This window comes from Salvelinus fontinalis, chromosome 2, assembly GCF_029448725.1.
Source record: "Salvelinus fontinalis isolate EN_2023a chromosome 2, ASM2944872v1, whole genome shotgun sequence".
NCBI lineage: Eukaryota > Metazoa > Chordata > Actinopteri > Salmoniformes > Salmonidae > Salvelinus > Salvelinus fontinalis.
Genome location: NC_074666.1, coordinates 61,470,714 through 61,759,071, shown reverse-complemented (window position 1 = coordinate 61,759,071; position 288,358 = coordinate 61,470,714). Strand labels below are relative to the sequence as shown.

Below are 288,358 nucleotides of genomic sequence, written 5' to 3'. Positions count from 1 at the left end.
AAAATAACAACTCAACATTTATATCCCAAATTAGCTAGCAACAGCAAGCTAGCTAAATGGGACAAATTAGCTAGCAACAGCAAGCTAGCTAAATGGGACAAATTAGCTAGCAACTGCAAGCTAGCTAGCTAAATTGCCATAAATGTTTAATGCTTTTCGACCTATCCCCAAATTAATATAATTGGTTCAGAGTTTGTTTTGATATTTCAACCTGTGTGTCGTGATCGCGTTTGGTGTGGGAGGGACAAAATCAATTTGCACACGATGGCGCGCGTCCAGTCTGGGCATGGTGTTAGGCACCTGCAGCAGACCCACGTTTGGAAAGTCTGTTTACTAATATGTTCCTTCGGATATCTTGTCTCAAATTCCGAGGTATATAACAACCAACCCTATGGACAATCGGTAGACAAAGTTCGAATTGAGTTTTATTCAACATTCGCAACAGACAGTGGACATTCATGTTTTTGCCAATACAAATGTACTTAACTATGGGCTGGATTCAATCCGTATCGCTGAAGAACCGCGTAACATTTTTAAGGGAATTTCCGATTGAGCCGACATATGCAGTGTTTGCAGTGAATGCAGTCTCCGCGAACGCAGGAACATTGCCTTTACATTTCAATGGAGCGTCTGCGATACGGATTGAATCCAGCCCTAAGTTGTCCAAGGGACACCGTAGGAATGTTGGGGCTAGGAACTTGAAAAAAATGTTGATTTGAAAGATAATAAATAGTAGCCAAGAGATCATGTGCTGCAGAGAACAACAGCTTTATTGAAAAAAAACGAATCACTATTAGTTTCAAACAATATGATTAAGGAATGAAAATACTTAAAGGAAATTACTCTAAAATATATTATCCAAAAGCTTGGAGCTCTACAAGTTCCCATTTCACCCCTAAATATTAATGTATGCATAAACAGTAGCACCACCATGAATCATATATCTAAATAAGACATTTAATAACCTTTTCTATAAATGTACTAATCAATGGTAGCTCAGAGTAATAATAGATTCAATATAGAAAGTGCTGTTGTTGAATTCAGAGAACAAACTGAAAATGCCTGTAAACCCCTGGAGTCAGGCTCTACCAGATGCAAAATAAATCTACTCAAGACTAAAAAGCATGTTTAAAGGAGAATCTCAATTGAAAATGCTCTTCAGTGCAGGGCAAGGCCTAATCTGTATCTGGGAAACCGAACCCTGGAGACAGGCTCTTGCTTGCTGCCTCTCCAGCCCACGTCTACAGAGTGCAGTTGGCCTCCAGTGACTTCCTGCACTTGGCGACGGTCAGGTAGGTCTCGACCTCGGGGGGAAAAAGGAGAATGGGTTATAGTTGACACATTTTAATGTGAGTGTTCTAGGTCACTAGACCTTTCTCGGGAACAGTCTTGATCAATGAACAATAACAGTAATAATATATGGGTTAAAGACCCAAAGATACTGTTGGAATCAGCTAAACTTTGATCATTGAGATAGTAAATGAATGATAGGAAATGAAAGAAACTGGGTCATGTCAGAAGTGAATGGTTCTCTGAAGAAAAACCAATGGACATCTGTGGATTAGATGAGGGGTTGAGGTCAGGAGGGGAGGACAGATTCTCTAAAGGCAGTAATAAAGGTTTGTTATCCTGTTACCCTCTTTATTAGCTTCCTGTGGACCAATAAACTGTAAGGCTTGAAGAAGGAGGAGTGTTTTAAGTAGGATGTATATGACTGTGGAGTGAGAAATGTTTTGCTTGATTACAGCTGTGGTAAGAACCTCTGGGAAGAATTAAACTTGGTTAAAGCTTCTCTAGTGTCCGTGAGTTATTTACTCTGAGAAAAAAAAAGAACCTAACAATACTTTGCAATAGTGAACACAGAAAAACAACAGACTGTATATAATACAGGGAGGCACATAAAATTGAAGGCACCATGGTTTCACACCTTGTGCATGTCCTTCTTGAAGCAGGCCAACAACTCGTAGTTCCTCCTGACGTTTCCGTCGCCCCCCAGGTTCTGGTAGTAGTTCCCGTAGGGGGGCAGCTGCTGAGAGTCATTGTCATCCAGGCTTAGTACGCCATCCTGGCTCCCCTGTGGGAGACAGAGAGAGATGCATGGTGGGGTGGATGTGTGCATATCAATATTCGTTTATTGGGCCTTTCTGAAAGCACACATAGCAAAGGACACATGCATAAATGTCCTTGAATGGGCCGACATTCAGTTATTGAATGTGGTGTCACTGATATAGTCACTATTAGTGATGATAGATGAGGTCAGTTACCCCATCACAGTGTAACAGAAAGATCTGCTGAGAAGAGGCATACGTGGTCCTACACTATGCTTTCTGACTAGGAAAGCATAGAGGTCTTTCCCTTTCATGTCACTGTAAACCCCAATGTGCTGTCATTAATCCAAACTTTTTAGGAAACCCGTTGCACTTAATATACAGAATCTGACTGCAGTTACTTAAAGTGATTTTATAGTCATTACTCAAACCTATAGAGTCACCCTGTGAAGTGTCTGCGAAGTTACCCATGGCTGTATATGTTAGTGACAGAGACATGGTTGTTGTCATTCATTGTCAGTCCTGTGGCCTTCAAGTGAATTCCTAGGCAAATATTATCATTATAATTCAACTCTTTATAACAATACATTACTTATCTCATAAGACCTTATTTTGAGGCGTAGCTTTACCCTAATACAGTGGCCTGAAACTCATAGTTTACAGGCCACATCAGGCCTGCAAGTCGGGTTTGCAAAATTCTGGTAACTTATTCATCTTTGTGAAAATTTTGAAAAATGTATGTTATATATCTTTGTGTAGCATAAGATGAATCAATCACTCCATGTTCTGTACATGCAAAAACACAGATTGTTAAAAACAATTCCAAAAATATCTACCTGCAGTAGAGCATGCTGGGTAAGAAGTTAATTTGTTATAACTTTAAAAAATTGCATTGATGTGACTTCTCATTTAGTTTTGAGCCAGTACCACAAAAACATTTTATGCAAGAAGGACTTTTCATTGACTTTGAGTTCAACTTACTAGAAGTATTTGAGTTAAAAATGCCTTGGGGTTTACAGTGCACAAAGTGTGACACCACAAAAGGTCATTGTTCTCCCTCCTTTCTTTACCGTGATGAGCAGGTTGATGCCCACTTTGAGGTCGCTGAGCTTCTCAGAGATCTGGTTGGAGTTTCTGACCATGAGGCTGTTGGAGATGGTCAAGGTCTGGCTAGGGTACTCCCAGGATTCAATCAGACGGTAAGAGATGTGGAGCAGCTTCAGGACCTGGGTGTGAAGATGCAGAGAAACCACAGATTATTGGAAAATTAAGTTGTATTCTACAGCTTGAGATGCCCTATTTACATGATTGAGTGAAATACTTTTGGGGCTGGTTTCCTGTACAGAAAAGCACAAAACTGAGAATGTAGACATAGACAAACCACTGATTAGAGAGTGATGGTTTTACTTGCAATGATTGTGATATGTGGTTGTTTTACCTACCTTAGTTGAAGGCACTGAGGTATAGCAAACCCGGCTAAACCCTAACCAAGCTGGGACAATTGTGTGCCGCCCTATGGGACTAACAATCACAGCCATTTGTAATACAGTCTGGAATCGAACCAGGGTCTGCAGTGACGCCTCTGGCACTGAGATGTAAGTGCCTTAGACTACTGCGCCACTCGAGAGCCATGCATGATGCTGCCTCTGCTTGTCATTGTAAATGAGAATTTGTTCTTAACTGACTTGCCTAGTTAAATAAAGGTTAAAAACAATTAAAATAAAAAAAGATATAAATTGGAGTTTATATAATTGGTGGTCTGCTTGCCCAATAACTAATGACTAAGTTCTATTGATTGTTCAAATTGAGATGCCCTGTTATTTATTTTGGAATCATGCATCATGGAGGAGTTCATATTTAAGGTGAATAGCAGAGTGGAACTGTCACGATTTTACACTTTGATATGGTTTTAAAGGGCATAACATGCGTAATTGTCTCAGCCAGGTTACTTACTGAACTCTTCTGAGTCTCGTGCTTGTCGATTGGGCTCACGATGGAGTCGGAGTTACAGAAGTCCAGCAGGAATATCTTGTTCAGCTGTCTGCGTTCATCAGGCAACAGGGTAACTTCCTGCACAAAATCACAAAGAAGGGAGAGAGATTTTTTAGCCACAAGGGTTGTGTGAAGAGGATACTGTCTACAAGAAGAAGAACAATCATTGATACACTATTTGATATGTCAAAAGAAGATTCAAAAGCTGTCTTACAAAGTCATTGAACATTTTCTGAGCCATTAGGTGGAGATGTTGCACCCGGTTGACCGCGATGTTGAAGAGCCGTTGGTTTTCCATCGCTGCCCCTTGACTCAGAAAACAACTGACCAGTAAGACTGGCAACAGCAGAAACACTAAAAGAGAGATGAAATAAGATAAGAAATGTATAAAGCGAGTAAGTCGAATTATGGTGAGATACATTAGTAAGATATTTTCAGCCTTTGTACACCAATAGCCTAGCGGTTTAGAGCGTTGGGTCAGTAACTGAAAGGTTACTGGTTTCAATCCCTGAGCCGACTAGGTGAGAAATCTGATGTGCCCTTGAGCAAGGCACTTAACCCCAATTGCTCATGTAAGTCGCTCTGGATAAGAGTGTCTGCTAAATGACTCAAATGTAAATCTAATAGATCACATAGCTAGGTTGTTAAAGCAAGTGGTTCTGTGTCAGAAGATTATAACCTCATAGCAGTAGAATACTTGTTCACTTTTCTCTGCCGTGTTGGCCCCTGCCTCAGTGATGAAATGTGTAAGTTACATTGTACTAAATGAAAAAAAGCAGGCTTACCTTGTCCCATTTTTACTCTTAATTGCCAAGGATGGTTATTTCACTTGAAAGTGCGGTGGTCGGTTGAGTATGTTGCCGTTTGTTTGGGACCACTGTTTTTATAGATGAGGAATCCATGTTTTAATGTATCAACGGGAGAAAACACGAGATTTTCATCCATTTACCACCTTTCATTGATAGGACCTGTTTTTGTATGTGATTGTGGAACAATCCCTATAATGCGTCAAAATCAATCATACATTTTCCCATGAGTTTGGGAAGAGGGGAGGTGTCCTAAAAAACAACTTACTTGATGACTGAACGAATTAGGGTCAAAACACATACAACACAAACCTCTGTTGTCTAGGACATAGTGAACGGACACAAGTTACACACACACACACACACAACACTGGTTATTCTGCCATTCCGCTGTGGTACTGTAGATAACAGGCAGTATGACAAGAAATGTATTATATCGCTTCTTTATTAGCACCAATATTTCATTGTTTAATGTCAAATTGAATGCCCTATGGCATTAGCACTTAGTCAAAGTCCTCAGAGTAGACACACAGAGAAGGACTCGAGACGCACGTGTTAGAATGTATCGTTTTTTTGTTTCCATTCAGACAGGGTCTTGTTACCATTGACACACACGACATAAAGAGTCCCTTGATCAATAACAGACTGTGAAATACCCAATCCTTTTTCTTTTCGTGTGAGAGCCTTTGTTATACCCGACGAAGATCCGTTCAGTAATCGAAACACTGTCAATAAGCCTAGTAAAGGTATCTATTGGAGCAAGTGTGTAGGCCCTACTTTATTCGTTGATTGATTGATTGATTTGTTTCGGGGGGGAAAAATCTATATGCTGTTAGAAAAGTACACATCTCAGAGGATAACACATGAATGCTTTCAGCCTAGCAGCATGTGTGCTCGACGACACAATGTTACCAGCCCAAAGCCTACACTCTGTTTGTGCCGCACCACCTTGCTGTATTGTTTACGATACACATGCAGGTGTAAGGTGTCACGACACCTATAAAGGTTACCTGGTCAATAGTCATGACAGTAATGAGATCATGTCAGTGTGGCGTACGGGGAGAGTAGACTGTTCCGGTGTGAACATGTTCAACCTAAGTTGTAGGTCCATATTCAGCGTTCAGGACACGGAGACGTGCTGAATGTCAGGCTAGGCCCAGCGCTGTCCTAATCCTTTCCTGGCGAAAACAGAAATCGATCTGCTAACCCGCATCACTTTAGAAGGGCGGCAGCAAGTGCATTTACTGACCTCATTACCTTGTTGAATATTACAATGGTTCGTTTCGGCCACACTATCTGATTGGGTGTAGGGATGACTTGTTTTGAGAGTACAGCAGATCAAAAATACTGTATGTACAGCAGGTGGTCGATAAAGATTTTGTTCCATCAACCAACATCTCATCATCTGGGCCCATTGTAGGATACGTATTGTCTGTAGCAAAATGTCAAAAATCACTCAAAGTTCAGTTGTTGTTTATGTTTAGTCATATACTGTATCAGTGGTTCCTAAACTTCTCTTTCCTTTTTACCCTTTTTGATCCTTGTGGAAAATCCACATGATTTTCACATGTGAAGTGTTTAAAAAACACATGTTTTCATGGGATCACGTGACCTCATGTGAAGTTAATGTGATACCACGTGACAACATGTAAAGCAACAGGTGATAACATGAAACTGCACATGTGAGGACAAGTTGTCACATGTGAAGTGTTCCAAAAACACGTTCTTTATTTTCCACATGTGAAATCAAGTGTTCTTTCTGCATGGGGATTCTCACCAACTCTCTCCGTATGTTATCTTACTCAATCGGCTGTATGGCCTCACACCCATTTATGTTTTAGCATGTTTCAACTGATCTGGATTAGCCAATTTACAAATGAACTGAAAATTATCCTCGAACATTATTATCACGCTACAGACGAAAGATCCTCTACATTACAGAACATTTCCTGCGTAGGTATTGGGCGACACTGTTTTGAGCAATACACACATGAATAATGTAAGTCTATAACACAACATGTAGGAAGGTATTACACTCTACAGCTGCATCGGGGCTCCCTTGGCTTAACCTGCCAAATCCTTTGAACACGTTTGTCATGACTGAGTGTGTGAGGTTCATGTTAAATGAGTGTGTGCCCCTTTAAGAGCGCACACGATTTATGGGAGAGGTAACTTGGAGGAAGACAGAGACCATCAAATGTAAGAGTATAGGATAGAATGTAAATAAACGAGCCCGGGGTTTACTAAGAACAGCTACACAGAGTGGAGTATGTCTACGTACAGCTGCATGTGCTTATGGGGTTGCCACATATAACCGTTGTGATGGGGTTGCAACTCACTTCAACTCTGCCTGGGCCTCTGTGCCACATCACACTGACCTTATAGGAAGGAAGTGTAATGGCGTACTATAATACCTCTCCGGTGAAATGAAATTACGTTGAACCAACGTGGACAAGACGTTGTTTTGGCGTCTGTGCCCAGTGGGTTGTCTTGTTACACTTACCTAGATATAGTGCTTGGATTTACATCAAGGGGATAGACGTGAGCTACCTCTACACTGTTTTAAGGAATGAAACTGCAGCTAGGTGCCAGTGGGTGATTATATCACTCAGTTCAGCCTCAGCTGCTCAATTCCAATGAAACGGCAAATGGCATCTCCCCAAGGCGAGGTACACGACCCTCCACCACTCTGTGTCAAACAAGCCTGTGAGACCCAGACGCAATCAAAGATGATATGCACATCCAAAACTTGAACCTGAAACCCTGACAATGACTTGGAGCGGAAAAGTCCATGGCCCCCATAGCAAACACCAATGCTTCCCCACCCTCCCATCCCCTGGCAAAGAGTGACCGTCCCTGGCCCCTGGCCCCTGGAGTCTCGCAGTGTTTGGTCCCAGGCCAAGATGTCTTCATGCCTTCTATGCTATTCAGTCCCCTGTGCCAGAGACTATAGCAGGAGCTACATGAAGGAATGGCAAAAGCAATGGTCAACATTTGAGATTTGTCCTAATGGAAAATTGTGCAACATTTTCCCTTTCTTTAGATCTTGCCGTTCACAGATTGTATCTTCCTCCCTTGACCATTCATGTGGACATTTTGTCAAATCCATTGCGCAGAATACTGTTTTAACTTGCAGTGGCTCAATATATTGTTATTTCTACAAGGTGTGTTGAGTGTGTGTCAGGAGAGAAGTGTCTCTGAGAGCGCTATCACCAAGTTAACCTGTCAGAGGTGTCTTCAGTTTGACAGGACTTGCAGTTCTATCATTGGCCCCCAGGTGGCAATTGATTCAACTTTATGAGAGGGAGAGAGAAAGAGAGAGGATAAGTGCATGGTCAGAGGGGCAGGGTTTTACCTTGCGAATACTCTTATGTAAATCAAATGTCAGCTCCTGATATTGATTCGCAGTTTCTGTTCTTGACATGCTACGGTTGTGCAGTTGATACACGTCGAAAATCTCATTCCAAAATGATGGGCATTAATATGGAGTTGGTCCCCACTTTGCTCCTACAACAGCCTCCACTCTTCTGGAAAGGCTTTCCATTCGATGTTGGAACATTGCTTCGGGGACTTGCTTCCATTCAGCCACAAGAGCATCAGTGAGGTTGGGAACTGATGTTGGGCGATTAGGCTTGGCTCGCCGTCGGCGTTCCAATTAATCCCAAAGTTTTTCGATGGTGTTGAGGACAGGTGTCTGTGCAGGCCAGTCAAGTTCTTTCACACCTATCTCGACAAACCCTTTCTGTAAAGACCTTGCTTTGTGCACAGGGGCATTGTCATGCTGAAACAGGAAAGGGCCTTCCACAAACTGTTGTCACAAAGTTGGAAGCACAGAATTATCTAGAATGTCATTGTAGCGTTAGGATTTCCCTTCATTGAAACTAAGGGGCCTACCCCGAACCATGAAAAACAGCCCCAGACCATTATTCTTCCTCCACCAAACTTTACAGATGGCACTATGCATTGGGGCAGGTAGTATTCTCCAAACCCAGATTAGTCCGTCGGACTGCCAGATGGTGAAGCATGATTCATCATTCCATAGAACGTGTTTCCACCGCTCCAGAGTCCCAATGGCGGCTAGCTTTGCACCATTCCAGCTAACGCTTGGCAGCTAACACTCATGGTGATTTCAGGCTTGTGTGTGGCTGCTCGGGCATGGAAATCCATTTCATGAAGCTCCCGACGAACAGTTATTGTGCTGACGTTGCTTTCAGAGGCAGATTGGAACTGGGCAGTGAGTGTTTCAACCGAGGACAGACGATATTTATGCGCTATGCGCTTCAGCACTCGGCGGTCCCGTTCTGTGAACTTGTGTGGCCTACCACTTCGCGGCTGATCTGTTGTTGCTCCTAGAGGTTTCCACTTCACAATAACAGCATTTACAGTTGACTGGGGCAGCTCTAGCGGGGCAGAAATTTGACAAACTGACTTGTTGGAAAGGTGTCATCCTATGACAGTGCCACGTTGAAAGTCACTGAGCTCTTCAGTACAGGCCATTCTACTGCCAATGTTTGTCTACGGCGATTGTATGGCTGTGTGCTCAATTTTATACACCTGCAACGGGTGTGGCTGTACTAGCCAAATCCACTAATTTGAAGGGGTATCCATATACTTTTGGCCATGTAGTGTATTAGCCTAACTCATGAGATTTGTTTTCATCCTGATCAAATGTAGCCTACTAAACATTCTACTCCAAAGAGTGAACGTCAAAGACAATGTCCAACCTGAATTTTGATTCTTCACAACCACCAGGACTTCCATCACCACTGCCCGTCTTGAACTTCGATGAAGATCTTTCAGCAGAATAGAATATGAGGATGTGATACTATAGAATCCCCTATCGGCATCCAGACACAGAGCTGAGGAGCAGCAAGACAAGCAGTGGGTCATTTCAAATGACAAGACCTATATTGACACTCCGGTCAGAGAATGTGCTTACGCTGCTCTGTGCTCACTATCACCCTTGGCATCTTAAGAGAGGATACCGTTCAGGGGCGTATTTAAGTGTGGGAAGACTACCAGGCTTCGGTATTTGCTGGCACGTGTCCAATGTCTTCCAGAGTGTTCTGCAGGGTCCTGTAAACGTGCTGTGACACCCAGCGACGTCTCCTGTCCCCATACTCTGTTATCCGATCAATCAACATGTTGTTTATGGTTGGTTGGTTGATGGACAGGGACAGGGACGTCGTCACGACCGGGCTTGCGGGGCATTAGCCCTGAATGATTTTGGGTCAACCCTGAATCTTTGTGCTGCTGCTGCTGAAAACTAATATATACACTGAATGCGTCACTTAGTTCATAGAACCATGGTTACGTGAAACTCCCAAAGTCATCCAACCGTTATGATTACATGTAAAGCAATTGCCGTGTGTGGTCAACTAGATGGTCATTTGTTAGCTAAGTTTGGCTGAGTGCTCATGATCATTCACCGAGCGAACTGAAAGCAATGCAGATCTTCTCTACACACACAATTAGGCCTATATAGCCTACCCGATGAGCTTCCCTAATGTTTTCCTGAACTTTCCAATACTTTTCTGATGCATTTTAGTCACACAGCCTACTGACCACAATCCATTGAATTAATACTACGTGTTGATTATTTTGAAAATACCACACCAGAGAGCATAATTTAGCCACAGATGATCAATAGCTTCTTTAAAAAAATGTTTTGCTGTTGATTGTGTTTTGTCACATCGTCAGCGCATGTAAGCCTATTGTCGGGAAGCCGGCAACTGGGCAGCCCACGGGAAATATCAAACAGCTGATTGTTGAGTCGTGGCTGTCAATGTGACTGTCAATCAACAGGAGGCAGCAGTTAAAATGCCTTTCGCAATATTTCAAAACACAATTTCGGGGGAAAAACTGTGTGGTTGAGTGAGTGCCACTGGAAAGTTGGTGGACCACAATTGTAAGATCTGTGTCTCTATTCTTTTCATTGGCCTATATGCTATTGGTTGCATTTGAGACACGGTCGTTCGTTTTGTTGATCTCAGTATGACAGTGTCAGAGTGGCCTGTCAGTTTGATCATTTGTGTGGTATTTAAAACAATATTGTAATGTCTCCAGTCATGTAGAATTATGTAGAGTTATTTAGAATTGCATGAAATTATTTTAGAAAAGGCCATTTTTCTCGAACCCGCAAATACAATGATATGCATGCAAGGGCTGAGCTCCGAATGTTCTGAAACTCTGGTGACGCCCCTGTTAGTGGAGCTGGGAGTGAGTCAGTCACGCGGTAGAGTAGGTAGCTAGCTAGCTAATCACCCATGCATTTCCTTAGCAGCTAATGGGGATTGGGAAAGGGAAAGGACAGAGGGTGAACAGCAAAGCAGCGGGCGGAGTTCAGTGTCATGGACCATACACACGCAAAGCTGCCACAAATAGGCCTAGGCTATACAGAGATGATTAATGAGATTAACGTAAGAGTGAGACGTTACTTGTGTTATCTTACGATAAAACATTTTGCGTGACCCTTTTGAAGTAGCTTACATTTTTTGGGTCACATTTGTAACATCTGTCCCCTACACTAGAATAAGTGGTGACTCGAGAAAACCTGGAGAGTAAAGGGTTCATATTAGCAACAATTAAGTTTGGGGATTCTTGGGATGAACCTTTTAATGGTTCAATGTAGCAGCGGGTTCCTGGAGGAAACCTGAAGTGGGGCAATGGCTTAGTAGGGCCACCCTTTTAGAATAAATGTCATTACTTTTCATCTGTTCTGTTGTATTGTCATCACATGTTAAGGTTGAACACTGACAGTTTTGTAGCTTCAATGAGTTCCTCTATAGCCTATGCAAATTACAAAGTTGGAATAGTTACCACTTTATTACTGTATATAATCATCAATGTTAATATTATTAATATTATATTAGAATATGCATAAATATTCAAGGGACGTTTACATTTGCACTGTGCAAACTTCATATGATGAACAGGAATGACATTTACACTAACGGGTGACGAAAAATAACAATCTGAAAGCCATGCCTCAAATAAGCCACGCCTCCAATTTGATAGGCTGCCACCTCTACAATAGATTATTAAAAAGGTTAAAAATTGTACCCCTCCCATCACTAAAAGGCTCCGGTTTGAACCTTCAGAGATGGGTTCTTTTAAGACCCTTTAGAAACCTCTAGGAACCTTTTAAACTGGAAAGCAACCCAAACGGTTCATCCAGGCACTATTACCTCTAAGAGTGTAAGGTGTATCATAGCTTCAATCCACAAAGTCGATTGCTACTGTACTGTAAGTATTTTATATTTTCTAGGCATTTGCCCCTAATTTGTATTAGACATGTGGTTGGGTTATAAATGGTGTCATGTTTTATGGCTGACATTTTTACATCTCATCAGAGCTGTGGAATGGTACCTACAGTGGGTACCATGCACTAGCTGGTTGACTACTGATACTGATTGCCGTTGGAGATCTAGGACTGGGCACCAGCTGGTCCCAGAGGGGGCATACCCTCTCCCCTGATCCTCTCACCCCTCCTCACTAACATCTCTCTCTCTCTCTACACCCAAGTTTTCTTCCCCCTGGTCTGCCCCCTCCCCCCTCAGTCTTCCGTCAAAACACTCGTCTCCTCTCATGTTGTGACTCTCAGGAAGCCGCTCGGACTCTTGTTCGGAAGAGATTCCACGTGTTGACAAGACAAGCCCTGCCAGTGCTTCTCGTCTCACTACATTCTGCAAAATCCACGCCACTCCAAGGCCATGCTATTCCCCTCCAATCACATACACCCAAGCATGTAGCACACTTACACACACACACACACACACACACTTACACATCAGCGTATCACTATACATCGCTGTGTTCCCACCCATCCAGATCTACTTAAAACAGTAGCATCATCAAGGACCCCACACACCCCAACCACAAGCTGTTCACTCCCTTATCCCCGGGCAGACGATATCAGAGCATGAGATCTGATACCAACAGGCTCAGAGACAGTTTTATCTTCAAGCCATCAGACTGCTGAACACTTGAACTGGACTGACCACCTGTACTCACTCTCCACACCTTAGCACACATGCAATCCCTCACACACTCACACACACATCACAATGGCTGCTACCACCCTCTTCTATTGCACAGATTCTGATTTAATACTGCCCAATTTAAACATTTGCCCCCCAATCCCTTCTTTCTCTCATACATGTGTAAATATTGTACTTTAAATGGTGCATTCCTGTATTAAACTCATGCTAAAACATGTGTTATATACTACTGAGCCATTTACTTTATGTTCGTATTCTTGTATTTTTGTAATTTCTTATTCATGTCACATGCCCTTTTTACTCTGTACACACCACTAATACATCTTGAAAGTAAACCTTGTCCTAGGTGAGCTTAAGGAAAAGCCTCACAGCTCAGTGACTATGAAGGTAAAACATACAGGCTACACAAACAAAACAGTTACACTGAAATAGATTTCTCTAACCCTTTATAGAGCAGTTATACATGACATATATTGTAATAGAGATGCCGTACATTAAATTATAACATGATAATGGCAACCTTTTTTTGTATTTTGGAACACATTTATGACACTATCAGATAGTAAGTTATATTAGCTGCCAATTGTCATGCGATACCATTTGAGTGAGCCTCTATTTAGCTTATTATGGTCACCACACCCAAGCCCCTTCCCTCTGTTCATCACAAGCATGTAGCTAACATCTGTAGCTAATCTCCTTGACTTCCTGGTCGGTCATAGAGGGCCAAGCTTGGCATGTGTAACAGGGATCGGTCAGTCAGTGTGAGAAGTGAATGGGTGTAACATTATAGCCATGGTCCCACTCCTGGTCCTGCAAACTAAAGAGAGACATGTAGAACACACAGATCCTCGCTGTCTTAAGGTCGTTACACACCGGTGACCCCTGACTTGTGCCGTATGCTTGGAACTTGGAGAGGAATAGTCCGGCAGACACTTCCAGCCAGAGGCCCTATTGTATAGTTGTCCAGCAGATGGCATACACAGCATGCTTGTGAACAAATACATCATAAAGATCAAATATTTTTTTGTGATACAATACAACTGGCAGAGCACCCAAACACATCTTTATTTTTTTATTAGAAATGTATTAGAATTGTTAGAAAGTCAAATTTTACAGCATAATATGTACTGCGGTGTATTTATGCATGTATAGTCTATCATTACATGAATGAAACGCTCTTCATATCCATAATACAAAGTAATACAATCTCCAAAATCCTCCACAGTTGAGCAGTGAACATACAATGTTTACAGGCCACGCTGACATCACGCATTCAGCCTCAGTAAAAAAATGCAATATAACCGGCCTTCTCCATCACTTTCACACGGTATTCGTTTTTGTAAACAATGGTGCATGACATGAAATGCTATTTGCATTTCACAATTCCAAGGTCCTCTGCTTGAATGTTCACACAGTGCGTAGAACATGATTTACAGGCAAATCAGTCTCCCTTTGGAGGGAACTGCTGTTGTAGGTACCACTTACAAATAGGCACACTTGGTTTAACAAACATGGAAGCTCTTGTACAAAAATATGCAGTTGCTAGCTTAGTATTTGTCCTTAATTCAAATGAAGTAAAAACTGGTTAGAATGATTGAATCCCTGAAATAAATAGAACATGTACTTATGTTATCTAAGTTGTCCTCCACGCATTGTTTCAAGGTGGTTCCATGCATGTGTAATTAATCCACGCGTTTCTCATACAAGTTTCCAAAGAAATCGCAGTGTGCTTGATTGTGCTTATCGGAGTGTATTAGTATCAATTGTAAAATGTGCCTCTCCAGACAGAGATTGTGTACGATACTGTACACACATTTAGGTGAGATTGATATTTAAGTATAATTAAAAAGTCGTTAACATCACACTTTTTTTTATGAATAAACTGCGTTCCTGACAAGGCTTCATTCTCCAGTACAAACAACGCTTTCAACGTGCTTTCCTACTGTATTCCCACGATTAAGACATTTCTGTGTTAAGACTTGTAAGGTCATTTTAGCTGAAGCTTTTATCCAAAGTGACTCAGTTAACACATATAGTGAGTGCCCCTTGTGAAAATAATCAAAAACAACTCTGGTGTTACAAGCCTCATGTTCCAATAAACGGACCAGTACATTTTCAGCATGTATGTCATGCTGAAAATATGTCAAATATGTGAAATATGTCATTATTAATTTCTATTTTATCATACTGCTTAATAGCACAAATAATTGCAGATTAAAAACCGAACACTGTTAGTAGTACTTGTGTTACTACAGTAGGTTACTTGTGTTACTACAATGAGAAAAACTAAAAAGGAAAGTTATTTTCCTTAAAAATCAAATCAAAGGAAACAGAAAATTAAGAAATTTGACAATAAAAGAGAACTGACCTTATAAAAATTGTACAAATTAATTGTTATTCAGCAGAATTAGTCAACTTCTACGGGATAGGTGTGTGTCGTCGATAAAATACTTTGTATATACTCTAAATCCCAGTGTTAGTATTTGATTTAATACCTTAAAATGAACACACAAAAGTGTTGGCCAAACACGTCAAACCAAACTCCAGACAAATAATAACTTCAAAATACAATTGTATTCAATAAAAAATATATTTAACATTTTTATTTGACGTTCTTGTACTGCTATTTGGAAAATTATAGGGAAGTCATAAAAGTTTATTCATAAAAGTTTTAGTAAGGACTAAGTCAGTGACAGATATAACGTTAGCCAGCTACAATCATTAGCTAGCTAATTTAACTATTAACTGTAGCTAGCTAGTTACTTCGTAAAATGACGTAACTTTGACAGAATCTACCTGAGCATGTGTATTTTCGTTAGCTTGGTTAAGTTATGCGTGCTAGCTATATTTGCTAGCTAAAAATAATTGTTATTCATGTCTTCGACAACTACTGTGATGATTATTATTTGACCATGCTGGTCATTTATGAACATTTGAACATCTTGGCCATGTTCTGTTATAATCTCCACCCGGCACAGCCAGAAGAGGACTGGCCACCCCTCATAGCCTGGTTCCTCTCTAGGTTTCTTCCTAAGTTTTGGCCTTTCTAGGGAGTTTTTCCTAGCCACCGTGCTTCTACACCTGCATTGCTTGCTGTTTGGGGTTTTAGGCTGGGTTTCTGTACAGCACTTTGAGATATCAGCTGATGTAAGAAGGGCTATATAAATACATTTGATTTGATTTGATTAAAATGGGACATGTACCAAAAGTCAGATTCCATATGAAAAAACTATAATACTTCTTGAGAATCCTGTTTTTGGAGTCATATTTAAACTTTGAAGATACAGATGAGAATATTGCTTGCCTTTTTTTCCCAAATTAATACTGCAAGTGCAGTAGAATATTTGTATTTATTTAACTAGGCAAGTCAGTTAAGAACAAATTCTTACTTACAATGACAACCTACTGGGGAACAGTGGTTTAACTGTCTTGTTCAGGGGCAGAACGACATATTTGTACCTTGTCAGCTCGGGGATTCAATCTAGCAATCTTTCAGTTACTGGCTCAATGCTCTAACCACTAGGCTACCTGCCAACCCAACGAACAGCTGAATAAAAATGGTATAAAAAATACGAAAATGAACATATTTATTAAATTACTTTCAGGGTACTGAAAGGTATGTTTTTGTGTTAAGAGTAAAACCATAGGAGTCAGGTTTCTACTCACTTGTGAGATGGAGTTTAATTCGCTTATTATTATCTTATACATTGCTACCTATCTCTTAGGTTATTTAATTCTCAGTTGATCTCAACTATATATTACAAGGGGGTATGCTACCACAACTGGGCTTGCATCCATAAAAGGGCCCAAACTTTCAACTCAGGCTTTGGTGATTGTCTTGCCAACAATAGCTATGATTTCTCAGTCAATACATTCCAGGTTATCATCAACATCAATTAACATTGACTGCTATATTCGTTATATCATCATCTCTATGCAATCTCTTGGATTCAGTGGGGTGGGCTCGACGTGTCCCTCAAAGACTTAGTTAGCAAGAAACTCAGACTCTGACCCAAGCCAAACATACCAAAGTTAGACTTTGGAGATGAAGAAGCGGTCTCATCGTCAAAGGCAGAAGACCATGCTGATGCGGTGTTTATCCATTGGCTGCACTAGCTATTCAAACATGGAACTCTTTCAGCTGTGAGTTATGGGTTGAGGCCGGGATGACAAAGGGGGCAGAGTGCGAGATGATCTCGTTCTGAAGCTCCACAGGCAGCGGCGTTTCAGTCGTCTCCACAGGCGGTTGTGTCTCTGTCAGTTCTTTTCTCTCCCGATTTACATAAGAATCCATATCTACAACGGTTTCATCCACTCCGAGTGAGTGTTGGCTTCCGTACAGTTTGCTCATCTTGATGGCAATCATTCCCTCCTGGTCTGGCGGCGCTTCGTCCTCCTTGGTTAACTCTTTCTTCTCGTGGTACTTGTAGGAAGCGAGTTTCATCGAACTTCTCAGGAGATGCTTACGACAGGCTCTCTGAATAACAACAGCTGCTACCTCCTCCTGCTTTCGCATCAGGGTGGTGGTGATTGGCTTGTATGACACTTTAAAGGGGTTGTTGGCCATGAACTTCTCCTCCATGCTCTCCTTCATGGCATCCATCTCCCCTGATTCTCCCAGCACCTCTGTGGTCAGCGCCAGCAGGATGTCCAGACAGTGGATCTTATCCCCAGGGACAATGGGAAGGTCCATGGTGATCAGCTTGATTGCGTTGGGTTTGGGGATCCTGAGCGGGTCTTTAAGCGTGTCACAGAACTCCGACAAAATGTCGTAGGCGATGAATTGTGACGCGTCAGGGTCGAACTTCTCCCAGGTCTCATAGAACATCTCAAAGTCTTCCTCACACAGCGGGTTGCCGCTCTCCTCTATGGCAACATTGAAGTTCTCAAGGATAATGGCAATGTACATGTTGACCACAAGAAAGAAACACACGATGATGTAGCTGCAGATAAAACAAATTCCCCAACCAAAGCTGTTGCAGTTGCCTCTTACATCTGTGCCTGGATTTTCCATGTCTGGGTCACAGTCCGGAGGTGCACTATTCAGCATGGGTGTGAGGACACTATCCCAACCGGCTGTGGTTGTGATCACGAACAGACAAATGATACTGTTGCCAAATGTTTCAAAATTGATCATATCGTCTATTCCGGCCTCCTTCTTGACATACGCAAAGTTGGACATTCCAATAATGGAGAAGATAAACATGACGAGAAAGAGCAGGAGCCCAATGTTGAAGATAGCTGGAAGTGACATCCTCAGGGCAAACAACAGTGTCCGGATGCCTTTAGCCCCTCGGATAAGTCTCAGAACTCGACCAATCCTGGCCAGTCTTATGACACGGAAAAGGTTAGGTGAGATAAAATACTTCTCTGTGAGGTCTGCCAGCAGTAAACCTGGAATGGAAAAAAAATACATTTTAGTTTTCATTCTTATTACTATGTTATTCAATCATGTTTCATGTCAGCAAAAATCAAGAATTCTGTAGGTGTATGACTAATGAAAACAGTCATTTCTTCATATTCACCAAGGATGGAGAGAATGACGACGACAAAATCTAAAATATTCCATCCGACGGTAAAATAATATTGCCGCAGTCCGATCAACTTGAGGATACACTCTGCGATGAAGATGAAGATAAACATCAGGTTGATGAAGAAGAGGATTTTATCCTTCTCCTCGCTCTGGTCATCTGTGTCCACCATCATCGTTACCATGCTGAGGCAGATCAGCACAAAAATGAAGATCTCGAAGAATTGTTGGGTGATCAGGTCATAAATAATGCCTGCGAATTTGTTCTTCAGCCGCCAATCAATAGAAACCAAGAGAAGGATAGGACGAAACAGAGTGAATTAGAGGTATGTTAGGTCAATGACATGCACATGAAAATAACAGTATGTCTCTATACTTTGGAGGGAAAGTTATCTTCATAAGGGAGGAACAGAAGCAGACAAGAGCAGATCGTGATAAAGCCTGGCCAATACCTTCTCATTGAGTGGTACCGTATTTAACTTAAAATGTTCTTCTTAAACATTGGTGATGATACACTTGTATTTGAACTAAGAACTGATGTGTAAGGGCTGGTATAGCATCTACAGTAGATGGTATGGAATACACACTCTTTTGTTCTACATCTTTAGGCAATTTGCCAGTAACTCAAGCAGGTGCTTACCTTGGGTCTCGGAATGGGTTTCTGTAGCTTCTCGGAACCAAGCTTTTTCATGGCATTGCAGTACTTATTCTGTTCCTCTGTCATGAAAATATTTCTCCCTCCAAAGTATAGAGACATACAGTTATTTTCATGTGCATGTCATCTAAAATACTTGCCATTTATATGTGTATAGTATTGTTGTGATAATGTTTTAGAAAGGCTTGCATGCTGTGTTTGCTATTTCGTGATATTATGCTGTAGGAAGGCTACTTATCTTCTTTTTTTGTTGGTTGAAGTTGTCGATTATGACACCAATGAAGAGATTCAGGGTGAAGAAGGACCCAAAGATGACGAACATGACAAAGTAGATGTACATGTAAACATTACCCTCATACATGGGTTGCTCTCCCACCTTGTTGACAGAGAGGATAAAATCGGGAAGAAATTAGGTTGTTTTCATACTCATTTCAAAGTGTATAATTATTATTACAGTATTAAGAAGGAATTGTCTTACCACACGTGAATCCACAGCGCTATACATTATATCCAGCCATCCTTTAAATGTTGCCTGAGAGAGATAAAAAGAGAAACAAATATATTCTGTAAGAAACAGTAGGCTACATGTAACACAGGCCAACACCTGTATTACCACTTTAAACAACTTCAACTATACAACAGTGCTTCTACACCTGCATTGCTTGCTGTTTTCGGTCTTGTTGTTCACAACTTCAGCAGAGAACTCTTGACCCTGATCTCTCTTTTGACGAACATATCAAGACTGTTTCAAGGACAGCTTTTTTCCATCTACGTAACATTGCAAAAATCAGACATTTTCTGTCCAAAAATGATGCAGAAAAATTAATCCATGCATTTGTTACTTCTAGGTTAGACTACTGCAATGCTCTACTTTCCGGCTACCCGGATAAAGCACTAAATAAACTTCAGTTAGTGCTAAATACGGCTGCTAGAATCCTGACTAGAACCAAGAAATTTGATCATATTACTCCAGTGCTAGCGTCCCTACACTGGCTTCCTTTTAAGGCAAGGGCTGATTTCAAGGTTTTACTGTTAACCTATAAAACATTACATGGGCTTGCTCCTACCTATCTTTCCGAGTTGGTCCTGCCGTACATACCAATACGTACGCTACGGTCACAAGACGCAGGCCTCCTAATTGTCCCTAGAATTTCTAAGCAAACAGCGGGAGGCAGGGCTTTCTCCTATAGATCTCCATTTTTATGGAACAGTCTGCCTACCCATGTGAGAGACGCAGACTCGGTCTCAACCTTTAAGTCTTTACTGAAGACTTATCTCTTCAGTAGGTCATATGATTGAGTGTAGTCTGGCCCAGGAGTGTGAAGGTGAACGGAAAGGCTCTGGAGCAACGAACCGCCCTTGCTGTCTCTGCCTGGCCGGTTCCCCTCTCTCCACTGGGATTCTCTGCCTCTAACCCCTTTTACAGGGGCTGAGTCACTGGCTTACTGGTGCTCTTTCATGCCGTCCCTGGGAGGGGTGCGTCACTTGAGTGGGTTGAGTTACTGACGTGATCTTCCTGTCTGGGTTGGCGCCCCCCCTTGGTTTGTGCTGTGGTGGAGATCTTTGTTGGCTATACTCGGCCTTGTCTCAGGATTATAAGTTGGTGGTTGAAGATATCCCTCCAGTGGTGCGGGGGCTGTGCTTTGGCAAAGTGGGTGGGGTTATATCCTTCCTATTTGGCCCTGTCCGGGGGTATTTTCGGATGGGGCCACAGTGTCTCCTGACCGCTCCTGTCTCAGCCTCCAGTATTTATGCTGCAGTAGTTTGTGTCGGGGGGCTAGGGTCAGTTGGTTATACCTGGAGTACTTCTCCTGTCTTATCCAGTGTCCTGTGTGAATTTAAGTATGCTTTCTCTAATTCTCTCGTTCTCTCTTTCTCTCTCTGAGAACCTGAGCCCTAGGACCATACGTCAGGACTACCGGGCATGACGACTCCCTGCTGCCCCCAGTCCGCCTGGCCTTGCTGCTATTCCAGTTTCAACGGTACTGCCTGCGGTTACGGAACCCCTACCTGTCCCAGACCTGCTGTTTTCAACTCTTAATGATCGGCTATGAAAAGCCAACAGATTTATTCCTGATTATTATTTGACCATGCTTGTCATTTATGAACATTTTTAAAATCTTGGCTCTCTCTAATTTTCTCCTTCTCTCTTTCTTTCTCTCGGAGGACCTGAGCCCTGGGACCATACGTCGGGACTGCCGGGCGTGGTGGCTCCTTGCTGTCCCCAGTCCGCCTGGCCTTGCTGCTGTTCTGCCTGCGGTTATGGAACCGCCACCTGTCCCAGACCTGTTGTTTTTCAACTCTTAATGATCGGCTATGAAAAGCCAACTGAATATTATTCATGATTATTATTTGACCATGCTTGTCACTTATGAACATTTTTGAACATCTTGGCATAGTTCTGTTATAATCTCCACCCGGCACAGCCAGAAGAGGACTGGCCACCCCTCATAGCCTGGTTCCTCTCTAGGTTTCTTCCTAGGTTTTGGCCTTTCTAGGGAGTTTTTCCTAGCCACCGTGCTTCTACACCTGCATTCTAGCTGTTTGGGGTTTTAGGCTGGGTCTCTGTACAGCACTTCGAGACATTAGCTGATGTACGAAGGGCTATATAAAATAAAATAAAATAAACTTGATTTGGGGTTTTAGGCTAGATTTCTGTACAGCACTTTGTGACATCAGCTGATGTAAGAAGGGCTTTATAAATACATTCGATTGAGTAGTAGGCTATATGATTAGTAAGCAACCTGTTTTGAAACTCACTACTTGCAGGAGGGAAAGGTAGCCCACGGCCACGTTGTCAAAGTTGATCTTTGAGTTCATCCAGCGCACGTCGTTATTATCCTCTATTAGTTGGATGCATTCGGTCTTGTTGTTCACAACTTCAGCAGAGAACAGCTCCTCAGACGTGGTGTTGAAGCAGTAGTAGTACTTCCCAGCAAACAGGTTGACTCCAATGATGCTGAAGATGAGCCAGAAGGTGGCGCACACTAGAAGCACGTTGCCGATGGAAGGAATGGCCCCCACCAGAGCGTTCACCACCACCTGTGGAAAGGAAATCATGTGCCCAAATTTGAGAGAACCTGCCAATCAAATCCCTAGTAAAAGCAGAGTTTGTACAGTATGTCAAAAGGGATTCATGTTGAACTGCTGAGACTCATTGGAGTGAAATACTCTTTGCGTTGTTGATCAATTCTCGAAAATGTATCAACAAATGCATTTAATTTCTAAGGCCACAGATTTACATGTTTGAGACTAATCAAATGCACCACCTCTCTTATTTCAGTTTTCTCGACTTGTAAAAGACTACTCACTCACCCTCATTCCCTCAAATCTGGACAGGGCGCGGAGGGGCCGCAAAGCCCGTAACTTTCGAAGAGATTTGATTGGCCCAAGTTCAGCGTAGCCCAGAAAGTTAGCCGTTAAACTAATCATAGACACCTAGGAGATTTGGGATGTGATGACAACATGTGAAGATTAGCTTTCTCAAAGGAACTGAAATATTGATCATTTATATTGATTAAATATTACTTATAAATGTTGAAAATATAAAATATAGCTTATTATGACGATGACGCACTACCCAGATGGGCTTGAGTTATTACTTTGACTTACATCCACAATGAGGAAGTCCAGCCAGCACCATGCGTTTGTGAAGTAGGCCTGGAATCCGTAAGCCACCCACTTCAAGAGCATCTCAATAATGAACACGTAGGTGAAGAATTGATCAGCATATTCCAGGATGACTTTTATGGTCCTGCGCTGTTCAATGTGTATGTCTTCAAAAGCCTGTGAAGAATTGAGCAAAATATTATGGACAGTTGTTTCAAAACATTGTATGTTGGTATTCGCATTGCACTGAAAGAAGACATCACTCTATCTCACCAAAGCTCCACTACTCATCAGGATCATGAAGATGATAAAGGACTGAAAGTAGTTGTGCTCCACAATGAGGAAGCATGTCTTCCTGAAGTTCCACCAAGTTTTTCCTTGGCCCGTGGTGATGTCAAAATCAAGGCAAGGGCATCGTCCAATGCATTCTATCACGAGATTTGAGGAAGGAGAACATACGACTAAGATTAGGCAAAACAACCCTCGCACGCCATCTACCAGTACTATCCACATTTGTCAAGCCAGGCATTTCAGAAGTACAATCAAGGCAGGTGAAAAAAATAAGGCTCATTCATGGAGACGAGAGGGGTGCTAATGAATTCATGTTCACTTAAAGTGTATTCTACCATTTGAACCATACAGGGAACCTCCACTTAAATAGGCAGTATAGTCATTGTCTTATCAGCCAGGGAAATGCGACATGACTCAATCAAAACTACACTAAGCAAGCGAGCCCTGCTCTCTCTCCCTCTCTCCTCCTGAACAACTAAGTAAATCATTGGAGGCTGATGTAGGTTTACTACAGTATACTGAACACAAATAGAAATGCAACATATAACAATTTCAAAGATTTTACGGAGTTATATTTCTGGGATCTTTTATTTCAGCTCATGGAACATGGGGACCAACACTTGACATGTTGCATTTATTTTTTTGTTCAGTGGATATCGACTCCCATGGTAGCATCAAGCCTGTAAGGGGGGGATCCTCTTACTCTCAGTCCAGCAGTTCTCAGGGCTGGTGGGGTTTGCCTCTTCTTTCTCCACTTCAGGGGGATTGTCCGCTGTCCTGCAGATCAAAGAGGCATTGTCCTGTGCAATAGATTTCCTTAGCTGTAGTGAGAGAGACATATGTATTAGATCATCTGGGATATCCCATTTGTAGCTAATTGTATAGCTAAAAAACACACACACACAAAAAAAGTGAACTATCCCTTTAATTAAATTGTGTCTTGAACTCAGAGTTTAATCTGGGTTGGATTGAGAGACATGAAATGTCATAACATCAATTTACTATGACCTTTATTTAGTCACTGTTTTGAGCAGATATTCCGTGGGACACAGCACAAAATTATATAGGTTAGTAAGTGGAGGAATGATTTAAGTTACCTATGTGCCTATAACTCTTTGCCCAGTCACAGATTCATATGGTATCTCTTTCACATACAGTGCCGCTTGTCACATTATATTAATGAGTAAACACACTGTGGGAAAGAAGTAGGACATAGCAACTGTCGCCCTACAGTCTCTTTAAAGTTTGTAAACATGTCAGCTCCAAAAAATAATTTCACCCCTGCACAGAAGAACGTAAATATAAATTGTAATTCAATAATGTTATATGTTAACTGCGAGTTATTAGGAAAAAAAGACTGGCTTTGTTTATTTATACTGTCAATATGCACTGTCTGATAATTTGACAAGATGTTCTGTCTTATTCATATTTTGAAATAAGAGTCGCCTCTTCACTGTTGACGTTGAAACTGGTGTTTTGCAAGGTACTATTTAATGAAGCTGCCAGTTGAGGACTTGTCAGGCGTCTATTTCTCAAACTAGACACTCTAGTGTACTTGTCTTCTTGCTCAGTTGTGCATCGGGGCCTCCCGCTCCTCTTTCTATTCTGGTTAGAGCCAGTTTGCTCTGTTTTGTGAAGGGAGTAGTACACAGAGTTGTACGAGATCTTCAGTTTCTTGGCCATTTCTTGCATGGAATAGCCTACATTTCTCAGAACAAGAATATATTGATGAGTTTCAGAAGGGCTTTGTTTCTATCCCTTTTGAGTCTGTAATCGAACCCACAAATTCTGATGCTCCAGAAACTCACCTAGCCTAAAGAAGGCCAGTTCTATTGCTTCTTTAATCAGCACAACAGTTTTCAGCTGCGCTAACATAATTGCTAAATGGAATAGGGGCCAGGTGTGCGTAATGAAAGTTCCCGGAGGGATCCGTGACATGAGGTAGTCACCTGGAATGCACATCGATTAGCAGGTGTGCTTTGGTTAAAGTTTTTAAAGCCCAAATAAATGCTTCACAGAGTTCAAGTTACAGACACATCTCAACATGAACTGTTCAGAAGAGACTGTGTGAATCAGGCCTTTATGTCGAATTGCTTGTTGCTTTTATGTCGAATTGCTTTTTTTCAGACCAAAGGACAGATTTCCACCAGTCTAATGTCCATTGCTCATGTTTCTTGGCCCAAGCAAGTCTCTTCATCTTATTGGTGTCCTTTAGGTTTCTTTGCAGCAATTCGACATAAAGGCCTGATTCACACAGTCTCTTCTGAACAGTTTATGTTGAGATGTGTCTGGTACTTGAACTCTGTGAAGCATTTATTTGGGCTTTAAAAACTTTTAAAGTTCTTGAATTTTTCCAGATTGACTGACCTTCATGTCTTAAAGTAATGATGAACTGTTGTTTATCTTGCTTATTTAAGCTGTATTGGTTTAAATGCATTAAGAAGGAAAGATATTCCACAAATTAACTTTTAACAAAGCACACCTGCTAATCGATATGCATTCCAGGTGACTACCTCATGTCACGGATCCCACCGGGAACTTTCATTACGCACACCTGGCCCCTATTCCCAGCGATTAGTAATTGATTAAGTGTGCCCTTGGTTTACCAGTGTCCAGTCGATTATTGTTACAATCCCCTACTGTTACATTGATGCTGCAAACCTGCGACACACAGCTACCTGCATACTCACACACACACTCCTAAAGGAAACACTTCAGGCCACTCGTACTCCTACTGTGTCGGGGTACCCATCAAAATCTTTGAAAGCTAAATATATATACTGTATATACAGTACCAGTCAAAAGTTTGAACACACCTACTTATTCAAGGGTTTTTCTTTATTTTTACTATTTTCTACATTGCAGAATAATAGGGAAAACATCAAAATTATGAAATAACACACATGGAATCATGTAGTGACCAAAAAAGTGTGAAAAGTTTCTTCAAAGTAGCCACCCTTGACAGCTTTGCACACTCTTGGCATTCTCTCAACCAGCTTCATGAGGTGTCAAGTTGGTATGAATGATTCGGGAGACAGGCGCAGGTATTTTAACCTACTGCAGCATCAATGTAACAGTATAGCTTCCATCCCTCTCCTCGCCCTGAACCAGGGACCCTTCACACACATCGACAACAGCCACCCTCGAAGCATCGTTACCCATCGCTCCACAAAAGCCGCAGCCCTTGCAGAGCAAGGGGAGCAACTACTTCAAGGTCTCAGAGCGAGTGACGTCACCGATTGAAACGCAACCTGCTAACTAGTTAGCCATTTCACATCGGTTACACCTACACCGACCAAAGCCTGAGGCCAATTGTGCACTGCCCTATGGGACTCCCAATCACAGCCAGATGTGATACAGCCTGGATTTGAACCAGGGACTCTAGTGACACCTCTTGCCCTGAGATGCAGTGCCTTAGACTGCTGCACCACTCGGGAGCCCCGACTAAAGCCTGCAAAAACAATACAGTGAATACTATAGTATTTACTGTAGTATATACAGTTATCTGTAGTATAGTTAATATAGTTAAAGAAAACTGTAGTGTATAGTAATTAATGTAGTGTTTTTGCAGATTGTAGTATACTGTAGTATTTACTGTAGTGTTTTAGTTGTACTATCTTTGACATAGAATTGAAGACTTTCTCCTTGAGGAAACCTACTGGAGAAATACTAAAAGTGCACATTTTCCATAACCTGTAGGTAGGTCGGTAGGACTGGGGTCTGAACGGATAGTTCAGAGCTTCTCCTCTTTTCTAGAGGAGGGAACACAATATATGATCTATACTTGGCATGTAGGTTTCTCACTTGGCACAAATTGGGATATGTAAATGAAACACTGTAGTATTTACAATAGTTTAAAAAAGATGTTGTTTTTTTGCGAACTATAGTGTTTTTGTGGACATTACTGTAGTATTTACTATAGTGCTTTTTGGTGGATAATATTGTAGTATTTACTATAGTATTCTACAGTATGGTAAAACACTCTATAGTAAGCACTACACATGATCAAGGGATACTACAGTGTGTATAGTATTCCAGTGTGAATACTATACAGTGTGTATAGTATTCCACAGTATAATACATATTACTACAGAATTCTATACTAAGTACTGTAGTATTGTGTAGTAAATTGTAGGATTTTTTTATGTGGGTAGTCTACCCTGCATGTCAGCAGCAGACAGAATTACTTTGATTGCCACAGCGGAATGAAATACTGTAGTTTGCTTAAGTTATTTGGCCATGACTATAAGAAACCCCATAAAATGTACCAAAAGAAAATGTTCTTTATCTTATCAGTATTACAATAACACTGATACTGAATAGAATAATACTAGTACTAATAATATTGCAAATGATAGCAATATATGAAGTGTATGTGCTTGTATATCGGTTATTTCTCTTGTCAGTATGAAGCCTTAGTCTTGATTACTCTATATTGTTTGTAATGAATGCTCAAAATATAAGCCGCTGGGCACGGACGTCAATTAAGAATCTATTCCACGTTGGTTCAACGTCATTTCATTGAACTGACATGGAAACTATGACGATTCAACCAGTGTGTGCCCAGTGGGGACAGATGTCTGTGTCATGTTCTACTCATTAATAGTGCAAAGGTCTTACCTCAGTATCCTCTTCAGCATCCTCATTTGCGCCTTCTCCTTTCTCTTCAGAGCCGTCATCCTCATCATCATCAGACTCGATTTTGGCAAAAGGTACATCCAGGGTCAAATTCGCATTTGTAAGAAATCCACTTGGATTAACATCGTCCAGGATTTTGAGCTCCAAATCAGCCTTTGGGTTGTCACTGGAATAAACATTTTTCAAAGCCAACCTGTCCTTTGGGAAGTCGTCCAAATCCCCATTACTACCCCCATTACCGTCAGCCCGTTCTCCATCCTCCTTAGGCTGGTTGCCTATGATAATGCAGAACTGTTTGATGACGTATGCCTTGGCCCAGTCGATGCCCCTGGTGATCCTGCTGGTGGCGATCTGCAGGTTGGTTATCTCCCCGTCCTCCTCTGGAGCCGCCAGGTTGTAATGGCTGAACGAGCTCAGCAGAAAGGTCAAGAAGACGTTCAACACCTGGATGGATAGTTAGAACAACTGGATTTTTAGCACATAGTATTTGTTATTATTGTCCCCGATGTTCTTGAACCAGGGAAGTGAAATTATTATTTTGTCAATTTCTTCTGGTTAATATTGTCAAAAGTTTTCTAACAGTTAGACAGTAAGCGTGTAACTTTACCTCTCAATAGTATCTAACAGTCGTATTGGATTTGTGTGACCTCAAACGCCTGCTACATCATCATCAGTAGACTTAAGGCTGCCCCCTCCATGATCCCTGTAAGCCCTCTGCCATTTTCTCTATGCCACCAGCCCCAGTGGATCCCCAAACACCCCAAGGTCAGAACTGCTGGCCCATATCATGGAACTAATAATAGCCTCTCCATTGAGTGAATGGTGTGTGTCCTATTCGATGCCACTACTAGTCAATGAAATTCTCCCGGGAGTTCAGACAGAAAGCCATGCTTGTCTTTAGCACATTGCTTGTTGTCAGGTTTTTGGTAAACTGGCATAGCTATTTCCTCTCTTCATCCCATGAATAACCAAAGAGGAAACACAACCAGTTTTGTTTACAGTGAAGGACCGCCTGGTATCCATCAAAAGAATGTGGAGCTGGCATAATCTACTCATTATCTAACAGCAACAAAAGAGCTGCATCGGTGGTATGTGCACTGTATGCATGGAGCGCTCCACCGAACACGCTCCCTGATCTTCCATGTTATGTGTATTACACCGTTGGAGTAATCCATTAACTAACTAAACACCCAAATACTTCAATGACCACCATCCAGTGCCCACATCCCATGGTTCAATGCATCACTCACCACTAGTTTACAGATGACCATGACCGTCATGAAGAAGACGAGGCTAACGCCCTGTCCGGCCACCTCCATGCAATCCCACATGGTCTCGATCCACTCTCCGCACAGCACCCGGAAGATGATGAGAAAAGAGTGGAAGAAGTCATTCATGTGCCAGCGGGGCAGCTCGCAGTCCAAGGAGATCTTGCAGACACACTCTTTGTAGCTCTTGCCGAAGAGCTGCATGCCCCCCACGGCAAACATGAAGACGATGATGGCCAGGACCAGAGTGATGTTAACCAGGGTGCCCACTGAATTACCGATGATCTTGATTGTCATGTTGAGTGTGGGCCAGGATTTGGTCAGCTTGAAAACACGCATCTGCCCCCAAAACAAACAGAGACATTATTAGGTTACATAGGGCTGGTTTCCCAGCTTTAAAAAATGTAAAAAGTATCACTTTACTTGTGCCTAATGTGATGTTAATCTTGCACAGGGTTGCAAAGGGAGGGTATATTACTCGTAACTTTGAAAGTTTACAAGTAAACTACCAATATTTCAGTAACTTTCTAGTGAATTTTTTAAATGTCTAATGAGATCTATTTTATCTAAAATCTAATCATCTTTTGGGGTACTTGAGATCATCACAGGTGTCTGGAATTGTATATGGCCCTCTGTGTGGCTTTATCACATGTCAAAAACGATTTCATGAACAAAAATATAAACGCATCATGTAGTGCTGGTCCCATGTTTCATGAGGTTAAAAAAGATTCCAGAAATGTTCCATACGCACAAAAAGCTTATTTTGCTCAGATTTTGTGCCCAAACCTGTTAACATCCCTTTTAGAAAGCATTACTCCTTTGCCAAGATAATCCATCCACCTGGCAGGTGTGGCATATCAAGAAGCTGATTAAACAGCATGATAATTACACAGGTGCACCTTGTGCTGGGGGAAATAAAAGGCCACTCTAAAATGTGCAGTTTTGTCACACAACGCCACAGAGGTCTCAAGTTTTCACAGAGCATGCAATTGGCATGCTGACTGCAGGAATGTCCACCAGAGCTGTTGCCAGAGAATTTAATGTTCATTTCTCTACCATAAACCACCTCCGATGTCATTTTAGAGAATTTGGCAGTATGTCCAACCAGCCTCACAACCGCAGACCATGTGTAACCACGCAAGCCCAGGACCTCCACATGCTGCTTCTTCACCTGCGAGATGGTCTGAGGCCACCCGAAGAGCTGATGAAACTGAGGAGGAATTTCTGTCTGTAATAAAGCCCTTTTTGGGCCTCATTAATTTATTTCAATGGACTGATTTCCTTATATGAACTGTCACTCAGTAAAATCGTTGAAATTGTTGCATGTTGCATTTATATATTTTTGGTATTTATAAAATAATCAAATCAAATGATTTTATTATAAAAAATGGAATGACAAAGCTGCAAAACATTATCCTAAATATAAACCATCAACTTAGTGAATACAACTGATGTTTAATATGAGGGTTTCACAGCATACATACACCTTAGCCAAATACATTTAAACTCAGTTTTTCACAATTCCTGACATTTAATCAGAGTAAAAATTCCCTATCTTAGGTCAGTATTTTAAGAATGTGAAATGTCAGAATAATAGTAGAGAGAATGATTTATTTAAGCTTTTATTTCTTTCATCACATTCCCAGTGGGTCAGACGTTTACATACACTCAATTAGTATTTGGTAGCATTGCCTTTCAATTGTTTAACTTGGGTCAAACGTTTCAGGTAGCCTTCCACAAGCTTCCCACAATAAGTTGGGTGAATTTTGGCCCATTGCTCCTGACAGAGCTGGTGTAACTGAGTCAGGTTTGTAGGCCTCCTTGCTCGCACACGCTTTTTCAGTTCTGACCACAAATTTTCTATAGAATTGAGGTCAGGGCTTTGTGATGGCCACTCCAATACTTTGACTTTGTTGTCCTTAAGCCATTTTGCCACAACTTTGGAAGTATGCTTGGGGCCATTGTTTGTTTGGAAGACCCATTTGCGACCAAGCTTTAACTTCCTGACTGATGTCTTGAGATGTTGCTTCAATATATCCACATAATTTTCCTGCCTCATGATGCCATCTATTTTGTGACGTGCACCAGTCCCTCCTGCAGCAAAGCACCACCACAACATGATGCTGCCACCCCCGTGCTTCACAGTTGGGATGGTGTTCTTCGGCTTGCAAGCGTCCCCCTTTTCCCTCCAAACATAATGATGATCCTTATGGCCAAACAGTTCTTATTTTGTTACATCAGACCAGAGGACATTTCTCCAAAACGTACGATCTTTGTCCCCATGTGCAGTTGCAAACCATAGTCTGGCTTTTTTTGTGGAGGTTTTGGAGCAGGAGCTTCTTCCTTGCTGAGCGGCCTTTCAGGTTATGTCGATTATAGGACTCGTTTTACTGTGGATATAGATACTTTTCTACCTGTTTCCTCAAGCATCTTCACAGGGTCCTTTGCTGTTGTTCTGGGATTGATTTGCACTTTTCGCATCGAAGTACGTTCATCTCTAGGAACCAGAACGCGTCTCCTTCTTGAGCTGTATGATGGCTGTGTGGTCCCATGGTGTTTATACTTGAGTACTTTTGTTTGTACAGATGAACGTGGTACCTTCAGGCATTTGGAGGTCTTGGCTGAATTCTTGTGATTTTCCCATGATGTCAAGCAAAGAGGCACTGAGTTTGAAGGTAGGCCTTGATAAAGCATCCAAAGGTACACCTCCAATTGACTCAAATTATGTAAATTAGCCTATCAGTGGCTTCTAAAGCCATGACATCATTTTCTGGAATTTTCCAAGCTGTTTAAAGGCACAGTCAACTTAGTGTATGTACACTTCTAACCAACTGGAATTGTGTTACAGTGAATTTTAAGTGAAATAATCTGTCTGTAAACAATTGTTGGACAAATTACTTGTGTCATGCACAAAGTATATGTCCTAACCGACTTGCCAAAACTATAGTTTGCTAACAAGACATTTGTGGAGTGGTTGAAAAACAAGTTTTAATGACTCCAACCTAATTGTAAATACATGTCCTACTTCAACTGTTTGTTTAAAAAATATTTTCACTCCTATTTATTTGACCATGTCAATACATAGTGTTTTACAATGTCTTTATCGTAAATGTTGTAGAGTTAAACTGATGGCAGTTGTGAAAAAAAGTCAATAGTTGGAAGAGTTGCAGAGTTGATCAAAAATAATGCCATTGTTGATTAGATGCTTCTTTCATTAGGCTATTTCCTATTAAACCATATAGTCTATCCACTAAAAACTCAAGGACAATATGGACACAGATATACAAAATCAATAATATGAATACATAATATACAAGTTATTCAAGTATAAATGACCGAAGTTACCACAGATTGCCATAGATGACCTGCTAATTACCCAAATTCCAGAAGATTCCGGTAACTTTGGTAAATTACCCAGTAGTTTTCAACCCTACTCTTGTAACTAGTTTATGAAAATGTATTGACCGATCATGATTGATTCTCACTGCACAGTTACACTGAAAGAGTATGATCTAAATTGTGGGTGGAGGGACCCTCACCAGACGGAAGGAGCGAAGCACGTAAAGACCCTCGACGTCGGCCAGCCACAGCTCCATCAGGCTGATTGTCACAATGATGCTGTCGAAGATGTTCCCCCCGACCTGGAAGTAGTAGTACGGATCCATGGCGATGAGCTTCAGCACCATCTCTGCTGTGAAGATTCCCGTGAAGACCTGTAAAAGAGATGAGAGGGGGTTGGCCTAGTGAATTCTTTTGAAAACTGTGCCATCTGTAGATATGTCGACTCTCATGGTTTCTGCTTGCACTGTAAACCTGTGTTTTTAACATGATCATTTTGAGAGAGAGATTTCTAAGGTACCCCTATCATGGCAAGAGAAGAGGTAAAGTGGAAGAGCATCATTAAGGAAGGTAACTCACCAAGTTCCCCACACTCAGCACTTCTTCAAACTGTGGTGTCATGGGGTAGTGCTCCATGGCCAAGAACATGATGTTGAGTACAGTGCAGATGGTGATGAACAAGTCCATGAATGGGTCCATCACTATGAAGTACATCCACTTCTTGAAAGTCACCCAGGGCACACAGCAGTTCCATTTCAGGAAGACGTCTGAACACTTGTACCAGCAAGGCGGACAAGGCCTCAGTTCCTCCTCCAAATCTGTTGGAATGAGGGTTAAGGAGGAGGGTGTTAACATCAGAGTACATTTTGTGAGTTTTTGTTATTTTGTACATTTTGTTCATGATAAGGATTTTTTATGGGTTCATGATTTGTTTTCAACCTTTATTTATTGTTTGCAGCACCTAAAGTTTAAACGTGTAAGGCTGTGGGTTGTATGTCTTATAGCTGAAGCGGCTGAAACAATGGGTCATCAGTGCATTAGATGGGAAACGTTGATGATGAAACTGCATAACTCATAAAAGGATATAAAAGAAGCCCTTGCTCTAACACAGTAGCCAATTAGAACACAGGTATGGGTGGATATCGCGATAACAGTCCTATACATCACATTCATCCATACATCCATACATGGATTCCTTAGGACATTTCATTTCTCGTATACAGATCCATTGCGATTTGTGACAGTTACCGTCCATGGCATCTTGGCTGTAGACACTGGGTGTCTTCTTCTGAAGGCCTGCTCCTTCCAGCTGGTCCTTACTCCCCTTGGGTACACTGGCCCTCTTCAACACAACAGCAGACAGTAGAACAAAGAGAAACAAGAGAAACATCACCAGACGCATAGCAACACACTTAAAAAAATGTTTGTTTTAACCCCTTTATTTTCTCCACAATTTCAATCTTGTCTCATCGCTGCAAACTCCCCAACGGGCTCGGGAGGCAAAGGTCAAGTCATGCGTCCTCTGAAACATGACCCGCCAAACCGCGCTTCTTAACACTCGACCGCTTAACCTGGAAGCCAGCCACACCAATATGTCAGAGGAAAGACTGTTTACCTGATGACTGAGATCAGCCTGCAGTCGCCCAGCTTGCCACAAGGAGTCACTAGAGCGCAATGAGCCAAGTAAAGCCCCCCTGGCCAAACCCTCCCCTAACCCAGACGACACTGGGCCGCCCTATAGGACACGGCCAGTTGTGATACAGCCCGGTATCGAACACGGGTCTGTAGTGATGCTTCTAGCACTGCGATGCAGTGCCTTAGACCGCTGCGCCACTCAGGAGGCCAGCAACCCACTTTTTCATAGCCAAACCGAGCCTAACCAATCCAAGCTGTACTGCGTAGGTTATGTATTCATTGGTTATGCGTTCATCATAGTTGCTGAAACTATCCTGAAAAGGAATAAACAATATGAATAAACAATATCCGAGCCAGCACAGTTTGTTTCAGGTCGGCACATTAGTGTGAAAAAGGTCATAAGATCAAGAGCACAGCAACCCATCTGAGCCATGTGGCTCACCTCCTGGTCTGCCAGGACCTTATCTGCATTGGCTCTGACCATGATGCCTCCATTGGAGTCCTTTAAAGCCTCGCTGTCCTTATCAAGGCTGGAGGAAGTACACACCTCATCATCAGCAACCTCTTGATCTGCCTTTTCATCTTTCTCTTTCTTAGATGTTCTACTGGACGGTGACGTCTGACTGCCAGCAATTTCAGTGTGCTCATGGTGTTCATGATGCCTGTCAGTTAAATAATCAGTCAATCATTGACCAGAATCAAGCAAACTAAGGACGAGAACGACCAACATGAGAAGTAATCTGCAAATGAACACTTAGAATGATTACTAGGTATTTTTTGTATTTATCCAGTTCGTCAAACATTTTAATCTAGAGTTGAATCGACTAACTAAATCTTACTCTTTCAGCCATCATCTGATCAAAAAGAGCAATTCATTGTTTGATTGGATTTATATATAGGGCCTTTCGTCCTGGATGCTCAAAGCACTTCACATACATAGTAAGTTGATCACACCTCTTTGACCTCCGCTTCTCTCCGTACCTTCAGCTGCACCATGATCATGGCGTACTCCTCCTCCTTCTCCTTGGCCTCGGCCATGGTGGCCTCGTTCTGCTCAGCATGCGCTATGGCCACCACAGCTAGGATCAGGTTGATCAGGTAGAACGAGCACAGGAAGATCACCACCACAAAGAAAATCATGTAGGTTTTCCCGGCTGAGCGAAGAGTCTATGGGTAAGAGGGGAAAAACGGCCAGTTAACTCACCAGTAAACCGAGTGAGTACTCATTCTGTATCAATATCCCTGATGACACATAAGATTGCAATCTCTCAAATTCAAACCTGGTCTACCGGCTGATGTTACAGATGTAGAATTCAGGAAATATCAGGAGCAAATACATCTCTATGTCGTTGTCATCGAAGCACATGATGTAAACGCACCAACTGGAGTAGATTTTCCCAGAAGTCCAGTGTCATGAGCTGAATTAGGGCAAGGTAGGCCCATCCAAAACTGTCGTAGCTTGTGTATCCATAGTTGGGATTCCCTCCGGCCTTCATACACGTGTATCCTTCAGGACATATTCTGTCAAAATGCCAATGAAGTGGCACAACAAATTGAATAGGACTTATGGTCATCAGCATTCAAAGACATGTTGTATTTGAACTATGTTGAAATTCTTTGCACCATATATTGCATTATCAACAGAGAAAAGGTACGATTATAAAGCTACCCATATGCTCAACTCTGATATCCCAAAAAACCTACCCAGCATCAGAAGCGTTTCCACAAAGAAGAGGGTCTAACATTCCAGGAAGGAAGTAATGGTTCGCTGGAGGAAAACAGAGAAGGGACCTCCATTAGAGAGTGCATCAATTTGATATACAGTGCATTCGAAAATATTCAGCCTCTTTCACTTTTTCCACATTTTATTACTTTACAGCCTTATTCTAAAATGCATTAAATAGTGTTTTTCCCTCATCAATCTACACACACTACCCCATAATGACAAAGCAAAACAGGTTTTTAGATTTTTCTTTGGCTAATTAGAATTTAAAAAAAACATAAATATGACATTTACATAAGTAGTCAGACACTTTACTTTATTGAAGCCCCTTTAGCAGCAATTACAGCCTTGAGTCTATGACGCCACAAGCTTGCTACATCTGTATTTGGGGAGTTTCTCCCATTCTTCTCTACAGATCTGCATCACATACGGCCGTGATTGGGAGTACCATAGGGCGGCGCACAAATGGCCCAGCATCGTCCGGGTTTGGCCGTCATTGTAAATAAGAATTTGTTCTTAAACTGGCTTGCCTAGTTAAATAAAGGTTAAATAAATAAATACATTTAAAAAAGAAAGATCCTCTCAAGCTCTGTCAGGTTGGATGGGGAGCTGCACATCTATTTTCAGATCTCTCCAGAGATGTTCGATCATGTTCAAGTCCGGGCTCTGGCTGGGCCACTCAAGGACATTCAGAGACTTGTCCCAAACCCACTCCTGCATTGTCTTAGCTGTGTGCTTAGGGTCATTGTCCTGTTGGAAGGTGAACATTCGCCACAGTCTGGGGTTCTGAGTGCTCTGGAGCAGGTTTTCATCAAAGATCTCTCTGTACTTTGCTCCGTTCATCTTTGCCTCAATCCTGACTAGTCTCCCTGCCACTGATAAACACCCCCACAACATGATGCTGCCACCACCATGCTTCATCTTAGGGACGGTGCCAGGTGTGACGCTTGGCATTCAGGCCAAAGAGTTTAATCTTGGTTTCATCAGACCAGAAAATCTTGTTTCTCATGGTCTGAGAGTCTTTAGGTGCCCTTTGGCAAACTACAAGCGGGCTGTCATGTGCCTTCTACTGAGGAGTGGTTTCTGTCTGGCCACTCTACCATAATAGCCTGATTGGTGGAGTGCTGCAGAGATGGTTGTCTTTCTTGAAGGTTCTCCCATCTCCACAGTGGAACTCTGGAGCTCTGTGTGAGTGATCATCAAATTCTTGATCACCTCCCTGACCAGGGCCCTTCTCCCCTGATTGCTCAGTTTGGCCAGGCGGCCAGCTCTAGGAAGAGTCTTGGTGATTCCAAACGTCTTCCATTTAAGAATGATGAAGGCCACTGTTCTTGGGGATCTTCAATGCCGCAGAAATGTTTTGGTACCCTTCCCCAGATCTGTGCCTCGATACAATCCTGTCTCGGAGCTCTAGGACAACTCCTTCGACCTCATTGCTTGGTTTTTGCTCTGACATGCACTATCAATTGTGGAACCTTACATAGACAGATGAGTGCCTTTCCAAATCACGTTCAATCAATTGAATTTACCACAGGTGGACTCCAATCAAGTTGTAAAAACATCTCAAGGATGATCAATGGAAACAGGATACACCTGAGCTCAATTTCAAGTCTCATAGCAAAGGGTCCGAATACTTATGTAAATAAGGTATCTGTTTTTTCCAAAAATGTCAAGAAACCTGTTTTCGCTTTGTCATTATGTGTCACGACTTCCACCGAGGTCTGTCCCTCTCCTTGTTCGGCCGGCGTTCGGCGGTCGACGTAACCGGTCTTCTAGCCATCGCCGCTCCACCTTTCATTTTCCTTTTGTTTTGTTTTTCCGCACACCGGGTTCACATTCCCTCATCAGACTGAATGTATATTACCCTCTGTTCCCCCCATGTCTGTGTGTGGAATTGTTTGTTGTTACGTGTATGTGCACGTCAGACTGGTTTGCGCCGGGTTATGTCAACCCGTATTTGTTTAGTTTTCTTAGTGCCGTGTGTTTGTTCGCCGTATTAAAGGGCTCCGTTTGCTACCCAATTATGCTCACCTGCGCCTGACTTCCTTGCAGCCAGTTACGCACATACTACATTATGGGGTATTGTGTGTAGATTTCTGAAAAATGTGTATTTATTTAATACATTTTAGAATAAGGCTGTAAGGTAAAAAAATGTAGAAAAAGTCAAGGGGTCTGAATACTTTCCGAAGGCAGTGTACTTATATAAATGTATGTTTTTTACACATTTATATAGTTATTATATACAGTAATATCATATAGTACTGTGACAAAATCCCAACTAATAAATTTAACCTTTCTGGTGTAGGCAGACACCTCGACAACATCCGGTGAAATTGCAGAGCGACAAATTCAAAATACAGAAATAGTCATAATAAACATTCATAAAAATACAAGTGTTATACATCGGCTTAAAGATTAACTTCTTGTTAAAACCTTTTCTCAATAGGGGGGCGCCATTCCGACTTTGTAAAAATTCGTTCCCAAATTAAACTGCCTCGTACTCAATTCTTGCTCGTACAATATGCATATTATTATTACTATTAGATAGAAAACACTCTGTAGTTTCTAAAACCGTTTGAATTATATCTGTGAGTAAAACAGAACTCATTTTGCAGCAAACCTCCTGTCAGGAAGTGAGAAATCTGAAATCGGGGGCTCTGTTCCAGGGTCAGTTTATTAATTTGCATGTAATCTATGGGTCTACATGCACTGCATACGCCTTCCCCTAGATGTCAGTAAGCAGTGAAAATTGGAATGGGGTGGCTAGGTAGATCTGAGGCCGAACAAGAGCTCTTGGAACCGGGTGTGCAGTCTTTTCTACGTTCGTCGTGACGCGAGACAGACCTCAGGATTGCGTCCTGAAAAGCTGTTGTTATAGGCGCTAGATATATCCGGCTCTGATTTTATTCGATATATGTGTTAAAAACATCATAATGTAGTTATTTTAAACCGAGTTATATCAGTTTATATCAGTATATTGCGATTTTCGGGCTTTTCTTTGTTCTGCGTTATGCTGAGTTGGACACGTTTGCACCACATGGCTAACGTTTGCTGCTAATTCCACAGTTGAAGATGACCTTCTACAACCGAGCAACGATTATTCTGGACAAATTACAACTTGTACAAGATTCTGATGGAAGCTCATCAAATAGTAAGAACTATTTATGATGTTAATTCGTAATTTCTGTCGAAAAAGTTCAACTATTATTCCGCCATTAATTTCGGTGCGGTCTCGCTTTAACGCACGCTGTATGTCGTAGTAGCGTTAATTTAAAAAATCTAACACAGCGGTTGCATTAAGAACTAATGTATCTTTCATTTGCTGTCCAACCTGTATTTTTTAGTCAAGTTTATCATTAGTTATTGATTAGATTAGGTGCCTCTCCCAAGATTTCTCCCGACATTTTGTTTGCAGTTTGGCTACTATTCTCATTGTATAACCACGATTTGTGCCGCTAAATATGCACATTTTCGAACAAACCATATATGTATTGTGTAATATGATGTTATAGGACTGTCATCTGATGAAGTTTTGAGAAGGTTAGTGAAAAAATGTATATCTTTTGCTTGTTTATTCGCTATCGCTAACGTGCATGAATCAATGCTGCTGTGTGGTTGGCTATTGTAGTAAGCTAATATAATGCTATATTGTGTTTTCGCTGTAAAACACTTAAAAAATCTGAAATATTGTCTGGATTCACAAGATGTTTGTCTTTCATTTGCTGTACACTGTGTATTTTTCATAAATGTTTTATGATGAGTATTTAGGTAATTCACGTTGGTCTGTAGTTATTCTAGCTGCTTTGGTGAGATTTTGTGATGGTGGCTGCAATGTAAAACTATGATTTATACCTGAAATATGCAAATTTTTCCAACAAAACATATGCTATACAATAAATATGTTATCAGACTGTCATCTGATGAAGTTGTTTCTTGTTTAGTGACTATTTATATCTTTATTTGGTCGAATTTGTGATAGCTACCTATGCAGTAAAAAAATGGTGGAGAAAAAAAAGTTGGGTCTTTTGCTATCGTGGTTAGCTAATAGAAATACATATTGTGTCTTCCCTGTAAAACATTTTAAAAATCAGAAATGATGGCGGGATTCACAAGATGTGTATCTTTCATCTGGTGTCTTGGACTTGTGATTTCATGATATTTAGATGCTAGTATTTACTTGTGGCGCTATGATAGTCATCTTTTTTACTGATGAGGGTGCTCCCGGATCCGGTATGAGTACCAAGTAAAAGTTAATCCAGCCACTTTGTCAGATTTCAAAAAGGCTTTACGGCGAAAGCATACCATGTGATTATCTGAGGACAGCGCCATGCTTACAAAAGCATACAAACATTTTCCAACCGGGTAGAGGAGTCACGAAAGTCAGAAATAGCGATAAAATGAATCACTTACCTTTGAAGATCTTTATCTGGTTGCAGTCACAAGAGTCCCAGCTACACAATACATGTTTGTTTTGTTCGATAAAGTCCCTCTTTATATCCCAAAAACTCTGTTTTGTTGGCGCGTTTTGTTCAGTAATCCACTGGCTCAAAGGCGGTCAAAACATGCAGACGAATACATCCTACTAGTACTGGTAAAGTTCGTCAGAACATGTCAAACAATGTTTAGAATTAATCCTCACGTTGTCAATTGTCTAAATAATCAATAATATTTCAACCGGACAATAGCGTATTCAATAGAAAGGAAAAACAACGAAGGGCGCGCACTCAGTCACGCGCACAAACCAGCACTGCATGATTCTACAGTCCACTGAGAGAAAGGTCTCATTCTTCTTCATTTTCAGAAAACAAGCCTGAAACAATGTCTAAAGACTAACCCATTAAATACTCTAGGCATTCAATTGAAAACTACCCACATCAAAAAAATCCCACTTCCTGGATGGATTTTCCTCAGGTTTTCGCCTGCCATATCAGTTCTGTTATACTCACAGACATTATTTTAACAGTTCTGGAAACTTTAGAGAGTTTTCTATCCCAATCCACCAATTATATACATATCCTAGCTTCTGGGCCTGAGTAACAGGCCGTTTACTTTTGGCATGCCTCTCATCCAGATGTTGAAATACTGCCCCCAAGCCATAAGAAGTTGGTTCAGTAAGTCATTAGCAATTCCCTGAATCAATTTACCATCAAAAGCCTGTCAGTACCTTAATCATTGATGTATGCATTGAAGTCCCACGTGCTGTTGCCACCTTATGTGTTATTATAGCCAATAGCTTTACTGAAGCATGCATTTTTTATATTTCTTATTCAAATGTGTATACTTCTTATAGAAATGTATATACTTATACAGATGTATATACTTATTTAAAACTATCATACTGTAAGTGCCATGATAAATTCCCAATTAATATAATAGAATGGTTCATTAGGCCATTATCAACTCCCCTTCCACAAATCAATGTGCCATCAAAAGCCTGTCAATACCTTTATCGTTGATGTATGCCTTGAAGTCCCAGGTGCTGTTGCCGGTGCTTGCGCCATTGTAGCCCATAACGTCATTAAAACCATTAGCCATAGCGATGTTGCCCATGTAGGTGGAGTTGAAATGCCATTCACCAGGGGGCCAGTGAACACACTTCTGCTTCAGGGTTCCCATGAACATTTGCAGGCCGATCATAGCGAACACAGCCAGGCAGCACACTGTTAGGATCATCACATCAGCCAGCTTCTTCACTGACATGATCAGAGTGCCCACAATGGTCTTCAGACCTTAAAATAAATACAAATAAACATTAAAATAATCTGTGACCTGTAAACTATTTGTTGAAGAATGAATAACACGACGTTGAGAATATTTGAGTGTGCTTGATATCCTTGTTCTCTGTATGTCGTAACTAACAACCCTTTTTTTTATTGTGTAGCTTGCAGGGCATTGCGCTTATAATATAATAACAGATGCCATTTACCAGAGGCTTTTATCCAAGGTAACTTACAGTAGAGTGCTGTAATACAAACCAAAACAACCCTAGGGTTGCTTGCACCGTACACTTACCATCTGAGCTACACTGGACCCAAAGCAGGTGTTCAAAAGCAAGTGGTGCAGTAAACAAACACACCCCAGTGGGATTTGGACCTTCTTATGTGACACGTACCGGGAATTACAGTGATTAATTTAAGGGCTCGGAGTACACGGAACATCCTGAAGACAGACACGTTGCCCAGGTCAACAAACTCTGTGAGGTACCTGCCGGGGCACAAAACATAACACCACAACCACACATTAGAATGGAGTAGTTGACAGTTGGTGCGTCAGTTGAACAAAAATCTGTTCGGTTTCATGGACTTTTAATCATCTACACTTAACTCAATACCATTGGCTCAGTTGTTATTCTAACATGGAGGATCAGAGGGTTGCTATGGTAAAAGATATGGTTTAGCGGAGGATATATTTAGCTCAGGGCAACTATCGACTTCTAGAGCCAAATGGCAGTGTTATTTGTAAGCCGACTGCAGAAGGCCTGAGTGTGACTGGACCAGTAAGAAACCATATGTGGAGATTTAGTTATGAAGTGGCATACGTCATGATGTGGATGTGACTCACGCAAAAGTTTCGCTGTTTGAAGAAGGATGACACTTACAAAAATACATTTGAAAGAAACAATCTGTTTCATATTTTGATAGTAGGATCCTTAACCCACTTATATCGACAGCCTACCAGAAACAGTGGGTTAATTGCCTTGTTCAGGGGCAGAACAACCTGATTTTTACCTTTTCAGCATGGGGATTGGATCCAGCAGCCTTTCGGTTACTGGCCCAACACTCTAACCGCTAGGTTACCTGACGTACATGGCTGAAACTAGCCGGATGAACCTTATGGTGTTACTTTTCATCAGGGCTCCAAGGCCATATACAGTACTGTGTCAGAGTGCAGCAATTTGGAGCACCGCAGACCTTTAGTCACTTGGTACTGGGACAAAGAAAGACGGGGAAGGAGGTGAACACCTAGAAATAGACCCGGAGTGTGGTGTGTGACCTTCCTTTGCAAGTGGACAAATATTTGAATTCAATGAGGCTCCATGATAAAGCGAGGCAGGTAGTGTAGAAGGGAATTATGGAGAGAGGAAGAGTGAGAGAGAGGGATGGAGAGATATATGTTATATTTGAGTCATTTAGCAGATGCTCTTACCCAGAGCGATTTACCATTAGTACTCCTTAGCCAAACAAAATAAAACACAGCTGCTTAAAAGAAAAGGAAATACATGCAAGCTTTGCTATGTTTACTAAAGACTAGTCAATCTGAGTCACAGAGTTCACACTTTTAGCAAACTTCTGACTTTGGACAAGACACAGGGCAGGGAACATGCCCACAATAATGACAGGGAAGTGTCATGGTTGCAGAGTTCCATTTCAATCCAGTCAATTCAGGAAATGGATTGACATTCCATTCATGAATTAAACTTTTCCCAATATTTCGACATTGGTGAATACTGAATTTCATCTCATTTCCTGAATTGACTGAGTTGAAATCGGACTCAACCTAAGGTGAGTGTCCAGGTGTGAGGACCGGAGGCAGAGGGGACAAGTTCTTTCTAGGTGTTTTTCACCGGGTAAAGTTGTATTCTAGGTGGATTTGACCAGGTCGTGGACGTGGATGAGGAAGTAATCATCGTATTTTATGTAGTAGACAGAGGGTTTAGAGTACATGGGGTGCTGGGGCCTGGGGGAAGGAGAGGTAAGGAGCAGACATGGCCAGGGTCAAACTTATTAAGCGATGTTCTTTGACCTTCCTGACCTTTGACCTTACTTCTTCACTCATGCACACAGACACACAAAGAAACACACGAATAGACACACACTCTAAATACCTGTCCCTGTGTCTAATGTTACTGGGCTGACAACTGACAGCAATCACTCTCCCAATACTCACGTCATGCTGATCAAAATGAAATCCGGCCAGTTCCATGGATCTCGAAAGTATGTGAAATCTCCAACACAGAAGCCACTGGACAACACTTTAATTGTTGCCTCAACGGTATAGATACCAGTGAAAACATATCTGGAATACAAAAAGAGGGGGCGAGAGAGAAGCTTTATAAAATAGCTTTAGGTGAAATTTTGTAGTGGTCAAAATCACTCTCAATGATGTTATAGTTTTCACAAAGCATTAATAATCTCCTATGTAGGTTTGAAACTTACTCAGTTTTACTCCATGCCGGAGGGTCACTCATCGTCATAAAGGCACAGTTGGACATGACTGTCAACATGATGAGCATGCTAAATAAAGTACCCACATTAAGGAAATAACATGGAGTTACAATGGTATTCAAATCAAATTATATGAAACAATTTAATTAGTCCATTTTTTAAAGAACATTTTATTTTATTTATATCTTCTGATTCATATGAATATAGTAATCAGTAGTGGCTAATGGGCGACATACTTGATAATAAAAATCTTTAATAATAATAAAATCACATTAAAATAATCATTACCATTTCCCATATGGATCGAACGACGGCTTCTGATAAGAGTAGGGGGAGAGGTATGTTTCCTCATCAACAATTCATGGTGTACCGAAATTGAAAACATCTCGAGCTCCTGTTCACCCGACCTGGAGTTTCTGATACTAAAACCCATTTTAATTAGATCAATTAAGTATGTTGTAACTGTTGCCAAATAATGACATTACCAAATATGGCTAAGGATGTGTGAGGAGGGTGACTCGCCAGAAGATAGCCCTATTTGGTAAAAGACCATGTCCTTATTATGGCAAGAACAGCTCAAATAAGCAAAGAGAAATGACAGTCCATCATTACTTTAAGACATGAAGGTCAGTCAATCCGGAACATGCAAAGTGCAATCGCAAAAACCATCAAGTGCTATGATGAAACTGGCTCTCATCAGGACCGCCACAGGAATGGAAGACCCAGAGTTACCTCTGCTGCAGAGGATAAGTTCATTAGAGTTACCAGCCTCAAAAATTGCAGCCCAAATAAATGCTTCACAGAGTTCAAGTAACAGACACATCTCAACATCAACTGTTCAGAGGAGACTGTGTGAATCAGGCCTTCGTGGTCTTATTGCTGCAAAGAAACCACTACTAAAGGACACCAAATGGAGTCCAAATTAGATTTTTTTTTGTCCAAATTTGAGATTTTTGGATCCAACCGCCGCAATTTTGTGAGACACGGTGAGGGTGAACGGATAATCTCCGCATGTGTATTTCCCACCGTAAAGCAATTCAAGGCTACCACAGCCTCCTGCGGCGATACGTCATCCCATCAGGTTTGGAATTAGTGGAACTATCAGCCTGGAGGTGTTATGGTGTGGGGGTGCTTTGCTGGTGACACTGTCTGTGATTTATTTAGAATTCAAGGCTACCACAGCCTCCTGCAGCGATACACCATCCCATCTGGTTTGGAATTAGTGGACTTTTGTTTTTCAACAAGACAATGACCCAACACACCTCCAGGCTGTGTAAGGGCTATTTTACCAAGAAGGAGAGTGGTGGAGTGCTGCATCAGATGACCTGGCCTTCACAATCCCCCGACCTCAACCAAATTGAGATAAAACATTTTTTTAAACTAGGCAAGTCAGTTAAGAACAAATTCTTGTTCACAATGACAGCCTACTGGGGAACAGTGGTTAAACTGCCTTATTCAGGAGCAGAACAACAGATTTGTACCTTGTCAGCTCAGGGATTCAATCCAGCAACCTTTCAGTTATTGACCCAACACTCTAACCACTAGGCTACCTGACACCCCAAGTCAAGGAGTGAAGGAAAAGCAGCCAACAAGTGCTCAGCATATGTGGGAACTCCTTCAAGACTGTTGGAAAGCATTCCAGGTGAAGCTGGTTGAAAGAATGCCAGGCGTGTGCAAAGCTGTCACCAAGGCAAAGGGTGGCTTTTTGAAGAATCTGAAATATAAGATATATTTTGATTTGTTTAACACATTTTTGGTTACTACATGATTCCATACGTGTTATTACATAGTTTTTATGTCTTCACTATTATTCTAAATATAGGAAAAAAGTAAAAAATTAAGAAAAACCCTTGAATGAGTAGGCGTTCTAAAACTTTTGACCGGTAGTGTAAATCAAATCAATGATGAGAGAATAGTCAAATGAACGGATAACTGACACAGACATGGTGGCGTAGCAGGAAGATCTGGATGCTGTGAACAATGAGGTTGTGAGTTCAAATCCCAGGTCAGGTGACATGTTGAATAATTTTTACTGTGTACAAAACATTAAGGACACTTGCTCTTTCCATGACCTAGACTATCCAGGTGAAAGCTATGATCACTTATAGATGTCACTAGTTATATCCACTTCAATCAGTGTAGATTAAGGGGAGGAGACAGGTTAAAGAAGGATTTTTAGGCCTTTGCGATGTGGATTGTGTATGTGTGCCATTCAGAGAGTGAATTGCACGGTAGAATTCAATGGCTATATGTCTTACATGTTCTATGTTTGAGCTGCTTTTGAAAGCAAAAGTCAAATTGAAAACAATATTGGTATTGTTGAATTCGATTTTCATAATAGCAAGCTGGGATTGATTGTTTGGTTAGCTAAACTAGCAAGTCTGTTTGTTTGGTTACCAAGCAACAACTGTAGCTATCTGGAAACTTGCTAGCTACCTCAGTGAATGTTGAACACATTTCTACCAGCAAAGGAACACATGTCTTGTGGCAAATGTGTTCAATTATAGCCATGGTATAAAATGGATAATCAACTCGGGGCTCTATGCGTTCTCTGGAAAATAACGCAACTCCGTGGAAGGTATTTCCACGTCGTTCTTTATTTTCCATAGAACGCATAGCCCCTCGTTGATTATCCCTTACATATTCTAAGAAAATGGCGACCATGTTCTAAGTATGTTTTGTGGGACATTGATGGAAAATTCTCCTAACCCTCAGAAAACTGGACATGAATGTTCTTGCAACGTCCCATAGAACACATCTTAAACATTAACGTTAAATATTCTGTAACCATGTTTTTGATAAGTTCTGTTTGACATGAAGTGAATGTTCTCCTAACTTCACCACCAAAACATGGTAAAAGGGTTCTCAGAAGGTTTCTGCTAACATAAATTAAACGTTCCCTTAACCAACGGAAAACGGGACACTCAAACATCAGGGGAACATTACGGGTAATATTACAAAAACGTTGTCTCTCCATAGAATTGTTAGCTGGGATGTATATAAAAACCTCTGCGATGCGTATAAAGCCATACCACTTTCCCACTTCGGCCAATCAGATCATGTCTCTCTGTTCCTACTCCTTGACCTACAAGCAGCAACTCAAAAGGGAGACACCAACACAGAGAGTAGTGAGGCGCTGGACAGAGGAGGCAGATTCAATGCTGCAGGACTGTTTTGAGAATACTGATTGGAAAATGTTCAAAGATTCATCCACTCAGGACTCATCCATTGACATTGACGAATATACAACGTCAGTCACAGGCTCCATTAGGAAATGTGTTGATGATGTTGTACCCACAATAACAATCCGGAAATACCCAAACCAAAACCCTGGATGAACGGAGATATCCGTACCATGCTGAGTGCCTGTACTGCAGCATTCAATGTTAGCAGAACAAACCCAGGTGACTCGGTGGCTTGCGACACGTACAAGGCAAGAAGGTATGAGCACCGCAAATCCATTAGGGAAGAAAATAGACAATACAAAATGTAATTGATGTTCGGCAACTCAGACTCGTCAAGCAGGTGTCAAGAACTAGACTATCACGGACTACAAAGGCAAATCCAGCTGTGTGGTGCCCACCGAAGCCTCCATCCCAGTTGAGCTTAACACATTCTATGCTCGCTTCGAGGCAGACAATACCGATCCATCCAGGAAGAGTCTAGCTGCTCCGGACAACCAGGTGCATTCGCTCTCCGAGGCTGACGTGAGGAAAACTTTCAAAAGAGTGAATACTCTGGCCCAGATGGCATCACTGGCCGCATCCTCAGAGTGTGTACTGACCAGCTGGCGGGTGTCTTTTCTGACATCTTCGACATGTCTCTGTCCCAGGCTACAGTCCCCACCTGCTTCAAGGAGACTACCATACGTCCCAGTGCCCAAGAAAAACAAGATGACATGCTCAAATGACTATCGCCCCATCACACTCAAGTGCTTCGAAAGGCTGGTCATGGCCCACATCAAGGCCAGCACACTGGACCCACTCCAATTTGCCAACCACTCCAGCAGATCCACAGAAGATGCCATTTCCATTGCTATTCACACGGCCGTAACACATCTGAACAACAGGAACACCTATGTGAGGATGCTGTTCAACACCTATTGTTCCCTCCAAGCTTGACATGACACCAAGCTCAGAGCTCTGGGTCTGGACACCACTCTCTGCAACTGGATGCTGGACTTCCCACAGACCACAGGCTGTGAGGATTGGAAACAACCCCTCCTCCACATTGACTCTTAACACAGGGGCCCCACAGGGGTGTGTCCTCAGCCCTCTACAGTACTCCCTGTTCACACACGACTGTGTGGCTTTGCACAACACCAATTCGCAATGCCAATGTCCTCTTCAAATACTACTGCTGCACCATCGAGAGCATCCTGACCGGTTACATCACAGCCTGATACAGGATTCTCTCCATCCATGAGTGCAAGGCCTGACATCGAATAGTGAAGATGGCCTAGTGCTCCCACCCATCCAGGACACCTACTTGAAACAGTAATGAGGAACTCCAGCAGCGTCATCAAGGACCCTGCACACCCCAGCCATGAGCTGTTCACTCCCTTACTGTCGGGCACATGGTATCAGAGCATAAGGTCTGATACCAACAGGCTCAGATACAGTTTCTATCTACAGGCCATCAGACTGCTGAACACTTGAACTGGACTGACCACCTGCTCTGATTCTCCTCACCTTAGCACACATGCACACATGCACACGCACACACACACTATACTAGCACACTTCTTTGACTCTGAACATGCAGCAGGATGCTAAGTTATATTTATTTATCATGTTGATCCGTGAGGTACTTGTATTGAAAAGATATGAATGCATGAGAATTTTGATGGATCCTCTCCTGAGAATACTGAAGGGAGTCAGAATGTAGCAGGCAGGCTCAGCATTGAATCTGAAGATTGTGTTCCCTTTGGTGATGACAATAAAGGTCTGAAAAACAAGAAGTAAAGATTAGTGAAGAAGTATTTGAAGTCCAATATTATCTTTACTTTAATTGAATGTATTCATGTTTATCTCAAGGATATTAGCAAAATAGAGTTTGCATGAGTCATGCATTACGATACATCAGTTATTGTTGTAATCAGAGAGCATTTACCCTCTGAATAATAACAATATAATAATATTATTTGGAATGTGTTAGTCTGTCAAATACACATCTAATTTGAGCTTATTGTACAGGAATTAACTTTGTGATACTGTCTGGTTTTGTGGACACTCAGTCCTCAGGCTACTAAGGGACAGGGGCTAAAGTGCTCACTTTGTGTGATTTGTAGAAAGGATCCAGTTCCTCCAGGGGCGTGTTGACGAGCTCAGGTGGCGGGTCTCCGTAGATGAACGGCAAGATCTTGCCGGCCTCCAGGTTGACGGCTGGCTTTGGCTCTGCCACCTCCGAAGAAGGTTAAAAAAAATAGGATTACTAGCGCATTACCATTTCTTACTAGCACTGATTTTGCGGATAGCAGCTATTTTAAAAGAACGTTTTACTTGCAATGGCTTGACTGTGATATGTGGTCATTTGAACTACCTTATTTGAATCCACTGATTGTAAAGTCACTCTGGAATCTGGATAAGTGTCTGCTAAATGACTAAAATGTTAAATGTACCTCAATGTTCAGGGTCTTTTGTCTCTTCTGCTCCCTTGCTTCCTCGGCCATCCGCCTATCAATCTCCGCCAGCGACTCAAGGGTGAAGTGGCGGAACACTTCGGTGCCTCTGGGAGGGAGCAGGGCGACCATCTTGGCATTCTGCTGGGTGAGAGATGCAACCACACTGGGGTCTCTCAGCAGTGGGCTGTGAGTTGGAGGGATGGATCAGGAAGATGAAAAGATTTAGACACGAAAATGGAAGTTTAAAAAAATACATCTTTAAAATACATTATTTAAACAACATGTTTTGGCATATTGTTTCATAAGGGAATTTTATGGAGAGGGACAATTACACAGAGAAATGATTGGGTGAGGACACTGTGCAGCAGCTTCAGCTGAAATGTGAACTCAGACATGTGGGTCCTTTTCTGTGTTTTGAGCAGCCATGCCTTCATCTGCACTTTGTACAACAATCCGTAGCCATGAAACCACTTCCCAGAATCCTCTTCCCCTTTTGTCAATGGAAACTCCTTTCCATTGACAATACGACTTCTAAATAAAACTATTTTGAGAAAAACCAAGGCACTTTGGCTGGGGATACTACGTCACCGCCAAAGTCTAAGGGTAGACCTAAAAAGTTCAAGCCCCTTGGGTGCTGCCATATAGTTACATTAGAAGTGCCCATCCAAGAATGCTCAAGCTCATTGGCCACGGATAAAATTACATCAAATAGCATTATATGCTAGAGTTGCAAAGGGTCGGAAACTTTCCGGTAAATTTCCATTGAATGTGTTCACCCCACCCAGTATTGTAATCAAAACTTACCAGAAAGCATGTAGTCCTTGGCTCAGACAGTGTACTAGCGTGGGCCACCACTGCGACCTGTATGCCCTAGTCGGCTGGCCCTCGCTACATGTTCGTCGTCAGACCCACTGGCTCCAGGTCATCTACAAGGCTATGCTAGGCAAAGTGCCGCATTATCTCAGTTCACTGGTCACGATGGCTACACCCACCCGTAGCGCGTGCTCCAGCAGGTGTATCTCACTGATCATCCCTAAAGCCAAAACCTCATTTGGACGCCTTTCCTTCCAGTTCCCTGCTGCCTGCGACTGGAACGAATTGCAAAAATCTCTGAAGTTGGAGACTTTTATCTCCCTCAACAACTTTAAAAATCTGCTATCCGAGCAGCTAACCGATCGCTGCAGCTGTACATAGTCCATCTGTGTAAAGGCTGTCAATGTTGTTCTCCCCCTTTAACGAGGAGGAGCATGGATAGGACCAAGATGCGGATTGAGGGAAATAAGCCATCTTTTAATGAACACACAGCAAACAAGACACTACAAACTACAAAACAACAAACGTGACTAACCTTCAACTGTCCTGTGAGGACACAGGAACAAACACCCACAAAACACCAGTGAAACCCTGGCTGCCTTTGTATGACTCTCAATTAGAGACAAACAATACACACCTGTCTCTAATTGAGAATCATACCAGGCCGAACACAAAACCCCACATAGAAATACAAAACATAGACAAACCCACCCAACTCACGCCCTGACCAACTAAAATGAATACAAAACAAAGGAAAACAGGTCAGGAACGTGACAGAACCCCCCCCTTAAGGTGCGAACTCCGGGCGCACCAGCACAAAGTCTAGGGGAGGGTCTGGGTGGGCGTCTGTCCACGGTGGCGGCTCTGGCGGTGGACGAGGTCCCCACCCCACCATAATCAATCCCCGCTTCTTTATCCCCCTCCCAATGACCACCCTCCCACTAACCCCAACTAAATGAAGGGGCAGCACCGGGATAAGGGGCAGCACCGGGATAAGGGGCAGCACCGGGACAAGGGGCAGCACCGGGACAAGGGGCAGCACCGGGACAAGGGGCAGCACCGGGACAAGGGGCAGCACCGGGACAAGGGGCAGCACCGGGACAAGGGGCAGCACCGGGACAAGGGGCAGCACCGGGACAAGGGGCAGCACCGGGACAAGGGGCAGCACCGGGACAAGGGGCAGCACCGGGACAAGGGGCAGCACCGGGACAAGGGGCAGCACCAGGATAAGGGGCAGCACCGGGACAAGGGGCAGCACCGGAATAAGGGGCAGCACCGGGATAAGGACCAGCACCGGGATAAGGGGCGGCCGGTCCTGGCTGAGGGACTCCGGCAGGTCCTGGCTGAGGGACTCCGGCAGGTCCGGGCTGAGTGGCAGCTCCGGACTGTAGGGCAGCTCCGGACTGTAGGGCAGCTCCGGACTGTCGGACGTCTCTGGCAGCTCCTGACTGGCGGGCGTCTCTGGCAGCTCCTGACTGGCGGGCGTCTCTGGCAGCTCCTGACTGGCGGGCGTCTCTGGCAGCTCCTGACTGGCGGGCGTCTCTGGCAGCTCCTGACTGGCGGGCGTCTCTGGCAGCTCCTGACTGGCGGGCGTCTCTGGCAGCTCCTGACTGGCGGGCGTCTCTGGCGGCTCCTGACTGACGGACGGCTCTAGCGGCTCCTGACTGACGGACGGCTCTACTGGCTCGGGACAGACGGGCGGCTCTAATGGCTCGTGGCAGACGGATGACTCAGATGGCGCTGGGCAGACAGATGGCTCAGACGGCGCTGGGCAGACAGATGGCTCAGACGGCGCTGGGCAGACAGATGGCTCAGACGGCGCTGGGCAGACAGATGGCTCAGACGGCGCTGGGCAGACAGATGGCTCAGACGGCGCTGGGCAGACAGATGGCTCAGACGGCGCTGGGCAGACAGATGGCTCAGACGGAGCTAGGCAGACGGGCCGTTCAGGCACCGCTGGGCAGACGGCAGACTCTGGCCGGCTGAGACGCACTATAGGCCTGGTGCGTGGTACCGGAATTGGAGGTACCGGGCTGAGGGCACGCACCTCAGGGCGAGTGCGGGGAACAGGAACAGGGCACACTGGACTCTCGTGGCGCACTCTAGGCCTGGTGCGTGGTACCGGAACTGGAGGTACCGGGCTGAGGGCACGCACCTCAGGGCGAGTGCGGGGAGAAGGAACAGTGCGTCCAGGGCTCTGGAGACGCACAGGAGGCTTGGTGCGTGGTGCCGGAACTGGAGGCACCGGGCTGGAGACACGCACCATAGGGAGAGTACGTGGAAGAGGAACAGGGCTCTGGAGATGCACTGGAAGCCTGGTGCGTGGTGTAGGCACTGGTGGTACTGAGCTGGGGTGGGAAGGTGGCGCCGGATATACCGGACCGTGAAGGAGGACACGTGCTCTTGAGCACCGAGCCTCCCCAACCTTACCAGGTTGAATGGACCCCGTAGCCCTGCCAGTGCGGCGAGGTGGAATAGCCCGCACTGGGCTATGCAGGCGAACCGGGGACACCACCTGTAAGGCTGGTGCCATGTACACCGGCCCGAGGAGACGTACTGGAGACCAGATACGTTGGGCCGGCTTCATGGCACTCGGCTCGATGCCCAACCTAGCCCTCCCAGTGCGGCAAGGTGGAATAGCCCGCACTGGGCTAAGCACGCGTACTGGGGACACCGTGCGCTTTACCGCATAACACGGTGTCTGACCAGTACGACGCCCTCTTACTCCACGGCAAGCCCGGGGAGTTGGCTCAGGTATCCAACCCGGCTTCGCCACACTCCCCTTTAGCCCCCCCCCAAGAAATTTTTGGGTGAGCCTCTCAGGCTTCCAGCCGCTCTGCCTTGCTTTTGCCTCATAAAACCTCCTCTCCGCCTTTGCTGCCTCCAGCTCCGCTTTGGGGCGGCGACACTCCTCTGGCTCTGCCCAGGGTCCCTCTCCGTCCAGAATCTCCTCCCAAGTCCATTCCTCTTTTCCCCATTGCTGTAGTTCCTTCTCTCTCTCCTCAATCCGCTTGGTCCTGTTGTGGTGGGTGTTTCTGTAAAGGCTGTCAATGTTGTTCTCCCCCTTTAACGAGGAGGAGCATGGATAGGACCAAGATGCGGATTGAGGGAAATAAGCCATCTTTTAATGAACACACAGCAAACAAGACACTACAAACTACAAAACAACAAACGTGACTAACCTTCAACTGTCCTGTGAGGACACAGGAACAAACACCCACAAAACACCAGTGAAACCCTGGCTGCCTTTGTATGACTCTCAATTAGAGACAAACAATACACACCTGTCTCTAATTGAGAATCATACCAGGCCGAACACAAAACCCCACATAGAAATACAAAACATAGACAAACCCACCCAACTCACGCCCTGACCAACTAAAATGAATACAAAACAAAGGAAAACAGGTCAGGAACGTGACAATCTGTAAACTACCCACCCAATTTACCTACCTCACCCCCATACTGCTTTTATTTATTTACTTTTCTGCTCTTTTGCACACCAGTATCTCTTCTTGCACATGATCATCTGATGATTTATCACTCCAGTGTTAATCTGCTAAATTGTAATTATTCGATTTATTGCCTACCTCATGCCTTTTGCACACATTGTATATAGATTCTCTTTTTTCTACCATGTTATTGACTTGTTTATTGTTTACTCCATGTGTAACTCTGTGTTGTTGTCTGTTCACACTGCTATGCTTTATCTTGGCCAGGTCGCAGTTGCAAATGAGAACTTGTTCTCAACTAGCCTACCTGGTTAAATAAAGGTGAAATAAAAGCCCGGGAATTTGGGGAATTTTGCTTAAATTCATCAAAAAAGTTTGCATATAACAGTGAACCTTTTTTGTGGGATACACATAAGGCAATTCTAGGTATTGTTGCTTTCCCCAATTCAATTAAATTGCAACCCTCTGCATGCACAGTGCATTGATCCATCACATGTGCAGTGCACTCTTCCATCACATATACAGCTGATTCTCAAGATCTTGCACACTAATGAGGTGCTATTCAGCCCACGCTACTACACTGTCTGAGCCAAGGACTACATGCTTTCTGGTAAGTTTTGATTACAATACTGGGTGGGGTGAATATATTTTATATGACATACATGATTTTGTGTTAACTAGTAAATAGTAGCTTACAACAAAGTGTGTTTAAATCATTTCCAACTTGTTAACAATTTCATCTAGTTAGTTTTTGCAACCAAGTGGGTTTTATCTGGCTTGAGCCTGCTAACTGAGGAGTGTTAATTCAACTGTTTCCATACATGTTTAATTTTAAAACATATTTTACAAAGGAGTTGTTTAATCTAGCTGCATAACTACTTATCTGTACATGGAATTGTATTTATTTATTTTTTACTAATTATTTTCTAATCTTTATGGGAAAGTGCCATATCTGATGTGTGGAGACATTTCACTGCAGCTACTGTAGAAAGGAAAAGCTGTGTACATTTGTGTAATGAACACGAGGGGAGACAGAGTGCTGGTTTCAAGCGCAGGGCGCAGCAGGTGTTTATTGCAAAGGACCACAGGAGGAGGCAGGTAGCTGGGTCCAGTGACAGGCAGAAGGTCATGCACATGGGGTCCAAAAGGGCAACAGTACAGGCAGGGAGAAGGCTAGTAACGTCGTCCGGGAGATCAGGCAATAGGTAGATAACAGGAAATCCGGCTACAGTACAGGCAGGGAATAGGCAAAAGGCGTCGTTAGTGAGGCAGGCAAAAACTATCATACACGAGAGGAGTAAATCACGGGAAAAACAGAGCTCTGAAAGACATGTGTCACAAAACAAGCAATACCTCACAGTGATGGGGTGCAAAGAACTGAACAAAATAGTGTGTGGTCATGACATACAGGTGTGTGAACAGGTGATTGGGATCTGGGGAGTGAGTTGCATTCAGGGGATCTAGGTGTTTGAGGGGGTGAGCTGGAAAGTGGGCTGGAAAGTGAGCTGCTTTCAGGGGATCTACGTGTTTGAGGGTGTCAGTTAGAAGCAGACGTTACAATTTTCACATACAGTGCCAAATCACGTGAAGAATGCAACAAAGATACAGAATCATCTGGCCAAGTGCGTAAAGTTTCCTCAGCACTCACAACAAGCAACCTCGGACAAAAGTCCCTCTACTTATTTTCGAGGTGAAAATGATGAATCAGACACCTTATCGATAGCAACAGCTCATGGTCCTCCTGGAATCAGAAGTTTTTTTGACTCAATGGAGGAACGTAGTCAGAGAAATGCTGATGAATGTCTTGCTCGAGCTGTATATGCAACTGGTTCACCTCTGATGCTCACAGGCAATGTGTATTAGAAGAGATTTCTTAATATTCTTCGCCCAGCATATGCCCCTCCAACCAGAAATGCTTCATCTACTAATTTGCTGGATGCAGAGTTCAACAGAGTTCAAGTGAAGGTCAAGCAAAGCATAGTGAAAGCAGACTGTATTGCAATCATCTCTGATGGGTGGTCGAATGTTCATGGGCAAGGAATAATTAACTACATCATCTCCACCCCTCAACCAGTATTCTACAAGAGCACAGACACAAGGGACAACAGACACACTGGTCTCTACATTACAGATGAGCTGAAGGCAGCCATCAATGACCTTGGACCACAGAAGGTATTTGCACTGGTGACTGACAATGCTGTGAACATGAAGGCTGCTTGGTCTAAAGTGGAGGAGTCCTACCCTCACATCACACCCATTGGCTGTGCTGCTCATGCATTGAATCTGCTCCTCAAGGACATGGCACTACAAAAATGGATACACTCTACAAGAGAGCCAAGGAAATAGTTAGGTGTGTGAAGGATCGTCAAGTAATAGGAGCAATCTACCTCACCAAGCAAAGTGAGAAGAATAAGAGCAACACATTGAAGCTGCCCAGCAACACCCATTGGGGTGGTCTTGTCATCATGTTTGACAGTCTCCTGGTGGGGAAGGAGTCTCTCCAAGAAATGGCCATATCACAGTCTGCTGATATGGACAGCACCATCAAGAGGATCCTCCTGGATTATGTATTTTGGGAGAGAGTGGTGAGCAGCCTGCAACTCCTGAAACCTACAGCAGTAGCCATTGCACTGATTGAGGGAGACAATGCCATCCATTCTGATGTTCAGACTCTGCTTGCAGATGTAAGAGAAGAAATCCATACTGCCCTGCCCACTTCACTGTGGCTCCAAGCAGAGGAAACTGCAGTTCTGAAATACATCAAAAAGCGTGAAGTCTTCTGCCTGAAGCCCATACACGCCGCAGCGTACATGTTGGTCCCTAAGTATGTTGGCAAGAGCATCCTGTGTGATGCAGAGATCAACAAGGCCTATGGTCTCATCACTACCGTGTCTCGCCACCTTGGGCTGGATGAGGGCAAGGTTCTTGACAGTCTGGCGAAGTACACTTCCAAGCAAGGGCTTTGGGATGGAGATGCAATATGGCAGTCGTGCCAACATATATCATCAGCCATCTGGTGGAAGGGACTTTGTGGATCTGAGGCTCTTTCCCCTGTTGCCTCCACCATCCTCCAAATCCCACCAACATCAGCCGCCTCAGAGCGCAATTGGTCCTTGTTTGGGAACACACACCCCAAAGCACCCAACAGGATGACCAATACAAGGGTTGAAAAATTGGTGGCCATCCGGGCAAATTTGAGTATTTTTGAGGTTGACAACAAGCCATCCTCAACAGGGTTGGAAAATGACAGTGAAGATGAGGCCTCAGAGTTTAATGTTCAAGAGGTGGACATCGAGGGGGTCCAGGGAGAAGACATGGAAGCCTGAGAGGAAGACATCATTTTACAGATGTATGTTGAAAATGTTTTTGGGAGATGCAATGGATCATTGGGGATCATTCCATTTTCCCTTTCTTTTGTCGTTCACTGAAATCATCCCATGTGAAGAGTCAACTCATTTAATTAAAGTTAAATTCGTAACTAAATTGATTTCTAAAATTTCTATTGGAAGGATTTAATAATTTGCCATTATGTCTACTTATGATAAGGTAAAAAGTTTATGTGTCTGTCTCCACATGATATGGTAAACATATCCAATGCAAAAAAATATGTACATTTAAATGGTATTAATATGAATTTGCATATATTTTTGTTAATTCCCATATATTCCCGTTAATTCCAACGTAGAGTTTCCACCTCTGAATATTCCCCAAAATGTGCAACCCTAACAGTAGATTTGACTGGACTGATCATGTCAACGTCATACTTTCAAAATCTTAGCTAGAAGTCATCATCATGAATCAAGTCGCCAATCTACTGGCAAATCCTTTTTAATCCTTGTCATATGAAGATAAATAATAAAGAGAAATGATAGACAAAATGTATCGGTGCTCATCGGCCATTGGACATAAACATTACACAACAAGTTGGAAATCGCAAATTCAACAGTGAGTGGTTTGGAAGGGGTCAGTGACAGTAGCTAACTCTGCAAGTATTGCAAAACAATCACTAGCCTGCCATTCAGTGGAGTGGCTGTGTGGTCCTAAATCTGGGATTAAGGGGCTCTTTTCCAAGTTAAAAATTATAAACATTTAACATTGGTCGTGCTGTCAATGAAGCATGATTTGTGCGCTCAAAACAACTGTTAACTCTGAAAACTTGACTTCAGTGAGTTCAAAACAAATGGAAAGCCGGAAATTAACAAGCTCCGACTGGGAAAATGCGTTTAAAATCCGGCATCTTTCTAGATTCAAGTGAGCACAGCACAAGAAGGTGAGTCCAAAAATGTATTGTATGCCGCTGCATAAATTATGTACTGTAATATGCCAGAGAGATGCTGCTGCATAAATTATGTAATATGCCAGGGAGATATGTATACTGTAGCTAAGAAAGTAATACTAAGTGTCTGTTGTGTAGTAAGATGTTAGTAGCCCTTGTGCCTCACCCTAATAGTTTGGTCTATTTACCATTCTTAATTTCTCCTACAGTTCTGCCTTGGTGGTGCACATGTAGCCTATAACCTGTTTTAGAGAAATGGAATCATCAAATATTGTAAGAGCTTTCATTGTCTGCTTATATGCCCCCTTTATTTATCCTACAGTTCTGACTTGGTGTACAGGGAGAACACTGTAAGAACGGCCCATGTTCTGAATTCTGTCACTGTACATTTCAAAAGTGCTAAACAAATAGTTATGTTGACTATGTCCGTCCTAGCTCGCTCATTAATGTCTTAATCGAAATGACGGATTGCCTCTAATCCGCTTGTCATCCCCTTATGCCATAGTTTGTACATCTCAATTGTCATTAGAAGCTACATTTGGTTATTAAACAAGTCAGCCAAACCAGCTTTGTTTTTTTTAAATAGCAGTAAATAAGGCTGAATGAACTGTTTTGCTGCCAGACAAGGCTCCGCTGATCGCCAAGTGTAGCAGTGGTAAGATGTTGGGACTGCTGTTAGGACAGCTTTATGTAGACTCTAACAGTTGGTGGGCACAGTTTGTCACTGTTATAGTGATGTGTTGTTTAGTGTTGTGTTATGTAGTGGCTTTGCTGGCATGCATCACAGTTCAATTAATTATTTTGCCCCACCAAGATTGTACATGCTAAAATTGGCACTGATGCACGCACACACACAGTAACCCCGGGTTACTGAACAACAAATTTAAAAAACAATAAGCTATGTTCCAGTTGATAATACCAGGAAATACAAATTTGTATCATATAATTTCTCAAAACTTCCAGTTGCAAAATAACGTGTTAAAGATAAGTATTGACAAAATCCTGGATAAAATAATCACAATAGTGTCTGTGTAGATAAAATGTTACTTAGCACAACAAAACCTGGCCACTCTGGCTGAAACAATCAAACCCATTCCCTCTTGCATACAACCACCAATGTGGTCCATTCAATTTAGGATATTATGAGCAATTGAATCATGTTCCATTTTCTTAAAGTTATTTTCTGAGCGTACCAACCATGTTGATAATTGAGCACTGACTACCATCACATCTTTAAGGACAAACGGAGAACTTCTAACTCGCAACTTAACAGTGAGACTGTGAACCCCGATCACCACCCTCCTGAAATGTGTATATCCACTTACAGTAGACGAGGACATATTTTCAGGTCTTTAACTTTCTTCCTCCGAAAGGTCCTGTGCCTCTCCCAGGCTTCCAGCAGTGTTATCTTTCGGGTCGGCATGGCTACAGAGTCCTCCGCTATCCTTTCACACTACGGTTGTGTCTTTCTTTAACACACAGAGCAGTTCTGAAGGAACCCCTTTGCTGGCAGTCCCTTTTAAACTGCTGGATTAAGAGGAAAGTTCCACCTCCAGCCTCATGCGGGTCGAACAAAATTCCCATTTTTCTTGTTGCACGTCCGCCCCCATAGTCCAAGTTCTCTAGCCGTTTTTACCCATGGACGGGTCATAGCAGGGGCACAAGGACATTGTTCTAATGAATGGAGCCACTTCATGATGGATTTTTCTTAGAGAAATGAAGGCCAATGGATCACTGGGATACATTCAAGTCACTGAGCAGACACAGTCTAGAATGTAAATAGTGAATCGTTGCAGAAAGCTTCCTACGTTATGGCTAGTTAAGTTGTCTTTAATGTTTATTACTACAATTACTATTACTGTTAATTGCAGCTGCAAGACTTATTTGACATGGCAACAAAATGTGTATGAAATCTCAGTCTTATCTAGTTCAAGGATATCTACATGTTCACGACCGCAGCACTTCGAGATGACCGTATGAAACCTAATTACAGAGCTGTCAGAGTGTCCCATATTGTCCACAACTCGAGGACAGTGATTTTGTTCTTAGATGGACTGTCCCTAATACTCCCTATCGACTTCACAAGGATGTGATTTTATCCACACAAGGGCTGTGCTCAGTGTAAAAGCCTGCCCTGCGCCAGGCTCAGCTTTGGATCACAGGAGGATTAGAGATCGGAATTGCAACACTATTGGACATGAGGGATTGCCTCAATGAGTTAAGCCAGACAGCTAATTATTTTATGCAGTTTGCATAGCTATAATGGCGGAAGATGTACTTGTTCTACAACATTTTTCTAATATTTGTGTTTATGTATAATCTTTAGACTACAGACTGATCATTTGATTATCTCCCCAAATATATTTACCAGTAAGCATGTTAGGAAGATAGCAATTGTGTGAGGTTAAATCCAAAGCCCTGTGTCTTTGCAGAAAACCTCAATAAAAAACTTTTGTCCCTCTGCAACAGAACATCAATAGTGTTCTTTCTTTAGCGGCCTCTTTGTTGTGGCTTTCTGGGATAGATCCAAGCATTCCTTAATCCCCCAATGCCACTGGTCAAGTTCCTGACTCATTATGGATGCATGGACAGAGGGGGAAAAAATCCAGAAATATTGAGAGGCCTGAGACTTCCCAGAATTGACTGGACATTGCCTAATCAGTACATTCAGTACATTCAGAACATTCCTTATTCTCCTCAGCATGCTACTGGAAAGGGGAAGACTTGTTATCCAACACATTGTTATTGTTAGTTAAGAAGTTAAGAATTAAAATGGGTTTCCTTTATAGGAATAGGGCATGCCTTTAAATAGCAGAAAACAAATAATTCAGTCAACATTCATTCCGGCTTCAGACTGTGGTGACATCGTTTATATGAAACCATTAGACGCAGTTTATCATGGCGCACTAAGCTTTATTATGGGTTCAGTACACATCACCTCATTCTGTATCAGAAAGTCTGGCCCTCTCTTAAGTCTCGTAGATAAATGGACTGTTCTATTTTTGTTTATAAAGCCCTGTTGTGCAAACTTCTGCCATACCTGACTTCATTGTTAAATTACAGACATACAAGTCACCAGACCCAGGGATGGTTAACTCTGGAGATTCCTTCGGTTTTCACTGAGTTAGGTACAGTAGATCTGTGTTTAGTTTTTGTTGCATCTTACTTGTGTAATGATCTCCAGAAGTCTCTAAAGTTTGATGTTTTGGTGCCTTTATTGTCACGCCCTGATCTGTTTCACCTGTCCTTGTGATTGTCTCCCCCCCATCCGCTTATTATCCCTGGCGTATTTATCCCTGTGTTCCCTGTTTGTCTGTTGCCAGTTCGTCTTGTCAAGTCAACCAGCGTGTTTTTCCCTGCTTTTTCTGTTCTCTCTTTTGCCAGTCCTCCCGGTTTTGACCCTTGCCTCACTGACTCTGAACCTGCCTGCCTGATCATACTGCCTGCCCTGACCTCGAGCCTGCCTGCCACTCTGTACCTCCTGGACTCTGACCGCTTGATCTTTTTGCCTGTCCACGACCATTCTCTTGCCTGCCCCTTGGATACTAATAAATATCAGAGACTCAAACTATCAGCCTCCCATGTCTGCATCTGGGTCTCGCCCGGTGCCCTTACACTTTAGGTCAGTTCAGATGGCTGGTTGCTAACTTTTTTACTGAGGAAATGTCTTTTGTTTTTCATGATCATGTTTTTGTCACACCCTGATCTGTTTCACCTGTCTTCGTGATTGTCTCCACCCCGCGCTGTGTCGTCATAGTTTTGTTAGTTACTTTTCTTAAATTGCTTGTAAATATTGTATGTTTTTATCGCATTGCAATTGTAAATATTGCGAATTTGTATGACTGTGTGCAGGGCTCACCAGTAAAAGAGGCCTTTATCTCAATGGGATTTCCCTGTTTAAATACATTTCAATAAAATATAATTCCATCCATTGGTCAATGTACAATAAGAACCATTATTACAAAATACAATTGTTATTGCTATCTACAGCCCAATTCATGTTTTTGCTTTCTCTCTCTCTTTCTTTCTCTGGTGCCTTTTTTCCCCACTCATCATGGCAAACATTTCATCTTAGAAGCTGTTTAATCAGATGTAGGCCATGGAACCTGTATCTTGGAGATATTCTGGCACGACAGTAGTAGTATCTCCAAGACACAGATTACATGGCCTACATCTGATTAAACAGCTTCTAAGATGAAATGTTTGCCATTGAATGTCCTGACGCTATAGATCTGACAGCATATTGCAGGTGGTATTCATCTGAGGTGAGTCATCTTCAGAGATGAGGGGGCTGGAGGCTGTGTGGATGGAAGACGTTGGCACTGCATCAGACAATGGTTCACACATGTTCACTGACCAAATGTTGTGAAACTCAAAGGAGGCCAGCATCACATCATGGACAGGATGGGTGTAATACAAATATGGGCAGGATAGATCTCTTAAGGACAAATCGTAACACAAGATCTGTGAATGGAACTCGAATTTTGGAGAAAGTCTATTTGACATCATTGCATGATTTACGCAGAAGTCTGAGTTACACACGGACTTTGTGCTAATTGAACTGTTATTATACAATGAATTTACAAAACCTTCATAACACCTGCTCTTTCCATGACATATACTGAATCCAGGTGAAAGCTATGATCCCTTATTGATGTCACAAATCCACTTCAATCAGTGTAGATGAAGGGGAGGAGACGGGTTAAAGAAGGATTTTTAAACCTTGAGACATGGATTGTGTATATGTGCCATTCAGTGAGTGAATGGGCAAGACAAAATATTTAAGTGCCTTTGAATGGGGTATGGTAGTAGGTGCCAGATGCACCGGTTTGTGTCAAGAACTGCAATGCTGCTGGGTTTTCACAGTCAGAAGTGTCCCGTGTGCATCAAGAATAGTCCACCACCCAAAGGACATCCAGCCAACTTGACTGTGGGAAGCATTGGAGTCAACATGGGCCAGCATCCCTGTGGAAGGCTTTCAACACCTTGTGGAGTCCATGCCCCGACGAATTGAGGCTGTTCTGAGGGCAAAAGCGGAGGGGAGGGTGTGCAACTCGATATTATGAAGGTTATTCTTTTCTTTTTTATTTCACCTTTATTTAACCAGGTAGGCAAGTTGAGAACAAGTTCTCATTTACATGATGAGATGTAAATGAAATACAAGTTGCCATGTTTTAGCAATTGTAGTTCTATGATTGCACACGCATCTAGTAGGGGAGGAGTCTGATAGGTGTGAGGGTATTTGGGTGTGGTTTGGGATCAGTGGAGGCTCCCCAGAGGAGGAAGGGGAGGACCATCCTGTCTAATACTGAATGCATAAGATACAGCTAGCTAGCACTGCAGTGCATACAAGGTGGTGAGTAGTTGACTCAAAGAGAGATAAAGACAATAGTTGAACAGTTTTTCCCTGCTGCAGTGTGTGCAAACCTGGTCAAGAACTACAGGAAACGTATGATCTCTGTACTTGCAAACAAAGGTTTCTGTACCAAATATTAAGGTCTGCTTTTCTGATGTACCAAATACTTATGTCATGCAATAAAATGAAAATGAATTACTTAAAAATCATACAATGTGATTTTCTGGATTTTTGTTTTAGATTCCGTCTCTCACAGTTGAAGTGTACCTATGATAAAAATTACAGACCTCTACATGCTTTGTAAGTAGGAAAACCTGCAAAATCAGCAGTGTATCAAATACTTGTTGTCCCCACTGTATATACACTACAGGTCAAAAGTTTTAGAACACCTACTCATTCAAGGGTTTTTCATTATCTTTTACTATTTTCTACATTGCGGAATAAAATTGAAGACATCAAATCTTTGAAATAACACATATGGAATCATAAAGTAACCAAAAAAGTTGTTAAAAGGATCCTACCCTTTTTTCAATTTTCACCTAAAATGACATACCCAAATCTAACTGCCTGTATCTCAGGACCTGAAGCAAGGATATGCGTATTATTGATACCATTTGAAAGGAAACACTTTGAAGTTTGTGGAAATGTGAAATTAATGTAGGAGAATATAACACATTAGATCTGGTAAAAGACAATAAAAACAAAAAACATGCGTATGTTTTTCCCCCCCCATCATCTTTGAGAAATGCAAGAGAAGTACTTTCAGTACTTTCAGATAGGAGTCTAGTTGTAATTTAGATGTTTGCCACCAGATGGCAGCAGAGTTTCTACAAAGTTTCAGACTGATCCAGTGACGAATTATTACATTACTGCAAAATATTTTGTATCAAGTCTGCCAGGAGTTTGCCCAAATGCGCCGAATTCGTCAAATGATACATTTTCAAGTACATAACTATTGAGAACATGCTATGGTAATACTATGCTATGGTAATAAAAAATGTAAGTTTACACACCCCCAGGAATATCATACATGATGGATCATTAGCTTATACACTAACTTTTACACATCTAGATGGCCGGGCGGGGTGTGTGTGGAGCCATAGACAGCAGTGGGGTAAAACTATAGACCACAGTTCCTACATTTGAACATAAAAATTGATTTTATCAAACAAAACTATGCTACATTTTATCTCTGGAACCTCCAGAATGACAAATCAGAGCAAGATTACTGAATGTAAGTAGATTATTTACCTTCAGAGGTGAATGTATCAAACCAGCTGCCGTGATAAAAGTTTTTTGTTGTTGTGCACTCTCCTCAAACAGTAGCATGGAATTATTCTCTATAATAGCTACTGTTAATTGGACACTGCAGTTGGATTAACAAGAATTTAAGCTTTCTGCCCATATAAGACATGCCTATGTCCTGGAAAGTTGGCTGTTGTATACAACATCATTCTAGTCACATTAGCGCATGTTAGCAACAACCGTCCCGTAGAGGTTAAACAAATCTAAATATATTTATATTTGAGATTCTTCAAATAGCCACCCTTTGCCTTGATGACTGCTTTGCACACTCTTGGCATTCTCTCAACCAGCTTCACCTGGAATGCTTTTCCAACAGTCTTGAAGGAGTTCCCACATATGCTGAGCACTTGTTGGTTGCTTTTCCTTTACTCTGCGGTCCAACTCATCCCAAGCCATCTCAATTTAGTTTTAAGTCGGGGGATTGTGGAGGCCAGGTCATCTGATGTAGCACTCCATCACTCTCCTTCTTGGTAAAATAGCCCTTACACAGCTTGGAGGTGTGTTGGGTCATTGTCCTGTTGAAAAACAAATGATAGTCCCACTAAGCCCAAACATGATGGGATGGCGTATCGCTGCAGAATGCTGTGGTAGCCATGCTGGTCACTCAGAAACATGCTGATCACTCAGAAACTTATTCCAGTGTCTGCCTACAAGCTGAACATCTTTGGCAGTGTGTGTGATTGTGTAGGCTACCTGCCCCTCCCCTCCGAAGCACAGGCTACTGCAGTCTACTGACATTCCAAGTGTTATTGAGAATTTTTTTATTCGAGAACTATGGATTAACTTTTTCAATGCTAGTTAAGGACACTATAGTTATCACGTGTCATATTGGATTCATTAAGTACAAAAAAGTACAAAAAATATATATTTTAAGTGCCGCACTGCTAGCTATCTCTGGTCCGACGTTAAGCCAAATCTCGGAAGTTCCAAGACACTCAAAGTTCATTCATAGAAGCCGCTCCTACTTAGGTATAAATCTGTGGGCCTATTTCAGATAATACATGCCATAACAAGATGGCCAGCACTTCAAGCCAAGCCTCCACTTCCAACCTCTCTATCTTTCTTCCGACCCACAAAAGTTCAGTCGCGTCTCTGCCGTACACTTGTCTTTCCAAAGCATGTAAACAACTATAGCTCGCAAGCTCCATAGCAAGCTGCTCTATCTGCACTGATTGGTGAAGTAATTAAATGTCAAGCTAAATGTAAAAAAAAGGTTTAAAAAGGAACAGAAAGGAATGATATAAACCATTTTTTCCCCCGAACCAGTTCAGAACTTTACTTTACTGGTCGAAACAGCGTAACGAAAAAATATATAATTCTGGTTCCAACCCTGTAGACGAAACTGAAGTAATCCAAACCGGGCACTATTTGATACGACAACATTTGATACTGTATGTAACAGCCGAGCAACAGGCAATAAGACGAACAGTACAAAAATGTCTCTGTCAGTCAGCATCAGTTATATGGGGCCATCAGCATATGCTATAACAGGAAGAACAGGCACCTTGCAGAAAGCCTAGACTTTGTGTTCTACAGGGTGGTATTTATGCTTGAGCCAGCCCAGCACTCTAGGTATGCGCTTGTATGAAGGGAGATGTTTACACCCTTATAGGCTGATGACACCACTAACGTCGCGTGCACGAGTGTTGCAAAATATATTTAAAAATCTATGTTATTCAATTATTGCACCCACACTGCTCGTGCGCACCAACAAGCGTCTGCGTTGCCAAGGGCTAAAATAGTTATATTTCTGACGCAGATCGCACTGCAAGTCCTGCCTCTCCCATCTCCTCATTGGTTTGCAGAAGCAAGCACCCACGTGACATCTCCTCATTGGTTATACCCACGTGGGTGACTGAAAACGAACGAGGTCAGTGGCGGTAATGCACCTAATTTATGGAAGTTGCCAATCGCAATATAAAGTCAAGAGAAGAAAAAGCCTGGACGAGAGATGACTAGAAACGATTTGGTTGACCGTTTTATGTGTGGATTAATTGTCAGAGTAGAGGACGTTGGGCATTTCAGGTATGTTGATGTTGCCACCACCATGCTTCACTGTGGGGACGAGGTTCTCGGGGTGATGAAAGGTGTTGGGTTTGTGCCAGACATAGCGTTTTCCTTGATGGCCAAAACGCTCAATTTTAGTCTCTTCTGACCAGAGTACCTTCTTCTATATGTTTGGGGAGTCTCCCACATGCCTTTTGAGCAAACGTGTTTGCTTATTTTTGTCTTTAAGCAATGGCTTTTTTCTGTCCACTCTTCCGTAAAGCTCAGCTCTGTGGAGTGTAAGGCTTAAAGTGGTCCTATGGGCAGATACTCCAATCTATGCTGTGGAGCTCCTTCAGGGTTATCTTAGGTCTCGTTGTTGCCCTCCTTGCCTGGTCTGTGAGTTTTGGTGGGCGGCTCTCTCTTGGCAGGTTTGTTGTGGTGCCATATTCTTTCCATTTCTTAATAATGGATTTAAATGGTACTCCGTGGGATGTTCAATGTTTCGGATATTTTTTTATAACCCAACCCTGATCTGTACTTTCCCACAACTTTGTCCCTGACCTGTTTGGAGAGCTCCTTGGTCTTCGTGGTGACGCTTGCTTGGTGGTGCCCCTTGCTGAGTGGTGTTGCAGATCTGGCCTTTCAGAATAGGTGCATATATTTCTTGAGGAAAAATCATCATTGACTTCATCATAGAACGTGTGTTTCCCCACGTCATGATTTATGCCCATGATGGCCAGACCACTCAAACATTCCTGTGACATGGGAGACCTCAGGTAGCTTTTGATGAGCTACTGTTACTGGTAGGGTGACTGCAATTCTTAGGGCTATCCAAAGGTTAGGATATAGTTCCTCCAGGTTTTTCTCACAGAGAAAGGAAACGAGCTCACAGGCAGTCATCTTATCTGATGGCAGATCAGGTAAATTCTGAATCTCGTGTGCCAAATCCATTCCACTGATGTCACAGTCATCTCTGAAGGTTAAAGTGTTTTCAACTTCCATTCAGTGAGCCTTTAAAAATTCACTGGACATCTGAGAGGCAGTGCTGACGTTCAGCAGCACTCCATATTTGGTTTTCACCTGGTTGAGTGTTTCAAATCTCTCATCCATGGATGTCACAGCAGAGTCGACCACAATGTTGAAGTAGTTGACTTGAAGGTTTTTCAGTGCATCAGTCACTGGTTCATCAGGAGCCTCGTAGCTGAAATGCCTCTTGCTGTTTCTCAGTCTACTCTCTTTCAGAACTGCCTCCACATTCATTTCTTCACAAATGCTTTTGGCTGTTGTCTGGGCCTCAGCGAATCCAGTTTCCAGTATGTAGTGAGGGAGGCCTTTGCGTTTGAGATTAAATTCACTGCTATATCCAACTGCATTGAGTCGGATTGGAGGAGCTTGCTCAGATTGTTTGTCATTGTCAGTATCTCACACCATACGACACAGCAAGTCAAGAAGTGGTAGGACCCAACTTCCTCTGCAATGCTTGTGCCTCCACTTTGGCCACAGGATCGTTGATCGTCTGTCTGGCTTCCAGTAATGCCTCCCGAACCTCAAAAGCCTGATTCCTGATTCATGAACACTTTGGAGTCTACTCTCTCATCTTGTGTCACACCATGATTTCACAGTTGTGTTCACGTGTTTCTTCAAAACACTCCATCTTTGTGTGCCAGCTGAAAAGAAGGTGAAGAGCTTTTGCACAAGTCCAAAAAACCCAACCGCATCTTTTGAAGATTCAGCAGCATCTGCAATGACAAGGTTTAGAGTATGTGCTCCACATGGGATGAACACACCTCTGGGATTTTTATTGAGCAGTCTGGCTTGTACTCATTGATACTTGCCCTTCATGTTGGCCCCATTATCATAAGCTTGCCCTCTGCAATATTCAAATGGAATCTTCAGCTCGTTCAGCTTATCTAAGATGACAGTGGACAGATTCAAGCCTGTTGTAACCTCAACATTCACAAAGCTGAGGAAGTGCTCGTTGACCTCTTGCTTTCCCTTTAAAGCCACGCTTCTCAGAATAATGGACATTTGCTCCTGGTGGCTAATGTCATGTGTACAGTCCAAGATAATGGAGAAGTACTTTGAGTCTCTTACTTGAGTCACTATTGCTTCCAGAATCTTGTCATTCACAATCTGTATCAGCTCATTCTGTGTGCACTTCCCAAGGTAATGAGCATGTATGTGTCTTTCCGTCTTTCATTTTGCTGAGATGTTTTTCCATAACGGGGTCAAATTTTGCAAGTAATTCAACCTCTTTTAAGAAGTTTCCATTATCTGGTTGGAAGAGTTTGTCTGATGAACCCCTGAATGCTAGGTTTCTTTCAGCCAGAGACTGGGTGATACTTATTAAACGTGAAAGGACATCCCACAATCCCTTTCTTTCAGCCTCCAAAATTGCCTTTTGTATCTGGTCAAGAGTCTGTCCCCTACTTGGGCACAGATCAAGTTCTCTCCACTTAATCATATTGTTTGTGTGTGTTCAGGACTACCCTCACGGTGTTTCAGAATGGCGTTGATATTTGACCAGTCATTCACGCCTTGCTTTATTATTTTGTAGTCTTTTGTAGAAAAGAGCTTACAGCAAAAACAATACACAGTGTTGTTTTTGATTGAGTATGAAAGCCAGGTCCTGGTAATCTTTTCCCCATTTGACAGCCGTCTCTGTAATAAGCCTGAATGGAAACCTCTTCTAGACTTGTCTTTAGAGTAAGAAAAATCCAGTCCTGGTTTGAATGGACCTCTGCGCACTAACTCATTCCTCATGAAGTCTGTTAAGACTGGGGGCCAATCTGCTGGGTCATTTGGTGGAGCAGCAACTGTTCTATTAGGGTCTGAGCTGCTTGTATCTGATGCTGGCTGTACACCTCTGGTTGTGTTAGTACTGGCTGAGGCTGCCTGTACTTCACCTGGGTCTGTGCTAGTACTGGCTGAGGCTGCCTGTACTTCACCTGGGTCTGTGTTAGTACTTGCTGAAGACGGCTGTACTGGGTCTGTGTTAATATTTGCTGAAGCCGGCTGTACTGAGTCTGTGTTAGTACTGGCTGAGGCTGGATGTGGATCAACTGAGTCTGTGTTAGTACTGGCTGATGATCCATCATCTCCTCTACTGGCCAACATAAGCATAGCACCTGTAAATGATAGATAATACTATTATTAATTTTATCAGCTGCATCAGGCCCATTCAAACTGTCTCCCCCAGATTTCCATTTATACATTTCCAAATATAACATATTATTTATATTATGGCTTGGCTGAACACTTGATGGTTATTATTTACTGAGAGATGTGCATCCATATTGCCCAGCTAACCAACGTTTTAAATTCAATATATAAATCAAGAGTCAATGTCAATCCATTGCTTTCCATCTTGCATTAGTCCAGAGTTGTAACTAAACCTTGACCGAGAGACTAGATAATCATTGTCTTGTTTTAAAATTATGTACGCCTATGAGGAGTGCCAAAAACGCCCATATATTGTCTGGACTGGTCCCCACAGAGGTTGTTGCTGGAAAGCGCGAGTTTCATTTCGTGCAAGCGCATAAGCGCATATGAACGTATGTTCACGCGAGACGCGGTTAACTTTCCCGAGCCGCAGTTTATCAAACATAATAAATAGTTGTATTTCAATCTCACTTTTGTCAGACACAAAGTCACAGTACACAGCCCTGGAAGTGGCTGGCAAGAAAGCAAAAGCAAGCAAGACACAGACAGACCAAGAGATGCACTGCCCAGCTAGGTTAGCAAGACAGACAGACTAGAGAGAGATGCACTGCAAGCTAGCACATCAACTTAACGTTACTGTTATTTGCTGACATCAAACTTGTAGAGGAGAGAACACAAGTTTATCTGATTGCTGTTCCCGCAATTCACTATCATGGTGTTTTTCTTTCTCTTTTCGTGACCAGAAGGACAGTTCCGCTTCATCCTCTCATCAAAGTTGAAAACATTGACACCCGCTTTGACACGAGGATGAGGCAGGGCCATTGCGTAATTTGCGTGGCCCTACGCAACTTGCGTAGTGAGCGGATAGGGCTGCCCGTCTCTGAGTCAAGCCCACTCAGCCTCCTCACCTAACAGAATGTGTTCATCTAGACGAGCTGTAGCTGAACAACCAGCTCCAGAGGACACGAAGGCAGCTGCGTACCGTTCTCAAACCCTTGCTCACCAGGGATTGTAAGTTACCTCTGGCCTCTTCAACGATGTTGTACTGTACTGTATTGTACAACCTGAACTGCTCTGTGCTGGCTCAGATATTATATTTTCACATTTGCCTTTCCAGCCTGGTTCCAGCAAATCTAAAGCCTGTAAAACTGTGTAATAACATAAACCTCAAACAGGTACCGCAGTCATAAACAGAACATACACATATCAAAAAGAATAATGAGAATAGCACACAGTGGTTGAGTATGCAAAGTAGCGCCATGATGTGTGTGTCGTGCAGATGATATTGAAGGAAGAGCCATTCATAACCAGGTACACAGTACAGTAGGTGTGAGGTTAAGACCTCGTCTTCAGTTGGTAAAGCAATTCTCAGATTCCCCCTTTTTCTTTGTGGAGCTGACCAGATGAGAAAACAGATTCCCTAACAAACTCTCACACCCTCTGGGTCCAAGTGTACATGAGGTGTCTGCCACTCTGCATGGCGCCCGCCTGCCTCTCCCATGACCCCCTCTGACCCTCATCCTCCACCCAGGGGACACACCCTGTACCCACTACTGAGCTGAGCCAGACCAAGCCAAACCGAGCTGTACTGCACCAGCCTGGTCACGGATCGACCACCATTGCTGGAACCATACTGGAAAGGACGATGTGAAAGAAAATAGAGTCAATCCAGCACAGTATTGGTTTGTATTGGCATGAAAGCGTGAATTGCTTAAGTATCTTTTCTCCTTTACCCCACCACAGAGACCAACAGCTACAGGAACCGTAGAAACACACCAGGCTATCCCCAACGCCCAAATATCCCTTCCCAGCACAAGTCAGATGGCCTTCTTTAAATGTCACACACGGCCCACGATCACCAGAGAACAAAATGTTCCCCTTCTAACACTGAGAACATTGTCCATTTCTATTTGTGTGTTGGCTCTCCTGAACTCTACAAGTGCCAAATAGTTTCCCCTTACAAATTGACCAAAAACTACACAAATTCACAAAGGATCCTCTTGTCTCCGCCAGTGACCCCCATACAAGAGCGGCCAAATGACTGAACAACGTGTTTTTGCCAACATCGTCCCCTCGAGGGAAGGCGAACAGGCGAACGGCACAACATGAGAGTCAAGGCCGTAGGACAAGGACCAAGGCCTCTCCACCAGCAATGTGACTTCAACGGAGGGGATAGTGCCGACAGTTAATAACACAGAGAAAAAGTTACAACCTGATCTACATGTCTAATGAGGGCACTCGGGGAGCGGCGCAAGGCCCCCGGAGACATGCCTTCGTCTGTGTTGGATGCCAGCGGTTCCAATTTGCATGGTTTAGTATAGAGGGCTGGCTGAGCAGCGGTCCAAGCTTAAACACATGCATGCAGCCAGCATCTATTACCCCCCCCCCCCTTGCGGCTGTAAATGAAGCCATCATCTCTAGTAAATAAGACAACTGGCTCTAGAGGGGCAGGTGAGACAGGAGCCAAGCTGGGGGAGACAGGTGCAGGTGCCATCTAGGCCCCCCCCCCCCCCCCCCCCCTCCCCGCAACACCTCCTCTCCATCGCATGTTTGTGGGGGCATCCTGCCAAGCACCAGAGACTTCTGAGAAGATCTTACTCACCCATACCACCTTCTGACACTGTCATACTCACTCATACCGCACGCAGACATTTTGTGTATATTCATCTTCTAATAACTGTCAGACACACACACACACACACACGCACACACACACACACACACGCACACACACACACACACACACACACACACACACACACACACACACACACACACACACACACACACACACACACACACACACACACACACACACACACACACACACACACACACACACACACACACACACACACACAGACTAGCCCCATACACTTAACTTTCACCTGTAACTCTTCAAACCTGTTTCACTGGCGAAGAATCACTCTCAATTTCACTTGCTGTTACCCCTCTAAGCCAGGTAATTCCCAAACTGGGGTACGCAATGCTGTCGGGGGTACGCAAAATAAAAATATGATTCACATTTTCAAACAGTCCATGTATATTTTCCAACGGGGCTATACATTTGGGTGAGGTTTTTTTCTCGCCTGAGTAGCCTCTTTTCACAGCCAAAAATTAAATTAAACCATCTAGTGTTCAGCAAAATAACAACACAATGCCAAATACAGGTAGCCTAGTCAAATAATTAACATCCAATCACATTAACCGTTACTCTCTATCGGGAATTCCACTAACAGTCCATATGTAGCCAAACGTAGCTGCTGCTCATGTTGGTATCTGCCCTGATGGTGCAAAAGCCATGACAGGGAGACATAGTGGAGTGGTAACGCGCGTGCAAGAAGTTGCTCCTGACGTCATTTGGGTACACTGGAGCGTCAACCGAGAGGCTCTTGCTGCCAAGGGAATACCTGACAGATTGAAAGACGTTTTGGACACAACAGTGAAAATGGTTAACTTTGTTAAAGCGCGGCCCCTGAACTCTCGTGTATTTTCTGCACTATGCAATGATATGGGCAGCGACCATGTAATGCTGGTTATCAAAGGGCAAAGTATTGACACATTTTTTTTAATTGAGTGATGTTTTTTCTCGCCTGAATGATCTGAATATAGGATTACAGGGACTCTCCGCAACTATATTCAATTTGCGGGACAAAATTGAGGCTATGATTAAGAAGTTGGAGCTCTTCTCTGTCTGCATTAACAAGGACAACACACAGGTCTTTCCATCATTGTATGATTTTTTTGTGTGCAAATGAACTCAAGCTACGGACAATGTCAAACGTGATATAGCGAAGCACCTGAGTGAGTTGGGTGCAAAATGAAGCAGGTACTTTCCCGAAACGGATGACACAAACAACTGGATTTGTTTTCCCTTTCATGCCCTGCCTCCAGTCCACTTACCGATATCTGAACAAGACAGCCTCATCGGAATTGCAAAAAGCAGTTCTGTGAACATTTTATTTAATCAAAAGCCACTGCCAGATTTCTGGATTGGGCTGCGCTCAGAGTATCCTGCCTTGGCAAATCGCACTGTTAAGACACTGATGCCCTTTGCAACCACGTACCTATGTGAGAGTGGATTCTCGGCCCTCACTAGCATGAAAACTAAATACAGGCACAGACTGTGTGTGGATTTAAGACTGAGACTCTCTCCAATGCAACCCAACATTGCAGAGTTATGTGCATCTTTTCAAGCATACCCTTCTCATTAACCTGTGGTGAGTTATTCAAACACTAGCTTTAAGCACCAGCTGTCAGAGCAGCTCATAGATTACTGCACCTGTACATAGCCCATCTATAATTTAGCCCAAACAACTACCTCTTTACCTACTGTATTTATTTATTTTGCTCCTTTGCACCCCATTATTTCTATCTCTACTTTGCACCTTCTTCCACTGCAAACCAACCATTCCAGTGTTATTTTTTTTTACTTGCTATATTGTATTTACTTCGCCACCATGGCCGTTTTATATCTTTTTTTATTTATTTATATATATATTTTGTTTGCCTTCACCTCCCTTATCTCACCTCACTTGCTCATATTGTATATAGACTTATTTTCACTGTATTATTGACTGTATGTTTGTTTTACTCCATGTGTAACTATGTGTTGTTGTATTGTGTCGAACTGCTTTGCTTTATCTTGGCCAGGTCGCAATTGTAAATGAGAACGTGTTCTCAATTTGCCTACCTGGTTAAATAAAGGTGAAATAAAATAAAATAAAAACAAATCACAATTTTTGATGAACAAATAAGGTTTTATATGTAAGATGGTTAAAAAAAGAACAGAATTATTGATTATTATTATTACATTATTATTTGTGCCCTGGTCCTATAAGAGCTCTTTGTCACAGAAACGCACACTCATTCTTATGTTTAATAAATGTATCGTATAGTGTGTGGCAGGCTTACAATGATGGCAAAAAAACAACATTTGAGAGTGCGCTGACTCTGGTGCTGGAGGGGGTACGCAGCTGGAGGTTGAATGTTTGAAGGGGTACGGTACTATAAAAAGTTTGGGATCCAATGCACACATCTTCTGCCTGTAACAGAAGTACTGCACAGCACTCACATACAAACACAGTCTAATATGTGCCTCCATCTGACACCAATATGATGCACCAGCGCGTCAGCACGGTGGGCCCCAACACAAAACCATACCACAGAATGCCTGGCAGCCAAAGCCAGCTGAGAGGCATTTCCCCTGATGCAAATAGCACTAGTAAGATGGAGATAGATACGATACAGGTTGTCAGGATATCATCGCCAAAGGGAATTCCCTTCCAATCACACAAACACACACAGTGAGGTCCTCCAGTGAGATGAGATACAGTGTACAGTACTTGTGTTAAGGTATCTATACTTTGATCCAAGCTAAGACGTCCCCATGAGTGTGTGTGTTGTTGTATGTTTACATCCAAGAGGAGCTTTGTCTTACTGGTAATGGGAGAAACTGCAACAGAATCTCAAATAACGGATTACCTACGGAACTGACAGAGAAAGATGGTTCGTTCATGCAATAACCAGCAATTATAGGCTATTGCTGGAAATGCTTGGCTAAATCCCAACCTCTGAACTTTGTCATTTGGCATATAGATGACCTGATGTTTTGTTATTGATGACCCAGTCAACTATAACACATGTGGAAAGAAAAAACCTGTTTAAGGATATATTCCACACTTGATCGTTGTTGATATCCAGACATGTGGGGTCAGACCAAAAATGGCCATATATTAGGTGCACAAAACCGTGTTCAGAAGACCTACTGACGACAGGTGAAATCCCTGCTAACAATACTCTGAAATACAGCACACATATTAAGACCAAACCTATAGTCAGTAAAGTCCCATCATGCTTATAAACTTGTGTTCAGTTTATCCCATAAACTTTCAATTAACTAGTAACTGAAGCATAATGGTTAGGCTATGAAGCAATGGGAAATGAATGACCTATGAACGTCTTTAAGAAGCTTAATAATATACATATTCAATATACATGATTTCAATCATGATATCAGAATACTGGATCACAAGACTAGTAAACGAATCGACTGTAGCCTACTTGGGTGAGACAGGTGTAGGCTAGGCTACGTATGAATCCGGCAATAGCCAATGCACGACACTTGTTTCTATAGATAGGCTATAAAAATAACTTCAAGATGTCAGTGATTCAATTATTTACAGGGCAAGAATAAATTCAATCTTGTAAAGCCACTGGCCATGTTGTCATGATCGCACCACACTGTAAACATAGCACGAAGATTATGTGAAGTTCAAAGCCTGTAACGGTAATCCTCCTCCTCTTCATCAGACGAGGAGGAGTAGTGATCGAACCAAGGCGCAGCGTAGTGAAATGACATAATTTATTGAACACGACGGAAAAACAAACTAAACTTGCATAAACAAACAAAACAAATAAACGATGCAGACAGACCTGAACGACGAACTTACATATAACGTGAAGAACGCAATGAACAGGAACAGACTACATAAAACGAACAAACCGCATACAGTCCCGTATGGTGCAAACATATACACAAACACAGGAGACAACCACCCACAACGAACACTGTGAAAACGCCTACCTAAATATGACTCTTAATTAGAGGAACGCCAAACACCTGCCTCTAATTAAGAGCCATACCAGGCAACCCAATAAACCAACACAGAAACAGAAAACATAGAATGCCCACCCAAACTCACGTCCTGACCAACTAACACATAAAACTAACAGAAAACAGGTCAGGAACGTGACATAACCCCCCCCCTCAAGGTGCGAACTCCGGGCGCACCAGCAGAAAGTCTAGGGGAGGGTCTGGGTGGGCATCTGACCACGGTGGTGGCTCAGGCTCTGGACGAAGTCCCCACCCCACCATAGTCAATCCCAGCTTACGTTTACCCCTTATCATGACCACCCTCTTATTTCCCCCACCTAATTTAAGGGGCAACACCAAGATAAAGTACAGCTCCGGGACAAGGTAGCTCAGGATAAAGAGGTAGCTTAGGATAGAGGGGCAACTCCGGACTGAAGGGCAGCTCCGGACAGAGAGACAGCTCTGGATAAAGAGGTAGCTTAGGATAAAGAGGTAGCTTAGGATAAAGAGGTAGCTTAGGATAGAGGGGCAACTCCGGACTGAAGGGCAGCTCCGGACAGAGAGACAGCTCTGGACTGAGGGGCAGTTCTGGATTACTAGCCGCTTCTGGCTGAGGGGCAGCTCATGGCTGACTGACGGCTCTGGACGCTCATGGCAGGCTGACGGCTCTGGACGCTCATTGCAGGCTGACGGCTCTGGACGCTCATGGCAGGCTGACGGCTCTGGACGCTCATGGCTCTCTGACGGCTCTGGCTGCTCATGGCTCGCTGACGGCTCTGGACGCTCATGGCTCGCTGACGGCTCTGGCTGCTCATGGCTCGCTGACGGCTCTGGCTGCTCATGGCTCGCTGGCGGCTCTGGCAGATCCTGTCTGGCTGGCGGCTCTGGCAGATCCTGTCTGGTTGGCGGCTCTGGCAGATCCTGTCTGGTTGGCGGCTCTGGCAGATCCTGTCTGGTTGGCGGCTCTGGCAGATCCTTTCTGACGGACGGCTCTAGCGGCTCCTGTCTGGCGGCCGGCTCTAGCGGCTCCTGTCTGGCGGACGGCTCTGTAGGCTCATGGCAGACGGGCGGCTTTGCAGGCTCATGGCAGACGGGCGGCTTTGCAGGCTCATTGCAGACGGATGGCTCAGACGGCGCTGGGGAGACGGATGGCTCAGATGGCGCTGGGGAGACGGATGGCTCAGATGGCGCTGGGGAGACAGATGGCTCAGATGGCGCTGGGGAGACGGATGGCTCTGGCTGGATAAGGCGCACTGTAGACCTGGTGCGTGGTGCCGGAACTGGAGGCACCGGGCTAAGGACACGCACCTTCATGCTAGTGCGGGGAGCAGGGACAGGGCACACTGGACTCTCAAAGCGTACTCTATACCTGGTGCGTGGTACCGGCACTGGTGGCACCGGGCTGAGGGCAAGCACATCAGGATTAGTACGGGGAGAAGAAACAGTGTGTACAGGGCTCTGGAGACGCACAGGTGGCTTAGTGCGTGGTGCCGGAACTGGAGGCACCGAACTGGATACACGCACTACAGGGAGAGTGCGTGGAGGAGGAACAGGGCTCTGGAAACGCACTGGTAGCCTAGTGCGTAGTGTAGGCACTGTAGGTACTAGGCTGGGGCGGGGAGGTGGCGCCGGAAATACCGGACCGTGCAGGCGTACTGGCTCTCTTGAGCATTGAGCCTGCCCAACCTTACCTGGTTGAATGCTCCCGGTCACCCGACCAGTGCGGGGAGGTGGAATAACCCGCACCGGGCTATGTAGGCGAACCGGGGAAACCATGCGTAAGGCAGGTGCCATGTATGCCGGCCCGAGGAGACGCACTGGAGACCAGATGCGTTGAGCCGGCCTCATGACACCTGGCTCAATGCCCAATCTAGCCCTACCAGTGCGGGGAGGTGGAATAACCTGCACCGGGCTATGCACACGTACAGGAGACACCCTGCGCTCTACTGCGTAACATGGTGTCTGCCCGTACTCCCGCTCTCCACGGTTAGCCTGAGAAGTGGGCGCAGGTCTCCTACCTGCCCTTGGCCCACTAACTCTTAGCCCCCCCCCCCCCAAGAAATTTTTGGGTGTTACTCACGGGCTTTTTGGGCTTCCGTGCAAGACGTGTCCCCTCATAACGCCGGTTCCTCTCTCTCTTCTCCTCCGCTCTCCGAACTGCCTCCAGCTGTTCCCATGGACGGTGATTCACTTTAGCCCATGGTCCTTCTCCGTTAAATACCTGCTCCCAACTCCACAAGTCCTGTATACTCTCCCGTTGCTCGACATTACGCTGCTTGGTTCTGGATTGGTGGGTGGTTCTGTAACGGTAATCCTCCTCCTCTTCATCAGACGAGGAGGAGTAGTGATCGAACCAAGGCGCAGCGTAGTGAAATGACATAATTTATTGAACACGACGGAAAAACAAACTAAACTTGCATAAACAAACAAAACAAATAAACGATGCAGACAGACCTGAACGACGAACTTACATATAACGTGAAGAACGCAATGAACAGGAACAGACTACATAAAATGAACAAACCGCATACAGTCCCGTATGGTGCAAACATATACACAAACACAGGAGACAACCACCCACAACGAACACTGTGAAAACGCCTACCTAAATATGACTCTTAATTAGAGGAACGCCAAACACCTGCCTCTAATTAAGAGCCATACCAGGCAACCCAATAAACCAACACAGAAACAGAAAACATAGAATGCCCACCCAAACTCACGTCCTGACCAACTAACACATAAAACTAACAGAAAACAGGTCAGGAACGTGACAAAGCCTCAACTGACAGACTGACTTCAAAAAGTTAAACAACACTTTTCCTCCCAGCAAACGACCTGCTCAGTGGACCGCTAAAAGATCACATACAACTCTGTGTTTCTGTTTACCCAACCTGGTTTACCTTGTCCTGTAAAAAAAGTATTTCCACAAAAGCCAAGTAACCCCGTGGCAAGTCCTCTTTCAAGCCTTCGCTGATGACCTTTCCTCCTTCTCAGAGACCGTCCACGCTGCAGGGCAGCTGTTGCTGACGCATGGGTGTCTTGAATGAAACCTGAGAGAGTTCTCTCAGGTAGGATCATCACTTGCAGTAGTCCAAACTTTTCACACTTTGACAGCGGCTCGTTTCTCGCGCTTTAGTGATAAACATTAACCTGTCCATGACAATTGAGGACATGACAGCAACATTTAATACAGGAATAATAACATAGTAACGCAGTCATTACTTGAGGAGTATTTTCGGGCACTGTTCCAAAACGTTGTGGGATGCACGAGAACATTCAAGACAATCGATTTATATGGCTACCGACAGGTCGTCATTTAAACATCCGTAAAAAACAATACAGGTGTGGAATATGCTGCTGCCTACCACTCTCACTGGCCTGTTTTTCTCTAGAGTGGCCTAGATAGATTGTCAATGCCAATTTTCAAGTGGTAGTCTTTCTAAAGCTATTTTTTATAACATTTAACATGTTGTTATATATATTTAATGGAAATTTGAGTGCCTGGCACTTGAGGTAATATACTCTTATACACTACACATGCATGCATATAGGCTACCTGCACTCCAACCTATATAAAATAGCACATGCAGTCAGTCACTGCATCCTACATTACACAAATATTACAGAGATTTCGTGAACTGCTATTCATTTTGAGAAGGCATGTATAACGTTGTGAGCGGATCCACATAGTGTAGGCCTAAAAGTCTTCACTGTGTCGGTGTAATGAACTGAGAGAATATTTAGGTTTCCCTGAGATTCATTAATCATATGCTGCCTTCCCTGCTCCTATTTAAATCCTGTTTCTATTCTATTAGTTACAATGTGTAACCATTGATGTCCCCGGACCAAGATTGGTAAACACTGTTGAAGTGTATAATTGTATTACATACTGCACATGCAGACACAGCATCATTCAAAGACTGGAATTTGATACTCCTGGTATTGGATATAACTGAAAAAGAATCTCAAAGACATTCATACCTGAGCTGCACCTTTATTTGCCATGGTAGAGTACATGATCAGTGGATATATTAAATGTACAGGCTACAATGTGGGGGATCTCATGCATGGTAATAGCTACAGCTATATACGACTTGCATCCTTGGCACAAAGTTATATTATATTCTACTCAATCCATAGGCTTCATTAATGTCTTTCAGACTGTTTTGAAGTTGATACAACTGGCTATGATAGCTGAGGTTCATAGCTAGGTTCTGAACTAATATGTATACCAAACGTTTGGGTCCATACACAGATCGGCTAGATTGCTCGCTACACATCCATAGGCATATAGGTATTTTTATCCTCCACTGTACAATAAGCAAGAACATAGCTAACTAGCTACGTTATTTCATCTATCTGCATTGCATGGCAAATATCAGCAAGGCAAGCTTACAACATTGTACATTACATTTACAGTAAATGATTTAGCTAGCTAGATTCTTTACATACAATGTTTCACAAGACAGCAGCCTGGTTTTCTGGTTGTTGAAGGAGTCCCTAAAACATTAAACAACCAGAATTACAATTTCATACTCATGTCACAACACCCATAAAGCTAACCAGCTAGCTAACGTAAACTCACCCCATTCCGTACAAATATGCGTAACCGCGACATTCAAACGAGGCTACAAAGAAAACTAATGGGACTGTAGCGACTGTGTTGACTTCAAAATCGAGGGTGTGAACTAGGTTTCTATTCAAGCGTTGATCGACATGGTAATGGCTCTATAGTATTGGAGAAAAGTTGAAAAAACTGACCCTCCGTTACATCTTGACATGTCATGCCGTAACGTACAGCACGCATAAAGCAACTATTTCTGTCTTACAATCTCTTTCCACCAGGTGTAGCACTTCAATCATCGTTTAAAAACAAGAAATGGACAGTGACGGGGGATACCTAGTCATTTTTTTCGTCATCATTGCATGCGATCATCATTCTCAAAGCCGCTGTTTACTTCTAAGATCACTTTAGCACCGCCCTAAAAACCAGATTCAAATTCGACACAAATCTTCAAATAGGTATGTAATGACACATTATATAAACTCTTTATAGTGTTTTATTTACATTTTAGAGCTGATAAGGTGATAAGTTGGACAGATCGAGTAAAAAAAGCAATTTTCCCACACGACATCTGTCCTTTTCACTATCACGCATTAATTTCACTTCCCCACCGGCCATTTTTAAAAAGACCCGACGGGGCTCATTGCCTGCTTGAATTATGCAGAAACGGTCAGTGTTTAGGTCATGTAATTGATTCTGTTGGAAAAGGGAGAAATTGTGCTTTACAATGTTATTGACATTACAGTTGATCTGGAAGTCTTACATTTTTGGTGCGCTAAAATAAGGGCAATTGTACAGACCAAGGCGATGTACGAGTTTACGTTAATGTTAACTTGTCAGCTAGCTTGATAAATCGCAATTTTCGTAAATTTACTTTATGATAAAAAAAGATGCATAATCGTTTGTCTCTACATTAACTAACATATTTCTGTCAACTGTACATTTTGTTTGCATGATTCGTTATGACGTTATAAACACTTACATTTGCTTTCATCCTCGTATTTTTGTCAGCCATCTTTGCTGAAGAAAGTCTCCAGCCTTGGTTCTCATAGTGTCAAATTCATCATGGGAACCACTTGATATGATTGGTCATCGCCCAGCGGTCGCCGCTGGTGATTTGCATAAAGTTGGGAAAAGTTTATGTTTTTCACCGTTTCCCACGCCACCTTCACACCGCCCAAAGGTCCCCCACCCTCTCCGCTTCTCACCGCTTTCCTTCCATTGAAATGAATGGGAAGCGGCGTTGGTAATTGCTTAATTAATTAAAGTGCTTGGTACGTTCTGACGAGAGGTGCCAAACTAGCAGCCAAACTAACCCTGATTCAGATGACCATCCTACACATGCTAGATTACTGAGACATAATTTATAGATTGGCAGGTAAGGGTGCTCTCGAGCGGCTAGACGTTCTTCACCATTCAGCCATCAAATTTGCCACCAATGCACCATAAAGGACTGCACTCTATACTCCTCTGTTAACTGGTCATCTCAGTAAACCCGTTGCAAGACCCACTGGTCGATGTTTATTTATAAAACCCTGTTAGGCCTCACTCCCCCCTATCTGAGATATCTACTGCAGCCCTCATCCTCCACATACAACACCCGTTCTGCCAATTGTACAGACCAAGGCGATGTACGAGTTTACGTTAATGTTAACTTGTCAGCTAGCTTGATAAATCGCAATTTTCGTAAATTTACTTTATGATAAAAAAAGATGCATAATCGTTTGTCTCTACATTAACTAACATATTTCTGTCAACTGTACATTTTGTTTGCATGATTCGTTATGACGTTATAAACACTTACATTTGCTTCCATCCTCGTATTTTTGTCAGCCATCTTTGCTGAAGAAAGTCTCCAGCCTTGGTTCTCATAGTGTCAAATTCATCATGGGAACCACTTGATATGATTGGTCATCGCCCAGCGGTCGCCGCTGGTGATTTGCATAAAGTTGGGAAAAGTTTATGTTTTTCACCGTTTCCCACGCCACCTTCACACCGCCCAAAGGTCCCCCACCCTCTCCGCTTCTCACCGCTTTCCTTCCATTGAAATGAATGGGAAGCGGCGTTGGTAATTGCTTAATTAATTAAAGTGCTTGGTACGTTCTGACGAGAGGTGCCAAACTAGCAGCCAAACTAACCCTGATTCAGATGACCATCCTACACATGCTAGATTACTGAGACATAATTTATAGATCGGCAGGTAAGGGTGCTCTCGAGCGGCTAGACGTTCTTCACCATTCAGCCATCAAATTTGCCACCAATGCACCATAAAGGACTGCACTCTATACTCCTCTGTTAACTGGTCATCTCAGTAAACCCGTTGCAAGACCCACTGGTCGATGTTTATTTATAAAACCCTGTTAGGCCTCACTCCCCCCTATCTGAGATATCTACTGCAGCCCTCATCCTCCACATACAACACCCGTTCTGCCAGTCACATTCTGTTAAAGATCCCCAAAGCACACACATCCCTGGGTTGCTCCTCTATTCAGTTCTCTGCAGCTAGCGACTGGAACGAGCTGCAACAAACACTCAAGCTGGGCAGTTTTATCCCCAATCTCTTCATTCAAAGACTCAATCATGGATACTTCTACTGACAGTTGTGGCAGCTTTATGTGATGTATTGTGGTCCCTACCTTCTTGACCTTTGTGCTGTTGTCCGTGCCCATTAATGTTTGTTCCATGTTTTGTGCTGCTACTATGTTGTGTTGCTTCCATGTTGTTGTCCTGTTGTGCTGCTGCCATGCTGTGTTGTCATGTGTTGCTGCCTTGCTATGTTGTTGTCTTATGTCTCTCTTTATGTAGTGGTGTGTTGTCTCTCTTGTTGTGATGTGTGTTTGGTCCTGTATTTATATTGTATTTATTTATTTATTTTAATCCCAGGCCCCCGTCCCCGCAGGAGGCCTTTTGCCTTTTGGTAGGCTGTCATTGTAAATAAGAATTTGTTCTTAACTGACTTGCCTAGTTAAATAAAGGTTAAATAAAAACAATATATCCTTTTTTTGGGGAAAGAAACACCCTTGCACGGAAGTACTTTTGCGTCTCTGCCATCGTTTATTTGATAGAGGCTAGGTTTTTCAGTTTAGACTTCTGGCATACTCTACGCGACAGTCATCAAAGTCTTGATTAATTAAATGGGTCCTTTTTTTGAGAATTGCACAGGGATGTTTTTCAAAATAGCTACAGGTATCATGGTAAATGAGTAGTTTGAAGACGCACTCCTTTTCTATCCAAAGATAGTATTTAATCTCGCGACAAGACAAAGTCACATTGTAACATAGCCATGTTCACCAAGCGATCCCAAACATAGGACATAATCATCTTAAACCACACATCTAAACACAATATCTATTTGGAGAGAGTTGATTTATAAGGAGTCTATTTGTGGATCTGTTCTTTGGCTTAAAAAAAACACGGTTCTAGAAAGTAGTCAACATGGAACTGTGAGTCCATGGATCCTTCATAAATCCTTCTGGTTTGTCAATAATCAACAACTATTCCCTTGGTCAGTACAACTCCAGTAATATAATCTACCAACATTCCAGTGAGAACATGTCCAGTTTCTCACCAAAGATCAAGACAGAACAAAGAACCTTATGAAAGAAAGCAGCCCAAATATATAAACGCCAATTACACATTTTTATTCCATTTAGTAATGGGTCATGACCGTCCATATTTACCCTAATCTGTACTGTGTCAGTACTGTGCCAGTATTCATTCCATTATCATTCTTCTTGTGGTGGATAAAAACAGGAATGAGAAAAGTAGAATGAGAGAATAGTGTGCATTGTAAATGGACTGAATTCATTCATTCACTTGGATAACATGTATAACCCATTTATGACCCATGTATCATGCATATAATCAAAACAGGATGCCTCATCTTGTTTTCTCTTCCAACTGAAAGTCTTAGAAGGTCAAATGTTCTCTGGATCTCAGTGTCTTGTAATGTAATTCTCTGTTTCTCACTCTGTCTCTGTCTCTGTAACATAGTGAGCACACATATTCTCAGAAGGCCTGGAGCGTTCCTGCATTGACACTTGCTCCTGAAAAGACAGACTGCGTGGGTGTGTGGGTGTGTGGGTGTGTGGGTGGGTGTGTGGGTCTGTAGGCTACAGTCGATTCGTTTACTAGTCTTGTGATCCAGTATTCTGATATCATGATTGAAATCATGTATATTGAATATGTATATTATTAAGCTTCTTAAAGACGTTCATAGGTCATTCATTTCCCATTGCTTCATAGCCTAACCATTATGCTTCAGTTACTAGTTAATTGAAAGTTTATGGGATAAACTGAACACAAGTTTATAAGCATGATGGGACTTTACAAACACAGGAGACAACCACCCACAACGAACACTGTGAAAACGCCTACCTAAATATGACTCTTAATTAGAGGAACGCCAAACACCTGCCTCTAATTAAGAGCCATACCAGGCAACCCAATAAACCAACACAGAAACAGAAAACATAGAATGCCCACCCAAACTCACGTCCTGACCAACTAACACATAAAACTAACAGAAAACAGGTCAGGAACGTGACAAAGCCTCAACTGACAGACTGACTTCAAAAAGTTAAACAACACTTTTCCTCCCAGCAAACGACCTGCTCAGTGGACCGCTAAAAGATCACATACAACTCTGTGTTTCTGTTTACCCAACCTGGTTTACCTTGTCCTGTAAAAAAAGTATTTCCACAAAAGCCAAGTAACCCCGTGGCAAGTCCTCTTTCAAGCCTTCGCTGATGACCTTTCCTCCTTCTCAGAGACCGTCCACGCTGCAGGGCAGCTGTTGCTGACGCATGGGTGTCTTGAATGAAACCTGAGAGAGTTCTCTCAGGTAGGATCATCACTTGCAGTAGTCCAAACTTTTCACACTTTGACAGCGGCTCGTTTCTCGCGCTTTAGTGATAAACATTAACCTGTCCATGACAATTGAGGACATGACAGCAACATTTAATACAGGAATAATAACATAGTAACGCAGTCATTACTTGAGGAGTATTTTCGGGCACTGTTCCAAAACGTTGTGGGATGCACGAGAACATTCAAGACAATCGATTTATATGGCTACCGACAGGTCGTCATTTAAACATCCGTAAAAAACAATACAGGTGTGGAATATGCTGCTGCCTACCACTCTCACTGGCCTGTTTTTCTCTAGAGTGGCCTAGATAGATTGTCAATGCCAATTTTCAAGTGGTAGTCTTTCTAAAGCTATTTTTTATAACATTTAACATGTTGTTATATATATTTAATGGAAATTTGAGTGCCTGGCACTTGAGGTAATATACTCTTATACACTACACATGCATGCATATAGGCTACCTGCACTCCAACCTATATAAAATAGCACATGCAGTCAGTCACTGCATCCTACATTACACAAATATTACAGAGATTTCGTGAACTGCTATTCATTTTGAGAAGGCATGTATAACGTTGTGAGCGGATCCACATAGTGTAGGCCTAAAAGTCTTCACTGTGTCGGTGTAATGAACTGAGAGAATATTTAGGTTTCCCTGAGATTCATTAATCATATGCTGCCTTCCCTGCTCCTATTTAAATCCTGTTTCTATTCTATTAGTTACAATGTGTAACCATTGATGTCCCCGGACCAAGATTGGTAAACACTGTTGAAGTGTATAATTGTATTACATACTGCACATGCAGACACAGCATCATTCAAAGACTGGAATTTGATACTCCTGGTATTGGATATAACTGAAAAAGAATCTCAAAGACATTCATACCTGAGCTGCACCTTTATTTGCCATGGTAGAGTACATGATCAGTGGATATATTAAATGTACAGGCTACAATGTGGGGGATCTCATGCATGGTAATAGCTACAGCTATATACGACTTGCATCCTTGGCACAAAGTTATATTATATTCTACTCAATCCATAGGCTTCATTAATGTCTTTCAGACTGTTTTGAAGTTGATACAACTGGCTATGATAGCTGAGGTTCATAGCTAGGTTCTGAACTAATATGTATACCAAACGTTTGGGTCCATACACAGATCGGCTAGATTGCTCGCTACACATCCATAGGCATATAGGTATTTTTATCCTCCACTGTACAATAAGCAAGAACATAGCTAACTAGCTACGTTATTTCATCTATCTGCATTGCATGGCAAATATCAGCAAGGCAAGCTTACAACATTGTACATTACATTTACAGTAAATGATTTAGCTAGCTAGATTCTTTACATACAATGTTTCACAAGACAGCAGCCTGGTTTTCTGGTTGTTGAAGGAGTCCCTAAAACATTAAACAACCAGAATTACAATTTCATACTCATGTCACAACACCCATAAAGCTAACCAGCTAGCTAACGTAAACTCACCCCATTCCGTACAAATATGCGTAACCGCGACATTCAAACGAGGCTACAAAGAAAACTAATGGGACTGTAGCGACTGTGTTGACTTCAAAATCGAGGGTGTGAACTAGGTTTCTATTCAAGCGTTGATCGACATGGTAATGGCTCTATAGTATTGGAGAAAAGTTGAAAAAACTGACCCTCCGTTACATCTTGACATGTCATGCCGTAACGTACAGCACGCATAAAGCAACTATTTCTGTCTTACAATCTCTTTCCACCAGGTGTAGCACTTCAATCATCGTTTAAAAACAAGAAATGGACAGTGACGGGGGATACCTAGTCATTTTTTTCGTCATCATTGCATGCGATCATCATTCTCAAAGCCGCTGTTTACTTCTAAGATCACTTTAGCACCGCCCTAAAAACCAGATTCAAATTCGACACAAATCTTCAAATAGGTATGTAATGACACATTATATAAACTCTTTATAGTGTTTTATTTACATTTTAGAGCTGATAAGGTGATAAGTTGGACAGATCGAGTAAAAAAAGCAATTTTCCCACACGACATCTGTCCTTTTCACTATCACGCATTAATTTCACTTCCCCACCCGCCATTTTTAAAAAGACCCGACGGGGCTCATTGCCTGCTTGAATTATGCAGAAACGGTCAGTGTTTAGGTCATGTAATTGATTTTGTTGGAAAAGGGAGAAATTGTGCTTTACAATGTTATTGACATTACAGTTGATCTGGAAGTCTTACATTTTTGGTGCGCTAAAATAAGGGCAATTGTACAGACCAAGGCGATGTACGAGTTTACGTTAATGTTAACTTGTCAGCTAGCTTGATAAATCGCAATTTTCGTAAATTTACTTTATGATAAAAAAAGATGCATAATCGTTTGTCTCTACATTAACTAACATATTTCTGTCAACTGTACATTTTGTTTGCATGATTCGTTATGACGTTATAAACACTTACATTTGCTTTCATCCTCGTATTTTTGTCAGCCATCTTTGCTGAAGAAAGTCTCCAGCCTTGGTTCTCATAGTGTCAAATTCATCATGGGAACCACTTGATATGATTGGTCATCGCCCAGCGGTCGCCGCTGGTGATTTGCATAAAGTTGGGAAAAGTTTATGTTTTTCACCGTTTCCCACGCCACCTTCACACCGCCCAAAGGTCCCCCACCCTCTCCGCTTCTCACCGCTTTCCTTCCATTGAAATGAATGGGAAGCGGCGTTGGTAATTGCTTAATTAATTAAAGTGCTTGGTACGTTCTGACGAGAGGTGCCAAACTAGCAGCCAAACTAACCCTGATTCAGATGACCATCCTACACATGCTAGATTACTGAGACATAATTTATAGATCGGCAGGTAAGGGTGCTCTCGAGCGGCTAGACGTTCTTCACCATTCAGCCATCAAATTTGCCACCAATGCACCATAAAGGACTGCACTCTATACTCCTCTGTTAACTGGTCATCTCAGTAAACCCGTTGCAAGACCCACTGGTCGATGTTTATTTATAAAACCCTGTTAGGCCTCACTCCCCCCTATCTGAGATATCTACTGCAGCCCTCATCCTCCACATACAACACCCGTTCTGCCAATTGTACAGACCAAGGCGATGTACGAGTTTACGTTAATGTTAACTTGTCAGCTAGCTTGATAAATCGCAATTTTCGTAAATTTACTTTATGATAAAAAAAGATGCATAATCGTTTGTCTCTACATTAACTAACATATTTCTGTCAACTGTACATTTTGTTTGCATGATTCGTTATGACGTTATAAACACTTACATTTGCTTCCATCCTCGTATTTTTGTCAGCCATCTTTGCTGAAGAAAGTCTCCAGCCTTGGTTCTCATAGTGTCAAATTCATCATGGGAACCACTTGATATGATTGGTCATCGCCCAGCGGTCGCCGCTGGTGATTTGCATAAAGTTGGGAAAAGTTTATGTTTTTCACCGTTTCCCACGCCACCTTCACACCGCCCAAAGGTCCCCCACCCTCTCCGCTTCTCACCGCTTTCCTTCCATTGAAATGAATGGGAATCGGCGTTGGTAATTGCTTAATTAATTAAAGTGCTTGGTACGTTCTGACGAGAGGTGCCAAACTAGCAGCCAAACTAACCCTGATTCAGATGACCATCCTACCCATGCTAGATTACTGAGACATAATTTATAGATCGGCAGGTAAGGGTGCTCTCGAGCGGCTAGACGTTCTTCACCATTCAGCCATCAAATTTGCCACCAATGCACCATAAAGGACTGCACTCTATACTCCTCTGTTAACTGGTCATCTCAGTAAACCCGTTGCAAGACCCACTGGTCGATGTTTATTTATAAAACCCTGTTAGGCCTCACTCCCCCCTATCTGAGATATCTACTGCAGCCCTCATCCTCCACATACAACACCCGTTCTGCCAGTCACATTCTGTTAAAGATCCCCAAAGCACACACATCCCTGGGTTGCTCCTCTATTCAGTTCTCTGCAGCTAGCGACTGGAACGAGCTGCAACAAACACTCAAGCTGGGCAGTTTTATCCCCAATCTCTTCATTCAAAGACTCAATCATGGATACTTCTACTGACAGTTGTGGCAGCTTTATGTGATGTATTGTGGTCCCTACCTTCTTGACCTTTGTGCTGTTGTCCGTGCCCATTAATGTTTGTTCCATGTTTTGTGCTGCTACTATGTTGTGTTGCTTCCATGTTGTTGTTCTGTTGTGCTGCTACCATGCTGTGTTGTCATGTGTTGCTGCCTTGCTATGTTGTTGTCTTATGTCTCTCTTTATGTAGTGGTGTGTTGTCTCTCTTGTTGTGATGTGTGTTTGGTCCTGTATTTATATTGTATATATTTATTTATTTTAATCCCAGGCCCCCGTCCCCGCAGGAGGCCTTTTGCCTTTTGGTAGGCTGTCACTGTAAATAAGAATTTGTTCTTAACTGACTTGCCTAGTTAAATAAAGGTTAAATAAAAACAATATATCCTTTTTTTGGGGAAAGAAACACCCTTGCACGGAAGTACTTTTGCGTCTCTGCCATCGTTTATTTGATAGAGGCTAGGTTTTTCAGTTTAGACTTCTGGCATACTCTACGCGACAGTCATCAAAGTCTTGATTAATTAAATGGGTCCTTTTTTTGAGAATTGCACAGGCATGTTTTTCAAAATAGCTACAGGTATCATGGTAAATGAGTAGTTTGAAGACGCACTCTTTTTCTATCCAAAGATAGTATTTAATCTCGCGACAAGACAAAGTCACATTGTAACATAGCCATGTTCACCAAGCGATCCCAAACATAGGACATAATCATCTTAAACCACACATCTAAACACAATATCTATTTGGAGAGAGTTGATTTATAAGGAGTCTATTTGTGGATCTGTTCTTTGGCTTAAAAAAAACACGGTTCTAGAAAGTAGTCAACATGGAACTGTGAGTCCATGGATCCTTCATAAATCCTTCTGGTTTGTCAATAATCAACAACTATTCCCTTGGTCAGTACAACTCCAGTAATATAATCTACCAACATTCCAGTGAGAACATGTCCAGTTTCTCACCAAAGATCAAGACAGAACAAAGAACCTTATGAAAGAAAGCAGCCCAAATATATAAACGCCAATTACACATTTTTATTCCATTTAGTAATGGGTCATGACCGTCCATATTTACCCTAATCTGTACTGTGTCAGTACTGTGCCAGTATTCATTCCATTATCATTCTTCTTGTGGTGGATAAAAACAGGAATGAGAAAAGTAGAATGAGAGAATAGTGTGCATTGTAAATGGACTGAATTCATTCATTCACTTGGATAACATGTATAACCCATTTATGACCCATGTATCATGCATATAATCAAAACAGGATGCCTCATCTTGTTTTCTCTTCCAACTGAAAGTCTTAGAAGGTCAAATGTTCTCTGGATCTCAGTGTCTTGTAATGTAATTCTCTGTTTCTCACTCTGTCTCTGTCTCTGTAACATAGTGAGCACACATATTCTCAGAAGGCCTGGAGCGTTCCTGCATTGACACTTGCTCCTGAAAAGACAGACTGCGTGGGTGTGTGGGTGTGTGGGTGTGTGGGTGGGTGTGTGGGTCTGCTGACTCTCTGCCTCTCTCTGGTTGCACTAAGCTGCTGCAGGCATCATGTTCTGAAGAGTAACGTCTGGCATCGTGTTGGATACAGGCCCATGTAAACTCAGCAAAAAAAAGAAACGTCCTCTCACTGTCAACTGCGTTTATTTTCAGCAAAATGAACATGCTTTAATTTTTGTATGAACATAAGATTCAACAACTGAGACATAAACTGAACACGTTCCACAGACATGTTATTAACATACATGGAATAATGTGTCCCTGAACAAAGGGGGGGTCAAAATCAAAAGTAACAGTCAGTATCTGGTGTGGCCACCAGCTGCATTAAGTACTGCAGTGCATCTCCTCCTCATGGACTGCACCAGATTTGCCCATTCTTGCTGTGAGATGTTACCCCACTCTTCCACCAAGGCCCCTGCAAGTTCCTCGACATTTCTGGGGGGAATGGCCCTAGCCCTAGCCCTCCGATCCAACAGGTCCCAGACGTACTCAATGGGATTGAGATCCGGGCTCTTCACTGGCCATGGCAGAACACTGACATTCCTGGCTTGCAGGAAATAACGCACAGAATGAGCAGTATGGCTGGTAGCATTGTCATGCTGCAGGGTCATGTCAGGATGAGCCTGCAGGAAGGGTACCACATGAGGGAGGAGAATGTCTTCCCTGTAACGCACAGCGTTGAGATTGCCTGCAATGACAACAAGCTCACTCCGATGATGCTGTGACACACCGCTCCAGACCATGATGGACCCTCCACCTCCAAATCAATCCCGCTCCAGAGTACAGGCCTCGGTGTAACGCTCATTCCTTCGACGATAAACACAAATCCGACCATCACCCTGGTGAGACAAAACCGTCTCACCAGGGTGATGTATCCCTGTAGCTCTCCATCCTGTCTCCCTGAAGCACTGGCTTAGGCGTCTCACAGTGCCGACATTGCCATTTATTGCCCTGGTCACACCTGCAGTCCTCATGCCTCCTTGCAGCATGCCTAAGGCACGATCACGCAGATGAGCAGGGACCCTGGGCATCTTTCTTTTGGTGTTTTTCAGTCAGTAGAAAGGCCTCTTTAGTGTCCTAAGTTTTCATAGCTGTGACCTTAATTGCCTACCGTGGAAGTGTCTTAACGCCCGTTCCACAGGTGCAAGTTCATTAATTGTTTATGGTTCAATGAACAAGCATGGGAAACAATGTTTAAACCCTTTACAATGAAGATCTGTGAAGTTATTTGGATTTTTACGAATTATCTTTGAAAGATAGGATCCCGAAAAAGGGATGTTTATTTTTTTGCTGAGTTTTTTAGATACAGGCAGACATGTCCACAGGAATTGTGAAGCTTTTCACACTGCTCTTTGATGAGTGCTGATTGCAGATATTTATAGAAAACAATTCTAAATGAATTATGCCTATTACTTGAAGTTAGGAACATGACTAACAAGTCAATCTGGTTATGCTACATGTGTGTGGATCTCATTCAAAGTTGCATCACTGTAATAGGGAACTCGTTTGAGTAGCTTACTGCAGTGCACAGACAGAGCACACTCAAATAGCACAACTCAAATAGCACAACTCACTGGTAACATTGTAAAGTGCCCTCAGAAAATATTCTAATCAAAGCAGAGAAGCTTTTTCTCCCTGTTTCGAGATCCAATAGCTTAATCATACAGTTATTTCTGATTATTTATGACTCCCTATTACAGGTAATAGATTTAAACCTTAAAATTTAAACCTGATTTCCTACGTTATGTTCGTAGCATGTATTTCTTTCTTGTTTAGAAAGTAATTTAAGTCATATAAAAGTCATCGTATACATCCCTTTCCTGCAGTCAATCGCCATCTAGTGGTATCATGGGTGGAATGTTATTACTATTTTTCATAATTTCATAATTAATAAACTATGTTGAATGGTTTTGTTATATTTCAGTCTTTTGTGATGTATGTAAAGTGTAATATTGCGATGCAAACAAATTTATGTCAACTCTATATCTGGCATGGTACTGGTGTCTTCTTTTTTTAAGCCCATAACCATGTGTGTGAGTTGTATACTTTTGTTTCAAAGTAGATTTGTTTAAGACTACCATGAAACACTCTGTGTGACCCTGATTTAGACCACTGCAGTAAAAAGTTTAATCTGACTTTAATCCATTAACTCTGATGGAACAAACATTTATCTCTGATGGAACAAACATGGGTTGAAGCATGGGGCTGTGCCCAATGGGAGGTTTTGGAATTTTAACGTGAATGACACTGCTTGGTGTCTTCTGGGATGGCCCAACACGTCCGCCCAGTTACTGGACTGTTACCTGGAGCCGATCCAAGAACCAGCGGGAGATCTAGATCCGGCAAAGAGCCCACATTCCAGGACCCCATTAGCCAAACAGAGGCTGAGTCTCAAATAGCACCCTATTCCCTACATAGTGTACCAAAAGTAGTGTACTATATAAGGAATGTGGTGCCATTTGGGACACACACAGAGAGCGGCAACTGGTGCACCCCGATCCTGCAAGCCGGATAAACAGACGGCTGGATCTCTCACACTTTCCATCCGAGCGGGTCAAGCAGACACGCACACAGCCTTTAAAGAGAGCAGAGAGCGGAGATAGTTTGTGTCCCAGACATCATACATGGAGAGGGAAACCATTTAAGAGTATTGACAGGATGGTAGTCATATTTTGTAACGATTGTGTGAGATATTTAGGAGATATGAATGGAACAAATTCCATATTAGGTGTAGTATCCCTTACAGAAAAACCACATGAATTTCACGTGATCACGTGACAACATGTAAAAGCACATGTGAAAACATTGCAATTTCAGATGTGAAAGAACAAATTAGATTTTCACATGTGAAAATGCAATTCCACGTGAGAGTTAGGTTTTCAAATGTGAATGTTTTTTGCGTGTGTTAAATGTAAATTAAATATTCACATGAAAATTGTTCACATGACACCGCAAACTCCACGTGAGTCTGCAATTCACGTGAGGTGAAAGCATGTTATTAACATCTAAATTATATTTCATATCTGAAAATTTGATTTTCAGATGTGAATCTGCAAATTTCTCATATTCTTTTGTAAGGGAAGTTATGTAATGGTATGGGCTGAGATGCTGACCACACCGCATGCGCCATCGCGCACATTTTGTCCCCCCACACCAGACTCGACCAGGACACCCAGGTTGAAATATCAAAACAAACCTTGAACCAACTATATTAATTTGGGGACAGGTCGAAAATAATTCAACATTTATGGCAATTTAGCTAGCTAGCTTGCTGTTGCTAGCTAATTTGTCCTGGGATATAAACATTGGGATGCTATTTTACCTGAAATGCACAAGGTCCTCTACTCTGACAATTAATCCACAGATAAAATGGTAAACCGAGTTTGTTTCTAATAATCTCTCCTCCTTCAGGCTTCTTCTTCTTTGGACTTAGGTGCATTACTTAGGTGCATTACCACCACCAACTGGAATGGAGTGTGGACCTCAGTTCATCTTTCAATCACCCACGTGGGTATATGCTCCTAAAAACAAATGTGTAGATGGGAGAGGCGGGACTTGCAGTGCGTCAAGCGTCACAAATAAAACCAAATTCTATTTTAGCGCCTGGCTATGCAGACGCTCGTTGACGTGCGCAAGTAGTGTGGGTGCAATGATTGAATAACATGTATGTGTACATTTATTTTGCAACGCTCACGCAAGCGTAGCGGGTGGTGTAGTCAGCATGAGAGAGGATCAACTGACATAACCGGCTGCCTCTTACTGCCAAGTCCCGACCGCTAACATTATAGCAAACGTACAACGGTCATGAGTAGCGACTGGTTGGGGTAAAGAGAGAGGAGCAAATAGTTCGAATGGTATGGAGAAAGCTACATTTCTATCAAAATGTTTAAAATATATAAGTAGTCAGTCACAAATAAAAGATGCGTTATGCGAATATAGAATGCAACTTTTAAATAAAACTCATTGTCTGTAAATATGCCCATATAGTTTCACAAACATATGCCATGATCCAAAAGCGAAGATGTCATCATTAATAGATGTTAAGTCCTCTATATGGGGAACTTTGAGTGGTTCTGTCCCGATTCCGATGGACATTTTGGTGTACAACGTGCTCTGGGAACCTGGTAGGGTCCTGTGCCTTATAGTGCCAGAAAGCCTCATCTGTCTGCTCTCCTTTTTGATCTCTTTCAAACATTTCTCATTTCTTTAGAGATTGAGGGACAGCATAAGAATAAAAATAAATGTGATTAATACGTTTTTAATGTACATACGCAAATACATTTTATGACGTCGCTATTACTATTCCCACGTCACTATTAATATTCCCATTGTTGGTTTACTGAATTGCTGGTTAACGGCTTGTAAGTAAGCATTTCACGGTAAGGTCTACACCTGTTGTATTCGGCACGTGACAAATAAAGTTTGATTTGACTACTATGAAAATGTATGCGCTCACTACAGTAAGTCGCTCTGCTAAATGACTGAAATGTAAAAGAAAAATGTATTACTTCATGACTTCATCTAGCGGATTCTAGCGATAACTGGAACCACCACCAGCTACTTTCCTTGAAAAATAATTCGCAAAACTGCTCCCAAACACTACAAGATAGTAATGTTTGCTATTAAAGTTACATATATGTAACTCGCTCACCAGTGTAAATAAATATGCTGAAAATGTAGTTTAGGATCCCTGATCACCGTAAGGACAGCATTTGTTGCTTGTAAGTTACTTTCTTGGACTGAGAGGATCAACTGTCATCAACGGGCTAACCACTAGGCTACCCAACGGTATGGAGATAGATTTCTGTCAACGTTTTTTAAATATATAAGTAGTAAGTCACAAAGAAAATGTGTCATTATTCTCTGTATGAGGTACTTTGAGCGGTTCTGGACCGGTTCCGACTGACATTTTGGCAAACAAAATGCTCTGTGAACGTCAAAGGGTGCCTTTTAGTGGAGGGAACCCTCATCTTTCTGCTCTCCGCTCTCTCAGCGAAGCTGACTTGAAGTGTCAGGTTTCAGACCCCACATTTGAATGGGAGTGACGTTTAAGATTTTCTGACCTAACCAGACAAAGGAATGATTTCCCGTGTCTGTGAAATGGGAGAGTCCAGCAGATGCAACAATAGCAGATTCATCTTGCAACAGAATTTTCTACAGAATTTTCAACAACAAAAAATACTAGATAATTTGATAGAATTGAAACAAGAACACTTTCACTTGGTCACTGATGGACAAAATCACTTCATACTTAAAGCTAAAGCTGAAGTTGTAATGAGTCTGCAAACATTTGAATGGTGTCTCTGCGCCACTCAGCGGACGTTAGGGAGAAAATTCTGTCATCAGTTATATGAAATAGTGCCAATATTGAATATTTATTTACAATTATAAGACAGGTGAAATCTTATAGTAAGTTCTTTATAATGTAATTGTCTTTATATTTAGAAAGCATTTCAGTCATATCAAGTCCAGTTGCCCCACTTTTGTGAAAATGGAAAAAATTATATATGATTTTTCATATTTCCATAATATTTGTACTATGTCATGAGCTTGCGTCCTCAAAAGTGACTACACCTTAGCAATGTATAACTATATTACCAGAAAGGTGATTTCCAGACCTTTCTATAACTATCCAACGTTACCAGTTATTGTTTAGAGAGTGGAGAGGGTGAAAAGCTTCATGTTCCTCGGTGTGCACATCACTGACAACGTGAAATGCTCCATCCACACAGACAGTGTGGTGAAGAAGGAGCAACAGCTCCTCTTCAACGTCAGGAGGCTGAAGAAATTTGGCTTGGCCCCGAAGACTCTCACGAACGTCTACAGATGCATCATTGAGAACATCCTGCTGTATCACCGCCTGGTACGGCAAATGCACCTTCCACAACAGCAGGGCTCTCCAGAGGGTGGTGCGGTCAGCCCAACGCATCACCGGGGGCGCACTGCCTGCCCTCCAGGACATCTACAGCACCCAGTGTCACAGGAAGGCCAAGAAGATCATCAAGAACCTCAGCCACCAAAGCCACGGCCTGTTCACCCCACTACCATCGAGAAAGCAGAGACTGTACAGGTGCATCAAAGCTGGGACAGAGAGACTGAAAAAACACTTCTATCTCCAGGCTATTAGACTATTAAATAGTCACCACTAGCCGGCCTCCGCCCAGTACCCTGACCTGAACTTTAGTCACTGTTTTCTAGTCGGCTAACACCTGGTACTCAACGCTGCACCTTAGAGTGTGCTGCTCTATGCACATAGTCATTGAAAAACGGGTCACTTTAATAATGTTTACATTCTGTTTTACCAACTTCAAATGTATATACTGTATTCTAGTCAAGGCTCGTCCTATATACAGCTGAAGTCGGAAGTTTCCATACACTTAGGTTGGAGTCAATAAAACTCGTTTTTCCACCACTCCACATATGTCTTGTTAGCAAACTATAGTTGTGGTAAGTCGGTAAGGACATCTACTTTGTGCATGACACAAGTAATTGTTCCAACAATTGTTTACAGACAGATTATTTCACTTATAATTCACTGTATCACAATTCCAGTGGGTCAGAAGTTTACATACACTAAGTTGACTGTGCCTAAACAGCTTGGAAAATTCCAGAAAATGATGTCATGGCTTTAGAAGCATCTGATAGAATAATTGACATAATTTGAGTCAATTGGAGGTGTAGCTGTGGATGTATTTCAAGGCCTACCTTCAAACTCAGTGCCTCTTTGCTTGACAACATGGGAAAAACAAAAGAAATCAGCCAAGACCTCAGAAAAATATTGTAGACCTCGACAAGTCTGGTTCATCCTTGGGAGCAATTTCCAAATGCCTGAAGGTACCACGTCCATCTGTACAAACAATAGTACGCAAGTATTAACACCATGGGACCACACAGCCGTCATACCGCTCAGGATGGAGACGCGTTCTGTCTCCTAGTGATGAACGTACTTCGGTGCGAAAAGTGCAAATCAATCCCAGAACAACAGCAAAGGACCTTGTGAAGATGCTGGAGGAAACAGGTATAAAAGTATCTATATCCACAGTAAAACGAGTCCTATATCGACATAACTTGAAAGGCCGCTCAGCAAGGAAGATGCCACTGCTCCAAAACTGCATTAAAATGCCAGACCACGGTTTGCAACTGCACATGGGGACAAATATCGTACGTTTTGGAGAAATGTCCTCTGGTCTGATTAAACAAAAATTGAACTGTTTGGCCATAATGACCATCGTTATGTTTGGAGGAAAAAGGGGGAGGCTTGCAAGCCAAAAAATACCATCCCAAATGTGAAGCACGGGGGTGGCAGCATCATGTTGTTGGGGTGCTTTGCTGCAGGAGGGGCTGGTGCAATTCACAAAATAGATGGCATCATGAGGCAGGAAAATTATGTGGATATATTGAAGCAACATCTCAAGACATCAGTCAGGAAGTTAAAGTTTGGTCCCAAATGTGTCTTCCAAATGGACAATGACCCCAAGCATACTTCCAAAGTTGTGGCAAAATAGCTTAAGGACTACAAAGTCAAAGTATTGGAGTGGCTATCACAAAACCCTGACCTCAATCCTATAGAAAATTTGTGGTCAGAACTGAAAAAGTGCAAGGAGGCCTACAAACCTGACTCAGTTACACCAGCTCTGTCAAGGGGAATTTGCCAAAATTCACCCAACTTATTGTGGGAAGCTTGTGGAAGGCTACCCGAAACGTTTGACCCAAGTTAAACAATTTAAAAGCAATGCTACCAAATACTAATTGAGTGTATGTAAACTTCTGACCCACTGGGAATGTGATGAAAGAAATAAAAGCTAAAATAAATCATTCTCTCTTCTATTATTCTGACATTTCACATTCTTAAAATGAAGTGGTGATCCTAACTGACCTAATACAGGTATATTTTTACTTGGATTAAATGTCAGGTATTTTGAAAAACTGATTTTAAATGTATTTGGCTATGGTGTATGTAAACTTCCGACTTCAACTGCAACTGCTGCTATACACACCTTTTATATTCATACACTGTTCATACATACACATCATCATATACAGTGAATTCGGAAAGTATTCAGACCCCTCGACTTTTTAAACATTTTGTTATGTTACAGCCTTGTTCTAAAATGGATTAAATCGTTTTTTCCCCACATCAATCTACACACCATACCCCATAGTGACAAAACAATGACTTTTTTCGATATTTTTTGCTAATTTACTACATGAAATATTACATTTACTCAGTACTTTGTTGAAGCACCTTTGACAGCTAAAAGCTTGGCACACCTGTATTTGGGGTATCTCCTTTTCTTCTCTGCAGATCCTCTCAAGCTCTGTCAGGTTGGATGGGGAGCATCACTGCACAGCTATTTTCAGGCTTCTTCAGAGATATTTGATCAGGTTCAAGTCCGGGCTCTGGCGGGGCCACTTAATGACATTCATAGACTAGCCCCGAAGCCACTCCTGCGTTGTCTTGGCTGTGTAATTTTTTTATTTTACCAGGTAAGTTGACTGAGAACACGTTCTCATTTGCAGCAACGACCTGGGGAATAGTTACAGGGGAGAGATGAATGAGCCAATTGTAAACTGGGGATTATTAGGTGACCTTGATGGTTTGAGGGCCAGATTGGGAATTTATCCAGGACACCGGGGTTAACACCCCTACTCTTACGATAAGTGCCATGGGATCTTTAATGACCTCAGAGAGTCAGGACACCCGTTTAACGTCCCATCCGAAAGACGGCACCCTACACAGGGCAGTCCCCAATCACTGCCCTGGGGCATTGGGATATATTTTAGACCAGAGGAAAGAGTGCCTCCTACTGGCCCTCCAACACCACTTCCAGCAGCATCTGGTCTCCCATCCAGGGACTGACCAGGACCAACCCTGCTTAGCTTCAGAAGCAAGCCAGCAGTGGTATGCAGGGTGGTATTGGCTGTGTGATTAGTGTCGTTGTCCTGTTGGAAGGTAAACCTTCGCCACAGTCTGAGGTCCTGAGTGCTCTGGAGCAGGTTTTCATCAAGGATCTCTCTGTACTTTTCTCCGTTCATCTTTCCCTCGATCCTGACTAGTCTTCCAGTCTCTGCAACATCAAAGGTGTTGATAATAATTGTTGATTTATAACATGTTTTTAATTTGCTTTATTTAAACTGAATTGACACACCTTGAGCTGAATAATAATGTATAACTTTACTTTAATCCATGCTTTTGTCACTTTTAGGTTAGACTACTGCAATGCTCTAGTTTCCAGCTACCCGGATAAAGCTATAAATAAACTTCAGTTAGTGCTAAACATGGCTGCTAGAATCTTGACAAGACCCCAAAAATTTGATCATATTACTCCAGTGCTAGCCTCTCTACACTGGCTTCCTGTTAAGGCAAGGGCTGACTTCAAGGTTTTACTGCTAACCTACAAAGCATTACATGGGCTTGATCCTACCTATCATTCCGATTTGGTCCTGCCGTACACACCTACACGTACGCTACGGTCACAAAACGCAGGCCTCCTTATTGTCCCTGGAATTTCTAAGCAAACAGCTGGAGGCAGGGCTTTCTCCTATAGAGCTCCATTTTTTTGGAATGGTCTGCCTATCCATGTGCGCGACGCAGATTGGTCTCCACCTTTAAGTCTTTATTGAAAACTCATCTCTTCAGTAGGTCCTATGATTGAGTGTAGTCTGGCACTGGAGCAACGAACCGCCCTTGCTGTCTCTGCCTGGCCGGTTCCACTCTCTCCACTGGGATTCTCTGCCTCAAACCCTAATACAGGAGCTGAGTCACTGGCTTACTGGTGCTCTTCCAAGCCATCCCTAGGAGGGGTATGTCACTTGAGTGGGTTGAGTCACTGACGTGATCTTCCTGTCTGGGTTGGCGCCACCGCTTGGGTTGTGCCGTGACAGAGATCTTTGTGAGCTACACTCGGCTTTATTTCAGGATGGTAAGTTGGTGGTTAGAGATATCCCTCTAGTGGTGTTGGGGCTGTGCTTTGGCAAAGTGGGTGGGATTATATCCTGCCTGTTTGGCTCTGTCCGGTGGTATAGTCAGACGGGGCCACAGTGTCTCCCGACCCCTCCTGTCTCAGCCTCCAGTATTTATGCTGCAGTAGTTTATGTGTCGGGGGGCTAGGGTCAGTCTGTTATATCTGGAGTATTTCTCCTGTCTTATCCGGTGTCCTGTGTGAATTTAAGTATGCCCCTTCTAATTCTTTCTTTCTTTCTTTCTTTCTTTCTTTCTTTCTTTCTTTCTCTCTCTCTCTCTCTCGGAGGACCTGAGCCCTAAGACCATGCCTCAGGACTACCTGGCCTGATGACTCCTTGCTGTCCCCAGTCCACCTGGTCGTGCTGCTGCTCCAGTTTCAACTGTTCTGCCTGCGGCTATGGAACCCTGACCTGTTCACCGGACATGCTACCTGTCCCAGACCTGCTGTTTTCAACTCTCTAGAGACAGCAGGAGCGGTAGAGATACTCTGAATGATCGGCTATAAAAAGCCAACTCACATTTAATCCTGGGGTGCTGACCTGTTGCACCCTCTACAACGACTGTGATTATTATTATTTGACCCTGCTGGTCATCTATGAACATTTGAACATCTTGGCCATGTTCTGTTATAATCTCCACCCGGCACAGCCAGAAAAGGACTGGCCACCGCTCATAGCCTGGTTCCTCTTTAGGTGTCTTCCTGGGTTCTGGCCTTTCTAGGGAGTTTTTCCCAGCCACCGTGCTACTACACCTGCATTGCTTGCTGTTTGGGGTTTTAGGCTGGGTTTCTGTACAGCACTTTGTGACATCAGGTGATGTAAGAAGGGCTATATAAATACATTTGATTGATTTAACTTTACTTTGTGTTTGTACTTATTCTACAGATAAAGGAACAGTTGGTTGTTATATATTTTTTCTTATATGTAGACCACATTTTCTTCAGGGTTATTTCCTACTAGGTGGAGCGTTGAGGCACTGCACTATTTTATTTATGGTTAGGCCCACACAGTCCACACACAATTCCATAGGCTGCCTAATTACAAACCGCGTAGTCTAATTGTACTGCCACACACCTAGATACTAGGTCCAAATTGATATGAACTTAGGTCCCTCAGAAGAGAGGGCTCCATGAAGGACATAGTCGCGGAAAAGCCATGCAAAGCATGCCTGTTGGAATACAGAGTCAGTTTGTGTGGAGTAGGCTACTGCTGCATACATGAATTTGCAAAAGAGAGGGAGAGGTGTATGTGTATTTGTATTTATTATGGGTCCCCATTAGCAAAAGCAGCAGCTTCTCTTCCTGGCGTCCTGCAAAATGAAGGCAGTTTATACCATTTTAAAAACATTACAATACATTCACAGACCATGTGCCCTCAGGCCCATACTCCACCACTACCACATATATACAGTACAAAATCAATGTGTATGTGTATGTAAGGTGCGTATGCTATCGTGTGTGTGTGTGTGTGTGTGTGTATGCATATGTCTGTGCCTATGTTTGTGTTGCTTCACAGTCCCCGTTGTTCCGTGCTTTTTAAATACAAGCGGTGAGGAAGTCAATCTCTCCTCCACTTTGAGCCAGGAGAGATTGACATGCATATTATTAATTTATCGCTCTCTGTGTACATCCAAGGGCTAGCCGTGCTGCCCTGTTCTGAACTAATTGCAATTTTCCTAAGTCCTTTTTTGTGGCACCTGACCACACGACTGAACAGTAGTTCAGGTGCGACAAAACTAGGGCCTGTAGGACCTGCCTTGTTGACAGTGCTGTCAAGAAGGTAGAGCAGCGTCTTATCATGGACATAACTTCTCTCCATTTTAGGTACTGTTGTATCAATATGCCTTGACCATGACAGTTTACAATCCAGGGTAACTCCAAGCAGTATAGTCACCTCAACTTGCTCAATTTCAACATTATTATTACAAGATTTAGTTGAGGTTTAGGGTTAGTGAGTGTTTTGTCCCAAATAGAATGCTTTTAAAATATTTAGGACAAGCTTATTCTTTGCCACCCACTCTGAAACTAACTGCAACTCTTTGTTAAGTGTTGCAGTCATTTCAGTCAATGTAGTAGCTGACATGTATAGTGTTGTGTTATCCGCATACATAGACACTCTGGCTCAAAGCCAGTGGCAAAGATTGAAGAAAGTAAAAAGCCTAGATAGCTGCCTTGGGGAATTCCTGATTCTACCTGGATTATGTTAGAGAGGCTTCCATTAAATAACACCATCTGTATTCTGTTAGACAGGTAACTCTTTATCCACAATATAGCAGGGGGTGTAAAGCCATAACACGTACGTTTTGCCAGCAGCAGACTTTCTTATTTTTTAAACTAGGCAAGTCAGTTAAGAACAAATTCTAATTTTCAATGACAGGTTTAACTGCCTTGTTCAGGGGCAGAACGCCAGATTTGTACCTTGTCAGCTCAGGGATTGGATCTTGCAACCTTTCAGTTACTAGTCCAACGCTCGAACCACTAGGCTACCTGCCGCCCCAGACTATGATTGATAATGTCAAAGGCCTCACTGAAGTCTAACAAAACGGCCCCCACCATATTTGTATTATAAGATGGCCCAGCCCCCAAAGTGACTTTACACTGTATGCAAGCATTCTCTGTGTGATTCTTGCCAACCCCCATTGTCACACCTCTGAGAAGCAGAGGTTATGTCGTCTTTACAGGTCTGTAGGTCTGATGTCAAACTGGAGGTTAACTTTACAGTAGTACTATTTCTTGGTCTGTGCTGGTGAGATACTTTCTCTCTTTCTTTCTCTCTCCACCCCAGGGACTTTAAGGGCATGGCCATTCAGGCTATGATTTCTCTCTCTCTCCCTGTCTGATCATGCCTAGAATAATGCCTTGCAATGCTTGTTTTGGAACTTAAGCTTATCAATCAATGTATTTATAAAGCCCTTTTTACATCAGCAGATGTCACACAGTGCCGTACAGAAACCCAGCCTAAAACCCCAACAGCATGCAATGCAGATGTAGAAGCATGGTGGCTAAGAAAAACTCCCTAGAAATGCAGGAACCTAGGAAGAAACCTAGAGAGGAACCGGGATCTGAGGGGTGGGTTATAAGAGTACCTGGCCATTAAGGCCAGATTGTTCTTCAAGATGTTCAAACGTTCATAGATGACCAGCAGTGTCAAATAGTAATCACAGTGGTTGTAGAGGGTGCAACAGGTCAGTACCTCAGCAGTAAATGTCAGTTGGCTTTTCATATCCGAGCATTCAGAGGTTGAGAGCAGGTGTGGTAAAGAGATAGAGTGGGAGAGTTGAAAACAGCAGGTATGGGACAAGGTAGCACGTCCGGTGAACAGGTCAGGGTTCGATAGCCGCAGGCAGAACAGTTGAAACTGGACCAGCAGCATGACCAGGTGGACTGAGGACAGTCATCAGGCCAGGTAGTCCTTTGGCATGGTCCTAGGGCTCAGGTCCTCCGGAAGGGGAGGGAGATAGAGAGAATTAGAGGGAGCATACTTAAATTCACATAGGACACCAGATAAGACAGGACAATTACACCAGATATAACAGACTGGCCCTAGCCCCCCGGCACATAGACTATTGCAGCATTGATACTGGAGGCTGAGACGGGGGGTTGGGGGACTCTGTGGCCCTGTCCGACGATACCCCCGGACAGGGCCAAACAGGCAGGATAATGCCCCATCTTCTTTTCCAAAGCACAGCCCCCACACCACTAGAGGCATATCAACAGATCAGCAACTCACTACCCTGAGATAAGGCTGAGTATAGCCCACGAAGATCTTCGCCACCGCACAAGCCCGAGGGAGGGCAAAACCGGACAGGAAGATCACGTCACTGACTCAACCCACTCAAGTGACGCACCCCTCCTAGGCATGGCATAGAAGAGCACCAGTAAGCCAGTGACTCAGCCCCCATAATAGGGTCAGAGGCAGAGAATCCCAGTGGAAAGAGGGGAGACGGCCAGGCAGACACAGCAAGGATGGTTCGTCGCTCCAGTGCCTTGCCATTCACCATCACACCCCTGGGCCAGACTACATTCAATCATAGAACCTACTGAAGAGATGAGTCTTCAGTAAAGACTTAAAGGTCGAGACCGAGGCTGCGTCTCTCACGTGGATAGGCAGACCATTCCATACAAATGGAGCTCTATAGGAGAAAGCCCTGACTCCAGCTGTTTGCTTAGAAATTCTAGGGACAATAAGGAGGCCTGCGTCTTGTGACCGTAGCCTACATGCAGGTATGCACGGCAGGACCAAATCAGAGCGATAGGTAGGAGCAAGCCCATGTAGTGCTTTTTAGGTTGGCCTTGTAAGTGTAATCATTCATTTTTGCAAAGTAATTAAATATGCTTATATTTAGAATTCCATTCTCAGACATTTCTTGAATGCCTATTACTGTAACTCAACTGTAGTCTCTTGCATATTTTAATGATCTTTATAGAGTCAGATAAACATGTTAATAGGCTAATTTCATAGTCTTATTATGGGTCTGCATGTAAGGTATATATAATATCATACATGATAAATATTACCCCCCTACAGAGGAGTTACTCAAAGACTCTGTGTCCCTGCTCTAGTTGAGGGAATTAGATTGGAAGCATTCTCTATAACAGGGATAAACTGCAAGTAGCAGTACACAGTTTCCCAAACGTGGATGCATAGTTGACCCACCCCATAATGCAAGGGTTCTTCAACTTTGTAGTGTATTGCTGCAGACTACTCCAAGGCAGTGAGTGCTGCCACCTCTTATTGGAGGCTTCTGGAAGGGATTAGTGGCCCTCTCAAGGGGATGACCCAGACCCTCCACAGCCTGAGGAAGGAAGCTATGCTAGGGGCCACTGTAGCAGGTGGCCAGCCTGCTGCAGGCTCCTCTTGTTAAACTGTATTTAGAGGGCGGAAAGGGTCCCTTGGGTGTTTTAGGGCTCCAGGCAGAGGTTAACAGAGCATCTGAGGATAGTGGTTGGTTTTCATGGTATGTTTTGATAGTGTTCTCGTAATCTTCACCGACCCCCCATATAGGCCTACAGTGCATTTTATTATTCAAAGACATGACATAACACTGTGTAACACAGTACGTTACAGGAGTCAAAATATTTACTGTGTATGTACAGTAACTAGAGTCTAGATCGTTCAAATTTTTATGCTTCAGTGCCTACCAGGCCAAGAGCTCAGTCAGTTCATTCTAGTTCACCGAGCACACTAACGGCCAGACCATTCCTTCCCTCATCATCAGTCTCCCTCCTCCTTCCTTAGTCAGCTGTTCAGACCCTGCATCTCTCCAACCCCAAATAGTCCCATCAGGCCTCTCCCTCCCGTCTCTCTCTCTCTCTCTCTCTTACTTTCTTGCTCTCTCTTTCTCTCCTTTGGGAGTTGTGGGCAACTAAGTTAAGAGATGAAGATAGTTTAAACTCCCTCGAGTAATGTCCTGCTTCTCTAATTGTAGTTAAGCCACTGCCCCTCCATCCCCACTAAGAGGAAATACTACTTATTACCCACCTTAACCCTTTACTGGCGACATGTCACAACTGATGTGCTAAATAGTTAAGCCTCAACTGGGACCTGAATACTGATCAGATTTGGCATTATGAGAGAGAGAACCCTGATGAGGTATTAGTAGCTGTCTTTCGTATAACTAGGCAAGTCAGTTAAGAACAAATTCTTATTTACAATGACGGCCTACCCCGGCCAAACCCTAACAACACTGGGCCAATTGTACGTCACCCTATGGGACTCCCAATCACAGCCGGTTGTCATACAGCCCAGAATCAAATTAGGGTCTGTAGTTACACCTCTAGCACTGATATGCCATGCCTTAGACCACTGTGCCACCCGGGAGCCCGTGTAGGTGACCGCATAGGTGAAGTCTTGTGAAGTTCTATCCTTAAGACTGTCTTTTTACCCTTATATAGAATGTGATCCTGGCTCCTGTGGGCTAAGCCAACCCCTCTGTCTCAGTGGGGACCCCCAAGCTGGGTATATAACTCTTCCAGAGATGGTCCTCTCTCAGCCTCCACCTCGACACACATGGTCTCACTCACATACTTTCCCATCCAGGACAATGGCCCCAAAGAAGCCCGAGCCGAAGAAGGAGGTGGCAAAATCGACCCCACCGGCTCCGGAGCCAGAGAAGCCCAAGGAGCCCGAATTTGACCCCAAAAGCATTGCGGTGAGTGTCCAACTCGTAGCTCTAGAATGTATGTTGTAATTCTACGGTCTAACCTCTCTGTGAGTCTTTGCTGTCATCTCCTCTCATCCACCTGTGTTCGTAGTAGAACTTATGACAGTAAATATGAGAGAAGAGGATGCTATCCTTAGTTGACGAGTTAGAGATGTGTTAGTTGTACAGGGAAGTCTGTCAAAAGTTGAGGAATTTGCCTAGTGAAAAAACCCATTGTTGTATTAGTTGGCAAAGTTCTATTGGCAAAGTTTCTTGGCGTGGCTGTCCTCTGCAAAGGATGTGACATTTTCAGTGATGTAATAACCTTTTAGGTTAGTTATGTTCAGATCATTAAATGCTTAGTACAGTAATTGTTGAAGATAACATCTGAATGAGATTATGTTGGAGGTAAATCAAAGAATATTATAAGCATTCCTAATCACTGAAAAAAAAAAATTCTGTTCCTTTGGCCTTGGCAGCTGGCATTCACCGTACGATCAAAGACTTGTTGGCGTAGTGGCACACATCTGACAAAACTTTCCAGCGACTGGATCAAGCAAACAGTTCATAGAACTGTTTTATGTTCCCAACATGCTCTTTCAATGGAAAAATAACATTTCAGCCCATAACTGTTCCTCGTCAGGTTGTTTATCTCAGGGATGATAAAAAAACAAATTGGGCTGGTATTTGGTGCCAGAGATGATCTACACCCGGATTCATCTGCATTCTTCTGTCTCTCTGGGGTTCTAGAACAGCCTTTCTAACGGGTCCCCAGTCGGAACTTTGCGTTCCTATTGTTCTTATATTAGTCTGTGTTGGTCACGGGTACAGTGGAGGAGAATTAGGTTTCACACAAAGCCCACCATCTTGAAACTAGGGGGCTCTGTTACTCTTAGAGACACAAATGGGGTGTCCACAGCTGACCTTGGAGGTTTTCAAAGAACTCCCACCCATGTCATGTACATAGAATGCACCTTGGATGCACCTCATCCTTCACAATACAATTGCTAAATGTGCTTACAATGATGAGCTGGGCAAAATCAGTAGCAATATCCCACTATTGAAGTGTTCTTTTTTTCTATTTCAGCTGGAGTTCACTGCAGATCAAATTGACGGTAAACTGATCTTCCTTTAAAAAATCCAACATCTTTTGATGTCAATTTGACTATTTGTTAAGGGGAAAGTTCATTGGATGACCTGACCTGTTGATGAATCACTAGTTTCCCCAGCTAAACATGGTCATCTGTGTTCTTCCCCAGAGTTCAAAGAGGCCTTCATGCTTTTCGACAGGACCCCCAAAAGCGAGATGAAGATCTCTTACGCCCAGTGTGGTGATGTGATGAGGGCGCTGGGCCAGAACCCCTCCAACGAAGAGGTCATGAGAGTCCTAGGGACACCCAAGCCACAGGGTCAGTGGGCACACCAGTATTCTATAGACATTGTAAAGTAGTAGTGGTCACTGGTTACGTGTTCACACAGACATAGACATCAATAATCTTTCTCCTACTTTTCGTTATCTCTTTATTCACCTTGAGCTCTGTAGAGGCTTGTATGTTGATGGGTTGAGTTGGTTTCATCGAAAGTGACTCCTTCCCTTGCTCACCGTGCCACTATAGAAATGAACACTAAGCTGATCGGCTTCGAGACCTTCCTACCAATGTTCCAGCACATCTCCAAGTCCAAGAACCGGGGTACCTTTGAGGACTTTGTGGAAGGACTGCGTGTCTTTGACAAGGAGGGCAACGGCACCGTCATGGGCGCCGAGCTGCGTCTTGCACTTGCAACTCTTGGTTAGTGCCCATGTTCCATGTAGCTATAATCTCATGTTTATGATGTGATTATAGATGTGTAATGTATGCTCTATGAAGTTAATGTGAAACCGCTAAGGGTATCTGAATAGAGGATTGGTTTGGGGTTTGGCTTCTGTTATGGAAAAACCACACGATTTCACATGTGACATTTTATTTCACATGTGAAATTTCAAGTGATTTTCACGTGATCACGTAACCTTTCACATGTGGATAAAAAATTTCACATGTGAATATTCTTCACATGAGATTTCACTGGTGATGCCCTGCAAGCAAAAATCTGTCGTTAGGGTGTCCCCGGAAAGTCACGCAGTCGGAGTGTTTTCAACTTACATATTTGACCCACTTTTGCATACATTATTATAACGTGTATGTTTATTTATACAGTAATTATTATTCAACATGCCCTCACCTGGGATTTGGACTCACAAACTCTTGGATCACGGCATTCAGATCTTCTTGCTATGCCACCATTTCTGTGTCAATGACCGATTTCACCTGTATTCCTACACTTTGGACTTCAAAGTAAATCTCAGCTTTTTTTTAAATACACTCAAGAAAAACGATTATATTTATCATAGTGATTGAGGAGCAATATTAAAACAGAATAATATACAGAAAAATATCAAATTGCTGCACTTCTGAGCATGTTACAGACTGTGGCACAGGAGAAAGATCAGTTTAACCTAAATCCAGAAGTTGTGAGTTCAAATCCCTGTCAGAGTCTAGGTGATGTGGGTAAGGTGGAGTCAGGTGCAGGACACAGAGATGAGTAATAATAGGAACTTTCCTCCAAAATAATCTTCCAACAAGGAGAACGAAAATCCAGAATCACATAAACGAGACAACTGACAACAATAAACACGCACAAAACCATGATGGCTCCAGAGGGTTAAATAGGGAAATAATTCAAACGTAATGGGAACCAGGTGTGTACAATCAAGACAAAACAAATGGAAAAAGAAATGTAGATCGGCGGAGGCTAGAAAGCCGGTGACGTCGACCGCGGAACGCCGCCCGACCAAGGAGAGGCACCAACTTCGGCGGAAGTCGTGACAATCCCAGGTGGGGTCATACTGAAAAGTCAGTACAAGGATTGTCATTGGTTAAAGACTTTTACACTACTTTAGCTGAACAGCATACCACTTACCTTAAGACCCCTACATCATTGAATTACTTCCCTTACAATAAACATGTGAAATAGCTGTTTTCACATGTTGAGCTGAAATGTTCACAAGTGAAAGAAAACGAGACACGTCTGAGGTCAGTTGTTCACATGTGAAACCATATGTTCACATGTATTCAATGTAGAGTTGTCACGCGCTGACCGTAGATTGTTTTGTATGTTTCTATTTTTCAAGGTGTGATGTGGGTGGGTATTCTATGTTGTAGGTCTAGGTTTTCTATTTCTATGTGTTTGGCCTGGTATGGTTCCCAATCAGAGGCAGCTGTCTATCGTTGTCTCTGATTGAGAGCCATACTTAGGTAGCCTGTTTTCCCAATTTTGTTTGTGGGTGGTTGTTTTCTGTTTAGTGTATGTCACCTTGCAGAACTGTTTCGTTTTCGTTTTTTCCTCGTTGTTATTTTGTGTAGTGTTCAGTTTTGATTAAATTATTATCATGAACACTTACCACGCTGCATTTCGGTCCTCTTCTCTTTCTTCCAACGACAAGCGTTACAAGAGTTTACATGTTAACACCCCATTTTCACATTAGAGATTTTCACATTTGAAAACATTCACATTTGAAAATCTAATTTGCAGTTTCAGATGTAGTTTCATGGTACCACATGTTGAAAATGGTACCACATGTTGAAACCACATGTTGAACATGGTACCACATGTTGAAAATGTGACAACATTCTCATGTTGTCACATTTATTTCACATGAGATCATGTTTTCACATGTAGTTTTATGTTATCACATTATCACATTATCTTCACATAAGATCACGTGATATCATGTAATTACGTGAGATCACATGTGAAACACATTATGATCAAATGTGAAATTCATGTTTTTTTTGTAAGGTTTGTGTCTATAAGGAGTCTTTAACATCATTTGAAAATGTCTCCCTCTGTTACACCGGCAGGAGAGAAGATGACAGAGAAAGAGATAGAGGTAGTGATGGAAGGACAAGAGGACAGCAATGGCTGCATTAACTACCAAGGTGACTACTTCATGCAGTGTGCTGAGGAAACTTACTGGTTCCCACCTATAGTTAATACATACGCTAATTCTATCTCTCTATTTCAGCCTTTGTGAAACACATCATGACTGGGTGAATGATCAAGTGAGTACAGCATTTTAACTGTGAAGTACATGACCTTTTAGTCTGCACCCTGAGTCGTGCATCAAACTGATGCTGTATGTTCAAACTGATGATGTAACGAAAGTGAAATGACAGGTGTCTCTCTCTGTTGCAGAATTGAAGATGTCGCTGACCTGAATCTCTCTTTTGTTCCTCTCCTCTTTCGTTCAAATCCTTGTCCTCAATGTGTGTGACCGATTCTGTCTGTGTGTGTGTGTGTCAGTGCGTGTGTGTCACAACGTTTCGACAATGGAAATAAATGTTCAATGTCAAACATCTGGGTCCAAAGCAATGCTCATCTTTATATCCACGGTGTGGTTGCGTGACTGTTTCAAAGTGACAATATTGAGAGATTGGTAACTATTTTCAAAATGGCGTGCACTTCATCTGAAAGAGGAGCACTGTCTACTCCCTAAAGTGGGGGAGATCCTCTCCTTCTTTGATGGTCCCATTGAAACCCATTACGTAATGGGTCTCTGGTGCATTCTTAGGATTCACATGTCAAAAGCCTGCGTCTGTCACGTACGCACATTTAGACTCGCTAATGGAGCAATGACGCGTGATAACATTCCAAACAGGTGAGTGACAACTGCGCTTCTGCTTGTTAACTACATATCTGTGAGGGTTGAGGATTTAGAGGGAGGGAGAGCAAGTCGTGAAATGTGTATATTCATGCACGTACAGCATATTATGTTGCTAAGTAACTGTTTTCTAATGGTAGAACACTGAATGGAAACATGGCCTTGTATCTATCACTGTATCTATCACATGGCCTTGCATTCTGTCACATCAGAATGCCCACTTATTAGCAGAATATGTTCGGGGATCTAATTTAACCTAAGCACAATTCATAACACTGAAACCATAAACCAAAATTATTATTGCCTCAATGGTAATGCGAACTGGCGCCAGAACAGTTGTATGCTGTAGCTACTGTAAATCAAAGTAAATTAACAATAATTGGAAAATCCCTAGCTTTGCTGGTAAAATGGACTGATTCGGTGCCTTGAGAGGATCTGACCCTATACACAGAGGATGAGACAACTGTTAAAGAACTCTCTCTATTTGGTGAGCGATGCCAGAGCCATTGGGTGCAGCTGCTGTTGACGTAAGCTGGAGCTTATGGACTGTTGTACCGACCGGCTTAACAGCCCTGCAGATGAGGAATCATAAAAGCTAACCCACCCATCCTCTACCCCAATATGGACACACACACACACACATACCACACACACATTTTTCTTAAACAACAAATATGTTTACATGATCTACTTCCTCATAAAACAGCCCATATAGACCTGCCTCTGTCTGTCTCCCTCCACCCGTCACCTGTTGGTCGTGACGAGACACCATAAACGTTGGCATCCCTTCTTTGCCTTTTTCACACGTGACTTCAGCTAATCCACGTCAGCTGTTGTTTTCTCTTTGTACTTGTAGGGTTGGATGATATGTTACAGTGTGTGAGTATTTGTGAGGAAGATGTGCGTACCAACAGCTCTGGTCTTTACCCAGTGTATACAAGAGGAATCTAGAGAGGGAGGGGAGAGGAGAGGAGGGGAGGGGTCTATGACAACGCACAAGTCTGGAGGGAGGGTAGGAAGGTAACCTCCCTGTAAAAGTCTAACATCAGATGCCAGATAATCCTCTGGACAATAGCCTTGGCCTGTAAACAGTCCAACAGCCGCACAACCCCCCCCCCCCCCCCCCCGAAATACACTCTTGACCTCTCCCTGAAGACTGGGCTTGGGCCGGAAAGGAGAAGAGGGACACCTTCCAGACATGGCTGGTCAGTTGGTGTAGCACTCTCCGATTTGTTTTGTTTTATAGCAGAAAAGACGACGGAATGATGTAAAAAATTTGAGTCACTGACCAGTAGGACTTTAATGCAGTAATGTTAGTGCAGTGTAATGAGTGTCACTAGTAAGTATGCGTCAATGCATGTGGTAAATGCATGCACATGGTAAAACACACAGAATACTTATACAAATACTCTAGTACTGTATGTTGGTTAGTACATTAAACAGCATTGGTTACACTCACAAAGAAATGATACAGAACACATGCATGTGTATCGCAAAATGTAGACCGGTAAGGAAGTAGCCGACACTAGTGTACGACTGACAAAAAAAGGCTGACTACAGTACATTACGCCATGTTGTGCATAGTGCTGTGACCTCACAAAGACACAAGTTTTAGCGTGGGAGACATGAATTCTTGCACCAACTCCTTAGAGCAGAGTCTATGATCGTACACTGAGTGTGCCAAACGTTAGGAACGCCTTCCTAATATTGAGTTGTACCCAATTTTGCCCTCAGAACAGCCTCAATTCGTAGGGGCATGGACTCTAGAAAGTGCCGAAAGCGTTCCACAGGAACTGGCCCATGTTGACTGTAATGCTTCCCACAGTTGTGTGAAGTTGGCTGGATGTCCTTTGGGTGATGGACCCTTTTTGATACACACAGGAAACTTTTGAGCATGTGTAAACCGGTGCGCCTGGCACCTACTACCATACCCTGTTCAATAGCACTTAAATCTGTTGTCTTGCCCATTCACCCTCTGAATGGCACACATACACAACCCATGTCTCAATTGTCTCAAGGTTTAAAAATCATTCTTTAACCTGTCTCCTCCCCTTCATCTACATTGATTGAAGTGGATTTAACAAGCGACATCCATGAGGGATTATAGATTTCACCTGGATTAACCTGGTCAGTCGATGTCATGGAAAAAGCATAATGTTTGGTACACTCAGTGTAAGTCTGTGCTGGGGGACGTTGTCCAGAGAAAGGATGACACCTTGTGGCTAAGAAATCAAGGAGCTTTTTCTCAAATCAAATCTAATTGTATTGGTGCCATACACATGGTTAGCAGATGTTAATGTGAGTGTAGTGAAATGCTTGTGCTTCTAGTTCTGACAGTGCAGTAATATCTAACAAGTAATCTTACAATTCCCCAACAACTACCTAATACACACAACTCTAAAGGGACGGAATAAGACTATGCACATATAAATTTATGGATGAGTGATGGCCGAGCGGCATAGGCAAGGCGCAATAAATGGTATAAGGTACAGTATATACGTACATATGAGATGAGTAAAGTAAGATATGTAACATTATTAAAGTGGCATTGTTTAAAGTGACTCGTGATCCATTTATTAAAGTGGCCAGTGATATGAGTCTCTATGTAGGCAGCAGCCTCTCTGAGTTAGTGATTGGTGTTTAGCAGTCTGATGCCCTTGAGATAGAAGCCGTTTTTCAGTCTCTCGGTCCCAGCTTTGATGCACCTGTACTGACCTCTCTTTCTGGATTGTAGCGGGGTGAACAGGGAGTAGCTTGGGTGGTTGTTGTCCTTGATGATATTTTTGGCCTTCCTGTGACATTGGGTGCTGTAGGTGTCCTGGGGGGCAAGTAGTTTGCCCCCGGTGATGTGTTGTGCAGACCGCACCACCCTCTGGAGAGCCTTGCGGTTGAGGGTGGTGCAGTTGCCGTACCAGGCAGTGATACAGCCCGACAGGATGCTCTCGATTGTGCATCTGTAAAAGTTTGTCAGGGTTTCAGGTGACAAGCAACATTTATTCAGCCTCTTGAGGTTGAAGAGACGATGTTGCGCCTTCCTGACCATACTGTTTGTGTGGTTGGGCCATTTCAGTTTGTCTGGGATGTGTACACTGAAGAACTTAAAACTTTCCACCTTCTCCACTACTGTCCCTTCAATGTGGATATGGGGGTGCTCCCTCTGCTATTTCCTGAAGTCCACGATCATCTCCTTTGTTTTGTTGACGTTGAGTGAAAGGTTGTTTTCCTGACACCACACTTCGAATGCCCTCACCTCCTCCCTGTAGACAGTCTCGTCGTTGTTGGTAATCAAGCCCACTACTGTTGTGTCGTCTGCAAACTTGATGATTGAGTTGGAGGCGTGCATGGCCACACAGTCATGGGTGAACAGGGAGTACAGGAGGGGGCTGAGCACGCACCCTTGTGGGGCCCCAGTGTTGAGGGACAGCGAAGTGGAGATGCTGTTTCCTACCTTCACCACCTGGGGGCGGCCTGTCAGAAAGTCCACGACCCAATTGCACAGGGCGGGATTGAGACACAGGGCCTCCAGCTTAATGATGAGCTTGGAGGGTACTATGGTGTAGAATGCTGAGCTGCAGTCAATGAACAGCATTCTTACGTAGGTACTCCTGTTGTCCAGATGGGATAGGGCAGTGTGCAGTGTGATGGTGATTGCATCGTCTGTGGACCTGTTGGGGCGGTATGCAAACTGAAGTGGGTCTAGGGTGGCATGTAAGGTGGAGGTGATATGATCCTTGACTAGTCTCTCAAAGCACTTCATGATGACAGAAGTGAGTGCTACGGGGCAGTAGTCATTTAGTTCAAATAAGGTGTTTAGTTTGTCTGGATACGAGACGTTGGAGTTCATGACGTGGCTGGTTTTCTTTTTGTAGTCCGTGATTTCCTGTAGACCCTGCCACATACGTCTCATGTCTGAGCCGTTGAATTGCGGCTCCACTTTGTCCCTATACCGACATTTCGCTTGTTTGATTGCCTTGCGGAGGGAATAACTACACTGTTTATATTCAGCCATGTTCCCAGTCCTCTTTCCATGGTTAAACGCGGTGGATCGCATTTTCAGTTTTGGGCGAATGCCACCATCCATCCACGGTTTCTGGTCAGGGTAGGTCTTAATAGTCACAGTGGGTACAACATCTCCAATGCACTTCCTTATAAACTCACTCACCAAGTCAGCATATAGATCAATGTTATTCTCTGAGGCTGCCCGGGAACATTTCCCAGTCCGTGTGATCAAAACAATCTAGAAGCGTGGATTCCGATTGGTCAGATCAGCGTTGAATGGTTCTAGTCACGGGTACATCCTGTTTGAGTTTCTGCCTATACGACGGTAGGGGCAAGATGAAGTCATGGTCGGATTTATCGAAGGGAGGGCCTTGTATGCATCGAGGAAATTCGAGTTGCAGTGATCGAGTGTATTGCCTTCACGAGTGCTGCAATCAATATGCTGATAGAATTTTGGTAGCCTTGTTCTCACATTTGCTTTGTTAAAATCCCCAGCTACAGTAAATGCAGCCTCAGGATATATGGTTTCCAGTTTACATAGAGTCCAGTGAAGTTCCTTGAGGACCGTCGTGGTGTCTGCTTGAGGGGGCATATACACAACTATAACGATAACTGATGAGAATTCTCTTGGGAGAGAATATTGCTGCCATTTGATTGTAATGAATTCTAGGTCGGGTGAGCAGAAGGACTTGAGTTCCTGTATGTTGTTATGATTACACCATGAGTGGTTAATCATGAAGAATACACCACCGCCCTTCTTCTTCCCAGAGAGGTGTTTATCTCTGTCGGAACGACGCATGAAGAAGTCCGGTGGCTGAACCGACTCCGACAACGTATTCCGAGAGAGCCATGTTTCCGTGAAATAGAGAATGTTACAATCTCTGATGTCTCTCTGGTAGGCAACCCTTGCTCTAATCTTGTCCACCTTGTTGTCAAGAGACTGGACATTGGCGAGCGGTATACTCGGAAGCGGTGGGCGGTGTGCACGCCTACAGAGCCTGACCAGGAGGCCGCTCCGTCTGCCTCTTCTGCGACGACCTTGTTTTGGGTCAGCTTCTGGGATTAGATCCACTGTCCTGGGTGGTGGTCTGAACAAAGGATCCGCTTCGGGAAAGTCTTATTCCTGGTCGTAATGTTGTTAAGTTGACGTCGCTCTTATTTCCAATAGTTCTTCCCGACTGTATGTAATAACACTTAAGATTTTCTGGGCTAACAATGTAAGAAATAATACATAAAAAAACTAAATACTGCATCGTTTCCTAAGGACTCGAAGCGAGGCGACCATCTTTGTTGGCACCATCTTGATTCCTGTTCCCATCTCTGTTCCCACTTGACTGCCTTTAGTTGAAATCTAACATAAATCTGCCTCACATGCCTAAAACTAGACTAGAACAGAAAGACATATTCTGTCTTCTTACACTTACAGTGTATTGGCCCTGTGATAGACTAGTGTCCTGTCCAAGGGGTGTACTTGTACATTAAGCTGCCTCATGCTATAGAAACAGCCAAGCCTCATGCAAGGCTACTTACTTACTTACACTAATATGGCAATTAAATATTGCAATTAAATGAACAGTGCCATACCATAGCCTACACACTATTATGCAAAGCTGTAGTGAGTGTCAATATGGAATAGACAGAACAATTTAAAACCACAGAACTGCAGGTGGGATTTACCTTATTTTATTTGGCTTTGAACGACCTTAATCAGTAGTAAAATCTGAATATTTATTTCACGGTATGTTAAGACCAATTGTTAGATATTGTTAACAATTTAAAAGAGGAATAATGTCAAATCACCTGAAATAAAATGCAGACCAAACACACCATAGTAATTTCAGACATGTACCATCTGCCTCTTTCTTCCCCTCTCCCTCCTTTGTCCCTAACTGGAGAAAAAAAAGCATGCTTATTCTCAAGGGGTCTGGGTTGCTAAGCAACTCCAGGGGCTTACCTCAACCCTGCCTTGTGGTTAAGACTTCCTTAACAAAATGTATGACACAATGCAATGCTTTCTGGCAACACTCTGTATGCAACATGTATTACACATGCAAACCACTGCTTTACAAAATATCAGTATGTGTTTCTAGGTGGCTCAATCTCCTAATAAATATACCAGACCTAGGGTGGAATTTGCCAAGTACTTTTATATAATACACTTGAGGTGTGCTCAATTTAGCTTGGAATTTGCACTTTGTGGACTATTCCATTGGTTACATAAGGAAACAAATTATATTCCATTCACTGTAAGTGTATGTGTATTCTAGTTACACGTAATTACACAACTGTAACCAATTACTGCCATCTATGGTTGGTTTAGTATGGAGGAGTGTTAGATCAGTCAGTCTGCCAGTGCAGAAGGCCAGACCTATAGATGTTTAGAGATCACTAACAGTGGAAAGCAGAGTGCTTCCCTTGCTATACCCCACCCCCAGGTGTTAGGGCAAGAAGGGTATTGCCACTCCAGATCCCTCTAAGCAGGTTTTCCAGTCATTCTTACATAATCATTGGTAAATTGACACTAAGCCAGGCCTAGAGGAATGGAAATTCAAATATATTAGATTAGATGAGACATTGTTTTAATGTGAGAAAATAACAAAAGGTAATTGGTAAAAATTGCGTCTGTCACCTATTACATAGGACTACTTAACAAGACTACTTAACAAGGTAGGTCTCCCATTGTGTCATTCGTTTGGGTTAGCATTGTAGAAGCCCTGTAATTTGTTCATACCACCTAAACTAGTTTTAATATCATCATCTAACACCATTTTATCAACAGAGGAGGCTGGTGGGAGGATCTGTAGGAGGACGGGCTCATTGTAATGGCTGGAATTGAATAAATGGAAAGGTGTCAAACACATCAAACATATGAAAACCACATGTTTGACTCCGTTCCATGAATTCCATTCGAGCCATTACAATGAGCCCATCCTCCTATAGGTCCTCCTACCAGCCTCCTCTGAGATCCTTGAAGGCCTACACACAAAGCTCTTTTATTTCAAGCATTCTAGTGCAGAACGCTCAGGAAGAAATTTCAGAACAATCTCTGTCTGTACTCTGGCGCCCTCCTCCCCTTCAGGCCGCCTAGCGACAACTACTCTTCTCTGTCGGGTGTCCACTGAGTGACTGCAGCTGGAGAGACAATAACTGTCTGCCACACAGGTAAGAGAGACGCCTTATCTATTTATAGCAAACCTAGTACATTCTGCAATACATTTCTCCTAGGTGTCTTCGATTGATTAAGAATTCGAGCAGTTTCCGTTTTTTTCGGTGCAAAACAAAAGCGCCATTCGTGCTTGTCATTTAGCGTTGAGGCACCGAGCGAATCTTTTTTTCCGTTGCCAAGGTCTGGGTGTGAGGAGAAGTTGGGCCTGGGTACTGTCTTACTTTCGCTAGCTGCTTCATCACAACAGGCACGAGCCCCAAACAAGCCACGTGGACATTTGGATCAAAAGTAGCTAACGTGATTTGTCCATAAATATGCACTTTGTAGTTTGTTATATATTTTGACTTTTAACTTAATTATTGAGATATGACAGCTGTCATGAGGTGCAAACCGAGGCTAAGCTAGCTAATGAATGTAGCCAAGGGGTGTAATTTAGTTAGCAAGCTACAAATTAGCTATCTAGCTATCAAACTAATTAGCTTAGCGTTAACTATCTATCTAGCCAATCATTATGGCCACAGATTCTAGCTACGATTTTAAGATAGTAGTGCCCTTCTATTTTGCCTACTTGAGGCCTGTCTTTACTTTGGGTAGCGTGTCTTGCTTAAGAACTGAAAGAAGTCCCTTACAGGATAGGCTTTTGCCTGATATAGTATTTCTGCTTTGATCCATGTACAGACAGTAGCAAACGTTTTAAAGCTACATCAACACTCGTGTGTCAGTTAGATTTTTTTGTGCATCTGGATCCTATGAAATTGGATTTTCGCAGCGGTGCTTTCCGCGGACAATGGTGCTGATGTTGGCTGGTGACTACACCTTATCGTCAGGCCACTTATTGTCAGTGGCTTGCCTGACTGCAGTTACTTGTTGTCCACTATAGACAACCAAAAGTAGACTGTCAAACGAATGTTATTTCACCTGCTTATTACCTAATTAGCTAACTGTTAATTATTCATATTTCAGGAATGCTTTGTAATGGTTTGGTCTGCCGCACCTTTCCAGGGATGCATGCGATGTCAAGTACTGCTATTACAACTTTGCAATCAAGTAGTAGGCCGGGTATTCTTTTTAAGCCATTTTGTTAGGAAATGTAGACCTCTTTATTTTGGCTCAAAGTCCAATCTAATTTGTGAGGAGATGCATTCCGCGAGCCCTTGCCATGTGGTGCTTTGTCTAAAACAAATCGATTCACCGTAGAATCGATTAGCTGTTGTTCATACTATTTCGATATTATTCAGTACCCTTGTAATTTTCATTTTGAGGTCTATTCATGCCAAATTGGGCCATAAGATGATGGCTTTTTTGTCGGTGCTTTTTCTGTTGCGGACACACCTCTTTCTCGCTCTGCCCTCTGCAATTTGTCATAGCTCCTGTGCTGTGAGTTGCAGTGAGAGATGAGCGTGCATGGTTTCGCTACTTGCCCGTAGGTCTGTACATTTGTTAGATGAATCAACACTCTCAATTAACCCTCGACTATTTTTGATCGAGGTCGAAATCACATCTATTGCAAAGGAATATCGAGGGACAAAGGCTTATCTCCATCTCTCTCCTATCCAATTCCTCCTCCACGCCCATTTTGTTAAATGTATCCCGGAGAAGGCTGTAAGAATTGTACTTCCCTGATCTCTCATACGTTGGAAATCTGTAGAAATTACTTATTGTCCTGTTTGAGGAGCTTTTCGAGAACTAGACCTAATTTCCATTATCATTGTATTATTATATGCTCATTCGTATTGGGATATAGCCTAACTTAAGAAAATTAGGAAAATGTTTTATTCCTAGACATAATTTTACATTTTTGTTGGTAGAAAAAATGCTGACAAATGTCCCTCTGCTGTCTGACAAACGTTTAGTTTTTACATTTCCCTGCATAATATGATTGGACCGCCCAATTAGGGAGCTCTGTAAAACATGTCTGAAGCCTAATTGGATGAGCTGGTCTGAAGGCTACATGCTACTGCAGTGTAGTATGATATTCATACGACATACTATGATTCAATTAAGCCCCTAAGTTATGGTGGTAATTTGTTGTTCTCTGCAGGGAATTTACATCTGCACTCATCCGTTTTGACCCTGCCTCTGAATGGGATCAGAGGCAGGGACCATAATTCAGTTAAGACTAGTTCTACAACATAGCCCCAGTAACAGTGCTTTTAGGATTAATTTTCAAGCTAAGTCAAAGACTAAACTAAATTGGCAGTCACCTAACTCTTTATAAACAAGATGCACAAAACTAGAGTGCCTCATTGTGATTGGATGGCGGAAAAGAGATCCTAGCCAACACTAATTGCCATTGGTCCAATATTTAGCCAAAGCACTCCTTACTTTCTGCACTTTGGGGTTCACTGTGAATCAAAGAGTTGTCTTGGAGACCCATGCTGAGTGCATTAGCGTAGCCTAGCGTGAGCTGCTGCTGGAACCCAGCTGTAGGGAATAGGGCGCCATTTGGGATCGCTGTCTGTCTGCCCGCCCTGCCGCAAGCAGCTGTACACATGCCTCTGTGCGGTCATCAGCAGTCCACGCCAGCAGATGTCTCTCACACTCAACAGCTGGCCAGATGAACAGGACATGACTTGTTAACTTAACGTGATCGTTCCGCACCCGTGAAAAAAAATCTCGAACACGCCAGTCCATTATTCTTAAAGGACATTGGATGACCAATGTTACCAAGTATGTCATGGCTGACAACTCGTACTAGCTTAATCTCTGTTGGTTGCATTTGAGTGCATGATGAAGTGGTCTGCGTCCTTGCTCTCTCTCTCTCTTGCACTCTGTTATAAGATGTACAGATGTATAGGGATTAGGATCCCACGTTGCTGCTATTTTTCCTCAGGGACATTTGCAGTACAGGATACAGGTAAATGCCAGACATTCGTTGAGGGCCACTCTCACTGATTCCCTGCGCCAATGGCCTCTGACATCTTAGCATGTAAATACAGAATTACTTTAACGTGCTAGCTATGAACAAACTGGAAAAGCAGGTCCACCCTTGTTTATGCAGTCATTGGATTCACCTAACGTTTGAGAAAGAATAGGTTGCGTACATTTTAGCCTGCATTTAATGTGGAATGCAAAAACCTAGCAGTGATATTGACTGAAATACTTGAGGATACCTTTAGCGTAACTAATGAACTCCTCTGTCCAGAATTCCCTTATACCTCATGCAGGTAGGAGATCTCCAGAACAGATGCTAGGTCTGATCCTGGCTATCTGTCAGATCTCAAGGACACGCATACTCTACTGTTGCACAGGAGGTTGGTGGCACCTTCATTTGGGAGGACAGGCTCGTTGTAATGACTGCTGCGGAATAAGTGGAATGGTGTCAACCACATTCTGTTCGCTCCATTCCAGCCATTATTATGAGCCGTCCTCCCCTCAGCAGCCTCCACTGTACTGCCGTGTGCTGTGGTGTACGGGTGGTGCAGGTAGCAAGGTCACTGAGCCACAGCACTGCGTAGACGGACAGAGCCCAGATGAACTTCCTATATTTTGGTGACGGGGGTGATGACTACCTTGAAATAGACGGTTCACTTTGAGTCTATGAATATCAATGGACTCGCTGGAGCCATCCGTTTATTTACAGTTGAAGTCGGAAGTTTGCATACACTTAGGTTGTGGTCACTAAGTGTAATTCACTGTATCACAATTCCAGTGGGAATTGAGTTGACTGTGCCTCTTAAACAGCTTGGAAAATTCCTGAATATGATGTCATGGCTGGCTCTCTACTAATCTGGGATTATCTTGGGCTTGTTGTTATACTGATTCTTTGAGTGGTGGTCAGACTCTGCCTGTAGGGATGTTAGGCTGCCTAGCCTATTTCCTCTTAGTTGTTTTTGTGTGAAAAATACTGAACGAGGCCCAATGTTACTCGACGGTATTCATTCTCCACCACCACTCGTCACGTTTGTGTATTGAGGAGATTAACATCTTAACAGTAGGACCTAAGACACCCATGGGTCTTGATTCAGCACTGGGCAGAAACACGGTCAATGTTTTTCATGTATTTTTTTAACCTTAAGACTGGCTGGTTCTCAAGCTCAAGAGGAGTGGTAGCCCAATGCTGCACGCATGAGCGGTCTGTAGGCCCATTTGCACTGTCGCTCGGAGAGCGTCTTTGACATCTGTTTCCAGCCGATACTGATGTTTCCAGAGGAAGTCAGCAGCACCAGTGCTCTCTCTCGTTCTCTCTCACTATCTCTCTTTTCCTTCCCCCCCTTCCCTCCCTCTCTTCCGCACACTCTCTCTCGCTCGCTCTTTCTCGCTCATCTCTCGTCATGCTTCACAGAGCACCGCGCTGTAGAGAGCTGCCTATAGATAGCCTGCTCTGCCCTGGCCGGGCCTCTGAGGCAACCGGTGCTTTCCCTGCTTCCACCGACACGCCTGTGGTACGAGACCAATGTTCATGGTCCGCGTGGATGCCGTTAGAGACCGAGAGGGGGAGAAAAGGGAGAGAGAGAGCGTGGTGACATGGTGAAGTCCATCCCATTCCTAATAGCAGGGACCGACTGTGGAAACTAGGTCATATCCACTGACCCAGGCAGCCAACTGTGAGTGGAGCGGGCGGGCAGGACTCGTGGAGTGGGTGACCCTCTGCCAGTAAAGACGAACACCTACAGATCACACACATCGCCATAACCCACAAGCCAAAACCTCAACTATAAACATAAACAACTCTATGATCTTACTCTTACGAGCTATTTTGAGCTGATTCATGGTTACTCTCAGCCTTAAGTCGGATGTATTGACAACATCCTGCAGCCGTGCTCTGTTTGCAGCACGGTAACCGTGTTTCTTACCAGCCCAAGACCCAGAGACATGTTGACTGCGTAACGGAGAGGCTGCCTGTTCTATAAGCGATCTATCTGTAGCAGACTCTATACCTGTCGCCGACTGGCCAACTAATTATGATTTAGCCTGGGCTTAACCGTGCAGACATGTCACTGTGTGTTTATTGGCCAACACGCTGAGTAGAAGATTCAGACCCAGCGGGCAAAACTGGCTGCAATGGTATCATTACGGTGACTTTATAATGCCGCAGTTATAACCAGCTTTGCCTGCTGGGGAGTGGTTAGAGACTCTTGCATTGTGAGGGTGCCCTAGACCTGACAGCAGAGTGTGTCCAGGGCATCTTGGCTGCTATATTTTGGTGACGGGGGTGATGACTACCTTGAAATAGACGGTTCACTTTGAGTCTATGAATATCAATGGACTCGCTGGAGCCATCCGTTTATTTACAGTTGAAGTCGGAAGTTTACGTACACTTAGGTTGGGGTCACTAAGTGTAATTCACTGTATCACAATTCCAGTGGGAATTGAGTTGACTGTGCCTTTTAAACAGCTTGGAAAATTCCTGAAAATTATGTCATGGCTTTAGAAGCTTCTGATAGGCTAATTGATATCATTTGAGTCAATTGGAGGTGTACCTTTGGATGTATTTCAAGGCCTACCTTCAAACTCAGTGCCTCTTTGCTTGACATCATGGTAAAATCAAAAGAAATCAGACCTCAGAAAAAAATAGTCAGCAAAGGACCTTGTGAAGATGCTGGAGGAAACATGTATAAAAGTATCTATATCCACAGTAAAACGAGTCCTATTTTGACATAACCTGAAAGGCTGCTCAGCAAGGAAGAAGCCACTGCTCCAAAACCGCCATTAAAAAAGCCAGACTACGATTTGCAACTGCACATTGGGACAAAGATCATACTTTTTGGAGAAATGTCCTCTGGTCTGATGAAACAAAAATATAACTGTTTGGCCATAATGACCATCGTTATGTTTGGAGGAAAAAGGGGGAGGCTTGCAAGTCGAAGAACACCATCCCAACCGTGAAGCACGGGGGTGGCAGCATCATGTTGTGGGCGTGCTTTGCTGCAGGAGGGACTGGTGCACGTCACTGACCTGAACACTGGGAAGAAGAGCACTGCTTTACCCTCAATGTGGCATCAGAGGACGGTGCGTCTTTTTAATCTTGCAATGAAATTGCCGAGCCAAGGCAGAATAAACTACGGCATTTGTACTTTCAACACTTGAGTGCCTTGGAAGAAATCTTTGGAAGCTTTCCCACTTCCGTTGTTCACACTACCAGGATCTACTTCGTTTAGCTTGTTCCTGGCATCCGAGAGTGTTTGTAGTGAAGTCAACGTTGAGGCCCGCATGCCCTGACTGAACCGCTGGAGATGTGAAGTGAAGGGGGGCGTGTGAAGGTGTGTCCTAGAGGACATCGGTGATGACTGACAATGTCTTCTCCCTGACCCCCGGACCCGAGGGAGTGTATAGAGCCAGGCGTAGTAACAGGGATGAATGTTGAGAAACCATGTCAGTCAGTCAGCTGATGGGGGACGTGATCCTCACAGCACTGCTCATAAATAAATACTCTCTTTGGCTTCTGTCACCCCAGTGAAGAACACAAGAGCTCACAGATTAAGACACTGTGCCTTGTTGAAGATGCAAGACCTAGCCTACTTTTGGGTTTGCATGTCATCGTCCCCTCCTGAATCATTGAAAAATAATACTGTGACTAAATTAGTATTGTGATGGATGGTGGGCACTCTGTCTAGGGTCAGTAGCTCTGAGTTCATGGGGTATTTTTAGGCCTAAAAATACAGCGTGACCTCAGAGCTACTTGACCCTACGCAGCAGGTCTGTTGCCTAGCCCTAAATTAAAGGGGTAGTCCACCAAAAATGTCACATTGGTTTCCTTACCCTGTAAGCAGTCTATGGACAAGGTATAACAGCAAATCCATGCTTTGGTTTAGTTTCCCGAGCCCTGTTTCCAAATGCTAACGTTTTAGCATATGTGGCACAAATCCCATTCAAGTCATGGTACCGATATTACCATTTTTCGCGCATCGACAGTATGTTCCATAGACTGCTTACAGGGTTGTAGTGGGGTAATATTTGATATATGCATATTATATATACCTCACATGCGACTCATAGGACCAAGCAATTAGCCTATTAAAATGTTTATCTGACTCCATAAAATATAGTTAAACCATGTGTGTAACGGCAGTCCTCCTCCTCTTCATCTGAAGAGGAGGAGTATTGAGGGAACCAAGGCGCAGCGTAGTGAAATGACATATTTTATTAACGAAAACACGAACTTGACTAAACTAACAAAAACAACAAACGGTGTAGACAGACCTAAACGACGAACTTACATAAAACAAGAAGAACGCACGAATAGGAAACATAGACTACACAAACCGAACAAACCGTAAACAGTCCCGCGTGGTGAACAGACACAGACACGGAAGACAATCACCCACAACGAACACTGTGACAACGCCTACCTAAATATGACTCTTAATTAGAGGAACGCCAAACACCTGCCTCTAAATAAGAGCCATACCAGGCAACCCAAAAACCAACATAGAAACAGAAAACATAGAATGCCCACCCAAACTCACGTCCTGACCAACTAACACATATAACAAACTAACAGAAATAGGTCAGGAACGTGACAATGTGCAGTCAAGTATTATGTGTTTAGCTGACTAAGATCAAGGGCTGGTCATGAGGAGCGAATATCAAAGCAAGTATTTTTTTTAAATAACTTTGTAAAATGAATGGCTTCACATCCAAGGCATAAGGCTTAAGGTACAAGGCAATACTGACATCAACAAAGCATCATTCTAGGCATATACACTGAGTGTACAAAACATCCCCGTGGAAGGCTTTCAACACCTTGTAGAGTCCATGCCCCGAAGAATTGAGGCTGTTCTGAGGGCAAAATCCATGTCTCAATTGTCTCAAGGCTTAAAAATCCTTCTTTAACCTGTCTCTTCCCCTTCATCGACACAAATTTTGAAGTGGATTTTAACAAGTGACACCAATAAGGGATCAAAGCTTTTACCATTACAGGCCGAAACGGATTGCGATTATGTCACTATGATGTCATTTCAACCAGTTTTGCCCAGTATTTCCCCGTTGGGTCTGGGTTAACGATCCTCATTATCCCCAAACAATACCCGCTTCTCATCGAGTCAGGATAATGCCTGCCAGAGGTGCACAAATGGCAACAACATTTTCAAACAGGCATCCGAAAATAGAGCCACGGTTGGGGGATTTTGGTCGGATCACCAGAAACCTTTTTCGAACTTGACCTTCTTTCTTGTAATTACAGAGAAGATTAGGCTATGGTTTCCTCTTTGGGGAGAAATCAATGCAAGGCTTTTGTGAACTAAATTGTGTAATACTGTGGGGTAACTTCAGAACAATCCTGTTTTACATGTAACCGGTCCGTTTTCCCTTAGCCTGGCAGCTTCACCCTCTCGGCTATCCCAAGAGGGCAGTCTTCCAGTGCTGAGTCACATCACAGCTACAGTACAGATAGCCCTGGCCGGAGCCACAACAGTGACAATGTTAAGAGCGGACACTCAGAAGGAGGACCCCGGGAGAGGGCAAGGTGGATGCATCGCTGTAGCCTTTCTGGGATCTTGTTTCTGGTCTTTTCTGGGACAGTGAAAGCAGGAAACCCTCAGTTCACCACATCAGAAAGAAACATCCCACTGTTCCATATTGTATTCGCTTGTTTTCCTGTTTCTTTCCGAAATTCCATCTCTGTCCCACACGATGCTCCACCCATTCTTCTGACTCTCCCGTCTTTCTCATAGGGATTAGACTGAACCAGCTGTTTATTGTCAAACGTTCCTTGTCATTCGGGGTGCGTCCCAAATGGCACCATATTCCCTGGAGGCACTACTTTGGGCCCTGGTCCAAAGTAGTGCACTCTATCGGGAAATGGGTCCCATTTGAGACATTACGTGGATCTGCATGGATGGGTAACGAACACTCCGGGCGGCAGACTACAACCGTTTTCCCTCTCTCCCGTTTCCTCTTTAAAATTCTGTCTGACCGTGTCCTGTGGTCCGGCTGCAGACACCGGATGACACCTCGCCCTGCAGTTACACAACAGTCAGGTGGACTTCTCTTAGTCGACACGTTGTGCTTCACTCTGTCGTCACGCAGGGGAGAACGTGAATGTTGAGGAAGTGGAAAGGACTCTACTTTCAACGCAGCCCGGCCTGGAGTCGCTTATTCCAAGAGCTGCCTGTGGCAACAGTTCGTGCAGTATTCGCTAATCGGGTTCAACAATAGTCCTGCAAGAGTTTAGTGGGTTGGGGTTACGTAAAGGGAGAAAACGGTTTGTTTTGAAAGGGCTTAGCTTAATGAAACCCCAGTCGGATCATTAAGATCATCTCATATGGACCCCCCCCCCCACCCCCCCCAGAAACAGCAAAATATTCTCATATACAGCATGTGTTATGCTCAAATCACCCACGTGCCTCTAGCCTAATTTCACATGGTATGCTGAAACCGATTCAAGTGGAAAACTGAAGACTGCGTCTAGCCTAATCTGAGAGGAAAACATCTAGGCTATTAAGATTTTTATATATATATATATTGGAAACGACACCAGAGGAGAAATGTCTCTATTTAATCTTTAAGATGTCTCTATTTTACCATTGTATCTGCCATCTGATATTGGGGATGTAGGCCAGAATGAGGCTGAGTGTTCCTCCATTTCTTCAGTCTCCCTTGGATTCTGCTGTATCATGCCGCTGCACTGGGCTGGGCGTGTGTCCCCCTGTATGAGCATGCGCCAGCTTTCTTTCCGCAAGGACCAGAGGCTTTGCAGGCGCGCCTGCCTTATCCCCCCCCCCCTCTCTCATCTCCTCTCTCTTTCCATCTCTCCTTTAACCTCTCCTCTCTCTTTTCCTTTCCTTCTCCCAACAACAGTCTCCTTCCCCGTGTCCCTTCCCTCTCCAGCAGTCTTTCTCTCTCTCCTCCGTCAGTGTCAATCTCCTGTGTCGTCTTTTCTCTCACTCCCATTCCCTCGCCATCTTTTTTTTTCTCCCCTCGCCCTTTACCACCCCTCCACCTCCCTCAGACGCTGTCCCTCCCTATGTGTTGTCTGTCTGCTTTCCTTCTCTCCCAGTTCTCTTCTCTCCATCGTTGAGCTATGCTAAATCCCACGCTGCATACTTTGTCCTCGCTGTGTACTATCTGCTGCTCTAATACTTTCTCCCTCTAGCTTTCTCATTCCTTCCTTACAGCAAGGCAGTGGGGTAAGGGCTGGGTCGTCTCTGATGTGTTCGTGTTTAGAGTGGCCCGCCTCCCTCTTTCTCTCTCTCTCTCCCTTCTCTTCCTCTCCCTCAGACTTCCCCCCCCTCTCTCTCATTCTCTCTGCTTGCTGCAGCGACTGCTGATGAATATTAAAGAGGAGAGAAAGAGAGAGAGGCTTCCTCTGGACGCTGCCTTGCTCTCTCTGAGTGCAGCGCTGCTCTAGCTCCACCCACCCACCACCTCCCTGGCTGTGTGTGTGTGTGTGTGTGTGTGTGTGTTTTGTTAGAGAGAAGTCCTATTCAGCGAGTAGCTCTCCAGGCTGACAGAGCTCCAAATCAACTCAGCCATTTTATTCCTCCCACTCCCGCCTTTTAAAACTGCAATATGTAACTTTTTGGGCAACCTGACCAAATTCACTAAGAAATGTGAGTTAAAGATCAGCAATTCTCATTGAAAGCAAGTCTAAGAAGCATAGATCTGTTCGATATGCACTATTTCTATGCTTAAGTTCTTAAGTTTCGTTTTTGCGTTTTTTTACTTTTGATTTTGTACACCAGCTGAAAATACAATATTTTAGATTGTACAATAAATCAGAATTTTTTTTGTCACATAAACTGAGAAAAAAAGCAGTGATACTATCAAGCGCAGTGTGAGGGTTTCTTCTTTTTTCTTGTTTTATTCAACTGTTACCGTGCACCTGCAAAAAAGATAGCTCTGATGTGCGAGTGCCTTTTGAATTTTGTCACATAAAATGAAATTGGGCAAACTTTTTTGAATTTAGCAACCAGGACATGGCGGCGCGATTTCTGCATATTACACAAAGACAATCCACAGAGGAGATGACAGGGAGGGAGAAGACATGGGATGGGGTACTGGGGAGTTTTTAGGTGATAGTCGGTAACATGCTCTGAGATTTGACCACTTTTAAGCTATGTCAAATAGAGACATTGAGTTAGAGACAAGACAATAGAGACAAGAGTTAACACGTCTTGCCTCAATGCTCGGGTGGGAAAAAATGATCAGGACTAACAAATCAACAGTACATAATCAGGCTAATCGTGGAGAAAATGTACATGTTTATGTGCTTTGCCTTTGATGAGATGTTCCTTGACGATTGGTGTGAACGTTTAAAACGAAAATGGGGATTAATCGTTTTTTTTCCTCCCACAAATTTAAATCACAGTGTAGCTAATGATGCGTGTGTTCGTTCTGTTGTGCGTAGAAAATCCTTGCCAACTCATTGCTTTATTTAACTAGTTAAGAACAAATTCTTATTTAAAATGACAGCCTAGGAACATTGGGTTAACTGCCTTGTTCAGAGGCAGAGCGACAGATTTTTACCTCGTCGGCTCGGGGATTTGATCTAGCAACCTTTCGGTTACTGGCCCAACGCTCTGACCACTAGGCTACCTGCCGCCCCGTTAGAGGGTGAGTGTGGGACAAAGATTAGGTGTAAACGCCTGTGAGACGCTCAACAGAGGATTAACATGAGCATCCATATGCCCCTCTGGCATTTCAGATCAAAAAATCATATCACCAATTTGGTCTCCTCTCCTCCCTCCCCTCTGCTTTTTGGATAATTGCCTCCTTTCTTAGTACCTCTCCAACAAGCCGATAAATGGGGCCCTGGGCCCTCCTCTTTAGTAACTGAGTGAGCCTATTCACATTTAGCATTTCTTTCCCTGTACCTCTTTGTTCAAGCCCTGTGTCTGATTTTAGCTGAGATTATAGATCTTTAAACCAACTCTGACACCTCTTGATTGATTTGAGGATCCCTGTTGCCTTAAGGTAGACCAATTGCTGTGGATTGACAGTGCATAAGGAGGTCTGTGGTTCTGGTACACGTCGGGCTGTGATGCTCTTTGTAGCTCTTCTTTGTCTCGCTCTCACACACGCTCTCTCTCTTTCTCTCTCTCCCCCTCCCTCCCTCCAGCAATCAGCCCACAAAGAGAATCAGAACACAGCTGCCAGACCAGTCGCAGGCCATTACAAATGACAGGGTGGGCTTGGCCAGAACATGGTTTCAGCCCTTCTCCCTCGCCCAGTACGCCCATCCCCCGACCTCTGTCACTGGGAGAAATGAAATGATGTCTGAAGATCACTGCAGTCCGGTCATTGTTTGTTAAATGCTGTGTGTTCAGAGGACTAGACCCTCCTGATTTGATGTTTTTCCTACTAGGCATTGAGACTAACTTTGCCAATGCTTATATCGTATACTATTTATCCAGGACATAGGCTAGCTAACAGTTGCCGAGTGCTTCGATCTCACAATGGCCAGATCTCAAGCTGTTACTATTGGCCTATGTCTATTTAGAGTGAGGTCCTATAAAAAAAAGATAGGCTACTTGTAATGGAGATCTTCTTTGTCAGAACAGTGGCGTTTCACTGCTGTAAATGAGTCTATAGACGCGGCCAAATATAGACGACTATGCCCTTGACTGGTTGGCACGCCTTAGAAAGAAGTGTTAGGCATCGGTCCAAAGCAGGTGTTGATTTGTGTTGTCAGCAAACTGAGAAACAGTCCTCCGTGCGGTATCGCTGAATGACGCGGTCCTACAGTCTTGTAAGTTGGCCCAGGAAATATACGCACGCAAGATGACCCCCAAAAGCATAACAGAAAGCAATCGCCCGCTTCATAAGAAACACAGCAACTCGTCCACATAACACCAGCCAAAACCGCTGGACTTAAGGAAACAGAAACGGGATATGCCTGGCAGGTTGTCACGCACTGAGCTGCTGCCGTGTGTCTTTTGAGAGGAACTCTCTCTTCCCCTTTGAGAAGACAGGAGGAAATCCCCCCCCACCGCATTAATATGACCCTATGATTGGTGCATCTGATCTTGTGGTCTCTATGAGCTGCAGTGCACAGCATGTTTCTGCAGGAGGAGGAGGAGCCCGTGTGTGTGTGTGTGTGTGTGTTGTGTCGTCTTTGAGCTGCTGTTTCTGCAAGAGCAGGAGAGGAGCTCTCATGGTTGGCCAGTGTTTAACTTGGCCACTTCCTCATCTTGCTTCATAACAAGTAGCAGCATGCTCACGTGACAGTACACCGTCCCTGACACGATGACATCCGTTACAGGGAAGTAGCTCATACTTGTAGCTCAATATCGCGATGAATCACGATTACCCAAGCTCAGTTGAGGAAGAGGAGGATTGCCTTGAGTCTGTAGAGTAACTCAAAAGGTTCGAATAGCCTAGGTGTTGCCTCTCCACACTCGCTATTGAGGTGGCAGCTTTGCTCGGGGCCTCGAATCGGGGAAGAACAGGCTAGGTCAAGCTACATTGAGACATTAGGTCGACATTGCATTGCCATGTCCTTTGGTACCACGTTAGAAAGGATGGATCTCTAGGGCCTACCTAGCAAAAGCCTCAAGAAACAAAGCAACCTAGCCTGTCCTTTCAAATCACGATCACTGAGAAAGGGCGTCAGAGTCTAGACAAATGTTTCTGGAATTTCATCTTCCCCTAGCCCGTCAGTCTGTTGTTGCACCACTGTCTGTCTCTGCGTTAGCAAAGTCGTTTGATTACATAAAGCTTATATAAGACAAAGAAAAAGTCCTGATTGTCCCTATCGGTCCCTATGAGGGGGCGACATGGAAATCGCAGCGTTGCAGCCCGTTGGTGTGACAATGGCCATAGGAGTTGGCAAGACAGCAGCACAAGCAGATCTGGGATCAGGCTCGGGCTGCCTGGGATGAGTGGACAAATCCGTTGCTGTTCTTGTACGAAGGGTCTGGGTTGGTGACTAAGACCTCAGGGTCTGGGTCGAAAACACTCCAGAATAAAACTGGGGGAGATTTCAACAGTGTGTTGGTATCTGTCTTTCTTTAGCTCAGCAGCCATATCCCTGTCTGTGGGGAACAAGCATGTGTGCTGGGTGTCGATTTGGAATCGTTGTCAATGACTTCTCTGTCACCTTCACCCTTTTCCTTTGTCGCCCATTACCGAGATCCCACCAACCGTGGTTGGTTCTCGCACGCCTCTGCTCCTCTGACCCACTTTAAGTAAGCCAACAACAAAGCAATGCTTAGAATCCTCTCAGTTCAGTCCGGGTTCCATGCGGTCTGAAAAAATGTGATACGGCACCATCCCATTTTTTCAAGGCATTATCAAAATTCAGTCATTATCTGTTTCCACCTGCCACGGTAGTCTCATGTGGATAGCATCAAAATGATGTAGAGCATTAACTCCATGGTTCTTCTTCTGTCTGTCTCCTCTCCTCCCAGCCTGAACTCGTTTCACCATGGATCAGCATCAGGACTTCAACTCGAGCCTGGACGGCCACGTGCAATTCAACTCCGGGGAGACCATGGCCTCGGCTGCCCTGGCCAACATGACACTGAAAGAACCCCAGGACCAGCAGGAGGTCAAGAAGCCTAACGGGATGCCAGGCGCACACATGGGACCTGGGGACATGGAAGGTCAGTGATGGACTAGGTCACCAGGACTGTAGATTCTGACAGCAGAGGGTGGTTATGGGAAAGAGGGCATCAGATACACGTTCTTGGGGAAACAGTGTCACGGTTTCTTAGAATCTGATCAAGCTGTTTCTTGTAGGCCTTAATAGTTAAAAAGCAGACCGTGGCAATCTGTTGGGTCCAGACAGATGGAAGTAAAGGATGTTATTGGTCTCTGCATTACCCTTCCTTAGATTGCATGGTTAAATAACCCTACAGACATCAGTCTCCTCAGACAGACACTCTATAGTGTGTTATACAGACCCAACTCTCTCTTCCAGAGAACAGGCTCGATGTTGCAACTAATATTCCCGACAGGCCACACCAGCAGGGAGACGGAAGCATCCGTTGATAATATAAACACGCTTTGGTTTTGAGTGTCGTCGACAGAGGATCTTCAAGGGACACTACGGGATTCTGGCAATTGTTCTACTTCCCCAGAGTCAGGTGAACTCGTGGATACCATTTGCGTGTCTCTGCGTGCAGTATGAAGGACGTCAGAGGTAGCCAATGCTAGCTATTGTTAGCGCAATGACTGGAAGCCTACAGGTACAGTAGAGTACACCTGAATCTCCCCAATGTCCCTATAACGTACAGAGCGTTGCCCAGTTCTATCGGATGACATGCCCCAGCTGTCCCAGCATTTTAGGTTGTGATTGCTGTACTGTAGGCGACAGTATGTCAGTGACCATATGAGGCCTACATATGACATGGTATAGCCAGAGTATATCTAGAAAAGAATGGAAGAGATATTCCATCAAGGATGTGGCTTTAAGTTCTCAAATCTGGTATTTTTATCCTTAGCATTTGTCTTCGCGTAGAATACTTCCTCTTTAGGGAGCAGAAGAGCAATACTTCCGCTCTTATTGTACAGCTTAAGCTACACTACTGAAGAACAAAATGAACAACTTCTAAAGCAAGGCATCTTGTGTTTTGAGTTGGAAATGTAGGCCACACTGGGACTGGGGGGGCTGTTCTTTTTTCAAAAATATATTCCGCTATACCTCTTAACTGCCTCGCTGCGCCCTAAATATGTTCACCAACCACCTACCTCAAAATATAGGCTAGCTCGCTCTTTTGTTCCCGCTAACCTGAGGTGATGCCCGTTTTTTATTTATTTTTTATTAAAAAAAAAAATCTCTCTCACAAACGAATAATCTTGCCTCTGTCTCTCGTAGAAGAATTGCTGGAGCTGTCACCGGAACTGAAATCACAGCCTCAAGCACCAGTGTCAGAGGTCTCTGTGTCGAAGAGCGCCCTCCCGGGTATGCCGCTCCTCACCTCCGACCCCTTTGTTTCTAATAGGGGCTGTGTGAGCTGCAGGGTTGAGCTCATTTCCATTTTGGTTAGTGCTCATTCAGGAAATGTTTCAGGAATTGATTCAGGAATCTTGAAATACTTCATAAACGAATCCTAAATTGATCATGAATAGATTATTTTGAAATGGAATTGAGTACAGCTCTGGTTGTGATTGTGCCTCTTGTTGTGGCCTCAAAAGCAATTTGCTCATTGGTTCTTTTGGCCTCAGCCTCTTCGCGAATCATCATCCAGCTTCTTGTCACAACTACCTCAACATGCATTTGCTTTCGCTTCTTGCTTCACAGCTGCCTGCTTCACTTTTCACAGATACCCCTGAGTGCCGTTGTATCCCCCAAAATCATGGGCTGCTAACCTCTCTTCCTCCAGTTTTCAGTTTATGTAATCACCGTCTACATCGACCAATGCTTTAAAAAAAATATTTGCCTCTCTGTCTCTCTCTCTCATTTCTACAAAGGTCAGTTCTTCTGAGGGCGTCTGCCTTTCCTTCCTAATGCATTTTTAATGAAATCTCTTGTCAGGATTTAAGGATGATTCTGCTGCTCCCCTGCTGCTGGACTCTCAACAATCCATAATATTTCCTGCTTCTGTTCATAAATTGCATTTTTATATTATGAATCATTACGCCATGCCTCTTGAGTTTTGTCCTGAGTTATGTGTGGGTGAGCTCTCTTGTTGTTGAGGCTTTTCAGAACACTTTTTATTCAGGTCACACAGCCAACCCCCCCCCCCCAGATCGTAGCATCAGGCCTAGAGTTGTGGCTCTTGTATTCATGATTGTCAGCATCCTTACTGTTAGCATGAAGTTTTAGGCTGTCGTCACGACAAAGACAGTGGACGTAAGCTTCCTGTATTTAGACAATTGCCCCGCCGGCGGTCAGTAAGTTAAGAACCGTTGTGGTTTTGAATCTGTTAAGGGCGTTGTCTAAGTGGCACTCTGCAGTAACATGCTCTCTCACAGTCACGGCCAACAGGCCAACCTCAGAATAAGTGTGGGGGGGGGGTTCTGGGCTAATGGGTCAATATGGTCACCACTTAACTGGTGCTGTGGCCTTGGTCAGCACGGTGGCGCCATGGTAGCAGAAGGCTGAACCCCACGTCCCTATAGAGCCATAGCTAGTCACCCCCAGAGCATTTTAAACTTGGCTCGTAGGATTGACGTCACGGACTTCCTTCATCCTCACACTCGGTTCATTTACCGTAGGACGTGATGGTCATGGGGTTCACAATGCTTCGTATAATTGCGTCCTTGGTGTTATAACCCCTTTAGCTACTAAGTCACTCAGTGACTCCAGGTCTCTCAACTGTCAGTGGGCCTTTATTCAACAATGATTTATGGTACTGCCAGAAGGACAAAAGGAACTTTGGTGGGTGTGTTCTCGACGACAGCCCACAGCTATAGATACCACAGTGTCTGCTCCGCTGTGCTCTACAGACGAGCGTGGGCTCTAACCCCTGTCCACGAAAACATGAAAGATTGAGCAATTTCCATGAATAGAACTACGTGCGTAATGTAATTAGTTCACTTCCTCCAAAACCTTCCTTGGACCACTGGCATGAGCAATATACCGCAGGACAAGAGAACAGGGTTAGATATCTAGATTTAGGCCTACATTGTAGGGACTCGTGTTCCTTTCACTGAGTCTTATTGTGTGTCTGCTACCAGCAATAGTCCGTCAGTTACACTTGTCAATACAGGATAGCCAACTGTAATACAAGGAGCATGGTGCATGTGTCTGGTGCTTTAGACCTTAACTGGGGTTCAGTGACTCTGATCGCCCTATTAGCTGTAGGCAAAATCATTTATAGCCCCTGTGATGATGCTGAGCTTGCAGACTGCTTGCAGACTGAGAACTGTTAATGGTTGACATGGAGGAATCATCAAGCTTTCCTGAAATCGAAATTTGCCGATGGGCGTCTCTTATTAACGCCTATGCTAACCCCCCCACCCCAGAAAATGTTAGGCACAATGCCTTCAGAAAGTATTCATACCCCTTGACTTATTCCACATTTTACGTTACAGCCTTAATTCACCCATCTACACACAATAGCTCATAATGACAGTGAATATTTTGGTTGTTGACATTTTTGCAAATTGATTGAGAATAAAATCCCCAAATATCTTATTTGCATAAGTATTCACACCCCTTTGTAGAAGTCAGTACTTTGTAGAAGCACCTTTGGCAGCGATTACAGCTGTGTCTTTCTGGGTAAGTCTCTAAGAGCTTTCCACACCTGGATTGTGCAATATTTGCCCATTCTTCTTTTCAAAATTCTTCAAGCTCTATCAAATTGGTTATTGATCATTGCTAGACAACCATTTTCAGGTCTATCCATAGATTTTCATGAAGATTTAAGTCCAAACTGTAACTCGGCCACTCGGGAACATTCACTGTCTTCTTGGTAAGCAACTCCAGTGTAGATTTGGCCTTGTGTTTTAGGTTATTGTCCTGCTGAAAGGTGAATTCATCTCCCAATGTTGGTTGGAAAGTAGACTGAACCAGGTCCTTTAGGATTTTGCCTGTGCTTAGCTCCGTTACATTTTCTTTTTTTATCCTGAAAAACTCCCCAGTCCTTAATGATTACAAGCATAACCATAACATGATGCAGCCACCACTATGCTTGAACATATTGAAAGTGGTACTCAGTAGTATGTTTAGGGCAAATCCAACACAACACAATACTTTGTATTCAGGAAACTTTTTGTTGTTGTTGCTGCAGTATTAAGCCTACTTTAGTGCCTTGTTGCAAACAGGATGCATGTTTTGGAATAGTTTTATTCTGTACCAGGCTTCCTTCTTTTCACTCTGTCAATTAGATTAGTATTGTGGAGTAACTACAATGTTGTTGATCCATCCTCAGTTTTTTAAAACTCTGTAACCGTTTTAAAGTCACCATTCTTCCTCTTCGGCAACCTGATTTAGGAAGAGCGGTTGTATCTTTGCGGTGACTGGGTGTACTGATACATCATTAAAAAGTATCATTGACCTTGCCTTACGTGTGGGGTACAGAGATGAGGTAGTCATTCAAAAATCATGTTATACACTATTATTGCACGAAGAGTGAGTCCACGCGACTTCTGCAGCACATTTTTACTCCTGAACTTATTTAGCCTTGCCATTACAAAGTGGTTAAATACTTATTGACTCAAGACCGTTCAGCTTTATTTTGATTGAATTTGTAAGCATTTCGGGAAAAAAAACAGAATTCCACTTTGAGATTATGGGGTGTTGTGTGTAGGCTAGTGACAAAACAATCTCTCAGGAATCCGTTTTGAATTCAGGTTGTTAACACAACAAAATGTGGAATAAGTCAAGGGGTGTGAATACTTTCTGAAGACGCTGTAGATCGACAGATAGACGGTGTAGGGCAGCCGTGACTGTCCCTGAAACTACACTTGCGCATGACCGAGAGTAACTTAGTGGTTTTAGCGAGCTTTAGACTAGAGGATTTATTTCAGCAGGCGGCTTGTGTGTGTGTGTGTGTGTGTGTGTGTGTGTGTGTGTGTGTGTGCGGTTAAGTTTGATCCTACTTGTGTGAGTTCTCGCTGTATGTTGTTGATCAGCCTGTAGAAAGTCTAATGAAGATACCCTTTTTTCCCCTTTTGTCTTCTTCCCCATCCTCTTCCTCTCCCATCGAACCCTGGACCACGCAGCTACCAGAGGGATGACCGCTACAGGTCAAGGTATGGCAGCAATACCCATCTGACATCTCTCTTCCTCAGACGACATGTAGCCATGAGGAAGTGGAGTTTTTGAGACCGACTACCATCCATGCATATCCGTATCAAATCATCATCGACGTCTTTTATTTTCAAATATTCATCCCAATAGCTCTTATACCAATTGAAACCAAGATCGGGTTTAGCATTGAGAGTAATGGACAATGTCCAGTATCGATTTGAACCACAAATCATCTCAATCACCATTATAGGAGTACCACAGCGTGTGCATTATAGAACAGAGGACACCGTCTTATTGGAATGTCTCACGATATAGATTCCCAATTTTTTATTGATCCCTGAAATGTATTATTCTTAAGTGGGTCATGGAGTTTGATTTCAAGAGCAAGGTTGATCATTGAAGGATTTCCCAATGGTTCTTACGCTGAGTGATACCACACCATAGCTATAGTTTTAACCATGCTTTGTTTACATTTGAATTTGTTTAACGCGACAAACATTGGAGTTAAACAAGCCTATTTTGGGGTTCTGATGGGATATGACGCTTGAACTAAGATCGAGGCAAAAGTTATATTCAAGAATCAATGGGTAGATATCATTTCTAAGTCCAGAAGAAGATGTAGCAACTGCAGTTTCCCCCTTTTTAAAGGAAGAAACCATGATGTATTGTATGTGAGGCTAGCAGCCAGAAGCCCTACCTCCACCGCAAGGCCCATTTGCAAGTTAAACAATCCGGCAGCCAGACTAGCATTGATTCATCGCCATTGCAATTTCATATATCACAACAATCCAAGGGCGAGAGAAATTCAGAGCTGTTGGGCCATTGTGAGTACTGTGTTGAATGAGAGACTTTTTGTTGTTGTATTGATATGATACAGCTTTGCTTTGACTTCTGTTGTGCATTTTGGTTGATTTTTGAGGCAGGAAGTTTGAGGGCTTAGTGTCCGAGCTGTTAGGTGCTTTTTATGAACCCATAGCTACATACATAGTTCATAGCTCTCATTGTGTAGTCCACCCATCTTTTCTGCTAGAAACATGGAAGCAAAACGTTTGCAACTGCATTGAATGTGATTTGCAAACGGAGCTTCTTTATAAAAACACCTACAAGCTCTCAAGATTTAGGTACCAAAACGATCCAGATAATTGCAGTTGATATATTTGATGTTTCATTGTTGTTCCGGTTGATGCCAGCAAAAAAAAGGTTCCTTTTCCCTTTGTTTTGTGTTCCTGCTCCTTCAGTGGCTGTTTTCTTTCCTTTCGATTCTTTCTTTCCCTTTATTTCTGTTCCTTTTGTTGGGTGTTGAATGTGTGTCTCTGAGGAGGAGGTATTCTCTAACACCACAGTCCTGCTGTGGATCTATCCCTCTGTCCCTTTATCGCTCTGCTTCCCGGTTCCCACCACACCAGAGGAGCTCACTGCATCGCTCAGCCCCACACCAGGAGGTGTCAGTCCTGCCACAGAGAGCGGCCGCAGTAGCAGGTCCGGCTTTGCCGACGACGGGAGCGAAGACGGGGAGCGGGCTGGGTCGGTAAGCCCCCGGGCGTCTCCTTCAGCCCCTGAAGCCCCAATCGAGAGGGACACTCCAAGGCTCTTCTCCCCAGACTCGCTGGGGTCTGAGGTGAAGAGGAGCTCGTCTGACAAGGTCTCTGATGTCTCTGTGGGCCACAGCCTGAGCGACTCTGGGTCTGAGGACGAGGATGAGAAGGACGTATGTGAGAGCAAGGAGGCTCCTGCCTCGGCCTATGAAGACAGGATCAGTCCTGGGAAGCCTCAGAGCCCTCTCTTCATGGAAAAGGAGGGGACGAAAGAGCAGGTGGATGAAGAAAAAGAGGAGGATAGCGACGAGGAAGAGGATGAAGAGGAGGAGAGAACAGAGGTGTCAACGATCCGCAGGAGGCCACGGCGTGAGGTCAGCTCAGAAGAGGAAGAGCAGCAGAAAGATAAAGTTTGCGCCTCTGTCATTCCCGTTGCCATGACCCCGGAGGAAGCCAAGCAGCGCGTCCTATCCTTTGACTACACTGAGCCTGAGCAACACCCACCTGGTCAGGGCATCCCTGCAGGGTTGCAGAACGGAGCAGACAAGACCCCACCAGAGAGCAAGAGCCCTGACTCCAACAGGGCCGACCATGGATCTCCCTTCTCCCCTAGCACCGCAACCGACCGGACCAAGGACCAGTCTCCTCTCATCGAGCACCAGCCAGACGCCTGCGATGCGTTGGAGCAGGAGACTGAGGAGGAGGTGCAGGAGGAAGAAGAGGTGCAGGAGAAGGTAGCTAGTCCCCTGCCCATGATTGATGTGCCCCAGATGGAGGTTGAGCCCGTCCAGAAGGATGATGAGCCTGTGAAGACCTCAAAGGACACTCAAGGCCAATACCTGGAGTCGGCAAACGAGGACGTCATCGCAGCGGTGACGGCAGCTCAGTCGGTGACCAAAGCCAAACCTGCAGAAGCCAAACCTGCAGAAACGAAGACCAAGGCTGGCAAGCCTGCTAGTGGCCCCAAAGGTGATGCCAAAGGAGGTGCTCCTACAGCAGCCAAAGGCCCGGTCAGGCAAGATAAGAAAGTGACCGCTAACGCTGTAGCCCCTCCCCCCAAGACCACCGCCGCTAAAACTCCGAAAGCACCCCGAAAAGATGCCACCCCACCGGGCGGAAAAGCAAAAGCTCCAGGTGCCCAGCTGAAAGGTCTGTTTTCTGTTCTCGTTGATCAATCCCACCTCTCCACCTCCTCCTCCTTTCTTTTCTCTCAGATATTTCCTTCTCCTTACTAGAGCGACAGCAGCGCCCTTTCTGAAAAACATGCACACAACGCATCATGTGAACGTGTTCGGTTGATGAAACGGACTGCTTGTAGCCACCACCACCGGTTTCTTTCTTGTCTCTTCTTTGTTCAATACGTTCTCTATCGAGCTTTCTCTTTTCTCTGTGTTCTGTCTGTGTTTCCAGCCCCTGTTTGTGTCACTAACCCTCCTGTGCCCAAATAATTTTTGCTGGCAATGTTGTCCACTGATCAGCCCCTTTTGCATGTCACTTGCATGTTTCGTTGGGTGTGCAACATCACATCATCGTGACTGTGTATTTATGGGTCACCCTTCCTTCCACCTCCCGTCTTCTGAAACACACACACACACACACACGTATGGTTCACACGTGTATGCACACACACACACACACACCACACTCTGGCTACTGTTTCCTATTTATCATATGTGCAGAAAAGTGTAAGTCAGCACGGTTTGTCAGGTTTAATGTAAGCATCCATGCATACTATCTTCCCCTGCAGTGCAGGTGGTCTCTCACAGAGTGTGTTTGTTTTCACACTACTTATCATTAGATGGATCACTGGTTCTCTTTATGCTAATCATCTTTAAGGTTGCCTAAATGCCCAATTATCAGTCATGATCAGAGGATGGCTGATAAGCACTTTCACATGACATGATAACGAAATGATTCCCGTTTGAAAGGTACATTTTCTGTAAAAGCTTTTCGAAATGATTACTGGAGTGTAAATAATGAATCCGTTTAATGGGACCCACCCACTCCCACCGTTCATTGATAGGCAGGCAATAATGTTGAAATCTCCTAACTAACCATTTGAAAGCATCACAGTCACCACGGAGACTCAATTTCCTGCTTATCCAATAACATGCAGGCCTGACGTTAAATAAAAAGGACGGTTTCTAAGCAGTTGTCTGTACCACAGTCATTGGCCCTAAAACGAATTTAGTCCCCCCCCGCCCCCTCAAATGATTAGCCTAGTCCCCGACAGTGTATTAGGATCTCTGATTCTCTGAGTGGATTGATTCGGGGGATCGAAATCAGGCCGAGAGGCTTGAAGTCATTGTTGAAACTCTAGATTTGAATAAAAACAACGTAATGTTTTAAAACTCCCCATGCAGAGTAATGTCAACACACAGATCATTTCGAATCTGGGGCAAGTTTCAAATTTACAGTTCAATAAAAGTTGACAAATGTACTTTCTGGCAATTCATTTCAGTGTGCCGACAATTACTATGAAATCCAAAAGCTACTTTAAAGCATCCAAATACAGCAGCTAGAGTAGTTAACACGCATTGTCCGTTAGCATTTTCATGTCTGGGATGAGTAGGCAATTTAGCTTCAGAGAGTTAGCCTAGCCTAGTACAGCGAGGTCTCAAAGTTGCCGATGACACAGGACTATGATATTCGCACTGACTTTCAGTCCCTTTCTTTGACCCTCTCTTGCAGCCAAGGCCAGTGCAGGGGCTGGGAAAGAAGCAGCTGAGAAAAAGGTAGGTGATAATTGATGTGTGGACCAGAGGTCTGACCTCTGGAGTGACCTTGAGATATATTGATGCCTGCTGTACCTCAGTGCTTCACTTTTTAGAGCTGCAAAGGAGGTTCCAAACACGTTGGCTCAACTTTGACAGAAACTTTTGCATCAACCATCTGCCTTCAACTGAATGCCCTAAAAAAAACGAACGGTTTTGCTTTGCAATTGCAGTACAGCACATCTGCATGTAAAGCCATTCACCAATCACACGCAGTTTTTGACATATTGAATTTAAGATTTTTACTGTTTACATTTTTTAAAATGGCTTATATTGGTTTTAATTGTTTGTCTATATCGCTTATAGGTTTTTGTTAAGTTCCACCATCGTAATGCATTTCTTTAAATGTTGTTTGCGTTCACTTTTGTCTTTTCCTTTGTGTTTCATAACACTTTTTTACCACCTTTGGTCACAAGACACCCAACGCCACCACACCTGTCAAAGCATCCACCCCCAAACGACCCTCCTCGGTCCAAACCACCCCCAACAAAAAGCCTTGGTCCTCTTCCTCTGCCCCAGCCTGCAACACTAGCAGGCCCAGCTCAATATTTAAACCTTGTCCAGGCAGTGCAAGAGCCAGAGAACCCAGGCCAAGGGTAAGTAACACACATGGACAGGTCTCAACTTTGACCACGATCCCAGGCTCAGGCCAGCCTATCCATAGGCTCATAATACTCAATGGCATTATGACTTGAATACTTCAAAGTTCCATGGTGTTGAATGATCTTATGCAATGCCTCTCCTAAACCCCAAGTACTCAGTCAGTTCTTTCCCAAATTAGTCCGGAGTCTTTTGTTTCAACACAGGTTCATCGCTTGTTGTGTGGTTTCTAGTTTTTCCATTCTAGAAGTAACCGTGCTGTTTGGTTTCCAGACTGGAGATGGGAAGGCAGCCAGCACCAGGACACCAGGTGCCAAACCCCAGGGTGCTGGGACCAGGATGCAGACCAAGACAACTGCTGGAGGTCAGTCAGTACTCAGGACATGTTCACCAGATGCTCAACTCTCAATGTGTTCCTTTAAACTCGTACAGCAGTGCCTACAACGTGAACACATGAAACGCAATCACCATTAATCCATTGAGAGTTCCCCAATTCGAGAGAGGTTAACAAAAAGGAGTGTGAGCAGAGATGAGAGAGCATGATAAGGATATGGTCAGACTCCATATCCCCATTGAAAAAGGTTCAACTCTAACAGCTTGATACCTACATTTGCCATCTCTAACACGTGGCAGCTTGACAACTACATTTACATCCCCAGCATGTTAGATGGTGTCACCACCGTTTGCTGTGCTCTCTTTGGAATGGCGTGATGGAGAGAAAAATGTACCTAGAAGTGTCTGGGCATTTTGGCTTTAACTACAGGCGGAGCAAAACATCACCGGCGCCTAGTTCAAATAATTGAACTTTTGCAGGTCTTGTTCCAGAATACTTATTCTCAGGGAGCACAACATAGATTGGAATAACCTAATCCTAGATTATGTTTCTCCTAACCTTGTAGTTGATTCCCCCAAGACGCCCCAAGACCGTAGTGGCTACAGCAGCCCCAGCGCACCCAAGTCCCCCGCCAGCCGGGAGGTGAAGAAGGTGGCAGTGGTGCGGACCCCTCCTAAATCCCCTGGGTCCACGAGGGGGCGCAGTCCGGTGCCCCTGGCCGCCCCCATGCCCGACCTGAAGAACGTCCGGTCAAAGATTGGCTCCACGGAGAACATCAAGCACTCGCCTGGTGGAGGACGGGTAAGGGCTTGAAACCGGTTTCTTTCGTTTTCATGATATGTAGGGTTTAAGAATTCCAGAAACCTTCCCAAAGTTTGCAGGTTTTTCATGAACCTATGGTAAGAGGGAGAGGAGGTGAGGGAATCTGCCAACAGGAAGTCCTCCAACTTGGATTTCTGAAAAACCAAAGAACTTCTGAAAAGGGGCCTGAGATGTACAAGCCTAGTGCTGTTTTTCTTAGGTATCTTTCTTCCAAGCTTGAGTTGTTTATCACAGGCCGGAATCCACGTACTACTCCAGTATTTGGCATATCAAAGATTACGTTTGAGTTGTGATCACAAATGGCTTTACAGTATTTGTTGAATGTCCGGAACAATAAAAAATGGTTTGTTCTGTATTAGTTCCTTGGATGTTGTAAGAACGCTTTCTCCCCCCTGACTCTTTCAGGTGCAAATAGTTGAGAAGAAGATGGATTTAAGTAACGTTCAGTCAAAGTGTGGCTCCAAAGCCAATCTCAAGTATACCCCAGGAGGTGGCAATGTGAGTAACACAGACGGCATGGCGGTCAAGAGACTGCAGACAGGGACATTACCCATTTTCTAACTCCTACAGTACACAACTCACACACTTCCATAAAAACTGGTCATTTGATCGTTGATCTGTAACTATTTTGAGATCAGTGCATGTCAGATATCCCTGACCTGTAAAATAAGGACATTGCCTCATGCCTGTAACTTCTGAGGGTGATAAATCTAACCTTGAACTTTGAGGCTGTCTTGTAGATAGTCTGGTTGAAGTACATTTCTAAATAGTGGTCAGCAGCAAGATCCACATCGCAGCCTTGCAGCTGCTGCAGCAACCTGCCAGAAAGATGATATTTTCACCTCTCCTCTACCTCTTCCAGGTGCAAATTTTACATAAGAAGATCAACTTGTCTAGTGTTCAGTCTAGGTGTGGCTCCAAAGACAATCTCAAGCATGTCCCCGGAGGTGGTAACGTGAGTAACGTGAGGACGAACTCATGGTTTGGTCTTGAGTCTTCCTGCAGTTAGAACCAGATCATGGCCTTGGCCAGAACATAAAGGCTATTCCGTCTCCACTCTCTGCTCCTTCTAGACTTCAATTAAATGAGGACTTCACTAGTTTATAGCTAGATAGTTACTTAAGTTTGAGGAGTTTACAGACTTTCTTCATTTTTGTTAAATTTACTCTCTGATATTCTCTTATTATGGTAGGTAGCACAAGCTATCTAAGTTTGTAAACAATATTTCAACTCAATTCCTTTAAAATCAGTTGGGCTATCGCTTGATTTAATACAGGAACATTAAATAAATCAATAAAGTAAATGGAAAAACATTACAAATAAGATTAATGTGCCGAGGTAATTATAGTCTTGAAGTATGATGCATGTGACCATATTCAACCTAACAAATGAGACCCCACTCTAGATAATGGTTTCAAGTAGGAACACTTCTCTGAAGTCTTAACATCTTACAGTTGCAGCACGTTATGAAATTTTTCCAAATGCGAAAACATTCAAAATCACATGTAGGCTAAATCATATTTTTTTTCCAAATAAAATGTAAAACAATTAGACCTGTTCATGTGGAGGTTCAAGCTGGGATCAAGCCCAAATATCTTTGAGATACTGCATTAATTTCTGGTCACCGCCATTTGTCCCCTTAAAGCTGAATGTTTTCATCGTTTTCAAAGACGCAACTTTCAAAGCAGATTCCTCATACAGTTGCCCTTTACAGATTCAATCCACACTGGGCTAGCTTAAATGCAAGCATTGTGATTTGATCTGCCTTTCTACCCAATACAAATCAATTCCAACACAATACACTAAGTTTCCAACATCTGTTCAAAACCTAGACTATTCTAGAATAGGAGAATTGCTGACCTTATTGCATCACAAGCAACCCAGTCCCCCTCACCAATAAAGCCATTGTTTCTCTCACGGTTACAGACCAATCAGACCAGAGTGGATGGTGCAGCGTAGTGTACTTACTGTCAGCAGCACAGGTCTGTCAACCAATGTCTTCTCATTGAGCTGACTAAATGCCTTACAGTAATGGAATGTGCACGTCAGACGTCATTAAATCTGGCTTTGGATTGATACAGTACAGCCTTAGTATACAGACCTGAAATGAGATGACCCAGAACGATGAGGGACTTACTATGATTAAATGTGCGCTCAATAGAACTCTCCACAAAACGATATGACAAAGTATGAGGAAAGGACCAGCGAAGTATAATTAATGAATCTATTTGATTTCTATGGTCTGATGGGTATTTTCACCAGGTTTATCTACCAGGTTGATCTCTCGGGACTATTGTGTGCTTTGGCATTCCCTAAAAAGAGAATGATCTGTTAGATAAATGATTTGAGTTTATGTTTTGTACTGTATGTACACAGTGGGCCCTGGCACAGCGGGGATACAATAAGCCTGATTAGACCAATAGAAAAGAGTAGACCAGAGTAGCATCTGAGACTAAATCTTACTTGCTTCAACTTTCTGCAGAGGGCAACACAAAAACCACCCAGAAAGCCGAGATAAAGGCCTAATCAATCTCTTTAGAAGCTTTGATTTCATTCAACTGCAATGGGACACTGGTTTAAGGTTAGGGCTTGGCAGGGACTGTTGCGTAGCACCTTGGCCCCTTTGAGTCCCTGAAAACGGATGCATGGGTAAGGCATTACAGGGGGCAGGGCATCCTTGCCTGGAGATGCTGTTGCCAAGTTTGTGTTTTTGGTCCGTCTGCCCTAGATCTGTCTCCTCAAATGTGTCTCCAATAACCTGTGTGATGCACCCCAATGGCTCTTGTAGTCTCAAACTCTCCAAGTCCAATACACGGTTCAGTGTCTTGAGCTGAAAACCTCGACATCAGTGCTGGTTGCTACCTTGCATGACATGGATGACGTGAATGCAGTAGTGATGCGACAAAGTAGAACGCCATTGACTTATAATGGTGGCATGGTTCTCCTGGTTGGTGTACGACCGCGAGCATGCAGTCCCGGCGGGCAAACTTTGGGGGTGGTTAATCCATAATGACGTCACTTTCTGGTTCTAAACATGTGCGATTTACAACCAGTTGAAAATCACCATCTCGTTTATGACAATATCAAGATGTCTGGGAAAGAGGACATATTCCGGTCCGTTAATTTGTTAAAGGTGTCTTTTAGTTAACCAAGACATCGACAAACATTCATTATAATCAGAATACAACCTATGGCGTCGCAAAAGACAGAATGACGATGACCGTTACAACCAGTTTTGCCTGCTGGGCTCAACCTGAATCCTGTCAATTGTGATATTAACCTCCCAACTCATTGTCCCCTCCGCCACCACCCGTCAACCTCTGTAAATCAATAGTGTCTGTACTATATAGTCTACAAATCAAGACGGCTTGGCATTAGGGAAACCACTGTATAACTATGAAGTATTTGTTTATATAGGCCATAACTAGTGACCTCTAATGTATTACTGGTGCTGTCTCAGTAGAGATGTAAGATTCAACTCTTACAACAGAAATGATGAGGCCAGTTTATTTGATAGTGGTACCGGTAAATGGATAGTGATTGGGCTGCACTGAGTTGGATGTGGCTGCAGCGTTGCAGTCCTGCTGTAGTCGTGTCTATCTGTTTGGAGAAACAGGGCTGGGCTTCTGTTCTGTGTGTAGAGAATAATGTGATGAAAGCCTGTATCTCTATGCAGCACTGACACCACCATGTGTCTGTACTGCGTAAATACATGCTCAAACTGCATACCAGCAAATCGCTGCGCGTTTGGATGTGTATATGTTTGTGTGTATGTAAACAAGTGGGGTAAGGTTGAATTTTTTTTTTCTCCAGCAATATTCATTTAAACATATAGGCCTATTGTTTTATTTTTTTCATTTTATTCATCGGAGTAAACCTATTTCGCTTAGGTTGCTTTGGGGATCTGATTATGTCCTGATTGTCGTGTAGACTTGTTTTAAATCATGGATGGAGTGATTTTATGAGACCTCTGGTCATTTGAATTTCATATTCATAAACTCGGCAAAAAAAAAGAAACGTCCTCTCACTGTCAACTGCGTTTATTTTCAGCAAACTTAACATGTGTAAATATTTGAATGAACATAAGATTCAACAACTGAGACATAAACTGAACAAGTTCCACAGACATGTGACTAACAGTAATGGAATAATGTGTCCCTGAACAAAGGGGAGGTCAAAATCAAAAGTAACAGTCAGTTTCTGGTGTGGCCACCAGCTGCATTAAGTACTGCAGTGCATCTCCTCCTCATGGACTGCACCAGATTTGCCAGATCTTGCTGTGAGATGTTACCCCACTCTTCCACCAAGGCATTTGCAAGTTCCCGGACATTTCTGGGGGGAATGGCCCTAGTCCTCACCGTCCGATCCAACAGGTCCCAGACGTGCTCAATGGTATTGAGATCTGGGCTCTTTGCTGACCATGGCAGAACACTGACATTCCTATCTTGCAGGAAATCATACACAGAACGAGCAGTATGGCTGGTGGCATTGTCATGCTGGAGGGTCATGTCAGGATGAGCCTGCAGGAAGGGTACAACATGAGGGAGGAGGATGTCTTCCCTGTAACGCATAGCATTGAGATTGCCTGCAATGACAACAAGCTCAGTCCGATGATGCTGTGACACACCGCCACAAACCATGAGGACCCTCCACCTCCAAATCGATCCCGCTCCAGAGTACAGGCCCCGGTGTAACGCTCATTCCTTCGACGATAAACGCGAATCCAACCATCACCCCAGGTGAGACAAAACTGCGACTCATCAGTGAAGAGCACTTTTTGCCAGTCCTGTCTGGTCCAGCGACGGTGGGTTTGTGCCCATAGGCGTCGTTGTTGCCGGTGATGTCTGGTGAGGACCTGCCTTACAACAGGCCTTCAAGCCCTCAGTCCAGCCTCTCTCAGCCTATTGTGGACAGTCTGAGCACTGATGGAGGGATTGTGCGTTCCTGGTGTAACTCGGGCAGTTGTTGTTGCCATCCTGTACCTGTCCCGGAGGTGTGATGTTCGGATGTACCAATCCTATGCAGGTGTTGTTACACTTGGTCTGTCACTGCGAGGACGATCAGTTGTCCGTCCTGTCTCCCTGTAGCCCAGTCTTAGGCGTCTCACAGTACGGACATTGCAATTTATTGCCCTGGCCACATCTGCAGTCCTCATACCTCCTTGCAGCATGCCTGAGGCACGTTCATGCAGATGAGCAGGGACCCTGTGCATCTTTCTTTTGGTGTTTTTCAGAGTCAGTAGAAAGGCCTCTTTAATGTCCTAAGTTTTCATAACTGTGACCTTAATTGCCTACCGTCTGTAAGCTGTTAGTGTCTTAACAACCGTTCCACAGGTGCATGTTCATTAATTGTGTATGGTTTATTGAACAAGCATGGGAAACAGTGTTTAAACCCTTTACAATGAAGATCTGTGAAGTTATTTGGATTTTTACGAATTATCTTTAAAAGACAGGGTCCTGAAAAAGGGACGTTTCTTTTTTTGCTGAGTTTATATATATATATATTTTATTATTTAGCAATTTACTTCGATAAACATTTGATCAGATATATAGATTATAAAAGTGTTGTTTTCATGAATGTCGGTCATTTTGTGATTACTTTCATCCTCCTGATCATCAGGTATCTTGTCTCGCTTCTCAGGAAAACAGACGTGGGCGAATGTGTAGTAGAGAATATTCCTGTAAAAATCCAAACGAAAAGGTGAAAGGCTGGTAATCCAATCATCTAATCAAATATGTGTCCTTACATACATGGCGCCGGTAACTGGGTTAGAAGACAGCATTGTATCGTCATAGTTTCTAGAGATGTAATGAAACATCTTTGCATTGTACCCAAGAGGGCCTTTGCATCCAAATTTGAGACCTAGTTGTCTCATTTAGATTCAAATTTCACCATTATGGCCTGATTTTTGATAACGATGACTGTATTCCCTGAAATATTCTAGCTATCTTTTCATTTTTAAGGAAATTCTCATGTGTGGGTGCAATAGAATAACCCCTTTCCCTTTTTCCAACCAATATCTATTAAGGACAATGCTAGAAGCAAGTCTATTCAGGAAGCCATTCATGGTGGTGTCCTTGTCCTTGCATGTGTCTGATGCTGACTCATTCTAGATTGGCTCTCTGTATTCTGCCTCCTCGCATCGCCCAACAATGACCACTCCTCTGGTCTGATTCTATCTATTGTCTGATGATCTCCTTTGTTTCTCCCCATTTGCCATATCCAGGTTCAAATTACTCACAAAAAGATTGACCTCAGCAACGTACAGTCAAAGTGTGGATCGAAGGCCAACATTCACCACAAACCAGGTAACTTACGTGCAGAATCAAACCTTACAGTGACTGAAATGAAACAACATGCAACAGAGATACCCTGCTCTAACATGGACTACGGTTGAGGCTATTGGTGGTCTATACTCAGCCATATCAACAAATAGTTTTATGCTCCCTGACGAATGTGAAATAGGAAAACGTGTTGAATAACCTTTGCAGTGCTAAAGAATGCCACTTGTCTTCATTAGGTGGAGGCAATGTGGAGATCAAATCCGAGAAGATGGACTTCAAGGTGCAGTCTAAGATTGGGTCCATGGACAACGTTGGTCATGTGGCTGGAGGTGGCGGGCGGAAGGTAAACAGACTCACTACCACTAATGTCCGAATTGACTCGCACGTCTTTCAAAAACAATACTTTCATGTTTCAATCTTTCAAAAAAAAAAAAAAAAATGTACAAACCTATTACAATCAATTACTCATTTCTATTCTAAAACACTGAATTATTCTGCACGAATTCTGGAGACAACAGTCTGCACACAATTCATTGCTAATATTCTCTCTGGCTTCAAATCTCTGAAATCTAAACTAAATGATCACTCTTCTTGCTTGGCAAACTCTTCCTCTAGCAAACTGAGCATGCTGTGAAACTTGCTTGTAGACATTTCTAAAATGTCACGCAAAAGAGCGATTAACACAGAGTCACAACTAGGCCTCTCTCTCTGCATTTGCCAATAGGCATACGCCTGAGTGTGTCATGTACTTACAAAAAGTTTTTTTACAAACACTTTTTTATATTAATATTCCATATAAAGCCTAACAATAGATCATAAATACATTTATTGCAAATACAAACTTCCCTCAAGGTAACTGATCGCTGTTAAAACAAACTCTACCACACATAGTACATGAAGGCCAATTTTTAAACTCAATACAGTAAGCAACTGCGGCAGTATTTTCCCTCATCTCAGCACCCAGAATCAAATCAGATACTCAATATTTTAATTGTTAAGCCTATATCAAGAGATTATATTTTCCCTTACTCTGGCGACCCATTCTCCTGCTCTCCTTCCTCTTCTCTTTGCCCAGCATGTTTGGGTGGCAGCACCTCCTCTCATTTAGCCTGTGTACCAGTCTCTTTAGCTAATCCACTCCATGTCATGTGCCAAAGAGAGTGGCCTTTCTGCCATCTTCAAATATGATCATTCTATCATTAATGAGCTTGAGGAGAACGGAGGATTTGATCCTGATTCGATCACCCTTAGAGCTATCCTCCAATCACAACTATTATGCAAATATTGGCACTTTTTAGTCTCCACAGAACACGTGAGTAGGGTCTATCTGCAGACTGCGTACTACATGCCGCGCCCATTACGCCCCACTTACCACATGCCACTTAAGGCTAGGACACCGGCAGTTGAGAGGAACACACTTGTTTGAAATGGAAAAGCGTTGCGGTAGCTATTGATGAAGAAGAACATCAAGACGAAGCAGCTGCTTAACAAGTGGGATGCACTGTTGAGCGTTACATCCCGAGGGGTTCGTGCTGATTGAATGGAGATTGGGACAGCCGGTTAAATGGCGTCCCTTGACAAGGCAAGAACAAGACGTATGTCAGGAGAAGTGCGGTATTATCAGAAGGAGCGTTATACTTGGAATATGGAGAGGAAAAGAGAGGCAGAGGAGGTCTAAGAGAGAGGGGGAGGAAGGAAGAGGGGGAGCTTGAGTTGGTTAAAAATAGCTGGGAAAAGGGAGATGGTTTGTTAAAAGAACAGTAGAAAGTGTAGGCAGAGGGAGCTGAAGGGCGACGTATCAGAGGTGGTAGGTGGGGTCAAGTTCTCGGAGCACCGAGGGTCAGGATAAAGATGAGTCTGTGACAGTAGGATTGACGTTTTTGGAAAAATTTGACCTTTTCTTTTTTTGTTGATCCATTTGAGGTTTCAGGGTGGGTGACAACAGAGTTGGGTGCTGTGGAATCGGGTAACCAGAAGTGGTCTTGTGATAATTCTATGTGTTTCTACTGGTCAGAGGGAGCAGGCGCTCTGTGTTAAACGAATGGGGGCAAGAGATATGAATTGTTTTGTTCTCAAGAAAAGGGTGCCATTTTAGTAGTGAATACTGGGGTAGCGGTGAATGTGAACGCCGATCAACTGGAGGGGAAGATTCTCGGTGGTTGATGCTCATCGTTTGGTGCGACGCAAAGACAGGGTGGCGCGAGTGGAGAAACAGAAGAGTCATTGTCTGTTCTTTTGAGTTTTGATGTTGAGTCTTTACCCGACAAAGGGATGTTAGGATATATAAGTCGTCCCGTACGAGCTTTTGTGCCGACTACATTACATTGTTACAGGTGTCAAGCTTACGGGCATGTGGTAGCAGTGTGTAGGAGGAAGGTCCTAAGTGTGAGAAGTGTGCAGAAAGGCATGAGACAAAGGAATGTGTAGTATTGGGGAAAGTAGTGGTATGTGTTAATTGTAGGGGTGACAATGGGGCTGGGGGATCAGAAATGTCCCGTGCGAGAGAAGCAGGTTGAGGTTTCCAGGGTTAGAGTAGTGCAGAAGTTGTCATATGCTGAGGCAGTGAAGAAAATGGAGGAAGATGGGTCAAGGGGGAGGGATCCTGAGAGGAGTGGTGTCAGTAGTAGATCAGTACAGAAGGATAAACCAACAAGTGATATATGTTTCCGTAAGATTAGATTATGGGATGGAATGTAAATCGCAGAAAATAGAGGTGGTGGCAGCTGCAGAGAGGTATTTGGGTGTACGAGACTTGACATCAGAAGAGTTACAGGGTGTGTTGAGTGGTGGTGTCCCATCCTTTCAGCCTGAAGTAGGACTAAATAGATTTAAATAGTGGAGTATGGTATTTATTATTATTTGTGAGTGTAGTGTTAGATGGTCGGGTATTAGTATATATTTTTTTAAATTAGAAAGTAAAAAATTATTAAACTAAGTATAAGGGACGTCAGTCTATTAGGTGGCGGTAATCCAACATTTATTGGATGCCAACCCCCGTTAAACCTCAAAGAAAACACTGCCAGTTATTTTAACTTTACGGCGACGGTAATCACTACTCGGTAGTGCCACACAAGAGTTGGGTTGGCTACACTAGCCGTAATGCTGTAACGTTAACAGAACTGCGGGAAAGCAGTGCTCGGCAAGCGGGGGAGAATGACACTGTACCGGTGTTCTAGTGAGCTAGCTACTTCCCTTGCCATATCGTTATCAGAACTGCAGGAAAAGAGTACTCGGCAGGCGGGGTCGAAGGACACTGTGTACCTTCTTATGTGGGGGTTTTCGGCGGTTGGCATCCAACGCTGGTGCATTACCGCCACCTACTGTGCTGGAGTGTGTGCCAGAGACAGCGCTAGCAGTTGCAATGGCAGTGGGCGTGGCATGTAGTAACCGCAGTCTGCAGATGACATTATTGTAACACATTGGTATCCGGTTGCTGATCAACCGTTTTTGTTTGTCGAAGAAACTAGTCTGCCAAAATTTGCTAGCTCATGTTTAAATTCTCAAACTAAATATTGCAATTCCAACCACAAAATTATTTTAAGCCTCAAAATACAACTAAATATTTTTTTTAAACTTTGTTATTCATTATATTTTCAAGGATCCACGTGTTCTCATGGAAAATAATGTTATTTCCAACAACCAATGAGCAACTCCACCGTATATTTGAATGTTGAGATTGCTGAAAGGCCACTCTCCTTGGCAATGACAAGGAGTGGAATGTTAGCTCAAGACTGGTAACGTTACTCAGACTACCCTTTAATTTTCACTCTGATTCCAAGCTGGCACTGCAGACCAATCTCTTGCTTATTTTTGTTCTTTCTTTTCGTTTTTAAACAACTTTCATGTATTTCGTTTTTTTGTTGTTGTACAGACTCTTTCATTCATTTATTTATTTTATATATCATTTTTTTTTTCATTTGATTTATTTTGATTTGTTTGTTACGTTTGATTTGTTTGTTACGTTTGATTTGTTTTGTTTAACACCAACGCATGTTTTCCGTCCATACTGGGTGTGGTATCCATCCATAGAGAGAGAAGGGGAAGGAAGCCGAGAGGGTTTCTGGAGAAGGAGACACCTCCCTAAATAGGGAAGCTCCTATCCCAAGCCCTACTGGCCCCTCCAATGATCCCCCTCAGTCGCCCCGTTCTGAACACAGCCCAATCGAGGGGGCGTCCTGGTAAAGCTAGAAGTCTCCAGTAAGTACACAATGTCTTACTTCAGACCAAAACCCCAAAGTCGCCAAAAATGTCCAGTCAATTGGACGGATCAAGCCACAGCAGAGATACTCAACCTTGAACTGAAGGCCTATAATTCCCCCTTAAAAAACATGCACGCACCCACACATGCATGCACATGTGCAGCCAAACACACACCCACCCACACAGCATGTCCATAGGACTCCACACACTATCAAGAGGGGAATTGTATACATGTAACCACAAGAGGGCATTAACACAAAGTCAAGAGCCTTTCAAACTGCAGCATCACTGGTCTTTTGTGATATGCACAACCTCTGTTCACCATTCTACATTCTGATGTCATCACATAGAAAGTATAATACTGGATTTGCGCTGATTTGACTTCCACTCATCCCATGTCCAGATTAAGCCTAGTCCTGGACTAGAATACACGTTTAATGGAAATTCTCCATTTAGAATTCATTTTAGTCCAGGACTAAGTTTAACGGGAAACCTGGCCTCGAAGGTTTACACAGACACAATCCATGAATGATGCATAATTACACATGAAAGATTTGGCTCATCACTGTAGGTGCCCTTGCTCGCCATTCACTAAATGTATCAATCTCCACTCCTGCAGATTGAAAGCCACAAACTGAGTTTCCGTGAGACGGCGAAAGCCCGCACCGATCACGGAGCGGAGATTGTCCCCGTGGAGATCATTGCAGGCGGCTCACCCGCCCATCTTCTCAGCAACGTGTCTTCCCCTGGCAGCCAGAACATTACAGACGCGCCGCCGCTATCCATGCTAGCCGACCAGGTCTCCGCCTCCCTCGCCAAGCAAGGCCTGTGATTCGACCACGTCCCTCCCTGAAAAAGCATTGTAGGTTACCAAGGGAACCAACCACGTGATAAAAAAGAGAAACAAAGAGAAAAAGAAGCACCTCACTGAGTCTCCCTTCCTCCTTGAAATTCAAAGTCGCTCGCAGGATTTGCCGACCGGGGATATCAGTCGGGGCAAAGTGGTCCGTTAATGAACAGCTTATGGTCTTGATAGTTAGATAGACACAGGTAATGAAAACATATACGTGAAAGAAAAGCAACATTATTCTATACCCATAAAAACGCAGCCAGGCCTTCTTATAAAGACATTTACCCTACTTTCCATTTACAGTGCAATTAAATGGGCTGCTCAATTCGAACGCAACTGCTCGCATGAAAATATTGCACATTACTTTGCTTATTGCCATGCAGTGGATGTTTGCATTTGCTCATTTAAGCCTTAAAATGTGAAGTAGCCAAAGACTCAAATCTTTTCTCAACTAGAAAAGATCAGCTAAATTAAAGTGACACTGTACTATACCATTCAAATGATACTAAGTGCCAAATAGACTGTTGCCCTTTCGTGCTTAAAACACTCCGATATTCCCCAGTTGAGAAATCCGCGAAGATTTATTTACGGTATAATGAAATTCGAACGTTGTCGTAAACAGTTGCTGTGATGTAATGAAAAGCGTGTGACTCTGCCTTTGAGATTATTAAAGTAGACATTGTTTGTGAAATGATCAAATAAAAATGTTCACGAGAAGGACAATTACAAGTCTATTACCCAGAATATTTAACTTAAGAGTTAAAGCCCATGGCCCGTTCAAAACATTTCAAGGAGGATCCCATTGCTGAGCAATTGAAATCAATTAAGTAATCAATGAATTATGGAGTAATGGAGCTACATTGTGCATATGTCAATCAATTGGATAAGATTGCTAATTTGAAGTTGAGGGGTTTTTGTGTGTATGGTATAGTCTACGTGCCGATATTTTGGTGGTATATCACCAATCCTCACCAAGTTTCTTCTCAGCAGTGTGTCTGAATCTGAGTACCTCCCCGTTGATTTCTAGAACGGAAATCCATTCTAGACCATCTGTTTGGTCCAGAGCCAGAACACACCTGGGTAAAGGGGCGTTATGAAATTGTCATTGGCTTTGATACTCTGATTGGTTAGAGATGATCCAATTGCTGATTACTTTGTTTTGTACAACACCCCTTATTTTGACGTCAACAAACGACTTGAACGATGGCTGTCTCAGACTGCAGTATGTAGGAATGATTGAGCAGCGGAAGAATTCAGTTTGAGTGGTCAGGCAATATAAATGCCACTGCATACCCACAACACACATGCCTAGACAAGTCTCAATTTTACCTGCATGAAATTCAAAGCCTGATATAGGATGTGCTCCAAATCTCTACCCTACTCCAAAAGTGTGCACTTGCACACTCCCTCTGTCAAAGATGACCAAATGACCACCCCCTACCTACCCACAGCGCACTACTTACGTAGCGAATTTGAACTAAAGTAAATATTTCTTCGCAATGACAGAGCACTCTTTTTTTTACGCTGTAGATCAAACCTTATGTTGCGCACTTTCTTTCCTACTAGTAGCCCTATTCTGTGGATGTAAGACATATTAAACTGCTATTTACGAACGCTTGTAGATGCACCTGCTGACACCCTGCTATTATTTTTTTATACTCCCGACCCTCACGATGCATTCTTGTGTTTGAAGGTAGTTTTTACACACTGAAGTTCTCAAGTTGACCACCACTACATGGGTGTGAATGATAACTGGCTGGCTTTCCTCCTCATTCCTCATGGTCAACATGAACATTATGTACTGTGCTGAAAATATTTAAAAAAGGGGGTTAAGCGGATATTAATTGTTACGATTGAACAAATCTATTCAAGGTAAGACATGTAAGCATATTAACTACCGAAAGCCCCCCAAATACTCAAATCAAATGTTATGTCACATGCTTCATAAACAGGTGTAGACAAACAGTGAAATGTTTACTTATGAGCCCTTCCCAACAATGCAGAGAAAAAATAAGGAATAAATACACAATGATTAACGATAACTTGGCTATATACATGGGGTACCAGTACAGAGTCGACGTGCAGGGGTACAATGAAATTGAGGTAGATATGTACATATAGGTAGGGATACTAAGACTGATATTCACGTTAGTCCACATATCCGTTTAGACCGTTTTAGAAAAGGTACCATAAAACAACCCTATGCACCTTGTGTGGTGAATGATGTTCCGCAAAAGTGTAAGGCTGTTTTTTCCAAGTTAGTATTTTATTTCGAAGCTGAAAATTGAAATGTCATGTCACTCTTCTAGTTTTTCCCAGGTAACCACATACAGTAAATTAAATCTGAGTGGTTTACTATTCTGAAAGGACAGCATAACCTCATTTTATTAATTAAACCTTTTAATGACTGACATTTTAAGCAAACTGGTAATTGTACTGTAATTAAATCTGTTGCAACAAGAGGGGAAGAAAGTTGGTGCAAAGGGTGTTTAGGACTTAATGTCATTAATTTAAGGGAAGGAAAAGGGTAATTTGGGGCTTTTCAGTGTAGTAAATAACTTTTCCCTTTTGCCTCAAAGGGAACAATTATACAAGTTAACTAGCTTCTCTCCTCCCCATGTCCCGTTTTATTTCTCCTTCTCTGCTGAGTTTTTATTTTTGACAGTCGTGATTGTCTTTGTGATGTGCATTTTATTAATATTTGGTTTACACTGATACTTGTTGCTGTAAACGTGGATTAGGAAATAAAGTCAGTATTGGAACAATGTTAAAGGTTTCTTCTTTCCATTACATTTGTGAAGTGTTTCAAAGAATGACACGGGTATTTCCTGTCACACTGACCTTGTTTGTGAAATATGCAAGGGCTTTACATATGTAGAACTTACAAGCTCATAGGGAACACGAGGACACAGTTGATACAATGTAATTCACTTTTATTTTGAGAAGAACACGCTGCCTGCCGGTCGGATTGGTCAATCCATAAACTTTTTTTTTTTTTGCCTCTGCATAAAGTGTTCAATATAGTGTACTTGGCGTGGCTTCTCCCTATACAATCAGGACAGCTACAGCCTGAACATCAAACACAGTTAAATTATTTACAAAATATACTCTTTTTGTACAAACTATTACATGCTAAAGGATATACCAGACTCACCCACCCCCATTCACCACGTTGGAAATTCTAAGTACGAAAAATAGACCAGACAATACCGGCTTTTCAACGCTAGTCAAACCCTATTGTACATCGAAACAGTTTCTGCCTGGTGGGTCCTCCGATCTCCACTCGCAGACTGAAAACCGTAGTGGATAGGCGGGGACTTCTGTGAGGAAAAAAGGGATAGGCATCGATGGTCCCTATAAATAGAGTCCGGTTTGTCTTCCGGTCGGTCTGGACAGACAGACTCCCGTGGGAGAATTATTCACCAGGGAAGGCCTCACATTACCTCCTCGAAATGAGACAGCAGAATCAAGGAAGGTGGAGACCAAAAGGCTCAACTGAACAGTGATGTGAATGAACTCATGTCATGATTCCATACTAGCAGTAATTGGAACAAGAGCAGGGCATTGGTTGAGGCAGGCTTACGTTTAGCTAACTAACATGTGGTTTTGACTGGTGGGGCAGAGCATGAATCAGACGCACAAAGTGACCAAGTAGAAACGGCCAGGCTCAAATTGACTCCAACTGAAAGCCCTTACATAGCCTCCTGTGTGGGTGATGGCCACAGCCTTCTGACATAGTGACTCAATCATGAGGCTTTCTGTACAATACTCCACCTCATCTGCAGGGAGGGACAGAGCAGGGGATGCTGGGAACCAGGGCAGCTGATGGCAGATCTGGGCCGTGTTCAGTAGGTACCAAAGGAATATAACGGGCAGGGATTACCTGGACTTGTCCACCATTTCAGAACATTTTGTTTACTCTAATGAGCACAACCCATACTTAGTTTTGTTTTGCATGAAAATCATTTGACTTCACCAACATGACATTTGAACCTCCAATAAGACTCAGAGCTTGAGTGATTTTAATCCAATTGTGGAAATGCATTGACAATCCAACAGGTACATTGACATCTGCCATGTGCAATTCCGGACACAGGACCGAGACAAATTAGGTACATTTACATATTTTTGTCTCATGTTTTCTTTTACGATACCGAGTGACGTGAAATTGCATGGCAATTATGCATTACAAGCTGGAAACATTGCATCGGATGTGAACTACTGCAACCCGTGTCAATAGCTAGGGTATAGAAATGTAAAGTGGAGCGAATAATGAAGGGCCTTGATCCAAGATGAAGCCAAAATACTACATTCAAAAACAGAGGAGCTTTCTTTGTAATTGGAGCCCGACTGCACGCTTTTAGTGATTTCTTGCACATTATCCAAACCAAAAATCAGAAAAGCGTGAAATAACAGCACGCACACACACCACATCGAAAATGAAGACAGAAATCCAATATGCACACAGTTGAACAAAGACACTGAAATCAACTCCATTTCTACATTCCTATGTAGGAGAGGTGATGTGTTTTTTTTCTGCCGTTTATATTAGTTAACATATCCACATGATTATTTATTTGCTTCACTTTGGCTTGGCTGATTGAATGATCTATTCAAACTAGTGTATGTGTAATCTCATATTCAGGGTGGTGTTACTTGCTGTGCTCATTTTATACACCGCCCCAACAACCACTTGTGCTATCAGTCTATGTGACGGGGTTGAAAGGAAATATATTATTAAACCTATATGTAGAAGACAACTATACCAATGCAGACAAACAGAGAGGAAAGAAAAGCAGATGGAAAATAGCAAACTGATAACTACTACAGCTCTGGGAAACAAGTGCATAAAGGAACATGTCAGATTCTCTGGGGAGGGACTAATATTATTAGGTTGATTCAAGGGGACAACATAACAAGCTATGACAACAAGGCATTGCTGTTTTACTCACTCCATTTTACACTGACATGGGTTGGGGAATAGAAAGCTACAAAGGTACACACACTGCCTGAGTGGCTGCTTAGCGCTCAGCCCATTGGCCCAGAAACAGGAAGCAACTCTATGTCCTGCTCATCACAAATTCAGCTTTCAGTCTAATTTCTCTCCTTTTATCCCCATTTACTTTTATATATTTGTTCATTTCGGTGACCAAGAAAAGAAAGAACAAAACTGATTTCTAAATGGGGGTCTCTGTCTATGTTCACTAAAAACTGTGAAAGAATTTGACTGATGTTTGAATATCAAACAACAGGAGTCCATTATTCCATTGTTGATGTAGTTCTTGTTTAGAGTCTTGTGAAAGAAAAAAAAAAAGTGTTGAGTCCTTTATGCGGGGAGAGCCTTCGTTCATCGGTGGGAGGGTCTGGTGAGAGTGGTGGTGGCGGAGGGGGCTTTCTGCTTGCTGCTGTCGTCAGGGGGAAGCGGCGAGGGGGGACCCCCGGTGTCAGACTCCGATCTGGACGAGCCCGTCTTGCAGCCGGAGATGTGGCGCATGGTTCTGTAGGGGCGCTCCTCGGCGTTCCCTGGCTGTTCCTCGGGCTCCGGCGGCGGGTCGTTCTCCAGAGGGAAGCTCCTCCGGTCCCACGGGTGTACTGGGATGGGAACCTGGATAGGAAACTCACGTCAGACTGGACACAGGGCTATCACAAAGATTATCGGTCTGTGTATATTTATACCCAAAGGGCTGGTGCCTTAGTATTCACAAACATGGCATGCACACCGATTACACACCTGACGTGTGTGTGAACGTGTGTATAGTACGAAAGCGTCTGTGCTATGAGGAGCCTACCAGTTCTTCGTAGGTGCCGTCAGGCGTGGAGCAGCGCGTGTCTTCGTTGGAGAGCAGGCGGTAGGAGTCCCTGGAGCCTATAGGGGTGTAGGAGTACCCTCCTGCTGTGTAACACCCTGGGGCGTAAGGGTAGGACTGCAGGTCGGGGCTGGCCGGGGAGCAGGGGGAGGCGGCACTGACGTAGTCCTGCAGGGCGTGGAAGTGGGCTGTGTCCGGGGAGGAGGGGTTGTTGCTGCCCAGCAGGGGAGTGGTGCGACCGTCCGACCGGCCACTGACATATGAACTGGAAGGGGGGGGAGAGGGGAGTTAACTTGACATGAAGAACAGAAATGAAGTCTTCAGCTAGACTTCAATTGAACAGAAAGGAGAATAGCCTTAAGTAGAGAAACCTATCATCTAGATTCTAGAAGACCTGAGGTCAAACAGAGTCTGCTTATATTTTTCCTGTTTCACTGCATGTACAAGTGGGGTAACCTGTATGAGTGTGTGAATTATTATATATATTATTTTAATGCATATCCAAACAGCCCCGAGACACCCTCGGAGAGTGGGGTCAAGGCCAGCGATCACGGCGACGCTGGAGCAAATAGGGTTAAGTGCCTTGCTCAAGGGCACTGTCGGCAGATGTTTCACCTAATCCGCTTGTGGGATCTGAGAACCAGCGACCTGGCCCAACACTCTTAACCGCTAAGCTATTTGCCAAGATGTTCCCTGTGCTGCACTGCAGTACAACATACTGGACCAGGCTATTTTAGGGAGAAACATCAGTGCAAAAAATGTCAAGGTTCTGAGATAAGAGAATCACAATCAATATGCAGCTCAGAACCTTATCTCTGCTACAGACCACACCAAAAAAAGACACTGATTTCTGGATCAATAAAGAAATTAGAAAAACCTCCACATACACTGCTTATTGGAAAAACTATGGGGAGTGGGTGGATCATGTTGTGTGTGTGGGGGGAGTGTCTTGAATTGGGGCAGCTCATGTTGCAGGGGTGTCTTCTTGCAACTCATATTGTGGGTAGGGGGGGGGGGGGGTTTCGGTGTGTGTTACTGACCGGCTGCCTCTTCTCTTGGCGATGGCGCTGGCCGTCCAGGTCCAGCGGGAACGCTCCTGGTCCTCGCAGGACTGGTGCAGCTGGGAGAACGCAGTGTCTGTCAGGTCCTCAACCTGGAGGGAGGGCGAGAAATATCAGCCATCCAAGTTAGTGCTGTAACACTTGATGAACGCAGCTTGCTGTCAAACGTTGGTTTGGTTATTACCATTAAATGTATTGCATTAGAGCAGTCCTTCTCAAATAGTGGGGCTCGGAGCGATGCCGGGGGGGGGGCGCGTGTGACCCCGGGGAAAATGCTTTTTTTTTTGCCACAGGGAGTAGTTTTTTTTGTGAGCAGAGCAGGAGATATGAAGTACAGATAACAAACCCTTAAGAGACACCATGGAAAAATATTTAACAGGGATGAAAAGAAAGGCGGAGAGAGACGGAGATAATGAGACAAACGTAAGTCTCCCGAAAGCTAAGACGAGGAAATATGACGACGCGTATGTAGCGCTTGGCTTTACTGTGACTACGGTGGGAGACGAGGAAAGACCGGTATGTTACCGTGTCAGCATGAAGCCAAATAAATTAAGGCGTCACTTAGACATTACAACCCAATCACGCTGATAAGCCGCTTGAGTTTTTTTGGGCGAAAACATGCCGAATATTGCCAACAATCGTCCCGCTTTGTGAATGCTACTTCAGTAAACCAGCGAGCACTGTTAGCATCATATAAGGTGGCGTACCAAATTGCTCAGTGCAAAAAAACTCCACTCCATAGCAGAGGAGCTGATACTGCCTGCAGCAATAGACATGGTCTCTGTCATGCTGGATGACGCAAGTGCTGCAAAAATAAAAACTATCCCTCTGTTCAATGAAACTGTCGCCAAACGTATAAATGACATTGCTAACGATCTTAAAGAACAGCTGGTAGATAAACTCAAAGACAAACGTTTTGCCTTACAGTACGATGAAGCAACTGACAGCAACAAAGACTGTTTGTTTATCGCTTATGTACGTTTTGACATGACATACTCCCTGTGTGAGGATCTACTTTTTTTGTAAATATGTCAGAGACAGAGCCACAGCTGAAGAGCTATTCAAAATGCTGGACTGCTTCCTGACTGAGAATGGGGCTAAAGTGGGAGAACTGCATTGGTGTTTGCAGGGATTTTTTTTAAATTTCAGGCAAATTGATGCACTTTAAGTCTTTTCTGTTACAGACTAAAAAAACAATGTTAATAAAGTTATTCTTTGTTGTAAGTTGATCTATATTTCTTTCTTTTTCTTTTTCTTTAATGTTAATAAGAATACAATGTTATGCAGAGGTGTACTTATAACAATTTTATAGACAAATGATACTATTTACAGTAGCGGCGGAGAGTTGGGGGGCGCGAAATGTTTACTTCTTCCTAGGGTGGGGGGGGGGTCGTAACAGAAAATAATTGAAGGAGGTTATTTGGAGGTTGGTGGCGGCTCTCTCTAGATGTTTGACATCTTTGGACAACTAAATTATACTTCTGGTCTGCATCAGTAAACTACACCAACTGAGATTCTGGAAAGGTCATTCCAAGAAAAAATTATTTTTTACCTCCTCAATGTCAGCCTCCTCAGCGATTGGCTTAGCACAAATGTCAACCTCCTTCCAACTGCAAAATGTAAGCCAGATAATTAATACATCAGTAATTCACCACCCACGTGTGTGTGTTTGTGTGTGTATGCGTGTTCAAGTGAGTGAGTGTACAGCTGATGTGCGTAACTCTGGGCAGTCTCTCTTATGCACAGATTTAGGATCAGTTTACTGTCTCCCAAATCATATCCTAACAATTGCTATTTGCCCTTCTGGACATATCTAGGGATCAGCATTACAGTCCCACATCCTAACCGTTTTGAATCTATTAGATGGGGGAAATTCCCAAACTGACTCTGGATCTGTGCTTAGTTTCCTGACTCTAGGCAAGTTCCCCATGCCGAGGTAGACATGGCGGCCATTTTGTGTCTTGCGTACCTAGGGGTGAGGATCTCTTTGTACTGCAGTTTCTCCACGCGGGTGGTGGCAGCCACTGACATGGGGATGACGATGTTGTTGATGTCAAAGGAGCTCTCTCCCCTCCTCCTGCGGATGGGCTGATGCTGTACGGGGTAGAAGGGGAGCAGGGTCAGTCACTGTCAAGCCAACTGCTAAAGTACATCTACAAATTACTTCACCATTATTGTGTCAATCACATAGTACATGCATGCGCACACAGCTGTACAGGCCAGCTGTGTGTGTGTCGTACCGGGGTGCTGTTGTCCCTCAGGCTGCTGTTGAAGGAGGTGAAGGGCATGGAGCATGTCTCTGAGGAGGCTGACAGCTGTCGGAGCAGGGAGCTGTGGGTGGGGGTGTGGAGCCCAGCAGATAGAGACTGGCACAGACTGCCCCCATCCAGGTACAGCTTAGGGGTGTCTGAGGAGAGGTCAAGAGAGAGCGAGTATGGGGGAAGAATAAGAGAGTAGAGAAAAATCTCATGAAATACACTGGAATCCTCCCGATTGATTGATATAAATCCATCTCTCAAGTACTCAAGCCTTAAATTCAGTAACTGACACGGGATAAAATGGATACTGAATAAAGAATAAAAAGTTTCAACGATATGGAAAGGGTCAAACGTACAGTGAAAAACGGTGGAGGTGTCTGAGCGGAGCGACAACTACCCCTCAGAACTCATTTGAGCTGCTCAAGCTATGAGACAGGTGCTTAGGGAGAGGGAGGGAGAGGGAAAGACAGGAAAATAAACAGACTGTAGGCAACTTACTGTCCATCCTGTCCAGTGACACTGAGTGTTCTCGGGGCCTCTTGCGTGCGTGGCTCTTGTCGTAGGGCCCGTGGCCCCGCTCCCCTCGGTAGTGGGGGCGGCCCTCCAGCTTGGTGGACCCCAGCAGGCTGTCCAGCTGCTGCCTGTGTAGCTTCTCTGAACGCACCTTGTGGTGGGACAGGCCTGGTGAGGATGGAGCAACATGGTAGGTTACGCAGTGTGTATGTTTTGTACACACACAAAGGGATATATTGTATATTATATGAACACATTTTTCTACTTTAGCCACGACTAGTCAATATATATTTCTGATTTTGTCTAACAGTGTTAATTGACTGTAAAAACATCCTGATGAAGTAGATTCCACCACAACACTAAAGCGGTCATATTTTCAGCCCGGTCTGTGAGTGGGTCTGCGTGAGCGTAAAAATGCAAACAAAACTGGCTTAGAAACACATTTGAACCTTGTGCTACAGAGCTCTGGATTATGTAACATTGTAATGAAATGATTCTCAGTGTATCATGCTCCATCCATCTGTGCTCTCTGAACAGGGGCCATGCATTTGAAGCAGAAAACTACCGCAGCTACTTCAAATCATACACAGAGGAAAGCGCGTTGTCATTTGGGCAGCTGAGTCACTGTATTTACCAGGAAATGCTGGGTCACACACACACTCACACCTGAATACTACAGAGTAACCAACAAAATAAACGCTTGTTATGTGGGACTGAATTGTCAGGCTGGTGGGGCCTCGTACGTTTCGTGTTGTTACACAGGTATATGAACAGCCAATACCGATCATATTAAGAGCTTTGCAAAACTAAGAGATCCTTCCTATACGTCGCCTTACAGTGTACATTTGGGTCTGTTGCGTTACACAACGTTTAAGGTGTAGAAAATGAACATGCTTAGGGACAAATGGCTATACGAGCCTTCCACATTGGGAGGCAATACCCCGGTGCTTGGCTTAAAGTATCAGCCTCGTTTCTTTTTTTTTTTTTTTTTTTTAGGTGATGAGGCTTCACTTACGGACTGTGGAGAGGAGGGAGTTGGTCATCTTGTGTTTGTCTTTGGGGGTGAAGGAGGCGGAGGGGTCGTGGGGGCGTCCCACGGAAAGCTTGTGTTTCAGAGAGAGCTTCTTCAGGGGTTTGATCTTCTCCAGCGGCCGGCTGTTCCAGTGGGACTTGAGGACGCGCTGCAGGTGCAGACTCATCGTCACGTCTGCACAAACACACAGAGGGAGACGGGGGTTTGTGGTTAGCAGCAGATAATGTAAAAAAAAAAAAAAAAAAAAAAAAAACTACAAATCTTTATAAGCTCTTGGCAAGAGCTCTCAAACTAGGTTGTTTATGACTTACGATGTATCGATAATTCACTGTCCATATAGTTCGGCTGATCCTTACCTTTTACTTGTGTTTTACATTGTATGACATCAAATAGTACGTTTGTTTCTGCATATGTACCAAGATGTTCAAATTAACCTACCTACACCTAAACAGGGCACATTGGCCCGGCAAAATAGAAACAGACCACCAATCAGGTATCGAGAACTGTATAGGTGTAGATTCTAAGGGAACTACAGATCAGATCAAACGTGTAAAAACTACAAACCCCATCAACCGTGCACTATTAAAAAAAGGCCAACGCCATTGTGTGTGCCAGCTACAGCAGCCATGATGGACCCCTCGCTACCACCTACAGACAGACAGTAGCACTGCATGGTCATAGACTGCATTGCCTTTTCAACCACCAACCATCCCCTCTCTCACCAGTTGACCTAGTTCTGACTGCACCATCCATCTCCAGCCAGTCCTTTATACCTCATTACACTGCAGACTTTTGACGCTTTCACATCTCTCAGGCCTAGCTAGCTAGCTCCTCTCATGTGGAAAAGGAACATCTGGGACAGAGAGAGGGCGAGTGTGGATGCAGTGAGCAGCAGTGCTTTGACAGAGCGTCAAAGTGGATTTCTCCCTCAATCCACCAGGGGGAGGACTTCAGCAGGTTCAGACTGGAAGCTCTAGAAGCCCCTCTACCCCCGCCAACCCCCCTGAGGATTTGGCCTGCTTTCATCCTGCACTCTACATCCTACTTCCCCCTGCCTTTAATCTAAGCACTGGCAGACCCACATTACAGGCCCGGGCCACAGGCCTTTACTACAGCAGTAGAGAAGTGTGGGAGGGAGCTCACTAGTGGAAATCAGAATCAGAATGAAATACACACTACATGACATGTGTCGAACAAAGCCCCTTGATTGGATTGAAGCTGGTGGTGCTGCAAGTTCTCGATACATCAAAGCTCCAGCTCAAATTCTGCCTAGAAAATAGTCTATATAATGTTGTCCGCCTAAGTAGTCAATACTGGATCGTTATCACTTATAAACCAACTATGCTGCTCCACTACCCAACAAGCACAAGATGGCACAGCAACCTCTGTCCCTTGTTAGCCAACCCCTGGCCCTTGACCCAGGGCAGAGCTACTTACAACAGTGAGAGAGAAGATGTGGTGCACGTAGCTACAACGGCATGAGGGGGTTTGGATGTATTTTTATGATCAAACAAATTCAATCAATCCGTCAACCAACCGATCAATCTTACCGTCTGTGAGGGAGAGGATGGGGTGCACGCAGGGGTCGAACTGGGACAGCCTCTCCAGTAGAGGGCGCTCATACTGGACGTCAGAGGAGGAGAGGGTGCGGCCGCCACACGTCATACACTGGGGGTTGACCTCGCAGCCGCAGCGAGGACCCGGTACGCTCAGCCTCTGGCCCTGGAGAAGAGAGGGAGGGGGATGATTCTTTAAACCTATTCAACCAGGTAGGTCTAAGGAATCGAGTGGGTGCAAATTCTCAATGCAACGGACAAGAGCAAACAGGTAAGATCCAGACACATGGGGAACATGTAAACAGAGGGAAACCATCTCTGAAGTAGCTCGGATAGAACTAGTCCTCGTATTCCCGTTCCAACGACAACATACTGTTGCACATCAACACTGCGTCTAAAGTCTCTAAAAAATGAAACGTGGGTACTTTCTACAACGCCTGCCTTCTTGTAAGGCAATCAAAATCAGACCAGATTCAATTGTTTAAGAAATAAAAACATAGATACATAAGCACCACAAGCTAGGCTTTTCCTGCCGTAACGTATAGGGTAAGCCTTTGAAACTGCGGCGGGGCTGGTTTAACAAGATAAGCCAGAGTTCCTGTTTAGTTTAACAACGAGCTGAAGCGCTAGGAGCTGAGAAAAGCGCTTGTTCACAGCCCGCTCCCATTATGGCAGCGTTTCCTTTTACTGAACAGAGTACGAGTGTTGATCTGGGATAAGCTCCCCCTGTCCAGTCAAACCTCTTTGAATTGTAGGCGTCTGTCAGGCAGCTCCTCCTAGTCCGAGATATAACGCCGCTGCTTTAAACAGAACACGAGTCTGCGGCGTTGAGCCCTACCTGTGTCGTTGGAGACTAGCCACCTGTTCCAAGGCCACTTCACATGAAGGAATAGACGTCCTCGGAGAATGCAGAGGTAGAAGACATCTAGCCTACACACACACACACACACACACACACACACACACACACACACACACACACACACACCGAGGGTGTGTTCTCTCACTATGAGAGTTCGAATGCAGATCCTTAAAATGTACTGGCGTGGAGGGCTGGCGGTCATTCACCACTAACCCATATGCTGTAGTCAGTACATTGACTAACACGTACACTCCCCACGTGTAATCACACTTAATCCTAGTACAAACACAGACGCTCGCATGTCCTTTCACACTTGTAACTCAAGACACACACAGATCGGCATACATTCACTCTTTTTTTTTTAGCCACTTGCCCTTTGGACAAGTAGGACTGACTTTGTACTCGTCCGAAAGCTCAAGTCACTTGTACCCCAAATAATTATGGTCTGTAACACCATGAGCCAAAGGGGAGACTTACAATTGTGTTGTATGATGCAAGGAATCCCTTTACAAAATACAATTATCATTATTATTACCATACAGAGAACCGCAAAAATGTAGGCTACCCTCTGCCAGTAGGCTACTTTGCATATGCAAGCCTGTCTGAAAATAGAACACTGCCCCTTTAAGGCTCTCCTGGATGATGGTTGGCCACAAAAAAAACATTGCAACATTACAATTATACACCGTCTTTATAACATACTTTCCAAATGTAATGAACCAGGGATCAAATGACTAAGGTTGGCTACCTCAAGCAAGGCAACTGACAAAAAACGTTTATCTGCCTTGTAAGGCTAAAATATTCAGGTTTCAGTGGAGATCTAACTGACAGCATTGGGAATCATTTGTCATTTGGGCTAGGTCAATCATGCACATATTCTAACGTTGTCAGAATGACATGGCCAATGCTTAATAGAACTTTCCAAATGTGTCAGATTTATTTCTCAACTCTTTTGAGCGCTTGAGAGGCAGTTTTACAACAGCAATATTTAGCTCTGGTTTACTAACACACCCGTTCATTATTCACGACGAGTGCTGCCGGAACTTTTTTTTTAAAGGACATCGAACACCACAATGACATTAATATGATGCTTTAAGCTAAACAGTTAACTAGCCAGGCAACACCATATGTTTTGAATTGGCTCTTCAGTTGATCCGTTGTCTATCGTTATTTTATAGGCCTACCTGCTGTAAATGTCTCCCTCTCTCTCCTCGGACCCAATCACACAGGAACACACCAGGTGATGCCCACGCCGTGACTTTTCAAGGATTTGCATGACAATACGAACCCTGTTTGCTGACCCAAAACATGCTATACCCGGGCAAATAACTCACTAACTAGCAAGGAATATGAACAAACGTGGCTAAGTGTGGTTCTGCGCTTTGATCTCAAAAGTGATTGACATACCCCGCCTGTCGACGCAATATAATTCTATTCTGATGGCGCTCACACCAACAGAAAAACAATATTACACACACACACACACACAGTAAAAGCGCGCACACACACCAACCTTGCGGTTGAGGTTGGTGACGGTGCTGGGCCTGACGAGGCGTCGTCTCTTGCAGCTGAGGAGGGGCCGTGTTCGGGCCGACACACACGTGTCATCCTGAGGGGAGCACAGTAGCTGGGACGGGGGCTGGTTCTGCTGCTGCTTCCTCAGCTGCTCCTCCGGGTCAGAACCCTCGGGAGAGCCAGGCCGCAGGCTGGAGGGAGGAGGGACAGTCACTCATCAATACTACGCTACACGGAAGAAGACAGAGAAACCCTGTGAATCTACATCCACGAGCTGCTGATAAATATTAGGGCTGAGAGATTAGTGCTTTTTGAGGTCGGTTCGCTTTCGATTATTTGGGTTGAATGCTGTAACACAGAAAATAAAACAATTAATAAAAGTCCCATGATGGTAGTGACTGCCCATCATTACTGCTTATCACTTATGAAACAATTTATTCACATCACTTCAATAAAATATTTCAGTTGTGTATATTATTTATTTTTTATTTGATGAATATATTCTTTCATTCCAAGTCATCATCTCATCTACACAGAGCTGCTGCCAATGCTTTCTGACAAAAATCACTATTTTGTAGTTCCTCAAGGTAAACAAGGCATACTTTTATGACGACTGAATGCCAACTATCAATCACGTAGATCATGTATTTTCAGGTAGAGATGCCTCAAAGCGACAGCTGCTCTCTATATCCCCTCACAATCACGCATTCTTCTGCCTCTTCTGCAGCAGGCATAAAAGAAACAGAGACCAAACAAGTAGATGTACAATGGATTATGCTCTTTGTAGTTTTACTACAATATTGGCCAGTTGGAAACTACAACTCCCTACTGCATCGCATAGTTCAGGCTGGATCTGATATATTTCTAGAGAAACTGTGCAATGTGCGCATTGAGCTCGCAGAAAAACAGAACAAAATGGAATTCAAATAATTGAACCGTTGTCGATCAACTAGTTGTTTAAAAAACGAAAAATAACAGAAATGTTGGTTAATCGCTCAGCACTAATACATATGGACAATGTAGGTCTACAGACCCATGACATAAGCTGGAGTGAAGGGAGGGACAGTCACTCATCAACATTGCAATACATGAGTGTGTATATTACAACTACTGATTATGTTCATTATGGATTTATGTTTTGATTGTCCACCGAGTAGCTTATTTGGTAGGTCTCAATGTAACAGTATGGGAGGTAACGCCCATCCCATTTATCACTATGAGTGTGAATACGTATTACTCGGTGACCGAATGATTATTTAAGTATGACACAAATAACTTCCATTCACAGTTCTGCATTCCACTAGAGGAAAACAACGGCTGCAGCATGAACACGTGCTGTGTGTACAAACCCTGTAGTATATTTGGGAAAGACAGTGAGCAGCTGCAATTCCCACATGGATCATGTCCCCACCCACCCCTTTGTTCAGACACACACCAACTGGGCGGGTAAGAGGGTTCATTCGGTTGTGTCGTACCTGTTGATGATCCCGTTGACCTGTCTCCCGGACGCGCACCCTTTCCTCGGGCTTGTTTCCACGGATCCGGGACCCTCCGCCCCACCGTCTGAGCCGCACTCCTGGAACCAAAGACAAGGTTGGCACTGCTACCATGGAACTCCCCTTCTAAACTCTTCCAACCCACTCTCCTCAACTCCCTTCCACTACAGCCTAGCCCAGAACAGTTGAACGACCTCCTAGTGAATTCCTCGGGTCACAACTGAATGGACAGAAAGGTCAACGCTACTTGGCATGACAAAACAAAGACCACCACTGTTTTGGGACCTCCCCCTCCTCTTCCTGAGATGGTAGTCCCTCCTCCCTCCCTACCAAGTCCCGGAGGCTGGTTGGGGTTCTGTGGGCGAGTCTTGTTACCATCTCTCTATTTTGGGCACAGTGCCAGGGTGCCATCTTGAGAGCTGTCCCCTCTCCCTCCCTCTCCCTTCTTTCTCCTCTGAACTGGTAGGGAGGGACCACGCTAAGTGGAAAAGTCGCATTTGCGCTCCCTTTCTCTTTGATACAGTACATCATACTACATTACTTAAAGAGGATGTAGTACTAACTGAACTGTGGACATAATCACCTAAAATGAGGGCATGAGTAGGATACGCGAGTTGATGTCTAAGAAATTAAGGCACAGGCTTGTTGAGGATCTGATTGGACAGTTACATCGTCAGACTCATTTACCTGCATTACCGGGCAACCAACAGGCTCCGCCTTCACCTCCCCGTCCTCGGGTGACACGTCAAAGAGGGAGGTCTCTGCCAGCATTATGGAACCCTACGAGAGCGCAGATAGGCCAGGGTGAGCTCTTCAGTCCTTCTGATTCATAACACCAGAGGTAACAGTGGCTTTGCACCAATGTAACTGGTTTTGGTGTAGCCACAGACAATGGGCACCATGAACAAGCTGTTGAAGCAATTTGCTAGAATTAACCAGGAAGACTAAGAATTAACCAGGAAGACTAAGATATTCCACTGGGAAATCACTGATGGATGGATGGATGGATGAAGTGAGAGAAAGAAAAAGAGGGAGAAGCAGAGGATAAGAGTGGGGGAGAGAGTGAGGGATAAAAGCAGACAGACATGTCAGAGGTATCGAGGTGCGCAACACACTCTTGATACGAACAGAATAGAAAAGCGTTCCCACTTTTCTCATCCGTCGTTGAGGTGTGAGCAGAGTTACTTTGAGCGTGGGGTGCGAGAGACATGTTAGGTCACGTGACATGCTTCTACACCCCCCCCCCCCCCCATCTACCAATGACATCATGACTTTCACCAGGTCCGCCCCCTCCCCTCCACTCTTGGGCTTGTTGCCAGGGCAACCCAGGTGGCTGAGACTGAGGGTGCTGACCATTGAGAAACATTGAATTACTTTCAAAAATAATAATCATAATTAGAGTTAAGACCCAGGGGTGTATTTTTTTGTGGTGGTGCTGACCTTGTTGGAGCGGAGCTGACGGTAGATGTCCGTCTGCTGGCGGATGCGGTACTCCAGGTCAGACACGTGGGCCTGCAGCCAGTTCCAGTGGCTGACTATGGAGGCCCTATCCACCGCGTAGCGCCCCTCCGCACGTCTCCATCTGTAGGGCAGAGAGAGGAGGAGGACAGGGTCAGAGCAGAGGCAGGAGAGAAGGGGGTGTCCGTGTCAGTGTGAGAGAGATTGTGTGTGGGAAGTGTGATTGCTTGTATGGAGGAAGGTCAGTGAGGGTTCCGAGGTCAGTGACTAGGCCTTTTGGAATGAAGCAAAGGGGCGTCACACAAATAACACTAAATGGGGGGGGGGAAGCCTCAAAAACATCCATCTACCTCCATTCACAACGCTAGCCACAGATTTTCCTTATTACATCTAAGCCATCACACACATACGGGATGGGCACGGTTATTTGTTACAACGGGCGTTAGTATTCGGTTACTTAAAGGTTTATTATTATAAAAATTAAAAAAAAGACATTTGCTTAAAATTGTATTTAATTATCTATGTGACATTGCTACATTCCAGGGCAGATCATGCCATTCGAAATTATAATAAAACAACAGGTCCGTGAATGCGCACCACAAACAAGAGGCACCGGTAGCCTATAGGCACGTCACACGTCTAGCTTGCGATTGGTAGGTCAATCAAAACAGCTTACAGTCAGAGGCTCCATGTGAAGCGGGAAATTTCTAATCAATGGAAATCCCTCTCCCTCCAACAAGCAAAGTGTACCACCTTTCCTGAGTCACGCAAACAAGTCGCCATTGAAGTAAAACATTCGGGATATTATTTGAACAGTGAAATCATATGCCCATGTCTAACACACACACTTCCAGTCCCCCAGTGACGGATGACATTTAGTCTAATTAAAAAATCGGCACTTTCTCTTGGCTCCCCGAGCTGCTCGACTTAGTTTGTGTTTCTTACGTTTCAATAGCAGCAGCAGCAGCAGCAGCAGCAGCACGCCATGTACCTAGTTACAAAACTGTAGCTGGCACCTTTCCACTGAACCCCTTCTCATGTGTTCTACACCTGGGCCTGCACGCCTAGTAGTAGCCTCCCCTACCCTGAATGTGCTGTGTTCAAGCCAAGAGTTCCACATGATGGAGCTGTGAGCGAAGGACATTTCGGGTAGGAAGAGGTCTCAGTGAACTCTGTGAAATGACTCAAGATTACCCTCGATCACACTCTGTCCCGGGAGAGAGAGAGAAACAAGGGTGGGAGGGGGGGGCGACAGGAACAATGAGGGCAAGAAATCAGTGCAATGGGGGTAAGAGAGAGGGTAGGGAAAAGAGATGAACAGAAATGGAAAAAGTGCAGGGGCATGTAGAGAGAGAGGAGAGCGAGAGACAAAAAGAGAGGGATGCTATGTTCTTTCTATAGAGCCAACGTTACATAACCCACTTTCCTATCAGTCTGGTGAGATGGCTGGAGACCAGTGAGGCCTCTGTTGCTACAGGCCCTCCTCCTCCACCACCATTTTTCTCCCTCCTCCCTCTCCTCATCTACTCTGACTGGAATTTAGAGGACAACCTCTCACCACACACTAGGTGTACGTCCAAAATGGCACCCTATTCCCCATTTAGTGCACTCATTTTGACCATGGCCCATAGGGCTCTGGCAAAAAGCAGTGAACTACATAGGGGACAGGATGCAATTTTGGACAGGGCCGCTGGTTCAATACTCTCCCAAACACCCACCCCCCTACGGCTTTCATTCTCACCCTCTTTACAGCTATCAATAATCAATACAGACCAACCGAACAAGGTCACTTTTTGTTTAGAAGGGGCTGTGTTCTGGCGCCCAGAATCTCTTATACAGACACAAAGAGGCTTAAGCCTAGAAGGAAGACGTAGGCCTAGTACAGCAAAATAGGCTGTTTTCAGAATGTGGCAATGTAAAATGTATTTCCAAGACTCAGATTTCATGTCATACATTCAGATGAACGCTCCAAAGCGTCGCCTGTCTACACTTGCACACACACCTTTTCATGACGGCTGGATATAAATACACCATTCTCTTCACAGTTCCTCCAGGAAAAAAAGACATGATAAAATGATGTGAGAAAATGTATGTATACTCCCTCTCTTAAATAGCACATATGCAGACAAAATTAGCACACCACACACACACACCTGTAGGAAAAGGAAAGTAAGGCAGCCTCCCATTTCCAAGGTTAGTGTGATACAGGAAAATAAGCATGGAGTGTGACGTGGCCAGTTCCATAAAGGTAGCCAATGAGCAAAAACATATGGGAGGATTTCAGAAGACTGAATAATCAGCTACTCAGAGATGCTGTATTTTATATTCTGATTAGCAATAAAGGACACATGGACCTATAAACAAGGACATTGCGGGGAGGGAGGTGACGGGGAACCAAAGACAAGTTATAAGAGAGAAACAATTAACTCTTCCTGTAAAAACCAAACACAAATCTGAACCAGGACCCATGAGTCCACAGTTTTCCTGTTCATTTTAAATTTAGAGTGCTTTTTTGTACCCCAAGTCTCTTCTTTTCAATTAAAAAAATTCCACATGAGGCTGTGGTGGGTGTGGGGGAGGGGCAGTACACAATGTACTGCAGTACTACAGTCAACCAACAGGGGCAGAGAAGGGGCGAGAGAATGAACCATGCGTTGTAGGGCTAAGGAGAGAGAGAGGGACAGAGGGACAATACTGGGTGTAGTAGGGATGTGGAGAGGGAGGGTGAGAGAGAGAGGAAGGGACAGAGGGAGGAGTTTTGGCTGCTGCCTGCCTGTTGCTAAAGCGACACAATGAGTCCCCCGCTCCTGTCTGTGATCCACACAGGAACAGGAAGCAGGAATACAGGAAGTAGCCACAATCACATTCTCTCTCTCCATCACACAAGACACACACACACACAGAGAGAGTGAGAGCAAGAGCGAGCAAGCGGGGGGAGGGAGAGAGAGACCGTCTTGAATGATGCAGAGGTTGCTGGTTCTGCTCGCCCCAAGTCTTAGTGTCGCATTCCTGATGGAAACAATTACACTAGAGCTCACATTAACATAAAACACTGGCGACCTACTGGTGTAGGGGTTAGTCTCAGTGGAAAAGCACCAGTACAGGGACAACCAATAACACCGACTTTCACAGAAACACCCAAGTACTATCTAAAAAACAAACGCCAGGACAGGGGCTCCGACAAGAAGTCTCTCCCACATAAAACACGATGTGTGTGTAATAACAACACTCTCACAGAGGGCATGTGAAGTGCCCCTGCAGACTTCCAGAAACCCCACCAAGGTTCTTAAACCTATAACAAGCCATTTAAATACATTTTACATAAATCCACGACTCGTTTCAATAAGCGCTCAGAGCTGGCGAGGGCGTCCGGCAAAACAGGCGTCTTCCTTGGACTTTGACAATACTGTAATACAATTCTGTGTGATGGCCATCAGGAAAACAAGTGCCAATCTCCATCTCTGATATTCACTAAACACACACCGTGGAGTAGTAGCTACCAAACATATACCACTGAGTCACTCGCTTTTCTCTTTCGACTTTTAGCTGACATTCTCAGTTGCGTGCATGCGGTCTGGGACTCGTCTCCCCTCGGCCAGAGAGGAGAGATTAAGTGGCCCTGTGCCCTCCTCTCTGGTGAGGCTCCCTCTTATAGATCCGTCCATCACACACTCTGCGGCTGCTGATCATCATCTATCATGTTGCCTAGTCACTTCATTCTTAGTTATTTGTCCATATCTACCTCAACTACATCGTACGCCTACACATCGACTCGGTACTGGCACCCTGGGTATATAGCAAAGTTATCGTTACTCATTGTGTATTTATTATTATGTGTTATTACTTTTCTATTATTTCACTATTTTATTTCTCTGCATTGTTGGGAGAGGGCCAGTAAGTAAGCATTTTCCTGTTAGTCTAGACCTGTTTACGAAGCATGTGACAAAAAAAAAAGATGGATTTGATACACTTCCTGTGTCTGAGAGGCCTGACTTCAGAGACACACACAGAGGGGTCACAGCTCTGGGAGGCCGTGTCTGCGTGAAACAAGCCCTGGCGGAAAGATAAGGATACACTGCCTGGCATTGAGAAGAAATCCAGAGTAACGTCAATATGGAGTATGGCTGGCTTTGTGGTAGAAAAGTGTGTGTGACCTTGAAGAGTGGGGTCTTGTCCTCTCACCTGGGGTGAGTCATTAACACCTGTCTCTACTCTGCTCTCACCTAGGAATGGGAGCTGTTTTGCAAGGCCGAGACGATACCAGTATCACGATACTCGTTTTTATTTTTCCATACAGCAGGTTATTAAAGGACCAAAGAGTTTGATTGCAAAATATTGCGATAATGGTAACGCCACAGCTCTACTGTTTTGTAGTGTGTGTGTGTGTGTGTGTGTGTGTGTGTGTGTGTGTGTGTGTCTAGACAGTAGTAATGCCCATAGTAAAGGAATGCCAGACCACCAGATGATGGCTAGCTGGTAAACCACAGAGAAATTAAATGGAATCTCATGCTCAATATAGCACTCAAACATAAACCAAGCCCACCACTCCAACATTAAACCAAATGCCTTATGATTTATGTGAAAAAAAGACTTGATGAATACTTCAGATATCGTCAGAAGTCAGCCAGAAGCGTACATCTGTCAGTCAGTAGTATACACACACACACGCACACAAACGAGAGGCCCGCCCAACCAGGAAATGAACACAGCGAGCAGTGAGGCAAAACAAAAACACAGGATATAAAAAGCGGGTGGTAATCGTCATGGTCGCTGAGGTAACAGGGACCGAACCGTCAAAGGAAATAACATCAGACTATTAAAGGGAACGGAGCGAGCGCATGGGGAGAAAAATCACCCAACCCTTCTTTAAAATACATGAGCATATCTAAATGCCATTAGCAGTGTGGGATGAGCCAGGATCCACATGCTGCTTTTAGCAGCGACAAAAGAGCGAGAGGGAGGGAGGAGAGAGGAAGAGAAAGCACTTCTTCCAGTCAGCCTGTGTGTGTGTGTGTGTGTGTGTGTGTGTGTGTGTGTGTGTGTCTCTACGGGCAGGGTTTAGTGGAGAACAAAGGGTTTGATGTGCTGGAAGAGAGAGAGAAAAAAAAAAGATCCCGCCCACCTCCCCTGTCACATGACTAGCCTTCATGGCGCAGCATGAAGGCGGGAGTGAAAGAGCAAGGCGAGAGGCGGAGGGAGGGAGTGAGGAGGCGGAAAAAATTGAGGGAGAGAGGGAGTAGTGGAGTGAGGAGCCGAGAGAAGAGAAGCTGGTGAAAGAGAAGAGGGCAAGGAATGAAGAAGTCTGGGAAGGGCATTTACAAACCCATTCCATTCCTGGAAAAATACCGGGAGCTAACCAGGGCTCTTCTGAATGGTCCGACTCCAACACCCTCATTGAGTTTGCAGATGACATGGCGGTGGGCCTGATGAGGATGAGGTCAGAGACCTGGCAGTGTTGTGCCAGGACAAGAACCTCTCCCTCAATATCAGCGAGACAAAAGGAGCTGATCATGGACTACAGGAAATCAAGGGTAAGAGCCCGCCCCCATCCACAGGGCTGTAGTGGAGCAGGTCCAGAGCTGCAAGTTCCTCGCTGTCCACATCACTAAGGAATTAATTATCATGGTCCAAACACACACCAATACAGTCGTGAAAAGGGCATTACAACACCTCTCCCCCTCAGCAGGCTGAAAATTTTTGGCATGGGCCTTCAGAACCTCAAAAAGTAACACAACTGCAATATTGAGAGTATCTTGACTGGCTGCATCACCGCTTGGTATGGTAACTGCTTGGCATCCGGCTACAAGGCGCTACATGGGGTAGTGTGTACGGCCCAGTATATCACTGGGGCCGAGCTTCCTGCCACCCAGGACCTCTATACTAGGCAGTGTCAGAGGAAGACCCTAAAACTGGTCAGGCTCCAGCAACCCAAGTCATAGACTGTTCTCTCTGCTACCGCACGGAAAGTGGTACCAATGCACCAAGAACCAACAGGACCCTGAACAGCTTCTACCCCCAAGCCATAAGACTGCTAAATAGTTAGTTAAGTAGTTAACCAATAGCTACCCAGACTAACTACATTGACCCTTTTGACTCATCACATGCGCTGCTTTTACTGTTGGTCTATTCTGTTGCCTAGTCACTTTATCCCTACCTATATGTACATTACTACCTCAATTATCTCGTACCCCTGCATAACGACTCGGTACTGGTAACCCATGTATATAGCCAAGTTACCGTTACTCATTGTGTATTTATTACTATTTCTGCATTGTTGGGAAGGGCCCGTAACTGAGCATTTCACTGTTAGTCTACACCGGTTGTTTACGAAGCATGTGAAATATACAATATTATTTGACCAACATGCTAAAAGCACTAACAGGGAAACATGGCTTAAAAAATGTCAATATATGTGGTTTAAATTAATGATATAGGCCTACAGCCATTGAAACAGTGGCTTTGCTGTTTGAATCCCAGATTGTCCCTTCAAAACATGTTTTATAATGAGGTCAGATCAAGGGTGGGCCAATCCTCTACAATGACTTACAAGCCTCAGGCCTACATATTCCTCTACTATATAAAAGTATGTTTAGACCAAGTGATGAAGGAGAGTGAGAGCCTTTGATAAAAGCTATTATTAAAGATGAAAGATTTAATAATACCCCATAGTATCAAAAGTGCAATTATGTATTTGGACATTTTTACAAATGCATTAAAATTGAAAAGCTGAAATGTCAGTGAGTATTCAACCTTTTTGTTTTGGCATACGTAAATAAGTTCAGGAGTAAAAATGTGAAAGAAGTCACATAATAAAGTTGCAGTTGTGTGTGCAATAAGTGTTTAACATGATTTTGGAATGGCTACCTCATCTCAGTACCCCACACATACAGATAATTGTAAGGTCCCTCAGTCGAGCAGTGAATTTCAAACACAGATTCAACCACAAAGACCAGGGAGGTTTTCCAATGCCTCGCAAAGGGCACATATTGGTAGATAGGATAATCTTGATCGTAGGTAATCGATTTTATTTTCCAATGATTGTACGTTGGCCAATAGAACGGATGGCAGTGGGGGTTTACTCGCTTGCCTCCGAATTCTCAGAAGGCGGCCTGACCTCCGCCCCCCTTTTCTCCGTCTTTTCTTCACGCAAATGGTGGGGATTTGGGCCTGTTCCCAAGAAAGCGGTATATAATTTGCATCTGACTCGTTAAAGGAAAATGTTTCTTCCAGTTCAAGTTATCGCTGTTCTGATGTCCAGAAGTTATTTTCGGTCCTAGACAGTAACAGCAACATTATGTACAAAATAAGTTCAAAAATAAGTTACAAACAACAATAAAAAAACGAACAAAATAGCAGTTGGTTAGGAGCACGTAAAACGTCAGCCATCTTCTCCGGCGCCATTCTACAGTTCATGCAGAGTAGGAGAATGGATGATCTCGGCATGTGTGGTTCCCACTGTGAAGCATGGAGGTGGTGTGATGGTGCTTTGCTGGTGACACTGTCAGTGATATATTTAGAATTCAAGGCACACTTAATGGCTACCACAGCATTCTGCAGCGATATGCCATGCCATCTGGTTTGCGCTTAGTGTGACTATAATTTATTTTTCAACAGAATAATGACCCAAAACACACCTCCAGGCTGTGTAAGGGCTATTTGACCAAGGAGAGTGATGGTGCTGCATCAGATGACCTGGCCTCCATAGTCATCCGATCTCAACCCAATTGAGATGGTTTGGGATGAGTTTGACCGCAGAGTGAAGGAAAAGCAGCCAACAAGTGCTCAGCATATGTGGGAACTCCTTTAACTCTTGACGCTAGGGGTCAGATTATTATTATTATTATTATTATTATTTTTTTTTAAAATAACGTTCCCATGGTAAACGGACTATTTCTCAGGTCCAGATCGTAGAATATGCATATAATTTACAGATTAGGATAGAAAACACTCCAAAGTTTCTAAAACTGTGAAAATATTGTCTGTGAGTATAACAAAACTGTTTCTGCAGGCGAAAAAGAGAAAATCTAACCCGGAAGTGATATTTATTTTATTTTTTATCTGTGTTTCCTGGCCTGTCTTTCTTCCATTTAAAGGGGTATCAACAAGATTCCTTTTCCAATGGCTTCCTCAGGCTGTGACCAAGCTTTGGACAATTTAAGGCTTTTATTTTGAAAAACAAGCGAGATTTTTCAAAAGTAGTCAGGTGTCCTCTGAATAGTTCCTGCGCGAGGGGGGAGCTCTCCATTTTCTTTTTCTCTCTTATTGAATAGGTTACGGTCCGGTTGAAATATTATCGATTATGTTTGTTAAAAACAACCTGAGGATTGATTATAAAAAAACATTTGACATGTTTCTACGACCATTACGGATACTTTTTGGAATGTTCGTCGAACAGAACGAGGCTTTGGTTTTCTGAACATAATGCGCAACCCAAATGGCGTTTTTTTGTTATAAAAGTAATATTTATCGAACAAAAAGAACATTTGTTGTGTAACTGGGAGTCTCTTGAGTGCAAACATCTGAAGATTATCAAAGTTAAGCGATTAATTTTATTGCTTTCTGACTTTCGTGACCATGCTAATTTGGGGCTAGCTGTTCTAGCATTGATTGATACTCACAAAAGCTTGGATTTCTTTCTCTGTAAAGCATATTTTCAAAATCTGACACGATAGGTGGATTAACAACAAGCTAAACTGTGTTTTGGTATATTTCACTTATGCAAGATTATAAATATTTTTAGTAATATAATGCGCCCTGCAATTCAGCGGTTGTTTAGGAAAATGATCCCGTAAAAGGGATCCGTGCGCAGAGAAGTTAAGACCGTTGGAAAAGCATTCTTCATGAAGCTGGTTGAGAGAATGCCAAGAATGTGCAAAGCTTCAAAGGCAAAGGGTGGCTACTTTGAAGAATCTAAAATATATTTTGATTTGTTTAACAGTTTTTTGGTACAAATAAAGAAAAACCATTGAATGAGGAGTCCAAACTTTTGACTGGTACTGTATAAAAAAAAATGTTTTGATGAAAAAAAAAATGGTGTTAGTGCTAATAGCCCATTCAAATGCATTGAATAACAGATTCATGACATGGAACAACAAATCATCCACATAAAAAGACCAAATACATTTCTCAGAGATTTAAGATCCCTTATTTTGGGGACTAAACACTACCATTCATTTTTTCAACTGGTAATGGGGGACCTTCAGATGTCTTGTGAGGCCTGTGGACGCCCTAGAGCAAAATAACCGACATGTACGCGTTCGTGAGTGTGTCACCTTTGCACAGGGTGGTCATTTGTTTGATTGGGCTACACACTAACTGTTCGGACGCTGCAGACAGAAGTTGGTCCCAAGTCTCCAGACGCTCGTGGGGGCCGTAGAGCAAAAACGGAGAACACCATCAATTGTGTTTGTTGTCCATAGACTTCAGACAAGTCCCAAGACGCTTGTGGGGGGCCATAGAGAAAAAACAGAACACCACCATGTTCGTGAGAGTCTTATCTTTCCATAGAGGGGTCATAATATACTGAACAAATATATAAAAGCAACATGCAACAACTTCAAAGATTGTGTAGTTCATAAGGAAACTCAGTCAATTTAAATAAATTCACTAGGAAGGAACTGGAACACGCTGTTGTACACGTCAATCCAGAGCATCCCAAACATACTAAATGGGTGACATGTTTCGTGAATATGCAGGCCATGGAAGAACTGGGACATTTTCAGCTTTTAGAAATTGTGTACAGAACCTTGCGACACAGGGCCGTGCATTATCATGCTGAAACCTGATGTGATGGCGGTGGATGAACGGCACGGCAATGGGCCCCAGGATATCGTCAAGGTATCTCTGTGCATTCAAATTTCCATCAATTAAATGCAATTGTGTTTGTTGTCTGTAGTTTATGCCTGCCCATTCCATAACTTCACCGGCACCATGGGGCACTGTTCACAACGTTGACATCAGCACACCGCTTGCCCACATGACGCCATACACGTGGTCTGGACGTACTACCAAATTCTCTAAAATGACGGGGGAGGCGGCTTATGGTTGAGAAATTAACATTAAATTCTCTGGCAACAGCTCTGGTGGACCTTCCTGCAGCCAGCATGCCAATTGCACACTCCCTAAAAACTTGAGACATTTGTGGCATTGTGCTGTGTGACAAAATTGCACATTTTAGAGTGGCCTTTTACTGTCCCCAGCACAAAGTACACAGGTGTAATGATCACGCTGTTTAAATCAGCTTCTTGATATGTCACACCTGTCAGGTGGATGGATTATTTTGGCAAAGAAGAAATCCTCACTAACAGGGATGTAGACAAATTTGTGCCCAAAATTTGCAAAAAATTACCTTTGTGCGTATACAATGCTCTATCTAGCTCGGTCACCTTTCACTGCAGACACGGTGAATCGAGACGCATCCCATGCAAACAAACGTCTCTCTAGCTTAAACTGACAGAATTTTATGGGCTTTTTAACATTTAATATGCCAATTAGACTTCCGCAGGTCGCGGACATCGACCTTAAGGGGTTATTAATCCCACTTTGTAACAACAAAACGTGGAAAAAGTCAAGGTGGGTGAATATTTTCTGAAGGCACTGTATATTGTGCGATTAAGACCATCTGTGAATCAGAAGGGGTTTATGTGAGAATGGTAAGCTCTCATGTCCTGCATACTGCAGCTTCTTGCCATTTCAGCTTAGTCTCCTCTACAAGGACAACAATGTCCACAATCGAAATGCAATCCAACAGTGGCATTGTCTACATTTCAGCAGAAAATTGTCTACATTTCAAAGTGAACAGTGATCATAGTACTAAATTATTTTGACTGGATGTTGATCCACCATGTATAGTATATTAACTCTGTTACACAGCCAGACAGAAGCAACTTTAAAAGTAGGCTGGCTTCAAGCATGCTCGATTTCTGAAGGGGGCCCTATACACACACAAAAGTACCCTATCCATACACCTCTGCACTCGCACACCCCCAGCCCCCACCATCCCTCTCCACATTTCTGCCTGTAGGCACATTTCCACAATGTTGCTCCTTTTCATTGGGGAACACATGGTTGGATGCCCGCCCAAACAAGTGACCACTTCACCCCCTCCCCCATACGCAAAACCCGCCCCATAATCTCTATCCCCTCCCACAAACCTTCTCTCCCCTACCCCAGCCTCCCTTCTCTCTTCCCCCCACTATTAGCCCACTGGTGTGGGAGATAAGGCAGTAGAACCAGTAAATAACTCCGGTTGTATGACGATTGCGTATGGACCAGGCCCGGCCAGGCTGATAGGCTCCTCTCTGGGTTCCCCGATAACAGACCTGACTCTATAGACACCGTGAGACAAAACTACCAGGCAACCAAAAACCTGCCCTACGTCCCAAATGACATCCTTTTCTCTACATAGTGCATTACTTTTGACGTTAACAGTAGGGCACTATATGGGAATAGGGTGGCATTTGGGACACCACCCTGGACCAGCATATTCCACAGGTTCTAAACTGGGCCGGATGGGAGAGGAGGAGAGAGTGGTATCATTCTTGACCTCACTGCAATGGGGGGGATCATTGTCTTGCTGAGAGGAGATAAGTCGGGAAGAATAGCAGAATACTGCATTTGGAAGTCCTGTAAACAATTGTGGATGATTTAACTGGGGCACAGACCTAGACAATACAACAAGGCTTGTTTTTACAACCCTACCAAAAGGTAGGACACATCTGGTTTACATATTTTCTAAGTTCATAACATATAATTACTTGATTATTCAGATAATGATTTTTGCATATGAATTCCTTTTTCTGCACACTGGTTTTAGGGCTGAACTCCACCGGAAAATAAAATATTTGTTATAGAACAAGGTTGAGGATTCCTTCCTATCTGGGGAAGGAGACAGATCTAACCCCTGAAGGTCACATGGCTCCCGGTCTCATCTGATGTAACCAGGCAGCTGAGGAATGCTGGAACACAGATTTAAAACTGTCATGGTTCTGGAATATGTTGTCAGGATTCTGGAATAAACTCAGCAAAAACAAACACGTCCTCTAACTGCATTTATTTTCAGCAAACTTAACACGTGTAAATATTTGTATGAACATAAGACTCAACAGGCATAAACTGAACAAGTTCCACAGACATGTGACTAACAGAAATGGAATAATGTGTCCCTGAACAAAGGGGGGGTCAAAATCAAAAGTAACAGTCAGTTTCTGGTGTGGCCACCAGCTGCATTAAGTACTGCAGTGCATCTCCTCATGGACTGCACCAGATTTGCCAGATCTTGCTGTGAGATGTTACCCCACTCTTCCACCAAGGCACTTACAAGTTCCCGGACATTTCTGGGGAGCAATGGCCCTAGGCCTCACCCTCCGATCCAACAGGTTCCAGACGTGCTCAATGGGATTGAGATCCGGGCACTTTGTTGGCCATGGCAGAACACTGACATTCCTGTCTTGCAGGAAATCTGCCATACTGCTTGTTCTGTGCGTGGTGGTATTGTCATGCTGGAGGGTCATGTCAGGATGAGCCTGCAGGAAGGGTACCACATGAGGGAGGAGGATGTCTTCCCTGTGACGCACAGCATTGAGATTGCCTGCAATGACAACAAGCTCAGTCCGATGATGCGACACACCGTGATGTATGGTGAGGACTAGCATCACTACTCTGGACGGTTCTGACTTATAATGTGGACAACTACAAATACCTAGGCGTCTGGCTAGACTGTAAACTCTCCTTCCAGACTCACATTAAGCATATCCAATCCACAATTAAACCTAGAATCGGCTTCATATTCTGCAACAAAGCCTCCTTCACTCACGCCGCCAAACATACCTTCGTAAAACTGACTATCCTACCGATCCTCGACTTTGGCGATGTAATTTACAAAATAGCCTTCAACACTCTACTCAACAAACTGGATGCCGACTATCACAGTGCCATTCGTTTTGTCACCAAAGCCCCATATACCACCCACCACTGCGACCTGTATGCTCTCGTCGGCTGTCCCTCGCTACATATTCGTCGCCAGACCCACTGGCTCCAGGTCATCTATAAGTCTCTGCTAGGTAAATCTCTGCCTTATCTCAGCTCACTGGTTACGATAACACCCACCAGTAGAACAGTAGCATGCGCTCCAGCAGGTATGTCTCACTGGTCATCCCCAAAGCCAACACCTGCTTTGGCCATCTTTCCTTCCAGTTCTCTGCTGCCAATGACTGGAACGAATTGCAAAAATCGTTAAAGTCATATCTCCCTCACTAACTTTAAACATCAGCTATCTGAGCAGCTAACTGATCGCTGCAGCTGTACACACCTCATCTGTAAATAGCCCATTCAATCTACCTACCTCATCCCCATATTGTTTTTATTTACTGTTTTGCACACCAGTATCTCTACTTGCACATCATCATCTGCACATCTATCACTCCAGTGTTAATTTGCTAAATTGCACACACTGTATATAGACTTTTCCCCCTATGGTGTTCTTGACTGTACTTTTGTTTATTCCATGTGCAACTCTGTGTTGTTGTTGTTTGTGTTGCACTGCTTCGCTTTATCTTGGCCAGGTCGCAGTTGTAAATGAGAACTTGTTCTCAACTGGCCTACCTGGTTAAATAAAGGTGATTTTTTAATATATATATATTTTTTAAAGCCCTCAGTCCAGCCTCTCTCAGCCTATTGCGGACAGTTTGAGCACTGATGGAGGAATTGTGCATTCCTAGTGTAACTCGGGCAGTTGTTGTTGCCATCCTGGACCTGTCCCGCAGGTGTGATGTTCAGATGTACCGATCCTGTGCCGGTTTTATTACACGTGGTCTGCCACTGGGATGACAATCAGCTGTCTATCCTGTCTCCCTGTAGCGCTGTCTTAGGCGTCTCACAGTACGGACATTGAATGCCTAAGGCACCTTCACGCAGATGAGCAGGGACCGTGGGCATATTTCTTTTGGTGTTTTTCAGAGTCAGTAGAAAGGCCTCTTTAGTGTCCTAAGTTTTCATAACTGTGACCTTAATTACCTACCGTCTGTAAGTTGTTAGTGTTCTAATGACCGGTCCACAGGTGCATGTTCATTAATTGTTTATGGTTCATTGAACAAGCATGGGAAACAGTGTTTAAACCCTTTACAATGAAGATCTGTGAAGTGAATTCGATTTTTACGAATTATCTTTAAAAGACAGGGTCCTGAAAAAGGGACGTTTCTTTATTTGCTGAGTTCGTGTGTTCCCAGCGAGAGAAAGGAACAGGAAACAAAAATTCGGCGTCATGTTTGTTTGTTTTTTAGCGCCTGGCTTCCTGGAAAGGATTTACCATTTTCTGTGCTAATAAAACACACATGGAAACTTCGATCCATACAAGGAGAAGCACAGCTGCTTTCCAGGGAAAAAAAGGGGGTGGGGCACTAAATACAGATAACTCGATGCAATACCCAGGCAACAATTCTCTGTGCTCTGATATTCCCGGGACCTTCTCTGTGCTCTGACTTCCCCGGCCCGGCGTTGTGTTTCTTGGTGAACGGAGAGACAGAATGTGTGCTGCTGGGACACCAGACCGTGGCCTGGGCCGGGGCTAAAGCCTCACTGCTATGAATTAAAAGGGTTAAGTGGGGATGGAATGTTGGAGTCCTTACATAAAGAACAAATAATGAGCTAGAGAGTAGGGAAAGTAGAAGAGCGAGGGAGTAGTGGAGAGTGAGTAGAGATATGAATTAGGGTGAGAGTTGAAGAGAGGAGAGAGGGAGGAGAGAGTGAATAAAGAGAGTGTCTTATGAAATTGTTGTGGGGTGGTATTGGAAAGGAGACGTAGTGTTGGTTAACCCAGGACAGATGTGAGAATGGGAAAATTACGTGTAAAAAATATTGCGTGTGATTGCACAACCCACAGGGGTTAGGGCAGAAACTCCGATAACGGTTCGAGGCTCCACTCCACTGCACGTTCCAAATCCACACGTCCCTATTGGCCCAGGCTTGTCCAGAGACATCCCCATGCTGTCCAGAGATAGCCGGATAAGAGCGATCAGGGGCATTTAAATTCAGACTGGATGAAAATATTGCGCTAAATAATATATTCTGTTTACAAAAAAGACCAGAATAAATCAGGATATATCCTTTTTCTTTTTTACACTGGGCATTACATTCGTCATACAATAACTTCAGTAGCCTAAATAAAAGATTAGGCTAGGGATGTTAGCCGCAGATGCACCAGGGTTGATGCCAATTCCAGTTAATTCAGAAAGTAAACCAAATTCCATTTAATAATACCATTAAATATATTATTGGTTGGTTGGTAGGTGATCAAATACTTATGTCATGCAATAAAATGCAAATTAATTACTTTTTAAAAAATCATACAATGTGAGTTTTAGTGTACTTCCTGAATTGACTAGATTTTAAATGGAATTGCCCCCAACTTTGCTGGGCACCGCTATTTTGTTGTCTTAACCCACAGCATATACCTTCATAGGTTCCCACAGGGAGGCTGGGCTGCTGCATGTTATGGTGAATCTTGCCTAGCAATGCCACACCTTCGTAAAGTGGTGCCAGCCAGCAACAGAGGAAGACATGTTGCCTTTGGCTGGTGATAGGAGGGGGAGGAAGGGAGTTTCAGTTTCGCCTCCATGTAAATGTATTTCAGTGTTTCAGTGCCAAAGGCTTCAAACTACTTGTCCTGACAGCACACTGCTCTCTCTGCATGGGCTTCGATAGGGCTGACAGCCTGGCACCTATAATCAGGCTGTTTTAAATTTAGTTCATCTTCAACCTATCACATGCTGTAGCTACCGTCGTTGTTTGTCTATCATCTCCTGTCAGACTTATGTCATTAATGAAAAAAATGCTTTACGTATTGTGACACTTCAGTTTTGTTGAATGCTGTAACATTTACAAATCAAATTAAGAGAGACAATTGATATACTGATGTGTACTACCGTTGATGGGTGGTAAATCATGTAGGCTTTTACTATGATACATTGACTGCCTTGTCGTCCTAAATTGTGATGGGTGGAAAGGTGACCCTCTAGATTGCCGCACAGGGGAGGCTCCAAGCTAGTGTTGCATGCTCTCCCATTCACCTTGGGCCCATTTAGATCAACGAAAGCAAAATGCAAAAAGGATCATTTGAATATTCAAATTGAAAAGCTAGATTCATGAACTCAATACAACTACCACCGAAGGCCAAATGCTCTCGGTTACTTGGCAACCGGACGTATCATCAATACTTGATCGCAATAACTAGCTTGACAAAAAAAAATCCCTCCTCCCAGACACTGTTCATAGCAAGGCACTGGACAACTGACATCAGGGTCGTATTCAAACTAGGTTACATGCTGCTTCATGAAAACATTATTAGGTGTAATTGGGGGTGTTTACATACGGGTAAGGCTTAGTATAGCCTATCTACCTGCATAGAATACAACCCAGACATTACCTTGAAAACTAGCCTAGGGCTACCTACAGTGTACAATACTCTTCACTGTTCACCTCCTGCCTGTATGCATGTCAGAGAATATAACAAAGAACATGACAGACAGACCGGTCACAACAGTCCCGGCGTCCGGTGAGTGGTATTTGTGTGCTACTAGCTCAATCAGCCCAGTGACAAGACATGGCCAGCAACAGGGAGACAGGGATGGTGACGTCACCCAGCAGAGCAGAACGGTGACTCTGTTGAACGGGAGGAGGCTGTGCATATTACAACAGATGGGAACAGCGATCAAAGCTAGCCACAGCAAAGTAAGCCAAGCTCCTAGTCTACGCTTTGACAACAAACGCAGTACACAACAGTCTACACTGGCCATACAAGCAAGGCAGAAGCAGGGACGTCGGCCCTAAAAACATACAACCTTGAAATAGAGATGTTAACACCAAGAAATACACAGGCCTAGATTGGTCAAAAAGAGGAGGTGTACGAATAAATCCTATCAGCCATCCTTTATTTGTTGTATGATAAGGATGACAGCGCTTACAGAACGGAATCTGTTATGGACATTGAAATGGCGGCTCACACAGTAATCCATTATAGATTTTCAAAGGGACAAAACAACCTCGCGGCGGAGTTAATATCAGAAAACAGTCATACAAATTGCCTCCATAGGTCGTGAGCTATGACTCGGCTGGCCGACCCTTTGAACATCTTTTGCCATGGAAACCAAGCACCCTTTCCAGTTCGTGGAAGGCCTACAACATGGCATAAATGCCTTAAATAAAAGCGGGAGGTGGGAGGGCTGGGCTGCTGTGTCACAGCCGGGCGCCAAGTTCCACTCCTCTCCTCCTCCAGACTACCGCACCATCTGACCGGCAGCAGCTCTCCTCTGTGTACTATTGAGCAGGCCAGGCAGGCAGGCTGCAGCTAGCTCACTGCAAGGCATGGGCTGGGCCCTCCCTCACTCTAGGCTTAGCACCAGCCCTGGAGGAGACCGTCTCAATGTAGTATCCTAGCCTGGATTCCTCTGTCGTCTAGTTTTGTGTCCGATTTTGGTACGGGAGGAGACGTCTAATTGTTTGTTGCCTGGGCTTGTATCAGTTGCCAATGTGAAAGTGTGGACAAAGACTAGCACATGACAATCACATAAAGGGAAAGAGTTGTGTACCGATGGAATAGAATGATCCAGATATATATATTTTTTAAGGGCAAATCATCTGCTGAAAGGACTGTGGTTGAAATAAGGATTGGGGATTAAATGTACATGAAACTGAGCCTGTTTGAAGCTACATGGGCAGCGTTTCAAATGGCACCCTAGTTCCTATATAGTGCACTACTTTAGCTGTGGCCTTTTGCCTTCGGTCCAACCAGGAAGGGAGTCTTAGTGTCCCTTATGACATCCTATTCTCTACCACATACTCTGGTAAAAAGTAGTGCACTATATAGGGAATAGGGTGCCATTTGGTGAGAAGCCTTGGGCTGTTGCCTGGATATAACATCAGTCTGACTGCCGGAGAGTCTCAATTAGCTGATGGGGTCAGTTAGCCTAATGGACCATGTGACCTGCCAGTATTCTACTGGGCCAATATGGTTGGCTGTTGGTGCTGAAACAGGAAGAGGAAACAGATCTGTCTGTGTGTGTGCGTGCCTGATGAATGAGTCACAGGCCTTGGTAGAAGACTAGGAGTGGGCGTTGTGAATGAACAAATGAGTCTAACAATTAGAGAAAGTGTATGGGTGTCGATGTTCTCAGATCTTATTTTACGTGTGTGGGCAAGACTGGTGTGTGTCCATGCATTTTCATTTTGGCCTATCCATGCACCATGTCCAGTGCCCACGCTGACTAATATACTCATAATAAGTTGTCAGCAGTTCGTTGAGTTGCATGAGTAGGCCTAGCCAATACTAAAATGAGCATGTCATCTTATTCCCCCAATGAGGATCTAGTCCACTTTCTAGGCTGTTGAAGGAGAAGGGCCAAGGGGGCTGAGAAGGGAGGCGGAAGGCTGAGGAGCCTGAGTGTCCGAGCTTCTGGCAGGGCCAAATCTTTACCACAACAGCGTCAGGGCAGGAATCCTCTTTGCAAACAAACCCTGAGCAGAGCCCAGTAGACTGCTCTCTCTGCACCCATTCCCAGCATCTGCCCTGCCTGCCAGAAAATAAAAACTCACCAAGAACCCAGTGGCTTCCACCATGGCCCAGTCCACCGGTCCAGGAATTTGTATTGTTGTCAGAAAAGAAACAGAGATGATCTCCAACGCATCGGTGCCTCCTCTGAATTAACACATACCCAGTGGAAAGTTTTAGGTACACCACCCCGTTCACGAAAATAGTTTGCTCCTATAGTGAGTCACGTGGTCGTGGCTTGCTATATAAAGCAGGCAGACAGGCGTCGAGGCATTCAGCTACTGTTCGATTGAATTTTAGAAAAGGGCAAAACGAGTGAGCTAAATAGCTTTTAGCGTGGTATTATCGCCGGTTCCAGTATCCCAGAAAGGGCCGGCATCCTGGGCTTTTCACGCACGACAGTGTCTAGGGTTTACCAAGAACGGAGCGACAAACAAAGATCATCCAGTTATCGGGAGTCCTGTGGATGAAAACAGCTTGTGAAGAGATGAATCGAAGGAGAATGGCAAGAATCGTGCTAGCTAACAGGCAGGCCACAAATAACGGCGCAGTACAACAGTGGTGGGTAGAACGGTGTCTCAAACGCACAACTTGTCACGGGTGGGCTGTTGCAGCAGATGACCACCCCCCGGGCTCCACTTCTATCAGCTAAAAACAAGTAGCTCCAGTGGGCATGCAATCAACACTGGATAATTGAGGAATGGAAAAACATTGCCTGGTCCGACGAATCCCGGTTCTTTTTGCGTCATGCTGATGACAGAGTCAGAATTTGGTGTAAGCAGCATGAGTCCATGGCCCCACTCTGCCTGGTGTCAATGGTACAGGCTGATGGCAGAGGTGTGGGGAATGTTTTCCTGGAACACATTAGCTCCCTTGATACCAATTGAGCAACGTTTCCGTGCCACAAAGAATTCAGGCTGTTCTGGGGGCAAAGGGGGGTCCGACCCAGTACTAGATGGTGTACCTAATAAACTGGCCGCGGTGTGTACATCTAGGCCTACGCACACGGCAGGGGAAGGAGGCTCACGCAGGGAGTGACGGGGCGTGTAGTCTTTAAAAGCGCGTTCAAAAGGTTTAGGATTACATGAGTAATTTAAGTAAAGCCTGAATCACAGACAAAGACTGATATACCCCCCACCACTGTGAAAATATTGAGTTATCTGCGGCCCCATGACTGCGGATGTCATGCTAATATGCAACCTGGTTTCTGTTTCTCAGTTCTCTCCATAAAATGACATGCTATTTCAAATTTAGTCACAATTTGTTGTTAAACATATAATGGTCTAAGAGAAACCATGTGAGGGTGTCAACTTGAGGAAAACATGAGAACTTAAAATCTGATGCCAAAATCCTTTCCAATTACGCCCTTTGTTTTTGCTTTCACATTTTCCCCTTTCTCGTGTGTAACCTTTGAATTACACCACTTATAATTACATTTTAATAGTTGTATTGTGTAGCCGTGTTTAGACCTTTAGTTTAGTGTGTATATTTTAGTGCGTCAAATCTGCCAACCTCCAAGTTTGGAGGGCACCAGAAGTTGTCCTGTCCCAACAGATGTCTAGTGTGCAAAAATCTATTTGTTAACAGCCTGGTCTTTAAAAAAAAGGACTCAATAGCATCGTAATTCGTCAGTCACAGTGCCCGCCCGCCTCCATTTTGTCATAAACCCACTCCCAGCTTTGAGGGACAATTACGGGGGTAGTAGTCTATAGCAAATGAAAATCCAACGCAATATAAGGATGTTGTGTTTCTAGAGGATTCAGGCCTGGGGTGGTACAGTATAGCGAACCACTGCGGTGCGGCCCCCAGTGATCTTGAGGCAGCAGACAGCCTGAGCCCCAACCAGCCTCTCTTCTCCTCTCTCACTGCCCTGTAATCTCATTATCCATCCAGCAGACCTTTCTCCCACAGAGCAGCAGACACAGGACTCGTTTGGCCCGGGGATGAAGCATGCTCCTGGGGGACTGAGGACGCCACCCCCTTCCCCCCTTTTACTATAAATATACTGGAGACTAAGCGATATGGAGACCAAATGAATAGCAGTACCATCTCTTTATTTTTAGATCCTTGTAACAACAGTCGGGGTCCTCAAACCCCGCCATTTCCAAATGAAACTGAGTAAGTTATTGAAAGTCAGTGTTCTCTAAAACAAATCAAAAAGGAGGAAACAAGTACATTAGACATTAAAATGACATAGGCCAGGACCACCATGCGCAGCAGAATAAAATGCACACACAAACCTTGCAAACTAAACCAATTCACAAGCAATCAGAAAAGTGCCGTACAGGCACGCGAGCACAAACACACTAGGCATTTTAGCCTTATTCACACTGCCACACACACACACACACACACACACACACACACACACACACGAGCCTTTTCATTATGGGCCCGGCTCTGCGGGCGCTGCCAGGTACAGATGAGGTGTGAGAGCAATAGAGAGAGAGAGGAGGGCGGGCTAGACAGTACTATAGGAGGTGGGAGAGACTCTGCTGCCGAGGCAGCAGAGACGGGCAAGAAGAACTCTTCACACACACGGAGCTCGGGCTAGGCCTATTGGGATAGGGGGGAGGAGAAGGTGGTGGTGGGGCAGCAGCACTCTCCAAATCAGGAACTGATGCGCATACTAGTTTACACCGCCGCTGTGTCTCCAAGCACTACACTACGGTAGACAACTGTAGCCGCCGAAATGTTGACCGCATCCAACACTATCCAGTACATCCAGACAAACAAGCATGTGCTCCACTGAACATCTGTAGGCGGTCTCGAATAGGCCTCGCTTTTCAACGTATGGATGAAAATTGTCGTATAGCTTGTTGAGCAGAAGCTCACTTTGAGGGACGCCATGCAAAGGGTAGGGAGACAAAGGTTCTGAATGAATGACAAACGGCAACCTTGATAGAGCATCCAAATGTCATATTCCATCAAACCTTTGTCTCGCAAAAAGGTCAGAGGAGCTCTCGCCGATTAAGCGGTATCAGACTGATGTCCCAAAGTAATTCGGCCATCCTGAGGAAGAAGGACCTGAAGAATCTGAAAAGCAGAGCAAGAAGGGATATGCTGCTTGGCCTGAATTTTTTTTTGCCAGGGTGCATTGGGTAGTCCCAACAGGTATACGCTGTGAGTCACACAGGCCTGTATTAGCCTGGGGTGAAGAAATATCATAGATGATCATGTTCCTATAAAATGCTCCCACTGGACTAGTAAGGACTAATAAAACAGAATATCCAAACACAGAAAGAAACCAAGCGAGCATAGAACCATAAGGGTAATGACACTCCACAGTTCACAATGGCGGCATTCCCTCCTTCTCTCTGCTCTCCAGACACACAAACTGGTCTGTCAGCCGCCTTAGCTTGACTGGAGTGTGATGCACAACAGGAAACTCACTGCCACACACACACACACACAACACAAACACATGCATAACCACTTCCTGTATCTGTTAAAGAGCGGGAGGAGAAACTGAAAGAGGGTGATGTGACATCTGGTTCGTTGAACAAACAACGTTTGCTCGCTCGGTCTCTGCGCCTTCGACTCAAAACACACAACCCACATGTGCGCACAAACAAAGACGGAGCAGTGCACAGAGGGAGCTGCCCTTTAAAACGAGTCAATATCTTCTCTCTGCTGCAGGCAACAGGATACCTGAGCAGCCAATCTATTCTATTTACACTGAGTACCACAGCTACTTCTCACACACAGGCTCTTCGATATTATGTAGCGTGAATGAGGGAGGCTCTACCTCACTAGGTTAGCACTTCTTTTCGCTCTCCATAACATGGTACTACAGCCTCAGACGTTACCAGTTCATTCAAACCCGACACGAAAACGCCTAACTTTTCATACACACAAAGAGAATATGAGCTGTGGTATTCGTGTTACATTAGCGCTGAGACCAGCTACGCTGTTTGTTATCTTGTTCTTGATACTCAAACTGTGACAGATGTTCTACATGTGCGACCTGCTCCCCTCTACCCGACCCCTCTTCAGCAAGCACACACACACCACAGCAAAGGGTTCTTCAATTCCTTCTCGAGCAGCAGAGGAACTCATTTCAAAGCGACATGACCAGGTTTCATTGCCACTGCAGCCCCCCAGCAATCCTAATTGTAGAGCTAGGAGTTCCTCTCATAAAAAGGGAGGTAGTGTAGTAACCAAAGGTTAATATAAGTAGGTGGGGGTGGGGAAAGCATCCACAGTCCACACTTCCCTTTAAATTGTCCAGTAGAGGGACATTTGGCCAATCAAATGGCTTAGAGGTCATTTAAATGCAGAACGCAGATTCAGCCATGCTGTTCACTTGCGGCCGCAATGAATAAAGCGCTCAACCATGAAGGAACACACACCCGTTTATCTTTAAAGGAAGCACTGTCCACTAGAAACGTAATCTAGGTTATCACCTCTGAAGGAGAAAGGACCTGGTCAGGTTAGGATGACATTTCCAACACATGCATGTGTGGATGAGACACTGGTGCGCACACACACACACACAGTTCTGCTCTTTTAACGGGCTGATCTTTTCAACTTGTTCAGTCAAAATAACTCATCTTTTTGACTCCTTTAGTTCATTTGAGTCAGTAATACCCAGAGCACGCAGGACCCCCTACCGGTGAACAGAAAACTCAAAATAGTCATGCTTCTACAAACCTCTAGTTCACAATAAGGGGATCATTGGAGCTGTAATTTGTAACAGACTTGTAAAAGCGTGCACTTTAATAATTAACATTTGTTGATTGCTAGGCACACAAATTTGATTATTTGTAGGTACATAGGAAACAAGGTCTAATTGTGGCCGCAACCGGACTAGATTGTGAACTGTTGGCGGATTGCATTGCTTGACTGAAAGGTGATAAGCACAATGTCGTTCGCGAACTGCAGCACCACAAACAATTCATTCTCGAGTTTGTTGAGCAGAGGTGGTGTATGTTTAGTTTCGACAAAGCTGTGTCCACCATAACATTCAATAATTCATTAATTGTAATAATTCTTGCACCATGCAACCAACCATCAGCTCTAAACATGAATTTTTCATCGTCTATGCTGCCTGCAGCGTTAGACATTGCCTGTGCACATATGGGTCTTTCTAGAAACTAGGGCAGCAGTGAGGATTTCCTACGATGGACAACATGTTACAGCTGTTGATAAGTCATTGATAATGAATCAGCCGATCTTTAGATACGAGAGGAACATGGCTATATTCAATACAATTCACGAGTTGATTTAAAACCCGTGTAACCCGTCCTCGTGGTTGGTGTCTTGACGGATCTGTCCAAAATCGTGACATTAAACATTACTTCTCTATCCTTCCATTTATGGCAGTGTAAGTTGTCGTTATATATATTTATTAAGTTGTTAAATTAGACATTTAACTTGAACCCTGTACGAATCCTGGATATAGCTGTCGGACAGTTTTTGATAGAGAGACCTCAGAACCGCAGTGCAACTAAGAAACATATCATGTCTTCATATGAAAACAGTTATTGGGCACACAAATCCAAAACAATCTATGCGATTGAGAGAAGGGGGGGGGGGGGGATGCTCCTAAGCTAAAGAGTCACCTTAAAAGAGATACTTGAAACCTAAATAGATACGGTCATTAACTTGTTTCTACAATAATAATGGATAACACTGTGTTGATGTGCCTTCTCAGACTGATAGTCTAGTGACAAAGAGCTGTTGAGACAGGGCATGCGATGCAACAGCCCAAGTGATGAAAAAAAGTGTTTGCGAGTAATGTCTAGAATGTGTGTCTCTCATTCATTATGCAGGTGAAAACCGTTGTGCCTGGATCTAATATCTCTCGCGAATTGATGTTGATCATCTGTTTTCTGCTCGATTTACAGCAGGGTCTCGTTAGATTTAACAGAGAAGGCATCAAGTTAACGAGTTCATGGTTTCATATGTTTTTGTGCCTCGGATTGGACACGGGGGTCTACTAGACTCAATTGTGTAGGATAGACTTTTACCCAACATCCAACCCTATTCCTATGAATTATTCTGGACATAATGATAACATATTACATAGCCTAGTGGGCCTCCTCACAATATGATTGGGTTATGAAATAACATGACAAATACATTTTGGTAACCATGTCACACCTGCCATTTTAACTTCTTGCGACTACAGGGGGTGCTGTTTTCTCATTAGCATAATTGCATTACAGATTAAACGGCTTCCTACTCAATTCTTTATCGTACAATATGCATATTATTACTATTATTGGATAGAAAACACTCTCTAGTTTCTATAGGCGTTGGAATTTTGTCTCTGAGTGGAACAGAACTCATTCTACAGCAATTTCCCTGACATGGAGTCAGATTTCACACATTTTGGCCCCTGATCTGGAGTCAGTTTAAAGGCCACTGTGCACGCTATCAGGATACGGACACTGCTTACGTCTTCCCCTGGATGCCTTTATGTGATGACGCTTTGAATGGTATCGATTGCGCAATCACAGCCACTATAAATGAAAAAAACCTGTAGGTAGGAACTCTTTTCCAGATGCGCCGGACGCACGGTGGACACCGACCTGCTCTTTTTCCAAGCATTAGTGTAGCCAGTAATATTTCTCAGGTCATGTTTTTACTCGTTATAGGAGTTAAAAACATCATACGGTAGTTAATTTAAACCGTTTTATAGCAATTTATATCCGTTTAGTGCGCATTTTGGGACATTTATTTCTGAGACACTTTGAAGCGCCGGGCAGGTTTCCAGTTCATGCCGAACGCAGTTGGCATTTCCACATGGCAAGAGGACAGCTTTCGACCAAAAGACGATTAGACCCAAGAAAGGATTCTTTGACCAAGATTCTGATGGAAGAACAGCTCAAAGTAGGAACAATTTATTATGATAAATCGTGTTTGTCGAAAAATGTTAATCGCTTATGACGCCATCTTGTTAGACGTAGCTTCGCTTGGCGCAAACTGTATTGAAAAGTAAGGATAATTTAAAAAATGTAATTCCGCGATTGTATTAAGAATGAAATTGTCTATCAATCGCTGTCCACCCTATATTTTTTTGTCACGTTTATGAGTATTTATGTATACGACTAGATCACTGTCTAATATGGCGCACGACATTGTCTGACCAGCTGGGCAACTTTTGTCATTGTCTAACCATGATTTTGGTGGCTAAATATGCACATTTTCGAACAAACTGTATATGTATGTTGTAATATGATGTTACAGGAGTGTCATCTGAAGAATTCTGAGAAGGTTAGTGAAAAAATTAATATATTTTGGCGATGTTTACGTTATCGCTCTCTTTGGCTAGAATCAATGCTCTGGTAACGTTTGCATATGTGGTATGCTAATATAACGATTTATTGTGTTTTCGCTGTAAGACACTTAGAAAATCTTAAATATTGTCTGTATTCACAGGATCTGTGTCTTTCGATTAGTGTATGCTGTGTATTTTTACGAAATGTTTGATGATTAGTAATTAGGTAAACACGTTGCTCTATGTATTTATTCTAGTCCATTTGTGACGGTGGGTGCAATTGTAAACTATGATATCTACCTGAAATATGCACATTTTTCTAACAAAACCTATCCTATACCATAAATATGTTATCAGACTGTCATCTGATGAGGTTTTTTCTTGGTTAGTGGGTATCAATATCTTAGTTTAGCCGAATTGGTGATAGCACCTGATGGAGTAAGAAACTGATGGAGTTAGAAAAGTGGTGTCTTTTGCTAACGTGGTTAGCAAAATGAAATGGTGGCTTTATTCACAAGATCTGTATCTTTCATTAGGTGTCTTGGACTTGTGATTTAATGATATTTAGATGCTACTATTTAATTGTGACGCTATGCTAGCGATGCTACTCAGTGTGTGGGGGGGTGGGAGGTGCTCCCGGACCCGGGGTAGATACTCGTGAAAGGTTAAACAATGCAAGAAGCTTGAAATAGCCTTCTTGGAAGTTCAATTTGGAGCTCAGAAATTCAAGCGGTCTACCGGAATAGGTCTACCTTGAAAAATCTGACATTTCCTGCATTTGGTCCTTGAACTGTCCTTGTAATTATTGTAGCCAATGTACACGTTCTCCTGCTTCGCTTATAATGAACCGTGATTTCATTTTTGATTTGTTTTTGTGAGCGGTGGCCACTTTCATTTGTTTACCACAGCTTCAATTGAAGAGGTGTTGCGCTACACTGTTGCAGGTAAAACCATGTGGTTATTATGAGGCAGACAACATATAATGCTGGCTTCAACTTGGCTTTCCATACAAATCATTCCATTACAAAATAAGTGGTTATTGGTCACTTTCTTATTATAAAAACTGTGTGTGTCAGTGGTGAAAAAGTACCCAATTGCAAACATAGATTATTATATATTTTTTTTATGCTGGCCATCCCATGGATCATTTAGCTATTTGATTTTGAATTTTAGGACCCTTTAGGTATATATAAAAAAAATATTCCAAAAACTAATTATACATACACATTTTTTTTTAAATAAAATATTGAACTTGGCGTCCAATATAGTGAACATAAATAAATGCAACATGCAATAATTTCAACGATTTTACTGAGTTAGACTTAATACAAGGAAATTATTTGCCCATATCTATAGATGTCACAACTGAGCGGGGGTGCAGCCATGGGTGGACCTGGGGGGGCATAGGCCCACCCACTGGGGCGCCAGGCCCAACCAATCAGAATGAGTTTCTCCCCCACAAAAGGGCATTATTACGGAGAAATTCTCCTTCGTTTCATCAGCTGTCTGGGTGGCTGGTTTCTGACAATCCCGCAGGTGAAGAAGTCAGATGTGGAGGTCCTGGGCTGTCGTGGTCACACGTGGTCTGTGGTTGTGAGGCCGGCTGACGTACTGCTTATGGTAGAGAAATTAACATTGAATTCTTTAGCAACAGCTCTGGTGGACAATCCTGCAGTCAGCATGCCAATTGCACATCTAATAGATATGAAAACTAAGCAAATATATTGGGTTTTTTTTGGACACAGTGAGTATACAAAACATGGAATAACACATGCTCTTTCCATGATATAGACTGATCAGGTGAAAACTATGACCCCTTATTGATGTCACTTGTTAAATCCACTTCAATGAGTGTAGATAGGTTAAAGAAGGATTTTTAAGCCTTGAGACAACTGAGACATTGATTGCGTATGTGTGCCATTCAGAGGGTGAATGGGCTAGACAAAAGATTTAAGTGCCTTTGAACGGGGTATGGTAGTAGGTGCCAGGCGCACCAGTTTGTGTCAAAACTGCAACACAGCTGGGTTTTTCACGCTCAACAGTTTCCCCGTGTGTATCAAGAATGGCCCACCACCCAAAGGACATCCAGCCAACTTGACACAACTGTGGGAAGCATTGGAGTCAACATGGGTCAGCATCCCTGTGGAAGGCTTTCAACACCTTGTAGAGTCCATGCCCCGACAAAGTGAGGCTGTTCTGAGGGCAAAAGAGGGTACTCATTATTAGGAAGGTGTTCCTAATGTTTGGCATACTCAGTGTATTTAACCCCTTATTTTTGTTGGCACAAAGCTGCCTTCACACTTCCATTCGTTTGTATGGGTTACCTTCAGATGAGGCCTGTGACACTTATGGGGGTTGTAGAGCAAAACGGAGAACACAAATCGTGTTTGTGAGTCTCCCCCTTTCCATAGTCATTTGTTTGTAGTGCAAACCGTTCGGGCGCTACACACGATTTCGTGAGAAGAACAATTTTCAGTGGTGGAAAAAGTACCCCATTGTCATACTTAGTAAAAGTAAAGATAACTTAACAAAAAATGAGTAAAATACTACTTGAGTAAAAGTCTAAAAGTAGTTGGCTTTAAATTTACGCAAGTATCAAAAGTAAATGCAATTGCTAAAATATACTTACATATCAAAAGTATTAATCATTTCAAATTCCTTATATTAGGCCATTTTTCTTTCTTTTAAAAAAATGTTCTGATAACCATGGGAACACTCCAACACTGAAATCATTTACAAACAAAGCATTTGTGTTTAGTGAGTCTGCCAGATCAGAGGCAGTACGGATGACCAGGGATGTTCTCTTGATACGTGTGAGAATAGGACCATTTTCTGTCCTGCTAAGCATTCAAAATGTAACAAGTACTTATGGGTGTCAGAGAAAATGGAGTAAAGGTAAATTATTTTCTTTAGGAACGTAGTGAATTAAAAGTTGACGAATATAAAGTACAGATACGCCAAACCACTACTTAAGTAATACTTAAGTATTTTTTACGCCACTGTCAATAGTCGGGATGTCTCATGGTCTGAAACACTGCTGTAACTCTGCCACCTTCTCACAGGTTTCGAAAGAGAGCACCAAACGTAGGCTTACTCTGTCTACTGTACAAACAATTCAATGAGACAAAAAAAGCACATAAAAAGGCACCTCGTTGGCACGTTTTTCAATCCCCCTGGAATGTAAATAAGACTGATGTTATATCATCAGCCTATATAACGATATTATGGAAATGTGGAACATTATGGAAAACGAGACTTCTCCCCTTCCCATTCATCTGAGAATACGGTCTAAGCCTAGTAGCCTACCATCCCCTGAAACCACTAATGAACATGACTGTCTGTACCCCATCTATCTTTCAATGGTGTTGGTCCTAGGATTTAAGATAGAAAACCAGCCTAAGAGAACCTCAGTGATCTTTAGAGGGGAAGCTCTGAGCCAGAGCGGTCTTCTTGGCTCCATTAGCGAAGAGCAAACACAGTGGTGTGAGTGAGTGAGTGAGTGAACGCGGGTGAGGGAGACAGAATGGCAATGCATTAAATCATTGCAGTCACACCACCACAGGCAGAGAGGTTCGGGGTGGCGGTGGTGAACTAGTATTTGTATGGTATTTCCTGCTATCGCAGAGTGTGAATGACTCTGGACAGGACTACTGCAGACATGGAGTGTCATAGTAACAGCAAACACACCGAATGGAGGACTTGACCCCCATACCAACAAACTTTGTGACAACTGCAGATGTAAAAAGGGCTTTAAGCATAAATGTGATTGCATTTGAGTAAGGAGTCCCAGACCACCACCATTTCACTCTGTAGCTATTGCTTCCCATTGTCATTGTGTTGTGCAGCCATGCTGTAAGTGTGTCACATAGCAGCTTCCATTTCAATGGATCATAGGAAAACATTAACGAGCCAAGAACAAGACATTTCAATGCCACCTCAGGCTTGGCTTGTCCCTGTAAAAGGGACGAGGCCCTCCGGCCCAATTAAACTAAACCATTTTAGTGGTGGTTGCCCTAGCGAAATATTCAGTCAATGTGCTTGCAATTGTTTTAGTAGAGCCCAATATAAAATTCCCAAACCAGTTATATTGCTCTATCTGGTAGCAACAGAGGGCACCAGCATCCTGTCCCCTGGATATGCATAAACTTGATCAGATTCATTGGCACAGCCTTGCAGTAACATCAGTTGAACCCTTCAGCTGGGTTGTGTCCTTTCGGCACTAAATGGGAGAAGTAAAAGTGGAAGGGACTACCTGGACTTGTCCAATAATAAACACTCATGTTCGTTTTCTGTTGCAAAACATGTTGTTACGTTGAGCCCTAATCAACCCAACCCTGATGAGGAGAAAACTACCATCCAACCCCCAGGGCCTTCATTACAGGGGGGTGGGGTGAACCATATCCTACTTCTACCATAAGCTCCAGAAAGCCATCCTGAGAAGGCAGGCGTGTTGTCGTTTCAATCCCAACCCATTAATCTAGTGGTGGTGCTGGTGGTAGCCGTCTGCTAATCCAGCGTGCTAGTAATCTCCAGACTGATTAAACAGACGTCTAATGCACCATGTGCTGACCAACACTGCCTTTTTAAATCAATATTGTTGTTGGAAACCTTCTGGTTAGATAAGAATGATGAACAATAAGAATGATTATCTATAATGAAAAAAATATGCAGACGAAAGTATTACTTATAACAAGGGAAAAATGAAAAAAAAATAATAATAATTTTGTTCTGTACTCTTGCTTTGGGGCGAGATAAAGTGGTCTTTACGGATATTACAGCTAGACCTGTAGTGTGTGAGAGGGGCAGATGAGGGCCATTTGAGACACCACATTACTGTTGAGCACTGAGCAGCTAGAGTCAGTCCGGGTGTTTTTTTCTCTCCATTCACTGACCAGGGGTGCAGCTGAACAGGACCCAGGATATGGCAACATGTGGTGCGGACTGCGGAGAGGACACGTTACATAGAAACTTCTAGAAAACGGGCTAACAAAAGAGCCTGGCGTCAGGCTGAAAGACTGATGAACAGGCAACACCAGGTGAACGTATCAACACAAGCCAGGGAAAAGGAGAGACAAAAAGGAAGGCAGAAAGGAGAGAAAAGATGAACGGATATAAAGAAGAAAACCACCCACGCAAAGAAATCCTAACCAATCAGCTTGCTTCGAGGATCCTGCGAGCTAACTGGCTAAACTGGAAAGCCAACCGAAAGGTCTGCAAGCAGGAAGGAACAAGGACGTAGTGGATCCATTTGTAAATGATTAACTTGGTTCCTTAAATCACATTGACAAGGACTCTTAGCACGGCCCTGTGAAGCACACAGAATTAATTGAAGGGCAGGGCACAAAAAGTCTGTTTTTCCATAGTTTGGCTAAGAGCTTAGTTCCTCTCATGCTAACTAGCCTAATGTGGGCCAAGGCTACAGGTTTATGTGCCAAACGGCTATGCAAAAAAGGAAGCTGCGCTAACATGACAGGAAACTCAAACTGTTGCAATTATGGCAATAAAATCTATCAGGACTAAGCTCTCACACACCAATAACTGCAGGAAGAGGTTGGTAACTGCTTGAGAGCTTTACTTATTTAAAACCTTGACACACCTCACAAAGTAATCTTTCTCCCAATTTCCTTGCCATTGTTTTGGTGCAGAAGAATATAAAATAAGATTTTGCACTTAAGAAAATTAGGATGCCAAAAGTATTGGTACAAACAAATCTCACACTCAATTTGCATGAGGTTGCATTCACATGCCCACCATCACTAAATATATTTCACACCAAGTTAAGCATCAGTGGGAGGAAGGATAAGGACCTAGTTCTCCATATTGAATTTGAAGGGATTGAAGGAACGAAAGTATTGCACCGAGACCATGTGAGAATGAGTTGCTGCTGACACGTCGACAGTACTATAATACATGAGGCTTTGTGGAGAGTCGGCATAAGATGAAGAGGAGCATGTGAGATGTGAGTACAGATGAAGAAGAGGAAGAAGAAGAAAAACACGCCACAAAAAAAGAAACATCCTGTTATCAAAAGGCAGTGGGTTTGCATAATGGGGCGTGGCTAGGCTCAGGCTTTTGAGACAGAGCTGCCACTTGGGCTGACAGGGTGGAGCTAGTCTCTGGAAGAGGCCAAAATGGAGCAGACAGTGGAATGCACCAGAAAAAGGCCTTGCATCATCCTGAGTCAGTGCCCTGCAGCACTAAGGCTGAAGGAGCAGAACACCAGAGAGCCCATATCAATAAAGCATCTTAGAGTAAGAGTGCTGATCAAATATCAGTTTTGGATCATAACGAATAAGATGATATGGACAGATCCTAGGTCAGCACTGCTACTCAGACACTTTGTGGATAAGGGCCCAGAGCCTACTAGGCCATGTTGAAAAATCGGACACTTACCTGCGCAGGTGACCTGTCCTGCATTTCCAACATGACCCTGTTGCTCCCCCCAAAAAACTCCAGGAGCAAGACGGGTTACCCGGGGGGGGGGGGGGGGGGTTGACAAGGGAAAGGGGTTCACGGGGAGGAGAAAGGTCACCAGAATGCACATCATTCTCATCACAACAGTGTTTCACAAACATATTAAGGCTGTGGATGAGTAGATATGAATCTAAAAACAACCCCAGTTAGGTAGAACCGAAAGCAACAGTTCATAGAACTGTTTTATTCATGAATGCATAATATTTAGGCCTAGTGGGTTATGGGAGTGAGTGAAACGGTTGGCCTACAGGGTGCTACAAGACCTTGCCTGGAAGGCAGCCAAAGGTTAATGATTACAAATGGAGGATATAAGGCCAACCAACAGGGCCTAAAATGAATACCGGCTACCTGCCAAATGCGGGTAGATTTTGGCTTTGCCGGGAAAGAGCGTCTAATTTTACCAGCCACGTTGGCGCATGGTAACACTTCGGACTCAAAATTGTGAGCACTTCATAAAAAGAGTCAAGTATGGGCACAAGTGCGAGTTGTGCATTGTAGCAAAATAAATGTTGCACTAATTTACTTGAATGACTTCTAAAGTGAGACTTTGTCCTCGTGTTTCTTACCCATTTACATAGTTTTGTTCACAAGCTCGGTTGCTTTTCAATGTTTGAGTTTGCTCTGACAGCTAACAAAAAGAGACATCGTTGGCCTCTTCTAGTGACATTGTAGCAGGCACAAGTGATGACTCAAGTAGCCCTGTTACCAAGGTAACCTTAAAGGGGAGCAAAACATTTGACAAAATACTCAGGTCACAGAATATTTCATTAAATTGAGCAACATACCACATTACTTCTTACTAGTAACAGATTACTTGTTTTAGAAACATTACTAAGCATGCTCATCTGTTTTTTTCTTTGTGTAACTATGGCAAAACAAATATTTGGGCTGGGGGGGAAAAAAATGAGTGGCTTGTAGATTATTATATATATTTTTTTTTTATCTACTTTCCACCGTGGCTGGTATACAAAATAAAATGTTTAGGCTCTTTCAACCAACCATCAAGCCCTCTAGTAGAAACCTCAATGATGCTAATCTTTACATAAGCTTTGTTGTGCCACTATGACATGTACAAAAAGGCCACACACAAACAAGCAGACTCGTACACAGAGACCCTACTCATCACGTGACACACAGACATCAAAAGCAGACCGGTCATTCTGTGTCAAAGAGAACAATTGGGTTGTAAAATGAGACCAACTCAAAACAAGACAACTGCTCTGCTTTTAGATTTTCAGGTCCATTTCAGAACAGGTCTAACTTTTTAGACCTCTACTTGAGAGGCCCAACATAACCGCTGTCACAACAGACAATACCAGGAACATTGTAAATGATGTCACAGAAACTGGACTTGGGCAACAAATAGGGTGCTTTTTCGTATTTTGCTAAATTAACAAAAATTAACAGTTGACATTTCATTTTCCTGCTGTAACTTAACCACAAAGTCAGGACAAACACGGTGTGCAGACAGACAGATCACACAAATCAAACCTCAGGGGGTTGCTCAGAGCCAAATGTTAAAATGCCCTTATAGTGGCTGCATCAACGCCACAATAGCGACTTCAACTGGTCTGGAAATAACAAGCTTTCCTTACACAAGACACAACAGACATCCAGACACACACAAACGACAAGGTGGAACCATCAACAAGCTGCCAACCTAAACTATGAAAAGCAGGAATAGGTCTTTGCAAATATGTTCTCTGTTCATCATATAGAATGTTATGGAAGTGGATGAGTCATGTACAAGAAAAACGAAAAACAGTGCCCCCCCCCCCCTCTCTCCGCAAGAGGAGCGCCCTGTCACCTCTTAAAGGTGCAGGTGCCCCTATTTTCTTCTCCCACACGGACAGTCAGACAGAGACTGTAAAAAACAGCAGCTGTGTCATCATGCTCTCTCACTATAATCTGGCTGGATGTAAGCCTATTTGGTCTTACGCAATTCGCCATGTGACCGACCAACTGCTTTCATCATGCCCGAATGTAGGTTATCCCTCATACCGTCGCGTCGGTCCGTCTTTAGCTTTAGTTCACAACATTCAAACAAGGCCTCGGTGACTATGACCCACAGTCAGGCTCACGTTGCGTCCCAAATAGCTCCTTATCCACTACATAGTGCACTACTTTTGATCCCAGCCCTATGGGCCCTGGTCCAAAGTGGTGCACTATATAGATTGGTTAGTGCCCATGGGCCACGCACTACACACAATAACCAGTGGGCCTGGTGGAGCTGGAATCAGAGGAAAGCCGCAGGGCTGGCTATAAAAAGAGCCAAACATAGTGTTCACATGTTACTCAACTGAGGATCATAAAGAAGAGGCCAATCCAACTGAATAGGAACATCTAACGTAACCAGCAACAGCTAGCCAACGCTATTCAAAAGTTGAGGCAACATTCAACAACATAGGACCAATACTGAATACTTCAGGGTGGATTGTCCATCTACCCCCACATTATTTCATCTGCCTGTAAAAAAAGAGATGAAAACACCATCTATGGGTTAAAATTGACTCCTGCGATGATCACATTTAGTGCCTCCTCCAATGTAGTCAACTAGCAAAAGAACAGCAATATCGAACATAGGATAACAACCGCACTGGAATTAACCTAACCTGGGGCCAAGATAGCTTCTTTCGGATATCTCTGCCTTCACGTCTTTGAAAACGGTGGTTGCTTAGACCCAGGCTTATCCCTGAAGACATGAAAGTGTGTTTGAAGCCGAGGACTGCACTGCACCATCAGAACAGCCTTTTATTAAAACAGGGGGTTTTAATTCACTTTCATTACCCATCAGCCATCACTTCATCAGGGTCACCTTCCACACAAAGGAGGGTGCAAGCCACATCCTCATGAACACAGGACCAGGAAGACGTAGCGCGCGGACACACGCTTGTATGTAACATAAGTGGGCCTGGATTAGGCTTCATTTCAGCAGCAGAGAGTGGTAACCGGAGATGAACCCTGAAACCGGCAGTGTTTCTCTGTTAAAAACGAGACTACAGATCCCAGTGGCTAACAACCCAAGCCAGGATGGAGTCCCCCCTCTTTCACTCACTCACTCTAGGATCTTTGTATTTCCCTCTACTGCAGCCTACGACTCCCTCTCTGCTTTCTCCCCATACTAAACGCCAATTTAGTCAATATTACTTAATTCCAAAAGGCCCATTCCACTCTCTCTTTATCCAATTAAATTGTCTGTTAAACGGGAAAAAACACATTTTCCTTTTGTCCAGGTACTTACAGAGAGATGTGTCGCTGCTCGATGTCCACCCTGGTGAGCTCGTCCTCTTCCACGTCCGTCTCTCCTCCGGAGCTGCTCTCCGTGGCGTCCGAGTCGAAGGCACTCTCCGTGGACCTCAGGTTGGTGGTTCCGCTGAGAGACAGGCGCTCCAGCTCCGCCGGGACAGAGCCGTCCTTCAGGAATCGCCCAAGCCCCTCCCTCTCCTGCGGGGTGAGGGGGGCGTCCTGGCCTCCGCGTCTCCCGCCAGGTCGGAGGGCATCCAGTGGCCCCAGGGTGCTCTCCAGGAGCCCCCCCAGCTGCTGCTGGACATGGTGCTCCACCTGCTTGGCCTGAACCACCTGGAGGCGCTTCCTCAGGCGCCGCAGACGCCCCTCGATCTCGCCCTGCCGGCTCTGGCTCTGCTGAGTCCGCTCCTTAACGTCCACTCCAAGGCTGCCCAGGCCCAGAGAGGTCTGTCGGTCCGTTGGGGAAAGGGATGATGTGTCCGTGGCCAGCGATGGTGGCCGTTCTGAGGGTTTGCTGTCGGGCCAGTCCATGGGGGTGTTGGTGGAGGCTGCGGGGGGTGCTGGCTGTTCAGGGTTTCCAGCAGGGTTGTAGGACAGTCCTGTGGGCTGCTGGTGCTGCCCTCCCCCGTTGAGAGGAGAGTTTCCTCTAGAGGCAGCTGTGTGGGGTTGGGGCTGGGGAACCGGGGAGTCCAGTCCATGTCCAGCAGGAGGCCTGTTATTACCTCCATTGACCGCTGTCATACTGTCCCGGTCCGCCCCGTTTTTGGCCAACTTCTTGGCCACGCCGTTGACCGGTGGCGGCGAGCTTGACAGGGCCGGGGGACCACCTCCTCTGCTGTTACTCATGATGCTCTTCAGCTGCTCCTCTGAGAGCTCCAGTGTCTTGTGTTTCCTGGGCAGGAAGCTGGGCAGAAGGCCGTGTTTCTGCAGCAGGACGCCTTGCAGCTTCAGTGACTCCTTGGTAGAGGGAACGGATGTCACGTCCGAGCACAGGTACGACGCCACCAGCGGCTGTAGTTTCCCAAGAGGTGTGGAAGGAGCCTCGTTGCCTCGCGGCGACTCCTCCCTCCCCTTACCTGTGATGGACCCCCCGTGGGGACCGCGCTCTTCAGATGCCTTGCGCTTGACGGCGCCGTTGCTGGAGACGAGGATGTGACTGGTGCCGCCGCTGCTCTCCACGCCGCTCGGGGAGAGGTTGGAGGAGGGCGGAGCCAGTTTGAAGCGGATGCGGTGAGCTTCGGCCGGCGCGTCGGTTAGAGCGGGCGCCATCGCAGCCATGCAGCACAGGGAGGGGGCGGGCGAGGGGGCCTCTCCCGGTGCTGAGGCCAGCTCCACACCACCCACCTACCGCCTCGCCAGAGGACAGCCTAGGAGAGAGGGGGAGTCAGAGATATACATTAAAAACACAGCACCACATCCATGAGCCATTTCCAACGTTCATACTTGATAAATCATCATTCACTGTCATCCAAACCAAGAGCATTCTATGTAACGCTTCAAATTTGCCTATAGTAGTCATAATGATCTGGCCCTACTGCCACATTACAGCAATATGGTTGCTGACAGACAGTGAAGCTTTTATACATATGAACTCAGACATCAATTACATGTTTCTAGAGCACAGAGGAGCAGGTGCGTAGATGAAACCATAGCTGGAGGATAGAGAGTGAAGCAGGGTGGGGGGGGGGTTCATTTACCAGCAGTACTACATTGAGGAGCTATGCAGCTTAATTTATGTCTGCGTGGGACACAGGAGGGAACAGCTGATCTCACCAAATGTAGGTCAGAGCCCTAGCTGGAGCAAAGGCCTACCAAAACGCATCCAGACAAGGGGGATTTGAGCAGCCGATCATCGGTAGGTTAACGGGGTAAAAGAAAGGAAGGAGCAGAGTGATGGGAAAAGTACCTTACCAGGAGTCATTTCTATATTTTCAAAGTACTTTCCTGAAGCTCAGATGGGGTTTTAAGACCCCATAGCCAAACTAAGCTCACCATTTCAATGTGTAATTTGGTTAGATGTTGGCAGGCTGCCTGGCTAATGTAATTCAAGAACAAGGGAGGGTACAGACTGAGGAGAAGACAGGTAAATCATAATGGTGGAAGGGAAAACTATGCAGGTGGCTGGCTGGCTTTGCAAGTGCAAATTATGCTAGCACGATTCTAACATAGCTGCTCAATAGAAAAATCTGTGTGTAATATTTCTAAGAAATGTCTAGGTCATGAATACAAACAGGTCAGGCTGACACGACATGAAATCATTACTCCTTTTCTGAGAACAGAGAGCGAGAAGACTGGTGTGTTACGTTCTGAAAGGGTGCCGTGCTGTAACACTGCAGATCCAAAGGGTGTGGTGATGGATGGCACAGGTGTTAGGTTACACTGTGCAGCTGCGTAAAAGGATAGGCTACATGCTCCATCATTTCCTATTAGATTAGGCCTAGGCTTAAAAATCACCAAAAGAAAGGCAGTGTTGTGTTCAGCTTTATAACATTTGTCCACAAAGAATGCAATAACGTAAAGCAATGCAATAATGTAGAGAATCACGTAGGCTTGTCTTACGGCAAATGTGTAGCCTATGACTTTATTAGAATGCAAAAACAATGTTCATGTTTCATCTTCAAGATAAATGCAAAGCATTTACTGGGCTATTTGACCCAGTAAATCATGCATTCAAACTATTCCCACTTCCTATATGTAAAATTAATTTTTCAACTTGACTCAAAAAATAAATAAACATTTTTTGCAATACTGAATGTTTCTCAACAGGGAGGGTGTTTTATTAAGAGTACCAAGTAAATGAGGAAATATTGACCTGTGTCACTGAATGACACTACATTCAATATTACTTAACAGCTGCACTATTTTAAGCAACAGCGCTAGCAAGCAGAAAGGCAAGAGGCTCCTAAAAAGAAACTGAAAATGCAAATAGAAACACCTTAAAAATAAGGGCAGCTGCTACGAACTGACGAGGGGAGGAGAGGCATATGTTAAATTCGTCCTAATCTTGTGATAATGTTTTACTCAAAATGCCTTGCGTGTGGCAGCCATGGATGGGCTGGGACAAGCTGGGACGTGGAGCTGCTGCAGTAGGGGGGAGGGGAGAGGTGTGAGGAAACAAGTTGTCCCCCATCTGGCCAACCACAGCTTAGTGGACAGGAAAACACTGAAAACCAATCGAAGCTGAATGACAGTCAGGGCAACCAATTGGATGGCTCTGCATGATCGGTAGGTGGGGAATGTTGAACAGCAATGCAGATTAGGGCATATCTCCTCACAAAATTGAGGGAAAATGTAAGGGAAAGAAAGAGTAAAAGAGGGGGACGGGAAGGCCTAAGTCATTTGATTTTCTCTCAAGCCATTTCTGGAAGCACTTTTCAGAAATGCTCTTTTGTGAGTTGTTTTCCTAAGGCTGCTCCCCCATGTTGCTGGTTGAGTGGGGAGATGGGAGATGGCTTACGTAGTGAATAGATTCTAGAACATTCTGGAGGGGTATATTTATTTGACATGCATGAGGGTCAACTTCCGCTGTGCTAATCTGAACCCATCATCTGTACTGCTGCTACCATATGATGAGTGGTCAGGTGGGGGTGGAAGGCCCCACTTTAAAAAGGAGGGATGAAGTCACTCCAGTTGTGGACAGGGTCCCAGGTGTTAATTTTTGTATGGACACACGTGGTGCGCGGGTCAGCCATTTATTCACCTGCAACAGCCGACAATACCTCACCCATCTGCAACCGCCCGACTATTTGTGATAAAGTGAGAGGCCTGCACCCGCTAACATATCAAATGCGCTGTGGCCTACAGCCCGAGACGGCAGATTGTTCTTTTGACATAAGGTGCAGGATTTGTGTTGCATTATTTAGACATGTTTCTGCTCATAATTACCAACATTTTGGTAGGCTGTTAGTCAGCTTGTCTATAATTAGATACACGCAGCTTCTCTTCTGTCATTACACAGTATACTGCCCTAGTGCACTAAAACCCTTGCTCACCAGAATTTTATAAAATCGCTAAGTGTGACCTTTTAGGGACCGGGAAGAAAATGCAACATTTCCAAATGACATCAGTTTGACCGATTGTAAAGAAACAGAAAGCTGCTCAAAACAACCCAACATGTTTCTGACAAGATTTCAGTTCCTTCTGGATGCATATTTGATGCGGCTGAAATACTAATCAGCTTTTATGATGCTGATGAAGATACCGTCTGTAGAGGTGCTAACTGTGCATTTGCATTCTCTCAAGATGCTGAACGAAATAAATCATATTTCGCCACTCCTGTTCCCCAGTCAAAAATGTAGCCTATATTTGGTGCGTTATTTTACCGCAAGAAATGCCTTACTCTGCAGGAATTCATATTAAAGCTATGTGTGGTTATAGACCTAGTCAGTGTCCAGATTTCAGTTTCTATTTAACCCATCGGAACAGTAGGCTACAGTTCCCTTGACGTGCCATAGGCCTACTTGAAGTCCCCGTCTTGTGACTGTCGAATTTGTATAGCGCCTCACAATCACCACACATAACCAAATCGTTCACAGACTTACTTTTCTGCCCCCCATCCCCTCTACTTTCAATTCTTCATTTCGCAACTTCAATGTAGCCTATAAATAGCAGAATAATTATACATTTATGGACTTACGGTATTGTTCTCTTTATTCAACCCACCCGCCATCCACCTGCCCTTCCTCCACACAACATTTCATGACCCTAAACCTGACCAATTTAACCATGGAGACTGCAGGTTATGAGTTAACCCACGCATCACACACACAGTCTCTGAGGAGTGTTACTGTAGCTTGGTATTGAGTCATGTCAAACTAGACACTAGAACCGTGCAGCTGTGTCAACTATCAACTGAGACAATAGTCAGAGCTCAGATCCAATGACATAGCAGCACCTAGCAAGGCCAAGGCAGACATAAGCCTATTTAAAAGGTGAAGGAATTGATAGATGCTTAATTAAATGTATGTAGTTCTGTCCTTGAGCTCTTGTCTAATGATGTTCTGTATGTCATTCTGTATTGTGTTTCATGTTTTGTGTGGAGCCCAGGAAGAGTAGCTGTTGCTTTTGGAACAGCTAATGGGGATCCTAATATAATACCAAATACACGCATGATTACCCCACACACACACACACTACTCTAGGGATGGGCACGGTTAATAAATTATCCGGATATCCGAACGGATGGTTAGTATTCAAACACTTGAGTATTAATTTTTGGAGATTCTTTTTTAGGCCTATTTTAACAATGAAAAAAGCTTCATGTAAATTATATTGTTCATGTTACACTGCACAAGGACGTACTATGACATTTGAAATGCTTAATTGAATAAAACAAAAACTTTAGAATGTAGTGTTTACTTACGGCGCATTGACCTATTGCTGCTTCAGACGCAACGTGGTGTTGACAGTCATTGTTTACAGTTGTGCACTGTAAATGTAGCCTACAGGACTTACAAAATAATGGTTTTATTTTCAAGCTCATTTTCACTGATGGGCTATGGGTTGCGTTTCACATGAAAAGGTATTTTACTATTATAGTGCATTAAGGCCTACGGTCAGCCCTGACAACGGTATGCTATTTTCCAAACGTCAAATAGCGATTGGCCAATGGGCACGCACACCAATGGTGAGTCCTCAAGGCCTGCTGGCACAAATCAATACAACAAAAATTATCACCAGAAAATCTTTTGGGGGAAACATAATTAGCTACATGATGGCAAAACATCAGATTTCTCTTTCACCGTTGCTGTTAGCCTAGGCTGCTGTTAGCCAAAAAGTACTGCTATAGAACCCCGGAAACCACTGCGCACTGGTTGGGACCTATTTATTACACCGATTATGTTGCAAAACGGAAGCAAATTTAACTAAGCGGGGAGGAACCTACCTGATTTTGTCCAATATCAACTTGTTTTGGCTAATGATTACACCCCAGCTGTTTGCATTTTGTATAATTGTGATTGGTCAATTTTTTATTTATTGCAAATATCCGGAAAATAAATATCGATAGTATTGAACAGTGAAAAAAAAGCTCCTGACCAAGTCACCCCCTACAAAATTGAAATCAGTGCAGCCTGCTCTTTCTCTTCACTAATAATGCGTGTGTTCAGTCTGCCCGTTGCATGTAGAACACCCTAGCCTATTCATTGATGATAAGCCTAGTTTTACTGAAGTTACGAGACATTGCAATGCAAGAAATTCCGAAATACAGCATACCATTGCGAGATACAGCTGTTGATTGCCGATAGACAGACAGAACCCTGCACTACGTCCATCTATACTGCCCCCCCCTCTCAGTCCCCTCGCTAGTTCGCGGAATGTTTATGGGAGTGTTTGTGTTCTCGGAAGTACAACTAACTAGTCTCCTCCATTCCAAAAATACAAAATCTTACAAGTCGATTCTACTAAATGTCTTGGTAAATCACTGTATTTAACTGAGGTGGTTTGTTTTCAGGACAGAGTGGTCTGTGCACGGGCAAGCAGGCTGCGCGCAGGCAGCTCAAGATTTGATTGACAGTTCTGGTTGTCTAGAGATAGACATTAATCCTGCTTCAGAAAAAGCATTACTTCACAGACAAGTAAAATGCTGTAGTGCACCCTTACAAACAAACATGATGTATCCGATGCCCTGTCAAGGGTATGTATATATGTATGTATAAAAACTGTGGTAGATATATAACCTCATTGGCCGACTAGCGGTCACACATATGCACTGCTTGACTTGGACTGGAATAGGTGCTGGAGCTCCACAATACTTTTGAGCTAATATTCTATAAGATGTGTAGGAGCTCAAGCAGTAGAAAATGTGAGCTGCCGGTACTCCGCTCCGGTGAGCTCATGCCCAAGTCAAGCACTGTACATACGTAATAGGACCATTATTCTGCATTGCGAATTGATGTGGAATATTATTATTTTTATTTGAATTTTAATGGAAAACCAATAAAAAAAAGACAGTTCAATTTGCCACATCGCTAGTCAGATCCTTGCTCTGTAGAGTGTAGCCTCTTTTGTCAAACTGGACTTTGGTTCCTTCAGAATATGTCGAGACACACAAACTCAAGCAGAGAAATTCACAGTGAAAGTCATGATATGCACCGACTGGCACCCTATTCCCTAATGGGCCCTGGTCAAAAGCAGTGCACTGTATAGGGAGTAGGGTAACGTTTGGGACGCACATTAGCCTGCCTGCCTAAAGCAGAAGCTATGTGGAGGGAAGAGCTAACCCAGCCGCCTGCTAGTAGCACATTACTAATACAGCAGCCAGGTTCAATCTCAGTTCACCAAACCTCAATCAAATAATCCTTTCGCCATTCTCAGCACTACAGTATAAAACAAGTAGGCTACGGTACAACCCCTCCCTGCTCAAATGTATGTGTTCACAATTCCCTGGTGAACGGACAGGGGTGTGAATGACAGTTTGATTCAAGTAGGGTTACATAAATTGAATGTACATAGTAAAATTATTATGCAAATATGGCCCGAGTTACATAGAAGGACAAACAAGATTCATCTAATAGCCCAAAACTCTGTGTGACAAGAACAGCTTGGTGCGTAGTCTACCAGAGCTGCCAGTTACCTCTTGTGTAGGGTTTCTTAATGGGTGCTTTCCCAAGTGACTCTACATAGAAAAACATTTAATCAACTTAAGCCTTTGAGAGGCAGCAGGGAGGGACAGATATGAGGGAGTTAGGCTGTCTGGGGAAGTCCCGTCCTACACTCTCCAAACAATGTTACAGTTTGAATGGAATCAAGAAAGAGAACACTGTTTTCCCATTCAAGGGGGGAAATAATTGTATGTTGACCAAACTTGACAAGCGCATGTGCTCACAGACACATGTGCACGCACAGACACATATGCACGCACACAAACGGGTAGGCTGAAACAACTTGGGCTGTCGCTCAGCGTTACACGCATAATAACCCAGCAGAGTAAAGATCCAGTGAGGGTTTGGAATGTAAGGTGACCTCCCTTGGGCTGTTGTGTCAGAAAGTGAGATCAGACTATGGCAATGACTCAGCAATACCTCACTCTACACCAGGCACCAACTAGACTACAGAGAACATTCTGGGGGATGTGCGATGAAACCAGGGTCAAAAGTAATGCACTACGGCCTATAGGGACTTAGGGTTCCAGTTCAGACGTAGATCAGGGATAGGGAGGAGGAACAGAGCACAGTCACACACACCACTCATTCCAGACACCTCTAGCATGTTTATTCACAAGGTGATGTCAGAGACAAGGAGAGAGAAACAATGAAACATTCCCAGCACACTTTTACTCATGACTTAGGCTACGTCCTTTGCATACAGTATAGACTGTTTTTATCCTCTGGTCATTTCCATGTAAAAGCACCCATGAACACCAGCATGTGAAGTTCATGTCAAATCTGGTTCCAAATGAAAACTAAGTCCATTTTTTGATTTAAAATAAATAAAATAAAAACATTTTCCATCCTCAAAATTAGGAATAAGCAAAGTCTTTGACTTCTGGTCAAACAGGTGGAAAAGTCTTAATAAAAGAAATGTGAAATATATCAAAAACACAATAATGAATTAGTAGACCCCTGCCAACTAAAATCAACACTTACATTTCGTTTAAGAAACATTGGCATGTGCCTTGATTCCGTTACCAAAAACCCACATATTTTCTAATTTCTCTCACTCATTAGGGAGGATAATGAAAGTTCACAGAAGTAATAAGTAAAAAAGGTAGAAACCATATCTATTTGGTTTCTTAATTATTAAGTGATTAAAACTTGAAATTAACCAAATTGATAACAGATGTACCTTAAAATCAGTAAAGAAATTACTGCAATTGAATTGGCTACAATGGGAAATCATAGTAGTCAAATCAGTCTTCCCTTCCATTGGCATATTATTACATTCAACTCATAACCATTTTCATTGTTGGCTGGTGGTCAAAGCTCTCTCTGTCTCTCAAACACATAAAATAAAAGTGAACTAAACAATTAAAAATGTAAACTCAAGTGTCAAAGGAACAGAGACATTTCAAACGTCATATGGCTATGTACAGTGTTATAACAATGTGCAAGTAGTTCATGTACAAAAGGGAAAATGAATAAATAAATATATAGGTTGTATTTACAATGGCGTTTGTTCTTCACCGGTTGCCCTTTTCTTGTAGCAACAGGTGATAAATCTTGCTGCTGTGATGGCACACTGCGGTATTTCACCCAAAATATATGGGAGTTAATCAAAATTTGATTGGTTTTCAAAATCTTTATGAGTCTGTGTATTCCGAAGGAAATTTGTGCCTCTCTCCATAATTTTGGGTCAGTCAGAGTGGTCAGGTATTCTGCCATTGTGTACTCTTTTTAGTTCCAAATAGCATAACAGTTTACTCTGTTTTTTGGTAAATTCTTTCCAATGTGTCAAGTAATTACCTTTTTGTTTTCTCGTGATTTGGTTGGGTCTAATTGTGTTGCTGTGGCTGTAATGGAGCTCTGTGGGGTCTGTTTGTGAACAGAGCCCCAGGACCAGCTTACTTAAGGGACTCTACTCTGGGTTCATCTCTCCGAAAGTGATGGCTTTGTTATGGAAGGCTTTGGAATCGCTTCCTTTTAGGTTGTTGAAGTTCCTGACTCTTTCCTGGATTTTGATAATTAGTTGGTATTGGCCTACTTCCGCTCTGCATGCATTATTTGGCGTTTTACGTTGTACACCAAGGATGTTTTTGCCGGACTCTGCATGCAGTCTCAATTTGGTGTTCGTCCCATTTTGTGAATTCTTGGTTGGTGAGCAGACCCCAGACCTCACAACCATGAAGGGCAATGGGTTCTATTACTTAAAGTATTTTTAGACAGGTCCTAATTGGAATGTCGTTCTTTCTGATGGCATAGAAGGCCATTCCGCCCATTCTCTCTCAGATTGTTCACAACTTTGTGGAAATGATCTGTGGTGCTCTTGATGGAATGTGTATTTGTGGTCCTGGCAACTGGACCTTTTTTGGAAGTTGTCTTACTGTCAGGACCCAGGTGTGACAGAAGATCTAGGTGCTGCTGTAGGCCTTCCTTGGTGTCTCTCTCACACACACGCCACACTTTCCATTTACAGTAATCCGTATCTGAGCACCGACCAACACCGGATGTCAATGGAAGTTGAAAAGTAGTTGAAATTGCTGCCTTGCTTTCAACGTCCACAAAAGACGTTCTTGGAACGGTCTGGATAGGTTTAATTTCAAGGTCCGCAGATATTTATTTTTGTTGCGGTCCGGCCTTGACTTGGGCCATTCATAGAGAACCATGATTAGATGTGCCGACCAAATTTGAACCAACCATAGACGTTTATGTTTACAAGTGTGAAGAGCAGCGTACAGTAAAGATACATATACAGTTGAAGTCAGAAGTTAACATACACCTAGCCAAATACATTTAAACTCCGTTTTTCACAATTCCTGACATTTAATCCTAGTAAAAATGATGTCTTAGGTCAGTTAGGATCACCACTTTATTTTAAAAATGTGAAATGTCAGAATAATAGTCGAGTGATTCCTTTCAGCTTTTATTTCATCACATTCCCAGTGGGTCAGAAGTTTACATACACTCAATTAGTATTTGGTAGCATTGCCAAATAAGTTGGGTGAATTTTGGCCCATTCCTCCAGTCAGTGCTGGTGTAATTGAGTCTGGTTTGTGGGCCTCCTTGCTCGAACACGCTTTTTCAGTTCTGCCCACAAATGTTCTATGGGACTGAGGTCCCTCCTTGCTCGAACACGCTTTTTCAGTTCTGCCCACAAATGTTCTATGGGACTGAGGTCAGGGCTTTGTGATGGCCACTCGAATAGCTTGACTTCGTGGTCCTTAACCTGTCTAGGATCAGCGTGGCGCTAGCGGCACACCCCCCCCCCCCCCACTGAAAAACCAGTGCCGCGAAATTCAAAAAAAATATTTTTTTTAAATATTTAACTTTCACACATTAAAGTCCAATACAGCTAATGAAAGACACAGATCTTATGAATCCAGTCAACATTTCCGATTTTTAAAATGTTTTACAGGGAAGACACAATATGTAAAGATGTACATCTATTACCTAAAAACACATTAGCATATTCCACCATCTTTTATTTGTCCACCAACACCAGTAGCCATCACCAATTCGGCTAAACTAAGATATTTATAGCCCCTAACCAACAAAAAAACTCATTAGATGACAGTCTGATAACATATTTATGGTATGGGATAGGTTTTGTTAGAAAAAAGTGCATATTTCAGGTATATGGCATAGTTTACAATTGCACCCACCATCACAAATGGACTAGAATAATTACAATGAGCAACGTGTTTACCTAACTACTAATCATCAAACATTTCGTAAAAATACACAGCATACACGAATCGAAAGACACAGATCCTGTGAATACAGACAATATTTCAGATTTTCTAAGTGTCTTACAGCGAAAACACAATAAATCGTTATATTAGCTTAGCACATAGCAATTAGCAGCCCAGCATTGATTCTAGCCAAAGTGAGCGATAAAAGTCAACATCGCCAAAAGATATTAATTTTTTCACTAACCTTCTCAGAATTCTTCCGATGACACTCCTGTAACATCACATTACAACATGCATATACAGTTTGATCGAAAATGTTTATATTTAGCCACCAAAATCATGGTTAGACAATGTGAAATGTAACTCGGCTGGTCAGAATTTGTCCTTGCGCCACTTAGACAGTGATCTACTCTTATACATAAATACTCATAAACGTGACTAAAAAATATAGGGTGGACAGGGATTGATAGACAATTTAATTCTTAATACAATTGCGTTATTACATTTTTTAATTTATCCTTACTTTTCAATACAGTTTGCGCCAAGCGAAGCTACGTCAAAAAACATGGCGTCCTAAGCCACTAAAATGTTTCGACAGAAACACGATTTATCATAATAAAAATGTCCTACCTTGAGCTGTTCTTCCATCAGTATCTTGGGCAAAGGATCCTTTCTTGGGAGAAATCGTCTTTTGGTGGAAAGCTGTCCTCTTGCCATGTGGAAATGTCAACTACGTTCGGGATGAACTGAAAAGCGTGTCCAACTTTTCACATCGTTGCAAAAATAAATGTCACAAAATCGCACTAAACGGATATAAATTGCTATAAAACGCTTTAAATTAACTACTTTGTGATGTTTGTAACTCCTATAACGAGTGAAAAGATGACCGGAGAAATATAACAGGCTAAACTAATGCTTGGAACAGGAGAGGGTCGGTGTCTTCCACGCGCGTTACGCAGCAAGAAAAGACTTGCTAGCTAAAGGTTTTTTTCATTTGTAGGGCCTGTGAACGAGCAATCGAGCCCGTTGGAATCGTCATCACGTAAAGGCATCCAGGGGAAGACGTAAGAAGTGTCCGTATAGTCATAGCAACGACAGTGCCCGTTTAAATGACTTCAGAAAAGTGGCCAACGTTTCTCAAATCTGACTCCATGTCAGGGAAATTGCTGTAGAATGGGCTCTGTTCCACTTAGAGACAAAATTTCAACTCCTATAGAAACTATAGACTGTTTTCTATCCAATAATAATAATAATATGCATATTGTACGATCAAGGATTTTGTGGGAAGCCGTTAAAAAAATTAGCCACATTAGCATAAATAGTCTAAACAGCGCCCCCATCCCCAACAGGTTAAGCCATTTTGCAACAACTTTGGAAGTATGCCTGAGGTCATTGCCCATTTGGAAGAACCATTTGCGACCAAGTTTTAACTTCCTGAGCGGTATGACGGCTGCGTGGTCCCATGGTGTTTATACTTGCGTACTATTGTTTGTACATATGAACGTGGTACCTTCAGGCGTTCGGAAGCAATTTCCAAGGATGAACCAGATTTTTCTGAGGTCTTAGCTGATTTCTTTAGATTATTTCCCCATGATGTCAAACAGAGGCACTGAGTTTGAAGGTAGGCCTTGAAATACATCCACAGGTACACCTCAAATTATGTCAATTTGCCTATCAGAAGCTTCTACAGCCATGACATCATTTTCTGGAATTTCAAGGAATTGTGAAAAAAGTTTAAATGTATTTGCCTAAGGTGTATGTAAACTTCCGACTTCAATTGTATCCTATATTATAAACTGTGTGGTTTAAGCCCTGAATGCTGATTGGCTGACAGCCGTGGTGTGTCAGACCGTATACCACAGTTATGACAAAACACTTATTTTTACTGCTCTAATTCCTTTGGTAAGCAGTTCATAATAGCAATAAGGCCCCTCGGGGGTTTGTGATATATGGCCAATATACCATGGCTAAGGGCTGTACCCAGGCACTCTGCGTTGCATCGTGCATAAGAACAGCCCTTAGCCGTGGTATATTGGCGATATAGGACACCCCTCTGGCCTTTTTGCTTCAATATATATCCCACCTTGTGTGACAAGCAGCAACTACCTGGCTGGGGAGCTGTGCGCACTAAGATTGAAGTGCTGAAGATAAAAATAAAAATAAATGTTAAAGCTGCGTACAGGCATAAAAGCTACAGTAATTTATTTAAGTCTACTAAAAGTGAGGCTTTGTCTTTTGTGTTTCGTGGATAGGTTGTTTTTCAATGTTCGAGTTTGCCTCAGGAAAGACCAAATGGCTACTAATCAAATTCTGCCGAGTGCCCTCGTTGCCACAGTAACCTCCCACCCTTGAAGGGGCAGCTGATATTCTGGTTAAAAAAGACTCAGGTCACAAAACATACAATAAAAACACGCAATATAACACACCATGTCTTACTAGTAATCCATTTATTATAATATATATTTTAGTGTGGGTAATTATGGCGAAAAACATGGCTGGTATAAAATCTAAGTGGCTGTGTTCAGATAATTAAAAAAATCATATTCAGAAAGTTCATATTCAGGCACTGGCAATAAATGTTTGTTGTAACAACAATGTAATTACTTTTTTCCCCTTCTTTTTTTTACGTCAAGTTGCTCGTCCCGGTGACCTAAACTGATATGAACGGAATTAAATATTGGCAGCGTATCAAATGGCACCCTATTCATTATATAGTGTACTTACTTCGACCAGTTCCCCGTAGAGATCTGGTCAAAAGTAGTGCACTATATAGGGCACCATTTGGGATGCAACCATTGTTTTGGCCTCCATGGCCTGCTTCAGATAAAAATATCAAATATTTCAAAACAATGGACAGCATTGTCTATTGAAAAAGACAGGTCTAGTGGTTAATACTAACTGCAATCTGTTTATTTTTTCCACTTGAAGATTTCATAACAAGCGTCAGAAGAGAACTATGCAAGAACAGGGGGGGGGGGGGGGGGTTATAAGGCAAATAAACATGGAAGAAAGTGCAGATATGTGGCTGATGTAACGTGGTCAAAGGTACTGGCACATATCCAGGAAAAGCCAATAAAGGCTAGCTTAAAGATCTATCAAAGCCGGTCACACACACAATAACATTTTTGTATTAGTGTTATTTACTTGTAAAATATGATGTTATGAAAGTACTTAGGAAAATGTATCTGTTGTCCTAACGTCCTACTACTATGACATTCATAAGCCTAAAAAGTTTTGAACAATATCAGGAAGTCTTGAAATAGCCATGTTGAAAAGCTGAGTAGTTTTTGGTACTGTAGTTTAGTGATTGAGCCATTAACTGCTGGGGCTACAAAGACAAAGAGCTGTCACAGCCTTGACCTTTGAGAGACCTCCTGCAGGGGACCAATCACACTGTCAATCACAGACTGAAGAGAAGGTGGGAAAGAGGACAGCTCACATCTCATCTCCTTCATTTCGACTCAAAAGCACATGTTAGGCTGTCAAACATATGTCCTCCACTCTCCAGCCTCATCCAGTTATTCTGAGGGCATAAACTAACAAGAGGAAAGATGGAAACTGTCTCCTGTCATATGATGACCTCGCTCCAATCGGGCCTTGTTCGGACAGATAATTAACAGAAGCCTACAGGAGTTAAACGAGAGAGCGGTCTAGTCCCTAAATAATGATCCTGAAGAAAAACAACGCTGGATGTTTTGATGACGGCAATCGAAAGCCTAAAAAACATTACGTTTTTAAAGTAAACACTGCAAAGGCCAGCCTTCAAAAACTAGATCATGGGGTTGCGTCATCTCATTTATTTTTGTTGTGGTTATCACATCCCATTAACACGCTGAAAAAAAGAACCATTGAATTTGACACATTTATTCCACCTACACAACCAGGCAAGCAGGAGTGGCTCTATAACACACACGTTGTTACGAAGAAATCAATATTCTCATGGACAACCCTGAGCCATGTTGCTCGCCAGGCATGGCGGTGTGCAGAGCCGAGCGTTGGAAACAGGACTCCTGTTACAGAGCCCTTTAAGACCAACCCTCCCAGTCTAACCAGTTGCAGGCGTATAAGCACCACCCACCCAGCGATACCCTGTCCAACCAAACGCAGGCTTTGTTTAGGACATGGCCCACGATGATGCGTATTTCACACGATCACCTTATTCTGATGAGGCCGCTCCCACCAAGTCATGATGCTTATTCTACACCCGTCGCCCTATTCTGAACAATGCAAAGAGGTAATTAAAATGTGGCTATTCTTTGGTGGAGGCAGCCATCGCAGAGGCAGCACCAGTAAACCCTGAAATGGATCAACCTCCAGTACAGAGGAAAGAATGTAGACTGTGCTAAAAAGGTTTAAATTAGGAAAACAGGCTAGTAATTTTGTCATAACACAATATACTATATTTACTATTGATGATGGTTAAGCATAAAGGTCTAATGTTGGTCGAAAACATTACCAATCATAATCAAAATGCTAAATAGGGCCTAATGGTAAGAATTATTTATTTATATATCTATTTTTACAACAATACAATATTCTACCCGACAGAAGCATCAAATGGTTCTCCCTCACCTGGTCCAGTACCAGGTAAATCCATCAGACTCTCCAGCTACTCGTATTGCAGCTGAAGGTCATAACCTTTATCGCTGCCATCCGTGGGAACCATCCACTAACTCACGTTAAACCCAGTCCTTGAATGCGATAAGGATTTCTCCGACATGCTGCAGTTAATGTGTCCGGATCAAAGTTCCCATAATGACTGTGTGTGTGTCCATGCATAGGCCCGTGTGTGATGTGTGTGTGTCAGAGCATGTGAGAGTAGTTCAGCTGTTGGAAGCTCATGGAGTGGTGCGCAACGCTTCATGTGCTTTCCTACAGCACTGCTAAAAAACACTCCGTGGTAACGGGAAAAAATATATAAACTCCATTCATTAAAATCACAATCTCTCAATTGGGTTTTAAGTATTGAAACCAAACCATGTGGATTTGAATGAAAAGTATTTGAATAAACATGAAAAGGTGAATGTAAGAAGCGAACAGCATTTAAAATAGGCTACATGTTGCATTAAAACAGCATATAAAACACTAAATAGGTCAGGACCCAGACAGGAAAGCGAAGGAATGAAAATGAATTATTTCGGCTATATTATTTCAATTATTTCAAGGCTATAGCCTACAAAGACATACACTGTGAAGCATTTGCGAGAGTGACACAACAGGCTGGTAGGGACATAAAGCTCTCAGCATTTAAACATTGCGTTGTATTAAATCATTATAGTCTATAAATTGCACATATAGGCTGTGACTTACTTAGAATTAAATACAAATTAAAGGAAAAATTCTCAGTACCTTTGAATTCCTTTTTTGAAACACAAGTTTGGCCAGTCTGTGGCGTCAGGCTCATGTGATGGTGCCTGGAGAACTGGCCAGCAGTGGAGAACACCCTCTTCACTTACAGAGGCACTGGGGATGCTTAACACCCTTTTGGCCACTTACCAGGTTGGGCAGAGATGCAGTTGTTGTTTAAATTTTTCTATTAGGAGGCCTAAAGGTTTTTAGGCATAATAACCCAATCAAAACAGAAAGCTAATTTGAACGTGGGAATATGCCAGGCCTATTGGGCCAAAATCTATTATGGCCTATTGTAAAGATAACGAAATTTAGTGAAACGTTTAACCATCAGATCAGATTTTTTGTTTAGAAATACTTTGCTACAATGACACACTCCATTATCTACCCACCACATTCCTTTCTTTTAGCATGTGCACATAGTAAGTACACCATCATACTTTTTGGGATAATTGCATTTTCAGATTCCACAATGACTATAGATAAAGCAAGGGGCTAGAGCAGCACACACGTAGACTACAAATGCAAGCTGGGTTGGGGCGCTACTTGAGCGAAATTGGAGCGGGCGAGAAGGCCGACACGCTAGCCTATGGGAATCTCGCTCCACGCTCCAATCAAATTGCAAAAGCTCCGCTCACATACTCTGGTGTGTGTGCGTGTGTGTAGGTAAAATACTTTCCATACATATTTGCCAAATGGTAGGAACGGGTAATTGTTTTTTTTTTGTTTTACATTGAACGACGATTAGCATAACTGCGATTTCCACCCACCATTTTTTCTTACGCTGTTGCCTCAAACTTATTTTAAAATAAAATGTTATTGGTCACATACACATATTATTTTGGGTGTTGCAAAATGCCTGTGTTCCTAGCCCCAACAGTGCAGTAGTATCTAACAATTTATCATCTGAGATGTTGATGTCGTGCCTGCCATCAGTTGAGACACAGCATAAATACAGGGTGTCTAAACTACAAAATAAGCTAAAATTAAATAAAATCTGAGTTTACGAGTTTATAGATAATTGATGTTAAATGTTTAAAAAATAAAGAAGCAAATTTAATGAAAACACTTTCTTCCACAATAAATTAAGCTCAACCATTGGGTGTCTTATGGTAGGGTGGGGTATGCAAAATGGGTCAACTTTGAGCGCCTCTATCTCCTGAGTGTTTTGCCATTCGGGTCCAAAAATGTACTTTCTGACCACTTCTACCTAGGGCTGGGCAGTATACAGTATTTTACGATATACCGTTATTGATGCACAGACTGGTTTGGGTTTTTACTTAACCTTCTATAAATGGTATTTGAATGTTTGGTTTGTTAAATGCGATACGCCTTGTGTAACGCTCATTTTTATTGTTTACGTCGCTACTTCAGTAATCTCTCTCAGCTCGCACTCAATGCTGCTTTCGACACAGGCTTAGCCCCGCCCCCTGTCACTCAAGGAGCACATTTGTTGTTCCTCAACGTCGAGACACTTGCGTTCAGTCTGCATGGTCAATGCAGCGCATGCAACAGTGTTGCAGTGTTGATGACAACGATACGGTTTTCACTTCGGTCCTTAATATAAATCCCCTAGTGTTCTATAATTACACCATTAGTTTGTGTTTCTTACATCTGCAAACAGCTAGTTTGTATTTTCTTAGTAAATTGAGCCTAAATCTGGTTAGCTGCTAATGCTAATCGCTAACTAGCTAATAAATGTACTGAGTCAGAGCAAACGTAACTAACTAAACAGCCTGATAATACCAGTGATGGTGTAGACCTAAATTAGCATGTTGTTTGTGCAACAGTATCAGCCAAATCAAAGAAGAATATGCAAAGCAAGAATATGTTAAGAGAAAACATTCAATGTAGGCAAAGATTATAGGGTCCCTTAAACACTTAGGTTCCCACCCGGTCACAATAACTACTCCCTGGTATTTTCATTAGTTGTCATGTCAATACACTGTATTCCAAGTGCCCACTACTATATTCTAACTACAGATTTAGAATTTCCACAATTCCGACAGTTCACCCAAGTGTTTTGCTCTAAGTCACAAGTCAAATCGCAATTGTAACATTGGGTTACAAATAAGGCCTAAATTGTTTGCCCATATCATGCAGCACTACGTGGCAGTGTGGAAACGATCTCAAATGAGTGCAGGAATTGCATAAAATTATTTTGGGCTTAATTGAACAGTATAACACAATAATAACACTTAGAATGTATGTGTTGCTATCCTTGGGCCACACAATACTCAGAAAGCAAATTTAGAACTTGCATTATTCAAAATTATTAAATACTGTCAAATACCACCCACGTTTTTTTCATACCATGGTATGATCTTTTGGCCATATCTACCATGGGCAAATACCCTGGCCTACATACATTTTTGTTCAAATCAAAAGGGGTGTAGTCAAAAAGTGATTGAAATCATACGGAATGACCCAGAGAGGAAGAGAGGCATGTGCGCCTCTGCACTTTTAATTGGGCCATTAGGCCATCAGGGAGCACAGGCCACAGCACACTGAACTTTAGACTATAGGTCGGGTTCAACCCGTGGGTATACTCACTCCTCTCCTCATACACGGTACAGCGCACCTGGTTGTGTAAACACTATGCCAGTGGTTTCTGCCTTTGAAGTCTCTTAATCGTTCAGGTTTCTCCATGAGAAGGAAAAAAATCTGAAATACACCATAGTAAACAGGGGGAAACAGTTGGGTCTAGATCTCAGCCAGCTGTCTCAGGTACTCCCAGCTGGGGCAATTAGTTGACTGTAGGGTTTTAAAAAACACACAAAAACAAAAGCCAGGGTCTGAATAGGCTAACTGGCATAGAGCGAAGTAAAACTCTGAGGAACCAGAACCAACCAATGATATGTGATGCATATGGTTCCACTTCCAGACTGGTTTGGTGGCTTCAGCACAGGAGTGAATAGGGGCCAGTGTGTCAGTCAAGCCACTCCCTGCAGAGCCTACCAATGGTCAGGCTTCCTCTCAACCCTGTCCTGACCTCTAGGGTCTGGGCAAATTACTTGTCTGAAGTTAGGCCTGGAGGGGTGAAACACTTTGGCCTTTAACATCCTACTAAGTCATGACAAGTCCAGACAGGAGTCTGGTAAATTAGCCCATTGCCCTTGTTCTTAGCCCATCTTTTTCCCCCTCCCTTTTTGAATCAAAGTTTATTTGGGAATTTAAGTAATTTGCACCTCTGGTTTCTCTTCAGGCCATGTACATGGTTTGCATTTTTCCTCCCTTGTTGAGTGGGGTTGATATATTTTTCCTGCTTCTCCCACCTGGCTGGCCCATGTTTCTCTTATGTGAGGTGGAGGGAGGGAAAAAAATAATAGGTAAAAGATTTTCAGGAATGGAGCATTCTGGGAGGAGAGTTTGAACAAAGGGATTGTTTCAGGTGTGTTCCGAGCAAGGTTAAGTTCAGAGGGAGGCACTGCCCCTTGGTTTGAGATGGGGGAAGAGATGGATTGAGGTGGAAGGAGGGAGATGTTGGCTTGAGGTCATGAAACTGGAGGGTGTGTGCATCTGAGTGTACTTGGCAGACTAGGCTTGAACTATCAAAACAACCAGCAAAGACGTTGTTTTAGTGAGCCAAATGTCACCCTTCAGCTCTTTCTCCAGTCAGTATTCCAGGAAAGAGACTAGTGTGTGTTTCCATATAAGCAACAGCTCAAGTATATGCCAAAGCAAGGTGTACAATACCTGCAACCCAAAAACACAAGCGAAAACAACTACTTCTACAGAAACCCAAAAGAGCAAATAATTTAGATGTATGAATAAAGCTGTGATTGCTCAGACTGATTTCAAGTGTGTCTGACTGGAACAGATTATTCATCACGAGCTGAAGTCTTCAGAGAAGCCAGACATTAACCGTCTGAGGGGTTCTGAACAATACCAAGTAATAACATCAGTAATACCAACAGGCTCTGCTTTCATCTCTCCAAGTCAATTGTCTGACAGGATAAAATCCCAAACCCAGTGCGCCTATGAAAACACACTACAGATCTGTACATATAGATTTGCATAATCATCAGAAATAAGCCTACATTTTGGCCTAACCAGAGAAACAGATGTTGCTTAATGCACATTATGGTCTGTAGCCTACAGCAGTAACCAGCCATACCTCTATTGGTTGTTTCCTGGTAACTCTGCTTCTATACTGATTGGTTAGATGCAAAATTAGGACAGAAGGATCTAGAATATAGGCTGAGGAAATTGCTATATGCTCTAAGTGGCTAGGTGCTAGGATAGCCTAAATCAAGGCCAAAAATGTATACACATACCTTTTTAATAACTTACAAGAGGACTATTTCTGTCCACAATACGGTATTACGTAACATTTCCTACTTAAAATGCAACCAGCAAACCACAATATTTTCATACTTTTGGTTGGCACTGGCAGTATCTAACATTTGCAACAATGAGACAATTTTCTTGGAGCGGAAAGCCCTGGAAAACTGATTAAAGTGGGGAACCGTTATCATTGCTGGGAAGGACAAAAGCTAAGTGGCTTGAATCCATGCTGTTTTCCATTCAGGTTATTGAGTACCCTCCCCTGAGTCAACCAACGGCTTCCAAATTCATAAACTAGATACTTGTTGTGTTAGCCTCCTCCTACGGTTGCTTCAATACCACACACACGTCTCGAAAACGGCTGATAGGATTCCACCCAGATCTAAAGGGTCAATGGAGGGGGGTGGGGTCTTTGTCAATTGTGTGGTTTATCAAAACAAATAAGAGGAGTGAAAACAGGCAGTGAAAGGACTCACACTTTCAGCAGCATATTCCTACACCATATCAAACAGGCTAGGGAGGGGCCATGTAATCTGAGTGAACAGCTCTCCATTAAATTGGGTATAACATGGAGCCAAGCCTGAGCTAGCGGTGCCATCGGTCCAATGCAGCAGCAGGCGAGGTGCTCATCACCCTCTATTCATAAAACGTCTCTTTGACTCCAACACATGGGCTGCAATGGGGACAGGGTCGTGGGGGAGGTCACCCTGTCTGGCCAATATGTGCAATCAGTAGGCTTTTTTCTCTCTACGCTCCACACTCAGGGCCAGTCCTGTTTATGTGTATTTAACCTCCTGAAACCATTTCCCAAAATGCACATGTCAGCCAGACCCTGATCTCTCTTGAAATTCAGTCAGTGGATTTGCAAACTGCAAAGGCCCCAATACAGCAGCAGAGCACAACAGTCAAGGCCTCACTAGCTCAGCTACACCAAGAATGTACTGTACCCACCCATAATGACAGCAAACAATCAGGAAGATAAACTCCCCCCTCCCCACAAGATGAACATTAGTGAGATTATTCGATCTTGGAGGAAGTTCACACATCAGAAAATGACAGCATTGTAGTGCTGAGATCACATATGATGCAAGGATATGCAACTTAACACATTATATAACAGAAAACTACAGATGTGTAACACACTAACCAGGGGTTGAGCAGGTTAATGTGCAATTAAAGGGGTTCACATGAACACAGTTCCTGGTTGATAAAGGGATGGGACAAAATTACAATACCTGCACTGACGTTAGACCGTATACAAGCACATAGGAGACGGTTGAGATCATGGCATGGCAAAACCTTGATGTTTTGATATTGAATACAATGATTATATTGTTCCTTGTTTTTTTTCTAGCGGCCTTGTGTATATCGCTAAGTCATAATTTAGGCAAAATTGAAATGTTACAATTATTTAGCAAACTAACTTGGTTTCTGCTAAAGGAAATTATTTTTATGAAACAATTAGTGGAAAACGTGGCGCCTGCAACTGCCAGTGGCTGCGCCATTATGTAAACCTCGCCATAAATTACTCAATTGGAAATGTATCCAAAAGTATAATGTAATCTATGCGACAATGCATTTTCTAGGTTAACGTTTAAGGATTGCGAAAATGGTTCCTCTCTCGCACGATTGCGATCATTCGACAGAATTACTTGGGTGTGTATATTATGCACGATTAAGTTTAGAATGCGGTGGCGCAGAGATGCATTATATCGTGGGCAATACAGTAAGCTTGCAAACTACGTTTTTAAAACGGCCTAAATACATTTATATAAGTATGTTAGTAGACTGACTAGGGGTAATTTGGATACACAATCAAGCGCTTCGGTGAACAAGGCTTGACATTGACACAATTGTAGCTGGTAACGTTACAGTTAAATGCTAATATCAATGTTTTACGATTATGTCTGGCCAACTGTATTTTCCCTCGCACTCTCCCAGAATTTAAGAATGTCATGGCTCATGTTCACTGGCTAGCTGTAGATTACTATAATGGTGTACCCTTGGCAGCAGAACGTTCAGCTACAGCGAATGCAGTAAGAGTAACAAACCTAACGTTACCTACACTGTCTATAGCTAGAACTTGGATTTGAAAGGAAGGTAGACCTATGCAACATAAAAATCACACAAAAAAATGGTTGAGTATTATTATAAATGTGAGATGGCCGGCGTGCAGGTTACCAAACAAGTTAAATGCTAAATGATGTTACAACATTTCAAAGTTATTTTTTACTACGGAGTTAAAAGTAACAAAGAAAAATGAGGAACCTACCACGTGATGAGGAGCCGATCCGGTAAATTTTTTAGAAACAAATCCCGCACTTTGATAGTAATTTCATAGTAAAGGAAACAAAATATGTTGAAAAACAAATAATTCGAGAATACCTCTTCACAAAATCCGTCTCGTGCGATCCAAATTGGGTAACCCCGTGTTACTCCCGAAATCACGAAATGGGCGAAACAACGAGTACTTGAGGAACCGAGTCAGCTTGCTCTCTTCTCTCTCTCTCGCTGCAATTATTAATGCTCAATCTAGTTTATTTCAAAGGCGGTTGAATTCGAATTTGACTTGTCATATTTCCCAACGCCATTTATCGACGATTTGTTATGTATTTTCCCCGGCAATCCGTTTTTATTGTTGCCGTTTTAGGGAGAGCGTCACACAGAAAATGGCGGCTCACTCCTCTCCCTCGGATTTCAAGTCTGACAAACAGAACCCGAGAGCAAAACCGCGGCGGGAGACATTCCTCATACTCGCCACTAGTGGAACTTCAGCCTGTCTCCGCTAGAGGGAGCCAAAGTCAAGCGCTCCATTTTCTACATGACTGAAACTGGGTTGCTGTGTCTTCCATCATGGCTCAATTAAATCGTGACTTGCAGTTATTACATGTCACGCAAGAGCCGGAATGGATCCAGTTTCATTATAACCCTAATTCAAAACGTGGTTCTAAAGGATTGGAGAAAGTGAATGGTTATGGGTTCATAACCAGGACACACGGTTAGTTATATAAATATCTATGATACTACCCTGCAATGTTATGATAGCATTCCCCAATGGGAAACACTCTTTTCACACCAATTCGATACCGAAGTGACTTTTTCATAGCAGGTAAGGATAATTAATGTAGCAGGTCAGGAGACTGAGATTAAGGTTAGGAGGTTAGGACACAATTTTCTCTACGAAAATCACCTTGTATCTAAGTGTCGTGAAAAGAGTGTGTCCCATTCACCCCATAGAGGAAATATAAGGGTGTTGCATATAATTCTAATGTAAGGCCAGGGGGAACCAAAGAACACAACACTATTTCCATTTCTTCAATGCAACAGAGGGCACAGATGGGCAACACAGCTGATTCTGTTGCAAAAGTTTTGTCTGTTGCAAGAAACCTTTTGCAACAGGAATTGTTAACTCCAAATGAAAACAAAATCCGTCAGGTCCGTATCGTTCTGTTTGGTTCTAAAACAGTAAACGGCTTCTGTTGCAAGACACAATGAATACACCCCTGAACTGTGTCCCTGCCTTCTCAACAAAGCCCAATATGAAGAAGACAAAAAACACTTCCACTCGCCCTGTACCATTTTTGTGTGCAGATCTAAAGGTAACAGATAGGCAATGCGTGTAACTGTAACCAATCGAGAGCAATAGTAATGGCGTCTTTTTGTAGGCACTAACTCTGCCATGGTTCGTTGGACAAAGCCTATGAGTTTTGTAGGGTTTTAGGATAAATGCAGAAATGGGGTATGTGGTAAACACAGGCTTAGGAGATCTTGTACATTTTGTTCTATGAAAATCTTTATCAGCCAACGTCACTTTTTGTGAATTTTGAAGCATTTTTGTAATAAAATAAAAAAAAACACAAAAGGCTTCCTAATTCATAAAGGTCATGTTAACTGACTGGTATTATGTCATAGAACAAAACTTATAAGATCTCCTAAGCCTGTGTTAACCTCAGACCTTATTTTCAGCGTTTATCCCAAAACTTTATTCTTTCCAAATAGGAATGGCTGAATGAACCAGAGGTTACTCGGTTTTTAGCACTTCAAGCTGCCGAGCTCTATGTAGGCAAAGGATGGTCCTGTAACCTCTAGGGTAATCTAATTGCAATCCTTCACTATATTACTTAGAAATCCAGTTCCTTTCATTAGGCAAACATAAAAATGCTTACAGTTTCAGATGACAATAAACACTATTCCGCCATCTAGTGGTATTTAGTAGAGTTAACGCCCCCTATATTGGATAAACCACTCCTCCACCTGTGTCAGCATATGACTCCCGCAATTTATTACTGTAACAGTCTTTAGGTTGCTATGCCAGACAGTGACACAATATTGGAGTGATACATCATTTCAGATTATAGTTAAATGTCAACCACAGTCATTTATGGAACAATGCACTTTGGCAATCTGTCCAAAGTTATTAAAACCAAGCACTGTGCATGTAATAACTCTATGCATGATGATGACGACACATGATCAATACTGTATCATGTAACACATGTGTTGTGTATACATACCTTGCAATAGCAAAGCTCACCTCCAACCAAATCCATCCTTAGGTTAAAAATATCCACTGTGTCTTCCAGGTACAGTGCATTCAGATCCCTTCACTTTTCCCACATTTTGTTGCGTTACAGCCTTATTCTAAAATGGATGAAATTGTTTTTTCCCCCTCATCAATCTACACACAATAATCCATAATGACTAAGCAAAAACAGGCTTTTAGAAACCCTATTCTTTACAAAAAAATATATACATTTGCAAACATTTCTAAAAACCTGTTTTCACTTCATCATTATGGGATATTGTGTGTAGATTGATGAGGGGGGGAAATGATTTAATACATTTTATAATAAGGCTGTAACATAACAAAAGGTGGAAAAAGTGAAGGGGTCTGAATATTTTTCAAATGCACTGTAAATTCCACAAGGTAATTCCTCCACTTCTTTGTCCAAGGTACCTGTACATACAAAGAAATTGCATTATAGATCAATAATATACCTATAAATCATGACTGTCATAGACCTACTTGGCATGGCCACTACAAAGAATGTCGAAAAACACTAATGGTACAGAACATTATGTGATTGATTTTTGTTGTTCTGACTATGTATGACAATCCAAATATATTTATATTATGACCTGGCATTGTGCCATATGCACAAATTATTCTGCAAGTTATCTTGTTGAATTTTGGTGAAGATTTACGTGCAGCTACAGTAACACTAGACTAGGACACAATCTTCCAGTCTTCTAAATGAAGAATAAAAAGTGTAGTCATTTGAGACTCAATACTCTGTTAGCGTAACTGATTTTGTGGAAACGGGCTGTAGCCCATAATCAAATACGTTGGCTAGCTAATAGCTAGCGAACTCCACGGCCCTTGTCTAAGTAAGTTAGCTAGCTGGCGCGTCTAGCATAGCTTGCTAGCAATCCCTGCGCTAAAATCTATTACTACCTTATAAACGTAGCTAACCGTACACAATATCACACACTGTGACTTACTGTGCAAAATTCTACTGTAAATATAACAGTGTTATCACAATTATTATTTACTATATAGTGTATATAATTTTGCAAGTGTGTGTGCCTACTGTACGACACCCGAAGAACGATAGCTAGCTAGATACACTATTTGGCCTGTTGACTGCAACCCCACAGTAACGTTAGCAGTTTTACCTTAGCATTTCAAACTTGATCATCAAATAAATCAATAACATATAAAATAACACACTTAAATCCCATCTCTATTCATTTTATCTTCTAACATAATCCGTTTTGTAAAATTACGTGAGATAAACTCAGTTTTAACATGACAGAGTGAAGAATTCATGTTCACTTACCTGCACAAGTCAACCAGTCTTGAACCGGAATTACCCGCCTGCCTAGCACTGTGATTCGTCAATTTGGTTATGCAGCGATGGCGATTGGCTTATTATCCTCTAGTCTGCACGGATGGGCGTCCTGTTGAAAGTAAATAATATGGAAGTTTACAATTTGTTGTCATTAATATACAAGCTCAATAACAGTGCAATACTTTAAAGTAAAATAATTTGGTTAGACTAAATAGTTAGCCAATTACTCTTCAACGTCAATTTCACCAAATTATCCCGGTCTCCACCAAATCATTTGCCACAAATTACTTTGTATTTAGTCTCCAAATTTCAACCCTTAATTGGCTAAACGGAGCATAATTTGTACCTAGTAATAGCCACTGAGAACATTCGAAGCTGTTTATTTGCTTTTTCAGCAACCTAATAGGCTGTTAGATGTGTTGACAAGCTGATGCTGGGTCACAACAATTGAATCACTGTCATTTGAAGGGGCTTTTCTTAAGGCTGCTGTAGTGTGTAATATGACATTGCTGGACTAAAATTGCATTATACAGAGATAAAGGTGCGAGCCTATGTGGTTGTATGTGGAGTGGCCCAGTTGTTGAGGACCTGAAACCGACTAGGTGTATTGTCAGTTAATGCCATGTCCCACTTGCAGAGGTCTTTCTGTCCTACAAGATAAGACTAACCTTAAAATAACCTTACTAACATCCATATACCGCCTCCAAGTTCCCGCTTACATCAGATGCAATGTCCTGGTATGCCAGTGAGGGCAAGGATACAGCAGATGCTCATCCCAGTTCTTCTCTGATCCAGGTCCTCAATTGTGAAAATATCCTCCCACTACTGTCAGAACCGCTGAGTTATCTTCATCTCCTGTCCTGAAACAATACTGGTTTCCCCCCCACTTAGAAATCATGAACTAATCAGTGTTCTCAGTGCAATTAATTGAGACTTGTGATATAAATCCATACTTAATTTAAACTAGGCTATAAACTGTTGTTCAGTCCCCCAATCATTGTCCAATTTACTCTGATCAGCATCTACTAAGATACATTGTCTTATCAGGTGTTTGTAAAGGCATACGCAGCCAACAAATCTTACATTTATTGACATCACATTTTGGGGGAGTACAAGGCAGTCAAATAGAGGACATGTTTAAAGTAGTTTATTCTATAATCTCAAATATCCTTAAAATGAATAGCACATATATACATGAACAGACATTATCCCCAAAGACAGAACACATTTTAAATTAAGACCCCGACGCACTTGCAAAATGAGAACATAATATTTTGACCTGGCTGTGCAGATGACAAATTAAGTTGTTTGCCTTAGAAAAAAAAAAGACCAAAACTTTAGGAAAGGCATTTCAACTCCTTGATATGGGGCAATATTTCTGAATGCGGCACTGAGACTGCCTTTCCCAACTGTACGTTAAGAAGCACATCAAGAAACATTGTATACATTCACACAGAATCAATGCGGAATTCCCCAAACGCACACTTGGATGTTTGGGTGATTCATTCTAGACCAGATGCATCCAAATATTGAAACTGGGCATTTAATCCCCGTCATCATACCTTGTATTAATGTGGTCAGTGAGGACCAACCTGTGGTAGGCTTGTGCCAGATCAGTTTGTGCTCTTTCCAACTCCATTAATGTAATTGTCAAGCCGAATGTTTGGTACGACGAATGACAAGTTGTTGGCATGATAGCTCAAACAGACCGACACTCAGGCTAAACCTGTGGATGATTACCATATTTTATCACATTTGTTTCTAGTAGTATTTCATGATGAATCACCTCAATAGAACTGCACATCAAATCTTGTTGACAGGTTGATGAACCACTGGCTTCTCATATCGTTGTCAATAAGAGGCACTTCTAAAACAAACATGGTTAAATGTCACTTTTATTTATTCATCTGTGATCGAGACATCTGTCATTGCTAGATCTCAAGTAGGAGATATTATCTGTCTGCTTTAGCTGAAACTTGCCGGGCCATAACCATGGTTGGAACACCTTGGACATCCCAACGCCCCGGGGAAAAGGCGAGAAATGTGCTTGTCCTCATTTCTCTCCCATACATTTAATCACAGACCAATCAGGAGAGAGGAACCAAAGAGTTACAGGCTATAACACAAGTGTTTATTCAGAGTAAAGCTGATAAAAATAACATAAAAAAACCTAAACATTAAGACAGGAACTTCCATGAATGTTTGTTGTTTATTTTTCTTCCGTGGGCATGAGCGCAGCGCTCCAAACCTAAAAGAAGCGAAAGTGATGTCTTTCAATGATGAGGGGCAGGACATTCAAAATCAGCACTGATGGGGCGATGTGGTGCTGATGAGGTATTCTAGGAAAAACAAACCAGAAACGAAAATAAAAAAATACGTCCACACATGGCTGCATGGGAGCCGACGAGAACGATAAGCCAGTGAGGACTAAGGCATGACAGGAGAAGGACGAGGATGGTGGTGGTAGTGGTGTGTGTAGGGGTAGAAGAAAACGAAACCAAGAAATAGCAGATGATGAAAATAAATCGGAGGTACTGTATTAGCAGCAGTTTGTTTTCCTTGTTTTCCTTTTTTTCCTCTTCCTCTTTAATACTGGACTCTAGAGGTTGGCTCCAGGTTGGCATGGTTTTTAAGTCCAAAAGAGGGGTCGGGGTGGAGGGATAGGGTCAGGGGAGTTACAAGACCTCGTCGCTCTCGGCGGTGTGGAGCTGTGTGTCGTCTGCGTCGGTCATACTGCTCTCCTGCGACTCCTCCACCTCAGCTGCTGGGGACAAGGTGGAGGTTAGAGGTCAAAGCATGGCTCCTGACACTGACATTTTTCAGCTTCCTTCTTGAAGTAACATAGACAGACAGAAAAACCTGACCATATTGGCATTTTCGTCCAAAGATATGTACTTTAGTGGTAGGCCACTTGGCTACACCTTTCTGGAGTGTTTCACATATACTATTCAAATGCGGACGTATATTGACTCAATTATTTACTACTAGTACTCAATGTTTAATTTTAAGGCTGTCAAATATTTTGCATTCATAAATGATGCAACTCATAACAAATGTACAGGCCATTGCCATCATTAACAGGGAACTAAATGGTCATAGCCATGTGTCAGTCGGTCATGGCAGTCACAATGGTTGTACCTGAGTCATAGGGGTAGTCCTCAGTGACAGGCTCCTCGTCGTCAGGGAGGTACCTCTTGTCTATGGCCTCTTTGATCTGATTGTTGGCTCCTTTGGGATCCAGGTCCATGGCCCAGGAGAAATTCATCAATGCCAAGTGGGTCTGGCCCAGCTTCTTATACACCTGAGGGGAGCAATAGGGAAGAAAGCATATGATTAGAGCAGGACACACCATCCATACGAATACATTCGTAAACTAGGAAATATGTCACTAAACCCCTACCTACATTTACATATTGCCACAATTACCTCAACTTACCCATACCCCTGAACATTGACTCGGTACCAGTACCCTTTGTATATAGCCTCATTATTGTTATTTTATTGGGTTACTATTTCTCCTTTAGTTTATTTAGCAAATGTTTCTTACTTTTTTAAAAACTCTGCATTGTTGGTTAAGGGCTCGTAAGTAAGCATTTCACAGTAAGGTCTACACTACACCTGTTATATTCGGCGCATGTGAAGAATAAAATTTGATGTCAAACATCTCATAGCTATTTAGTCCATTGTACAAAGTCAGACTATATGAGATTTGAGAGGCGAGTGTAAAGTGGTCTATTATTGAGTACGAATATCAAAGTGACAGTAAATTCTTCACTTATGGTCGGCTCCTTTCCTCATAATCGCCACAAAGAAAATAAAAGTTTACATTTGCTTACCTTTCCTATTAAAAAGTAAACAAGGGACTCTTTGGGCACTATTTGTTTCAGCTCTTCAAGCTCTTGAAGAGCCGCCTGAAAAGGGAACACAAAAAACTGTTTGCTTAGACTTAACCAATAGAAAATGCAGTGAACAATGATAATATTAATACGGAAGAAGACGAATTGTGCTGAAAAGTAGGTTAGCCAGTGTTCGCTTGTGAAATGCCATATGGACCTACCTTGTACTTTTCATTAGCGAAGAGGATGGAGGCCCTGTGAAATTTGCATAGAGGGTTCTTGGGGTCTATGTTGATCGCTCTATTCAGGGTTTCTAAAGCATGGTCAGACTTCTTCAGTGCATGCTGAACCTGTGTGGAAACAACAGGAAACATGGTGCACGTTAGTTAGTGTGCCATAAAGAACATTGGAGAAAGGACTCAAGTACCAAATGTAAAATACTACAGGCTTTGAAAATAGTAATAATAATACATATGATTTATAAAGTGTTTTTCTAAAACATAAAGATGGTTAAAAAAAAAAATGTTTTTTTAATCAGCATGCAATGTCTTGAAGTGCCCTGACAGACTGAGTGAGCTGAAAGAGACTGAGTGTAGCGGGCCACTCACCACTCCGATGTGGCAGAGGAGCACAGAGCTCTGAGGGTTGATGCTAAGTGCCTTCTTGAAGTGAATCTCTGCCAGGTTGAACTTCTCCTGCTTATAGTATATCATCCCCAAGCCATACCTGGAGATGGAGGGATAGAAAGAGAGACGGAGAGAGGAGAGAGAGGTGAGATAACAAGTGTCTCCCATAATCCTGAATTATTCACTAACATCAAAATATGACGTTTTAGCTTTAATTCTTTACTAAGACTTCTGATTATTAATCTGCATTAAGGTAATACAGTGCTGTGTTCGAGAACACCTCAAGCGAGACCGATTCAAGACCAAGACCAAAAGGTGGGGGGGCGAGACCAAGTCGAGACCGGGAGGGGGACAAAGGGACCGAGACATAGTCAAGATCAGAAAAATGTGAGTCCAATTCAAGACCATGACGGTAATTTTGTCAAATCCCCACCATAAGTGTTCAAAATGTCCAGTATTTCTATGTTCATATTTCAGAACATATGGATTCTTTAGATATTCAGAATAGTGAAAAAATGCATACTGGGGGAAAATAGAGCCAATCTACAAATTATTCCTAACCCAAACACAGTGGGGAACAATGGGCCTTCTACAGGCTAAGGTTTAAAAAAAATATGATTATAATAATGCTAATTCTATTATTTTCAATGGAGTTTGATTTAATCTCTTCTTTTCAACAAAAACTGAAAAGGGTTAACGCCGCAGAGAAAAAAATTATCCAATCAGGATTTCTTTGCTGGTCTCTGGGGAGATAAATATACCTAGCTAAGTCAGCCATTGGCTAGGCCATCAGAAGCTAGAAAAAGGCTTCTGCTATTCAACTGTAATAGGGCAAAATTTTGGAGTGACAATGAAATCAACCAATCACATTGACTTAATAAGTGGGACCGTTTTTTACAAAAACATGGACATTTCTGCACTTTTGAAGGCGACAGGTCACTGCGCAATAGCGAGCAGTAGGTTTCCCACGGTCTAGCTAGCTAGCTTTTGTTTTCGGCTAGTTTGCAGCGGCTGCAGCAGGTGTTATCAAAGAGGATGTTGTTGCTAATTTGTTAGCTTCTCCTTTTTCAAGAAGAACTTTCAACAATAAGTTTTATTGTAGCACACTTGCTGTTAGCCAACTCTTTGAAAATAACTTGTGAGAAACAGTGTTGCATTTAAAGTGAAACTGACAGCATTTTAGCAACATAAAATCGTATACAAATCTGTTCATATACACACTAGGAAGAATGACACTTAAATTCTGACAAGCAACCACTGGTCATTTTCACGTTTCATAAATTCTTAGAATGTTTGGGAATTACGTATACTAAGGCATTTGTGTAAAATCTATAGCAATATAAAGTGGGAAAGCGGCCTTGCATTTGGACAATTAATAGTCCCCGCAGTTAATAAAAATGAATAAAAACACAGCACTATAGCCAATCAGAGCTACAGTAGACCTTTATGTAAACATGCCATTTGCTACATGGGCCGGCAATCATTCACTTTGAACTGGACTGTGTTTACAGGCAGTTGTAACAGCGCAACTTTAGATCATTAGAACGCATTTGCCAAAAGCCACAAAATACACCCGAATGGATTTCTGCAAATATGTTAACGACACGGGAGTTACATTTGGGAACTTTACATTTCTATTGATCAAACAACCATGAAAAGGTAGGCTCTCTCACTCAGTTATGCACATCAACAAGACCAACAACTAATGCTAGCCAGAGCAAGAGGAGATAAAATCTAACGAAGGAACATTAGATAAACACTCAAACTTTTTCAGCTAAACAATGGGGAATTATAGCCTCATCCTTCTGCAACTTGCCTGCCAATGCATGCTTGTCCCAACCAAGCACCTAAGCTAACTGGCTAAAGTTGGCTAGTTTGCTAACTAGCTACTTCCAGACACAAATGTGAGAACACCTCACTCTGACCATTTTACTTGATGTAGAAAAACTGGTTACATGTAATCTAGAGCATTCTTGACTAACTATTATTTATTTTTTTGCCTATGTTTACTGACACCGGTCATATTCAGTAGGTGTTGTGCGTTCGTAAATTCATCAGTTATTCTGCGCTCTGGCACACTCAGACGAGAGTGCTCTGAAATAGACAGCCAGAGTGAATTTGCGAATGCAAGAGATATGCTAACTGTATAACAGAGTCACTCACTCCTCCAATGACATTCTGCAAACTAGCTAGCTAGCAAGCATTAGGCTCCATGTTTTTAGCTTGCTACATAAATAGATATCCTAGCCTATTAGCCACGTTATGACGGACTTGTGATCATTCCCTCGCTAGTTTGATTGTATTGACATTCCCAACCTTAGTTACATTCATCCGTTTTTATATTGAGTCATTGAAACTGAAACAATGCATCCCGAATGGAGGCAGCAAACAATGTAAAAGGCCAGCTGTGATTTTAAAACCTGATATTTTTTGGATTACCAAGAAATGTATTGGTGAATTATAGGGATGCACCGATATGACATTTTTGGCCAATACAGATATCCGATATTTTCCGTGCCAAAAAGAACGATACCGACATTTACAATTTTAGCGGCCTTTTAAGCATTTTAGTACAGTTAGTTGAAACACACACAGACCAAAAAGTTATTTTGTTGGTATTTACGCATGTCCCAATTACCAGTAAAACCTAATCAAAACCTATTTATTTCAATTACTTGCTGTGCTGTGTCGTTGTTCATTTGTTCAGTCGTTTCATTCTCAACCATAATAGAGCATTTTCACATCTATTACGATTGTAATTCAGATTTTGTACATCCACTATCACTCCAAGGTTGTGCACTAACTCACCAGGCATTGTAGTGGCGTGTGTTGACTCTGATGGCGTTACGGAAGCAGGCCAGAGCCTTCTCCAGCTCCTCTGTGAGGACAAACTCATGGCCTAGCAGCGTGTAGGCGTAGGCAAAGCCCGGGTTCACCTGGATGGCACGCTGGAAGAACTTAATGGCTATGTCATGCTCCCTCTGCAGACTGAAACAGTTACCAGCCACGCACCATGCCTAAGGGGACAAAGAGAGAGAGTTGGGGAGGAGGGAAGGAATAGAAGAGGAGCGGAAGGAGCATAAATATGGATCTTTTAAATTAAGGCAACCATACTCCAAGACGGAATCACTTGTAAGCATTTCCCAATGGAAAAGTCTCAATTGAACATACTTTTTAGCCCAGAACTAGACATGTGGATACGGTACATGCAACTGTTTGTCCCAGTGTGTTAGTTAACTATGTACCTCTGGTGAATTCTTGTCCATGTCGGTGAGGTCTTTGGACAGGGCCGACAGGGCCACGTCCTTCTGCAAGTGCCAAAGGGTGGTGGAGTAAATCTCCATGCCCTCCACCCGGTAGCTCTCGATGCGCCGCACCTCTGAGAAGATCCTCTCCGCCTGCAGGGAGGGGACAGGAGGCAAATAGTGAGAAAAGTTTATAAATCGAGCCATTGAGAAGTAGCAGAAGCCACCATAACACAGCCATCGACCACTCTTTGCATCCATTTGACAGTCTTAACCCTGTGAAATTATAGTAAGGACAGGAGCACATCTAGCTTCAGATGCCCACAATCCCTGTTTTAGGTATGAAAGATGAACCTAGCAAAAGAAGGCTCTCCCTTACCTGCATGTATTCGGCCAGCTCAAAGTGGGCCCTGCCGATCTGTCCCAGGACCCACCCTGTGTTGTAGTGATGGGAAGGCAGCTGGCTCAGGATGCTGATAGCCTCCTTACAATTGTAAGAGCAGAGGGCCAGGTACCCCCGGCCGATGTCTCGCATCAGCGACATCAGGCCATCTGGAACACAGAGGGAAAAGAGGGGTTTGGAGATAAGTACTTGTGATGGCATCTTTGTAAGGACATTGTATGACAAGGTGGCTAATAAGACTATAGAAATGTAGTACAATTATAACAGCAACTTAATAAAAAAAGTCAGAAAACTACTGCATTACTTTGACATTGTTTTTAATGGCAGTGTATCCCTACATCTCACCTCAACATCTTGACATGGTCAGTCAAAGAAGACTGAAAGTCAAAGTGTGAGAGTTAATTCTAACAGTGTCCCAGCTCACCTGCAGCAGCCTTCTGCAGACTGAAGGCCTGGAACTGAGGAGAGCCCATACTGACTTTCCCGTCTGTCATGGACGAGTCCAGCTTGAGGATCTCAATGCTCTCGTTCAGGTTGGATGGGGTGATGCCTCCCTTGCCCATTTTTGATTTGGTCTTCCGGTTGGGGATTTTGGTGGGGAACTTCATTTTCAGCTTCTTGCTATTCTCCTGTTGAGTAATGTTTGTTTGTGTTTAGCATCTCAAAGACCTCTGCTGACATCAGAACCATGTCTGCCCCCCCCCACCCCCCTTTTGATATTTGGTAATAGGAAAAAGAGGAAAAATAACATCTTTGCCAAGAATCTCAGCAGCACAACCCAGACGGGCAGTCTGTTTTCAGCCAACCTCTATTCTATATAGAACAAAATAACACATATAAAATGCAATCCCTGCTCATAAATATCATAACACTACTTAAAATGCTAGACTTGAGAGCAAACTGATGTTTTTGTTTTCCTGGTTCAAAAGATGCACCACAAATCTTACTGTCCATCTCAATTCCAATATTTGGGTATATGTTTAAAAGAAAAATCCACTCAAACTCTGAGTCTCTGCTATGTTACCTTGGCAGTAGAGCTGGCACTGGTGAAGAGTCTGGAGCTCCGTCTGGGCTGCACGTTGGGGGGAGCAGCGATTGTGGGGCTCAGCACTTGAGGCGTAGTACTACAGTAGGCACAGACAAAAAGAGCACAACAATTGTCATCAGGTCTTCATACTTAGACAACCACTAGCACAGAGCACACCAACGCCATGAGTGACATTTTGACCAAGCAAAAATGCTGCAGTGTTTCAAGTTTAAACCACAACACTTGACTCAAAACAAGTATGGATCACAATTTCATAACATTTACACAATTTCACCCTGCATGAATTCTCACTGAAAATAAACAAGTATTGTGAGGACAGCTGTCTTTTTTGGCAATATCTCTGCATTTCCATACTGTAAACATGGGTCCATATGGGCCTTGTAATGAGCACATACCTGGTCTGTGGGGGGGCAGTGGTCTGAGTCTGGTTGAAGGAGATAGGGATGATCTCCCTGCTGTTGCCACTCTGTGCAAACACCGACTTCGTCCCCGGCTGGCTGATTCTCGCTACAGACTGAAGAGGGAAAAGTGGGAACAAAGCTATTTAAAAATACATTTAAAAAAATGGCCAACAAAACATCTTTGACCTCCATTGTTCAATCCGTTACTGAAATAAAAGGAATCTCCTCTGAAGTTGAAATGTTTTCTATTCAGCGTGCATAGAACAATTTTTACACACAGTATGTTGCTCTTCGATTAACACTCCAAATAGGAGAGCCACATAGCGGTTGGCGTGTTGTCTTCATTATAGCGATGAAGCGTGCGTACCTTCTTTGGTGGGACTCCGGGAGGGGGTGGCTCCATCCCCGAGCCACTGTGAGAGTAGTTCTGCAGATACAAGGGGTCCCCTGGGCTGGGCTCCAGGGGCAAGATTCCAAAACTGGGAATAAGATCATTCAAATGGATTCTCAGTATATCTCATCTACATTGTTGACTTATTCAGCTCTGTATAATTTAGCCTATCATGCAGAAGTCCCCATGGAGGCTATTTACATCCAGTTGCAGTACCAGAGAAGACTTTAACGGAGGTAGAAAAGCCCTCACAGAACAAAACCGTCGTAGAGGACAGAGGAAAAGCAGTAATCAAGACGTCCTCTGAAGCCTGTTATCATTACAGTCTCCCTAATTACAGGCTAGTGGACAATGGAGTTGGAGGATGAATGAATGAATGATAGACCAGCATGTACTGCAGCCAGGTGCACAATATCAAATTATAACCTAGATAATTGTTACTTGACTACAATTTTCAAAGCCATGGACAAATTACAAGCGGAGTGATCGCTGACAATATAATAATGTTCTTAGGAGAATGCCAATGCCTCTATAAATGTAGGGTGTCCAATTAAAAATGCATATTTTGACCAATGGGTAAAATAACATTAAATTGGGAAAAATAACATTAAAAATTGGGCAGATACTCCTCTAAGAAGACCAATGCTCTAAATCTCATGTCTCTATCATAATCCATTCAAATGTTAGAGTTTTCACCCTTGTAGGATGACTAAATCAATGGAGGCCAGAGAAGTGGTCAAAATACAGGAAAATAGCATTGCGTCTGCTAGGCTGGATGCTGTGCGAGAATTAATAAGGCAAATACAGGCTCACCGTTTAACTCATCATCTTTCTTATAAAATGCACAGGACATGAAACAATATAGAGGTAAGATAGATATCGATTGAGACATATGTAATGCTTCCATATTTTAGTAGGAACTTTTCGTATTAATGTGAAATTCCTGCTCTACTTCAAAGATTTCTCACAAAAACAAACGTATCTCTGTGAAATGTCAACGGAGCATTGAGTGTGTACCAAGCTTTTATCCTCATAGCCTTTTACATTCAATTCAGCTCGTGTCATGCTAATTTAGCTTTTTGCGACCCGCGGAAACAACTTTGAAGACAACAACCACAAAATGCTAAATCCTTATAAGTTATGAGAAACCTGCACTGCCCTGTCAACAAAGCTTAGTGCTTATTAATGGATGTATTAGGTTACGAAATTTGTTAGAACATGAATAATCATATTTGTCTTGGTAAAATGTATTTTATAAACATAAGGAAGTGAAATTTAATCACCAAAGTGCATTTCTACCCACTCTGGGCAGAGTGGATGGACACCCTACATAATGACACTGTAAAAGTAGTCAAAGAGGGAAACATGTGGGAGTGCCTCAACACACAGAGAATACACGCCACACTCAAAATACAGTGCCACACGACACTTATGAGCAGATAGATAGCGCGTGCCTGTGTCAATCCACTTATGATAAAACAGCCCAACACATGTAATAGAGCCACTACTGAGAAAAAACATCTTATTTGTGTGTACGGGTTGAGACCACCAGTACCTGGGCGTTAGGGGGCTGAGTGCTGCCGATCCCCCCAGTAGACTGCGCCCACTCTTGGGTTTGTTCTGCACTTGTTTGGATAGCAGGGAGCCGCCTGTACCCAGAGGCCCTACGGTGTCCGGGGAGATGACGGACGAGTCGATGTAGGACATGGTGGAGTCTGTGTTCAGAGACGAGTACTTTGAGTTGGAAGACTCCAGGTTCAGTCTGTTTAATTCCTACAGGGGAGGGAAAGGGAACGAGACAGCAGTTGTCAGTTCTTCATTGCACATTTGGATAGGCAGGTTATTAGAAAGAACTGTGGTCTTTGCTTGTGAAGTGTTATTTATCATAAAGCGTTCATTAGGGGTGTAACGGTTCACCAAACCCACGGCTCAGTACATATTGCGGTTTTTGGGTCATGGTTCGGTACAGTGGAAAATTAAATGCCAAACGTTACTGTAGATAGTTTTATTGTTGGCAAAAGACGTCAAACGAACCAAGGAATAGATCATGAGCCATATAATGTAGGGCCCTATAAAATCTGTTTCATTTTTTTTTTTTTTTAAACCTGGTTTCATTTAGTTTTTCAGGTTCACAAAAAAATTGGAGGTCCTGGGGCCTCCCGAGTGGCGCAGCGGTCTAAGGCACTACATTGAAGAATCTCAAATATATTTAGATTTGTTTAATTACTACTTGATTACACATGTGTTATTTCATAGTTTGTCTTCACTGTTATTCTATAATGTAGAAAATAGTAAAATAAAGAAAAACTCTTGAATGAGTAGGTTTGGCTGGTACTGTGTGTGTATATACACTACCATTCAAAAGTTTGGGGTCACTTAGTAATGTCCTTGTTTTTGAAAGAAAAGCAAATTTTTTCCCCATTAAAATAACATAAAATTGATCAGCAATACAGTGTAGACATTGTTAATGTTGTAAATTACTATTGTAGCTGGAAACGGCAGATTTCTTATGGAAAATCTACATTGGTGTACAAAGGCCCATTCTCAGAATCCATCACTCCTGTGTTCCAATGGCACGTTGTGTTAGCTAATCCGAGTTTATCATTTTAAAAAGGGTAATTGATCATTAGAAAAACATTTTGCAATTATGTTAGCACAGCTGAAAACTGTTGTTCTGATTAAAGAAGCAATAAAACTGTCCTTCTTTAGACTAGTTGAGTATCTGGAGCGTCAGTATTTGTGGGTTCGATTACAGGCTCAAAATGGCTTGAAACAAAATACTTTCTTCTGAAGCTCGTCAGTCTATTCTTGTTCTGAGAAATGAAGGCTATTCCATGCGAGCAATTATCAAGAAACTGAAGATCTCGTACAACGTTGTGTACTACTCCCTTCACAGAACGGCGCAAACTGGCTTTAACCAGAATAGAAAGAGTGGGAGGCCCCGGTGCACAACTGAGCAAGAGGATAAGTACATTAGAGTGTCTAGTTTGAGAAACAGACGCCTCACAAGTCCTCAACTGGCAGCTTCATTAAATAGTACCCGCAAAACACCAGTCTCAATGTCAACAGTGAAGAGGCGATTCCGGGATGCTGGCATTCTAGGTAGAGTTTCAAAGAAAAAGCCATATCTTAGACTGGCCAATAAAAAGAAAAGATTAATATGCGAAAAAGAACACAGACACTGAACAGAGGAACTGCCTAGAAGGCCAGTATCCCGGAGTTGCCTCTTCACTGTTGACATTGAGACTGGTGTTTTGCGGGTACTATTTAATGAAGCTGCCAGTTGAGGACTTGTGAGGAGTCTGTTTCTCAAACTAGACACTCTAATGAACATGTCCACTTGCTCAGTTGTGCACCGGGCATCCCACTCCTCTTTCTATTCTGGTTAGAGCCAGTTTGCCCTGTTCTGTGAAGGGAGTAGTACACAGCGTTGTACGCAATCTTCAGTTTCTTGCCAATTTCCCACATAGAATAGCCTTCATTTCTCAGAACATGAATAGACTGACAAGTTTCAGAAGAAAGTTATTTGTTTCTAGCCATTTTAAGCCTGTAATCAAACCCACAAATGCTGATGCTCCAGATACTCAACTAGTCTAAAGAAGGCCAGTTTTACTGCTTCTTTAATCAGAACAACAGTTTTCAGCTGTGCTAACATAATTGCAAAAGGGTTTTCTAATGATCAATTAGCCTTTTAAAATGATGAACTTGGATAAGCTAACACAACGTGCCATCGAAACACAGGAGTGATGGTTGCTGATAATGGGCCTCTGTATGTAGATATTCCCTTTTTTTTAATATTATTATATATATATATATATTTTTTTTTTAATCAGCCGTTTCCAGCTACAATAGTAATTTACAACATTAACAATGTCTACACTGTATTTCTGATCAATTTATGTTCTTTTAAATGGACAAAAAAAATAGTTTTTCTTTCAAAAACAAGGATATTTCTATGCGACCCCAAACTTTTGAACGGTAGTGTGTGTGTGTGTGTGTGTACACACACACACACACACACGTGTGTACATAAAAAAAAAGATATATACATTTGGGTTCACATTGCAGACCAAACCGAGGTCCCCGTACCAAACAGTTCAGTAAGAATAAGTTTACTGTTACACCCCTAGTGTTCACAGATCACCTTCTTCCACAGTCCCAACCCCTAACCAAACACCAGGTCAAACACTCTTTCATCTTGGCACCAATGCAATGCAAGCCATCATTGTAAAGAGAGCCGAACCTGGCCTTAGAAAAATATGAACAGGAATACTGGGTTTAAATGGACAGGGGGATGGAGAGTCGAAGGGACGTACTAAGGTGTCCTGGGGCGTCTCCATGAGCACCGTGTCCACCTGGCGGTGGGGCATGTTGTGGCTTGGTGTGTGGGCAGGGCTGATAGGGAACAGGGGAGGGGCTCCACTCCCGCCGCTAAAGAACTGCAGGGACGTCAGTCTGAAGATCTGCTCTGGGTCCGGACGATCGCCTGACAACAAAGATACATGTTAATACAATCAGCTTAAGAGCAGGGGGAGGGAATAGAGTGGATTTGAGCCTGAGCACTGGTCAGGGAATTCGATTTGGGATTAGGACCAGTGTAAGTTTCTCATTTTTGTCTTACAATGACGAGTGAATCAAACTCTATTGTTAATGCAAATACATATTCTACTCTATCATCTTAACATGCATTATATAACTAACTACCCTACCACCCACCCATCCCAGCTGATTGACTGACTCACCGATCTGACAGAGGGACTCAAACGGAGACCACAGGAAAGGATTCATACTCAGGCTCTTCTGATAACATTCAGAACCTTTGGCCAGACGATCCGTTTTGCTGCACAGACAGAAGGAAGAAGAAAATTATCTTCTCGATATTGAGTGACAGGCACGCACGTGCAATCACACAACAAAACACATTGCGCCTGGTTACGTTAATCTAATTCAGAACATTCCAGCTAATATCTTTGTCAGGATTAGCTTGTTCCTGTACCTCAAATCTAATTTATAAGAGGAAGCAACCACTCGCTGGGCATTTATGGTTGTATTACGGTCACACATGTTAGATACCAGACCAATTACCTTTGCTTAACCGCTACATTGGTTTTCCTGACATCACACAGTAATAATGCAACAGCACTGTGAAATATACCAGCATACCACATTGTTGTTTAGAGTCTGATTTCTGATATGGTTAAACCTTAGAAATTGAGACAACAGCATTTTGATTGTGGTTCATGCATGTCTAAATTGTAACATGATGTCTATGACTAAGTGATAATTAAATGCTCGGACATTCTAGCCCACTGGCTGAGCTTACATCATGTTCTAAATACAGTATATCTGTAGAAGGACATCCTCTGCTTAGGAGGCTGCTACAGCCCCTTCCTGCATTCAAATAGCCCATTTGAATTGACCAAGGTAACATCCAAATATCATTCACAGACATGCCTTCTCTCCAATTCTCAATTTCTGCTCCCTTTAATTCATTAGCAACACCATGGGAAGCTGAATTAACAAGGTTTCCTTCAGGATACAATAAACAAGTCCATTGCGACAAACAAACATCAAGGCACTGCTATGCCCAACCCTCTTCACTAGGGTGCAACGTCTATCACTCAGTTGCATAGTAAAACATTAGGTATTGCTATAGATAGCTAGCACACAAGCAAACAACTCTCAATTGAAAACGTTCCCCGAACATGCTTTAGATTGTTCAACAATGAAGTAATGAACATGGTTATCCTACCAATAGATTTGCCCCAATAGGGACAATGTGAAACAGGCAGAGTCTCCAAACTCCGTGACGATGTCCTCCTGGCTCTTCTGTTTGTTCAGGACCCCCCCTGTCAGGATTTGCTCTCCCTCTGCAAGCCTGGGAAGAGAAGAGGACCGGACCACTGATGTGAGCATACAGGTGTCAAAGAGGAAGGGAGCTATCCAGACACTCTGGATTCAAAGCATGCACAATGTCATAGCTATGAGACCTAAAACACCAGACACAAAATAACATCCTTACTTGCTCAGTTCCACACAGCACTTGGCGAGTAGGTATTTGCATTGTGGTGTTGTGCAGCTGTGCCCCTTGAGAAGGCGGTATGCCTTGTAGGCCTTTCCCGAACGATAGTAGCATGTGGCTAACAGAAAGAGGGCCTCCTCCGAATGCACTGTGAGGAGGATAAAAGATGCATCCAAATAATTCATTTGCATAATTTGCACTTAAATTAACATACAGATACATACCCTGACACACACACAAATACCAAAAGCACAATCCCAGATGACTAGGAGTTATAAATATAAATGTTATTAATTTGGCGCCGACATTTTCAGACTTGCATTAGATTCCTTTTGGCATGTGACCAATTTTCCTACTTGACATGTTATTTTGATCGACTCACGTGTACGCTGTAGTATACTGCAGTGTTTTGCGTTCCACATTAAAGCAACAGCAGGCTATTCTATAACAAATGACAATCTGTTCTAAAACCTGTTTTGCATGTGTCAGTCAGGCCCCACAAGCCACCATCATGTCAAAACCTTTCAGGACTATATGAGTGGATTAAAGCAATCAGGTGGAACTGTACAGTTGTCTGCACAGTAATGTTAAGCTGAAAGAGGAGGAGCTCAGCTGTGCTGCAGCATGGACATGATCTTCTTAAGACAAGAGGGGTAGATTTCATTACCTTCAGCATATAGTCTCTCGGCCAGGAACACGGCATCCCTGTAGGCATAGTGGTTTAGTGCATGCCAAACAGCAGCCTAGACACAGGGAGACAAACAAACACATCTGCATCTCTACATATTGTCACACAGCCTACTATGATTGTCTGATCTGGTGGTGGCTCTGACAGCAAGCTTTACAACTCACTAATAATCAATGGCCTAATCAGTCAATAAGCACATGCGTTGATAATACATTATTTGAATACAAAGCTTGCAGCATATTATAGCGAACTATTCAATCTTATGGCTGGCTGTTAGCTAGATGGCTATGAAATGTTGACACAGCAAACAACAATTAGCTAGTTACATTCGACGGGCAGACAATGCTATCTTTAAAAAAATATTTTGGGGGGGGGGTTCACTGGTCTAGTGCTTATGCGAATTTCAGTTTTTCGTGGCAAGTGTCAAACATTTAGCTAACGTTATTTCATCGTTCGATATCAATATCAACATCTGTGGTCATAGGATAACTTAGCAATGTAACGTCTAGCGAAGTACCTCAACTCAAATTGAGGTACTTGGCTGTTAGTTGAGGTAACGTTACTTGGCTATGTCAGATCTGATGATGTTTAAGGTTACGGTAGTTGGCAAGTAGCTAGCTGCATCAAATGTTCAACAAACGCTATCAATGCAGACAGCAGTTACCCATGTAGCTAGCTAGCACTGAGTGGTTAGCTAACTAGCCAATGGTTTTCAATATTTTAAATTCAGCTGTCAAAATGCCCATTTACAATACAACCTGAAATAACTTAAACCTTGGTCGACATACTAGCTAACGTTAACTTAGATGCTAGCTTAACGACTTTAGCGTTAGCTAATATTATGTTGCAGGGAGAATGACATCGAAATAATGTCAACCATCATCAATCTGATCAGCTGTAATGTTTAGCTAACTAACTAACTGTAGTTAATTTAGATAACGTTATCTGAAAAACTCACCTTACTGTCATAGTCTAAGTTAGTAACGTTACTTAGTTAAAGTTAGCAAGGTATGTTAGTCTAGTTTGCCAGTAACTAACTAGATTACTAACATTAACCAGATCATTTCAAAACAAACGTTGAGGCTCCATAACTAGTAGCGAGTTAACGTCGCTAGCTAAATATGGCTAATGACTGAGCACCTAGTTAGCTGGCACCTACCGCTATCTAATTTCGTATACCTGGGTGACAGCGGCCGTTCTAAAGAGTACCCCCTGTGTGGTATATAATGAATAACAGGCACTAGTTTACCGATTTTAACAACGAAGCAACTATTCGGAGAATGCTAGCTGGCTAGGCCAAACCATTTATTCTCAGGCCTCGGTGTAGCAGTAGTGGACCTTTCTGGTAGGGAGGTAACCATGCAGGCCACAATACATTCCTCTTGTCCTGCATGTGACAGTTCTCTCCTTGGTATAGCAAACTGCTTCGTTACCTGAACAGGTTCCTGCAGCACCGTCATTCCGTAGTCAGGCTCCTTCTCTCGTCCACTGTTTTTTGTTTCCCTCTTTCTTCAGTTCCTTTCTTAGTTCAGTATCCAGGCCAGAAGTAGCTCTGAAGATTTGAACACAACGACCGTTACCGACCATGCCGAAAGCTCCCGAACATATCCGAAACAGATGCAAACGTATCAGTTTACGAATAGAATCGAAGACCAACGGAAATAACCGAAACGGTTGTTAGCTGAAATGTAAACTCGTATATCAACCATAGAGATCGATAGAACTAATCTTTATATCTGTTACTTTTCATATGGTATGTATCAATTTCTGGATGTCATCATCCATTTCATATGATATGTTACGAAATGCAATTCCTACAATATGTAACGAATTTCAAAACGTATGATATGTTACGCATTCCAATTTGTTGTTGCCAACGTTAGCTAGGCTAAGGGTTGGGGTTAGGGTTAAGGTTAGGAGTTAGTTAAAAGGGTTAGCTAACATGCTAAGTAGCTAAAAACGTAGTAAGTAGTTGAAAAGTTGCTAATTAGCTCAAATGCTAAAGTTGTCCACGATGAGAATCGAAAACGGTCACGTTACCAACAACTCTTCTTAAATTCTTTCTTTAACAGGGCTTGACATTAACTTTTTTTTGCCACTTGTAAGTAGGACAGATTTTTTGCTTGTCTGAAAGCTCAATTAAAAAAAAGATCTGTAATACCATGGGCCAAAAGTTGACTGAAAATTGTGTTGTATGATACAAGGAACCACTTCACAAAATATTCTTCATTATTATCACTGATATTGACAATGGAAGGCTGCTGGTCTCTGATACTATGTATTATATCTCCTGCCGTTGTGGCCTTGAGCAAGGCACCTGACCCCCTACAAGGTAAAATAATGCACTGATAGGCTACTGTTATAAAACACGTGGTCCTTCAATCCTCCATCTAGAGAGCTACTTGATGTGCAGGATTTTTATCCAACCCTGCTCAAACACACCAGATTTAGCTTATCAAGGTCCTGTTTTTTTGTGTGTTTTTTTTATAATGTGGTGTGTTCGAGCAGGGATGGAGCAAACACCCAGTAGCTCCCGTGGACTCTCCAGGATGAGAGTTGGCCACCCTACAACATTACAATTACAGCCAAAAGTTTTGATGTCTTTATAAAAAAAATCCCTCATTCAATGAACCAGGGATCAAATTGCTAAAGTGGGTAAGGTTAAAATATTCAGTGTTCAGGGGAGATCTTGACAGTTTAGGAGTTACTTGTCAATTAGGCTATTCTTATCTTCTTTTTTTTACCCCCTTTTTCTCCCCAATTTCGTGGTATCCAATTATTAGTAGTTACTGTCTTGTCTCATCGCTACAACTCCCGTACGGGCTCGGGAGAGACGAAGGTCGAGAGCCATGCGTCCTCCGAAACACAACCCAACCAAGCCGCACTGCTTCTTAACACAGCGTGCATCCAACCCGGAAGCCAGCCACACCAATGTGTCAGAGGAAACACCATACACCTAGTGACCTGGTCAGCGTGCATTGCGCCCGGCCCGCCACAGGAGTCGCTAGTGCGCGATGAGACAAGGATATCCCTACCGGCCAAACCCTCCCTAACCCGGACGACGCTGGGCCAATTGTACATCGCCCCATGGACCTCCCGGTCGCGGCCGGCTGCGACAGAGCCTGGGCTCAAACCCAGAGGGTCTGGTGGCACAGCTAGCACTGCGATGCAGTGCCTTAGACCACTGCGCCACCCGGGAGGCCAATTAGGCTATTCTAAGAATATTTTTTTACTTTGTCAGAATTACATGGCCAGTATTGAATGGAGGAGAATCTTAGCCAGTTTTGAGCACTTGAGAGTTGGTTTTACAATCGGAGTATGCTGCATTGGTTTCATCAACTGTGTGTTGGCTGGCCATTTGTGGTTATACACGAGTGCCAGTGCAAAGTTATTTTAGGACATCGGACAGGACAATTACATTAATGCATGGTATTAGCTAAATAGTTACACAAGCGAGATAACTAGTCAAATTACACACATTTTTTAATTGGCTATCTATTTAGTCTGTTGTATATCATTATTTTACCTGCTGCGAAAATGTCTCTATCTCATCTGGCAATAGCCCACTGGCACACACGCAGGTGATGCACACACCATGACTTTCCAGGATTTTCATTGCTAACCAAAAATGGGCTATAACTGGTCAAATAACTCACTAGCAATTATTATCAACAAATGTGCAAACGCGGCTCGCTTTGATCTCAAAAACTCATCTTGCGACTGCATGATTGAAAGAGTGCTCGTGCCTGTCAAATCAAATCAATGGTTATTTGTCACGTGTGCGTAATACAACATGTGTAGACCTTACAGTAAAATGCTTACTTACAGGCTCTAACCAACATTGCAATTTCTAAGTTAGTCGGGCTGATTGAGGTAGTATGTAGATATATATTTTTTTTTCACCTTTATTTAACCAGGTAGGCTAGTTGAGAACATGTTCTCATTTGCAACTGCGACCTGGCCAAGATAAAGCATAGCAATTCGACACATACAACAACACAGAGTTACACATTCAATAAACAAAACATAGTCAATAATACAGTAGAACAAAAGAAAACAAAAAGTCTATATACAGTGAGTGCAAATGAGGTAAGATAAGGGAGTTAAGGCAATGAATAGGCCATGGTGGAGAAGTAATTACAAAATAGCAATTAAACACTGGAATGGTACATGTGCAGAAGATGAATGTGCAAGTAGAGATACTGGGGTGCAAAGGAGCAAGATAAATAAATAAATACAGTATGGGGCAATGTACAGGTGCAGTGATCTGTGAGCTGCTCTGACAGCTGGTGCTTAAAGCTAGTGAGGGAGATAAGAGTCTCCAGCTTCAGAGATTTTTGCAGTTCGTTTCAGTCATTGGCAGCAGAGAACTGGAAGGAAAGACGACCAACGGAGGAATTGGCTTTGGGGGTGACCAGTGAGATATACCTGCTGGAGCGTGTGCTACGAGTGTGTGCTGCTATGGTGACCAGTGAGCTGAGATAAGGCGGGGCTTTACCTAGCAGAGACTTGTAGATAACCTGTAGCCAGTGGGTTTGGCGACGAGTATGAAGCGAGGGCCAGCCAACGAGAGCATACAGGTCGCAATGGTGGGTAGTGTATGGGGCTTTGGTGACAAAACAGATGGCACTGTGATAGACTGCATCCAGTTTGTTGAGTAGAGTGTTGGAGGCTATTTTTTAGATGACATCACCGAAGTCGAGAATCGGTAAGATGATCAGTTTTACGAGGTATGTTTGGCAGCATGAGTCAAGGATGCTTTGTTGCGATATAGGAAGCCGATTCTAGATTTAATTTTGGATTGGAGAGACTTAATGTGAGTCTGGAAGGAGAGTTTACAGTCTAACCAGACACCTAGGTATTTGTAGTTGTCCACGTATTCTAAGTCAGAGCCGTACAGAGTAGTGATGCTGGACGGGCGAGCAGGTGCGGGAAGTGATCGGTTGAATAGCATGCATTTAGTTTAACTTGCGTTTAAGAGCAGTTGGAGGCCATGGAAGGAGAGTTGTATGGCATTGAAGCTCCTCTGGAGGTTAGTTACCACAGTGTCCAAAGAGGGGCCAGAAATATACAGAATGGTGTCGCCTGCGTAGAGGTGTATCAGAGAATCACCAGCAGCAAGAGCAACATCATTGATGTATACAGAGAAGAGAGTCAGCCCGAGGATTGAACCCTGTGGCACCCCCATAGAGACTGCCAGAGGTCCGGACAACAGGCCCTCCGATTTGACACACTGAACTCTTTCAGAGAAGTAGTTGGTAAACCAGGCGGGGCAATCATTTGAGAAACCAAGGCTGTCGAGTCTGCCAATAAGAATGTGGTGATTGACAGAGTCGAAAGCCTTGGCCAGGTCGATGAATACGGCTGCACAGTAATGTCTCTTATCGATGACGGTTATGATGTCGTTCAGGACCTTGACCGTGGCTGATGTGCACCCATGACCAGCTCTGAAACCAGATTGCATAGCGGAGAAAGTACGGTGGGAATCGAAATGGTCGGTAATCTGTTTGTTAACTTGGCTTTCGAAGACCTTAGAAAGACAGGGTATGATAGATATAGGTCTGTAGCAGTTTGGGTCTAGAGTGTCTCCCCCTTTGAAGGAGGGGGTGACCGCGGCAGCTTTCCAATCTTTGGGAATCTCAGAAACGAAAGAGAGGTTGAACAGGCTAGTAATAGGGGTTGCAACAATTTCGGCAGATATTTTTAGAAAGATAGGGTCCAGATTGTCTAGCCCGGCTGATTTGTAGGGTTCCAGATTTTGCAGCTCTTTCAGAACATCAGCTATCTGGATTTGGGTGAAGGAGAAATGGTGGGGGCTTTGGCGGGTTGCTGTGGAGGGTGCCGGGCAGTTGACCGGGGTAGGGGTAGCCAGGTGGAAAGCATGGCCAGCCGTAGAGAGATGCTTATTAAAATTCTCAATTATAGTGGATTTATCGGTGGTGACAGTGTTTCCTAGCCTCAGAGCAGTGGGCAGCTAGAAGGAGGTGCTCTTATTCTCCATGGACATTACAGTGTCCCCAAACTTTTTTGAGTTAGTTCGACAGGATGCACATTTCTGTTTGAAAAAGCTAGCCTTAGCTTTCCTATCTGCCTGTGTATATTTGTTCCTAACTTCCCTGAAAAGTTGCATATCACAGGGGCTATTCGATGCTAATGCAGAATGCCACAGGATGTTTTTGTGCTGGTCAAGGTGTAACGGTTGTCCAGCAGGGATTGAACCAACATGCAGCGGATTGTGAAGACATGATATTTATTAAAGTAAAGACGGAAAACACGAAAACGAAATACACTTGACTAATAAACAAAATAACAAACGGAGTAGACAGACCTGGACGACGAACTTACATAAACACGAAGAACGCACGAACAGGGAAAATAGCCTACACATAAATAACGATGAACAAACAAACCGAACAGTCCCGTATGGTGCGACAAACACTGACACAGGAGACAACCACCCACAACGAACACTGTGAAACAACCTACCTAAATATGACTCTCAATTAGAGGAACGCCAAACACCTGCCTCTAATTAAGAGCCATACCAGGCAACCCTAAACCAACATAGAAACAGACAACATAGAATGCCCACCCAAACTCACGTCCTGACCAACTAACACATACAACAAACTAACAGAAATAGGTCAGGAACGTGACACAAGGGCAGACAGGTCTGGAGTGAACCAAGGACTATATCTGTTCCTAGTTCAACATTTTTTGAATGGGGCATGCTTATTTAAGATGGTGAGGAAGGCACTTTTAAAGAATAGCCAGGCATCATCTACTGACGGGATGAGGTCAATGTCATTCCAGGATATCCCGGCCAGGTCGATTAGAAAGGCCTGCTCGAAGAAGTGTTTTAGGGAGCGTTTGACAGTGATGAGGGGTGGTCGTTTGGTCGCAGACCCATTACGGATGCAGGCAATGAGGCAGTGATCGCTGAGATTTTGATTGAAAACAGCAGAGGTGTATTTGGAGGGCGAGTTAGTTAGGATGACATCTATGAGGGTGCCTGTGTTTACGGATTTGGAGTTGTATCTGGTAGGTTCATTGATAATTTGTGTGAGATTGAGGGCATCAAGCTTGGATTGTAGGATGGCCGGGGTGTTAAGCATGTCCCAGTTTAGGTCACCTAGTAGCACGAGCTCAGACGATAGATGGGGGGCAATCAATTCACATATGGTATCGAGGGCACAGCTGGGGGGAGAGGGAGGTCTATAGCAAGCGGCAAAAGTGAGAGACTTGTTTCTGGAAAGGTGAATTTTTAGAAGTAGAAGCTCGAATTATTTGGGTACAGACTTGGATAGTAATACAGAACTCTCTAGGCTATCTTTGCAGTAGATTGCAACACCGCCCCCTTTGGCAGTTCTATCTTGGCGGAAAATGTTATAGTTAGCGATGGAGATTTCAGGGTTTTTGGTGGTTTTCCTGAACCAGGATTCAGACACGGCTAAGACATCCGGGTTGGCAGAGTGTGCTAAAGCAGTGAGTAAAACAAACTTAGGGAGTAGGCTTCTAATGTTAACATGCATGAAACCAAGGCTTTTACGGTTACAGAAGCTAGGCACTGCAGGACCTGGATTAACCTCTACATCACCAGAGGAACAGAGTAGAAGTAGGATAAGGGTACGGCTAAATTCTATACGAACTGGCCGTCTAGCACGTTCGGAACAGAGAGTAAAAGGAGCACATTTCTGGGCACGATAGCATAGATTCAAGGCATAGTGTACAGACAAAGGTAAGGTAGGATGTGAGTACATTGGAGGTAAACCTAGGCATTGAGTAATGATGAAAGAGATATAGTCTCTAGAGACATTTAAACCAGGTGATGTCATCGGCATATGTAGGAGGTGGAACAACATGGTTGGTTAAGGCATATTGAGCAGGGATAGAGGCTCTACAGTGAAATAAGACAGTAATCACTAACCAGGACAGTAATGGACGAGGCATATTGATATTAGAGAGAGGCATGCATAGCCAAGTGAACATATGAGTGAGTGGTTGGGCTGACTGGGGACACGGCAATTCAGACAGTTAGCAGGCCGATGCTAAATCGCTAACAGTTAGTAGGCCGGAGCTAAACAAGCTAGCAGTTAGCAGACCGGGGCTGGCAAGCAAGCAGTTAGCAGACCGGGTTAGCAAGCAAGCAGTTAACAGGGGCTAGCAGTTAGCAGACCGGGGCAGGCAAGCTAGCAGTTAGCAGACCGGTGCAGGCAAGCTAGCAGTTAGCAGAACGGGGCTAGCAAATTAGCCTTTGGGGGACGTCGCGGTGGGGGTAAGTCTGTTTTTGCCTCTTCGTGCGGTGACGTCGATAGACCAGTCGTGGAATTAGTAGGGTTCCAAGTAGCTCTAGGTAGCTAGCAGGTTAGCAGAATGGGCCTTCAGTGGGCGTCGCGCCTGAGGGGCCTGTTGGAATCCTCGGGCAGATTATGTCGGTATTCCAGACGTAGAGGATTGGCGGGGTTCCGTGCCCCGTACAGGCAGTAGAAGGGGTCCGGATATTGTAGCCCAGGAGTGGGCTTCGGTGGTAGCACCGGAGCCCTTGCCGGGCTAGCTTCAGGCTAATTGGTGCTTGCTCCGGGATGGAAATGCTAGCCAGGAGTGGTCACCCGGGATTGTCGTTAGCTAGTTGGGAAGATCCAGATGAAAATGTTCAGAGTTTGCGGTAGGAATCCAGGGATATGGAGAGAAATAGGTCCGTTATGCTCTGGTTTGAGTCACGTTGTTCGAACTGGCGAGAGCTTTCCGAGCTAAAGGTTAGCTGATGACTGCTAGCAATGGTTTGCTGACTGATAGCTGGTTGGTAGTTAGCTGGCTAGCTTCAGTTGAGGGATTCCAGATCCGAAGTAAATAGAAATACTTTAGAAATAAGCAGATTCACGCCACATTGGGTGAGGCGGGTTGCAGGAGAGTATTTAGAAGTTGAGTTTTAGGAAAATATTTTTTAAAGATATGCGAAGAAAAATATTTAAAAAGATATATACAAGGGACACGACAGGACAAAGACGTCTGACTGCTACGCCATCTTGGAATGGAATGGTTCAAGTGACTATGCATATACAGTGGGGTAAAAAAGTATTTAGTCAGCCACCAATTGTGCAAGTTCTCCCACTTAAAAAGATGAGCGAGGCCTGTAATTTTCATCATAGGTACACTTCAACTATGACAGACAAAATGAGAAAAAAAATCCAGAAAATCACATTGTAGGATTTTTAATTAATTTATTTGCAAATTATGGTGGAAAATAAGTATTTGGTCAATAACAAAAGTTTATCTCAATACTTTGTTATATACCCTTTGTTGGCAATGACAGAGGTCAAACGTTTTCTGTAAGTCCACAACCTCAAACAGTCACACTCCAAACTCCACTATGGCCAAGACCAAAGAGCTGTCAAAGGACACCAGAAACAAAATTGTAGACCTGCACCAGGCTGGGAAGACTGAATCTGCAATAGGTAAGCAGCTTGTTTTGAAGAAATCAACTGTGGGAGCAATTATTAGGAAATGGAAGACATACAAGACCACTGATAATCTCCCTCGATCTGGGGCTCCACGCAAGATCTCACCCCGTGGGGTCAAAATGATCACAAGAACGGTGAGCAAAAATCCCAGAACCACACGGGGGGACCTAGTGAATGACCTGCAGAGAGCTGGGACCAAAGTAACAAAGCCTACCATCAGTAACACACTACGCCGCCAGGGACTCAAATCCTGCAGTGCCAGACGTGTCCCCCTGCTTAAGCCAGTACATGTCCAGGCCCGTCTGAAGTTTGCTAGAGAGCATTTAGATAATCCAGAAGAAGATTGGGAGAATGTCATATGGTCAGATGAAACCAAAATATAACTTTTTGGTAAAAACTCAACTCGTCGTGTTTGGAGGACAAAGAATGCTGAGTTGCATCCAAAGAACACCATACCTAATGTGAAGCATGGGGGTGGAAACATCATGCTTTGGGGCTGTTTTTCTGCAAAGGGACCAGGACGACTGATCCGTGTAAAGGAAAGAATGAATGGGGCCATGTATCGTGAGATTTTGAGTGAAAACACATGCACATTTGTGGCCTGCTGGAGGTCATTTTGCAGGGCTCTGGCAGTGCACCTCCTTGCACTAAGGCGGAGGTACCGGTCCTGCTGCTGGGTTGTTGCCCTCCTACGGCCTCCTCCACGTCTCCTGATGTACTGGCCTGTCTCCTGGTAGCGCCTGCATGCTCTGGACACTACGCTGACAGACACAGCAAACCTTTTTGCCACAGTTCGCATTGATGTGCCATCCTGGATGAACTGCACTACCTGAGCCACTTGTGTGGGTTGTAGACTCCGTCTCATGCTACCACTTGAGTGAGAGCACCGCCAGCATTCAAAAGTGACCAAAACATCAGCCAGGAAGCATAGAACTGAGAAGTGGTCTGTGGTCACCACCTGCAGAATCACTCCTGTTTTGGAGGGTGTCTTGCTAATTGCCTATAATTTCCACCTTTTGTCTATTCCATTTGCACAACAGCATGTGAAATTTATTGTCAATCAGTGTTGCTTCCTAAGTGGACAGTTTGATTTCACAGAAGTGTGATTGACTTGGAGTTACATTGTGTTGTTTAAGTGTTCCCTTTATTTTTTTGAGCAGTGTATATATATAGGTTAGGGTTAAGTTTCGAATTTAGGTTAAAGGGTTAGGGGAAGGGTTAGCTGCAATGCACCCTGGACTGAAGAAGCAGACAAATAGGAGAAATGTGGTGGACCCTCTGTTAAATTACACATTTCTTGATTTAGGTATATTGCAAAAATATGATCAATGGCTCATTCAACAGAAGACAACCTCCCACCATTATGACAGTGGCCAGTTTTGAAATCTGACATGTACGAAATACATTTTTGCAATCTAAAAGTCGTATCCCTATTAACTTCCAGTGTAGGGAGAGCAACTTTATCACAGCACTACGCCATACGAGCCAAATGTCTGCCTGCTCTAAAGGCAATAGCTCAGATACACATGAAAGCATGAAATGACGCCGGGAATCAATAGAACATCTCTCAGAGATGCACAAAAACAATATAACATTCAAAATGGGTAAATCTTTCCTTTAAGTACTTTACACCACTTAATTTTTGGGCATCCCTTCTAATATCAAGTAATACATCTCAAAGAGCATCTCTACCAAATTGTCTATCTGCTGTGTAACGGTTTCATCGCTTTTTGATGCTAAGGCCCTAGATAGATGTTTAGCTAAAGGGGTTAAGTAACCATACCAAACAGAGTGTCTCGGATTTACGTACAGAATCATACGAAATGCTCCGAGACCAGGTTGGCTAACTAGCTACTTCACATGCTGATATTGACTTTGAAATGGTTGTGTGTAGCTATATTTGCTGGCTAGCCAGCCAGCCCATAGAGAGAGCATTGCGTGTTTTGCATGTTGACTTGAGCTGCACCAATTTGTCATCCTTATTGCCTCCGATCTGGCAGACTCACACAAATTCTGTGTTTGTAAATGATGTCTGTCTAAAAATAATTAAGGAAATTGTATCGTTTAGTTTGTTTAATAGAAGGAATTTGATGTATAGCATTTACTTTTACTCAAGTATGACAATTAAGTACTTTTTCCACCACTGTACTCAAGTACATTTAAAATCCGATCCTTTTACTCAAGTAGTAATTTACTGGGTGACTTTTACCTAAGTCATTTTCTATTAAGGTATCTTTACTTTTACTCAAGTATGACAATTGAGTACTTCCTCCACCACTGCATAAATTGGGGCAATATGGCCACCATAGCTCATTTATTGAGAACATGGGTCATTTACTCTGAATATGACCTTAAACTGGAGATGGTGGTTCTTCCATAGGCTGTCACATTATGATACCATTGATGTAATATCACCTTGATATGAAACTTTATGCAGCGGATTAAAGCGTCACGTTTGGTAGAGAGGATCTTTCGGATATATGAATTCACATTTTAAAGGGTGCACTTCTATGCATTCACAAGTTGTTATACAACCTCAAGGTTTCACGGAAAGGGCAAAAAGACAGCATGGAAGTCATTTCCAGAGGTGACTAATGCCTTTGTTTTTTCGATGGCAGCTGAACCATTTCATACCTTGATCTGGATTCGTCCACGTTCACTTTGCTTGAGAGATACACTTGTGTTGTCTATGACAACAGCCTAGATTGTGTCACTGATCTGAAGAAGGATCTCTTCTCCAAGAGGTCATTTTCAATGGAGAACATACTGCTGCACCATGCAAACCAAGCAGTGTATCAAACAAGCGTTTGGTCAACGAGTCTGAAAACCATTCAATCTTGGATGGGCTAAAACAGTTGATTCCTGGACACCTTTGAGGAAACTCTTACCGGAGATTGACAAAGCTTGTAGAGAACTCCTGTGGTGTAGCTGTAAAAGTGACCCCTTCTGTTTCCAAAAGTGCCAATGCCAGGATGTTGGATTGTCGTACACTGCATTATGCCGTGATGCTGGCACGTGAACCAGAGTCCTTTTTGTTTTTCTTCACTAATCAGAACTTAAGAATACATTTGATGTATTATTACTTGTTTTTTGTTATTGAAAATTTTACTTAGTAAAATGTTTTAAATGTGACTATGGATTTATTATCTTCTCCATTGGGGACCATTTTGAATTCCTGGTTGATTTTGAAATGAGCACCCCTTCTGAGATGTTTTCATATAACCTGAGGAATCTTCGTACCAAATGTAATGTTTTTATCCGCTTTGTAACAGAGTTTTTGTTCTCGCTAAGGCCCCGGACTTATCAATATTTATATATATTGTTAATGACCAATGACCTAAATAATTGATAAAGTAAAGCATGGACTATTTATAAAAATGTTGTATTGCACTGATAGGTTTTAATGTAAACATCTAAACAATATAAGCATAGAAAACCAGGATGTACAGTTGAGTTGTTTTATACAGGAGAGTGAAGAAATCCATAAAGATGCATTCATTGCAGCGCAATGCCATTCATTTCATCCACCAGGCAATGTAGCAGTAATGAAACACTAGATGGTGCCAAAAGACTGTCGAGATTAGAACAATGACTACTACTACTGTACCTCTCCACTCTCCACTCCGAACATATTCAACTTGTATTTCCATGCAGCATTCAATATGCGTTGTCCTAACAGAACTGATTTGCCTCCCTTCTGCTATACTCTCTTTTCATATCCGGATAACCACACCGTTGCTCTTCACGTACAAACATAATCTCCACATACAGCCACATACATATTATTCTTGACGTCGTAACTTCTTAATGTGCTTTCAAACTAGATCAGTGATCAGGCCAGAAGACCATGATCTGCTGTTTTCTCTGAGCCATCTTGCAGTTATCCCCCAGATATAACACAACACAAAGGTCACGACATATAGCATACATCTGGTCTGTCATATCCTGGCAACATACACTTCCTTCACAGCTGCTCTGGAGAATATGATGCTATAGGGGAATGAGGAATGTTGTTAAATTATTGTCCAGTGTCACAGAGTGAAAAGGGTAGCCTAATAATAATCACACTAAGCGTGAGAGGCACGTACCACATACCGCTGCTGGACATGTTTTGCTGAAATATATTCTACTGTCCTCTAGATGGTAGAGGATAGCTATCGTTGTTCAGTTTGAAAATCCATGTCTGAATTTATTCATGAGTGTATGAAGAAATGAAGAGTCACAAATGACATTATTGTTCACTCATATTAATGTATCAATCCATTTTTACTTTTTATGTCACATTGTAGGGAAAACACAGCACTAAACTAGGATGACTAACATGCCCCAGGTTCATGTTTATTCTGCCAAGAGACATTTCAACAACAACACTTACATCTATGAATTATGGATTATGAATAGATTGACCGGCTGTCAACGTTAAAGAAAAGCATATGAATCTGTAATCAAATCCTATCAGATGAAATCACTAGAATAGATTCAAATGTCCTAGCTTACACCACATCTAAATAAAAGTGTTGTTCCCCAACTAAAAACTGGGTCATGGGTTGTGTGTGTACGTGTGGATATTATTTTTTTTTACCAGTAATACCGTAAAAATCGACAGACAACCCTTACATGGGAATGAGCTTTTCTTTTAATTACAAATCCACATGCTGTTAGCACAGGGCAGGCTATTTCTGAGGTTCATAAAACTATCCGAAGTCTTCCCACGGTGTGACTAAAGCACTGTAATACCAGCACCAGCAGAGCCACATGGCCTAAGCCAAAGGCACATTAGCCTCTGTCAGTCTCAGACCAGTTAAGGTTCCACATTGTGACATAACCTTCTGGCCCATTGAGGGAGTATTGCTGAATGAGTGAAATGTTGCAGCAAGCGAAGACGGATGAAGGGTACAGTTTCATGACACAGGCCGTATCAGTATGTTTGACAATGTACAGTATCTGGTGCTGTCTGGACCAAAATAGTATGGCATGTCATACTATTTCTGTCCAGACAGCAGATACATGGACGACATATAGAGGGGCGCTGTTTCGCTCGCTCGGGTGCTTTCTCCGGTGACATAGTTTCAGCAGAGAGGAAGAGGTGAAGCGAGAGGGCTCACTCTCGCCAACATCTGGCCAGTATAAGCCCAATGCATTTCCATGGGAATAATATGCAGACCTAAGATTGTCACCTGCCTTCCCGCCTTTGGGACAAAGACATGAGCATCTCGTCATTATGTACATATCTCTGGTTTCAGCCTCTAGGGAATTGGAAAGGAAAGTTGGCAGGTGCACAGAGCACTGTAAGGATGCTGGATTTCCCGGAAGTAAATTGAAGTTTCGCCAAAATTATATAATTACTGCTGTCTAAATAATACCATTAAAAATACTTCCCCAGGGAGCATGACTTAGCCACAGAGGATCGTTAGACCCTTTCTTCTTTAAGGTTGCAGCCCCTATCATCGTCAAGCCTATCTCTCACCTTTTTAACCTGTCTCTCCTCTCTGGGGAGGTTCCCATTGCTTGGAAGGCAGCCACGGTGCGTCCTTTATTTAAAGGGAGAGATCAAGCTGATCTCAATTGTTATAGGCAAATTTCTATTTTGCAAATTTATCAAAGGTATTGGGAAAAAACTTGTCAACAATCAACTGACTGGCTGAAATATTCTCTCTGGTATGCAATCTAGTTTCCGCTCAGGTTATGGATGTGTCACTGCAACCTTAAAGGTCCCAAATTATGTTGCCATTGCCCTTGATTCTAAGCAATGTTGTGCTGCTATTTTTATTTTTGATATGGTAGACCATTTCATTCTTGTGGGCCGGCTAAGAAATATTGGTGTCTCTGAGGGGTCTTTGGCCTGGTGTGCTAACTACCACTACCTAGAGAAAGCTTGTTGGACACTAAGAATGTTTTGTTGTAAAGCGTTTAACACAAAATCCGGAGGGACCAGCTGAGTATAAGACTGTATCATCTGCATATAAATGGATGAGAGAGCTTCCTACTGCCTGAGCTATGTTGTTGATGTAAATTGAGAAGAGCGTGGGGCCTAGGATCGAGCCTTGGGATACTCCCTTGGTGACAGGCAGTGGCTGAGACAGCAGATGTTCTGACTTTATACACTGCACTTTTTGAGGGAGGTAGTTAGCAAACCAGGCCAAAGACACCTCTGAGACACCAATACTCCTTAGCCGGCCCACAAGAATGGCTAGCCATTTGTAAGTTCAAAGAGTCACTCGCCCCAACAAGATATCTTGAGAGAGTAGCTCTCTATGAGTCCAGTAGGCTATAAAAGTATGAGATAAAATTAATAAATAGTAGGCAGGGGTACCTGTACCAGACAGGGGGAGACAGGCCAAGGCAGACGGTGAAAAGATCGCCAGGTGGAATCCAAGCAGCAGTGCAACGGGAGTAGGTGTCACGCTTGGGAGAAGCTTTTTCGCGAGGCAGATTCCTTGTAGAAAAACCCAGCTAGCTACCTAATGTAGCTAGCAAGTCTCTGTCCACTGTTTTTTTCCACGTGGAAAAAGGAGGTCGTTAGCTAGCTAAATCTCTTCAGTTTCTGTGATTGGTCCTTTACGACATCCAAACAAAGTTGTCCTGTGGCTGTTGTATTTTGGAGATTGCGTGGAGGATAGGCTCATTGAAGGATCACTTTTGTTTCCGTCCAGACGTTAATTTGTGTAACGCCTAGAAGCAAAGTCCATTTATTATTATTTGTCGGCGTTAGGCGTATATATTTTACTTAGTTGACAATGGAAGTTATAGGCCTACTGCTGCATTTGCCTGTAGGCTATCTCTGAGTTTTATATGCTCATTTCTTTAGCCGCCAATGGATCACATTGTGTCCATATAGCAGTGGCTAGTGCTCTCGGCATTGTTTATTTGAACTTTTAGATGTTTATAATTTGACTTCCGATTTGCATGATTAAGCACGTGACCATGATTTTGAGAAAGGAAAACGTTATGAAATTATAAACTGGGTGGGTCGAGCCCTGAATGCTGATTGGCTGACAGCCGTGGTATATCAGACCGTCTACCACGGTTATGAGAAAACATGTATTTTTACTGCTCTAAATTCCGTTGGTAACCAGTTTATAATAGCAATAAGGCATCTCAGGGGTTTGTGATATATGGCTAATATACCACGGATAAGGGCTGTGTCCAGGCACCCCGCGTTGTGTCATGCAAAGAACAGCCCTTAGCCGTGGTATATAAATATGGTAGGATAAATTGCAAGCTTCCCCAAACTTGAAACTCACGAGTTGCCTATGGTCTTTACTATTACAGCAATTGAAACAATGCGTGCAGGCGTGTGCACACATAGGAGGTCCCGTGAAAAAATGGGCCCATCTACGGAAATCCCATCCAACTGATTTGTTCTGGCGCGGGGTCTAAGGTTACAACAACCAAAATAACGGAGAACCATTCTGCATTTACAATAGCTTTTTAATCAACCGTTTTAATCAGTGACTCATTTTACTTTGATAGAATTATTCAGCTCCATGACATCGACCCGGTTTCGATCCATTTTCTTCTGTGGGATGCCTAATGAACATGACTCTGATTTTCATTGCAATATGTTTTCCTCTGGTGTGTCCTCCTGAACAGGCCCAGGTATTTGTTTTTCGTGTGTTTACCCTTCACTAAGCCTCTCCCCACTTGTTTTTATATTGACTCTAATTAGACTCCAATGAAACTCCATGAAGCGTTTTTCCCCTCCAGTCAGAGCTAGTTGTCCACAGTTTACCTGGACATCACACACACAAAGGAAATCTAAACATTGCCTCCAGGACATGAGTCCTACTGGATTCAAGACCTGGCACATGTGGGGAAGGGTTAGGCTTAGGGTTAAGATTAGGGTTGAGCCATTGTGTGGACATAAAACTAGGGTTAGGGTTTTGTTGAGGGTTAGCGGTGGAGCTAGGGTTAGGGGTTTAACCTACCGCTGGTATTTAGCATTGAGCCACAAATACAAACATACACTTTGGCCTATAGCCTGCAGTCTGTCAATGACCAGAGGAATTGGCAACTTTCACCATCCAAATGCAAAGTTGTGTAAGGGAAAGGAGATACCTGCACAACTAAACATTCAAATTAAATGTGTACTTCGCAGTTAACCCAACCCCTCTGAATCTGAGAGGTGTGTGGTGGTGGTGGGGGTAGTTTAACTGGCAAAACGGCTGAACTTTCCACCTCTCCAGTTCAGGGATTCGAACCAGCAAACTTTTGGTTTGGTTACTGGCTCAACGCTCTTAATTAAATTCTCTGGTACAGCCAATATTGATGACTGTCAAATGCTTCTCAAAGATGCCCACTGGTGGTCAAACTAGCACTAACTACAGTTGTATGAAAAAGTTTGGGCACCCCTCTGAGGCAGCATATCAATTTACTCTGTCGTCACAGAAAATGATCACAGTGGCATGCCATTCATTTTCTAATAAAAGCTGAGTACTGGGGTATTGTCCAGACAAAGATGTTTAGTGTAGCAATATTAAGTTGTATGAAATTAAATCAGATGTGAAAAATAGGATATGCAAAAATGTGGGCACCCTTGTCATTCTGTTGATTTGAATACCTGTAACTACTTAGCACTGATTAATTGGAACACACAATTGGTTTGGTGAGCTCATTCAGCCTTGAACTTCATAGACAAGTTCATCCAATCATGAGAAAAGGTATTTAAGGTGGCCAATTGCAAGTTGTTGTTCTCTTTGACTCTCCTCTGAAGAGTGGCAACATCGGGGCCTCAAAACAACTCTCACATGACCTGAAAACAAAGATTGTTCAACATTATGGTTTAGAGGAAGGCTACAAAAAGCTATCGCAGAGATTTAAGCTGTCAGTGTCCACTGTGAGGAACATAGTGAGGAAATGGAAGACCACAGGCACAGTTCTTGTTAAGGCCAGACGTGGCAGGCCAAGTAAAATATCGGAGAGGCAAAGGCGAAGGATGGTGAGAACGGTCAAAAACAGCCCACAGACCACCTCCAAAGACCTACAACATCATCTTGCTGCAGATGGTGTCACTGTGCATCGTTCAACAATTCAGCGCACTTTGCACAAGGAGAAGCTGTTTGGGAGAGTGATGCAGAAGAAGCCTTTTCTACACACGCCACAAACAGAGTCGCTTGAGGTATGCAAACGCACATTTGGACAAGCCAGCTTCATTTTGGAATAAGGTGCTGTGGACTGATGAAACAAAGATTGAGTTATTTGGTCATAACAAGGGACGTTATGCATGGCGGCAAAAGAACACAGCGTTCCAAGAAAAACACTTGCTACCCACAGTCAAATTTGGTGGGGGTTCCAACATGCTGTGGGGCTGTGTGGCCAGTGCCGGTACTGGGAATCTTGTTAAAGTTGAGGGTCGCATGGATTCCACTCAATATCAGCAGATTCTTGGGAATAATGTTGAAGAATCAGTCACAAAGTTGAAGTTACGCCGGCGCTGGATATTTCAACAAGACAACGACCCAAAACACTGCTCAAAATCTACCCGGGCATTTATGCAGAGGAACAAGTACAATGTTCTGGAATGGCCATCCCAGTCTCCAGACCTGAATATCATTGAGAATCTGTGGGATGATTTGAAGCGGGCTGTCCATGCTTGGCAACCATCAAACCTAACTGAACTGGAGATGTTTTGTAAGGAGGAATGTTCCGAAATACCTTCATCCAGAATCCAGACACTCATTAGAGGCTATGGGAAGCATCTATAGGCTGTTATTTTAGCAAAAGGAGGCTGTAACAAATATTGATGTGATTTTTTTTATTGGGGTGCCCAAATTTATGCACCTGTCTAATTTTGTTTTGATGCATATTGCACATTTTCTGTTAATCCAATAAACCTAATTTCACTACTGAAATATTACTCTGTCCATCAGTTATTTGATAGATCAAAATGAAATTGATGATCCAAACACCCAATTATTTATAAAGGGAAAACATGGAAATTGTCAGGGGTGCCCAAACTTTTTCATACGACTGTAACTAGCATTATTGGCAACAATGGCTGACAATTAAATAACATGCCATAGAATTCTTGCATGCTGCAGCATGACGTAACTTTTACAGGAAGAACCACTGTGTAGGTGTTCATTTTGTCCAGGTGTGAAAGGGCATTGTGGAGTGCAATAGAGACTGCATCATCTGTGGATATGTTGGGGCGGTATGCAAATTGGAGTGGGTCTAGGGTTTCTGGGATAATGGTGTTTATGTGAGCCCTGACCAGCCTTTCAAAGTACTTCATGGCTACAGACGTGAGTGCTACAGGGTGGTAGTCATTTAGGCAGGTTATCTTAGTGTTCTAGGGATAGGGACTATGGTGGCCTTCTTGATATATGTTGGTATTACAGACTCCGACAGGGAGAGGTTGAAAACGTCAGAGAAGATACTTGCCACTTGGTCAGCGCATGCTCGGAGTACACGTTCTGGTTGTCCATCTGGCCCTGAGGCCTTGTGAATGTTGACCTGTTTAAAGGTCTTACTCACATCGACAGCGGAGAGCATGATCATACAGTCGTCCAGAACAGCTGAAGCTCTCATGCATGTTTCAGTGTTACTTGCCTCGATGCGAGCATAGAAGTAATTTAGCTCGTCTGGTAGGCTTGTGTCACTGGGCAGCTCTCGGCTGTGCTTCCCTTTGTTGTCTGTAATAGTTTGCAAGCCCTGCCACATCCGACAAGTGTCAGAGCCTGTGTAGTACAATTCAATCTTAGTCCAGTATTGATGCTTTGCCTGTTTGATGGTTCGTCAGGGGGATAGCGGGATTTCTTATAAGCTTCCGGGTTAGAGTCCCGCTCCTTGAAAGCGGCATCTCTACCATTTAGCTCAGTGCGGATGTTGCCTGTAATCCATGGCTTCAGGTTGGCGTATGTACGTACGGTCACTGTGGGAACGACGTCATCGATGCACTTATTGATGAAGCCAGTGACTGATGTGGTGTTCTCCTCAATGCCATCGGAAGAATCCCGGAACATATTCCAGTCTGTGCTAGCAAAACAGTCCTGTAGCTTAGCATTTGCTTCATCTGACCACTTTTTTATAGACCGAGTCACTGGTGCTTCCTGCTTTAGTTTTTGCTTTTAAGCAGGAATCAGGAGGATAGAATTATGATCAGATTTGTCAAATGGAGGATGTAAAGGTGGTCTAGAGTTTTTTTCCCTATGGTTGCACATTTAACATGCTGGTAGAAATTTGGTCACACAGATTTAAGTTTCCCTGCATTAAAATCCCCGGCCACTAGGAGCGACACCTCGGAAGGAACGTTTTCCAGTTTGGTTATGGGCGTACTCAGCTCATTGAGTGCGGTCTTAGTTCCAGCATCGGATCGTGGTGGTAAATAGACAGCTACGAAGAATATAGATGAACACTCTCTAGGTAGATAGTGTGGTCTACAGCTTATCATGAGATACTCTACCTCAGGCAGCAAAACCTTGAGACTTCCTTAGATATCGTGCACCAGCTGTTGTTTACAAATATACATAGTCCAGCACCCCTTGTCTTACCAGAGGCTGCTCTTCTATCCTGCCGATACAGTGTATAACCCACCAGCTGTATGTTTTTCATGTCGTCATTCAGCCACGCCTCGGTGAAACTTAAGATACAGTTTTTAATGTCCTGTTGGTAGGATACACGTGCTTGTAGTTTGACCACTTTATTATCCAGCGATTGTACTTTGGCCAATAGTACCAATGGCAAAGGCAGATTAGCCACTTGTCGCCGGATCCTCACAAGGCATCCCAATCTCCTTCCACGATACCTCTGTCTCTTTCTCCTGCGAAAGACGGCGATAAGGGCCTGTTCGAGTCTTTGTAGTAAACCCCTCTCGTCCAACTCATTAAAGAAAAAAGATTTTTCCAGTTCAAGATGAGTAATTGCTGTTCTGATGTCCAGAAGCTCTTTCGGTCATAAGAGAGGGTAGTAGCAACAGTATGTACAAAATAAGTTTCAAACAATGCAAAAGAACTAACAAAATAGTACGGTTGATTATGAGACCATAAAGCCATCCCCTCCGGCGCCATCTTAATGATATTGCAATAGTGTTGAGAAATGCTCTGTCATTTTTGTTCTCTGTAATTAAATAACATTAAGTCACAGGAAGGGGTTTGGTACTTAAAAAATCAGAGTGATGAATCCTTACAGGGGTCCAACTTAACATTATATCAACATTACTGTTCTACACCTCTTGCTAATGTTAAGTAATATGAAGGAACGAGATCAGCATTTCTGCATGGTTTTACAAACCTGGTTATGCTCATAGCACATGTACAGTATAACATGTATTTCCAAGGTATACAGTGAATGTGGTGTAACACAGAAGAGACACGATTCAAGAGAGCAACTGACACAGCCAACACCCTCCTGCCTCATACTCCTCATTTATTCCATATGACACAATACATGTTCTAGAAACACCACAGTGCATAAAATCTAGAATGTGAATCGGCACCTGTAATGAAATCACTAATATCCTTACTCAAAAGGTGAAAAAGGCCCTCGGAGAGAGAGAACATTTAAACAATGAATGAGTCTACCCGGCAACAGCACCTGTCCATGTCCGGCTCTAAATTGTAATTGGCCAAGCATGCTGCCCAGCTAGCACATTTGGAACGTTGGAAGTTTGTTTTTCCATTGGTTCTGGGAACGAAGCCATAAGATTGGTGACAGGTAAAACTGAATGTTTTTTAAACGTTCCGAATACGGAAGTGAAAATGTTGCCTTTTCTGGGAATGTACATTTTTAAGTTGCAGGGAGGTTCTGACAACGTTTTACTATAGTTCCCTGAGAGTTTTCCTTGGAGGTTTTATTAACGTTCTGAGAACTGAAATTATATGTTATTTGAAAGTAATTAAATAACGTTCTAAGAACATGTTTCAATAATTCTTGCAACCGATATAACATTATATTGGTTGCAAGAATTTTGGTTAATAATTTTAATTGAAAAATGGTAAGTTTTGAATCCAGCGTATCAGTTCATAAACCATGTGCCATGGAATCTAGTAGCGGTGCATGGGTAAAATCACTTGGGATGCCAAGCCTCCCCCTTCCTCCCCAAAAAACATTAAAACCTACACTACTGTTCAAAAGTGTGGGGTCACATAGAAATGTCCTTGTTTTTTAAAGAAAAGCAATTTTTTGTCGATTAAAATAACACCAAATTGATCAGAAATACAGTGTAGACATTGTTAATGTTGTAAATGACTATTGTAGCTGGAAACGGCTGATAAAAAAAAAATTGGAATATCTACATAGGCCCATTATCAGCAACCATCACTCCTGTGTTCCATTGGCATGTTGTTAGCTAATCCAAGCTGCCAGTCTGCAGCTGTGCGTGTAAAGTGGTTTGGAACTTCGACTATGAAGAGAGGAGAACTCCCCTCTCAAACAATCACTGGTGCAGCTAAGTAGCTGTCCTGAGGAATGAACACCCATGGAGACCGGACAACTAAGAAGAAGGACATTGTGACCTCTGGTGGACAATCAGAGCATGTACAAATGGGCCGCGGAAAGGCCCAAACAAACCCTTTACGAGAAGGCTTGGTTCCGACAGAGATAAAACACACGTAAATACATTCATGATTTCTCATTCCAAACAGGCGGGAGTTTGTGTGCAAACTATATGATTATCGTTACTGTGAGAATAATTCTGATGTGTCTCGACAATAAGTGTGCCTTTCCCACTCCATCTATGTTGTAACAAGGCGTCATATTTTGTCAGTTCACTAGAGACTGTCACGATCGTGTACTGGAGAGACGGACCAAGATGCAGCGGAATAATGATACATCTTCTTTTTAATAACGACGAAGATGAACGAACACGACACACTTTAACAAACTATACAAAACAACAAACGACCGTGAAGCTAAATAACGTTGTGCACATACACATACAGGCTACAAACGTTCTACATAGACAATTACCCACAACCAATGAGAGCCTATGGCTACCCTAAATAAGGCTCCCAATCAGAGACAACCGAAATCAGCTGTCTCTAATTGGGAACTCATTCAGGTAACCATAGACTCTCCTAGAATACTAACCACCATAGACAATGCTAAACATCTACACTCAACACAAAACCATATATTACACCCCATTACCCCTTTACCAAATAAACACCCAACACCAACAAAACATAAACATTACCCATGTCACACCCTGACCTAACTAAAATAATAAAGAAAACCAATAATACTAAGGCCAGGGTGTGACAGAGACCTTTGTCTCATGTAAAGGGTGTATGTTTATTATTTAATTAATCAGTTAGCTAGTAAGTAAATAAATAATAAAACATGTGTAGTACTGAATAATGAGCAAGGCTGGGGTTTTAGCAAATGCATGAGTTTACGGCCGTTCAGAATGATATGATAAGAGGTAATGATTAATAAGATGACTGTTTATCAACATAATAGGTAAAGACCATAGAGCTTAATTCAGGAGATGGTAACTCTTTAAACAACCTCGTCCGTGGTGCCCCAAATTCCTAATGAGTTGTTGTTACATTATTATTTTAATCGATAACAATTAAACATAGTTAATGGATTAAATAAATAAGTCATCAGATTAATGAAAGTAAAGTCACGACAAAGAAAAACGTTTTTGCAATTGAAAAAAAAATAACAAAAAATCACATCTACATAACTATTCAGACGTTTTACTCAGTACTTTGTTGAAGCACCTTTGGCAGTGATTACAGCCTCGAGTTTTCTTGCATATGATGTTACAAGCTTGGCACACCTGTATGTGAGGAGTTTCTCCCATTCTTCTCTGCAGATCCTCTCAAGCACTCAGGTAGGATGGGGAGCGTTGCTTCACAGCTATTTTCAGGTCTCTCCAGAGATATTCAAACGGGATCAAGTCCGGGCTCTGGCTTGGCCACTCAAGGACGTTCAGAGACTTGTCCCGAAGCCACTCCTGTGTTGTATTGGCTGTGTGCTTAGGGTTGTTGTCCTGTTGGAAGGTGAACCTTCACCCCAGTCTGAGGTCCTGAGCGCTCTGGAGCAGGTTTTCATCAAGGATCTCTCTGTACTTTGCTCCGTTCATCTTTGCCTTCACCCTTACTAGTCTTCCAGTCCCTGCCGCTGAAAAACATCTCAAAATCATGATGCTGCCACCACCATACTTCACCGTAGGGATGGTGCCAGGTTTCCTCCAGACATTACGCTTGGCATTCAGGCCAAAGAGTTCAATCTTGGTTTCATCAGACCATAGAATCTTGTTTCTCATGGTGTGTGTCCTTTAGGTGCCATTTGGAAAACTCCAAGCGGGTCATGTGCCTTTTACTGAGGAGTTGCTTCCGTCTGGCCACTCTACCATAAAAGCCTGATTTGAGTGCTGCATAGATGGTTGTCCTTCTGGAAGGTTCTCCCATCTCCACAGAGGAACTCTGGAGCTCTGTCAGAGTGACCATTGGGTTCTTGGTCAACTCCCTGACCAAGGCCCTTCTCCCCGATTGCTCATTTTGCACCGGGCGGCCAGCTCTAGGAAGAGTCTGGGTGGTTCCAAACTTCTTCCATTAAACATTGATGGAGGCCACTGTGTTCTTGGGGACCTTCAATGCTGCAGAAATGTTTTGGTACCCTTTCCCAGAACTGTGCCTCGACACAATCCTGTCTTGGAGCTCTACGGACTTTGATCTCATGGATGGGTTTTTGCTCTGACATGCACTGTCAACTGTGGGACATCATCACATTCCCTGTGGGTCAGAAGTTTACATACACTCAATTAGTATTTGGTAGCATTGCCTTTACATTGTTTAACTTGGATCAAACATTTCAGGTAGCCTTCCACAAGCTTCCCACAATAAGTTGGGTGAATTTTGGCCCATTCCTCCTGACAGAGCTGATCCACATAATTGTCCTGCCTTATGATGCCATCTATTTTGGGAAGTGCACCAGTCCCTCCTGCAGCAAAGCACCCCCACAACATGATGCTGCCACCCCCGTTCTTCACGGTTGGGATGATGTTCTTCGGCTTGCAAGACTCCCCCTTTTTCCTCCAAATATAACGATGGTCATTATGGCCAAACAGCTCAATTTTTGTTTCATCAGACCAGAGGACATTTCTCCAAAAAGTACGATCTTTGTCCCCATGTGCAGTTGCAAACCGTAGTCTGACTTTTTTAATGGTGGATGTGGAGCAGTGGCTTCTTCCTTGCTGAGCGGCCTTTCAGGTTATGTCGATATAGGACTCGTTTTACTGTGGGAATAGATACATTTGTAGCTGTTTCCTCCACATCTTCACAAGGTCCTTTGCTGTTGTTCTGGGATTGATTTGCACATTTTGCACCAAAGTATGTTCATCTCTAGGAGACAGAACCCGTCTCCTTCCTGAGCGGTATGACGGCTGCGTGGTCTCATGGTGTTTATACTTGCGTACTATTATTTGTACAGATGAACGTGGTAGCTTCAGGCATTTGGAAATTGCTCCCAAGGATGATCCAGACTTGTGGAGGTCTACAATTTTTTTTCTGAGGTCTTGGCTGATTTCTTTTGATTTTCCCATAGTGTCAAGCAAAGAGGCATTGAGTTTGAAGGTAGGCCTCGAAATACATCCACAGGTAGACCTCCAATTGACTCAAATGATGTCAATTAGCCTACCAGAAGCGTCTAAAGCCATGACATAATTTTCTGGAATTTTCCAAGCTGTATGTAACTTCTGACCCACTGGAATTGTGATACAGTTAATTATAAGTGAAATAATCTGTCTGTTAACAATTGTTGGAAGAATTACTTGTGTCATGCACAAAGTAGATGTCCTAACCAACTTGCCAAAACTATAGTTTGTTAACAAGAAATTTGTGGAGTGGTTGAAAATCGAGTTTTAATGACTCCAATGTCTGTAAACTTCCGACTTCAACTGTATAGACATGTGTGTGCCTTTCCAAATCATGTCCAATCAATTTAATTTACCACAGGTGGACTCCAAGTGTTTGAACCATCTCAAGGATGATCAGTGGAAACAGGATGCACCTGAGATCATTTTCGAGTTTCATAGCAAAGGTTATTACTTATGTAAATAAGGTATTTCTGTTTTATATTTGTAATAAAATTGTAAAAACCTGTTTTCGCTTTGTCATTATAGGGTATTGTGTCTAGATTGATGATGGAAAAATAAAATCAATTTTAAAATAAGGCTGTAATGTAAAAAAAATAATCAAGGGGTGTGAATACTTTCTGAATGCACTGTATAAACTGTAACTCAGTAAAATCTTTAAAACTGTTCATATTTTTTTTAGTAAATTTGAAGGGAAGGGAAAATCGATGGAAAAGCATCACTTTTCAACGTTCGACAACATAGCAACCCTGTGAATTGAGACTTCAGTTCCGTTTCAAAATCCTCTGGCTGAAAGTGCTGGCTACAAACAGATATTTTGATATTTTTCACATACACCTCCATGGGGAGGTCCTCCACGTACTGAAATCGCTATGAATTCAGGATATTGTGGTTTGCTTACAACCAGGAAATGTACAGTAGTGGCCCATTTCTACCGATGATATCAGCTATGCAGAAACCCTCTTATTTGCGCATAGTGAGGAAATACAACATTTTTATTACACATATTAATGGACATACAGTATATAGTGAAATAGAACTGCGGTTGACACTTTATTCAGGAATCGTCAGTCCTCCTATTGCATGTCAGGAACGATTTAATTCCAGATGATATTGTTCAAATTCTACAGATGAAAGGAAAGATGATTGTCTATCCTTGTTCTACCTCAAAATGATATTTCCAGTTTCCCACGAAATTCTTGCGTTTAACCAAGTGTAAAAACCTTGACATCTATATCTGTGGGCATCTTTGTGTGTATGTCAACTTTTATAGATCATCAGTTGTCTAGTTTTCAGGAGGCTTGTCCCAACCCAGTATCACAGATTGTTGTGAAAAAGGCATGAACTGCTTATTGGAAATTCGTGACAGGGACACGAAAAAGTTTATTTATTTTAAATAGTGAATTTCAATCACAGATAAAGTGTAACGCAAACGTGTTCGAATCTAATCACGGACACATTTAGCTAACTAACTTTGCAACTACTTACTACTTTTGAGCTCTTTTGCAACTCTTTATCATGTTAGCTAAGCCTTCGCCAAACCATAACTTTAACCCTTTAACCTAACTTCTAACCCTTTTACTACTGAGCTAGCATGTTATCTAACCCATAATCTTAACCCCTAGCCTAGGTAAAGTTAGCCGCCTATTGTGTTGATTGGTCAGATATACAGGTGGGTAGGAAAAACCAATGCCAAACAGTCACTGTGACTAACTCAGTTCCATTTCGACAGCCTTAACGTGTGTGTTTGCACGCTTTTGGTTTTACTATCCTTTTGGGGACCGGAGGCAAATTTGTACAAGTGGGGACATTTCACCAGTGTGCGTGTAAAGTTTGTTTATGGTGTTTATTAAATAGTGTTTATTTTATGAGACTCAACCAGCTGTTTTTCTGAAGGCAGTTCACCCAGTAGGTGTTGTTTTGTCACTACAGTAGCAAGAAACATCCTTTGTTGTGTTTGTTGTGACAGGGATGTTATCTGTATGGTTTAAGTGCCTTCACCGTTGCATGTACTGAAGGTGTCAGGTCTGCATTGTGCATAGCACAGAGGGCCCATGCTAGCTCTCCAAATTCCAACAAACCATGCTGTTAAAAAGATTTGCTGCAATTATCGAAATTGTTCATGCAGTGTTGTTGGAAGATGTTCAAATAAAAGACTGAATAATTGGTTTGATGATGCGACTACAAGTGTGAATATAATGATATATCTGTGCACCTGTCTAACGCACACCATGCACTTCAGAGAAACAGCAGTTGAACAAACAGTTGCAAAATGTGTGATTTTTCTGGATTCCAAAACGCGTCCCAATTTTCAAAACACTTCTTCCTCTCAGAGGTGAGCCCATCATCACCATTCAGCCCCACTCCCAGCTTAAACACCTGTACAGACTACACTGACTTTGCACAATTCAGATTCAGATTCCAATTGAGACAGAGGCTTTAGTCAGACAGAGGCTTTAGTCAGACAGAGGCTTTAGTCAGACAGAGGGAGCCTAAGCGAGAACGTAAGTAAGACAAACCCTGACTAGGGCTGTGTTGGTCATGGAGTTTTGTCATCCGGTTGTTGTCATGCAAATGACTGGAACCCAAGGGTTCTATTTCGAACCAATTTTGCTAGAGTGAAAAATAACCTCTGGGGTTCTAATCAAAAAACCCTACAAAAGGGTTCTTTATAGAACCTTTAAGGGTGCCATATATGACGCAAGCAATACAACACTTTTTTTGTTGTATCCAGAACCTTTTTTTTTCTGAGAGTATGTATGATTTTATAGTAAGAAGAATATAATTGAACTTTGCTGAATAAAATATAAAGAATATTTTTTCCATTCAGGAGCGAGTGCCCATATGAAGTAGCTATGTTGAGCGTAAAAGTGGTCATTTGAAACAGGTTCCATATGCTAGATTTTGAGTTATTTGGCAACTTTAGTTGTGAATGATACAAACATTTATGGGCTGCATGATGCGACTATAGGATATTGATGATTGGAAAAAGTCACACAAAAAAGCTTACACTGTTCCTTGCCTCAGACTGCATGTGCTGTTCTCATCAAGTGAACATATTTTCACCTATCATGCTATTCTCAATTTAATTGTCTTTTCTAATATGTAAAATTAGTTTCGATTTAGAATGGCCCATTATCAAATGTGCAGGAACAGGGGCAGGGGGAAAAGACATGTCATCTGTATTCACTCAAATAGCGAATTGAGGCGCTTTCCAGCAGTTTGTGCTGGGAAGGCTACTCCGGTTTTATAGTGGAGCATTTGCTTAATATTAGCAGCTGAGAAATACATATAGTAGCAGCTGGGATCCTCATCCTTTTAGTGGAAACCATCAAACTCTGCTTTCACACGGGATTGCATATAGAAATATCTGGGCTTATAATAACACTTCACCTATTTCACTCCACGCATCAACCACTGTTTGAGGAGCTCGCAGCCTCTCGCTACTCTACAGGTGGTATTCAGCACAAACTCTGTAGGCCATGGGCTCTCCATCCCTGTTCCTGCAGCTACCCAGTGACCCAGACAAGGCCGAGTATAGCCCACAAAGATCTCCGCCACGGGGGGGGGGGCAACCCAGACAGGAAGATCACGTCAGTGACTCAACCCACTCAAGTGACGCACCCCTCCTAGGGACGGCATGAAAGAGCACCAGTAAGCCAGTGACTCAGCCCCTGTAATAGGGTTAGAGGCAGAGAATCCCAGTGGAGAGAGGGGAACCGGCCAGGCAGAGACAGCAAGGGCGGTTCGTTGCTCCAGAGCCTTTCCGTTCACCTTCACACTCCTGGGCCAGACTACACTCAATCATATGACCTACTGAAGAGATGAGTCTTCAGTAAAGACTTAAAGGTTGAGACCGAGTCTGCGTCTCTCACATGGGTAGGCAGACCATTCCATAAAAATGGAGATCTAACAGGAGAAAGCCCTGCCTCCAGCTGTTTGCTTAGAAATTCTAGGGACAATTAGGAGGCCTGCGTCTTGTGACCGTAGCGTACGTGTAGGTATGTACGGCAGGACCAACTCGGAAAGATAGGTAGGAGCAAGCCCATGTAAAGCTTTGTAGGTTAACAGTAAAACCTTGAAATCAGCCCTTGCCTTAATAGGAAGCCAGTGTAGGGAAGCTAGCACTGGAGTAATATGATCAAATTGTTTGGTTCTAGTCAGGATTCTAGCAGCCGTATTTAGCACTGAAGTTTATTTAGTGCTTTATCCGGGTAGCCGGAAAGTAGAGCATTGCAGTAGTCTAGCCTAGAAGTAACAAAAGCATGGATAAATTTTTCTGCATCATTTTTGGACAGAAAGTTTCTGATTTTTGCAATGTTACGTAGATGGAAAAAATCTGTCCTTGAAACAGTCTTGATATGTTCGTCAAAAGAGAGATCAGGGTCCAGAGTAACGCCGAGGTCCTTCACAGTTTTATGTGAGACGACTTTACAGCCATCAAGATTAATTGTCAGATTCAACAGAAGATCTCTTTGTTTCTTGGGACCTAGAACAAGCATCTCTGTTTTGTCCGAGTTTAAAAGTAGAACGTTTTCAGCCATTCACTTCCTTATGTCTGAAACACAGGCTTCTAGCGAGGGCAATTTTGGGGCTTCACCATGTTTCATTGAAATGTACAGCTGTGTGTCATCCGCATAGCAGTGAAAGTTAACATTATGTTTTCGAATGACATCCCCAAGAGGTAAAATATATCGTGAAAACAATAGTGGTCCTAAATTGGAACCTTGAGGAATACCGAAATGTACAGTTGATTTGTCAGAGGACAAACCATTCACAGAGACAAACTGATATCTTTCCAACAGATAAGATCTAAACCAGGCCAGAACTTGTCCGTGTAGACCAATTTGGGTTTCCAATCTCTCCAAAAGAATGTGATGATCGATGGTATCAAAGGCAGCACTAAGGTCTAGTAGCACGAGGACATATGAAGAGCCTCGGTCTGACGCCATTAAAAGGTCATTTACCACCTTCACAAGTGCAGTCTCAGTGCTATGATGGGGTCTAAAACCAGACTGAAGCATTTCGTATACATTGTTTGTTTTCAGGAAGGCAGTGAGTTTACCCTCTATTTCGGCTGCTTTGCTCCCCCCTGCCCCTTGAACCCTGATATTAGAGTACACCAGCTAAACAGGGAGACACGGCCCTGATATAGTAATGACACGTTTCCCTAGTTGTACAGAAGCACAAAGATGTTACAGTTGAAACAGATTTTTTTATTGTTGTGATATCTGTACATCTCAGAAAAAAAGGTTCCTTGGGGTTCTACAGTATAAAACACCTTTTCTTCTCAGATTGTAGGAAAATAGCTTTTTAAAATCAAGCCATCTTATCTATTGTTTTCTTGAGCAGGAGGTTAATTTGCTTTCCTGAGGGTGAACTGCACGGCAACATGCTGCCCTTTCATGTGAACACACACTGATGATAATTGGATAAAGGCTTAATCACAACCCCTTATGCATTGGTTGGCTGCATTTCCTGGACTTCCTGAATCCTGGACCTCCTGACAGGCCGCCCCAGGTGTTAAAGGTAGGCAACAACTCATCTGCCACGCTGATTCTCAACAGGATCATGTGTTGCAGATGTGTTGCTAACTACCCTCACCACCTGGGGTCGACCCGTCAGGAAGTCCAGGATCCAGTTGCCAACCTGTTTTATTCGGCACATGTGACAAATACAATTTGATTTGATTTTCCTACATTTTCTTATTCTTGTTTCCTCTCTCGTGCGCGCGCACACACGCAGACACACACAGATACATACTCACTAAGTGGCAATGGACGAGCACTTATTTTGGCTGAGGCAGGACAAGTCAAAATAAACATAAACAAACTTTCTGTCAATTCATTCTCACTGACTCCCAGCAGCGCCATGACCAACTAAAACAAATGAACTAAGAGAAATGCCTACAGTGGACAAAACCACTGCACATCATCTTCATGCTTTGTGACTTTCTCTCTCTCAATTCAATTTAAGGGGCTTTATTGGCATGTGAAACATATGTTTACATTGCCAAAGCAAGTGAAATAGATAATAAACAAAAAATGTACTGTAAACGTTACACTCACAAAAGTTCCAAAAGAATAAAGACATTTCCACTGTCATTATGTCTATATACAGTGTTGTAATGATGTGCAAATTGTTAAAGGACAAAAAGTAAAATAAATACACATACAACCTATGTTTATTTACAATGGTGTTTGTTCTTCACTGGTTTCCCTTTTCTTGTGGCAACAGGTCACACATCTTGCTGCTGTAATGGCACACTGTAGTAATTTACCCAATAGATATGGGAGTTTATCAAAATTGGATTCGTTTCAAATTATTTGTGGGTCTGTGTAATCTGAGGGTAATACAGTTGAAGTTGGAAGTTTATATACAATTAGGTTGGAGTCATTAAAACTCGTTTTTCAACCACTCCACAAATGTCTTGTTATCAAACTATAGTTTTGGCAAGTTGGTTAGAACATCTACTATGTGCATGATACAAGTAATTATTCCAACAATTGTTTACAAACAGATTATTTCACTTATAATTCACTGTACCACAATGCCAGAGGGTCAGAAGTTTACATACACTAAGTTGACTGTGCCTTTAAACAGCTTGGGAAATTCCAGAAAATTGTCATGGCTTTAGAAGCTTCTGATAGAATAATTGACATAATTTGAGTCAATTGGAGGTGTACCTGTGGATGTATTTCAAGGCCTACCTTCAAACTCAGCGCCTCTTTGCTTGACATCATGGAAAAATCTAAAAAAAATCAGCCAAGACCTCAGAAAAAATTGTAGACCTCGAAAAGTCTGGTTCATGCTTGGGAGAATTTCCAAACGTCTGAAGGTACCACGTTCATCTGTATAAACAATAGTACGCAAGTATAAACACCATAGGACCACGCAGCCGTCATACTGCTCAGGAAGGAGGCGCGTTCTGTCTCTTAGAGATGAACATACTTTGGTGCGAAAAGTGCAAATCAATCCCAGAACAACAGCAAAGGACCTTATTAAGATGCTGGAGGAAACAGCTAAAAAAGTTTCTATATCCACAATAAAACGAGTCCTATATCGACATAACATGAAAGGCCGCTCAGCAAGGAAGAAGCCACTGCTCCAAAACCGCCATAAAATAGCCAGACTATGGTTTGCAACTGCACATGGGGACAAAGATCGTACTTTTTGGAGAAATGTCCTCTGGTCTGATGAAACAAAAATGGAACTGTTTGGCCATAATGACCATCATTCTGTTAGGAGGAAAAAGGGGGACGCTTGCAGGCTGAAGAACACCATCCCAACCGTGAAGCACGGGGTGGCAGCATCATGTTGTGGGGGTGCTTTGCTGCAGGAGGGACTGGTGCACTTCACAAAATAGATGGAGTCATGAGGCAGGAAAATTATGTGGATATATTGAAGCAACATGTCAAGACATCAGTCAGGAAGTTAAAGCTTGGTCGCAAATGGGTCTTCCAAATGGACAATGACCCCAAGCATACTTCCAAAGTTGTGGCAAAATGGCTTAAGGACAACAAAATCAAGGTATTGGAGTGGCCATCACAAAGCCCTGACCTCAATCATATAGAAAATATGTTGGCAGAACTGAAAAAGTGTGTGCGAGCAAGGAGGCAAACAAACCTGACTCAGTTACACCAGCTCTGTCAAGAGGAATGGGGCAAAACTTATTGTGGGAAGCTTTTAGAAGGCTACCCGAAACATTTGACCCAAGTTAAACAATTTAAAGGCAATGCTACCAAATACTAATTGAGTGTATGTAAACTTCTGACCCACAGGGAACGTGATGAAAAAAATTAAAGCTTAAATAAATAATTCTCTCTACTATTATTCTGACATTTCACATTCTTAAAATAAAGTGGTGAACCTAACTGACCTAAGATAGGGAATTTTTACTTGGATTAAATGTCAGGAATTGTGAAAAATTGTTTCAATATATTTGGCTAATGTGTATGTAAACTTCCGACTTCAACTGTACCTGTGGCGCTGAAGTTTAGGCTGACGTATGTATAGTTTTTGTGTGCTCTAGGGCAACGGTGTCTAGATGGAATTTGTATTCGTGGTCCTGGCAACTGGACCTTTTTTGGAACACCATTTTTTTTGTCTTACTGAAATTTACTGTCACTGCCCAGGTCTGACAGTATCTCTGCAGAAGATCTAGGTGCTGCTGTAGGCCAGATCATAAGCACCAGATCATCAGCAAACAGTAGACATTTGACTTCAAATTATTGTATGGTGAGGCCGGGTGCTGCAGACTGTTCTAGTGCCCTCGCCAATTCGTTGATATATATTTTGAAGAGAGGGGTGCAGCTTAAGCCCCACCATCTCACCCCTGGCCCTGTGGAAAGAAATGTTTGTGTGTTTTTGTCACATGTTTTTCCCCCATCACCACTTTCCGACAATTTGTATAGCAGACCCTCATGCCAAATTGACTCTAAAGATTTTTTTAAATCAACAAAGCACGAGAAGACTTTGCCTTGGTTTTGTTTTGTTTGTCTGTCAATTAGAGTGTGTGGGGTGAATACGTGGTCATATGGTAATTTGGTAAAAAGCCAATTTTGTAGTCTGTAAATGTTATCATTTCATTTAGGATTGCTTGGATTGCATTTAGGATTGCTTTTTAGATTTGATAGGGAAGCTGAGAGGTCAAATATACTGTTTTCTCCCTCTCCCTCTCCCAGAGCACCTGAGGAATGAGGGCAGCATTGTTAGAGTGCTGTCCATAGACTCTCTAACAGGCCGTAAGGAGACCCAGGTGTGTCAGAGCAGTGATCCGCTAAGTGCCCACTAATGAAAATGAATGTGTCGTGCTTGTACACTCTTACAAAAAAAGGAACCATCTGAACCTAAAATTGTTCTTCTGCTGTCCATATAGGAGAACCCTTTGAGAACAATTTTTGGTTCCAGATAGAACCCTTTTGGGTTCCATGTAGGACCCTTTCCATAGAGGGTTCTATGTGGAACCCAAAATAATTCTCCCTGGAACCAAAAGGGTTCTCTTACAGGGATAGTTGAAGAACCCTTTTGGAATCATTTTTTATAAGAGTATATAAGATGCTGAGGGGGAAGTTGAGGGAAAGAATCATTACATTCAATAAGGAGGTTAACTGCATAATGTTAAGACTCCTTTTGGAAGCCATCCCTTGAACACGTGGTTTCTTCTTTTCATTACATATTTTTTAACATCCAAAATGTAACAAGTACACCCTGGGCAGATGGAGAATGGGCAAGCTCCCCTAGAGGGCAAAACTTAATATATATGTATTTTTAAACCAACTGACAATGAAAAATGTTAAAGGGAAGAGAGGTCCCCTGCGTTGGATCAGAATGTGTGGAGAGAAAGACATGCTGTGTGAACCTGCATGTGCACGTGCATGTCAGTCACGAGGAGCATCTGAATGCATCATGGAAGTGGATGGAGCCATGCATGTTTTTGCTCAGCCTGTGTTTTTCCCCGATCCATAAACAATCCACACTCAATCCATGTTTTCTTCCCCCTCTCTTCTTTGTTGGCTCAATGGACGCCGTGTGGGAGGTGAACTTGCTTGTTTAACTGTCACAGTCATTCCATTTGCCAAAATGTGATAGTTTTATGGTTTCCTTCATGCTCTCTTTCATTTTTAACTAATTTGTTTCTTTGATACATCGTGTGGTGAATGTTTTGTGTTCAGATGTTAAAAAAGAAAGGTTTCCTCGCTTCCT

The 288,358-nt window shown here is 43.1% G+C and overlaps 5 protein-coding genes and 1 pseudogene across 16 annotated transcripts; 2 read left to right on the top strand and 4 right to left on the bottom strand.

Annotated features, from left to right (window-relative positions):
• Nucleotides 1–752: 752 nt before the first annotated feature.
• LOC129822748 (somatotropin) lies at nucleotides 753–4,927 on the bottom strand. Its single transcript, XM_055881132.1, has 6 exons — nucleotides 4,826–4,927; nucleotides 4,255–4,394; nucleotides 4,002–4,118; nucleotides 3,119–3,274; nucleotides 1,928–2,074; nucleotides 753–1,304 (listed from the first exon to the last, which is right to left on the bottom strand). The coding sequence occupies exons 1-6, from the start codon at nucleotides 4,833–4,835 to the stop codon at nucleotides 1,242–1,244; spliced, it is 633 nt and encodes a 210-aa protein (XP_055737107.1). The 5' UTR covers nucleotides 4,836–4,927; the 3' UTR covers nucleotides 753–1,241.
• Nucleotides 4,928–13,887: 8,960 nt separating this feature from the next.
• Nucleotides 13,888–59,447, bottom strand: LOC129822739 (sodium channel protein type 4 subunit alpha B-like). 2 transcript variants are annotated; one of them, XM_055881110.1, is made up of 26 exons: nucleotides 59,189–59,447; nucleotides 49,320–49,506; nucleotides 48,974–49,102; nucleotides 48,528–48,645; nucleotides 43,691–43,778; nucleotides 43,422–43,550; nucleotides 41,647–41,738; nucleotides 40,979–41,263; nucleotides 35,516–35,579; nucleotides 35,191–35,332; nucleotides 34,793–34,978; nucleotides 33,425–33,518; nucleotides 32,756–32,994; nucleotides 32,377–32,550; nucleotides 28,820–29,176; nucleotides 27,552–28,013; nucleotides 23,635–23,752; nucleotides 22,914–23,068; nucleotides 22,644–22,817; nucleotides 22,347–22,469; nucleotides 21,792–22,073; nucleotides 19,510–19,563; nucleotides 19,270–19,407; nucleotides 19,017–19,121; nucleotides 18,372–18,642; nucleotides 13,888–18,240 (listed from the first exon to the last, which is right to left on the bottom strand). In XM_055881110.1, the coding sequence occupies exons 1-26, from the start codon at nucleotides 59,284–59,286 to the stop codon at nucleotides 16,967–16,969; spliced, it is 5,538 nt and encodes a 1,845-aa protein (XP_055737085.1). In that variant the 5' UTR covers nucleotides 59,287–59,447; the 3' UTR covers nucleotides 13,888–16,966. The 2 variants fall into 2 exon arrangements, with proteins under 2 accessions (XP_055737085.1, XP_055737094.1); XM_055881119.1 differs by lacking the exons at nucleotides 48,528–48,645; nucleotides 48,974–49,102; nucleotides 49,320–49,506; nucleotides 59,189–59,447 and adding an exon at nucleotides 43,988–45,751 and having other exon boundaries at nucleotides 43,691–43,768.
• Nucleotides 59,448–107,219: 47,772 nt separating this feature from the next.
• Nucleotides 107,220–111,476, top strand: LOC129868990 (myosin light chain 4-like). Of its 2 annotated transcripts, none has more exons than XM_055943405.1 (6): nucleotides 107,220–107,393; nucleotides 108,472–108,499; nucleotides 108,644–108,793; nucleotides 109,001–109,174; nucleotides 111,284–111,361; nucleotides 111,448–111,476. In XM_055943405.1, exons 1-6 carry the CDS (start codon nucleotides 107,220–107,222, stop codon nucleotides 111,474–111,476), a joined length of 633 nt encoding a protein of 210 aa, XP_055799380.1. The 2 variants fall into 2 exon arrangements, with proteins under 2 accessions (XP_055799380.1, XP_055799390.1); XM_055943415.1 differs by having other exon boundaries at nucleotides 107,250–107,399; nucleotides 108,478–108,499.
• A 7,549-nt stretch (nucleotides 111,477–119,025) lies between these two features.
• Nucleotides 119,026–158,941, top strand: LOC129822697 (microtubule-associated protein tau-like). 9 transcript variants are annotated; one of them, XM_055881044.1, is made up of 15 exons: nucleotides 119,026–119,244; nucleotides 133,540–133,734; nucleotides 134,949–135,035; nucleotides 138,743–138,772; nucleotides 140,177–141,454; nucleotides 142,997–143,040; nucleotides 143,496–143,675; nucleotides 143,953–144,043; nucleotides 144,579–144,814; nucleotides 145,241–145,333; nucleotides 145,698–145,790; nucleotides 151,062–151,143; nucleotides 151,356–151,462; nucleotides 155,149–155,316; nucleotides 155,939–156,029. In XM_055881044.1, exons 2-14 carry the CDS (start codon nucleotides 133,557–133,559, stop codon nucleotides 155,299–155,301), a joined length of 2,652 nt encoding a protein of 883 aa, XP_055737019.1. In that variant the 5' UTR covers nucleotides 119,026–119,244; nucleotides 133,540–133,556; the 3' UTR covers nucleotides 155,302–155,316; nucleotides 155,939–156,029. The 9 variants fall into 9 exon arrangements, with proteins under 9 accessions (XP_055737019.1, XP_055737070.1, XP_055737011.1 ...); XM_055881036.1 differs by lacking the exon at nucleotides 155,149–155,316 and having other exon boundaries at nucleotides 119,033–119,244; nucleotides 155,939–158,941; XM_055881037.1 differs by lacking the exons at nucleotides 119,026–119,244; nucleotides 155,149–155,316 and adding an exon at nucleotides 119,297–119,536 and having other exon boundaries at nucleotides 155,939–158,941.
• On the bottom strand, nucleotides 157,653–234,702 carry LOC129822681 (KAT8 regulatory NSL complex subunit 1-like; annotated as a pseudogene).
• A 2,419-nt stretch (nucleotides 234,703–237,121) lies between these two features.
• On the bottom strand, nucleotides 237,122–254,252 carry LOC129822662 (cell division cycle protein 27 homolog). 2 transcript variants are annotated; one of them, XM_055881023.1, is made up of 19 exons: nucleotides 254,083–254,252; nucleotides 252,629–252,704; nucleotides 251,962–252,109; nucleotides 251,692–251,817; nucleotides 250,682–250,779; nucleotides 250,256–250,425; nucleotides 247,495–247,712; nucleotides 245,916–246,027; nucleotides 245,543–245,661; nucleotides 245,124–245,223; nucleotides 244,524–244,728; nucleotides 244,076–244,248; nucleotides 243,697–243,849; nucleotides 243,260–243,468; nucleotides 240,434–240,551; nucleotides 240,047–240,175; nucleotides 239,826–239,900; nucleotides 239,128–239,290; nucleotides 237,122–238,753 (listed from the first exon to the last, which is right to left on the bottom strand). In XM_055881023.1, the coding sequence occupies exons 1-19, from the start codon at nucleotides 254,107–254,109 to the stop codon at nucleotides 238,665–238,667; spliced, it is 2,508 nt and encodes an 835-aa protein (XP_055736998.1). In that variant the 5' UTR covers nucleotides 254,110–254,252; the 3' UTR covers nucleotides 237,122–238,664. The 2 variants fall into 2 exon arrangements, with proteins under 2 accessions (XP_055736998.1, XP_055737006.1); XM_055881031.1 differs by having other exon boundaries at nucleotides 237,122–238,750.
• Nucleotides 254,253–288,358: the final 34,106 nt, after the last annotated feature.

What these genes read in the sequence shown, in the direction of transcription:
- LOC129822697 (XM_055881036.1), top strand. Translation starts at nt 133,557, where the DNA reads ATGGATCAGCATCAGGACTTCAACTCGAGCCTGGACGGCCACGTGCAA. An exon ending in GTCGAAGAGCGCCCTCCCGG is followed by an intron (nt 135,036 to 138,742) that starts GTATGCCGCTCC and finishes TGGACCACGCAG; the next exon opens with CTACCAGAGGGATGACCGCT. An exon ending in ATGTCCCCGGAGGTGGTAAC is followed by an intron (nt 145,791 to 151,061) that starts GTGAGTAACGTG and finishes TGCCATATCCAG; the next exon opens with GTTCAAATTACTCACAAAAA.
- LOC129822662 (XM_055881023.1), bottom strand. Translation starts at nt 254,109, where the DNA reads ATGACGGTGCTGCAGGAACCTGTTCAG. An exon ending in CTATTGGGGCAAATCTATTG is followed by an intron (nt 250,780 to 251,691) that starts GTAGGATAACCA and finishes CTGTCTGTGCAG; the next exon opens with CAAAACGGATCGTCTGGCCA. An exon ending in TGAGTCCCTCTGTCAGATCG is followed by an intron (nt 250,426 to 250,681) that starts GTGAGTCAGTCA and finishes CTTTGTTGTCAG; the next exon opens with GCGATCGTCCGGACCCAGAG.
- LOC129868990 (XM_055943405.1), top strand. Translation starts at nt 107,220, where the DNA reads ATGGTCCTCTCTCAGCCTCCACCTCGACACACATGGTCTCACTCACAT. An exon ending in CACTGCAGATCAAATTGACG is followed by an intron (nt 108,500 to 108,643) that starts GTAAACTGATCT and finishes GTTCTTCCCCAG; the next exon opens with AGTTCAAAGAGGCCTTCATG. An exon ending in AGGGACACCCAAGCCACAGG is followed by an intron (nt 108,794 to 109,000) that starts GTCAGTGGGCAC and finishes GTGCCACTATAG; the next exon opens with AAATGAACACTAAGCTGATC.
- LOC129822739 (XM_055881110.1), bottom strand. Translation starts at nt 59,286, where the DNA reads ATGCCGACCCGAAAGATAACACTGCTGGAAGCCTGGGAGAGGCACAGG. An exon ending in GGAAACGCTTCTGATGCTGG is followed by an intron (nt 35,333 to 35,515) that starts GTAGGTTTTTTG and finishes GCATTTTGACAG; the next exon opens with AATATGTCCTGAAGGATACA. An exon ending in TCAACCAACAAAAAAAGAAG is followed by an intron (nt 19,122 to 19,269) that starts ATAAGTAGCCTT and finishes ATGTCTCTATAC; the next exon opens with TTTGGAGGGAGAAATATTTT.
- LOC129822748 (XM_055881132.1), bottom strand. An exon ending in ACGAGACTCAGAAGAGTTCA is followed by an intron (nt 3,275 to 4,001) that starts GTAAGTAACCTG and finishes CTTCACACCCAG; the next exon opens with GTCCTGAAGCTGCTCCACAT. An exon ending in GCATCAACCTGCTCATCACG is followed by an intron (nt 2,075 to 3,118) that starts GTAAAGAAAGGA and finishes TGTCTCCCACAG; the next exon opens with GGGAGCCAGGATGGCGTACT.